Source organism: Pseudorca crassidens, chromosome 2 (assembly GCF_039906515.1).
Source record: "Pseudorca crassidens isolate mPseCra1 chromosome 2, mPseCra1.hap1, whole genome shotgun sequence".
Taxonomy (NCBI): domain Eukaryota; kingdom Metazoa; phylum Chordata; class Mammalia; order Artiodactyla; family Delphinidae; genus Pseudorca; species Pseudorca crassidens.
In genome coordinates this window covers 150366770-150650870 of record NC_090297.1, presented here as the reverse complement: position 1 = coordinate 150650870, position 284101 = coordinate 150366770, and the positions used below count along the sequence as shown (strand labels likewise).

Below are 284101 nucleotides of genomic sequence, written 5' to 3'. Positions count from 1 at the left end.
AACTTAGAATTCTCGTGCTCATTTTACAGGGGAGGAAACTGAGGTCCCAGGAAAGCCCTACGTGTCCACAGGTAGCTGGGGGCAGAGGTGGGATTGGAACTCGGATCCCCTGAGTTCCTGGTCAGTCACCTTCCCCTGTGCTGTCCTCCTTAGACTATGTTTCAACTCTCCAGCACCATCAGTTAGAAAGACGTGCTCTTCGTGGCAGCCGAGCCATCCTTACCTGGGCAGGTTGCAAACTTGCCCTTCTTTTTCGCTTGACATCAGTCTTATGAAAAGCAAAAGAGCTGCCCTCTAATCAGGACAGTAGTGGACATTAGTAACCCATTTTCCACAAGAGGCCAAAAAACCCTAGTCGAAACAACAAGAACCAAAAGGCAAACTCATCCTGTCCCCTCAACATATTTTTAGCTAATCCCTCAACTCCAAAGAGGATTTTAACAGTGGCTCTCTAGGAACTGGAGTCGTCACAGCATTCTCCCGTTGCCAGGAAATGAGGAGACGCGTCCTCACCCACATCGGCAGTATACCTAGAATAGCCCCCTTCTGGCTCTCCAGAGAGTGATTCATTAGGCAGGGTTGTGTTTAGGTTACACCCCCACACGAGAACATTCACGGAGTCATCATTCTTCAGTGAACATGGTCCTGTAACGCCGGAGGGCCCGTGAAAGCAATGCTGCTTGGTGCGTAGCTATAACACCTCTGCATGTTTTTTCCTGCTCTCCACTCACCTGCTTTGCCAGCAGGAAATGGACAGGAAGCTGTCTGTGTGCACCAGGCAGGAAGAAGCCTGGATGGCAGTTGTGCTTACTTTTGTGTACTTTCTTAATGGGTGCATTTCTTCTGGAGCGAAGCTAGTTCAAAGCTAGCATGGCTTCACACAAGCTAATTGGCTTCCCTTTCATTTTCTGCCATCCAAGTTTCTTGGGGGAATCTTCCTCAGAATCAAATGCTAAGTTGCTTTGCCACTTTCTTATTTTAGTCTTGAGATTATTTCTTGATTCGGGAAAGAGTAAAGTTTAATTTTACTTCAAAGATCAGCCTCTTCACTTTAATCAACAAGACTTTTCTTGGCTGGGGGGTACGGGTGGGGTTTGAGGACAGAAGGAAAAAAAAGCAAAAAAAGACAACCTCCCAAACATCAGTAATCCTTTTTCTTGCATGTAAGAATCATTATCAATATTCTAGATGTGAATAATGTGGTCTAGCACTTCTTTATTTATGACTGTGGCAATGAATATATCTTGGTGCTTAACCAATTATTTTTAAGAGGTGGTAGCACACTGTTTCTTTGAATGTTGAAAACCAGAAATAGAGACTTTAAGAATTTCTTCCATCTGCCAGCCTGAATTTTGGCTGGGTAGAGATTTCAACAGCACACGTGATAGAATAGGCCTCGTTGCCCCATATGCAGAACACATGCCCACAAAATCCAATGCCCCGCGGGACGTGCAATTAGCTGAATCCTGTTTCGCCAGCCAGCACTTCCCTTAACTGCTTGGCAATCAGAGGGAGAACATCCTCTCTGGGTGGCAGGTCTTAACCCGAGGTAAATAGTGACATTTACCCGCATGAACACTACCCATGCCCAGGAAGGACAGACTGTTAAGGGATAAACACGCATAATGAGGTTGACGGGGACGCCTTTCAGCAGCAGTTTGCTCATTTTAGGAACTTCTCCTCATAGGAATAAGTAGGAGGTGATATCTAGGTTATTGGTTTTGTGGTTTCAAATGTCTATTTGGGTTGGAAATGGCTTGAAAAGGAAGTGGGCTCATTCTGGATGGAGTTAAGACTTTGAGAAGAGATTCAGAGATGATTAAGATACAGTCCCCAACCCAAGGAGCTCCAGAATTTGTAGAGAAGGCAGACAAGTAGTTAGAACTGGAAAAATAAACACCCTGATGGCTGGGAGTTTGCCCTTGACGAGAGAATAAATCACTATACCAATTCCCTTCCTATTGCTGAGACTAGTGGGGGAGGGAGCCCTGCCTGGGAATTTGATTTGGCCCAAAGTCAAGAAAATCTCAGGGCTTCCCTGATGGCGCAGTGGTTAATAATCCACGTGCCAATGCAGGGCACACGGGTTTGAGCCCTAGTCCGGGAAGATCCCACATGCCGCGGAGCAACTAAGCCTGTGCGCCACAACTACTGAGCCTGCGCTCCAGAGCCTGTGCTCTAGAGCCTGTGAGCCACAACTACTGAGGCCCTCTGCCACAACTACTGAAGCCCGTGTGCCTAGAGTCCGTGCTCCACAACAAGAGAGGCCACTGCAATGAGAAGGCTGTGCACCGCAATGAAGACTAGCCCCCGCTCGCCACAACTAGAGAAAACCTGCCTGCAGCAATGAAGACCCAACGCAGCCAAAAATAAAATAACTTAATTAATTTTTTTTTAAAAAAGAAAATCTCAGTGTCATGGCTTCTGCTTCATCAGTGGGTAGCTGAAGGTGGAGTGGGGGTGGGTAGATGACTCTGTGTTGGGAAAGGCACCAAAGTAGGCCCAGTTCTTTCCTCCCCACATTTCAGTTTCCTCATTATGTCTAAAGTTTCAGAAAAGCCTGTTACACACCCAGCTTCCCTGCACCAACCCTCTGCTGAGGTCAGCTTGGTAGCAGCAGCTTCTGAGAGATGGAGGACAGTGGTCCTGGGAGGACAGTAGCCCCACTCCCCATACACACTTTCCCCAGATTACCAGGGAAAAGTGAGCCTGGAAGAAAGGGTCAAGAAATACTTGCGTCACATCATGAATATTCACAAGACATGGCAGTGCAGTTTTAGAGTTCTCTATGCAGAGGGGTTTCAACAGCTCGCCTTCACTCCCCCCCACAACCCTATTTGCACGGGGCAGTTGCAGCTACTCCTTCCTTCCCTCTCCGGGAGTCCCATAAATGTGCTTCACGTCTGCTCACCAACACCGGGGAGCATGTCCCGACTTCCCCTCTGCTGCCTTTGCTCCTGTAGCATTGCTACATTTGCTGCCCTTGTCAAGGGCACACATGTTGAAGAGCATGTCAGAGTGTGCTCCCTCCCTCCCACGGATGCTGAGCTACCCACTCCTGTTGCTGCCAGGGCCCAACACAGAGAACTGCCCTGCGCGCCCAAGGTCCCTCAGGGGGCTGGGCCACCAGCTCCTTAGGTTTGGTACCTCTTCAGAAGCCCTCTCTCCCCAGCTCTCGGGGGAAGCTGTGAAAACTGATGCAGAAGACAATCAGTGAGGCAGGGACGGTTAGTTCTTAGGAGAGTTCCTCTTCTGCATTAGCCTCGGAATTAAAGTTAGGACTCTTTAATATGGCCCCCAAGACCTGCCATGATTTGAACCCTGCCTTCATTTCCAGCCCTATCCCTCACCACCACCTTCATTTTCCCTAGTGGTTCCAAACTCGCCTGTTCTCTTTCACATACCAATCTCTGTAAACACTGTGCCCTTGGCCTGGAGACAGTCCCTTCACCTTTAGCCTCACCCACTTTCCTCCCCCTTCTGTTGACTGAATCCTACTCATTCTGCTGGATTCAGCTATGATACCACTTGCTCTAGGAAGCCACCCATGTCCACTCCCAACATCTGAGAAAGTTGCCCTCTTTTGCTCCCAGGGCCCCCTGTCCTACCATCAAGGAGATCACTTAACACTGCAATGTCTGTTGGCATCTCCATCTACCCTACCAGTTCTTTAAGAGCAGGGATTGTATCTTATATTGATTTTATTTGCCATTCTATTGAGGGTATACAGGAGACAAATTATTGGATGGATGAATAGTGAAACATTTACTGTTTACAAACAAACTTGTATGCCTGAGTGTCTTCCTTTAAGACACACTTTTCTCAAAGAGGGAAGCAGTCCCCAGTGTGCATAGACCCCTGATGGACCTACCCTACTGGTCCTCTGGCCTGACACTCCTAAGTGGACTCCAGGTCCTCAGGCTGGCTTAGGCTTGAGCTAGGATTCCTCCTACATAAGCATCTGATGGGCAGGGACCACAGCAGTGCTTCTCAAGCTTTTATACATATAGGGATCCTGGGATCCTGTTAAAATATAGACTCCAGCTTGGTAGGTTGGGGTAGGGCCCAAAATGCTAATACTACCGGTTGGGGGACCCACACATTGAGTGGTAAGGCACTAACTAGAAGTCTTGTGCAGTCTCTTTAAACTGATTCCAGGATTCTGATTTAAAAGAACTAATTGGCAAAAATTCAAAGTACTGAAGAACCCTGTCTAGGAGGTTTATTTATTTTTTATAATGCTTGATCTTATTAACAACTGAACATGTGGCTGTCACTCTAGGTTGCTTTCTCCTATTCTTATGCCCAGTCCTCCTCTCCCTTGTCTGAAATAGATGCTGCAAAAGCTCGAGTGCCCACTCTTCCAGCCTCTCTTACTGTTCTGGATGAAATACGTAACACAGAGCTGGTGATGGGATGCGGTGAGCCCTTAAGTTCTGCCTTAAATGCTAATGCAATGGCCTGAGTTGCAGAACTAATTTCAGGAGTTCACAGATAGCAGGCCAGGGAATTCCCTGGTGGCCCAGTGGTTGAGTTTCCGTGCTTTCATTGCCGAGGGCCTAGGTTCAATCCCTGGTCAGGGAACTAGGATCCCACAAGCCTCGCGGCATGGCCAAAAACAAAAAACAGAACAAAGATAGCAGGCCAATGTCTTTGTGATTCTCTTTGCCTTCCTCTTATGCTTTTTAACTCATGGTCGCAGAATAGCTGCTGATGCTCAATGAGATCCAGCATCTCTAAATATCACCAAATATCTAGTCAGTTTCAAATTTTCTTGAACATAATTTTTCTACAGTTCGTTTATTTGAATCAGGCTCATATTACATTTAGTTATTTTTAACAATATTATATGCTTAAACCTCAAATTTCTTTTTATGAGATAAAAATAAATCCCTGTCTGTTTAAGCCAGTTTTCCCTGCAGCCAAACTGTAATACGGTATACAATTTGTTAAAATTAAAATTTCCTCACATTAGCAAATTAACACACCCTGCTTATAGAAATCTTTAAAAACATGGAAACATAGAAATAAGGAAAAGAAAATCAGAGTCCCATCATTGAAGTATTGTTAACATCTTGACATATTTTCTTCCAGTGTTGTTTGTATAGTTGCGATAATACAGTAGTAACAAATTTCTGTCCTTTTTTGCTTACCATTAAAAAAAAGCGTTTTAGGTGTGATGAAAATATTCTAAAATTGATTGTGGTGGTGGTTGTACAACCCTACGAATATTCTAAAGATCATTGAATTGTACACTTTAGGTGAATTGTATGGCATGCAAATTACATCTCAATAAAGTTGCTATAAAATTTTTTATATAAGCATTTTCAGTCATGATAAACTAATATTTTTAATTCTTGCATCGTCATCTATCAAGAGGCTATACTTCAACTTATTAAAGCATTCCCCTATTGTTGGATATTTGGGTTGGTTCTACATTTTGGCTGCCATGAAAATTGCTACAGTCAACTTCCTGGTACCTAAGACTTCTCTGTATCTAGAATTAGCTCCTCCCAGAAGCCAAAATATTATGCCAAAGTGTAACATTGCTTAAGCATTTATTGAGCATTTATTGAGGGTTTACTACCAGTCAGGTGTGGACCAAACTAAGTACTTTATATGCATATCATTTCTTCAAATTCTTCATCACCCTAAGAGGTCTATTTTATCCCTATTTTCAGAAGTTGAACTGAAGCTCAGAGAAGAAACTAATTCACCCAAGGTCACAAAGCCAATAAACAGAGGAGCTCAGGTGCCTACTCAGCTCTACCTGCTCCCAGGGGCCATGATCATTACACTCCCTCACCAGGCCTCAATTTTTTCAAACCTTGCTGAGTTTCAACGGCAAATATTTGATCTGGTTCTAAGTGGTTTTCCTTTCATTACTGGTGATGTTGGCTAGTTCTTTGTGTTTGCCAAACCAGACAATTCCTTTTTTGTTAATTACCTGTTGTGGCCTTTCCCATAATTGACTATACAATTTGATGAGTGAATAAAATGTGATCCACGGCTTATTGCCGTGGTTAAAGAGAAAAACTCCAGGCACAGTGTCCTTTCTAGAGGTCTGCACAAACATGAAAGTACCTTTAATGGTAGCCAACCTGACTCGGGGAATTTCCTACTATCAAGCCCTTTGACACAAGTGCCTTGTTCTCTCCCTCATTGCTTCTACCTGTCTGAGCCTGGCTACAGATCCTTGAGAGCAACACAGTGCAAGGGAAGACTACCTGGCTATGGGGCTGGGCCCACCCCGTTAAGAGTAGCCTCTCTTCTTTCCTGAAGCAAGAGGGCTTGGAGCAGTTCTCAGGCACGCGCTCATCACTCTGCTTCTAAAGCACTTAACCAAAGAGTGGCTTCCCTTCCACAGTTATGTAGACAAATATCACAGTGATGAAGATGCCAAACACAGCAAGTTTCAAGCCTGCTGGAAACGTTTCTATGTTCCTGCTCCCAGCGCTCCTGTTCACTATGCAGCAGGCGTTCTCTCTGATGTTATTCTATGCTTTGAATCTGACGTTTGATGCTCTCGCAGCACACCTGTGAAAACAGTAGTGGCCCTTAGGATTGTGTACAACTGCTACTTGAGCACCCCTTAAAATCTGTGGGCCTTTGGGCCCAAGGGAGTAACCACAGTGGGGCTTTAGGGAAGAGTGCCACTCATTTAAAACCTGTGCTAATTTCAATGAGTAATGTTAACAGGGTATCACCAGGATGTGAGATCTCTAAAATCCCACAGAGCATTTATTTATCACCTACTGTGTAACGTCTTTCAATGCTGGTGCAAGGCCACCTTAGGGACTTACAGATCCCCTGGTCCCCAGTGGGGATGGGTACAAGCTGATGGGGGGCATCAGTTCACTGGCCCTCTTCCTTCTCTCTCCACAGGTATAAGCACTGCCTTTCAGGGTGGAGATGGGAACTTTTTTTTTTTTTAATTTTTTTAAATTTATTTATTTTTATTTTTGGCTGTGCTGGGTCTTCGTTTCTATGCGAGGGCTTTCTCTAGTTGCGGCGAGCGGGGGCCACTCTTCATCGCGGTGCGCGGGCCTTTCACTGTCGCGGTCTCTCTTGTTGCGGGGCACAGGCTCCAGACGTGCAGGCTCAGTAGTTGTGGCTCACGGGCCCAGTTGCTCTGCGACATGTGGGATCTTCCCAGACCAGGGCTCGAACCCGTGTCCCCTGCATTGGCAGGCAGATTCTCAACCACTGCGCCACCAGGGAAGCCCAGAACTATTTTTGAAATCTGTTTATTTTGCATTTAAAAGGGCAAGGGGGTACTTTCTGATCTGCTAGTCAAATCCTGGAAATCGGCCCAAGTTTATTCAGAAGTAAGGGAACTTTCTTTAGTTCCCTTTACTCTCTTTACTCTCTGACCCATAAAATGTCCTGTCTACTTGCTCTTTTGTTTTTTCTTCTCTTTTCCCTTTACCACAAATAGGAATAAATGTCTCTAAATGACTACAAATCAAGAAACTTGGGATGGTCTCAGCTCACCGTGATTTATGGCATCCCCCTCAGCCTCTCTGGCCTGTTTGCTTATCTCTAAACATGGGTGGTGAACTGGACAGTAAGTAAGGCCCCTTCGGCTTCGAAATTGTGAGACATCACCAATCTTTCTTCTTTCTCAACACGTTCTTTACAGACTCAAACCCTTCACAGAAATCTGAATAATGAATTTTGTTCCCGGAGTTACATAAGACAATAATATCTCCTCATATGTTAAGAAAAGCATTACCTTCTTCCCTCAGAATGCTTAGAATCCAGGCAGAAGCCTCCTAGGGATTTTGGTTTACTGGTGGGAGCCTTGGGTCTCTAATGAATCAAATATATATATATATATATTTATATATCAAGAAGAATTTATTGTTTCCAATGTCTTGTACAAAGAATCTTTTTTTTTCTAGAAAAAGTCATATACTCTGAGAACTGATAAGTTTTTGGTATATCAGGTTGTTTAGTACTTCATAGCACAGACTTTCACTTTGCCTTCTTTTATTCAGTAATTAGTAAAAACATCCAAGTTCCGCAGAGTAATATTTTACCTCAGTGATTCACACACAATAGACATGCCAGTGACGAAGGTCACATGATGCCAGCAGCATTCTGTTCTTAAATAACTCTTTCTTTTGCTCTCTTATTTGTACTTTTTTATTGCTTGGAACTTATTTTATGAGCCTGCACCATTCTTATATAAAGAATAAAGTTATTTTAAAAAACAAGTTGGCCAAAAAAAACAAAAAACAAGCTGGCGATGAACGAGGACTAGAAAATAATTTAGGAAAGTGAAAATGTTCTGTACAAGGGGTAGAAGGAGAGACAGTCGTGGCTTTTTTCTTTTTTCCTTTTCTCCCAAATTTCTTTCATGATGGTATTTTTTTCAGTAAAGTGAAAAGGTATAGCTCTTTAGGCCTTTGTTTCCTCCCTGTGAAATACAGTTGCAAAGATTAAATGATTTAATATATGCAAAGTGATGAAAACATCTCCTGGCACATAGTAAGCATTCAATAAACATTAGTCATAATGATTGTAATAGTGATAATTGTTATAAATTTCATGTTGCTGTTTCTCCTCATATGTCTGGTTTTCCTTGACAGTCCATTCATATTTAAGATTCAGACCTTATCATCCTCAAATGTCTGCAGTGTCCAGGGTGACCCCTAAGAATGTAAAGATGTGGTATCAGATGATGTTGCTGACCGCTGTTTATCAAGTTCCAGGTCCCATTTCCCATGAATTCACTGAGGTTCCTAGACCACCCTGCCCCCAACTGGTAGGCACTCTCATTGCTCCCTTTTGAAGATGATGTTTGAGGCACAGAAAGGTTAAGTAACTTGTCTAAGGTCATACAGTATTATCAATGGAACTCTACACTAGACTCCTCTCCACCCTTCAGTTTCTAAAAATAATTTCCCTCCTACAAGAAGTCTTCTTTATTACTCTATCCACTCAGATCACTCATCTGGTCTATATTTCTTTGGCACTCATATACATGTTCTGTACCTGACTTTATTGACCTGAAGTTTTATTTATTCATTCAACAAACATTTGTACCGTGCTGCTGAGTACCAGTCCCCACGCTGGCAGTGAGGATTTCTGAAGGGACCACCACACCATCCCTGTCCTAAACAGCTGACCATTGAGATTTTGTTAAGTATTCTGCACTGACTTCCTTCTCCCCAATCAGACCATCTGTTGGATCTCACAGAGCTGTTTTCTATTTCTCTTTTTCCCCCTGTTTGATTGAAGTAATTGACACACGTCACTGTATAAATTTAAAGTGTACAACATGATGGTTTGATTTTCCATTTCTCTTTAATCAACCCGTAATATCTACCACTGGGTGTAGATATTTGCCCCCCTCCCAGGGGCTCAGGACCCCTAAACACAACAGGAGCCTCTGACACCTGCCGTGCTGCCAGAGACCTCATGATACTTCCAGAGGCTGAGGGCAAAGGAGACAGCCACCAAGAACTCTCAGATATACAGGAGCAGGATGGGACTTGTCTCAGACAGGGAAAGGACTGACCGACACCAGCATAGAACAAGAACCAGAAGGAAAATCAAAAGGAGACATTCTTTTTTTTTTTAATGTAATTTAAAAATATATTTTTATTTATTTATTTTTGGCAGCATTGGGTCTTAGTTGCAGCACGTGGGATCTTTCGTTGCAGTGTGAGGGGTTCTCTCTAGTTATGGTGTGTGGGCTCCAGAGGGCCTGGGCTCAGTAGTTGCAGCACACGGGCTTAGTTGCCCATCAGCATGTGGGATCTTAGTTCCCTGACTAGGGATTGAACCCACATCCCCTGCGTTGTAAGGCAGATTCTTAACCACTGGACCACCAGGGAAGTCCCAAAAGGAGATGTTCTGACAGCAATATTGAGAAAGACTGACTAGGGTGTGATGGAGGGTAGGACAGGACAGGGGGCACCTGGGCATTCACGTGAGTCACAGAGTTACCAGGAGAAAGGAGAGCCCTGGTCTTAGCAAGTGTGTCGTCAGGACACCCCAAAAGAGCATGTAACTCTAATGAGTCTGGACAATCACCTCCAGGATGTGTTGTATCAGCAGGTGTGATGGTCTCAGCCCAAGGTGGGGTAGAGAGGGCATGGCCTGCTCTACAACCATTTACTACCGGTCACCCCTTCCCAGCCTAGGCCAGCAATGATGAGTCAGCTACTGCCTCCACCCCTTCCCCTCTACTCCCTGCCCCACCCTCTTAAAGATGTTCTCAACAGTGGTTTAGTGATACCTGGGCAGGGTCTCTGCAGATGGTGGGAGCTGTGCCAGGCACAAGAGTGCCACATCTGAGGGAGCACTGTTCCCAGCATGGACATCTCTGCACATACACTATATCAATTTCCCGGAAGAAGGAAGCAAAGACTCTTGAGGTAGGGAGACTTTGAAAATTCCCACGTGCGTGGGCTCTGGGGATCTGCTCACCAAGAGACACCTCAAATGATTTCCAAGGGTGTCGGAAAAATCCTTTATAAGCACATTCTTTTCTTTAAGCCTTGTTAATTACAGAAAGTGTCAAACATATACAAAAGTAGACAGTAGTAAAATGAACCTCCACGTACCTGTCACATGCAACTTCTTTTTAATTCTCTTAAATTTAAAAATAGATATGTTAAGTAAGGCATTAGGGTAGAAATCTGTTGCAAAATCAAATTATAGGATTTCACAGCTCTTAGGCAATCAGATACTCCCTCCCTCTCTTTCCTCTTGCCATAAGGAGGTATAGGTCTTTGATTTCCTCTTCTTCTATAATTTATTTGCCTTACTAACATTCCTAGAGCTCTCCTACAGTATGTAAAAGGTAGACATTTTGATTTTCAAAAAAAGAGTAATTATGGCCTATCAACGTGACTCTGCAGCCAATAATAATAATAATAATTATAAGGGCTTCCCTGGTGGCGCAGTGGTTAAGAATCCGCCTGCCAATGCAGGGGACACGGGTTCGAGCCCTGGTCTGGGAAGATCCCACATGCCGCGGAGCAAATAAGCCCGTGCGCCACAACTACTGAGCCTGGGCTCTAGAGCCCGCGAGCCACAACTACTGAAGCCCGTGTGCCACAACTACTGAAGCCCATGCGCCTAGAGCCTGTTCTCTGCAACAAGAGAAGCCACCACAATGAGAAGCCTGCGCCCCGCAACAAAGAGTAGCCCCTGCTCACTGCAACTAGAGAAAGCCCGCGTGCAGCAGCGAAGACCCAATGCAGCCAAAAATTAAATAAATGAATAAACAAATAAATTTATATAAAAAATAATTATTATAATGACTATTTAACAGGGAAAAGGTTATCGATTAATGTTAAACACAGTAAACAGTATAAAATTGTAGGTACACAGTGATGGCAACTGTGTAAATACATACTGCATATGCACATAAACAAAACCTAGAGAGAAAAAAATTAAATCAGAAAAAATTAAATCAGTTTTTGCGTCAGGTGGCGTATTTGTAGCTGACTTATTTTTCATCTTTAAACAATTCCTTTAATGTTGTTGTAATATGATTTTCACTATAAACACCATTTACAATGGCACTAAAAAATATTGGCGTTCATTAAAGCAGTGGCTTAGTGAGAGTAAATGGCACCCATGGGGAAATGGAATACTTCTGCTCCTTTCTCCCCATGCTCAGAGCTAGATTCTGCAAACATAGCTGTTTTTTTGTTTTTGTTTTTGTTTTTTTGCGGTACGCGGGCCTCTCACTGTTGTGGCCTCTCCCATTGCGGAGCACAGGCTCCGGACGCGCAGGCCCAGCGGCTATGGCTCATGGGCCCAACCGCTCCGCGGCACGTGGGATCCTCCCGGACCGGGGCACGAACCCGCGTCCCCTGCATCGGCAGGTGGACTCTCAACCACTGCGCCACCAGGGAAGCCCTCCAACCTGAATTTTTTATGGAACTTGATAAACATTCTAAAATTTATGTGGAAGAACAAAGGGACAAGTAAAATAAAGACACCATTTAAAAACAACGACAAGGTGGGGGAAGGGGTGCTATGGGAATTAAGACATTCTGCTCTCAGCACAGGCTAGATGAATTAATCAGAGACCCCATTGTATTAATCATAGTTTTTATTTTCTGTATTTTATGCTTTGACATCTTGGGGCCTTGCTAATCCTTGAGAGACTGCCTCTCAAAGGGCTAGCTAGGGCCTCCCTGGTGGCGCAGTGGTTGAGAGTCCGCCTGCCGATGCAGGGGACGTGGGTTCGTGCCCCGGTCCGGGAGGATCCCACGTGCCGCGGAGCGGTTGGGCCCATGAGCCATGACTGCTGAGCCTGCGCGTCCGGAGCCTGCGCATCCGGAGCCTGTGCTCCCCAACGGGAGAGGCCACAACAGTGAGAGGCCCGTGTACTGCAAAAAAAAAAAAAAAAAGGCTAGCTAATTCCTAGAGATAGTAAAGCAAGCCTTTCATATGCAAACCAAACAATCCAAAACGCATACCCCAAACACCTTCCTACCTAACTCTCACACACCAAGCCATTATTTCTCCTAGTTGGCCAGATATTGGACAACTAGGGACCACACTTATAGCCCAGAGCCCACTAAAATTATTCAAACTAGCTAATCCTAAAATGTTTGCCTTGCTTGACCCACTCCTTCCTGCAAACATCACACTAAAGGCGTGAGCCCATGCTTTCTTTCACTCCTACCTCCTGCCTGACCCTGATACTTCCCCATGTGGCCCTGCATGGCATGATGTGCGGGTTCCTCTTGGGAGCTGTAGGTAATAAACTCTTCTTTCAAAGGCAGTGGTCTCCATGTCTATCACCTTACCATACTTGATTTAAACAAATCCTAGGTACGTATTAAAACACCCATGTATGTATAGAAATTTGATACATGACAAGAGTTAACACTGCAGATAAGAAGAGAAAGGACAGACTGCTCAAAAATGGTTTTGGGAACAAGATGGCTTAGATGTGCTTCTCCCAGTTTCTTTTGCTAAGTACAGCCAAAAACCTGGATGTTATATACAAAGCAAACATAAAAAGACTCTGAAAGATGGAGAGAAGCAGATGGGCTAGGGACCTTGGGACCCGAGGGATGACATGTGGTGAGTGCTCTGAGCTTTCTTTTTACCTCACAAATCCTGGACTGGGTGCTGGAGAAGCCGTAACCTGGAAACATCAATGGGTTCAGACAAAAAAGCCCCCCAAAAAGCCAAAGGACAAAGAAAGGGAAAAGGAGCAGCCTAGCAAGACAGAAAACTTTTTGACAGTAACTGCTCTACTTCAGCCAAATGGCACACTCCACCCCCAACATAAAGGCACATGGGAAGCTTGGATTTCCACTTCCATGTGTCAGAAGCCCCCTCCCCAGCTGGGTGGTGTCAGTGGAGGCCACGTGGGAGCCCCTGCAGCAGCCCAGCAATGATAAGGCACACATACACACACCAGGGCATCAGTGGAGGCCCAGTGGGGGAACTGGACTTCTACCCCCACGTGAGAGCAAAGAGTTGGCACCCCTCTTCCCCACCAGTGTGGAGTATGAGGAGGTCAGCTAAAGCAAAAGATTTAAGTAAGATCTGGAGTCTCATAACTCAAGTGAGAAAAAACAATAACAGATGCCAACACCACGATGACAAAAATATTAAAATCATCTGACCAGGATTTTAGAGCAACCACCATAAAATGTTTCAAGGAACAATATGAGACATGTTTGAAACAAACGAAAAATATTAATTCTCTGCAGACAGTACAATATATACAGAAAAACCAAATGTAAATGTTAGAATTGAAAAAAATTCAACAACCAAAACAAAAAATTTATTTAGATGGGTTTGACAGTAGAATGTAGAAAACAGAGGAAAGAATCAATGTCCTTGGAGATAGACGTATATAAATCATCCAAACCAAACAAGAGAGAGAAAATAGACTAAAAACAAAACAAAAACAGAGTCTCAGAGTCTTAAGGGATTAGAAGATCTAATGTATGTAATCAGAGTTCCTAAAGCAGACGAAGATGGTCAGGCTGAAAAAGGTATTTGGAGGGCTTCCCTGGTGGCGCAGTGGTTGAGAGTCCGCCTGCCGATGCAGGGGACACGGGTTCGTGCCCTGGTCCGGGAAGATCCCACATGCCGCAGAGCGGCTGCGCCCGTGAGCCATGGCCGCTGAGCCTGCGTGTCCGGAGCCTGGGATCCGCAACGGGAGAGGCCACAACAGTGAGAGGCCCGTGTACCGCAAAAAAAAAACCCAAACAAACAACAACAACAAAAAAAGATATTTGGAGAAATAATGGCTGACAACGTTCCAAATTTGGCAAAAAGCAGTAATCTACAGATTCAAGAAGCTGAATGAATTCCAAACAGGATAAACCTAAAGAAATCTATGCCAAGACTTGTCATAGACAAACTTCTGAAAACTTTTGTGATCTCAAAGGACATCATCAAGAAAGGCAACATACAGAATGGGAAAAAAAATATTGCTAAATCATATAGCTGATAACAGTCTAGTATTCAGAATATATAAAGAACTCTTACAAGTCAACAACAAAAAGACAAGCTAACTGGTTAAAATATAGGCATATGGCTTGAATAAACGTTTCTGCAAAGAAGATACACAAAAGGGGAATAAGCACATGAAAAGATGTTCAATATCATTAATCATTAAGGAAATGCAAAGCAAAACCACAATGAGATACTACTTTACACCCACCAGGCTGACTTTTAAAAAAAGTTGGAGTGGAATAAGAAGTGTTGGCAAGGATATGAGAAATTAGAATCCTCATATATAGGTAGTAGGAATGTAAAATGCTGTAGCCACTGTGGAAAACAACTAGCCATTACTAAAAAAGTTAAACATAGAATTACCATAAGAGCTAGCAATTCCACTCCTAATTATATATCCAAAAGAACTGAAAACACGTACTCAAATATTTGTATGTGAATGTTCAAGGTAGCACTATTCCCAATATCCAAGAGGTGGAAAGAATCCACATGTCCATCAATGAATGAATGAATAGCAAATTGTGGTATATCCATACAATGAACTGTTAGTCATAAAAAGATACAGATACATGCTGCAACATGGATGAACCTTGAAAACCTTAAGCTAAGTGAAAGAAGTCAGTCATAAAACATCACATACTGAATGATTCCATTCAAATGAAAAATCCAAAAGTAAATTGACTGAAATAGAAAGTAGATTAATAGTTGCCAGAAGGGAATTGGGGAATAACTGCTTAATGGGTACTGAGTTTTATTTTGGGGTGATGAAAATGTTTTGAAACTAGATAGAGGTAGTAGTTTCACAGCATTATGAATGTCCTAAATGCCGCTAAAGTGTTCGTTTTAAAATAGTAAATTTTATGTTATGTGAATTTAATCTCAATTAAATTTTTTTCTGATTCCTGTCATTGTACTGTGAAGGTCCTTATGTCTTTAGTCTAAGGAAATACATAATAAAGTTTTGGGGAGGGAGTAAAAGGTCATGATGTCTACAATTTAGTTTGAGAAAAAAATAATAGATAAAATTACAAAAAAAATGTGGTAAAAAGTTAAGACTTGGTAAACCTAGGTTAAGGCCACACAGGAACATTTTGTTGGAATCTTTCTGTAAGTTTGAAATCATTTTTTAAAATTACATTAAAAAAAAAAGAAGACACCAAGGGGGAGTTCCCTGGTTGCCTAGTGGTTAGGATTCTGGGCTCTCAATGCAAAAAAAAAAAAAAAAAAAGTCACCAAGAAAAGAGTGAAAAGATAAGCCCACTGGTGAGGGTTGTTAGTAATGGGAGAGACTCTGCATGTGTGGGGGGCAGGGGTTATATGGGAAATCTCTGTACCTTCCTCTCCATTTTGCTATGAACCTAAGACTACTGCAAAAAAATCTTTTTCTCAAAAAAAAAAAAAAAAAATCCCAAGCTACTAGAAGATATGTTCTATACTTAATGACTAACAAAGAATTAGTATCCAAAATATATAGAGCTCTTATAAATTAACAAGAAAAGGGTAAACAATAGAAAAATGGGCAAGAGAAATGAACAGGCATTTCACAGATGAGAAAACACAAATGACCAACAAACATGTGAAAAGATGCTCAACTTATTAATAATAAGAAAAATACAAATTATAATCATAATGAACTACCATCCTCCAACCACTACATTGACAAAAATGAAATCTGGCAATACTAAATTTTGAAGAAGATTTAGAACAATGGAGCTCTTAATGTATTGCTGGTAGGAACATAAAATGCTGCAGCTTCTTTTCAGAGCAATTTAGCATGCTATGTTAAGTTGAAGAGAGATATATCCTTTGATTCTACTACTAGTGGAGCAGTTCCACTCCAAGATCATTCATTCAATCAGAAGAAGATTTCTTGTACATTTACACAATGGATCATTTGTCACAATGTTTGTAGCAGCATTGCTTGTATTAGAAAAACTTGGAAATGATCCAGATGTCCAATAAATAAAGAATGGATAGATATATTTTCATAATAAGTAGATAGCAATAAAAATGAATGAACTAGAGCTACAAATATGGGATGAAGCTCACAACATAATACTGAATGATAAAGGAAAGTTACAGAAGAATACTTACATTACATTATAATTTAAATAAAGTCCCAAATCATGAGAAACTAATGTCTGTGGATACTGTAAAGAAAAGGAAAAGAATGAAAACTAGAAAATTGAGATCAGTGGTTACCTTGGGGGAAAGGAAGGAAGGGAATATGATCAGGGAGGGATACATTGGAATCTTCAACTGAATTAGCAATGATTTTTTTTAAATCTCTGGAGTGGGACTCTACCCATTCTGTGATTCTTTATAAATTTTTGGATGCGTAAGATGTGTTATAATAAAATGTCAAAAAAAGTTTTTCAGGTTTGAGATTTTTTTTTGTCCACTTGGGAGAATTCCAGGTACCCATATGCATATGTGTCAGCCCATTTTAACTCTCATTATTTCTGTAGCATGGTTTAATGTGTGAATGGAAGAGTCACCAACGAGTGCCTCGCAAGGACTTTCTTTGCAAAGCAATCATCAGAAAGAAAGTCTTTGCTTCCATGGGTGAACAGATGCTCTGGAGTCCTTCTGCGATATAAAAAAAAGGGACACTGGGGGGAGCTGTTTCACTACTCAGGTGCCTGGTTGTTTTTCCGCCCCTCTGGCAGCTTGATATACTGGAAAGGGCAATAGAATGGAAACTGGGAGACTGGAATTCGATTCCAATTTTTCTTCTAACTCTCTGTGCTTTGGGCAAGTCATATGCCCTCTCTACTTGTTTCCTCATCTATAAGATGAACCATATAGCCTCCTCCAAGAAGGCTTTCAGATAGTAAATTCCATAATCAATAATTATCTATAGTAAATCATGCCTGGACCCATGAATTGCGACGAATAGTGCCTGGTGCTCACAAAGCCCTAACAAGTCCCAAGAGATTAAAATAACTCAGGGGTCCTCATGTGAGAGGTACAACAGGAAATTCCTCTCCCTAAAACGGATACATGTGTCTATACTCATAATGCAAATTATAAATTAGCTAAAGTCAGTAATGGTTATATTAGATGAAAGGGAAAGGAAAGCTGTGTTTCCTAAACAAATTAATATTTTTCCTACAGAAAAAGACCACCACTGCTCATAATTCAGTTTTATGAAAATAAATAAGTTTACCTTTATTATCATCTTAGAATCATTGTAATCAGAATTTGGTTTCACTATCTCTTCCTGCTGCTCTTGTATTTCAAAGCTGGGTTCCACTACACAGAAAGAATCAGCATGTAATCAACAAGATAAAGGTATATTGATCATTAGGCATATTTAAGCATATCTACCAGGAGGTCAGTATTTTTACAAGAAGAATGTTAAATTACATTCCTTGTAAGGATGGCATTTAGCTCCCATTAGCACATGTCATAGGTAAGAACAAAGGGCTTATTAAGTAGTTATAGAATATGTAATTTACTCTTCACTTTGATCCAGCTGTAATATATAACTACTGTTGGGAATAAAGATGCTTTTCAATTAATTAAGAAACTATTGTAGAGATGTTTAACCTGATCAGGTCTCCTAAAATCTTGACATGCAACTCAAACCACACATTTAATGGTAGTCTTAATGGTAGTATATTCCCTTGGTACATTGGGCCTTCTGATTGCAGCACTTGAGGTAGGCCCTGCACATGATAATTATAGGCCTACAAGGTATATTATCAGCAACAATAGCAACTGAGACACAGAGAGTAAAAATCCTATTAAAGTCCTGGCACAAAGACAATGAAACAGACCTCAGAACTGGAAACGAAAAAGAGACATGAAGCTTTCTTTCTCTTCCTTTTCCTTCCCTGGAATGTCAGTGTGTCCTGCACTGGAAGTGTGGCAGAGGGGACATGGACTCAGAGTGTCAGCATGCCTGCAGGACAATGAAATGGGGTAGGGAGCTATGGATATGGAGGGGACTTTGGGGCACCTGGTGGTTGAAGAACAAGAGCAGTAGGGGAGGGGACCGCATGGAGGCTTTAGTGTGCCCTTTGTCCAAGGAGGACAGTAAGGGGAGGGCCACATAGAGGTGCTGGCATGTCCAGGGGTCAAGGAAGTGATGATGGGGGCCATGCAGAGGAGAAGCAGGCTACTATGATTGTGAGATTGGTTACACTGAGAAAATTAGAAAATTGAGCAAAAATGTAAACATATTGAGGCTAATGGAAGGCAGGTTTCTCACTGTCAGAGAAGTGACTTACAAACACAGAAAGGAGAAAGGTTAGAAAGAACACTGCAACGCTGGATTGTAATTGGAGGTCAATATGGACTCATGGTTTAAAAATACATAGAGAGAGATATATAAAAACAGTGATAGATGCATATGTGTATGTGTACATATACACAAACATTTATTTTCTAGCTCTGTCCACTGAGAGGGCCTAGAAGCAACAACTCTCCAGCAACCAGGAGCTCACTGAAGGCCTAGATCTTGGTTTCTGAATTGATATCCTGCAGTAAAAGGAACCAGCGTTCCTGCGGCAGAAAAAGCCCAAGATGGGTCTGAAACATCTTGTTGGGCCAGAAATTAAGGAAATGCTCAAGGAATGATGAGGACACGTCAAAAGGACACAGTATCCATCTTTTTTTTTTTCTTTTTTTTGCCACATGGCATGTGGCATCTTAGTTCCCTGACCAGGGATTGAACCCACTCCCCCTTCAGTGGAAGCATGGAGTCTTCACCACTGGACTGCCAGGGCTCCCACTAGCCAAATCTGGGACAAATTGAGCATTAGGATAAATAATCATATCAACATATACAACCACTGAAATGAAGAGTCAATGAACTCATACTAGTATGAATGAATGAATGAATGAACAGACATATGAACAAACCAACCAACCAATCAACCAACAAATAAATAAATAAATGAGGGTGAAGGGAAAGTCTTCCTCACAATAGAATACCAACTAATAAACTGAGAAGAAATAATAGAAATAGAAACTTCCAATGGGCCATCATGATGATGGAAGTTGAATTAGGCAGTCACTTATGGGTACTGGGCTAATGGATAAGGTTTGATGAGGTGTCATTTCAGAATATCTCCCCACAAAATACTGTTCCGTTCCAAAGGGGAAAATGATGACTTTATGGAGGAATCTGAGAGACACCAACTTTTCCAGGTGATTAAGGCTGGCATTACCAGCAGTGAAACAGAATGAGAAGAGCACAGCATCATTTCTGAGGAATTCCTGCCTGGATGCATGGCCTCTATGAATAGTCAAAAGAAAAATCAGAAAAATCACCTGCAGAATGAAGGGCCTATGCTCTTTAAAACAGTCAAGGGCATTTGACAGGGAAAGACTGAGGCACTGTTGTTCCAGACTGAAGGAGGCTGAAAAGACCTGACAATTAAAGACAACACATGTTCCTGGATTGGCCTTGGACCAGAAAGCAAAAGATATTATTGGAACAGTTGATGAAATCTGAATGGGGTCTGAATATCGGATGTTAGCATTGAATCAATGTAAATTTCATTATTTGGAGTGTTATACGGTGGTTATGTGGGAAAGTATCCTTTGGGGGTAGCAGAATACATGCTGGAAGGCTGAGGGGCTTCATGTCTACAGTTTGCTCTCAGTGGTTCAGAAAGACATAATGGTAGGGTACCTGCATGCGTGCACACACACACAAACACACAAACACTAGGGACCTACTGTATAGCACAGGGAACTATACTCAATATTTTGTAATAACCTATAAGGGAAAAGAAGCTGAAAAAGAATATATATATATATATATATATATATATATATGTATAACTGAATCACTGTGCTGTACACCTGAAACTAACACAACATTGTGAATCAACTGTAGTCCAATAAAAAAAAAAGTGTGGTAAAAGGTAACAATTAGATTATCTGGGATATGGGAATTCTATGTACTATTCTGGCAACTTTCCCTAAGTTTGAACTTATCTCAAAATAAATTGTTCAAAAAAGTGTTTAAAGGGGCACAGGATGGATTTAAACCTAAGATTGAGAAGAAGGAATCCTATATACTGGGAGGGCACATATGACTTTTTTTAAATGCTTGGTCTGCCTCATTCAACACACGGCGCCCACAGAGAACAATCTTTAGTTACATCTGTATATTTAACTATATAAACATATTTGTAGGCACCTGTAAATCACATTCTATGGCACTTGGGAGTTCAGTACTAAAGATTCAGTTTCCATTATATTATTTTTCACTAATTATATTGCTTTGTATTGCAGATAATTAAAGATCATGCTTTTTATATAATAATAATATTAATGATAGAATAATACTTATTGCACTTATACAACTCTTATTATATGTCATCACTACTCTATTTTACATATTTCTACTGAATCCTCACAACACTCTATGCAGTTGAGACTATTATTATCCGTATTTATAGATGACGAAACTAAGACACAGAGAGGCCAAGTGTCTTGTCAAAGTTAGTGGCAGAACTGGGATTTGAACCCAGGCAGTCAGACTCTAGAGTCCATATTTTTGGTACACATATTCTTTGTTTCCAGAGCTCTATTTAAATTCCTTCAGGACAGAAACTACGGCCCCTTTTGCTCCTATTTTCTTCCTCAAGAAGGTCTAGCACAATGCCCTGTACACAATAAATAGTTGTTAACTCACAGGCTGAGATCCAGGAGTGGAAGCTCTGCTACAACCATTCCCTGGATGGTCATCAATTTGTGATGACCTAAGCATTGTCTCTCAAGAGAATACATCAAGGTATGTCCAGGAGATGCCACAGACTAGGAAGTCAGAAAGCGAGCTCTTCAACATCAGTGTAGGGTAAAGTTTCCTTTCAGTTTGGCCAACAGGGACTGAGTAACTCCCTCTCCCCCCATATGTTGAATTAAACATAGAGGATTCAGACATAGGTTTTTACCCTCAAAAGTTTACAGCCTAGAGCAGAAGCTCCTGGGCAGAGGGTGGAAGTAGGGGTTGATTGAAAAGGCAGACTCCTAGAACCAGACCCACAGAATCCATTTTGAGAAACTCCTAGTGGAATGTAGTATAGGACAGGTGGCAAGATGAGAAGAAGGCATTCCAGGATGGGAGAACAGAATGAACAGAGGTTCTGGCAGGAAACAGCATGCTCTGTCTGGGAGAGAATAAGGAAACACCCAGATGGGGCCAGGAGCACACACCTGCCCGGGTCAGCTGCCCTCTGGATATTGCCTGCATCAGTCCTCCGCAACCAGCATGCACGTCCAAACACTTCACCCTTTGGAACCACTCCCAAACCCGGGGTGACAATATGCCCCGTTTCGCCAGGACAGTGCTGCTTTACTTCTGTTATTCCAGAGTCCCTTCTGGTTAGTCTCCCCTTTCATTCTCAAAAGTATCCTGTTTGGGATGATAAATTATATGGTCCCTACTGCCCCCAAACCCTATTTTTTTTCCTCTTTAGGGGAAGGGGACTTAGAGCCTGAGTTATACACATTGGCTTAACTCCCTCCTCCATCAGTGGAAACATAAGCTGTGTTTAGAGTCTATCTGATGAAAAAAAAAAAACAATTAAAAAAAATAATGACCTGGCTTTCCGGTGGTCTTAATCACCAAATCAAATGGGCCATATATGTGATTTGATAAAGCACACAGACTATGAAAAAGTGTCCACAAATCGACATAATCCAAATCTCAAAGTGGTTTGTATTCCACTAGAAAGCTACTGAAATGAGAGGAAAATGTGTGTTCATTGGTGTTTCAAAGAAATGCAAATACTACCTTTGCAGGTACTTAGAGGACTGCTAGGTACAGACCACTGCTTTTAAGTAATTAAAGTCTATGGTGTTCGACAAGTGTCTCAATAAACACATGTTCTACCACCTTTTACATGGAAATTTAAGTGCTTATTTACATTTACTTTCAGATTTAAAGTTGAACAGATGTCTTGGGGCCCTTCTGAGAATCAAAATGGCTTATGTAAATCCTTCAGATCAAAACATTTTATGCCATCACAAACTTTCTATTAAATTCTATTGCCAATTCAAAATATTGATGTGGTTTTATTTCGGGTTTATGTAAAGCAAAGACTGAAGGGCACTGGTCCCACCTGATGCGTTTTTAAATACTCAGGCTGCTGTTTCTCCTGTAAATGTCTTTGCAGGAACTATACAAAAGGGGTTTCTGTGGAAACGAGGTTTAATGAATGGAAAGGATTCCTTTAATGAGCCATTTAGAAGATTTTTAAAAACCTTTTAGAAAATTTATAAGATATCTGAATTCCTTCATCTAATTTGAATTGTGTTTAAACGGGAAGTTAAAGCTAGAGCGTACTGCAGGAGTGTTTACTTGGGGGCTCCTTTTCATTTGGTATTTAAGCTCAGCAGGTAGTTTAAATACTAGATCACATTTGTAAACTTAACCTGTTTGTCACTAGAGTGTTTGATGAGGTGAGCTTTGGGATCCTACTATGTGCAAGAGCCCGTGACAGCCAATGAAGGGAATAAAGGCAACTGTAAAGGGATGCACAGGATTGGCCTTTGAGACGTTCCTTAAATGATCACAATATTTTAACAGGAAGAAAAATGGGGAGGGGGTGGGAAAATGAAAGGAATTCCAGGCATAAAGAACAGTTGAGGCAAAGGCACGTGGGAAGAAAGTGTGAGAGATGCAGAAACAAGTAATTATGGTTTGGATCCGACGATGAGGGAGATAAAGTTACAGGAGACATTGGTGTCTCCTCATGGTGCATAATAAGTTTGCCTCTTGTTGTAAAGTCTCCAGGCAAATTAATAATGTGATTCAATCTCTGCTGATAGATTTGGACCCGAACTGGGAAAAGTTGGAGGAAGAGAGGCCAGTTAGGAGGATTTTGCAATTGTTAAAAAAAAAAAATTGTTTTTAAGTAGCTGAATGCAAGCTAAGACAGCGGCAGTGGGAAGAGAAGGGGGGATAATTTTTTAAAAACTCGTAATTCTAATCCATGGGACTTGGCAATTGTTTATACCTAAGGAGCTGAGGGGAGGATTTGAGCCTGGACAGTGGGAAGGCAGTAAAGCCATCAGGATAAACAGAGGCCACAAATGCAGGTTGGGATGAGTGAAAATGAGCTTGATCCTGGATACCCTGAATGTGAGGTGCTGGAATGTAACCACAGGGGGAAGTATAAATACATATATACATATATCTAATCTTTGAAATGTTCATGATGACAAACATTTGTTGGGTGAATGCGGGAAGGAGGGAAAGCAGGAGGGGAAGAGGAGAAGGAAGGAGTTCTCCAGGACAGAAAGCAGCTGGATATGCAGGCCTAAGCCTAGGAGGGGTGTCCTGTGTGGAGGTTCTATGTGGAGTCACGACATAGAGGCGGGAAGTGAGGAGACAGCAAGGGAAACGATGCAGAGAGGAAGGGAAGAGGGCTGAAGACAGACCTCAGGCACAAGCTTCTTTAGGGGCCAAAAGACAAAGACTCAGCACAGCTGAGTAGAGGGTAGAACCAAGAACCAAGAGAGCACAGAGCTGCCCAAACCGAAGAAAGCAGGTGTCTCTAAATAAGGAGGGACAGTGGTCAGAAGACTGAGAAAGGCTCCCCAGAGTTGACGACCTGGAGTTCATTATGTGAGCTAATGATGTGCCAGGTCCAGGGCTAAGAGCGTTACTGGCCTTTCCCTTCCCAGCCACCCTGTAAGCGGACGCTGCTGTTAAGCGCTGCACTAGGGGAGGCTTAGATCTGTTAAGGTCGCACAACTAGCAAGTGGAAGGGCAGGGTCTCTAAGCCAGCTGGGCTTACTCAAACCTGTTACTCTCACACACCTGGTCTTGTGCTTCAATGACCGCAGTGTCCGGGAGAGAGAAAGAGAGAGAGAGAGAGAGAGAGACACGGGAACAGGAACTCACAGTTATTCCATGCTCACTGTGGGTCTATACGAGACCACGGGCGGCAAAAGGAGAGAGAGGGGACAACAGCTGGAGGGGAGAGAGGGTGGCTATCTCAGGGTGAGGAGATGGCGCAGGGGGACACTGTGACTCTGGGTCCTATGCTAGAACGTGGAAATAGTTTCAGAAAACAGAAACCTTCATTAAAATGAGCTGTTTTAAACCAGGATTTTACCATTGTAACAGAATGTAGTGACTCTCTATTTCCCTTCTTAATACACATGAAAAGTGCTATTTTCTATATTTAATATATGTGTAAAAGTATTCATGCATTAGAATTGTACATACTTTTTTGGGTCCCTTGTTTTTTTCTGATGAGAATATGATATTTCCTTTCGAAATGATAGTGGCATTAAGCTCTGGATCATGGGAAACAAAAGGAAAATAGGCCATGAGAACATATGAGCTAGCAAAGGGAATACACACCAATGGTAGGAGTGAATTCTCTCAACTGTAGGGCAAAGATTTTTGTGAGGGGAAGAAAATTCACTTTGCCTTTCTGAGGGAAAAGAACATTTCTGCAGTGGCCTTTGTGGAACACACAGGCCTTCCCCTGGGAGCACAGGGAGGGCTTCTACCAGGGAGGCTGTCACATTTGTACGCCTCTGCGAGAAATACATTGCAGAGCCTGAGCTGGCTGCTCATCTGGGCGCGTTTTTAGTCTAGTCATTGCCCCTTCAAAGCAGCTGTAAGCCTCATGCATCCCTGATTGTCAAGATAGGGAAGGAGGATTTCTTCTGTATCCCAAGAAGCATGCAGGGGAGGGCAGGCCAAACCTGTGCAAAAAGGCTTTAAAAGCAGGGGAACCGCCAGGAGCAGAAAAGGTTGTTGATCAACCCTCGGCTTAAGTCTGTGAAGAAGCATTTTGATAAACTTGGTGCAGTTGTGTGCTGTTGGACATTCAGCAGAGGTTTTAATGCAGGGGATTTTATTAATTTATTTATTTTTATTTTTTGCTGCATTGGGTCCTCTTTGCTGCGCACAGGCTTTCTCCAGTTGTGGTGAGCAGGGGCCACTGTTCCTTGCGGTGCACAGGCCTCTCATTGTGGTGGCTTCTCCTGAAGCATGGGCTTCAGTTATTGTGGTACGTGTGCTCAGTAATTGTGGCAGGTGGGCTCTGGAGCGCAGGCTCAGCAGTTGCGGCGCACGGGCCTAGCTGCTCCGCAGCATGTGGGATCCTCCCGGACCAGGGCTCGAACCCATGTCTCCTGCATTGGCAGGCGGATTCCCAACCACTGCGCCACCAGAGAAGCCCTAATGCAGGGGATTTTAAATGAGTTCTCCATGTCACAGATATTTGGGAAGTTTGAAAAGAGGTGAGATCATTAACGCTATGTCCACCTAGTGACAAAACAATGAGTGAAAATGAGAAAAATCGAATCCACCCATTGTTTGGATGACCTAATGCTCAGCCTCAGGCCTGGAACTGCCCTGCCCCTCCACCACAACCCCACCCCAGCCCAGGATGTCTCTGTGAAATGCCCAAGGCTGAATTCCACAAGATCCCATGAGTTCCATGACAACCCCTCCATTCTAATGGCACTAGGGTCTTATTGAGGGTCCTCAACGGGCAGATTCAAACATCCAATTCAGACCTGACCTTGAGAAGCAGGTTTTCTGTTTGTATTAACCACCGGCCATTGACATTGCAGAATAGCATTACAAGAGTAGGACTGAACCAGAGCTTCCCCCTCTGACCTGACTGCCCGCAGTTGGCTAGCATCAGGTAGACAGTCTAAAGCAAACCGAAGGACCAGCTTTCTCCTAGCCCTCGCATAAATGCACCTCTTCGGAGGGCTACATGCTGGGAACCGGGATGGCTTGAGACCACAACAGCTTGCTTGTGCAGGTCTGACCTGCAGTCCTGGGCAGTTGTGAGCAGTGAGTGTACAAGCCTTCCTCTCTGGAATCTTCTAGTCTGACACTGCTTTTCATCAGAGGGCTGGTCTAGTCCCCTCAGCTCGTATCTTTGGCAGGGAACAGAGGCAGCCCCAGGTCTGGGTCAAGACTTTGCAGGCATCTCACATCCAGAAAGGGTCTGGGGTCGTCACTTGCCTTGAGGTACCCCCATGCCAGCTGTTCTGCTCAGGGGCCAGTGGGGTCTGTCCCCAAACTTTGCTGCCATTTCCAAATGAGGCCATGCCAGACTCTCGGGGAAAGCTCCCAGTGTCTGCGCCACCACCAATACCAGGCGTTACAGGGGACTTTTCAGAGGGCCCCAGGCACTTACATTGTTTGTTGAGCTCTTAATTTGAACTATATGAAACTGCCATTTTTTGTCCAGACATGGACAAAAATGTCATCTGTTCATCCTCATAATAGAAATTGTGAGAAAAGTGTAGAGTATGTGGTTGAAAGAGCACAATTATGACAGCCAGACCCGGGTTCAAATCTCAGTTCTGTCACAGTATATTCAATATATGCGAATTCCTGCTGTGTGCCTAGTACTGTTCTAGGACCTGGACACGTGATGGTAATGAAGATAGACGGACCTCACTCTTCATGGCACATTCTAATGGAAGCTTATCTTTGGGGGCTACTTCCTAGCTATATGATGTTGGGCCAGTCACCTGGCCTGTCTGAACTTCACCTAAGTATTGTGAAGGTTAAATGAGATAATGCCTGTTAGGCCAGAAATGCACTGATGGCCTTCAATAAGTGATAGTTTCTGTTATTTTACTGCGGCTCACATAGGACTCCTAATAAATATTTATTGGATGAAAGAGCCTCGGAATGCATTGTGGGAATCTTCAAGCCCACCCCTAAGAGCCCAAACTGGACACCCCTGCAGGAGAACGGTGCACCTGGGGCAGGGGCCACTTAAAGGGAAACCCACGGATCCCAGAGTTCACCACTCCCGCCCTCCCTGGGACCTGGAAGAGACCAGCTGTGGTCAGCCCAGATTAAATCAGGAAGGCAGTAGGCACAGGAGGAGTTTGGGGAGGTGCAACCTAGTTCATATTTCATTTTTTTTTTAATTTTTAAAAAAATTTATTTATATTTTATTTTTGGCTGTGTTGGGTCTTTGTTGCTGTGTGCGAGCTTTCTCTAGTTGCGGCGAGCGGGGGCTGCTCTTCGTTGCGGTGCGCGGGCTACTCAGTGAGGTGGCTCCTCTTGTTGCGGAGCATGGGCTTTAGGCGCGCAGGCTTCAGTAGTTGTGGTACGTGGGCTCAGTAGTTGCGGCTCGCGGGCTCTAGAGCGCAGGCTCATTAGTTGTGGCGCACAGGCTTAGTTGCTCCGTGGCATGTGGGATCTTCCCGGACCAGGGCTCAAACCCGTGTCCCCTGCATTGGCAGGCGGATTCTTAACCACTGCGCCACCAGGGAAGTCCCTAGTTCATATTTCTTAATGGATGTGCAATCGTTTAATCTGAAGAAAATCATTGTCAAATTTATTGATTGAGGCAAAGCAGAGGTTGAGACCTCAAAAGAGGCCTGGAAATCACCTGTAGGAACTTCCGGTTTTAGAAATCAAACACAGAGTTGGCTCTGTTTAGTAAGAGAACGTGCAGAATGACCAGTCCTTCCCCTGACAGTCTACCCCACTGAGGCACTGGCATGAATGTAGACATGGAGTTAACAGATTCCTTTTGCAGCCCAAGGGCCTATTTTCCAGGCTCTGTGTGCAAAGAGCCCGTAGGGATATTTCACAGGTCACCCTGCCTACCATTTAAAGCTGCATAAATCATGCCGGACAAGGTATGAGTAAGCGCACAGCTGCTATCTACAGTACAGCTTCTGATGGTACCTTCACTGTCATCATAGTCCTGAGCCCTGTCCAGTTCTCTGGGTCCATTCATCTCGGGTGATGCACAGGGAGTTGAGACCAACAATTGCACTAACTTCTTTTCCTTCACTTTTCTGGTGGAAGCTGAGAAGGAACGTGGAGAGCAGTTAAGTTTCTCTGTTTGTGTATGTGATCTCACTGGATTCAAAATATTTCACAGTTCAGGTCCTTATTCTTGTATCTTACATTATTGGCTAATTATGGCTTTTACGATAAGGTAGACCCCACAACTACTCAACTCACTCCTTTCCTTCCACCATCACTTAAGGTGGGGCCTCTGTGGATTGGCCACGGAGTCCGGCATTGGGTACATTGGGGAACAAGACAGACGAAGTTGTACATCCTATGTGCGGGAAATATGGACAGTAAGTACATAAACAGTTAACACAGTGCACATACTAGAAATGCATAAAGAGCCCAGGGTGATATAATCAAGAGTAACTGGTGTTTCACTACTGTAAAAAAACAATCCTTCCTCTTTGGCACCAAATTTACTAATCTGTGAGTAAGAGCTGGGTTTTAAATTTTTTTCCTATTTCTATTTTAATGGTTTTTATTGCATAGGTTCCTTCCACTGTAAATAATTCTCGATCTTTGGAGGTAGCTTATAGGTAATCATTGAGTAGTCTCTAATACTTGCTGCATACATACATAGTATTGGGCCAGGTGAAAATCCAAACTTGTCAAGTTCGTTCTGTAATTCATCGTCACTCAGACACTTCACATCCACCATGGTGATAAAAGTTTGGTCTCTTTTCTGACAGTGGAATCCTTGAAATAGCAAAACATTAAGTTCCTTAAGACAGACTTACAAATGAGAACTAAAACTTGACCGGTCCACAGAAGTGTTTACGACCCCAGCTCCCCAATCTTGGAGGCACACAAGCAGTAAAGCAAAAATCACCATTTTCTGCCATTTTCTGTCATAAATCTCTTCTGGATTTAGTGGCCTCAATGAAAATCTCTGGATGGGTGTCACTTTCCCCAGCGTCTTTGGGGTTCAATTATTTCTAACTTTTCTACTCAACTAATGGAAGAAAAATCTTCTGCACAAAATGAACAAATATTTCCATTACTGCTTAGGAACTCTAAGTTAAGACCCAAGCTCTGGGAAGAAGTTAATTAAACATGAAAGAGCTGAGAGAGATTTTTCAGTGAGTTAAATAAAAGTTATTTATCCCTGCCCTCCTTTTGATGAGAGCACAGAGAGTACAGAGCATTCAGTTATTGCAAACAGTAGTCTTTTCACACTTGTAATTTAACTCTGAACATAATGAGATGGTAGTTTTTAATTAACCACCAGCAGACTTTGTAATTGCTGAATTGGCATTTGAAAAAAGTCAGCTCTTCATTCTCTGGCACACAAATTGATCTATATAGATTTAGGCAAGTCTTGATATGGCTTTCCAAATCTGCACAGCCTCAAGTTCAATCAGTTTTATTCCGTTGATCCCTTTATCCCCTAAAAGTGACCCCTCCACCTACTTAACAAGATCCTAAAAAGACAGACGCATTTGTCCAACCTTTTAACAAACCTTTTAATTCAGGAGTTTATTTATTGTACCTCGTTTCTATTACGTTTCCAGTCTTTTAATATTGCAGTGAAAATGACTGCAAGACAACTACTCAGCATAGGAGGATCTGGACCAATTTTAAGTGCTGACTTTGCCTTTATTGGTGGTCAGTCAATGTCTGATTAGGAAGAACATTGTATACAAGCTGGAAAAAGCTGCGAATTGTCGTGTGTAACAGGGTTGTTCAAGAACACCTAGCTTACCAGTTCTCCACCTTAAAGCTATACTTTGACCAGAGTCACATCCTGGCACACAGTAGGTTCTTAGTAAATGTAAGTTACCTTCTTTCCTAGGTGTTTGGGAAGCTGAACTGACACTTTCAGGCCACTAGTAAACAACCTAATGTTATGAAGGAAAGGACAATGCACCTCAGACTTTTTTTTAACTGGAAGCTAGCTTAGGCAGATCCTATGACACTTGTTCCCAAGAACAGCTGTCTGTTGTTTCACCACCTTCCCAAAAATAACCTCCAAAAGAGCCCTCATCAGTTTCAAGTGACACTAGACGATTGCTTAAAGGGAACACACATATGGAAGAAAAATATTCACATGGCATCCAACTGAATAATTAATGATTAATCCACTTACCCATGGTTGTTTAAAGTCTATGCAGTTGGGTTGGTTACTAAAACTGTGTGAGTTTCACCCAAGGGTTTCCACTAGCAACCAATCCCTTTTTGCCTGTTAGGTATTACGGTAATCATAATACTGACAGTGTGACATCAGAAGCCCCATGGCAACAGACTGATGTGAAAGTCAGATGATTCATTTAACCTGAGTTCAAACAGAAGGAGGCACTGGTCGACTTCACAGGCAGACTGCCATGGTAAAATGTCAAGAGACACAGAGAAGTTATCATTATGCACAGGGAGTAAGAAGGAGCTGCTACCAGACCAAATGGTGCCAAGAAACTGGGAAGATAAAGGAGAAATCAAACAGACTCAAGTGACTAGGCCATTATCAAAAGACTTACAGTAGTAGTTGGGTAATTTGGCCGTATTACTCTAGGGGACAAAAGAAAGTGGCAGAAACCCGTATTGACTTGTTAAGGAACTGCTCATGTAGGAATAAGAATCAGTATAGACTATAGATAAATAATAATATGTCACAGAATTTTGATGGCTTTGGTCTTTTCAAAGCACTCTCATATCTTCTCATTTCATCCTCTGCACACTCCTGTAAGACCTCCAGCACAGATATTATTGTCCATATTGCAGAGGCTAGTTTCTGTTATTGTTGCTTTATTTTGTTTAAGGAAAATCCCTCAGACAATTAGCTTGGGTATTTCAAAAAAGACTGCTAAGACTTTAAAAACAATTATGCAAGACAATATAACTTTGTGAAAACACAATGCTTTCATTAAATATCAGAGATAGGAGGAAATCACGGGAAGGGGTTAAGGGGACAGTGGAGCCAGCCTGGCTAGAGTCAAATCCCAGCTCTGTCTCTTACCGGCTGGGTGACATTGGGTGGGGTAAGTTACTAACCTCACTGTGTCTCCTTTACTTCGTCTGTAATGGGGATGAAAACTGTACCTATCTCGCAGGGCTGTTATGTGGATTCACTGAGTTATAGTACACATAAAGTGCTTGGCACATAGTAAGTACCATATAGATGTTTTCCGCTGTTCTAATTTTTCATGAGCCCTACCCTCAGAAAAATTCTACATCCAGTCTCTTTCTTAGGAGGCTCCATCCCATTTACACTTGCCCATGGGAGTCTATCATTTCAACACTTTCCAGATACTGGGAAAGGACGGACCATCTTTGCATGCATAGTCAGGGAGGCTCATTGGGTGATCCCAGGCTGTGGTTCCAAGGGCTATGGCTCTAGAGTTTCTGAATAGAGCATCAGTTTCCAAACAAACATGCAACTCGAACATTTGCCAACATCTGAACACTGGATTTACCAAACAAAGACTTTGAAAATTGACACATTTGTTTCAATCAAAGCAAACAAATGATAGGCTTGGGTTATTAGGATGCACAAGCGTTTTATCCACATTTCCCAGAACTGCTTTCAACAAAAAAGCAGCCAGCAGGTGGGACTGCTTCCATTTCAACAGACTATTGGGATTAAACTGGCCTTTCTAAAATATTTTCTTGGTCAGGCCTGTGGGGTTTAATACCAAGCTAGGTTGACAAAGGATTCAATCAGATGATCTGATTGGGTGGAGCCCCCTATTATTTGCAAACCATTCTATCTGAAGTTATTCTCTTGAGGATCCCACTGGCATATCCATGATTCTATTCTCAGTGTTATTCTGTTTAAGAATTCCTGTACTCTGCAGTACTCTGAAATACTTGGTTTTGATGTTTATAGCACCTGTTTCCCTTGGTTTTATCTGTGAAGTCCTGGTCATTAGCTTGTTTTTTGTTTTATCCTCTCCACTGCTGCAAAGATGTTTTATTCCATTTCTCCAGGGAAACAAGTTTTAATTGCCAATTGACTAGGTATTCAACATGATAAGGTATCTAAACCCTGAGAGCTTCCTTCTTTCATTAAAATGTAGATCCAATTTCTTTTCCCTTAATGCCACATGCTGTTATTAAACTGAAATAACGGAAATAGTAAAAGCCAGATGTCACTTCAGTCTCAGGTTTGACATGGGGCACAATTTCCTCTCCTCAAGTTTAATCTGCTGTTATTTACTAACCCCATCCTTTGGAAGAATGAACAATTTAAATGTAAATGCAATTTACATAGGGGAGCAGATAGTAGATTTGCAGTTTCAATTGCCAATAACCATTTGCAAAGGGGGAAATTAACTAAAGCAAAGACCAGCAGCTGTCAGGCTGAAGTCTGCATGGCTTGCAGAGTCTCCTGCAACTTTCCTCCCGAATCCACCGGGACCTCTGAACCTCAGCTGGGCAGGTACAAGGAAATGGAGAACTGAGGCATTTCCCCAGATATTTCAAGCTGGACTTACTATTGACTGGGGGAGAAAGAAGGAAGTTTGAGTTTCAGTGAGCTAATCCAGTTGGCATCATTGTTGAAACCATCAACTGACCAATTTATTTCAACAAATATTTATTGATCATCTCCTATGGGACAGACTTTATGCTTGGCCTAACTTAGGGGAGAAAGAAGAGAATACAAAGATACAAAAGCTACAGTCCTTCTTTTAAGGAGCGCATTTCCTTAAAGAGAAAAGAAAGCAAATAACTACAAGAAAATAAGCTGTAGTGCTCCAGGAACCCAGAATTGGAAGGTTCTAAGGGTTGAAAGTTTCATTTGGGCTTAGACTTCTAGAATGAACAGTAGTTTGCCCTGTAACAAGGGGGCTGGGGACAGTCATTCTAGGATGTGGTGAGCGAGAGGGAAATCAACCAGGTGGACAGGTCTGGCCACTTTATGAAGAGCTCTGTGGGCCAGGCTAAGGACTTAATCACCTCTAGGCACATTTGGACGTTTGTAAGTGGCACATGGCATGACCAAGTTTATGTTTGACACTAGGTAGAGGACGATGTGTTTATGCGTTTGATACAATTTCAGTTTGATTCTGAGTGGAGAATGAGTTGGTAGGGCAGAGTCTGGAGGCTACCTGGGGGAGTTATTGCAATAGTCCAGAAAAGAGTTGACTCCGACCTGGACCAGGCCAGTCTGTGGGAGGACAAGAGAGGAAGACACATGATTTGTGAATGATTTGGGAGCCGGAACAGTCCAGACAGGATGTCTGATTGGAGGTTTCCTCTTTGTCTCACTTGCACAGGTAGCACCTCCGTCTAAATCTTTTGTCTCAGCCATGAGCCCGCTTCAAGGAACTATCTGGAGTTTAGTCGACACAGCACTGACACTTAAAAAATTATTCTGTGCTCATTTAGTCAGCCCTTGATTCTCCACACTCCTTTAAGGCAGCGGCAATGCAGATAAGCTGTAGCTCTCTTCTCTTTGGCTTTGGAATTAATTACACTTTTAGGAGCAAATTTGCCTTCCTAATTAATCTTTCTTAGGCTAATATTAAAATTAACTAATATTCTCAGAGCCCGTGACAGTCGGGCAGGGGAAGAGGGGAGCAGGGGAGGGGAGGGGAGTGTGGCTCAGCTCAGTCTCAGGCTGAGCAGCAGGAGAAAGCTACGCCACACTAAGATCCCACGTGGACCTTCCACGGAGGCCACAAGCTGGGCCTGGCTCATTGAGAGGTGGCTGTGTAGCTAGAGAGTCAGATCCCTTGGGAGTTCAGTGACTGAGCACCTACTACACAGCCGGCACCCTGCTAAGACTGAAGATGAGCAGTTGGATAAAGCGGAGTGTCTGCTTTCAAGGAGCCGCCTGTTTAATGGGGACAACAGAGGAGTGAACGGATTGTTTAATCAAATGCAGTGAGGGCTCTGGCAGAAGCATCTTCTCAAGAGAATAAGGCATGAACAAGGTTAATGGAAAAAAAACAAAACCAAATTTGTGTGAAACAAAGAGAAGAAAGTCACTTAATTGCCATTTTATAAACACAACAGCAAATACGCTTTCAATAAGATTGAGTGCATACAGTTTCTTCTTTCAGCACCCAAATTAGTAAATGCTGCTTATGTGAAGTACAATAAGACATGATCTTCCCTAGTGGTTTTCAAGCTATGATACTCCAGCCCCAAGATTTCCTCTAACCTGCCATGGAGGGGTGGGGGGCACAGGACAGCCCCACTCCAGGGCAGCCAGAACTACTCCACCTGTGCCAGCTTTACATATTGGGCTCCTACGAGGATTGCCTTTAAAGGCAGAATTTCACTGCTACTCAAAGTTAGGAAGCTACCCATCTACCCTGTTCTCTGTGCTGCTTCTTAAAACCAAAATGGATCTATCTTCTAGTCCTGTTATGAAGACAAACCAGCCCTTAGATGCTGACAAATTATTATCTCGAGGGCTCCCTTTCTGGTATCCTATAGGTCCTGTACAGGGAGATTTGTTGTGCATAACCCAAGTGCGAGAAACTTTGGATAATCTGTGGACAATAGAAAGACATCTAAAATGTGGTTTTTGTTCTCAAAGAGATTACGTTCTAAGTGGAGAAACAAACAAAAAACACGTAAGATAAAAGGTAAGAAGTCAAAGTTCATAATCAGATACCAACACAGTACCCATAAACGCTGTAGAAGTTCAGAAGCAGAGAAAAAAAATCACCCCTGGTTAGGGGTGGGAGGTGTTCAGGGAGAGCTTCCTGGAGGAGGTGGAACTCGGAGTGGGACATACCGAACAAGTAAAGTCTGGATACGCAGAAGTAGGAGGATGGGCATTACAGGCAAGGACAGACACATCATGAACAAAGACCTGGAGTAGTGATGGGGATGAGAGCAGTCTAGCTTCAGCAAAGGATTCGCTTTACATAAGTGGATGGACACGCTTGGCCCAGATGAGGCCTAGGATTTCCTACGAGGGTGTAGGGCCTCAGGTCCCTTATGCCTCCAGGATCCTCCCATTCTGGGGCCCTCTGATGCCAATGATGGGTTGCCCCTAGAGGCCTCTGACAGGGTGCTCAGTGATGACAGCAGGGCCATCAGAAAGACTAATCTGACAGTGCAGGGCAAGGTGCACTGCAGGGGAAGAGAGGCCAGTAGGGAGCGAGACGCGGGGGTCCTTCACCCTAGTCTCCCCATGGAATGATAATAAGCAGTAGTAGAAGGAATTCAGGGAGGCTGTGGACTGCCAGAGTCTCAACGAGGAGCTCAGGACCCTCCAGAGGACCTCAGAGGCAAATGCAGAGTGGTTCAGTGCAGACTCTGGGGCCAGACTGCCTCTGTCCCTATCCTGGACCTGCCACTTACTATAAGCTCTGTTACCCTGGGCCTTGGCTTTCACATCTGTGAAATGGAAATATAATAATAGTGTACTCTTCATAGAATGACTGAGGACTGAGTTAATGCACCTCAAGTGCTTAATACACTATTTTCAGCAGTGCCCATAGTAAGGCCTCAAAAGTGCAGGCTGTGAGTAAAACCCCATTATTCTGCCGCGGCACCAGTGTCCTATCCCAGGGTTCTTGGTGGGGAGGGGACACAGGTGTGACAGGGCATCTCTCAACCTTATTTAGTATCATAGCCTACCTTTCCCTGTGAACTAGGGGAAGCTGAAAGTATATAGCTTGTCCTCCTATAAAGACCAGTCAGGGACCTGCTTTTCCTCTAAGGACATTTGAGAGAGAGAGAATGCACTGGAGGGAATGGGCTCACACCGCAGGAGGAGAACAACCCACAAAAGAACAGTCAAATTTAATAAAAGATGACAGGCCAAGATGGAGAGGGCATGGTGGGACATCCATTTCTGCCCTTAAAACCCAGGAGAAGTGAATTCCCACGGCTTAAAGGAGAGTCTGTACCAGCAAGGGTTTGAAGACAGGCACAGAAAGATCACCAAGGAGAAGCAGAAGAAGAAAGAACAAGCAGGAGCATAAAATGGAGCCAAGAACGAGGCTAAGAGAGACGGAGACGCCAATGGCCTAAATGTACATTTACTGTCCTTGCAGGAGGAGCTCCAAGCTGACCCAGCTTTCCAGCAGCCACATGCACACAAATCTACAATTCTATACTCATAAAATGAAAACAAAACTACTGTTCCGGAGAATTCTAACTGTTCCTGGTGCTAAGAAGTGTGGATGGGGACTTCCTTGGCGGTCCAGTGGTTAAGACTCCGCGCTTCCACTGCAGGGGGCGCGGGTTCGATCCCTGGTCGGGGAACAAGGATCCCACATGCCGTGGGGCATGGTCAAAAAAAAAAAAAGAAGTGTGGATGTTTCACGGGGATCCTCTCAGTGTGCAAAGCAATGGGGTGACCGGCAAAGGGTGAGGCTGGAAGACTCAGGGGCTGGTGAGTGAAGGGCACGAGAAGAAGGACCTCCAAGGCTTTACCCTGAGGACAGTGGAAGCCACTGAAGGTTTTATGATGTGTTTTTGCTTCCACAGTTTTCAAATTCAATTTATTTTAAACGGTTTCCAGCAGAAATAAATTACAAGCAAGTAGAGCGAAAGTATAATGAAATCCACACATACCCTTCACTCTGCTTCAACAGTTGCCAACATTTTGCCTGTCACCGAAGGGCTTTGAGCCGGGGAGTGGCATGAGGACATCTGTTTGAGGAAGATGCCTCTAGATGCGATGGAGAGAATGACAGGAGTGGCGCAGGGACAGGGTACCATTAGGTTGTGGCAACCCATTCATTCATTTACTCGTTAATTCCTTCAACGAATATTTCCTGAGTCCTACCACGTGCCTGGCACAGCTCTTGGTGCTGTGGATTTAAGGGTAAATAAAGCAGAAGGGGTTCCTGCCCTGCTAGAGCTTATGCCTCTTAAGGGGAAAGCACACAGACAAGCAAATGAAGTGAACAAGAGAATTTCAGAGTGTGATAATGAGACTGACATGGGACAGAGAAGGACTTGGGAGGGAGGGGTCTAATTTTTAGAATGGGTGGTCAGGGAGGGTCATCTGTACCTGGAACAGCAAGAAAGTCAGGGTGGCTCGAGCAGCATCAGTGAGAGGGTGGTAGAGATGAGACCGGAGGGCAAGGTGAGAAGGGATGACAGCTTGGACTAAGGTGGTAGCCGTGGAGATGGAAGCAAGTAGATTTGAAGGAGATTTAGGAGGGAGAGCCAACAGGATGTGGTGATGGATCGAATGGGGGTGGAGAGTGGGGGGGTGTCAAGATGACTCTCTGGCTTGAATTGAAGGATGATTTCTGGCTCGAATATCTAGGTGGTCAAGGGTGCTGTTCACTGAGTCAGGGAAGAGGAGTAATGGGAAGGGTCCAGACCCCCAGGTGGCCCCCTCACAGCCTTTCAAAATGAGGGCCTGGCAAAGTGAAGCCACTTCTACCACCAGCCCCAGTCAAGACACCAACTAGCTGTGTAACTTTTGGATGAGACAGTTCCTCGGGCAATTCTGAATGATCATCATCTCCACCCCTCACCCTCCAAAGCAGGACCAACCCACCTTCCCCTCCAACACACAGACAAGTACAGAAGGACGCTTGTGAGCCCAGCTTAACTTGCTTGGCCAGTAAAGGAGACGCCACAGCGATGATATAACACAGCCGCAGGGGAAGGGGGAGCACTGAGCCCACCCAGTGAAATACGGTACCCGTGGTGATGTTTCTACCACGAGAGCAGGGGTCCTCTGAAGCCATGTCAGTGTCTCATGCCATTCTGAGGCTTGGCTCATTTCAATGTCCCCTGTCTCAGGAGGATATTAGGGCTAAGGCTTAAAGGGAGCAGGATTTTGCTGGGAGGCAATATACAGGTCTGCCTAGAGGGAAGTCTGGAATTAGAACAGTGTTACACCCACACCCTGTGACTTTGCCTGGTGCATCGATTTACCAGGAGGGACATAAAAAGTGGCCTGTGAAGACAGCTGGGTGGGGGAGGGGAAGACCCTAAAGTGCAATCTGGACAGGAGACCACAGGGGCTAGGGCAGGTGTCTGTTTCTGGAAATGACTCCTCCACTCTCTTTTGCCTGCTTTTTAGCTATTATCTATCCTTGCCGCACCTTGCCCTAGAAGGGCATTTTTCCCAGCTGTCTCTTGGGGGAGGGGGCCCGGCAGGGACGGGCATTCGGGGTCATTGTCTGGGAACGAATCCTGGACAGCAGGAGGCCGCTGTTCTCACTCCTCATCCCGTCATCTGTCACCCAGCGAGGGCAGCCGGCCGCCAGGCTGCGGATTGCCTAATGAAGACAGAGAGGTGGCTCCGGCTGTGTGCAGGTGCCGCTTCCCCATTAACAGAGGTGACATTCCGAAACAGTACTCATTACAGAGCAGACATTGGACAGGGCTGGGACACATACTGATGGCAGCAGAGCCAGCCAGCGTCTGTCTCAAATCCCACTGCCCCTGAGAGAGCGAGCGAGAGCCAGAAAGAAGCGTCACAAGCGTCAAACCCACAGGCCCTTCACTTTGCAGAGAAAAATGAATTCTTGCCTTCCCTGACATTTAACGCTAAGTCATTCTCTCCACGGCTTGCAGACCCAGGGGGCCTTAGCTTCAGGCCCACCCAAACGTTGACCAGTCCTGATGAATGCCCCAGCCCCTTCCTTCCTGGGAAGGGCTCTGGTATGGATGGCTGTGTGTGGATGGGGGAACTGGTCCTCAAAATGATACCTAGATCCGGAGCCCGTGAGGTCTTGCTTTAGAGTTGGAATGGGCCCGAGGTGTAGCTAGGAGAGCTGATGGTAGGCTAGGGAGAAGAACTTCCAGGCTGAGGTTATCAGGGACTGGGGAGGGTGGACAAGCAAAGCCGTGGAATCTCCTTCCCACTGAACCGTAAGAACAGGACAGATCTCCATCCTGGCTACGATAGGTTGCGCGGTTTCCCTTGAGACTGGGGGAGCCTTCCCATCAGCTCCGGAGAGGCAGAAATGGCAGATTTGGGTTTGTGCGCCTACCAAAGCTCGGTGCAAAGTGGCGAAAGGAAGAGGCTGCACCCACGCACGCACCGCCTCATGTACAAGCATCGTCAGGGAGCCCCAGCACCCCGAGCCGCTCTGCGCGAGCGCACTAGGCCCGCCGCGCCCGCCGCCCCCGCTCCCCAGCAGGGCGCCCCCGCCCCCGCCCTGCTTGATTTTAAACCCGCAGCAGACGGAACTCGACTTAAAATAACTATTTTGACAGTTCAGATGTAAATATGTGAGCGATGCGTGGGGCTGTTTTTCCTTCACACTTCCCCTCACCCCTCGCTCCCTACGGCAGCCCCAACTCTGTTGAGGCGGAAATGATGGGAGAGCGCCGCCTGCAGGATGCTCCCCAAAACGTGGCCAGGGAAGTGACTCGTCCTAGACCGCTCAGCCCTGGGGGGACGGGGAGAATCAGAAGTTAGAGGAACACTTGCTGACTTTCACCACACCACACTACTGTGCTAGAGTCAGTACGATATGTGAGATATGCAAAATCCACTGCCACTTTTAATTCTTTCAACTAACCCCTTCACTTAACTCATTGAACTCCTGCTTTGTGCCAGGCACTAAGTAAGCATTTTAGCACATGCTGTCTTATTTGATCCTCAAAAAACATGCGGCGAGCATTATTATCTGTATTTTACATATGGAAAACAGAGGTTTGGGGAGATTGAGTTCTCTAGGCTGCCATAGCTAGCGAAGAGAATTGAGATCAGAACCCATGTCCTGTGCTCTTCCCCACCATAGCCAGTTGAGAGGAAGGAAGGTGGAGGCAGAGATCCACCCATTCTATAAGGAGGGAAACCAGAGTTTAGACAGACGAAGTCACACGTCTTTCTGGCCACTAACAAGCATCTTAGCTGGGGCAGATCCAGGACAGAAACACAGCATCTTTAGGACAGCCAGCCCATGCCTCTCTCCCCAGTCTGGACCCAGGCTGTGTGCTGGGACATGATGGGACATCCTTTGGAAAGAGGGTAGGAGAAAAGGTACTTGGAGAAAGAGAAGAGGAGGAAGGGAAAAGGAGGGAGGAGGTCTAGAGAGTGAAGGAGCTTAAGTAGGCATAGACTGCATAGCCTGGCCAGGCAGAGCTGTGACGTAGGGGAAGTTCATTGTCAGAGCTCCCAGCTACCCCTTTCTTTGCCCCCTTTTCCCCACCAGGTGCCCTCTCCCCCCACCAACCCATGCCGCCCTGGGGCCAGATGCCCACTGATACTCCCATGCTTTTCTCCCATCCTAATGAAACCTGCTCCGGGAGGGAATCCAATGTATTCTTTGATGCTGTGGGGCAAATGCCTGATAACTGCCCAGTGTTCACCATCCTCCTGGATGACAAGCCCCAGGGAATCAAATCCTGAAGTAAAAGAAAGGAAGCACTACTGAAATGTCAGACTCCTGGAGAGAAAAGGAATTTGGGAGCAATAGGGCCCACCTGTGACAGGAGAGGCTACGTATAGCACCTGTTTGCAAGGTGATTGCTGGCTTTGCATGTGCATACAGCTATGGGCAAATGTCGTAGAGCTTAGCAAAGTGGAGAGAGGGGTCCTGGGATCTGTGCTTTGAACATGCCTTCTGCTCCATCCTTCAAGTCTCAGCTCAAATTCCACCTCACTGCGAAACCTTCCCTGATCCCTCCCCACTCTCCAAACACTTTGCTTGTACTCTACATCTTGCATGTCACATCCTTCAAGCCTTTGCGTGTTGCTTTTTATTAAATCGTGAGTTCCTCAAGGGGCAGGAATGTCTGATTTCCCTGTGTTTCTCCTACAGCTCTTCCCAGAGGGCTTTGCACAGTCAGGACTCAATATTGATGGGACGGATTGAATTGACAGGCATGCACAGCACACATTTCCCCATACAAGGGGTAAGGACTGGGATACTGACAGCAGAAGGGCCAGGGGCAGGCACCCCAGCTGACTCCTGGAGACTGAAAGGTGTGGGGCACTTATTTGTCCCAGACCATCAGCGACCACTATTGAGTGCTTATGTACTAGCACTGTGGTGGCTGCTCCGGGAGAAGGGGCAGCCCCTCCAAGGAGCAGCCAATCCACCCTCTAAACTACGGAGCAGCATGTGACACTTCAGCCTCATCCTGCCCCGGCTACTCCATGCCTTACAGGATGCTGGCTCTGGGGTTAAACCTGATGGCTCTAGCTCTCTGGCCCCCTCAGAGCCTCTTGCTTCAGTGATAATTTGGATTTGCTGGCCCTCCAGTCAAAGTGGAGTTATGATATAATAATTCTTTTAAAAGATAGTTTTTAGGGGTAAGACAGGAATAAAGACACAGACCTACTGGAGAACGGACTTGAGGATATGGGGAGGGGGAAGGGAGAGCTGTGACAGGGCGAGAGAGAGTCATGGACATGTACACACTAACAAATGTAAGGTAGATAGCTAGTGGGAAGCAGCCGCGTGGCACAGGGATATCAGCCCGGTGCTTTGTGACCGCCTGGAGGGGTGGGATAGGGAGGGTGGGAGGGAGGGAGACGCAAGAGGGAAGAGATATGGGAACATATGTATATGTATAACTGATTCACTTTGTTATAAAGCAGAAACTAACACACCATTGTAAAGCAATTATACTCCAATAAAGATGTAAAAAAAAATTTAAAAAAGATAGTTTTATTGATATATAATTCACATACTGTATGATATAATCATTCTTGTTCCTAATATTATGCCGTCTTACAGCATCTGTCTCTCCTTTAAGTCTGAAATTTCTCATTTGTTACATCACTAGTCTTGAGAAGTACAACTAAAGGTCTTTATTCTCCTGTAAAAAATAAAAGCATCTTTATATCTGTGTGATCATATTGTAGTCCTAAACCACCTTCCCTGTTCTCCACCTCATCTCCTCCAGCCAGCTTTATCCCACTATTTCTCTGAGGTGCTAGGAGGCAGGAGGCCAGCCTTCCCCCAGTTTCTAGATAGCACAAGTGAGGCTCACAGCCCCAGGGCTCAGTGTATCTCCTGAAGCCACCTCCTAGGCCCCATCACCTCACTTTATGTTCACACTCTGCTTCCTCCCAGTCTCCCTTCTCCACAACAGAGTTGGTGGAAATAAATGTTTAGCTTCTGCTGCTGCCGTGTATCACAGTGCAAAATAAACACGAGGGTAGAGGCCCCATCTACTCTGACAACATAATTCATTTACTGCAGAGGGATATAATAAAGTCTTTATTACAGCAATTAACAGAGCAGCATTTGCCAGCATGCTTTTCAGAGGCAACCAGAAAAGCGCTTACTCCAGGTGCATAGATTTCGGAAACCATGCATCTTGGGCCAAAATGAAACCGGTTAGAGGCTTGGTGAATGGGTCCCAGCCTCCCTAGAAAAATTAGCCATCCAGGAGTCAGTTCACCTCAATGCAGGAGCCTGACACAATATGATTGTACTTTACTGGGTGAAGACCTGGACCTGTCTCTAGGTTCATAGTCTTAAGGACATGCATGAAATGCTCCCTCCGAACCCACCCACCCCAGCTGTTGGGCTCAAATCTCACTGACCATCAAAGCATATAGGTGGGGAAGGTTAGCACCATTGGCTCTCAGGGGTACCTTGCCACTGAGGTGGGTGGTGCATAGGGAGAGGACCAGAGGCTGGGCCAGGGAGGGAGGCTAAGAAATCCTTTCATTAAACCCTGCTTCAAGAGCATCATCAAAGTTTAAGACCTCAAGCCTCTGGAAAGAAACGGCTGTTGGGGGGTGGGGGGAGGGAAGGAGAGAAACTCATGAGTCTGCTCTCCGGCCTGGAGAATATATGCTAACTGGCTTTGGGCATAAAAACTGGACAAAGGCATGAAGGAAGCCCAGTTGCCCCAGTTCTTTGGTGGAGGGGCAAAGGAAAGGGAGGTACCGGTTTAGGTTCCTTAGTGATGTTAAGTACATCTGATTACTAATAAACCAAACTTAGCTCTCCAGCCCCCTTCAAGGGGCCAGGGGTTGGCTTGTACCAACAGGACATTCTTCCAGAATGTCCTGTTGGTACAAAACCAGAACCAGCTCTGGTTTTCCCAAGAAGGGCAGCAGCCCCAGTGTCATAGCTTTGTGGGAAAAACTCATTGCAAGCAGCAGCTCTTCCTTTTTTCTCTGGAGCAGACTATCAGGAAGACGATGGGGAGTTTTGATCTCCTTAAAAACATAAAACTGAGCACCTAAGCCACTAGAAAACCAAAGGCTCAAAAGTGCAGAGGCAAACCGCTGTCAGACAGTTCCCCTGGTTGAGGGGTGACCCAGTGGGTTCCTGTCTCCTCCGTTACTCTTTTCCCCTCTCAGGCCTCTGGGAGAAGGTACTGCATTGAAGGATGAGGGCAGAAGCCAGCCTGGCCTCTCTGGAACAGAGAAAGTCAGACCTTTGAGCAACATGAACAATGGGATAAAAATAGCAGTGTTGCCATGGCAACGAAGGCTGGGAGAGTCCTGAGGATCTCTGGGTCCTGCCATCTTCCCCTTCAGCCTTCCTCCCGCCTCTCGGATGGAACACAGGAATAAGCTGAGGGAGAAGGGAAGACTGCCCAAGGGGAAGGAGACAGACCAGTAACCCACTAGGAAACCCTTAAACTCCAAAGCCTGAGGCTTCTGCCAGAGCCTGGGCTCCCAAGTCTTGGGACTCCTGGGTTTTAGAATTTCTTCCTCAGTATAACAAGTTCATCCAGGGATGTCCAGGGTACCCCCCACACTTCACCCTCCTGGTGGATGGTCCTGACATCCTGGGCTCCCCTGTGAACAGCCAAGGTCACTGTTTAGTCTTCATGGTCTGTGGTTCTGATCCCAGATAGGACTGGCCACAACAGCCCAGCACAGGGCGCACTGACTTGGGAGTATGGCCTGAGGGATAGAGGATTAACTCCCATGTCCCTCCATTGCTCACAACTTGGCCTTAGGGAGCAGTTTGTATTGGGAACAGGGTTATGGCGGGGACAGCTATCTCTTGCTCTTGTTTTGTGTCCGGGGATGGAGCATTCACTCTTTGGGAACAGCTTCTGGTTCTTGGTTCTCGTGGTGTCAGCCCCATCACCAGCTGGACACAGCAGCCACCTTCAGGGTGAACACCATGCTTTCTGGGCCAGCGTGCAAGGAGCCCACCAAACACAGCAGCCCGAGATTTTCTTCTCTGGTGCAATCGCATCTTCATGGTTGTGGAAGACACTTGTGTCTGTCTCCAAAAGTTCAAGCCACACCTGGGCACATCTGATCCAATGTACCCTTGCAATGTATGCCTTCCTGTGAGGTAGGGAGGAAATGGGTCTTGTCGCCACCTTTTACAGGGGCTGGGAGAGAGGAAGCAAGTTGCCGAGGTCAGGAGTCAGCCATGGGGGAGCTCTGGGAGACTGGGGGCTGCAGCTCTCTATCCAAAGACGGTCATCAGCCCATCCCACCCCCGGCACATCCCAGACCACCGGGCAAAACGCACATTCAGTCTGTAGATAGCAGATTGCAGCCTGAGGCACTTCCCCTTGCAGAAGGCAAGGTAATAAGGTGGGGTGGGTCAGTCAGCTTGGAGATGGGCTCACCAGCAGCTGTGCAAAAGGGTTACATAAACTGGGGCAGGGAGCGGGTCCTTGAGTTCCATCTGCTAGGTGTGTGTGTATGTGTGTGTATAAGAGAGACCGTGCACAAAAGTGGCACTTGGCATGGCCCCAACAGGGCCTGGAATTGGAGTCCTGGCTACAAGAAGGAGAGACAGAACTTCAGGGCATCCTGGTTCCCTGAGCGGGGAGTGCTGGGTAGGATTCTAGCAGGAGAGGCTCTGGGTGCCTTGGCTTTCCTTCTCACTCCTCCCACCCTTTCCTGGATCTACCATATCACTCCCAACCACCCTCCCCGCACATTTGCTGCATGCACAAAGCACACCAGCTGGGGCACAGGAAACCTGCAACCCCTCTGGTTCCATAGCCTTGAGCCCCACTGAGGTTCAACTTTCCAGACCCACAGAGCCCTGGACTCTGGAGGGGACTTAGAGGACATTAGTGCAGTCCCTTCTTTATAGTTGAGGAAATTGAATCCCAGAAATAGGATATAATTAGCCTAAGGTTACGCCATCAGTGACGAAGCAGGGCTAGAACCCAGGAGAGCTGGTTCCCGGCTCAATGCTCTTTTCATCCCACTGTGCTACTTTGTGCATAGTTCGGTTAGTTAAATTATTGCTGTTGTTTTTTTTTTTTCCAAAAATAACAATCTTCCTATATATTCCCATTGACCCATATGCTACATGCAGAAAGCCCTTCTCTGGGAATGGAGAAGGAAATGACATTCTAATAAAAAAAGACCTGAGACAAGAAGTTCCTCGGGACCCCTCCGGCCAGGGTCCCAGACAACACTCAAGTCGTAAGAGCCTCAAGCACCCTTCACGTCTCTTTATCCCGCCACACAACAGCCCACATAACTAGAGAGGAAATGAGCCGGCAGCGTTCTCCCTTTTATAGATGGGAAAGCGAAGCCGTCTCACCTGTCTGCGAGGAGGACTCAGTGCCACGCAGCAAGACCGGGAGGCCCGACCCCTCCTCGGAATCGTCTACTCATGTTGCCACCTGCCTCACCCCTGGAGCTCTTCGTCCCCACCTCAAGGCAGGGTCTGGGAGAGAACATTGGAGTGGAGGAAATTAGAAACAGGGAGGACAAAACAGTGCAACCTGACCTCTGGGAAGGCGTGAGACTCAGGGCAGGAAACAAGGCAGCCAGACCCCACCCCCAGCCCCTAAAAGGAACGGGAGGAAGAAAAGCCTGGGCTACAAGTCAGGTGCTTGGGGCACGTGGTCTGTGGATGCGGGGGCTGCTTCTGCCTTTTTGGGTTAAACTTCTCTCCTGGGCTCCCCCTTCGAGATGCTGAGAGGGGCCAAGTCCCCATTTCCCTGAGAAGGAAACTGAGGGACGATAGATTGTAGGGTGAGTTGGCTAGAAGCTGCTGCCGCCTCCTACTCAGCTGCAGTGTTGGCCTCAACCTTCGCCCTGGATGAAAAAGGGGCCACAGCTTGGAGGCCAAGGGCAGCTGTCTGCAGATACAGCTGGGCCTTGACCTTGGGACCTCTCCATGTTCCCATAGCAGGGGCTCAAGATATCCAGTATCCCTCCGGAGCCAATGGAGTTCCCCTGGGGGAAGCAGCTCTCTGAGCTGGCTCACTGCCAAACCCCTGCAGCTGAAATGGCTGCCAAGCCTGAGAGCACAGGGGAAAGCTCTCGTTCGCCACCCCTCCCGCATATGTTTCCCACTCTCCTGACCTTTCCTCCAGGTGAGCCCATGTGGTCAGGACAGAACACCCAACACCTCTGTCTCCAGGGATACAATTTCATCCTCCACCACAGGAGTGACTTCGCTGGGGCTGCAGCCTCGCAGGCAACTGCTAGGGACGTACCTGGTCTCCAGGTGGGCTCTCCCGCCCATCAAGGAACCCTTGAAAGCATTTCTGCCCATCTCTTTGCCTCACCGAGGCCTCTGCTGTCCAAGAGGCTGAAGAACCAGGGGGTTTTTCTTCTGTCCCTTGTGACCCCACTGGCCTTTACTGCTCCTTCCTCGAGGGAAGGACTTCTGTTTATAATTCTTTGGATATAAAAGGAAATAACAGATTGCAGAAGGTTGGGGCTGGGCAGTAAGGGCAAAGGAGGGGGTTGGAGGATGGGAGGAGAGAAATCTTAAGCTGTGCTCTAGCTTTGCAAAGAGGACCTGGATACCACCAAATCCGCCAAAAGCCCAGGAAATGCCCCTGCGTGTGGGGCTTGAGGGAGACAGGCAAAGCCTGCCAGGATAGAATGTGCCCTTGCTTCTGCATGAAACAGTGGAGGAGGTGTCCTGTCCTCCCTAACTACCCAGAGAGGTCCACATTCCAAGGAGAGGGGTACACAGCCCCTCCTGTCCTGGGGCCCTGACCTCCTCTACCCAGGTCACTTGTTATGTTTCAGAAAGGTTATTCTGTCCCTGGATGCCAGAGGGGCTGTGACTTTGTTCCTGGGCTGAATTGTTCCTGTGATGAAGTAGAGGACAGACTTGCTAAAGCTGCAGAATCTGCCTAAAGTGTCTCTGCCACTGGCGTTGCTGCGTGACCCTCTAGCACCTGAGAGGTCCAGGCACAGTGACAGAGGCCGAGTTTCATCGAAATGGGAGGCAAGGAAGGAAGCGAAGGAAGGAGATGGTTTTTTGTTTGCTTCCTACCTCCTGGAAATAGGCTGGGAGTGGAGACAGATTCTGACCCTGAAGGTTGCTGGAGGTAAGGAGATTAGGGGACAAGTCCAGGAAGGTCTTAGAGGGCCCCCTCCTCCCAGAGTGTCCCCTAAAGGCACCACATGCCAGCATTTCCCCCTCTAGGGCTTCTGAGAAGAGAAGGAAGGGGCAGGTGAGTGAGGCAGGAGATGGGAGAACAAAGGGAGGGCTCAGTTTAGTCCAGGAAAGGGATCACCCGGTCTGGCCCCGGAAGGCAGTCCCTGAGGAGGGGAGTCAGGGCCTGGGAAGGAGGCCGCCCACATCTGAGCTGCTGCCGAGGAGACATAGTGGAGATGAGTGGGCAGAGAGGCCGGGCTGGAGGGAAGGCTGCTTTCTGGAGTGTGGGAGAGAGCAGTGCAGAGGGAGACACAGAGCCTGCTGCGAGCTGGGGCAAGGTGAGGACAGACGTCTGCCCGGCCTCTCGCTGGCCCTGCACAGCCACACTACTCACAGCCAGGTGGCCTCCCTCAGGCCTGGCCCAAAGGGACGCTGGGAGGGGACAGACGGTAAAGGACTCATCTCCTGGCCACATTCCTGTGGACTCGGCTCTGGGCTCTGGAGGCTCCCGCCTCAGGTCCTGGCATCCCAGGAGAGACTCCATCCTGGGCTTGGAGCAGGTCTGTCTCACACATCTACCTGCCTGAGGCCTCTCCCACGGTCAAGGCTGCTGGGAGTTTCTCTGGCAGAGCAGCCAGTTTCCCATTTAGCAACAGCTCCCCTGGCCCAAGGCAGCATGTCCCTCATGGGAGTGGTTACCCTGAGCAGAGTCCCAGAGCCCTCGGAACCTCAGGACAGAAAGAAGCTCCGTTCCTGGGGCCTCCCTGGGGCTTCTCAGTCTCTGGAAGGCACACGGCAGGTCCTGGGCTTCCCCTGGTGTGACTGGGGCCTCTCTTCAGGGAGGTCTCAGGATTGGAAACCCAGGGGCAGGAGGAGGCCAGGGCACACAGGAGGCTGATGCTCACAGGTTAGACGGGGTCAGGTGGTCGGGTCGCCTGAGAAGAGCCCTGGCCAGATGGAAACTTCCTGCTCCAAGCCTCAGACAGAAGCAGGCGCCTCAGGCCTAGGACCTGCTGGGGGCTGAAGAAGGGGCCCTGGCTCCGCTCACACCGCCGTTTCCCGCTCTCTGTGAACTTCCTCCTTCTTCCTCTTCATCTTGCAGAAACCGTGGAGGCCACAGAAGCAAGCGAAAGTGAACTGGGGCATGCCCTGGGCCAGGCTGGGGGCTGCTCACCAGAGAAGATCTGCAGGGAAAGGCAGAGGAGGAAGAGGGGGCAGGAGAAAGGCAGGAGAGAGAAGCAAGCTGGGGTTAACATCCTGGAGCCCTCCTGAGGCTGCCCAGGCCCCGCTAGACCTCTCACACCGCTGGCGGACGGGGCGCGCCACCAAACAAAGGCCTCTTTGAAACCTCAGTGTTTCCCGGTCGGTGGAGTTGATGTCATTCCTCAAATTGGAGCCTGGGTGAGTCCAGGGTAGAGAAGAGAAGGCCCCGGCTGCAGCTACCTTTGTCCCCCTCCCGCCCTCTGCCTCCCCTCGTCACCACACACCTATGCTTGGGAACAGGAATCAAGCCAGCTCAAAATAACTGTCTTGTGCCACCTTGCACAGGTTAGAGGTGGGGGGGGGGTTCCCACTGGATCCTTTAGATCACACAGTCCGATAATCCAAGTGTGGGACTTTGGGGACCTTGAAGGAAGTCCCTCATCCAGCACAGCCTCTACCCTGACACCTGGAACTGAGTCTCAGATTCCTCCCTTCCCTAACGGCCCCAATTTGTCTGAAACCCTTAGGGAAATCTATAGGGAACATAAGGCACTTGCTTTAACCACTCCGGGCAATACAAATCCCCATCCTCCTCAGTAGAGAACAGACAGCACAGAGTTCTTTTAGGCAACAGGCTATTTTATTGAGCACCTAGGCTGGGCAAAGGGCTTGGGAGGTAAGAATGTAAGGGTAAGGGTATGCTTTCTTCCCTGGCACAAAAGTCAGTCTGAGGTAGGGGCTGAGGCTGGATTTACCCCAGCTGGGCATGTTGTCCCCCACCTCTGGCTGACACGACCCTCATCACAGGCAGCAGGGGCCCCTCTGGTATCTGCGGCATGGGAGGGGGCTTCAGAAGACCAGCTCTCAATCTGTGAAAGTATCCCTTTCTCCAAACACTCACTGAGGTCTCCTTGGCCTCAGCCATCCGCAGATGCCTCCAGCTCACTTCTCTGCCCTTCCTCTGCCCCTGGGCCTGCCCTGGAGGGAGCAGAAATACATTCAAGTCAGCTCCAGCAGGGCAGCCGGGACAAAAGAAAGCACACTGCATTGAGGTCATGCCTGCACCCTGGGCCTGGTTTGATCACTTGTCTCTCTGGGAAGAACACCAGGGACAGCCCAGATGCTGAGAGGAAGGGGTTTGGAATAAGGAAGCATGAGCCGTATCCCGGGCCCAGCCCCTCCTACAATAGAGATTGCATAGAATGTCCAATGCCCCAGATGCTAGGCACACCTGCAAAGTGTTTCCATTGTCTTTGAGGAACTTGGCAGGGCCCGGCTGGTGGCTCTCTGAATAGTTCCACAGGCTTGGCCAACCTGGCTCCTTTGGACAAACTTCCTTCATGTTTCTCCAGGCAGAGCAGAGGGCCCAGCTGGTAGTCCCTCACCAAGCACAGTGCCCACAGTGGAGTGGGTCCTGTCAGGATTCTCCCCTCCCTCCCCCTCTCAGTGTCCTGGTAATCCAGCTAATGACTGTAATTAATAGGTGCAATGCATTTCCAATGGCCAGCTGGGTGGGCAGGAAGCCCAGCTTGAGTCAGCATGGGTAGGTAGACTGGTTATTTAAATACCCGCTTTCTAGCACCATCCACACACCCACTCTCCTGGAGTATATATAGAGAGCAGAGAGCAATCTCCGGGATATATATAGACAGAGCCAAGACACAACTACTATATTTCTAGATCTATCCACTGCAGCTGTCACTGGATCCCTCCCGTGACAAACCCAGAGCAAGACCGGGATCTTAATGGGGGATTAGGTGGCCTGGGTTCTATCCTTGGCTCTGACGCCGGCATGCTGTGTCACCCTAGGCAAGTGACTGTGCCTCTCTGGGCCTTCATTTCCTCATTTCAGTGTTCCAGGAGATTAATCAAGGTTTAACGCTTAGACCCCAAAGCTAAGGCGCTGAAAGGGCACTAGGAATCCTAGCCTGATTAGGAAGAAGGGAGGGAGGGCTGTGGGTTTCCTTGTGATCAGTAATTGTTAATGCATACACTTCCTTTGCTGCAGGAGGTGGGGTATATCAAGGGTACTATCGACAAAGCATTCCCACAAGTACAGGAAAAGTATTTGGGGAGGAATCAGTAGGCACAGCACGTTTGATCTGGGGAAGGAATTCACAACTAAAACAAGTCCAGCAGGTAGCTGTGACCATCAGGCCCCCATCACCACCCTCACAGTCTCTGGTCCCAGGGTTCAGAGATCGTCTTCCGTCCCCACCCTACTTCCCATCCAATGCCTGCTTTCTTAAAAACAGCAAAACGTACACAAAAACACCCCCTACATTCCCCTCCCCCTTGCCAGGCCAGTGACTGTGCCTCCCAGGGATCCTTCGGGAAAGATGAGAACGTGCCGAGTTTTCTGTTCACTGTGACGACAGTGGGGGCTGGGAGAAGGAACCAGGACCTATACATCAGAGGAAAGGAGGGTCAAGTGAAGCCGCTCAAAGCTGGGCTAGGGGCTGCAACCTGGCTCCCGAGGTGTACCTGAGAGGTGTGTCTGAAAGCTCACTGGCAGCGCTGGGTCCTTGTTTCTAAGGGCAGAGAGTATACCCAGGGGAGCTCAGGTCTTTGACCTGAAGTGCCTGGCTATCCTCCCACTCTCTACCAGGGAGTGACGGGAGTGACGGGGCCTTCACTGCAAGGTGCACGACTCCAAGCCCTGGTGGCGCGCGGGTCCCCGGGTCAGCCCCTGCACTGGACAGACCTGGGGCAGAGAGCCCCACCCCACTTTCAGGCCTGCTGTGAGCCCCCTTCCTTCTCCCTCAGAATCCCTCTGCCCTACCAGCAGGAACCTGGGGACCCCCTTTGCCTGGGCTGTGGTTTCTGCTCCTCTCTCTGCTCTGGGCCCCCTGCCTTATGCTCTTCACACTAGCTGGGGGGGCTCCCTGGAGAAGTCAGATCCTGAAGAAACTCCTCTAACTGTTTCTACTTGAGGGGAAAGGGGTCTGAATGTCTGAAATGAACAGTCTGGGAGTCTCAGTGAAGCCAGTGGACTGACTGGGGGCACTCCCCACTCGCCCCCCCGCCCCCCGCTCATCCGTGGTCCATGCTCGCTATGGAAACTTCCCCTCCCACTCTGCAGCTTTCTCCTTTAACCTTAATTTCCATGCCCAGGAGGGGCTAAGGATTTGAAAAACAGCCCCCCAAAACCCAGAATAGGAAGGAAAGGGAGGTGAACACTGAACAAACAGCTGCTGTCCCACGGTTGGTTGCATCTGACTGCAAGCTGTTGGCCCTGGTTTCTTTCACATCCTCCTCTCTGGCCTGGCCCCAGCTCAGGTCCAGATGAGATGGTGTGGGGTACGGGGTCATTAAATACCCTCTGCCGGTCAGCTTTGTAGAGGCCAAGCAGAAGCGCTGTCAAGCCACAGAGGATCATCCCCAGCCTCCCCGCTGCCCCCTCCCCAAGCCTCTCACCCCCACTTCTCCTCTCTTAGAGGACCCTGCAGACACCCTCCAGGGTCCTCCGATTCTAGCCCCTTCAGCAAAAATGGGGCAGTGGGTCAGAGACTGCTTGAATGGTGGAAGAACCAAGAGGAAGAAGGGAGTCAGGGCTGGCTAGAAACTAAGGTAAGGAAGAAGCTGGGGCTCCAGGCTTGCAGACCACAAACTCCTAGGTGTCTCAAATTTTGGCAACGTCCTTCATCAGAGTGGGCGGCAGTAGGGGTTGGAAGGCTAGGGAGATATTTACAAGTGTTGGGACAAGGCTGGGATTCTCTGACAGACAAAAAAGGGACATATTCCTTCCCCTGCCCCCCACCCCGATCCCCTCACCTGCCGAAGCAGAGTAGCTTCCAGCAAGGCCCTCCCATCTTCACTCTGCCCCACCGCCACCTCAGGTAAAGGGCAAAAGAGAAGTGACCTAGAGAGGAGGGGTGCCCTCAGCCTCTAGGACAATGCTGAGCCCCCGCCCCCTCCCCAGCTCCCCTTAGCACCGCGCCTCAGTAATTAAAATATGAATTCACCTTCCCTCCCCGAGCCATTCATCACTGCGAAGGGAAGCAGCTGCGGCTTAGGAGACCGGATTTGGGGGATTAGCTCCGGCGGTGGAGCAGACACACCAGGAGAAAGAATTAAAAAGGGAGTGAATTGGGTTTTCTCTCCCCACCTCCTCCCCTCTCCCTCTCCCTCGGGCCTCCTCGGAGCCTCACACCCCACCCCTTTTCCCCAAAGCCTGGCCTCCCTCGTTAGGTTTCTGGGAACTGTAGTCTCCAGCACTGTGTTGATAAACAGGCAGGCCAGGGGTGGGTGGTGGCACAAACTACAGATCCCAGGCCTTCTTCCCAGGGTTGGCAGCAGCAAAACTGGGCACAGGCTTCCAGTCTGGGAGAAGCCCAGTTCTCCTTGGAGATTAACTCCTTCTTGGCCTGCTTGAGACTGAGTTCCAGCCTCTGGCTTACTGAGTGCCTGGAATCTGGAGCCAAGGTCCCCTCTGCATCTGATGGCTTGCCTAAGCCAATCCTCCCCGCTTTTCTCGCTTGCCCACTTATGGAGAAAGAGGGAAACTGCCCCCACCTTTCAAAAGTACAAGGGCAGCCTCGCATTTACCAGTGGTTCTGGGGGACTTGGGGGCTTTGGGAGCTCAAGGGGTCAAAACACTAAAAGTCTTGAAATGTCTTTACCCTGGCTTCCAGGGTCTTCCAGGCCTGCTTGTCTGAGGCTGGCCCATCACAAGGGTCATCACAAGCATGACTGGGGTCATCAGCTTGACATGGTGACGTGGTGGTCCAGACCATCGGTGCTATAAGGGCCCCAGAAGTCAAACGTTAGTGCCGTGCCCTTCTAAAGATGGGACAGAGATTTTTTCAATAGTCTCTGCATTTAGAAAGCAGAGTGTTAGCAGTCCAACTCCATTTCCATGGGACGAATACAACCAGAGAGATTCACTCGAATCACAGCCGTGTTAAACACGGGTCCACTCTCCCAAGGCAGGCCTTATGCTGGGTATCTCTGAAGACTGTGAAAAAGACTTAGATGGCTCAGAATATTTTAGGTTTCAGCTGTCCGCAGGCAGGTGACAGGATATACACAGCCCTCTGATCTGTGAATCCTCCGGGAGGGGGCATGAGGACAGCTTGCCTATTCAATTCAGTTCAACAATTATGTGAAATATATAACTGCATATCTCCTCTAGGCCTGTCCCAGCAGCAGTGGCCAAGAGTCAAAGAAGAGAAAGGAGCTGCAACTTTTTAACCCCAGAAGCACCCCAGGCCCAGGCGCAGCAAGGTAGGACCGTCTCAGGTGAGTTGTGGGCTTGGTCTTGTGCCCCTGCTTGCGGCAGCTGACCGCTTTTACCCCACCCACCTGTTCTCCCAGTTCACAATTTATTCAACAAACGTTTACCCAGCAACCCCTACTGAGAGCCTTGCCTCGCTGGAGCCTCACAGGACCATAATAATCCTTGAAGGGGTCATCTGTCCCCTCTTTCCCAGGCCCAGCACAGTGCCGGGGCCTTCCTGGCAAACTGTGCAACAGGACTCCTGGGAGGGACTCAGCTGTAGGCAGGAAGGGGGCACTGCTTCAACCTGGCTTTTCAATTAGGACATGGGGAGCTAGGGGAGCAAATCAGGTGCCTGGGTGTCCTTGTAGGAATAGGATAGGCTCATTCTGAGCAGGGGTGGGCAGCGGGACAAGGAGGGAGGTGGGGGGAGGTACCAGCCACCTCTGATCTCTGGCCAAGAGAACCCAGAGGGAAAGTGGGAAACCCTGGCAAATTCTCATCCCTGTTCTTGTACCATCTAAGCTGGGGCAAGAGGGGAAATGGCTTGGATGAGCCCCAGCGAAAACCCAGCTGGCTCGGGCTCTTTGCTTCTCCTGTTGTTTTCATGTTCCCCCCTCTGCTCCTGCTGGAAAAGGAAAACCTGTGATGGACAAAGGGTGATTAGAGTTGGACCACAGAGCCATTTGTGGACATACATCAATAGAGACCTGGTGAGAAGAGGCCCTGGTGTGAGAACAGCACTTTCCCATGCATCTGCCTGTTGGCTCTCCCAACACCCAGCGTGATGTGGCAAGAGCAGGGATTCGAATTCCAGCCCTGCCTCTTTCTAACCCTGTGAACTTGGGCCAGTTTCTTAGCTCCCTTGTGCCTCAGATTTCCCATAAGTAAAATGGGATAATGATAGTATCCTTTTCATAGGGCTGTTTCCAGGATTAGATGAGTTAGTACAGGTGAGACAGATTGAATCATGCCTGGTAAATGTTGGCAGGGGAAATTAAGAGCTCTGAGACATTCTAAATCTGATTCTCAATACCAAATATAGTACCCTCTGATTCTTCAGTGGTCTTAGGCAGACCGGGGGCTGGAAGGAAAGGGGAGGCGAAGGTTGTTCCTCTGCTGCTCTAGCCAGACTGCCTTATTTGCATCTGCTAGGGTCTTCCAGGATGGCTGGGAAGGAGTTAGGCAGATTTAAACGTGAGAGCAGAAATAGGCATGGGGACCTCGGCCAGATGAGTGGCAGGCAGGCAGGAATAGGGAGAGCAGGTACCATTCACAGAGCCAGAAGGAGGGAGGCAAATGCCTGGACTGGGCAGCAGACCAGAGGCTGGGGACCCTGGGCTCCAACTTGCAGCCCATGGGGAGCAGCTGCCTTCCTAGTTTCACTCCGTTGCCTGAGCGCTTTTATTTCAGCCACTGAGAAGTCCCGAGGTCTCTCTCACACAGAAAAAGGTTGAGGATTCCGAGCTGACCACAGAGACGTGAGCAAGGCCGAGAAGCAGAGGCTGTCCGGGAGGCACCGAGCAAAGGCCTGAGTGCTGTGCTGTGTGGTCCAATGCCCCCGACTCCAGCCCCCAAAACTCTGATACAAGACACGCCTCAGTAACTTGGCAAGGGGAAAGGAACCAACTCAGAAATCCCAGCACCCCCTGAATGTTTCCCTCCATCCTAAGGGAATTTCCCTCTGGAATCACTCATCCAGCCTCTTCATCTCAGAGTGAGAAGCCAAGTCCAGAGAGGGGAAGTGACTTGGCCAAGGTCACACAGCTAAGCCTCGATCCCGGGTTACCAGATCCCCTGCATGCACAGCCCCCAAGCGGAGCCCCCTTTGGTGCCCCCCTTTGTGGCTGCTTCCTAGCCTGGTCCTGGGGGGAGATGTAGGTGCTGCAGGAGTAGGAGTGCGCCCCTCACTGTAGCCCATGGCTTTTAGCCCTACATGAGTTTGGAACAGTAATCACATAGGAATGAAAAGCCATAGGCCACAGCAGAGCTGAGGGGGTCCAGCGGCAGGAATCTCAAAAGGATGCAGGGAGCTGGGGGTACCTGGGGAGCCCTCACTCACCTTCCCACCAGCCCCACCCACACACCCACACTGCCTCCCAGGAAGTACCGGGCCCCCCAGGTCACATTCTCTTACCATCCCCCACCACCTGCCGGGGCCCCTGAAGCATTAAAGCCACCGCAGTAATGAGTTTCCAGTTCTTGCCCTACAAAAGCCCCACACAATGGGCCTCACTCCGGGGTATGAGGAGGGGTGGCTTCCTGGCCATAAAGGACCTCCTCAAATTTCCTTAATTAGCCTCCAGCCCCCCGCCCAGGGTCCTTAACTACCTCCTCCTCTAGAGAATAAGGCCGGATCTTTTCAAAGCTACTGCTGCCAGTGCCCAAGACCAGCCCCATATTAGGCTCTCTCCTTACAAAGCTTAACCCTTTCTAGTCCAGCCACAGGAAGCAAAGAGGGCCGAGGAAGGCCTGGGCCTAGAGGGGTGAACGAGTGTCCTGAGCACCCCCAAGGCTGGGGGCTGGCCTGCACTTCCTAGACTAGTCCAGGTGGCTACCAACTGCACCCATTCTTGCGTGACACAACAAGGGCGGGAGTGGTCGGAAGGATCTCTGTCTTCAGACCTAAGTAGAGGCAGGAAAAGGGCCTGACCTTGAAATCCCCACCAGCTGAGGGCAGCCAGCTTTGGAGCCATCCCTGGGCAATGCTGGGGGTGGGGGAGGGGGAGGGGTGGGGGAGGGGTGGGGGAGGGGGAGGGGGCCTCTTGGCGCTCCGCCTCCCTCATTGGCAGGATATGGTGGTTGGTACAGGCACCTCTAGGACTAGGGTGAAGAGCTGAGTCGAGGTGAACCAAGGTCTCAGGACCCTGGAAAAGATGTGCTCTAAGCACAAGTAGTCTCTTCACTCCCTCTCCTATGATGCGTCAGTTGTGGGCATGCATCAGCCTCAGAGAAAAGGAGTTCAGGGAAGCCCCAAGGGATTCAGATCCCTGCGCATGGCCTTGACCTCTCTCAGGGACCCCCAACAGAACGGTAAGAGGCCTTAGGACCAGATCAGGCCCCGGCTCTGCTAGGGAGCAGCAGCAGTCCCCACCTGAGCCCTCCCCCCACGGCTCAGAGACCCTGGATCTCTCCCCCCACGGCTCAGAGGCCCTGGATCTCTGCAGGACCCTGGCTGGAGCAACCTCCTTCAACTGGGCCATGCACACTCCCCAGCAACAGCACACCCCAGTCTTGCCCAAACTTAGGGCCAAACTTCCCACCTGAACTTTGGGTCATCGGCCCCCAACCCCAGAAGCCTTTAGTTTTCCTTCCCTTCCTCTCCCATGGGTCCCCAAATCCCAGACTCAGGACTTGTAAAAAACCGTGGGCTCCAAGCAGAATGACCACAGTCCCCTCCCAAGGGACACTGGGCTCTGGGCGGGGGTCCAAGGGCCTGCTCACCTGGTGGGCCCAGCGAGGGCCCCTCTCCCTCGCGGTCTCCCTCACATTCCCGCAGAGCCACTTCCTGACTTCCAGGCAGCCACTCACTCCTCCACTTACCCCCAGAAGCTCCAGGCCCAGCCCTGAGAGGGCAGGCCTCCTCCCTCTTCCCGCCCACCACTGGCCTGGTCTGAGCTGTGCCCGACTCAACTTGACTCACTAGTGAAGACCTGGCCGCCCCTCCCCCAGCCGGTAGCCGGTGGGTGAGGGCAGGCCGGGCAGGCAGGGGAGGTCAGGTATTCCTTCAACCCTGACTTGGGCCTGGGTAACAAAGGTCTCATTGAGCCTGTGGCTGTCTGGTTGGTGAAGCACAAACCTCTCGTATCTACTCGCTTTTGATCTCACTCCCTCTGAACCAGCCATGTATTACTCACGTCCCCCTGCTGGGCTATTGGTGTGGAGGGGCTGTTTTGTCTCCTCCCTCCCTCCCCATCTCTTTTCTCTCCTTCCTTCCCCTGCTGCTCCCCTCCAGCGTTTTTATGGTTTAATTTTTGGCAGGAGACCTGAGGCGGCTCCCTGGAGGCCCCCTCTTCTGCCTGACTGCCCCTCCCCATCTCTGCAGGCCTAGCTCCTCTCCACGCTCCCCCCGCCCCCCACTCTGTGTCCGTCCACATCCTCTGCTCCCGCACTCGGCCCCGCCTTCTATTTCGAAGATCCTCAGACCGGTCTGGTCCTTCCCTCGGATTCCTGGCCGCAGCTGGGATCCAATCCTGGCTTCCTGGCCCCGAGCACAGGAAAGGCTCAGCCTGCCTGCCGGCCCCAGCCCACCTGACAAGCCCAGGGAAGCTCCAGAGCGGGGCAGCCTCTCTCCACCATGTTCCTGGGGCCAGAAGGACCGGAGGGTGAGGGGTGAGAACAGCTCTCAAGTCTCAGGTATTAGCCTGTCCGAGACCTCCTTGGAATGTGGAGTAAGGGAGAGAGGTCACCAGGCCTCACCTCCTTTTCTGCTTCCTCCAGTCTCGAGAATCTGGTTTCTAGTGAAAGGCCACCACTTGGTGAGAGCCCCAAGGATTCACCCTCTCAAGCTAGGACCAGCCCCCACCCCCCACCCGCAATTCCTGTCTCCTCCGTGGCTGCCTCTGAGCCTTCCGCAGCTCTGCTGAGGGTGAGGACCGAGTGGGGCTCAGGCAGCTCAAGGAGCAGTGCCTATAGGCCACCCCACAGGGTCACTGGTATGACGTCTCTCTGGCTTCCCTGGTCCTGTTCCCCAGGAGAGGCCACTCCAGGGAAAGAGACAGTCACCTCTGAGGTCTGAGCTCTCCCTGGAAAAGCCAACAGATGCTAAGAATTCCCATGCTAGTGACCCCAGAGAGCCCTGCCAGGTCCCCCATGCCTACCAGCTGTGGCCACCCCTCCACCTCTGGGAGTTTCCACCCCTCCCTGGCCCCCAGGTACTCCCATTCAGCTGAGCTGAGGATTCGGGAAACTTCTCCTGCCCTGACAGAGGCCCCATTCTTCCTGCTGCTGGCTCCCATCGTCCCTCATGACTCCACACATTCTTGGGCCTCTAATGAGAAGCCGAGACAGCCCTTCCAGCCCTGCTGTTGCTGTCAGCACAGCCTGGGCCCGGCCACCAGCCTGTGGCAGGAATTGGGGGGTGGGGGTGGAAATAGGAGGGAGTAAATGGAGGCTGGAGACGGAACAGAGGAGGGGAGCAGACACGTGGGAGAGAGAGAACAGAGACGCTGAGAGAAATTATGAAAGAGGAAAGGAAGTGATATAGGAGAAAAAGGGAAAGGAACTAATATGTTATTGAGTGGAAACTATGTGTCATGCACGTGCTAGGCCCCTGTTATTTATAATCACTAGGTGAATGCAAACACGATCATTATTATTCCCATTTGGTAGATGAGAAAACTGAGGCTTGCAGAGGTTCGGTGGGCATTTTGCTCTTAGAGAAGAGGGCAGGAGAAGGCTGAGAGAGAGAAAGGAGAGAGCTGGCAAAGGAAGAATGCTGACCATGAGGAAAGTGGAGGATTGCAGTGGAAAACAGGCAGAACAGGAGGAAGCAGAGAGGGATGGGGGAGCCGGCTGATGGCTGATGGCTCGTGAAAGCAGACCTGAGGTATTCCTGACCTCCTGCCCTCCCCTCAGGGTTGTCTGCCTGACTGGAGAGCGGACATCCTGAGGCCCTGCAGGTGTGCTGTCCCCTCTCCACTAATAAGTTCCTTGATGCCCACATATGCCGGAGAACAGAAGTCCAGCCTGGAAACTGAAGCCTGTTTCACTGGGGAGTAGGCTGCAGCAGCTCCTGTTCTGGAAGCCCCCGGTCCCACCATTCCCTTTGAGGGCACACAGTCACCCTGGATCTCAGCCTACATCAGGGCACTGGGGCTGGAGATGGTTCCAAGCTGAAGGTAAGCCAGCTGGGGGACGCACTCTTTTGCAAGGAGAGGAGTGGGGACGGGGCTGGTGAGCCACTCACTCTCCAGAGAGAAAGCCACAGAGGAAGGGGCGAGCGGTGCAGACTGGGCTCAGCCTGAGAAAGGAATGGAAAACTAGAACTGCTCCAGTGCGGCCCAGTGTGCTCCCTGCCACAGAAGGATGTCAAACACAGGGTGTACAACCACTTCTCAGACCAAGGCCAGGCACACAGCAGGTGCTCAGAAATAGAACACTAGCGTGGAAGGGATTTTTGCACCTGGAAGTAAGTTAGAGCAAAACTTACGTCCCGTCAACTCCAAGACAATGAATCTACATTGGAGCTGACTTCACCTCTCAGAGCTTTTCATAGACTTCTGTACTTTTGGGGGGCAGCGTGGAGCCCAGCAGCCCTGCCTCTTTATCCATAGTGGCAACAAATCGGGATGTTAGGCAGGTACTGAAAAGGAGGCACTCACTCTCACCTGGAAGAGAGTAAACCGGAAGCATATCCACGATTATAAAGATGTTGGTTGAATGACATGGTTATGGATTTGTTGAATGAATGAATGATGAAGCTTGGAAACAAGGGCAAGAGATATCTAGGTTGCCCCATATTTCAGGCTTTGTGTGTGCCTGGAGTGCCCTCATGCCTGTACTCTCTGGGAGGAGGGTCCTTGTACCAGAGCAGGTTGTGGGTAGGAAACACACCCTGGCATCTGACTCTACCCACAGAGGATGGGGGGCGAAGTACTGTTGAAACTTCAGAGGAGCCTTAGGGGGTTTGATTCTGCTGCCTCTGTCCTAAATAGGCCTCCAGATTTGGAGTTGCGATTGGACTGTTGCAGTCCCTGGCGCAGAACTGACCCAGGAAAAGACTAGTTCCAGATGGACCTGGAAGTCTCCCATATATTGTCCTCCAGACCTGAGCCAGACGAGTGGTGTGATCGCCACCAAGAGCAGGATGACCATCCTATTTCTGGACCCTAGGTAGTAGCCTTCCCCATGGCTCAAATTTCCTGTTTCCCAGCTCCATCTCTACTTCAAAGTATGATCAGCTCAGGTTCCTGCTCAGTCACTGACTTAGGAGCCCTGGCCCCACTCCGGGAGGGGGGCGGGGCACAGGGGGTGCTGCTCTACTGAGCAAGAAAGCAGAGAGGTCAGGCAGGAATTCTCTTTTTCCCAAAGGCTTTTTCTAGTTGTCTCAGGAGCCTCAGTTCTGAGCCTTCTCAGGCAAACAGAGAGAGCTCCTTGCCTGGCGGCAGGGTCCCTGGGCTCTTAAGGAAGGAGAAGGGAGACCTGGTGATAGCCTCAGGCAATGAAGGCAGAGAGAGACTAGGGAAGGAGAGAGCCTGGGCAGAACCTGGGGGCAGGAGGTGGTCCCTACAGGCTTAACACCTCCAGCGCCTGCATCTGATCTCTACTAAGCTCCAGTGCTGGGCTGTGAGAGGGAGAACACAGGGAAGCGCTTGTGTCACCAGAATCTAGCCTCCCCAAGCACAGGACCCCCGCCACAGTTTTGCCTCTCAGAGCAGTCAAGCTGTTAAAGAAAAATACAATAACACGGGTCATTGGCAAACTCTCATTCATTTCAACCTGAGCCGTTTGTTAATGTCAAAAGGTTCCAGTGCCTTGCCCAGGCCCTATTCCTCCCTTGACCCCTTTTCTCCTATGCCCTCCTCAACTCACATAGGGCAACTGTGGTCCAGTCTAAAGAATTACACAGCTGGGCTTTTCCAAGCCCCAGTGGAGTACCTCTCAAAGGAGGAGGCAAGCAGAGATAAAGGGTGGGGAGAAGGTCTTTGGGCAGCCCCTCATTTAGCAAACATGCACTGAGCACATACAATGGGACAGGCACTGTGCTGGGCACTGGGAGACAGCACTCACTAAGGCACGGCCACCAAGCAGGCAGTCCTGTGGCAAGACAGGCCTAGATGTGGATGTACATGATTGCATTCAGAGCAGTCCTACCGCCCTGCCTCTGGTCTTCCCCACCAACCAGAACCTTCACAATGCCTTCTGGGGGTTAAACTGAACTTGACCCCCCCCCCCTATTTGATGGTCAGTCCTTCCTCTTCATGCCTTTAGGAGAGTGGCCTCAGCTGGGTATTCTGCGTGTGTGTGTGTGTGTGTGTGTGTGTGTGTGTGTGTGTGGTAGATCTTTTTCTTTCTCCTGACTGTATCAGGCCCCATGGGGCGATGGGGAGTTGGAACTGAGTGACAGAGACAGAAGCGGTTCCCAGCCCCAAGCCCCAGCTGTGTCCTCCTGGAGGATGTAAGCAGGGTTTGCAGGCCACCAAAACTGCTCCCCAAGGGGGCTTCTTAGAGGACAATCAATTCAGAGCTTTCTGATCCTGGGGCTCCCATCTCGGCCTCAGAACAGCCGAATTTCTCTCCGAAGTCAGCTTAAGGGTTACTTAAGTTGGGCTAGGTTGTTCCCTGGCAGATGAAGGTACATTGAAAAACCACCAGGAAAAAGTATATTCAAACCTGAAGAAGAATTTGTCAATGAGGGTTGAGAGGAGAAGAGCAGGATACTAGTGCTTCCAAAAGAAGGCTGTGGAATGTCGGTCAGGAAGGGAGGGCTCTCCCTCCAGCCCCCAGGCGCCCTCTCCTGACCAGTTTGGTAGAGGCAGGGGCTGGTGGCCAGCCAGGTTCCCTAGGGGCACCCTGTCACGGACCCTTTCTCAGGAAAGGGAGCAGCCATCCTCTCCATAGCTGCCTCCCCCACCCCCACCCAGGCCAGCATTCCTGCTCCCTGGCTCGCCTCCAGCTCCAGCCCCTCTAAGGATGCCAGGGCCCTAGGTTGAGGAAGGAGGTGGGAGAAGGACTTAGGGCTAAGAGTTGATGGTTTTGCCCAAGGAAATGGCTTCTCCAGCCTCCCAAGCTGGTTCCTGAGGACTTCTGCCCCAGGGGTACCGGACACCTCTGCTTTTCCCGTCTTAGTGCCAAACAAATGCACAGGTGTCACAAAGTCCTGATCCCCACCTCGTTTATAGCCCCTTCTCCGTCCCACCCCGTACCACGGGGTAAAGGAAAGCGGGGAGTCACCCAAAGCGGGTTTCTCCCAGCCGGGAGAGGGAGACTCGGCTCCCTCCTGAACCAGGGCTCTAGCTCCCTCTTACACTCCCCCCCTGAATCCCACCAGCAGCAAAAACCTTTAAAGCGAACAAAGACAATGGGGTAGGAGTGGGGGGCTTCCTTTCGGCGGACCTGGGGTGGCAGGTTGACGCAGGCTGAGGCTTGTCGGAGCTGGCTTTCAGGTGAGTGCCTGAACCCGCGTCCTGGGGTCCGCCCAAGGCTCAAGGACACCTCATCGCCCAGCCAAACCACCCCCGGCGAAAAGGAGGGTCCTCAGCCGCTCGGCCCTCAACCCGGCCCAGGGGTTTGCAGCACTCTCGGCCTATTTGTTTTCGCTCAGTACTCACAGTTCGGATGCTAAGCCGTCTCCTCTCTCGCACTCACTTCCTTTGTCTCTTTCTCTCTCTCTCTCTCCCTCTCCAATCTCTTTCTCTCTCTCTTCACTCCTTGTCTGATTCTCTGCTGTAGCTTCCAGTGGAGAAAAATAATTATTCTTCTCAATGGGTTCGCACGGGGCGCACGCACACACACGCGCGCGCGCACACACACACATACACACACCGCCGTGGTACCCAATCAATGCACAAATCTTCGGGGTCCCTTTAACCTCTGCGGATGCTCCGGGAGTTAATTATGAAGCCTGTTTCGGCGCAGCATAAATATGCATTAAGGTATGAAATGACAACCGATGCGCTGAACTTCAGGGAATTGGCATTTAGACAGACTTCGTCTCGCCGCCTCCCATTCCCTCCATAGCCCCACGAGCCACCTTCGCAGCCTCGCCCCTTCCCCGGGCTCGCAGTAGCCATCGCGAGCGCCCACCCCGGGGCCAGGGGGCAACGTAGCGGCGTCGGCGGCGCGCTCGGTGCCCGGAGACTCCCTGGTGCGCCCCCTGCGGTCGGGGCAGATCCTTTGCGGGAGGTTCCACTCCCCCAACATCCTCGGGCCCGGCCCAGGCCAGCGCCCCCCCCCCCCCCCCCCGCACAGTGCCTGTCTAACAACAAACTCCGAGCTCAGTCCTTTGAGAAGCTGGCGAGAGCGGGACGGCTACCTGCTAGCTCGCCCTAGTTCCGGGCAGAGCGAGAAAGACCCGGGACGCGATTCAACTCCCCTTCGGGCAAAGCAGCCTGGCGCCCTCGGGTCCCGCCACCCCCGGCCGGTCCCGACCCGCACACGCAGGCATGCATTTGCACACGCGCGCGCACACAGGCACGCACACACAGATGCACACACTCGCGCACAGACACTCCCGCGCGCGCTCACGCCCGCACACACTCAGGGTTATAACAAAGGAAGAGGGGCAGCGCTGCCTTACTTTTTTCTTTCTCTTCTCCTCTCTTTGGCAGCCCCCCAGCCCCGGGGTCGGCGTGCTCGACCCCCCCACACCCCGCCCTCCGCGCCCCCCGACGGCAGCAGGCGGCCGGCATTCCGGAGCAGCGCGTCCGCAACTTCGCGCCCAGGCGCCCGCGCCTCGCAGCCCGGCGGGCGGGAGACAAAAGCTGCGGCGCCGCCAGAGGCCGCGCGGCCAAGGTGTGCTCGCTAATTGTCAGGAAATGTGTGTGTGCGCGCAGGGAGCCGGCAGGGGCGGGGAGGGGGCGGCCGGCGGGAGGGGAAGAGAAGAAGAGGAGACTCCCCCGTCCCCAGCCCCCGCCACTCGCCAGCGCCCGGCACCCGAACCGGGATTAGAGAATAAATTATCTGCTCTCTTCTCATTGGGCTGTGGCTGAGGACGCCGTCGGCGGCGCGGGGCTGGGAGCTCGCCCGGCTCTTTGCATTCACCGCACAGCTCCGGCTCGCCTCGCTTCGCGGGCGCCGAGAGCCCCAGGCCTCGGCTCCAGACGCCAGAGGACACCAGCCGGCTGGCCGCGCCGCCCCTCCCCCGCCGCCCGGCTCGGCCCGACCCCTCTCTCATCCCAGTTCTGGCTGGTGTCTTGGGGACGGGGAGACTGGGGAAAAGAAGCCCAGAGGGTGGCGATCTCCGAGTACCCTACCCCTTCGCTCGTTTCATCTCCTCCCCAAGGAGAAAGGCGAGGGCAGCTGCCGTCAGTCACCTGAGCCAAGCCCACCTCAATGAGAGAGGACTTTGAGAGCCCTTGGAGAGGATCCCTTCGATGACTAAGTCCTCTCCCTTGGGGCCATCTCCTGCCCTCCACACGGCAACAATAACACGGAGGAGCTGGCATTCAGGCTGTTTGCTTTCTCCTCTCTCCAGCCCCATCAGCTCCTGCCTAATCCTGCTCCCCGTTTCCTGGACCTTCTGTTGGCCAACCTGGGAAGACAGCTCATTAACTGACTGCAAAGGAAATGCCCTCTGGTTCAAAGCAGCTCCCTGTCAAGAATTCGTTCATTCATTCCTTCAGCAAGCAAGCAATGTTCAGGACCACCCCTGTGCCACAATGTGGGCTAGGCACCAGGAATATAAAGGGAAAAGATTCAGATGAGACAGTCATGTAAAAAAAATAGAACCACAACTGTGTGAGAGGGGCTGTAACAAGACAGAGGCAAGTTTTGAACCCAAAGGTAGGAGTGACTGACTTCAGACATTTATTCAACCAATACTTTAGCATGTCGTAAGTGCTAGGCTCTGTGCTGGGCATTGGGGATACACAGGCGAACGGATGGGCTTGGTGCCCACTTCCCTGGAGCTGACAGGCTGGTGGACAGGATGGGTACTGACTGGTGTGATGTGAGTTAATCAGGAGACACTGGGGGTAGGCTGGGGATGGTGAATAGCAAGGGCTCTTAATCTACTCTGGGGAGTCCAGAAAGTCTTCTCTGAGGAAATGAGATCTACGTGGAGGTCTGAAGGATGAAAAAGAGGTTAAGATGTGCTGGGAGGGGCACCGGAAGAATTCTGGGCAGAAGGAACTTGTAGAAAAGCCCTTGATCTGCTGGTAAGAGGCCCTGTAGAAGGCAGGTAAACGTCCACCGTGCAGAGAGGGAGGTGGGTCTGAAGACTCAGCCCCTACAGGCTAATGTTCTGGAAAAGGCTCACTTGTGTGTTGTTTCTCATTCTAGGCCAACCCCACACCCTACCCCCATTTTACTTCCAGTCACTGTCTGCTGCAACTGGACTAACTCTATGCCTGCTAAAGACAACGCTGAAATAAAGGACATAGATGGTGATAACTCTGCTTCAGTCCATCACATCCCAGCCGCTTGTATCGGGTTGGCTAAAAAGTTCATTTGGCTTTTTCCGCACTATCTTATGGAAAACCCGAATGAACTGTTTGGTCAACCCAATTCCACACTGCCCATAGGAACCCCCTAAACTCCTTCCCGTATGCTGGGATTGTATGTTATGCTTTCTAAGAACTTCTGCATTTATTACCTCTAGATTCTCACAACAGCCCTTTGAGTTAAGTTTATTGGACGGTTAAGCTTATCCCCATCAGACAGATAGGGAAACTGAGAGTCAGAAAGGGAGAATGGCCTGCGTAAATGCCATATAGAAATTCCGTGGCCAAGCAGCATTTGTGAAATTTCCACCAGGCTTCAGGTAATTTGTCGGCCTCCTCAAGCTCCTCCGTGAGCCTGGTGAGGGGAGGGGCTAAAGTGATCCCCTGCCTCTACAAGAGCCTTCAGCACCTAGGACAGGGCCCTGCACACCCAGGCTCTCGAGCCAACCCTGCTGAGAGAATGGCTGTGGAAGGGAAGCGAAGGGAAGGGAAGGGTGAAACGGCAGACTGGGAACATGTTAGAACAGAAACCGTGTGGGCTTTGGACTCACACATACCTTGAGTGGAATTGCCACTGTTACTAACACACTCTGTGCACTTTACTTAGCCTTTCTGAGCCACAGTGCCCTCATCTTTCAAAGAGGATTCGCAGTACCCACCCGAGAAGGCTGTTGCGAAGATTAAGTGAAATTAGATATAGGTAGAATATCTATAGAAAAATACACAAGACATTGGTAACAGTAGTCACTTCTGGGAAGTGGATCTGCGTGGATGGGGCACAGGAATAAGTAGAGATACTCACATTTCATGGTTTACCCTCCAGTAGTTCTGATATCGCACCCTGTGTGTGTATTACCTGTCCAAAATGATTAATGAAATATCTTAATGAGATAATATGTGAAGCAACATAACAACAACAATCAAATAGGCACTCCGTACACATTTGTTGAACTGAATTGAGTTTTACAGTGTGAAACACCGGGATGTGTTATCAAGGAAAACCACAGAGTCACTTTCAAAAAGTGACTCTGGCCTGAAGGTTTGCACACTGTTCTGTCTACAGGCAAAGGCGAAGATGTCTAACTGGGTGAGATATTTTCCAGCCCAGAAATTCTGTAGTTCAAACTCTCAGTCACAGAGGGAAACAGCATCCCAGCAGGCTCATTGTTCTACTGGGAGACCAAATCCCTGCAAGAAACATGAGATGGATAGGGATGGAGCAGGGGTGATGAGGGGGAAAGGCCATGGAGTCTGAGCAGCCTCTCGGCAGGCCCCATTCCGTCCAGAGAGGACAGGGCAGGAAGGACTCCTGGACCTGCTTCCTAGCGTTGCTCATCTAAGGCTTAGCAAGCAAGCGAGCTACCTGCCCGGCCACCCTGTGGCCCCCGAGGAAAGCTGAGAGCAGCAGGTGCAGAGCCTAAGGAGGGGAGTGGGCTTTCTCCTGTTACCTTCCAGGTATTGAGGTCCCGGACAGGACAGGGCAGCCATTCATCAACCAACACAAAGAGACACTCTCTCAGCCACACAGAGACCAGGCCAGGTCACCTCAGACACTGGGGCATAACATCAGTGGGAACTGTAGAGGCCTCTTAGAAAAAGCTTTGGACTCATAGCTAGTGGTATTGGGGGAGGGGTTGGGACAGGAGGGAAGCATTCTGTGGGATATTCTGGGGAAGAAAAGACAGAGACAGTGGCCCCAGACTCAATGAAACAAAGAGGAGGCAAATGAGATCAGAGAGGCTAGAAAAATAGGAGTAAAAAAATAGAAATCATTTATTCTGGAGGAAAAGCACCTAGAGGGAGAAAGAAGGAATGCCAAAAGCCCAGGGCTGGAATGGCCATCTTCACTCTAACGGAAGGATGTGGCTACTCTTTCTTCTGCGCTGAGTTTCCAGAGAAGGACCTGCAGTGATGGTGCTGGGTTTTAGTCTGGGACAGGGGCTAGGGGACAGGGATGTCCTGAATCTCCAACTTGGAACAGGTCACCATCCTATCCGCACCTCTGCCTCCTGTCCACACCTTGCTAATTAAGGCAGAACGCAACTACACTCCAGCCCCTGGTCAGTCTAAATACAGGAATGACTTTCATCAGAAGGGACAAAGTGCAAACTATTTCCATATTAAGCAATCAAAGGTACTTAGAGATGAGCATCACCCACAGGATTCAGAGCACCTACTGTGTGCAGTGCTCTGGATTCTGACTTGCTCCTATTACAGTCACCAGAGCATCAAATATATGCAGTTTTAATCAATGAATATGCCATGTGCCTGGCACAGCACTGGCCATCTCAAGGATACAAGAGTTCATTTCATTCATCTTTTTCTTCTTATACTTGCCAGCTAAATACTCTGGACTGTATGTAGCTTTGACTGACCGCCCATATTTCCTCAATGACAATGTCAGAACATGCCCCATCACGCCTCATATCACAAGTCCTAGGTTCCCATATCATCCATAATCCCATAGACCAGAATCCCCAAACCACTCTGCATAGCTACTAATTTATTCCCGTCTCCCACCTCTCCCCACCCTCCTAAACCTTTCCCCTGTATCCTCTGGCACTCAGTCTGCCACCAGTCAATGCCCCCCTATCCTGAAGCCCTTGCCTGAGCATCCCTTCACTGTCTCACTCTACTGACATCTGGCTGTCCCCTGAAGATACTGCCTCCTCGACAGCCCTACCTACAGGCAAAGATGAAGGGAAAAGAAAACAGTGAAGGGTGTTTTTTTCTCTTGCACCCCACGTAACTCAGGGTCTATGGAGGTGCTTCCAAATTACTTCTTCCTCCTGCAAAAACTCCAGCATCTTTGATATGAAGGGGGTTAGGCCCCATCCCTTGCTACGTTTTCGCTGTCTTCTCCACTGACTTACATGATCATACCCTAAATGTTGCCCTCACCAATACCTGCACCTCCAATAATCTCATTTCAGGCATCTCAGTCACTGATGCCTCCTACCCTTCCAATTAACTTTCTGTGGGACCCTCCTTCCAAATATTCTTTGACCTCATAGGGACCTTATCCACCAAATAAGTTTTTATTGTATTCTATGCTCTACATGTGACCACTTCTTCCTTATCGAGCTTAATCTCCATGGTTCATTACTATGATCTGTCTCTCACAAACACCCTCATCTTCCTTGCCTCTCTCCATTTGGAAACTCCCTTGTACTTATCTGGTAAAACTCCAATCCTAGTTAAATCCTGCTAGCCACCTACCCTTCACCTGTACCTAAGCAATTGAACATTACTGAAGAAAATCGCACAACCATGCCTATTGACTGGTCTCACTCGAAACTTAGGACTTTAAATCTCAAAAAAGCACTCAACTCTACCCAGCAACCTTCTACATTTCCAAGGTGTGTTCATCTTCCCTTCCTCTCAAAGGACTGTTTCATACCTCCTCCTTCTCCTCTCTCTCTTCAAACCTCCAACACTATCCCTCCATATGACTCTGCCCCATGCTTCACTGATGTAATAAATACAAAGAAATGCAGACAAATGAGAAGTACTTCATCTTCCCACCACCAAATCTGCCAACCCACCCGCATGATCTCTACTCCTGTTCTCTGCCGTCCCTGCAGTTATAAGAGATGTAGAGGCTCTGTTCTTATCTAAGGCCAATTCCCCCATGATTGCACTGGACTCCATCCACTCTTGCCATGACTTTGCTCCTAGCAATTCTCCCGTCTCTATTCCAAACCATTTGTCTTCCCTTAGATCATACCCACCAACATAAAAATATGCCTTAACATTGCCTGCCTTAAAAAAAAAAAAAAACCTTCCCTTGACCCCTACACCTTTTTTCAAGTAAGGCCCCATTTCTTTGTTATTTCATAGCAAAATTCAAAACAGTTCTCTATAATTACTCTGGACTTCTTTACTTACATCCTCTCCTCAGGTCTTTCCAGCTTGGCTTTTGTTTCCACCACCTGCTGACATCTCTCTTGTCAAGGTCAGCAGTAGCCTCCCTCTTTTATTACTATTATTTTTTTTCAACTTCTCTCCTACCAGATCCAAAGGCCAAACAAAGCCAGTCGGACTTGACATATCATCAGTCTTTGACACAATTGACCACACTCTCCTCCTTGAAACACTCTCTTCCCTTGAAACACCTCCACACCCCTCCACCCCACTGGCCACTCCCTCACCTCTCCAAAGCTTCCCTTCTCTCAGCTCTCTCTAATTCACACTCAAGGACAACTCATCTAGTCCTATGGCTTTAAAACTGCTGAGCTCCAGGTCTGCATATCCAAATCCCCACTTGACCTTTCCACTTAGTTGCTGTATTAGTTTCCTAGGGCTGCTATAAGAAAGTACCACAAACTGGGTGGCTTAAAATGAGAGAGATTTATTTTCTCACTGTTCTGAAGTCTAGAAGTCCAAAATCAAGGTCCATGGGCCATGGACCATTCCAAGGTCCATGGGCCATGCTCCCTTGGCATCTTCTAGGGGAGGACCCTTCCTTGCCACTTCTGGTTTCTGGTAGCCCCAAATGTTCCTTGGCTTGTCACAGCTTCACTCCAAATCTCTGCTTCCGTCTTCACATGGCCATGTTCCCTCTGAATCTCTGTCTTCACGTGGTGTTTTCCTCTGAGCGTGTTTGTCCCCAAATTTTCTCTTCATATAACACTAGTTATATTGGAGTAGGGCCACCCTAATGACTTCATCTTAACTTATATCTGCAAAGACCCTATTTCCAAATAAGATCATGGGTATTGGGGATTAGGATTTCGATATATTTTGGGGGGGAAAACAAAAGTCAACCCATAACAGATATTTACCAGATATTTCAAACAGGTCCACAGTGGAATTCTTGATTTCTATACCTCTTGCTTCCAAACTGTTCCTCCTCCGTTTTTCCCATATCAGTTAACAGTGCCATAAGCTCTGTCCAAACACCTAAAGAACATCCTTGATTCCTCTCTTTTCCTCACACTGTATATCTAATCCATCAGCAAGACCCGTTGCCCAAACCCAACCCTCTCTCCCTGTCTCCCCCTCCTGCCTGCTTCCACTTCTCCTTCCCACCTTGGTCTACTTTCCATCTCAACACCAGAGTGATTATTTTAAAGCATAAATCAGATCACATCCCTCCCATTTCTTAAAACCTTCCAAAGACTTCTTACCGGAATTATAATAAAATCCAAGCTTCTTAACTTGGCTTACGAGGTTTTATATGATCTGACCCCTCTTCTCTCTTTCCTACAACTCTCTGCCACACTGCCTCCTCTCTACCGCACAAGCCTCCTTCTGCCTCCCTCAAACATTCTGAGCTTCGTCCTGCCTCAGGGCTTTGCACTTGCCGTTCCTTTTGCCTGGAACACCTTTCCCCCATCTTGGCATGAAGCGCTTTTTCTCTCATTCCAGTCACATCACAAATGTCACCTCCTGAGAAAAATCCCCACTGCAACAGACACTCTCTCTCCCTTTACTCTGCCTTTTTAAATTCAGAACTTTATTCCCATCTGAGATTATTTTATTTGCTGGTTTCTGTGTTTACTACCTGATTCTCCTGTTGGACTGCAAATGTCATAAGGGCAGGGGTCTAATCTGCCTTTGTCACTGCTGAATCCCCAGCACGTACAGCAGAGCCAGTGCAGAGTAGGTGCTCCGTATTTATTAAATAAATGAATGTACTACTGTATGCCAGGCACTGTACTAGGCTCTAGGTATACAGTGATGAATGAAAAACAAAATCTGTTCCTTTTCCATGTGTTGGACAGTGACCGTCCCTCCGAGAAGCATATCACAGAGACAACCAGTTCCTGACCAACCTCTTAGCAACACAAGCTATAAGGATGGGTATGCACCCTCTCTCCAGCTAAAGAAGCTTCTGCAAACCTACACCACTCCTGAGACTTCACTGCCTCCTCATTGCAGTGGCTGACTTTGTTTTCTATTTCACAGAGAAAATTGAGGCCTAGACCAGGAGCTCCTGCCTTTACCTTCCCTCTCCTGCCTACCCTTCTGGAAAGAGTGTGGCTTTGCATTTAGGCAGGACGTGGGTGCCAGCCCTGGGTCTGTGAGAACTGGGGACAGATCACGTAACCCACGAGTCTCAGTTTCCTCGTCTGTAAAATGGTCGTAATGACACCAGCCTCATTAGCTTATCCTGAGAACTAAAGGACATCCTATGTCACATGCCTGTCTATTCATAGATGCTCATTAAATGTTTCATTTCCTTCCCAGCCCCTCTCCCCGACACCCTATGAGGTAAGTGTTATCGTTCCTGTTTGACGGATGGAGAAACTGAAGGCAAGTCTACTGCTGTTCAAGCGTGCTGTTTAATCTACCCACAGTCACACCCTGCTAAGTGGCAGACCCCAAGTGAAATCCCAGATCTCCGAATCTGGGCCCAGGGCTTCTTGCTCTGCTGCAAGAAGCAAACATAAAGACAATCTTGTGACTTTTTAATAAAGCCAAATTAATTCAATCTAAAGGATTGTCCTTCAGTCTGACATTTTGTCCTCTCTCTTCTTCTCTCCTTTAGTGTTAGAATGTCCTGCATCTTAAGACATTATTGTTGTATTTTTTTTTCCTCACTTGAAAAGAAGCCAGCTACACACACTATTACAAAACTGCCTCAAATAGGCCACGCAGGCGGCCCCTCACTCCCCTCTGGCAGAGGCGTTCGATGGGGCTGAAGGGGATAGTTTGGTTGGAGGGAGGGGGTTTAGGAATTGAGTCGAAGCTCGTTGCTGTTAACTTTGGTTTGGAAAGATTAACGGAGATTTCAGGAAGTTAGAGTCCCACCCCAGCCACCCTCTGTGACTGCGGTGTCGTACTTACACAGGCACAGACCCTCTGAGAAGGAGAACCAAGCTGCTTGGAAGTGCTGCACCCTCCCTGTAGTCCTCCTTCCCTGGCTGGTCCTAGAATGGTGTCTTCCTTTTTCCTCTGAATGTTTTCCAGCCTGTCCCATGGGGAAGATTTTGGATTTCCATGAGCAGCATAAAAATGGAGTCAGCATATTGGCCCTGGTATTTTATTTTCTTTATTCCAAGCAACCGACCCCCGGAGGTGACTGACAAGTTGGGCAAAGTGCACGGAAAGCCCGGTCTCTGTGAGCCCATAACTCCTGAGCCGCACAGACCCCTGAGGACCCCACAAGGCGGCAGAGAGCCATAAATCCAGCAAGCTGGAGGATGGGAGCTCACTGATTGCACTGGGGAAAAAGCAGGCCTATCTGATTGCTACGTGAGCTGGAGAGAGAAAAGGTGGTAACTGGAGTGCTGGAAATACAACCCCTTTGGAACAAAATGAAGCAACAGAGGGATGGCAGGGGGGACTGTGGTTTTTTCATCTGCAAAACAAAGGGGCTGCATTAGACTGCATCTAAGGCACTTTCATCACGAAATTCTGGGTTCTACTTTGTGACCAAGGTCAAGTGTGATCAAGCAGATGTAGGAGAGGTCAGGGCAGGAAAGCAGAATTGGGGGACCCAGAGAGGACAGAAGGAGGCAAGGAGGAAGAGGAGACATTGTTAACGAATTACTATCACTTTTTTTTTTTTTTTTTTGCGGTACACGGGCCTCTCACTGTTGTGGCCTCTCCCGTTGCGGAGCACAGGCTCAGGACGCGCAGGCTCAGCGGCCATGGCTCACGGGCCCAGCCGCTCTGCGGCATGTGGGATCTTCCCGGACCGGGGCACGAACCCGTGTGCCCTGAATCGGCAGGCGGTCTCTCAACCACTGCGCCACCAGGGAAGCCCCTACTATCACTTTTAATCCCCCAGATAATAAGGAAGTTAGATACAGTTATCCCCACTTTACAGGGAAGAACCCTGAGGCACAGAGGCTAAATTAATTTTCCAGGGTCACATTGCCAAGTGCTCAGGCTGGGATTCTAGCCCAGCCAGTCTGACCCAGAGCATGGAGCTCTGGGCATGGAGCTGTCTTGCCCGAGTATGTGGTGTGACCAGGAGAACACTGGAAGAAGCGTGCTTCTCCACTCTGCAAAAGAGGAATGGAAAACAGACGGCCACCAAGGAGTGGACTGTCCAAAATGTGTGCTTGTCTTCTAGAGGACAGGAGTGTGAGCGTGTGTGTGTCTGTCGGTCTGTCTATGAGGGATATGGCAGATAGAACCACAAATGATACAGGTGAAAATATTCAATAGGGATGAATGTAAACTTCTGTCCCTGGGCACAGCAACCTTATTCTATAAGAATAGGATGGGGACGTTAGGACCAAAAAACATCAAGTTAGGGGTTTCACCTGGCAGGGATCTCAAAATGAGTCACCAGTGTGGTAATGCTTCCAGAAAAGCCCACCATAGGGCTGCATCAACAGAAGGCCAGTGTCTTGAACCAGAGAGGTGAGAGCCCCCGTGCTGGGTTGAGTCCCAGACCCCTTGCTGTAAGAAGGGCAGGGATGGGCTGTGGAGAATGCAGAAAAGAACAACTGGGACCAAGATGGATGCCTAAGGAAGTGGTAAAACACTCACCAGTTGAAAGAACTAAGTGACCTTGTGCAAGTTATGCAATATATAACAGTCCCAGCTTTCTTTTAATTTATTTATTTTATTTATATTTATTTTTGGCTGCGTTAGGTCTTCGTTGCTGCGTGTGGGCTTTCTCTAGTTGCGGTGAGTGGGGCCTACTCTTTGTTGCGGTGCGCGGGCTTCTCATTGCGGTGGCTTCTCTTGTCGTGGATCATGGGCTCTAGGTGCGCAGGCTTCAGTAGTTATGGCACATGGGCTTAGTTGCTCCGCAGCATGTGGGATCTTCCTGGACCAGGGCTTGAACTCGTGTCCCCTGCACTGGCAGGTGGATTCTTTTTTTTTTTTTTTTTTGTGGTACGCGGGCCTCTCACTGTTGTGGCCTCTCCCGTTGTGGAGCACAGGCTCCGGACGCGCAGGCTCAGCGGCCATGGCTCACGGGCCCAGCTGCTTCATGGCATGTGGGATCTTCCCGGACCAGGGCACGAACCCGTGTCCCCTGCATTGGCAGGCGGACTCTCAACCACTGCACCACCAGGGAAGCCCGCAAGTGGATTCTTAACCACTGCGCCACCAGGGAAGCCCAGTCCCAGTTTTCTTATCTGTAAAGGGGTTTAACAGTAGGAGTGGCATAAAGAATAAGTGAGGTAATACATGTAAAGTGCTTAGCTCAGGGCCTGACACAATAAATGTTAGCTGCAGGAGCTGTTATTAAACACTGGGCATGCTCATCTCAGACAAGGGGAACCATCAGAGACAGGCTGGAGGGTCAAGGACAGGGGTCTCCATGTCATCAGTGTGTTCAGAGACACTAGCTTTGTGGAGCAGATGAGGCTATCCAAAGGCCTGGGGTCTTGTTTCTCACGCTCTGACATTAGCCCTGTTAAATCTCAACAGCCCATCCTTCTTTGTGGCCTGGTGAGCCCTCGTGGTGATTAAAGCAGAGAGGTGTCTAGGTAGCAGTGTTCCCTGTTTCCAGGCAGGCTGTTTGGGTGGGCAGGGCAGTGGGAGGGCAGGGGACCAGCAGGCAGCCAGTTACTTCCAGGGTCTGAGTGCCCCTCCTGTTTGCCCACTCAGCCCTTCCCACCCTGGTCTCTCCCCAGCCCCAGCCCACTGCCCCATCTCACCCTCAACTCCGCCCTCTCCACCTTCTTGCTGGGAGCAAGGACAATGTTGCTAGTCTACTCTTTGGCTAGTCCCCTGAGCCCTGGTTGAGCTTCAAGTCTCCTACTTTGGCAAGAGCGAGGCACACAGTAGGCTCATAATGGCTAGGAAGATAGAGACTGAATGCTTACGAGATGGAGATGTATGTCACAGGCTGTCGCATTGGAAACACCTATGGGATCACCTAGTTTCCTCCTTAGTCTGGATGGTTTTCTAACTTTACAGAGTGTAGGATTATTGGAAAATATTGTTAAAATGCAGATGCATGGCCCCCACCTGCCTCTTCTATTGAAATACAATCTCTTGGGTGGCTACCTGGGAAGGTCATTTGTAACCAGCTCCAGCAGGAGGTAGTCCATGCAGGTGGTCTGGGTGGATACTTGGAGAATCACTGCTCTCATTCATGACTCCTCTCTGTATTTCTTCTACATACCTGGACCCATGGGGAAACCATAGCAGCTACAAAAGGCACCATCCCCAAATGGTTCACAGTCCAGTTGGATAAAGAAGACAGCCACAGGAGCAATCAGTGCTAAGGTCCTGACTGGTGGCAACTGCTGTGAGAGTTTAGAGGAGGCAAGGTTTGAGTGGGGCAAGGACAACCAGGTACAGTTTCCTTCCCCAAGCAGCTAAGATGTGTTCCACCGTGGAGGTGCTCAGCTAGCCACACTCATGAATTCCGTATATCTAGCCTGACTTCCATCGGCTGCCCCTCCTCCCTTCAGATGGGGCCCTCTGCTCCTTGGGACATAATTACAATATCCAGCCTGTTTTCTTCAGGTCTTTTGTTTGTTTTTAGGCCACACCTCGGGGCATGTGGGAACTTAGTTCCCCCTGACCAGGGATGGAACCCCCGCGCCCCCTGCCTTGGAAGCGCAGAGTCTTAACGACTGGACTGCCAGGGAATTCCCTATCTGGCCTGTTTTAATGAAAGCAAACATATTCAGTATCTGTATGTGGCTTCTCCTGTGTTGGAGAGGGTTGGAGGGGGCGGGGCAGGCAGTTCTTTGGGAGAACGAGAGACTGATGACCCCACCTGACACTTCCATCAAGCATCTCAGTTCACGAGCCCCATTCACATAGATCTTCTTTTTTTTTAACTTTTCATTCTGAAATAATCATGGATTACAGAAAAGTTGTAAAAATAGTACAGAGAGTTCCTGCATAATCTTCACTCAGCTTCCCCTACTGCTAACAAATTACATCACTACAGTATAATTATCAAAACCCAGAATTTAACATTGGTGCAATAACTAAAAAACTATAGACTTATGGAGAATTTTACTAGTTTTCCCACAAATGTCTTCCTGTCTTGGGATTCAATCTAGCATCCCACATTGCATTTAGTAACCATATCTCCTTAGTCTTCTCCATCTGTGACATTTCCTCAATCTTTTCTTGTTTTTCATGATCTTGATACTTTTGAAAAATAACAGCAAGTTATTTTGTGAAATGTCCCACTGTTTTCTTTTTTTTTTTTAACATCTTTTTTGGAGTATAATTGCTTTACAATGTTGTGTTAGTTTCTGCTGTATGACAAAGTGAATCAGTTATGGATATATGTGAATCAGCTATGTATACATACAGCTGATTCACATATATCTTCTCATCCACTCCCCCACCCTATCACTGTGGCCAAGCATTTCACAGCCATTTGTGCCAGCAACATGTGCCCACATGGTTTTTACAATGATGTCGAAGTTATGTCAGTTGAAGTAAATCAGTATTTCCATCTCAATTAACTTTTTTAGCTGGGAGTTCACATACCAGGACATGGGTTAACTCACATGACCCCACCATCAAAAATAGTCATTAAGGAGTCTGGTTTTTTTTTTTTAAATTAATTAATTTATTTTTGGCTGCGTTGGGTCTTTGTTGCTGCGCCCGGGCTTTTCTCTAGTTGCAGCGAGCGGGGGCTACTCTTGGCTGCGGTGTGCGGGCTTCTCATTGCGGTGGCTTCTTTTGTTGCAGAGCACGGGCTCTAGGCACCCGGGCTTCAGGAGTTGTGGCTCGCGGGCTCTAGAGTGCAGACTCAGTAGTTGTGGCGCACGGGCTTAGTTGTTCCGCGGCATGTGGGATCTTCCTGGACCAGGGCTCGAACCCGTGTCTTCTGCATTGGCAGGCAGATTCTTAACCACTGCACCACCAGGGAAGCCCAAGGAGTCTGTTTTTACTTCTATTATTGTTCATAGTGATATTCACCAACCTCTGCCTAGCATACTATGCAAACCTTGGACCACTGATTGTAATGAACACAATTATTTTACAAACCACGTAAGAAAATAAATAGCACTGCCAGGTACTACACAACTGGTGTGTGTTGATCTCAAAGATACCAAAATCTGAAAAATAATGCATGTTAAGACCAGTGAAATGGAATGAATGACAGAGAAAACAACAGTATACATCAGTCCATCCAGCCATGGCATATAGATTTTTTTATTGACCATGTCTCCCAAATTCAATAGCAAATGGGTAGTGGGTACAGGAAGAGAAAAATGAGAGGTGGTGCTCCCCTGGTGGCACAGTGGTTAACAATCTCCCTGCCAATGAAGGGGACATGGGTTCGAGCCCTGGCCCAGGAAGATCCCACATGCCGCGTGCTGTGCAACAAAAGAAGCCACAACAATGAGAAGCCCGCGCGCCGCAACGAAGACCCCACACAGTCAAAAATAAATAAATAAATTAATTAATTTAAAAAAAAAAGAAATGAGAGGCAGTTTCCAATTTTTCAAGCTAAAGGACCAGCTCATTTTTCTTATCCTCTGAAAGGGCATGAGAGATTTAAATATTTACAGTTCCATTTTACAGGTGAAATTGTCAAGGCTCAAAGACATTCCATGGCTTCTTAAGGCCACACAGGTAGGAGTGGTGTGGGACTCAGTGCAAGGGCTTCTGTTTCAAAATTCAGTGCCTAAACAACCCGTGTCCCTCAGCTGATAAACAAAATGTGGGATAACCATATGGTGGAATATTATTTAGCCAGAAAAAAGAATGCTGTACTGTTACATGCTCAACATGGATGAACCTTGAGAATATGCTAAGTGAAAGAAGTCAGATACAAAAAAGCACATATTGTATGATCTTATTCATATGAAATGTCCAGAATAGCAGATCTATGAACACAGAAAGCAGATTAATCGTTGCCAGGGGCTGGGGGGAGGGCAGAGAGACTGTTAATGAGTACGGGGGTTTCCTTCTGGGGTAATGAAATGTTCTGTAACTAGTGGTGCTGGTGCACAATCTTGTGAATGTACTAAAGGTCTCTAATGATAAATTTTTATCTTATGTGTATTTTACCACATTAAGAAAGAAATAGAGAGAGAGGGAGAGAGGGAGGGAGGAAGAGGTACAATTAGGCAAAAAATAAAAATCCGTTCCCTTTCTTCCCTGGAACTGCTGTAGCCACAGTCTATAGGCTGGCATGGCCAGTGCCTAGCACAGAGTGGGCACTCAGTAAACTGTGATAGAATGGGGAGAGGGGGTGGTTTCTATTTAGGGAGTTGCCAGGGGACAGGAAACCCCAGAGAGAGAACTGCACACTGTTCTGGAGGCCACAGTCAGAGAGGCTGGGGATGAAGGCGGCAAAGAAAGAGAGAAGGGAGAAGGGAAAGCTGCAGAAAGATGGGCAAAGGGAGAAAAGGGGAAGAGAGAGGAAGGAAAAGTGGAGAAAGGGGAAAGGGACTTGTCCCAAGAGTAAGGAGAGGAGGAGGGACTAAGGTGAGAGGAGGGCGGGGGCAGGGGGGTGGCAGAGAAGGAGAGAGGATGGGGTGCTACGGGCTAGCCACAGCGCCAGAGCAGAGGGCCTCCCCCGCTCTCCCCAGGGCACTCGGCAAGCCCTCCCACCCCCTTCCCCCCACCTGGTTGTAACTCTCCCTCCTCCAGCAGGAAGATGAGCTGAGCTGGCCTGGGATCATCTGTCTTCATTACACCATCCCCACCAGCTCCGTCACTTCTTGCCAGAAAGTTCATCAATATTCCCCTGTGGCTTGACAGACTCAGCCCCCTCCTCTCCTGCCCCGACTCTGGTTCCTCCTCCGCCTCCTAGGCTGTGTGTCTGGACCAGCTGAGGAGCACTCCCCCGTCTTCCACTCTGGGGTCCCGCTGCCTCCTCGGAGATCCAGCTGTGCCCTCCCTCCAGCTGCGAGGTCCCTGGGGACATTCTCTGAAGGCGGGGAGGGGGGTTCCAGGAGCCAGGCTGAGAGTGCTGTCACAGTGTCATCGGCCCCTTCAGAAGCCATACTGACCCTTCGACTTGAAATATCTAAGCCGCCCAGCACTCTGTATTCCTTGTGTCCACTTTTCCCTGTAGCCTAAAACCTTGATCATTTTCTAATGTTATATGTTTATAACTTATAGTACATATTCTTGTTGTTTATGTGTCTCCTCCTATTAGAATGTATGCTTCGTGAGGGCAGAGCTTAGGTCAGATGTTCACTGCTGCACACTCAGCGCCTAGACCAATGTCAGGAACTAATAAGTGAATGAATGAATGTTTGGGGCCTGGGTTTGGATGCCCAGCAGTAGGTGTCAGCACCTTTGGGAGCCTAACAGGCTCACTAAATGCTGGGTTACGCAGTTTCAACCCAATGGCTTTGATAGAAAGGAGCAAGTGTAAATTAGGTGAGAATTCTCCTGCTCTCACCCATTCAGTGGCCTCCGTCTACCCCTAGGACAAAATCCAAAATTCTTTCCCAGCTTGGCCCCCCAGCTGTATTTCTGTTTTTTCCTGCTGCTCTCTGTCTGCCTCGTTCACTCTGAATCTCTTGCTATTCCTCCAGCATGCCAAGGTGATTCCCCGCGCAGGGGCTGAGCACTTGCTGATCCCACAGTCCAGATTCCAATGCTCTTTCCATCAGACATTTAACTGGCCTCCAGATAGCCTGTCCCTCGCTTCATTCAGGTGTCAGCTGAAATCTCTTCTCCTCTGAGATGCCTGTCCTGACCACCTGAGCTGACACAGCTACCTTCATCCCCCTCCATCCCCTTACCCTGCTTTATTCCCCTTATGGTGCTACCTGTGTGCGACATATATTTGTCAATATCTCTCTCATTGAAGGGTAAGCTCCGTGAGGGCTGGAACTTTGGTTCACCCAAGGGAGCAGGTGCTGTCGATGCCCTTTCTTCCCTACCACAGTCATTGGCCAACAGGCTTGACTTCAGCTGCCAGCATCTGCATTTCTTTGCTTTCTCCTGCTGCAGTTCCTTTGCTTGCTTCTGCGTCAAGCAAAGGGGAATTGACAGGAAATTCACACACACACACACACACACACACACACGCACACACACACACACACACACACACACACACTCAACCAAGGCTGCTGGGAAGTGGTGTATACATACCCCTTCTCCCTTGCTCCTCAGGTGGGATGACTCTAAAGTGCTAGTTCTGTACTGACTCCCAGACTTACCTGAAGTGGCCTGAAGCTTCAATTACTCTCAGTGGTAATTTGCTTGATAATGATCCTTTATTGGCTGCCTTCCTTTCTTTTTTCTGCCTTCCCTTTTTTCCTACTGGTGTTTCCTGGGACCACTTTCCAATTAAAATCTTATCTCAGGTTGGAATGCTCATGCATTGATGTTGCGGATGTAAAACGGTACAGCTGCTTTAGAAAACAGTTTAGCAGTTTCTCAAAATGTTGAACGTGGAGTTACCATATGACCCAGGAATTCCACTGCCAGGTAGATACCTAAGAGAACTGAAAACATATGTCCGCACAAAAACTTGGACACAAATGTGCATAGCAGCATAATATGTAATAGCCAAAGAGTGGAAACAACTTAAATGACCATCAACTGACGAATGGACAAGGAAAATGTGGTCTATCCGTACAAAAGAATGGTATTCAGCCACAAAAAGGAATGAAATGCTGACATATGCTACAACATGGGTGAACCTTGAAAACATTATGCTAAGTGAAAGAAGCCAGTCTCGGGACTTCCCTGGTGGTTCAGAGGTAAAAAAAAATCCACCTTCCAATGCAGGGGACGCGGGTTCGATCCCTGGTCGGGGAACTATGATCCCACATGCCACGGGATAAATAAGCCCATGGACCATAACTAGAGAGAGAGAAAACCTGCACGCCACAACTAGAGAGAAGCCCGAGTGGACCACGCGCTGTAATGAAAAGATCCCGCCTGCCTCAACAAAGGTCCCGTGTGCTTCAGCTAAGACAAAACGCAGCCAAAAAAAAAAAAAGGGAAAATAAATAAATATATTTTTTAAAAAGCCAGGCGCAAAAGACCACATACTGTATGACTCCATTTATATGAAATATCCAGAAGAGGTAAATCTATAGACGAAACGTAGATTCATGGCTGTCATGGAGCAAAGAGGAAAACGGGGAATGATCGCTGATGGCTACAGGGTTTCTTTATGGGCTGATGAAAATGTTCAAAAATTGATTGTGGTGATAGTTGCACAACTCTGTGAACACACTAAAAATCACCAAATTATTCCCTTTAAATGGATGAATTGTATGGTATGTTAATGATATCTCAATAAAGCATTTTTATTTTTTAAAGCCCTTGTCTCCATATCTACCTCTTGGGAAAACCAGCTGAGATCCCCAGAACCTAGAATTGTGCCTAGTACATAGGACGCATTCAGTCAATACGGAAATACACAGTGAATGATTAAATGAATGGAAAACAATTGCAAACACCGGCTGGTTGACAATCACACAAACAACTTCAAACAGAACTACAGCCAACCATTCCCTCAAGCTTGTCCTCGGCTATCACTTCATTCCCCACTGGAAACAAGCTCAAATCTCAAAGGCATGTCTGAAATTGTCTCAGCACGTGAAAGGGGCAGAGTGGTGTGTGTATGTGGTCAATGGGACAGTGAGGGTGGGAAAGGGTTGTGTGTGCATGCGTTTGTGTATGTGAGTGGAGGTGTGCGCATGTATGTGCATATGTGACTGTGTAAGTGTGTGTGTGAGAGTGTGTGTGCTTGCATTACAGTGTGTGGGGTGTTTATGTGTGCATCTGTGTGTACGCGCATGTGTGTGGTGATGCAGGAGTCGTCATCGTAGTGTAGGAGCTGCCAACAGAACCATGGATGGTGGTGAAGGAAATCTCTGAGCGGCAGGAGAGCACTTCCTGATAACTTAAAGTCAACCAGTGCCCTCCAAGCCCACTTCTTGTCTCCCTCTGACCCATGAATTGCCTCCTATTGGAGTCCCTGCCCACTGGGGTGTTTGCAGCAGGTCACTGTCACTACTGCAGGATGTTCCCAGCCAAACAGGGCTTGGCCAATATTCCCAGCTGGTCATTTCTTGGCTGGTCCCATCTGTAGGGGTCAAGGACTAAGACGAGAAAAAGGAGCCCAACCCTGAGCAGGTTTAGAGAGCAGAGGGACACGCCCTTCCACCCAGAAGCCAACACTTCAGGCCTTTTCTTCTCCACTAGCAGTAAAGCTAGTTCTTAATCGATTAAGAACATAATCTCCATTAGGATGTGCTTCCGATCATCTGTGACTCATCATCCCACTCAGCTGAGTGAGGCTGTCAGGGTCCCCTGCTCCACCTGTCCAGGACTCTGCTGAGCTTCAAGGGCTGAGGTCCAAGAGGCCCGTGAGCGTTCTGCAAGGCCACGTCAGTGAGCAGAGTGTGAGCCCTGGCCCTGCACTGAGCCCTGGGCGGCACGGAGCAGGCCCCAGTTTCCCTACAGCGTGGTCAGGGCATGGGGCTGGGCATCTGCTGACCATCCTGTCTGACACGGGACGGCTCTCCCTTCCATCTTGGTGGCAGACAAGTAGCACACGTCATGGTAAAAGCAAAGATAACGCTCATAAAACGCGGAAAGCTTATCCGGTGCAATCACTGTTTGTTTTTCTGTGATTACAGTTTTAAGCCTTTACATGGCGGTGGTCTTTCCTCACACCCTTGGCCACTTCAGGGGTGCCCCATCTGTTCTGCAGGGCCACGTGGACTCCCTCTAACCATCCTTGGTCCAGGAGCTCAGTGGCAGGAGCGTAAATCCTCTAGGCTAGCTCCAGACTCTACCTCCCTGGGCACCTGCCCTTCCTGCCCCCAGCAGATGGTCACAGCACCCCTGGGAGCTGCGAGCAGGAAAAGAAGAAGCATAGCACCCGGACCAGGCGTCCCCTGACGTTGCCTCCTGTGACTCCGGCAACTTCCCTCAGGTCCCTCCCCAGACAGAGAGCCCCGCCCCTTCCTGGAAGCTTAGTCTCTCTCCCCAGCCCGTCCCAGCACTCCTACTGACCTTTTAGTCAGTCGTCACTCTACAAATATTTTTGGCCTGTCTGCTCTGAGCCAGGCGCTGTGCCAGGTCCTGGGGATACCAGGATAAATGAGGAAGTCAGAGGCTCCCTGGCCTCAAAGGCTTCGGGAGAGGCAGACAAGTAGCACACGTCATGGTAAAAGCAAAGATAACGCTCATAAAACAGGAGAGCTTATCAGGTGTAAACACTGTTTGTTTGTTTTTCTGTGAGTACAGTTTTAAGCACTTTACATATATTGTCATGTAATCTTACATGTGTGGATATTACAAATACAAAAGTTGAGGCTCAGAGAGGTTAGGTAACTTATCCAAGGTCACCCAGCTAGTAGTAAAGTGGGTGAGGAGGGATTCAGACCCAGGCAATCCAGCTCCAGAGTGGAGCTTGTGAACAATGCTAGATTGCTTCTGGATGAGTCCAGAGGGAGAAGCACGGGGCCCGGGGTGTCCCAGCTGCCCAGAGGGGTCATGAAGGATTATGGGTGGTCTACCTTCTCTTCCAGCCATCCTGAACTACCTTAAACTTGGGTCTAAACACAAGGGACTGGAAGGAGACTTCGAGCTTCACGATATTAAGTCCTAAAAGGTCAAAGCTCTTTCATGCACTGAAGGGCAGCAATGGCAGTCCTTGGCATGGGAGGGCAGGGAGGCAGTAGGGTCATCGTGCCAGAAGTCTGTGACCATAAGAGACCACAAGACCCCACGTCTCTGGCACCGGTAACCACCACGTGAGCAGAGCAGTCCGGGGGGCCCTAATGAGGCCTGCCCCCATTTATTTCATTCCTTCCTGTTATACTCTATTTCTCAGTCATAACTCGCCGCACTTCAACTTCGTGGTTTCATTGTCTGTTTCATAACTCTCCAAGTTCCCCGGGAGCAGGAACTGCGCATGTCTTAAGCAATGTTGTGTCCCCCACAACCAGTGCCATGCCTGGCATGGAAAATATTTATTAAAGTTATTGAATGGCTGGCTGGCTGAATAATAGGTGAGTGGATGAATCTGAGCCATTCGATAGGGGGAAGGTGGAGTAGGTATTATTATCCCCATTTTATGGGGTTCAGGGCAGTGGCATGGCAGAGCTATGGGACCATCTCCTTGATCTGACTCCAGGAAAGGGAACTTTGTTGGGTCACACTAGGGGCAGGTCCCCAGGGTCACAAGAATCCCTGATGACCCAAGGAAAGTTGGGGGACAGCAGACTTCTCGCCACCTCATGTCCTGTTATCCTTTTTCTTTGCCTCTTCCCTCTGCTGGTCCCCTCCAGCAGCACATCTGTAGACCCCAGAAGGTTCCAGGCCCTTCCCCGGGCTTGGACCATCGTTGTGTTTTTAATGCCCATTACCGTGTAATAGACGTGCCTGGGGGAGGGACACAGATATTGAGGTGTATCTCTGGGACCATGGTGACGTCGCAATATCCCCCTACCTGAGCACCCCTCACTGCGATGAATACCCAAACCCAGCACTCTAGGGGCGAATGTTTCCTTCATTCAGTCAGTCAGCACACATTCCTTGGGGGCATGCTGGGTGCCATGCAGAGTTCTAGGCACCAGGGACCCAGGCCTGCCCTCAAGGGGCTCAGTGCAGCTGGGGAGACAGACAGGATATCAGGCAAACAAGCCAGCGAGACAAGCAACAAGCACGGTGGGCGCACGAGGTGGGGAAGAGGAAGTTACCTGTTTGAAGTGCCCAGACGCTGAGACGAGAAATAGCAGGATTTGCCGGCGGAATTCTTGTAACTAATTCTACAAGAGCCCAGCTGCCGAAGCGAATGTGTGAGGCAGGGAAGGGCAGAGAGGAAGGCGGAGGAGGAGGTGGGAACAATCCCAGCTCTAACTGCTTTGCACAGAGAAGCTCACTTCATCCTCACAAGTCTATGAGGCGGGTACTCTTCACATTCTGATTTCATAGGTAAGGAAATGGTGGCACAGAGAAGTTTAGTAACTTGCCCTTGGTCACACAGCTAGAAAGTAGCAGGCAGGATTTGAACCCAGGAAGTCAGACTCTAGCAGCTGTGTTTCTGCACTGCTTTGGCAAGATGGAGTCAAACCACCTCCGTCCTTTTAGTCATGCTGAAGAGCCCAAGATGATCCCTCAGGGGATGGGGAGACCCTGGAGACTTAAATGGAAAAACTGCTCAGCCTGGCCCTTTAGGGGGACGGGCATGGAGGCCACATGGAGGACGGATTTTAGGGACAAGGCAGAGAGAGCTGTTAGGAGATTGTTACTTTGATCAGGTGAGAAGAGAGCAGAGGGGGCTGGTTGGAGAGCAGGGGGTGCTTCTGAGAAAAACTGAGAAGGTAAACTTGGCAAAAACGTGGTGACTGGCAGGAAGTGAAGAATTGGGAAGAGGGAGGCGTGAAGGCGGACCTCCTGATTTCTGGCTAGATGCCTGGGGTGGTGCTTCACTGGCCAGGATACAGAGCCCCGGAGGAAGGCTGTCAGGGTGATGAGTGGGCTGGGACAAGTTACCTTTGAGGTGACTGTGGGACACCCAGGTGGAGATGCACAGCAATTACGTAGGCGCCCCACAGCCCTCTGCCTGCCTCTCAGGGGCCACTTCTCCCATCCACCCTGCCCTCTCCCCCTGCCGCCCACCGCCCAGCGCTGTGTTCCTCAACCACCTAGAGCCGCCGGCTTGCTGGAAAGCCCCAGTGCTTACTCTGGGTTCCCAGGGCCCCCTCCCTGCGGCACAGACACTCCCCCATTTCCGGGGGCCCTCAGAGACTGGGATGGGACTTTTCCACTCTGGTTTCCCCTGGCAGCTGCGAACGTTACCTGCCTCCATGTGACATGACCATGGCCTGTGACTCCACCCCTATAAGTGAACCAGCGCCAAATTGAGAAAGACCCTGTGCCGGTCTACACCTGGGAGCTGCCAGTCACCCATCAGGGCTCCCAGAGAGCAGCCCCTAGGTCTGCGGTGGGAGATGGAGGAGAACTGAGTGTGAGGGGCAATGCTTGGGGGTGGAAGGACCCCAAGGTGCACAGGAGTGAGCCCTCACTGGGGACCAGGAGACCTAGTGCTAATCCTGACCCTGCTGCAGACCTGCCGTGAGACCTTGGGCCACCGACTCACTTGCATGGGCTCCACCATACTATTTAGGCTGAAGGACAAAAGCTTTCAGCTGTGCCCTTCGGCTCTCACCCTCCTGAAGGGCCGCCTCTCCCACCTTTAGGAGGAGAAAGCCCTCTGGCCCCAGAGTGAGGTTCTGGAGGGGAAGGGGCACGGGCAGAAAACTCTGCAAGGTGTTTTAGCAACAGGCAGGACAGTGGAGCAGCTTAGCGCTGGGAGCTTACTCTGCTCATTTTCCTGTCTGTGTGTCAGGACACGCCGGGGCTGGGTGTCTGCATTTCGGTAAAAGCCCTCGTTACAGTAGCATTCTCGGCAGCTTCGCCCACTTAGACCGCAGCGGTAATCCGCTCAGGAAGAGCCTGGCCCCGCCACAGGGGCCCCGTGGGTGTTTGGGGCAGGGTGCCCTCCTTCCCCTGCAGCCACTCCTGCCTGCCTGCCTCCTCTCTCCCCAAGCCCTGTGTGTCACCTTCAGATGCCCTACAGATCCACCAACAAGCCCTGGTCGGTGGGAGGGCTGACGGGTCCTTCTCAACGGAAAGGAATTGACTCAGACACTAGGAAGAACTGTCCCAGTGTTGGCGTGGTTGAGTTAGGAGCCATGTGGTCTTTCTTTGTCTAAAGAGAGTTTAAAAAATATGAGATATTTTCTTGTCTGAGGTCAACGTTAGATGAGTAGAGGTTTGGCATGAGGGCAGGGAAATGGCCATTAAATCTCCAGAACTTTCTGGAAAGGAGTGGGAGCTGGGCGACTACACCAAAGCCATGGGTGGGGAAGACCCCCTGGAATAGCTCTCCAAGACATAGCTCCCCTTTCCCTCTTGAGGTAATGAATTGTGAAACCTGAGTCCTGGGTGTGGGTCTGACTACAGGAACCTCTGTGACCCACTGTTTCCTCTTCCGTCACACAGTTTTGGGTCAGTAAGACATCTCTGACCTGACACGCTCAGCATGTGATACTATTCACTTCTCCATCCAGTTTGAAATCTTCTCCTCCCTCAATTACCAAGAAGTGACTTTCTTCAGGTTTTCCTTCTTCCTTGGTATGAGTTAGGAATATTCCATTTGCAGGAAACAGAAAACCCTACCTCACAGAACAAAGTGCACTTATTTGTTCACCGATGGTTCAGGCGAGGACTGATGGAGCAACTCACGGGTGTCACCCAGGGCTAAGTGTGTTTCCATCCCTGGCTCTGTCTCCCTCAGCCTAAGGCTGGCTCCTCTTGGGGACACAGAAACTGCTTCCTTGTTCAATTACTGATGGAAAGAGCTTTTTTGTCCATCACGTCCATCAAAAGTGCTGTAATTCTCTGACTGGCCTGAATTTAGGATAAATGTCCCCCCTCCACCACCCAATCATGGTTGCTAGAGGGGTGCCACGTGCTCCACTCGAGAGCCTCTGGGATGGGATAGGGGGTGCCCCAACATACACTCTTCCCCTGGGCCACCTCTTCTAGTTCCTCTCCCTCCCCGGCTGCCTCAGCCTCTCTTCAGCTGCTCACCTGGCACCCAGACTCCCTCTCACGGCTTCAGAGATCATGTCCCTGTGACTGATTCCCTCCTTTGCTGCGTCTTGAGCTCTGACTCTCTTCTAATATCTCATGCTGTATCCTGATGCATTCACAGAGCATTTCTACTTGATGTCCTCAAATTCATCCTCATAGAAAAAGAATTAGCCATGTTTCCCTACCGTCACCCACTCTCACACATACACACCCTAACTCTCCAGTTACTGCCATCTTGGGCTAGTCCGTCTCCTTCAGCCTCCCACATTACATCAAGCTCGACACGCTGGAACCCATGCCCTCTCCACTGTGTCTACAGTCACCTCGAGCCTGGACCACAGAAACATCCTCTTCTGCTTCCTTCCCAAGGCGCCCAGTCTTCTTAACACTTTCATATCAGCCTTCCTAAGACACCATTGGGAATTCCCTGGCGATCCAGTGGTTAGGACTCTGTGCCTCCACTGCAGGACTGCAGGGGGCACGGGGTTGGATCCCTGGTCGGGGAACTAAGATCCCGCATGTTGCGGTACGGCCAAAAAAAAAAAAAAGGAACCCTAAGACACCCTCCCTCAAAAGCCTTCTATGTCTCCCCATTGCCCACATGACCAAATCCACTTCCCTGAGCCTGGCATTCAAGGCTCTTTGTGAAGCAGCCTCCTCTCACTTTTGGGCTCACACTTTGCCCTCTACTCTGCCTGTACTTTGCCCTGTACTCGGTCTGGTACACACCTCTGTCTGGTTCACTGCTTACCCTGAAAGACCGTGAGCATTCCTGCCTCTTCACTCGCCTTCCTGCAGCTTCCCAAAGGCCATCCTCCCAGCAGTGTCCCCTGACTACTTCCGCCCAGCAACCTCTCTGTCACTGTCCCCTGCCAGCACACATCTGGGTGTGTATGTGCCCATCTGCCCTTGTGTGCCTAAATGCATCAAATCCCCCAGACAGAACAGTTGCTGCTGCCCTCGCATCCCCTGGGAGAGCCTGTTCTCAACAGAAATGAGCTCACGTGTGCGGAAGCACTTGGAACATTCTGAGTTCTGTTGGGTAGAGGTGTGCTTTGGTGTTTCACCAGCCTGGAGGGCAGCGGCAGCGACGCTGGAAGAAGCTGCAGAAGGTGGAGCTCAGGGAGAGTGTGGCCGTTAAGGACAGCCTGCCAGTCCGGCGAGAGCCACACCCGGCACCGGAACATATGACATGAGCAACGATCCCAGCTGGCCTGCTAACTAGCTGTGGGATTTTGGGCAACCCACTTAACCTCTCTGAGCTTCAGTTCCCTCACCAGAATGAGGGGCATTATTCCACAGCTCTGCCTGCATCCAGGGTCGTCGGAGGATGATGTGAGGTGATGTGCGATAGACTGGAGAAGGAGTGTTTAGCCAGTGAGTGACCTGGCCTCAGCCTGGCCTGCCTCTGAGGGACAAAGAAAGGGCCAGAGGGAAGCCGGGCCCCACCTCCCCCAGCGGGAAGCTCTGCCACAGTCTGGCCCTCAGCAGGCTGTGGGGAGAACAGGAGCAGATCAAAGGCCAGGGTTGTAAACAGCAGGGCAGGCACCTCTCCCCAGGCCGGAAACCTGCGGACCAACTCCATCTGACACCTTCCTGGCCGCCAGGAGGGCCTTCCTGCCCTCTAGTGGACACAGTTAGGAGGTGCACGCACTTATGAAGCCGAGAGCAGCAAGGTCTTCAGAAAGCCACTGTGCGCTGAGCTCTAAACTTTGTCATCTTATAGAAGAATTCTCAACAGTCCTTCAAGGTCTGCCTTATCATCCCCATCTTACAGACAGAGATCCTAAGGCGTAGAGGTTATGGAATTGCACAAGTCCACACAGTTCATAACGGTGGAGCAGGGATTCCCAGGCCAGAAGGTATGTGGAGGGGTCTGGGACCCTCTAAGACCCACCCTGGGGAGAGCTGGCTAGCGGCTGGAGATGCAGGTTTATTGCCGAGGAGTTTTGTCATGGGAAAATCGGGGCAGCTGCCTCTGCAGAGGCCTGAGATGTCCCTCCGCTCCTTCGGCTCCTTGGTTGTCCCTCTGTCTGCAGCCTCAACTTCCCCCAGGCAGCTTCCCCTCCAATAGGGGGTCAAATCCTGTGACCCAGGGCCCTTTTTCTCTAAGGTAGCGGTCCACAAACTTTCTGTTAAGGACCAAAGAGTAAATATTTTAACCTTTGTGGGCCGCATGGTCTCTGTCATGACCCATTCTGCTGCTGCAGCAGGAAGCAGTCATAGACGATACATAGTGAATGAGAGCGCGGCTGTGTCCTAATAAAACTTTATCTGTAGGCACCGAGGTTTGAATTTCATGCAATTTTCAGGTTTCATGAAATATTATTCTTCTTTTGAAGTTTTTCAACTATTTGAAAATGTAAAAAAACATTCTTAGCTTGCAGGCAGCGCAAAAACAGGCAGCAGGGCCTTAACGACCCTGCCCCTGCTCTAAGATGAAAGTCTGTCTCTAAAGCATGCGGGCTTCAGCTCTTCCATCTGATTCCTCCTTCATTGTCCATTGTTCCATTTCTTCTTCTGATCCCTCAGTCAGGGCCAGAGCCCAGGAGTCCATCCCTCCTCCTGTTCTCTCTCTGTTCTCCTCTCCCACTCCTCCCCATGGACCCTCATTCTTGCTCCTTGTGTCTCCATCTCCCGAGTGCGGGGCACGGAGTCCCAGCATCCACCCCCTTCCCCCCTCTCCTCAGCCACAAAGCCTTTGTCTAGCTGCCCTGGATTGCTCAACCGCCTTCAGCTTCACACTTCCTTACCTGTATGTTTTAGAAGGCTTATCCCTTCTCCAAACCCCCATCAGTGACATGGAATGCTCCAGAAAGCCCCCCCCGCCCCCCTGGGTATTGCTGCCGCCCTGATGTGGGTCTAAATCCTGAGTCTGGCACCAGCCAGCACGCGATCTTTGTCTTGTCCTTCTCCAGGCCCTCATTTTGTCGGTGTTTTCTGCTGCCTTGTTGAAGAAACAGTGTGGTGCTGTGATGTGAGAACTGAGTCAGGAGCCAGGAGCCCTGGGTTCTAGTGCCAGCTCTGAAGTTAGGGGAGTTACAGGGTGTTGGGGTACGAAAGCCATACACATCAGAACACACAGACCTGGGTCTCAAAAGATAAAGATTTGGGCAGAGAGTTCTCACCACCAAGAAAAAGTTAACTATGGGAAGTGTCAACTAAAGGTACTGTGGTAACCATTTCACAATATGTATATGTATCAAATCATCACCCGTGTATGCCTTAAACTTACACAATAGTGATATATATATATATATATATCTGAATCACTTTTCTGTACGCCTGAAACATTATAAATCAACTATACTTCAGTTAAAAATGGGGGAAAAAAGCTGGTGTTGACAAGGGTCTCTAGATTGTGTTTCAAGCTACGTTATGAGTCAGTAAAAATAATCCAATCTTAAAAAAAAACTTACACAATGTTATATGTCAGTTACATCTCAATAAAGCTGGAAAAAATCTGGAATAACAAAAAATATATATATTTGGGAATCAACAACTGAAAAACACCCACAGGGACTGTCTTAACACTCTGTGGCCAGAAGGTGGCAGCATAGGCCACTAAGGGGTGTTCTCATGGGGCAGGAAAGAGGGGCTTGAAGAGAGAAATAGCTCCCCCAACTGTAGATTTACCTCCTGGTTGGACAACAGTGCCTGGCACCCAGGTGTGGGAGGAAAGGGGAGCTGAATCAGAGGGTAAATGTATATGTAAATAGAAATATACATAGCTTTTTCTAACTAAAACCTTACTGGATGGGGTTCAAGCAGGTGTTACACTGCCAAGAGCACTGAACTAGGAGCCCAAAGGTAGCACTCATTTGGGGAGTGATGGAGGAGCACAGGCTACCCACTCCCAGGCTGCCTAGGTTCAAATCCCAGCTTTACTGTTTACTAGCTTTATGACCTTGGGCAAGTTACTTAATCTCTCTGTGTTTCAGTTTCTTCAACTTTAAAATAGGGACAATGTGACTTCCCTGGTGGCACAGTGGTTGAGAATCCACCTGCCAATGCAGGGGACACGGGTTCGAGCCCTGGTCTGGGAAGATCCCACATGCCGTGGAGCAACTAAGCCCGTGAGCCACAACTACTGAGCCCACATGCCTAGAGCCCACGCTCCGCAACAAGAGAAGCCACTGCAATGAGAAGCCTGCGCACCACAACGAAGAGTAGGCCCCCCTCGCCGCAACTAGAGAAAGCCCGCGTGCAGCAATGAAGACCCAGCGCAGCCAAAAGTTAATAAATAAAATAAATAAATTTAAAAAATAAAAAGGGACAGTGAGAGTATCTATCTCCATAGGGTTGTGTAAGTATTAGATGAATTGATACATGAAAATCTCTTAGAATGGTGCCGGCATATATAAAGTGCTTAATATATATTAGCAATTAATGTTATTATGTTTAAAACCCACCCTAAATGGGAAACTCCTGGTCCTTCCTTCCCATGAAGAGGTCCCAAGATCTCAGCCTGGGGACTCAGAAAGGTAGCAGCCTTGTCAGATCAGCCACTGGGAGAAGGGTCCTGGCAGAAGCATAGCACATCATGCCACCCCAAAGCCTCAGATTCAAGAGGCCATGCCAATGTATGGTCAGAGGGCACGTACCTCCCTACACTGATGCCCTTTTTACCTGACCAGGGTCTAACACCTCCCTTCACCAGTCTTCAGGAGGAATTAGTGTTTGTTTGTGAATATATGTGTGTGTGTACAGAAGATGAGGGGAGTTGTCTATTTTTTTCTCTCACTACCCCAATTTGTTTCTGAATCTGAAGACAAATGATGTGATGGAAAGATCCCGGGCTGGGCATTAGGAGACCCAGGTTCCAGTCCTCACTGTGTGACTTTGGGTAACTTACTTTCCCTCTCTGAACTCAGTTTCTCAAAGGTCCCTTCTGACTCTGATATTTCATGGTCTTTGGGTGGGCTTATGATTCCTCTCCCTGGTTGTGCAGCTGCACCCCAGACTCCTCTTCCACTATCTTCTCTCTCATCTTCCCTCACCCTGCTCCAGTGTTCTTGTAAAAGGCTCCTAGACCTAGAAATGGGGTAAGTCTTTTGAGAGCGAATGAGAGATGACAGACAGCCTCACAGCCGATCAGTTTCTACTTCCCCTGCAGGATGCTTCTCAGAGTTCAGAGGTGGGCCCAGGCTGCCAATTTAGCAAACGGTTAGGCCACTGGGAACTGGAGTCTAAAAACAGCTAAGGGGTAGAGCCTTGGAGGTCAGAAGCCTCGGAGCAGTCTGCACCGAGGGAGAGTGGCCTCTGGCTCCACCTCGGGTTCCAGTCCTGGGAACTGCTGTGTCTGGAGGTCTGCCCTGCCCATCATTTCCTGACATTGCTCAGAGCTCTGCTTCTGCCCGGACCAGCGGCCCTCGCCCCAGGAGTTGGGTAGGGGATTAAAGCTCCCAACCTTACGGAGCTTTAATCCTAACAGGGCTGCTGGCATCAGGGAGACGATGCTGATTCCCAGGAGCCCAGGCTCACGGTCCTCCTCAGAACGAGGAGGGGGTGACCTTCTCCCACCACCCTAATGGTGCTGGAAACCAAAGTGAGACACGGTTCTGTCTGCTCTCTCTGAATTTCTTGTAAGCAACAGCACGGGCAGAAAGGGTAGGCAGAGAAATACTTCCCGGGGCCTAGAAAACCATGAAATGATGAAACGGAATCTTTTTCCAGAGCATGGGATCCAGGAAACTGAACCCAGACCAATAAGCAGGATTGGGGGACCCAATAAAACATGAAAATGCTGGGCCCCTTATTCAAAAAGTATTAAAAATTTCAAGAAGGCAACAATGAAGCATTAAACCAAGCCTCCTAAGCGCGGGGCCATTCTGAGCACGGGGCCCCGGGTGATGCATGATTACATGCCCGAGAAGTCAGCCCTGCCAGAAACTCTACCATTTATTAAGCACCTACTATGTGCTAGACTCCTTATAGCCAGTATCTCATTTAAATCTCAAATAGCCCTATGAGGTAGCCATGATTAGGTCCTCTTCATGGATGAGAAAATCTAGGCTCGGAGAAGTTAAACCACTTGCCCAAGGGCACAGAGGCTAATGAGTGGTATCTGAATCAAGATTTTTCTGAGCTGAGGCCGGAACCTGTGTTCTTCTCCTGAGTGGTGCTGCCTCTGACGCACAGTCTCTGGGGGCTGCTGGGGTCACGACCTCTGCGTGTGGGCACTCTGAGGTGTGGCAGAGGCTCCCTCCCCTGGTTTGACCTGCCCTGTCCTGGGCTGTGTTATCTGGAGGGGGCCTGGAGCCTGGCTTGAGCATCAGGGCATTGTAGAAAGCACACATGCTCTGGACTCAGTCAGACCTGGATTTGTATTCAGCTATGCCTCTCACTAGGTAACTAGGAAAGTCACTCGAACTCTCGTAAGCTTCAGTTTCCTCACCTGTAAAACGGGATAACAATATCGACTTAATGTTATCATGACGATTAACTATGATCTACATGAAGTGCCTGACACACAACAGGCACCCAGTAAAGTCAGCTCCCGTCAGGAAAACACACCGGCTGCCACCCCTACCCCACCTTTTCTTCCTTCAGCAAGCCCCCCCCCACCTCGCCCTCCTCCTTGCCCTCTTTTTTTTTTTTCCTTTGAATCATCTTCAGTTTCCTTTATTAGTGTTTTTTTTTTAACATCTTTATTGGGGTATAATAGCTTTACAATGGTGTGTTAGTTTCTGCTTTATAACAAAGTGAATCAGCTATACATAAACATATGTTCCCTCCTTGCCCTCTTTGAAGCAGCCTAAATTCACTCTTATCTCTAGGGCTTCTCCTCCAGGCCTGGCCAGTGAGGGAGATCTCTGGCTCCTCTTCCTTAAAGAACGTGGAGTTTCGAGGTTTCTTGCTAATCATGCCAGGGAGAATTACAATGCCTAATGTGGGGAAATTACCAAGTTTCTGGATGCTTACAGAGTCTCGGTGGGGCTGACTCCTTTCTGGGGCGGCCCAGCCCTGTTGCTCAGGCACCACCTACTTTCATTCTTCAGAGGGGCCTCACCCCAGTTCCCCGCTTTCCTCTTCCCCGCCTCCTTTCAGGGAAAAGCAGGACCTTTCCTCCTTCCATGGAAGCCTCCCACTGGGTCCTGGGCAGGACCTGGGGGCTTTCTTATCTCAAGGGAGAGGTTTGGGTTTCTGACAGCTCCTGGCTGAGGTCCCTCATCTACTCGACTTTCACCCTCTTAGGGACAATTCCCTGGGGACAAAGTCCCCTTCCAGTCCTTCCCAGCCCATGCCAGGAAGAGGAAGGAGATGGTTGCCTGGGGGCACACCTGAGGTCTGAGAAGCCCTCTGGTACCCAAGAAAAGAGAGCACATCCTCCCTTCCCCTCCCCTTCCCTCCCCCAGAACCCAGCCAACTGCAGCTTCAGCTGCCTAGGGTGACGCCTGCCCTTTTGCCCTCTCTCCAGGAATAAATATTGAATCAGGTTCAGTCATCAGCGGTTTAAGAGCGCAGCCGTGGGTTCATAAATGGCTGGGATCCTGAGGAAGAAATGCTGAGTGCTATTAACGTCTCAGAGGGACCAGGGGCAAGCTCACTGGGGCAAACTGTAGGCCTGGGGGTCCAGACTGTTCCCAATCCCTTCCTTCCCCTGGCTGCACCAGACACTGCCAGGTACCAACCTATGAGTCTAGGCTGTCACCTGGAGTAGCCGGTTCCCTGGAATAGGTCTTTCTTGCCCGGCCATTTGGCACTCAGGTCTGATTTGGGGCAGCCTGGTATATTCAGGTATTGTACCCAGTCACACCTGTTCACAAGGAGACACTTACCACCACTGCCTGGCCACTCAGGTGCATTTTCACCTGGTAGTACCTGGCACAGTCAGGTGTATTTTGATCAGACATTCCCATTCATTCAGTTGTAGGGGCCCTGGACCTAGCTGATCATTCAGGTATACCTGAGCTGAGCAGGCCTAGTACCTGCTCCATCACTCAGACAGGGAGTGTTCCTGGGAGGCCCTGCTAATCCATACCATTCTGGTCATGGGCTCACCCCAGAGAAAAAGGGATTGTGGGTATAACTCCCTACTTCTTCCTCACTCCTCTAGGTGTGCCCCCAACCCGGGGCCTGTCCAGATTGCTTCTGGTTCCTGACCCATGGTGACCCTTCCTCTCTGCCTGGCTCCCCTCCCACCCCTCAGGCCACACCTGGCTTCTCTGGAGCCCCAGCCCCTCCCAGGCTGCAAGAAAAGGGGAAGCTGGCCTGGGAGGAGCCCCCAGGAAAATGAGCTGTGGCTCCAGGGAACAATGGTCACCGGGCTGGGTTCACAAGGTGTGGTGGCAAAGGGCTCCCAGCTGGTCCCGGCAGCATAGGCTGGGTTGGGAAACGCGGTTCCTCCAGGCTGAGGTGGGAATGGGGCAGCTGCTTTCCCTCTGCCCTGGGCACCTGCCCCAAGCCTGACCCAGGGCTGCTGATGTGCTGGGATTCTGAGAGGGGGTGAGAGGAGCACGGCCTGCCTTGGCATTTCTCTGGGCTGTGCCAGCCTCAGAGGCCAGCACTGTGCGTCACCACTGCAAGGCTGTCCTCACCCTCCTGCCGTCCCCAGACTGGGGAGGGCTGGAGGGGCAGCAGCCTTGGTCTGGGGCCAGTCAGCGCCAGGAGGACCACCACGGGGGAGGGGCTGGCCCGGGGTTTCTGTGCACTCTTCTGACTCTCAGCAGAGTTAGCTCCCTGGGCTCTAGCTGGGCACTGGCCACCAATCCAGCTGCCCAGTTTAACATGAAATGCCTTGCAGATGTATGCCAAGCGGCATCTACCTCTATTCGTGCCCCAGTTTCAGCAGCTCTGGCCTCTGGGTCTCCCTGTCTCTGGCCCCAGTGAGCTGGCCATCTTGCCCGTGCTGAATGTTTTCTCCATGGCGCTGTCCTTCTCCATCAGGATCCAGCTGCCAGAGCTGGAGCTTGGAACGTCACACCATCCAGGCCCAAGCCGCTCAGGCAGGGGGAGAGGCGAGAGGACTCTGGGGGGCGTGGTGCCTCCTCTCCAGTCTCCTCTCTCCGGCCCCATCCTCACTCCGGGCCCTGCGCGGCAGCGCGGGAAGAAGGGCTACAGGAGCCTTGCAGCGTCTTCTCCGTCCTTCGGCTGGTGGCCGTGGTTGGCTGGAGATGTGTGGGCGTCCAGGGCAGGCCGGTGACCTGGCACCCCTTCATGAGGATATCTCTTCACTTGTTCAAAGTGGATTTAGAAGAGAAGCCAGGGGCTCCGTGGGGGTGGGAAGAGAAGAACTGCTGGGACCACCCTTGGCCCCTCTTGCCTTCCCAGTTGGCCTGTGCTCCCCACTCAGCATAGCAAAAGCTCTGCTGTTTAGCCCACCCCACTCTCTTGTCACTAGAGCCTTCCTGACGGTGAAGGGTGCTCACCTGTGCCCTAAGTGGCTTGTCAAATGATTTCTCCTACACATATCTTGTTATATTTCCATCTTGTGCACCTGTCTGCTGGCCCAGCCCTTACTCCAGTTCTGGCTACAAGGGCCTCTGGGGGCTGTATTGTCCCACCCCCTGAGTCCTCCCCTGCCCAGCTACCATCCCCATCAGTCCCTGGATGACTGAGAGCCAATGGTGTGTGTGTGTGTGTGTGTGTGTGTGTGTGTGTGTGTGTGGTGTGTGTGTGGGTGGTGTGTGTGGGTGGTGTGTGTGTGGTGCGTGTGTGTGGTGCGTGTGTGGTGTGTGTGTGTGGTGCGTGTGTGTGGTGCGTGTGTGGTGCGTGTGTGTGGTGCGTGTGTGTGTGGTGTGTGTGTGTGTGGTGCGTGTGTGGTGCGTGTGTGGTGTGTGTGTGGTGCGTGTGTGAGTGGTGCGTGTGTGTGTGGTGCGTGTGTGGTGCGTGTGTGTGTGTGGTGTGTGTGTGGTGTGTGTGTGTTGGGTGGTGGGGTGCTTAGATGTTTTCAGACACCTGGAGCAAAGACCTCACGGCCACCCCCCACTCCCCACCTTTCCCAGACTTCCTTTCCAGAAGTCCAACTCAGAATCTCCTGGGAAGCCAGTTTGGCCCATTTGCTCTTGGTCCTGGGTGTCCAGGTAGAAGGTGGGGTCCCTTCCCTTGTTCCATGCCCTTTCACTTCCTTTCCCTGAGGACTTCCCAGATCTCCTCCCAAGGCCATGGGAGTGACTGGGACTCCCCACTCACAACTCACGCCCCTCTAGTTTCCCTTCCCCTGAGCAGGGCCTATAGCCAAGCCTTGCCCTGCCCTGTCCACTGCCTCCCTGTCCCCCAGAAGGGGCGGGCGGGTGCCTTGAAGAAACTGGGATTTTGTGTTTAATTATGGAGCAGGCACTTGGCAATGAGTCGGCTCCCGGCAGGGCGTGCAGCGTCTCTGGCACCCTGGCCAATGACATAGTGCCGAGCCAGCTGACAGAGGAACCCCTGTAATTTACGGGGCCCTAATTGCCGTGGAGGTATTGCTTTTTAATGTGATCGGGAGCAAAGGCCTTCTTTTTTTTTCCCCCTTTAATCCGTCCAACTGGGAGAAAGGAGTTCTGGTCTCTCCTCACATGTTGTTCCCACCTGAACATGCTACTCAACGGCCACAAGAGGGTCCATTCAAAGTCTTTACTCCTGAGCCGTTGTTTAGAGCAGGGTCCTGAGCCGCTTGGTGCTCCGGAGATTCAGAGAGGAAGTTCAAGGTGCCATGACTGCCCTTCAGACTAATGCCCCTTTAGCACCCGTTACAGCATGCCCCACACAGGTCAGCACACAGGTCAGCCTCACCCACTGGACCACTCGCTCTTGGTCTTTTCTGGATCATAGAACCCTTTGAGAGTCTCACAAATGCTTCTCTTGCTCTCTTTCAAAAAGAATAATAGCTAACACTAATTGTCCTCTTATTTTGTGCTAAGTTATTTACACACATTTCCCATTAAACCCTTAGTATGACCCTATGAGAAAGGTACTCTCTGATCACCACCTCACAGATTAGGGAATTGAGGCACAGAGTGGAGAATAATTTGCCATATCCCACAGTTAAGACTTGAATCCAGCAGATTGACTCCACTTGAATACGTTTGTTTGTAGAGTCTCTCTCATTAAAACCGTGCAGTCTTTGTCTCTGACACACACACACACACACACACACACACAGAGTCAGTATCAGCCTATAACAGTATGGATTTTCAGATTCTCTGAAGCTCTCCTCTGCTCCAGGGTATAAAATTCCCCACATTCAGGAGCCCCGAACCCAGACTGTGAGACACCTGAGAGCAGGAACTGTACCCATCGTCACGACTGCTGGATAGGCAGCACTTAATTAGCGTTTACTGAAGGAAGGAAAGGGGGAGGCAAGGGAGGCAGGGAGGGAGGACGTGATCCCTGCCTCCGAGAAGTTCAGGATCTAGTTAGTTGGACAAGATACCCAAGCTCAAAGAAGACTTTTAAATAACAACTCAGAAGAAGAGAGGAGCCCCGACCCATCTGTGCAGGACCCATTGTGCTCACTGGACAAAATACACAGACACAGAGAATGGAAAGCTGCTGGTGCTGCGCGGATCTCAGGGTGGTGGGAGGAACAGCTGGGTGACAGAGGTGGCAGGCTCGGAGCCGCTCAGGAAGAAGTCACCCAGATGCCCACAGTGCTCCTGACACCAGCTCTGTTTGCTTTCTCTCCAGAGTGGCGGCACCAGGAGAGCCCCCCAGGCTTCTCCTGCTCCCCACTCCTGCACAGCCTAACAGCCCAGCAGTCGCCAGTACCCCCAATCTCCCTTCCCTACCTTCCAGTCACCCCTCGGCCCTCCACATAAGGCTTCTGCCCACCCCACCCTCCAGAACTGCCCTCGTCAAGGTCACCAATGTTGGGTGACCAACCACCTCCATTTGCCCAGGACTTTTCATCCTAGAACTAGACGAGTCCCAGGAAAACTGGGACTGTTCACTTCCTAGTTGCCAAATTCAATGATGCCTTTCAGTCCTTAACTACCTTGACCTCCAGGCTCCTCCTGATGCCTCTTTCCTTCTCGACACCCTCTCTGCTCCTGACTCCTGGCTCGTTCTCCACCTCCTTTGTCAGCTCTGTTTCCTCTGCCAATTCGGTCCCACCGTTTTGGTTCTCCAGGCTTATTATACACTAGGTACTGGGAATACAAAGGCTAAAGATGTGATCCTTGGCCTCAGGAAGCTCATACCCCAGTAAAGAAGACAGACAGAGTCCCCATGTATTGGGGGACACTAAACGAGAGAAGTGTGTAGAGAGAACAGAAGCGCTTCACACTGCTGAGTGATTAAGGCTGTCTGGACAGCATCGAGGACCCTGTCAAGGAGGTGGTGACTCCTGAGCTGGGCTTTGAAGAATGAATAGGAGTTAACTAGATAGCAGGAGGAAGCCCCTGTAGTTGGTGAGAACAACATATGAAAGTCATGAAGCAGTGAAACACAGTAGGTGTGCAAGGGAAGCACATGCAGTTTGATGTGACCGAAATCAGTGGGGGAGGTCGAGATGAGCTGACGAGGCAGGCAGAGGCCAGGTCACAGGGGCCTCATAGCCCATGCCTCCACAAGCAACTCCATGAATGAGACTGAAGAGGCCCAGAGCTCCCAAAAATGAATGAAAAATAGTGTGCATGTGTGTTTTTGATTCTAGGAAGGAAGTTCTTCGGCGTTCGTCAGATTTCGAAGGAGGTCTTAGGGGCCCAAAGGCCCACTGTTGGGGCGCTATCAGATGCAGCTGGGCAGAGGAGCCCATTGTCAGCTTTACCTTTTTAACTAAGATAAACGCTCTGGTAGCTGAAAGGAGGATTCTGGGGTATGGAAGCGAGAAGCCAGTTTAGCAGTGGGGCACACAGTGTTCAAGCCTCAGCTTTCTCGTTGGCCCTGAGCAGAGTCTCCCGAAGGCGGTCTGCCATCCCTACCAGCACCTGCCTCCAGGTCCACCCAACGGGTCTCCTGGACTTCCAGACTTCTCCACCAACACGTTCTGCAGGCCTCTCAAAGTCCACCTGGCCATAGCCAAAGTCAGCATCTGTGCCTGGCAAACGGTAGATACCAAGTAAGGTTTTCAAGTTGAACTGAGTTCCAACTCTATAATCTACTCATGAGCTGAATTTTAGTGTTTGATTTTAGATCTTTCTGGGGACCAATCAACTTTCTTTTTCTCAGAAGATTCAAAATTCTTCAGGTTTTCTGAAAAGAAAATCTAATGTTCCCATCCTTATTTATTAGTTGAAAAGTAATTACATGCTCTGAGCACATACTATAATACAAGCAGGAGCCTCTGACCCCATCTATAGATGAGCAAACTGAGGCCCATGTCTAAAAAAAAGCTATTTAGAAAGCCTAGGTGGACCAGCTGCCTCTCTTCTCCCTCATCCTGCATGGGGACCCTATTCAATGACCTAACCCCAGCCAGGGTTGCCTGCATTCTCACCCCAGTGACTGTCAGTCTCGTTGCTGAGGGCCACTTTCCCATTTTCTCAGCTCTGTGTGGTGGTTTCGTTGTTGTGGTAATGCAGCGACCTGAAGGCTCTGTGTGTGTGTGTGTGTGTGTGTGTGTGTGTGTGTGTGTGTGTGTGTGTGTGTGGTCTGTTTGGGAGGCACTGCTGGATACAGGGGTGGGGTTCTAATTGGTTTGATGGTTGCTAGGGTCAACAGGGCTGTGATTGGCTGACTCTGTTTGTGTGTCCGCCCTGTCCTAGAACCCTCTAGGGATGCAGCTGTTGCCCGATCTGAGGTCTGGAGTGGTCGTGCATGGGGGGCGCTGTGTGTGTGTACATGTGTACACACATGCACAAGTACACATGTGCCTGTACACTTGGCACAAACAGTGAGGAGAGGATGCTTGGTGCAGTGATAAAGTGCAAACTTCCAGGCTCTCTACCGGAATTACAATGGAATCAGGTAAATGATATTTTCCCCCACTCTCCACATATCATTGGAAAACAATGGCCTGGGTTTCTTCAGTGGAGGAGTAAGAACTGGCTGAGTCCAGCCACATCCTGCTTTTCCAACTGACTAGTACAGCCTAAGGAGCTAGGCCATAGGGGATTGGTACATGGGCTCAGGTCTCTGCTGCCACTTTCCCCCCTCCCTGTCAAGGACATACATGCCCTTGGGGAGAATTTCTCTCTGTTTTTACTTAGTTTCTCATTTCTCTTGTCTTCCCTTGTCTCCTAGAACCCTAAGAAGGGCTCTTTGGTCAAACACTAATGATCTCACCCACATGCAGATCTTTTTATAGTTTACAAAGCACTTTGACATTCACACTCTCATTGAATCCTCCTGAGAGGCAGGCATTCACGTTATTCCCATTTTGCAGAGGAGTAAAACTGAGGCCCAGATAAAGAAATGACTCTTGCACCTTAGGGGCAGAGTCAGGTCTCTGGATCTTCCAAGGGTTCCTGCAGTGCTTCTGGAGACCATGCCTGCCTGGGTGAGGGAGGGACCAGAAAGGAGGAGAGACTGCAGCAGTGTCGCAGGAAGGAGATTCTCTGTTGGCTGAACTCTCCGTCTGGATGCTGCGCCTCCCAGGAGAAAGTGGGGCGGGCTTGAACTTTGGTTTTTCAGAAGCTATTCAAATGCGCTGCCCACACAGTCTGTGAGGGAGAGCTGTTTCCAGCTTCCCCACTCAGCCCTCAGGCACCCAGGGATGCCTGTCCTAACTGCAGAGCAGCAGCGTGTCACTGGCAGTGGGGAGGAGGGACAGGATCAGAAGGAAGAGTGGGTTGGGCTGCCCCTGGGGCCCCCATGGTCATGCTGCTCAGGCCTGCCAGCCTGTTGTGCTAGGGCCACCAGAGCCTCCCAGGAATGCAGCAGACCCTTTAGGCTAGCAGAGGGGAGGGGCCTGCAGGGGAGAGGCCCCAGGAGCTGGAGCACCAGGGGAAACCCCCAGCTGAGAGAGTCTCGTCTGACCCTCTGCAAGGAGCCAGTTATTGGGCTGCAGAGAAGGGAAACAAGCATTGATAGGCGCTAGATTTACATCTCATGAAAACCTCACAACAGCCCCGAGAGAGAGACTATTACCATCTCCATGTTACAGACGGGCAAACCAGAGATGTTAGTAACTGCCCAAGGTTATACCGTCTATGTGACTTTAGAGCCTGAGGTTTTGGTTCGTGGGGCAGCAGCGTGGGAGTCCCTCCTTAGTGAAGGACACAGGTAGCGCTGCTTCTACTAAGCTGGGCTTATTGAGAGACGTATGGAAAGAAAATTGGCCTGGGAGAAGGGGGGGGTCACCAGAGGATTTGGAGGTAATTTTCCGAAGGGCAGAGAAAGGGAGCCGAAAAATTAGGCTGAGCCAAACACACACACACACACACACACACACACACACACACACACACACACACAGGCTCTTTATCCTGCTAGCAAGCTCCACCCACATGCCTATGGTCACTCTTACCTGGCTCCCCCTTCTACCTGTGCATTTGCTCATGCCCTTCCCTGGGGTTGCCAAGGCTCCATTTGCCATACAGACTGCATATAGACACCCATCTGCAGCCCCTCCCCCTCCCCCAACCCCAAGGAGCAAGGCGTTGCCTTCAAAACTGAAGATTTCAAAGATTCTGAAATGCAATCCCATGTCAGGGGGTGGGGGGGCTGATGTGATAGTCTCTGAGCAGGTAGCTGACCCTACATCATTTAAGGTGTCACCTCTCCTCTGTGAAGCTGTCCCTGATTCTCCTGGGCACAGTTAAGGGATTCCTCCTGGAAGTTACCTTTGCCTTGCTAAGGACCTCTTCCTCTGCACATCTCTCTCCCTGGGATGCTGACCTGCATAAGAATGGGGACTGAGATTTAAATCCCAAGGATCCATCCGGTACAGACCCTGGCATGTAGCAGGTGCTCAGTAAATGTTTGTTGAATAGATAAACAACAGTAATTACATCTCCTATTTATTGAGTTCCTGTTACGAGCCAAGCCCTGTGCCTTGGCATACATTATCTTTAACATGCACAACAAGCACACACATCGATTTTAGCATCTTTGATTACAGATTGCAAAACTTGGCTCAGAAAGTTTAAGTCACTTACCCAAGGGCACACAGCCAATACAAGGAAGTTCTGGGAATTGAGGCATCCCTAAGGAGCTCCCAGCTTAGCCTATCACACCAGTGGTTCCAACCTTGACACTCTCCACTCCCTTAACTTCTAGGTGCGAAGTTCCATGACCCTGTCTCCTAACTATCTCCCCTCCTCTCCTCCCTGCTGCACTGCACTAGTCTAAGCTTGCATGATGTTTCACCAGATTCAGCCTTGAAATTGGGGTCCGCATGTTCAGATCTGACCCCACCATCAATCCTCCACTTGACTGCCAGAAGGATCGTCCTAAATCACAGACCTGGTGATACCTCTTTCCTCTGAAATGCTCCAGGTCGCCTTGTATTGTCAGGGGAGGGTCCTGGCTCGTTAGCCATGGTGTACGTAGAAGGGTCTTCAGAATCCAGCACCTGCCTCCCTTTACGAAGTCACCTCCAGCCCTACCAACTCTAAGCTCTGGCCTCACAGAGCTGTGTAGCTGTATTTTCTCACCCCTGCACTGTGTACATCTTATCCCTGCTGGAAAAACAGAAAAGCCCTTCCTCCCCTCCATTGTCCCCTCATCCTGTAACCCTCAGTTCAAGCAGCAGAACCACCCCTCCAGGCAGCCACAGCTCTAACCTTGCCCCTCCACCCCAGAATTGGTCACTTACTGCCCCATGAGACGGTGAGCTTTCTGAGGGGGAGGGCTGCATTTCATTCTTCTTTCGTGCCCAGTAAATTGGCCGTTACTTGGCATATAAGAGATGTTCAGAAAACTTTGTTGAAACCTCTTGACCTCATCCATGCCCCTGGTTCCTTTGGCTTCATTCTCTCTAATCCTCTAAAATACAGTTGCTTAGCATAGCTCCTTCCCTGCCTCTGCATGGACTCCTCCCTGCAACCCTAGTATTCTTATCACACACGTGGATTACGGAGCCAAGAAGGTTGCTTCCTTTCCTGAAAGCCTGGAGACTCTGGATCCATCCGCTCTTTGCAACCCTTCAACACTCGGCAGTTTTATTCTTAGAGTGCATGTGCCCGGGAAATCTGCATGCCCCGGCAGGGAAAACATTAGGTAGCAAAGAGTTGGGAGGCCCTTTGCCAGGTGGCCCTGCAGACTCCCCACTAGTCACTCTCCTGATGGGCCCAGTGTCTTCTTCTCCCTCCTGAGTCCAAGCCCTGTGGAGTTGCGAGAGATCTTGTGCTACAGGTTGGATGCAGGTTGACGTTGGAGGGCAAAACTCAGGCCCATGTCTTCCAGAAAGAAAATTTTCCTATCCTCAACAACTCATTCTCTCTAGGGAAAGGGCCCCAGGCTCAAAGCCTAGGACTTAAGTGGCATTCACTTTTGATCAATCGTCAGAAAGTGTTCAACAGAAACACATCCCCACTGCAGACTTCCTTCCTCAAGAGACCCCTGACAGGGCCCCCAGACTGCGGAGGCCATGTCCACCAGCAGGACAGAGGACACAGACCTCCCTGATGTGGTGCCCATCTCTTCTTCAGGAGGAAGCAGGGCTGGGAGGGGCCCAGATGGGGCCGCTTCATTCCATCCCAGTTTCCTTCGATCCCTGAAGTCTGATGGTGGAGGGAGAGGAGGAGAGGCCACTGGCCTGGATCCTAATCATGGCTTGCCACTAACCTTGTGGGACTTTGGGCCAATCCAATATCCTTTCTGGGTCTCAGTTTCTCCTTCTCTAAAATGAAAGCTGGACTAGAACTAGCTATTCTGTAAGGCTTCTTAGATGATTCTCAGTTGGCCTGCGGGGTTTAATTCCAAAAGGACAAACTGCATTCCTCATCAGGGGAGGAAGTGGGAGCGATGATTACCTTTACTTACCTAAAGGTAAGTGACAAGTTCCACTGGACAGGACAGAGGGACAGCCCTGCCAGGAATACTGTTGTCAAGAACTCTAAGGGCGAAAATGACCAACAGGACCTGGCCATGCACATTGGCTCCTGCGGTGCCAGGTGCTGGGATCCAGGTTCAGACTCAGAAGGTTGGAAGGGCTACACCTAGGGGTGGACACTCAGCAAATCACCCCGTGCCCTGGCCCCAGTCCTGGGTGAGTCCGGAGGGCCTCATCCCCTAGTGTAGGCTCTCAGGGCCAGTCCCACAGGGCTGGTAGAAGCCAGGCCTAGGAACGAAACCGGAAGAGGCACTTGGACCCTGGTTCCCAGAGTGGGAGAAAGGGGTGGGCACCCGGGCAGAGGGAGCCCTGGGGATTGGCAGCGGCAGTGGGCAGGGCGGGAGGGACGGGGGAGGAGTCAACTTGTACGTGTGAAAAACTCTGGCGGGGGCCGGGCTCTTCCCTTCCTCTTCCTCCTCCCCCTCCCTCCTCTTCCCCACCTTCCTCCACCCCTTCCCTTCCCCTCCCCTTCTCCCTCCTCCTCCTCCTCTTCTAGCTCAGGTTGCAGCTTCTCTGGGGAGCCGCTCACCTTTCCGGAGCTGGGGAAGCCGCCCCGAGCCCGGGCAGGGACCCCAGCAGGGCGCAGGGCACGACGCCCAGACCCGCCGCACCCCGGCCGTCGCGGGCTGGAGCTGGCGCGCCGCGGACCCCAGGACACGCGCGGTGAGTCCCGCGGGCGGCGCGCTGTGTCCGGCCGGTTGGGCGGGCGGCGTGCCGGGGGAGGAAGGGGAGGTCGGAGGAGGGGGCACCGCGGCGCCGGGTGAACGAAGCAAAGGTAAGCGGAGCGGCTCTTAAAGGCGCCGTTCTGCTTTTGCCCTGGGGAGAGAGGTTGGAGGGAAATACCGGAGCGACATGGAGAGGTCCGAGATCACGAGGCGAGTGGACAAGAGTGTTGGGGGGTGGGCGATGCCCTGCAAAGGCCAGTCCCAGGTTCCAGGTGCTTAGGAGGGAGGACTGTTTTGCCTTCTCAGATCCTCCGCCCACCCCACCCCCACCCCCCCACTCCCGGGAGTCTCCGCCGGTACTCACTTTGGCCCCCGGGCTCCTAGGAAGCAAAGTTTTCCACCCCATCGGGAACCAGGCGCTTTCTCAGTTCCCTTCCTTGTGGGAAGGGCAAGCGTCAGGAGTCTCCGGTAACGGGAGAATCCGCCAGTGTGGGACCACATCCCGCCTTGAAGGCCTTTCTGGGCTCCGGTGAACTTTCCAGAGGCAGGCTGTGGCTGGGTGGGAGGCCAGGGCCCTGGGGTGAAGGTGGAAGGACAGGACACGTGAAGCCCTGCAGGTTCCAGCGCTGAGGGGTGTGTGGGGGGCTGAGTGGGGGCCTCTGGGGTTTACTGTGCCTCTTCTCTCCCTGCCCACCCGGGAGCCCAAAGGGGCAGTACCACCTCCCCACCCAGCAGCAGCGGGCAAAGGGTTAACGCAGCGGTGGGAAAGGGTGGGTGGCCTGTTGGGAGATGTGGCTTGAGGATTCTTCTGTCTCAGGGGAGATGATCAGGAATCAGAAATCTGAGGTCCGCCTTGCTGGAGGCCTCTGTTCTCTCCCTGTTAGGGGCAGGGGGTTTCTGGAGCTGTCTGCAGGCCTTGTGGTGGGAGTCCGGTTGTTGAGACAGTAACTGATCTTCTGTGCTTGGGGTGAACACCCTGCTAGGCACCAGTGACCTCTTTCTCATTCTCTCTGAGCCCCTTCCCGACAGCAAGGGTGGGAGAGTTGGGGCTGTGAGGAGTGGGGGTCAGCTTCCCAGAACCTCAGCCCCACCCCCAGCCCAGCCCTCAGCAGTTCCCCAACTGTGTCCTGGGCCCTGTGACTCACTGACACCACCAGCCTGCCCCTCCTGTGTCAGCGCCCGCTGAGATTCGGCATGTTCGTGTGATGTTTTCCGCTGGGCATGGGCACACAGCACATTCCCGGACACTGGACTGAGGGAGTAGAATCCTCGAGGACGAGGATGCCTGGAATGTCTGGCTGACAGAAATGTCCTCAGAGATCCCCTACCTTTCCTCTGCCTTGGCCAGGGCGCTGGGACCACCTTGCTTAGGGTTGGGGGAAGGCGAAGATGGTCCCAGGCAACACTGGCTCCTGGGTTTGGGTCTGCATCTTGAACGTGTTCTGGAGAGAGGGTCACCTTGCTACAGCAGAGCTACTGTCTCGGGTTACCCTGCCCCAGTCAACCTCCTGTGCAGCTGATGAGCCTGTGAGGCTGACCTCCCCCCAGCCCTGCAACCCCATTGCCCACTGGGACTCTCCCCGCTGGCTGCCCACGCCCCACCAGGAGCCTTCATTCTTCCCAAACTTACTGGGGTTTCCAGAGCCAGAGTAGACTTCAGTAAGTTGCATCCGATTTCTGAATGCCTCAGTGGCTACCATTTTTTGATTTTAGTTTTGACTGGGCATTTATTATTGATTGGGTGCCAAGTAGTGTGCCACACAGCTTTATGAAGTAGGTATTATTATCTTCATTTTATGGTGAGGAAACAAAGACTCTGAGATACCAACCTTCCCGAAATCCACAAAGGTGGGATCCAGCCCACTTCATCTGACCTCAAGCCCCCTGGCTCTTAGTTCCTGCCCCATCAGGGGAGATGCCAGCCTACTCTGGAGTTGTCTGATTCTATAGCAGTCCTTGGAGAAGCAAGGATGGGGCTGGCGCTGTGAGTAAGGAGGCTCCCCCTTATCCTGTGCCAAGCAGAACCCAGCTTCTCCATGGATCGCAGGAGAGAGGGTACCTGGTCTGAGGAACAAGTGGGTTTTTGGTCTAAGATCTCATGGGACTGATGGAGCTGCCTGCCTTGGAAGCCTTCCCATCGGGCCTTGAGGAGATGAAGCTGCCTTTATGGCTGCATTTGTTTTCTCGACAGACCCAGACTGTCCTCTGCCAAGCTGGCCTTCCTGTGCCCACGCAGACAAGCCCCACACTGTAGGGCAGAGCCTCGCCTGCCTTCTCCCAGCTCCTACTCCAGCTGTGCCTCTACTTTCTGGGCTCACCCTGTTCTGGACTTTTGTCCAGCATCTCCATCCATCCCCCCGTGGATTTCTTCTTTCCTTCCCTGAGTTTGAGGCCTGAAGGAGAGGGCCAGCCCGGCTCCTGCAAGTATCAATACCAGCTGTGTGACTTCTCTCTCCCCAGCAAACTCTTGAGCTTCTCCCAGCCTCAGTTTCCTCATCTGTGAAATGGGGATCATAATAAGGAGATGTGTTGCATGAATTAAATGAAGTAATGCATTGGCACACGGCAAATGCTAAATAACCGGTCGCTGTATTTGTTACTTGGAAGGGAATTCCTAGTTATCACACTGTGCCTGGCTTTCAGGAGAGACGGAGGCAGGCTTTCTTAATCCCATCAGGCCGGGCCCTTAGAGAGTATCTTTCCTGTTCCTCCAGGTTGGGGAGGAGGGCTCTGTGTAAGAGAATGGCGGGTGGGGTGGGATACCAATTGGATGAGAACCTGCCAGGAGAGGACCAGGAGTCTGTGCTATGGGACTGTACCTTACCCTCTATCCCAGTTTCTAGGATGAGTGAGGTAGGCACTGGGACCTGGAAACCCAACAGCTCCCTTCTCTGAGGGCCTCTGGCAGGGCCTCCTTTCCCTGGGGTAAGAAGACCCTCCCCCAGTACTTAATTAATTGCAGTCCCTGTTCTGCTCTGTTGTCCAGAAGGGAGTGGCTGGCCTGGATCCAGACTCACCTGATTAGCTTCACCCTGTTGGGTGTGAGTCACATTTCTCTTCCCCCGTCCACCCTGGACCCTTCGCCCTCCTGGCATTAGCTGTTGAGTAGGCATTTTCCCATCTCCAGGGGGTGGGAGCAAACCGAGGTCTTGTCCTGGTCCCCACAGCGCATTTGTGTGCACACACGGAACCCAGCTCTGAGGCTGGACTCCTGGCAGCTCAGGCAGAGGGTCTGGGACCCAGGATCATGACAGAGCCAGTGGCTGGGCCTGGCAGGAGCTGGCCAGTGGCGCAGCAGCAGATCAGGAAGAGGGAAAGCTGTAGGCGCATCTCAGCCAGACCTCCTGTCTGAAGGAGAGCGCATCTGTTCCTGAAATCTCCACGGTTCTGTCTGCAGAGGAGGAGCAATGAGGAGGCGGGTGTGAGAATTGCCTTTGAACTGAAAAGGGTCTTGAGGCTTCCTGACAGCATGAATTACCCTGGTGAGACAGGACACCCTGGTCTTGGAGACATTGGCCCAAACTTTTGAAGGGACAGTGGTGAGACCCTCTTTCTTGGAACTCTGGATAATGGTTTTACCCTGTGCTCCCACCCCACCCTTCAAACATTAAATAAAGTCTTCCCTGGAAATAGAGGGGTCAGTATAGACAGCATGACCCGACAATGGCCAGCTGGTGCGTTCATCAAGGGTTTTTTTTTTTTTTTTTTTTTTGCGGTACGCAGGCCTCTCACCGCTGTGGCCTCTCCCATTGCGGAGCACAGGCTCCGGACGCGCAGGCTCAGCGGCCATGGCTCACGGGCCCAGCCGCTCCGCGGCATGTGGGATCTTCCCGGACTGGGGCACGAAACCGTGTCCCCTGCATCGGCAGGCGGACTCTCAACCACTGCGCCACCAGGGAAGCCCCTCATTCATCATTTTTGTGTGTGAAGTGTGTGTCTCCTGCTCACCGTGGGTGGGGGCAGTGTATGGACTCCAGGGTCAGTGCAGATCCTGCCGCTGTCGCTCAGTAAGTGGTTGCCTTAGGTGGAGGAACTTGCTCACCCAAGTTTCAGTTTCCTCATTTAGAAAATGGAGAGAGTAATAGTATTACCTCATATGGTTGTGAGATTCCAATGAGATAATGTCCACAATATTCCTTGAATTTTGCCCTGCCTGGTGTCATTATCCAGGGTGGTGGCAGATGGATTTAGTGGCCACATTTGGCAGTTCTCAGGACCCTGGCCTCTCCTTGATCCCTGTAGAAACCAGGGCTCAGGCCCTCAGTTGGGCAGGAAACTCTGTTCTTAAAGCATTTCTACCCTCCCTTACCCTGAGCGCCCTCTCCATTTTATCATTATTGTGGGAAACTCTGGCAAAGTTCCAGAATGATTTTTGTCCTCACACCTTGCTCCCCTAAAGGAGCCTCCCCTTTCCTGCCTTTGGGGATCCCCTCAGGAACTGGGACTCCTTCTCTCCTCTGGCCCTAGCCACCCAGCAAAGGAGATTCTTGCTGGGTGACCAGGCCCAGGAGGGGACGTGGCTGTCCTTCCCCACATCCTGGCAGGATCCAGTGCCTGGAAGCAGGTAGGTGGTAGGTCCTGCACTGGAGGGCATCACACTCATGACATCAGCAGTGCTGGGTCTCTAGACCCCCTCTGCTAGCAGGGCATAGGCTGAGGCCAGGAAAGGGGGCCCTGAGCCCCTCCCTGTTCGTGGCACGGAGCCCAGCTGGCAGCACCCCTTGCCACGGCTGGGCTGGGTGCCACATTCTGGGCTGACGCCAGACCTGCCTGGCTCCTTCCCTGTGCAAGGCAGCCCTCCAGTGGGCTGCTGATTTCCCTGATAATGGTGCCCGGTGCGGAGAATGCCGTCTCCGGCCAGGTCCTTGCCATCCTTTCCAACCCTGGGGGAGCAGAAAAGGCATGGAACTCAAAGTCACGAGCCCTCAGTTCTAGTCTCGGCTCTGCCCCATCAACCCAGTGGCCTTGGGCAGCTCGCTCCCCTTTCTGAGTCTTCCGTTCTTCACCCGAAAAACAAGGACACAGACTAGGGCATTTCTAGAGCTCCATCCAGGATGGCTGGTTTGTGGTTCCAGCTTTTGCCAATCCTGCTGGCAAGGTGAGCTGTGCTCGGAGACCCCAGGAGGGACTCTGCCTCTGATCCCCCAAACTCTGCAGCACAGGGCCTTCCCCCAGCTGAGGCCAGGGCAGCTGGTCCTTGCCACAGCTTCAGTGGATGAGAAAGGCCTGGAAGACCTCCTCCTTGTCAGATAAGAGGAAAATAAGTACTTCCCAAAGGAGTGGGCGCCGGATTCAAACGCCATCCAGGCACTGATGCCCAAGGGCAAGGCTTGGCGAACCATGGCTCTTGGCCAAATCCAGCCTATATTACTCGACCCGTGAGCTAAGAATGATTTTTATAGTTTTAAGTAGTGGGGAAAAATTCAAAAGTTGAAAGTAATATTTTGTGACACTTGAAAATTACATAAAATGTGAAGTTTCGTGTCCACAGTGAAGGTTTACTGGAACACAGCCACACATTCATGTACATCTTGTCTGTGGGTCCCTTATGGGGATAGAGCTGTGTAATGGCAGAGACCATATGGCCACAAAGCCTAAAATACTGACAGTCTGGCCTTTTACAGAAAAGTTTGCCGACCCTGCTCAAGAAAACCATAGTTCTCCCAAGGTTTGCACTAAATAGTTCTGGAATCTACCTAAAAATACTTTTTTTCATTTAAAAAGAAGCGTTACTTCTTTTTTTTTTTTTTTTTTGTGGTATGCGGGCCTCTCACTGCTGTGGCCTCTCCCATTGTGGAGCACAGGCTCCAGACGTGCAGGCTCAGCGGCCATGGCTCACGGGCCCAGCCGTTCCGTGGCATGTGGGATCTTCCCGGACCGGGGCACAAACCCATGTCCCCTGCATCAGCAGGCGGACTCCCAACCACTGCGCCACCAGGGAAGCCCCGTTACTTCTTCTTTTAACATTAGCAGTGAATGTTCATTATGGAAATATTAGAAGATGCAAATAAGCGAAAAGAAGGTATTAAAATCACCCATAATTCTGCACCCTATTACATAACCACTGTTAGCATTTAACTTAGATCCTTCTGGAATATATATATGTGTGTGGGGGGGGGTATATATACACACACACACATATTTATATCCTTCTGGATTATATACAGTGTATTTACATATATTTATATAGTGCACATGTATGACACATGTATATCTAGCACACATACAGCTTTTACAAGTTGTACACAAATGCCCTTTTCATTTAAATACACATCTCAGGGCTTCCCTGGTGGCGCAGTGGTTGAGAGTCCACCTGCCGATGCAGGGGACACGGGTTCGTGCCCCGGTCCGGGAAGATCCCACATGCCGCGGAGCGGCTGGGCCCGTGAGCCATGGCTGCTGAGCCTGCGCGTCCGGCGCCTGTGCTCCGCAACGGGAGAGGCCACAACAGTGAGAGGCCCGCGTACCACACACACACACAAAAAAAACAATAAATACACATCTCAAACTATTTGCTGTCTTGGGGACTGTCCTAGGCCCAGTGGGGTAATTCTAGGATCTCAGACCCTAGGGGAAGATCTAGACCGAAATGCCCAGCAGGCAGTTGGGCCTGTGTGTGTGAGGCTCAGGGGCTTGGTGGGGCCAGAGCTGTGGATCTGGGAGTCATCAGCACATGGGTGGTGGTTTCCACCGCAGGAGAGCATGAGGTCACCAGGATGAGTGTAGATGGGGAGAAACAAAGGGCCAAAGAGGGAACTCTCAGGAACACTGACATTCAGGGACAGGTAGAGGAAGTAAGTCCACCAGACAAGGGAGGGAGAAAGAAGCAGGAGAACCAGAAGGCTGGGGGAGGGGAAGACAAGCCAAGAGCCTGGGACAGTGCCTGGTTGAGTGGATACTTGTGAAGTGAGAGAGGGTCTAGGAGAAACCAGGGCCACCCCCGAGCTCTGGGCGGTGGGTGCCGCTGATGGGACGTTTAAAGAACAGGTGAGCAACTGCAGGATGTTCAGAGGCATCCCAGAGGGGGCCTTGGAGACAGAGAGGAGCAGGGAGGTGGTCCAGGCCGAGGTGGCCGCCTGGGCCCAGCCTGGTGAGAGGGCGGCCATGCTGAGTGTGAGGAAGCCCGCTTGCCCTAAAGGATGGAGAATGTTGGCCAGGGTCCTCCAGAATGTGGGCCTGGCGTTGTTGGGCCAAACTGGTGGCGGTGGAGGCCTGGGAGTGCAGTATAAATAGAAATGTGGTCTGGAGGTGCTGGGAAACCCTTCCCTCCTGCCCTCCCTGTCATGTGACTGAGCAGTCCCCCGGGATGCCAGAGCTTGAAGGCCCCTGCTGTTCTGTTGCTAAAGTTGGGCATGGCGAGAAAACCAAGAGATGTTAACAAAGATCCCATGACAGGTTCTTCAGTCTGGACAAGGGAAGGCTGAAGGAGAGGTGACCTGAACGCTCTTTACTTCTCCCCCTACTGATTGTATAGAGGATGGCGGGCATCAGCATCTGTCCTTAAGCAAACAGAGAGGAAACGGTTGTGAGCTGCTTCCATTGGGATTTAGGAAGAAAGACCTAAGAAGAAGTTCCAGACTCTGGAATTTTAAAAACACTGGGTAGTAGGTGAGGGACCTTCCTTGAGGGTCTTTCATGGATGCTGCTAAGAGGAGTGGAAAAGGGTCTTCTCTGTCTGGGAGGTGAGGCAGGCCTGGTCTGGAAGCAGACATGGGAGACAGAGATCTTGCCTGCGCTGGCTCCTTGCTCCAGCCTCTGGTCTGGGATGTCATGCACGGCCAGGACCAGAGCTGACAGAAGGGCACCTTGTCCCGTCATATCACTTAGAAATCCAGAGCCTCCACAAAGATTACAGGCCAGCCTTAGCTGGGTCTCCAGAAAAGGCTAAAAAGAAAATACCAGAAGATGATATATGTGGCTTCATTCCTTGAGCCTCAGGAAGCCAAAAAGAACAGAGTATCAGCAGGGCTGATGTGGGGCCCACACCAATGGGGCAGGGGGGTCAGGAGGGGTCATCTATAGGGGTCGAGGCCAAGGTCTGAGCCTGGGTAGTGCACCTGACCTGTGAGGCCCTGGAAATCTGCCCCTAGGGGATGGGAGCCCATGAGGAGGGCCCCAAGGTCTGCCAAGCCCCTCTCCACAAGCCCTGGAGGCCCCAGCCCGGTGCGTGTTCAGTTGGTACCTCTCTTTAGGATCGTTTCCATCCCCTGTCCATCCCTCACTGTGCTGTGGCACCTGCCAACCCTGAGGCCTCCACAGACCTCACTGGGGGAGTTGCTGCTGGCCAGGAAGCTGCCCCCTCTGCCCCAGCCCACGCTCCCCCCACTACCATGGGGAAGAGTTGGCTGGAGAAGGAGGGCTAGGCTACAGATGAGGCTTGGAGTCCCGTGGGCAACTGACAGTCTCCTGGCAGCCCTCTTACCTCCAAACAGCTCCCAGAGCCAGGAATTTTCAGCTTTTATAGATTTGCTCACTGATCATTTGAGGGTTTGCTTGGTGCCAGGCCCCATGTCAGGCACATGGGAGTGTAATGATGAGTCAGACCCAATTTTTGCCCTTAACAAGCCCGCAGGCAAACTAGGGAAACAGACAAGCAAGCATTTACAGTACAGGGAGCCAAGGGTGCTACTTGGGGACGTCCAGAATGCCGTGGGAGCACAGATGAGGGGCCCCCACCTGGCTGGGCCAGCAGGGTTTCAGGCTAGAGAGGACATGAGGGGCATCGTAGAAGGCGTCCAGGAAGAGGTCATGCCTGACTGGAGCCTTGAAGATGGGAACACTTTGCTGGCTTTCCCCTTGTCCCTGGCCCACAGGTCCCTGGGTTCCAGTTCCCACTGAGAGCCAGGAGAACCGAGGAGGAAAGATGTCCCAGAGAGTCCAGGGCTGGTTGGCGGACCCCCGGGCTTGCTCTAGTGTGCCCAGAAAGAGGGCAGGACCAGGCCATCCCGGTGGGCTCAAGTCCCACCTGCTGAGAGTGGGGCTGGCCTGACAAGGAGAAGATAAACATAGAAACAGGTCCCTGGCCTGCCTGAGAGTGGAAGGGTCTGCAGACAGACAGACAGAGTGTTCTGGAGGTTCAAGGTGCCAGAAGGTCTTTGTCTTCAATGGCCCTAATGTTTAAATGTGTATAGAGGAAAGAGGCTTGAACGAGTCATTATGGTGCACTGGCTGCGGTCTAATTCAGCCATGTGTTCATTCATTCCACAAACACTGGCTGAGCACCTGGTAGGTTCCTTCCACCGTGAGGCGCTGGGGAAGCAGAGCTGCCTGAGACCATGCTCTTGCCATGAAGACATCACCATCTAGTTACGAATGTGCACAGGCCGCTCTGGAAGCATCTCATCTTACCTCGAGGGAGGAGGGGTGGCCGCGTGCGGCTTCCCAGGGGAAGCAACACTTGAGTTGCGCTTGGCAGTGGTTTTTACCTAGGGAAAAACGAGGAAGGGCATCCCAGGCCGAGTGAAGTTTCATGTGGGCCGTGAGTGTGGTTTACCCTGAGAACGCCAAGTACATTTCATAAAGCTGGACCCCCCAGGGAGGGGTGAGAGCTGAGACAAGGAGGAGACAGGGGTCAAAACACAGGAGGCCTAGTCTTCTGGCCACTGGAGTTTGGACTTTTTCCTGAGGGTGGTGTTAATATTGAAGGATTTAAAATAGGGAAGTGACATCATCAGAAAGCAACTGAGAAAGTTAGGTCTCGCAGCCAGTGGCAATTGGATAGGAGGTTAGGCATTATCCCCATTTAGCAGAAAAGGAAACTGAGGCATGGGTGTCTTCCCAGGTCATAGTGCTAGTAGGTGGGAGAGCTGGGACTTCTGCCAGGACTCCACACTGCAGAGGATTTTGGAGAGCAGGGCTGGGCAGCACGTGGCCCTCACTGCGGGACTTTTGCATCAGGTAGGACGCCGTGGAGGCTAGTAGTGCATTTGTCCAGGGCAGGGGCCACCCTGAGCCCCAGACGCTTCGCCTCCTGACCGGCTTCTCGCAGGTTAGTCCTGCCTGCTCCTGGAAGGCCTTCCCCGCCTGCTTCCTGCATTCCAACAGGGGCTGTGAGAATCTTCTCTGAGCTCTGTCCCTGTGTCCAGAGCATCTGTTCGCTGGCAGAGTGACCACAGGCCTGTCTGTCCCCTTGATTCTGACCACTCAGAAGGCCCCAGGCTGACAGCCTCTCTCATCCAGGCAAGAGCTCGCGGAATGAGGTGAGTGATGAGGGCTCCAGGGCTTCTGCTTCTGCTTCTGCCACTGCCTCTCAGCTCCAGCCAGTCATGTGGTGACTGGCTTCTCCTGAGGTTTGTCGCAAACTAGGGAAACTAAAGCCTCAAGCTGTGCAAAGCAGGGTCAGCTAGAAGATGAAGGAAGAGATGGTATCTGCCGGCTCCCTGCAGGCACACTTCTCCTGCAAGGAGGGAGTGGCTCTGAAGTCTCAGCTCATGACGTCTGCAGACTTGGTCAGCCGTGGCCTCTAGTTGTTTTGAAACCTGCCCAAAGGCCCAGAGTGGCTGAGTGGCTGAGGTGGGGGCAGGAAATGGGCAGCAGAGAATGTCATAAGGATCCTAGCTGGTGGTCAGCCTTTGGGACCAAGGGTCAGACCCTCTGGGCTTCAGAAAGTGGGCAGTTGGAAGTTACATCCTTCCTCCCCTGTCCCTGAACTCACAGAGACTGAGCGCTAAAAGAAAAGAAAACACAGCCAAAAGAGGGACTTGGAAAAGTATCTGACATGTGCCTGGAATGCAGTAGGTGCTCTATGCGCTGGTGACACAGCCAGCCAGGCCTGCTGTGTGTGGCCAGCATTAGGCACTGGAATCAAAGCGCCCCCGGTGAGGGAGGCCCATCAGATGGGCTCCCTGCGGTCCTAGGGGCTCTGGGAAGCTTCTGAAGACCCAGGACCTGAACTGCATGCTGTGCTGGGGAGTGGGGAGAGCAGAGCCCGAGAGGAACGGGGGGGCAGGTCTTGAAGGACCTTGGGTTGCAGGCTTGTGAATGGGACTTTATTTAGGAGGAAGGCAAAGGGGCTTCTCATAAGGGTTCCCTGAGGAATCTCAGAGCCTGGCTCCCTGGAGGTTAGGAAGTGAAGCTGCCCTCCTCCCTCTGCACCAGTCTGCAGCCAAACTTCTGTGAGAGGGAGGCTGTGACCCAGCTTCCCTGGATGCTCTGTCAATCTCCTTTTCTGCCTCCGTGGTCTCCCGGTCTGGGTCGCCCAGGTGTCCCAGCCTAGAGGCAGGTGTCAGTTCTGGGGCCTGGCAGAGGTCGTCCAGGGGGTGGAGAGCGGCAGGCCACCTCTGCACTACCTGGATGATGGGCCCGTGGGCCGGCCTGGCCTGCCCCGTGGATAAGAGCAGTCAGCTAGGAGGCCCAGGTCCCCTGCCCGGCGTGGCCTTGCCGAGTTGCGTCAATAATTGGGGGGACCCCTCCTACCTGGCCTTTCCGTCTCCATCTGGTGGCTCAGGCCTGCTGATTGCCAACCATGTTCCCTGTTCCCTGGTCCTCTTGCATCCCAAGGCTTCAAAGTGCCTTATGGGCTCTAAGAACGTCTGTGAGGGATGTGTTTGGTGAGCTTTATATGGGCCTCTTTTCTGGTACATTTTTACATCTGTGCAGGAAGTCGAGAGAAAAAGAAAAGGAGAAAAGAGAGCTAACATTTTCTGGGTGTCTTCCTTGTGTCAGCTCGCTCAGCATCCCCACTCAGACATCCACTGGACATGAAACACATGCCTAAAACCCAGACCTCCAGTCCTAGCATCCCTCATCCCCACTATGGCCACCCATCCTTCCAGTTGCTCAGGCCAAACCCTTCAGAGTCCTGCTTGACTCCTTTCTCACACACCATATACAATCTGTCCGCAAATCCCTCTGGCTCCACTTTCAAAATATACCCAGAATCCAGCCACTTCTCCCCACCTCCACTGCTCTACGCTTCCCCCAGCCATCACCTCCTGACCGAGCTCCCTGCTGCAGCCAGAGGGAGCCAATTAAAACCTAAATGGGATCAAATCACTCATCCCCGCAAACCCTCCCAAATCCCGAGGGACCCCAACATGATCAGCTCTCTTCTCCAGCCACACTGCTGTTCCCAGACCGTACCAAACTCACTTCTGCCTCAGGACGTTTGCACCTACCGTTCCCTTGCTGACATGCTTCCCCCAGATTCTGTATGACTAGCTCCCTCCCCGGTGCCTACTCAGAATTTTTCCCAGAAGATGTCACCTTCTCAGGGAAGACTTCCTGAACACCCTATTTAAAACTGCAACATCCCACCTGTCACACCCCATCCCTCTTTCCTGTTTTATTTTTCTCTGTTGCGCTTGTCACCATCTAACATACCATATATTTTATTTACTTATTTTCTTTGTTGCCTCTCCCCACCCCTTTTAGAGTGTCAGGATTAATGAGGGCAGGATTAATGTCTGTTTTGTTCACAAGTGGATTCTCAGGGTCAACAACAGTGCCTGACACATAGTAGATGTTCAATAAATAATTGTTGAATGAAAAGCTACGAGCGATGGTGTCACTGAATCGCTGTCATCCGCCTGCTAGTGGTGGCACGGGATTGGAAGCTGGGGTTGTCTGACTTTAATTCAGGGTGGCGGTGGAGGAGACCTGGAAGGTAGAAAACCGCGCTTACAGCCTAGGCCGCAGGGAGGGGCAGGGTGGGAGAGTTCCAGTTAGGAGAAGAAAGGAGCAATGTGGTCACTTGAGTCTGTGTACTTGGCGACAGTCAGGAAATTGCTGCATGATTTTGAGCAAGTCAGTTCCCCTCTGGGAGCCGCGTTGTCCTCCACAGGCGAGCCAGGGAGGATTAGAATGGTGGCTCTGTGAGTGCCCGTTCCTGCTAACACTCCAGGAGTCCAGCCCTTTCTTGCGGGGCGCACGGTGGCCTCGGGGCAAGTGTCAGTTTCCTCTCGGTCTGGCTCCTCCTTCCTCCTGAGCTACCTGCTTCTCTGGCACCAGCAGGAATTGCTGGGCTGGCTGGTGTGTGCCCAGGAGGAGGTGATGGGAGGTAGGCCGAGAACTCTATGGACTCACCTGGGCAGGAGGGAAGGCCTGGTTGGGGGTCTGCCTGCCCACCCCTGCAGCTCCTGAGGGGGACTTCTCCTTCAGCATCCCCCCATCCCACCCGGCCAGGCCAGCGTCCTTGGGCGCCCGTCTCCCTCTTCCCCTGGCACCAGTTGCACGGGGACAGCCCCAGATGGCTCCCTGGCCCTGGGGACAAAGGCCACACTGTGCCCAGCCCTGGGCTGGCTTCAGGCCGGGTCACACTGAGCCCTTCTGTCCCCAGATGGGGGTGAGGGGCAGACGGCACGAAGGTAACAGGCCTTTTTCCTGTCGCCCTTCCCCCCTGACCCTCAAATCTGAGGAACTGACTCTCCCAAGAAAGAAGTCACAGAGGCATCTTGTGTCCTGAGGTGGGGAACAACAGACCATTCACTGCCCAGCCTGCCCTGTCACACCCGGACCCTGCCGGGTTCAAGGCCCCGATTGTCCCCGTCCGAGAGCAGCGTCCACTCTCTGCGTGGTCACCACCCTTGCCGCCTGCTCCCCTGCCACCATCAGAAAGCCCATCCCTACATCTGACCGCCATCGCTCCTGCTACAGTGACAGCCACTTCCTCTCGGTCTCTTCTCAGGCCGGGTGCAGAGCAGCTGGTTCCCATCGTCCGCGTTGCTTGGTCCCCCATTCCCGCTCAAGTGAGCCGTCCCCAGTTTCACCGTCCACATGCTTGCTGGTCCCACTGGTGTCTCCTTGCTGCTAACAAGGAGGGCAGGTGCAGTTCAGGCTGCTTCTCCTTTGTCTTGTAGAGATTGGGGGCCTCCCTCCCAGAAGGCTTTTGATGAGCTCCCCTCTCCCTCCCCTACAGGCAAATGCAAGGGCATGAGATATATGGCCGCTACTGGTGGATTCCTGAGCCGCAAACCCTATGTGCCATCCCATAAATCCCAGATGGCTTTGTGGGGAGGCCTGTGTTTAGAAGAGGGCGTGACTGGCCCCTCTTGGCAGAGCCCAGACCTCAGGGAGCCAAGTGCCCAGTCGCCCCGCCCCCTAGAATGAGCATGACTGAGCTTGGGGCATCGGTTTGTGCAGGGCAGACATTGTCTGCCCTTCTGGTGGGTCTTCTGCTCCACTCAGCATTCCTCCACCTTCCTGTGCCTCCGCAGCTTCGAGGATTCCTCATCTCAGCACACGAGTGCAATCTGGAAACCTGGGCAGACCTAGACCTCAGATGCTTCCCAACCGTGGCTCTAGTGTTCAGATCATTGGGCGTGGGTTTTTTTTTTTCATTTGTGTGTTTGGTTTTGGCCACCCCATGCAACTTGTGGGATGGGGGATGATTTTTAAAAGTGCATTTTCCCAGGCACCGTTCTCAGAGCCTCAGTTCCGGAATCTGAGGGCGAAGCCCAGGAATCTGAATGTTTCCCAGTACTCCCTGCTGATGCTCGTGTTCAGCCAACTTGTAAACAGTTCATCTGTACAATGGGGACATCTCCACTCTCCTGTCGTGTGGGAAATATGAGTCAGGCAGGGCGTGTCGAGGTCCTCCTGTCACTGGAGCCTACACGCTGCCACCGTCATGAAGCCCCCCTTATGCCCCCCCCATCCCCGGCTGGCTGCACACAAGAGTGAGGTGGGTGGCAGCCTCTGGGAGCTTCCTGTCCATGAGAATCCTGCAGACGACAGGCCCGGACATCACACAGAGCCAGGAGGAGTGGCTGAGGTTGGCTGGCAGGAATGAGCTTGGAGATGGAGAAGTAAGAAAGTTCCAGGCTGGTGGGCTTTGCAAGGAAGCTGGAAGAAGAAGACCTTTCAGCTACCTTCTCATCAAAGGAGGCCTCACAGCCCCCAGGTTCCTTGAGAAGAGGGACCAGGCTTGACTCACCACTAACCCCAGTGCCTAGTGTAATGCTTGGTACTTCATTTGTTGAGCCGGACGGAGGGAGACTTCACGGCCCACTGACAGAGACAGGCTCGGCTGGCAGTGCAGACCCAACGCCGGTACTCTGAGGGGTGCCGGCCTGAGGAAGGAGTGCCTGGCCATTCCCAGTCTCTGGGCTCAGAGGAGCTGGAGGGCCACAACTTAGCTGCATTTGGGGGTAGCCAGGGAAAGGACCCTTTCCAGGCTGGCTGAGTACAGAAGGATGTGATCCTTAAGCAAAGTAAACATGCTACTGACCCATAATCCCTTAAACCAGGATTCAGGAGGGGCCTGGTCGCCTTGGCAACTGGTTACTGGCCGGTGACAGTGCTGAGAGCATCCTCTGGAAATGGGCTATGCTTGGTGCAGGCTGGCCCCCTCCCATCACAGGGCTAGCCCTGATGGCTTCACGGCAGGCGTGGGTGGGGGCCCTTGTGAGGCCTCTTGATCCCAGCCCCACTGTAGCTGAGGGAGAAGGAGGCAGAGTAGAAATGAGGGGGTGGCCACACTGGAAGCTTATGAAACCATGGAGGGGAGGGGAGGGGAAGGGGGGAAAGGGAAGGGAAAGCGTGACAGCCCCACTCTGAGTTTTCAGGGCAGAACAGAGAAGGGAGGGTCTATGGGAAGAAGCAGTTGCACAAGTCTCATTGGGAGGCCAGTGGGTGTCCCCTCACTCGGGGCAAGAGGAGCCGCAGGGAGGGAACCTCTTCTCGCTGGGGAGGGGGCCCTGGAGTGAGCAGAGCAACCCACCCCTCTCCTGCATCATGTTCTCTGCAGTAGGCACCCTGCCTGCTGGGGTTCTGGCATGGGAGGGGCCAGCAGTGCTCAGCCTCTCCTCCCTGGGGGCCCTGTCTGTTTCCGGTAAATTTCTGTCTTTCCCTTGAGACATACAACGGCTCCTGACCTCCCGTATTTTCAGCAGGAGGGAATGGGGCTGGGCCAGCTCATTTCTACTCTGCCTCCTTCTCCCTCAGCTACAGTGGGGCTGGGATCAAGAGGCCTCAGCTTGTCCCTTTCCTCTCTTTTCCTGTCTCCTGGGGACCCAGGACAAGCCAGAGAGGGACTCCCAGGTGTCAATATTAGGATGAAATGGGGTTGGGACCAGACTGCGTTACAAGGGTGTAGGCTAAGCTATGTTCAGCTTATGGGCATCAGTCAGTAAGGCTTACTGGCTGTTGACATTCAGCCTCTTCCGTGCAAGTTGGTAAAGAGCTGCTGGCCCTAGGGCCACCCGGTTCTGGTGTCTTCCCTGCCACCCCTGGCCTCCTTCCAGAACTCTCTAGACCTCCAGCAGCTGAAAGGTTACCATCTGGCCCTGGGGAGGCCTTCAGGATCCTATTGGCACATCCAGCTGCTGTTATGAGCAGTACTTTGCTGTGCTTCTTAATATTCCCTGTGAATATCTCCCCAGGGACAGGGAATCCTGGGGGGATGAGATTCCCAGGGAGGAAGAGGGTTAGGAAGCTGCGACCCTGGCCCCTGAGTGCGGGGTGACAGAGCTTGATGGGAAGCTGGTGTCGACCGGACCCATTGCCGTGTTCTCACCTGCTCTTCTCACTTCTGTCCTAGGACCCTGCGGCCTGCTGCCTGCTGATCATGAACAAAATGAAGAACTTTAAGCGCCGCTTCTCCCTGTCAGTGCCCCGCACCGAGACCATCGAGGAGTCCTTGGTCGAGTTCACAGAGCAGTTCAACCAGCTCCACAGCCGGCACAATGAGGGTGAGGGGTCTGGGGCCCTTCCCCCACCCCTCCCCACCCGGCATCCCCCCTGCCCCTCCCCACCCTCCCTGACACACCGTGACACACAGCACGGCTGGCCTTGCTCGGGGAAGGGCAGAGTGAAGTCTCCTCCCCACCCCCATGCCGGGGCAGAGGCAGGGAGGGTGGCTGATGTCTCTCCCTCTCAGGCCTGCAGCTCCATCCTCTGGGCAGAGACCCCCAGCCAGAGTCCAGCACCTTCTCCCCCGCAGACAGAGGGGAGGACCCCGGGCAGCTGTCCCCTGGCATGCAGTACCGGCGGCAGAACCAGCGCCGCTTCTCCATGGAGGTGAGGGGCTCCAGGCTCTACGACACATCCACAGATGTATGCCCGGGAAGGTGGTTGCCTTGGAGCCAGACTTCATGGGTTCAAATCCCGACTCTGCCATTGATTAGCTCTGTGACCTTGAGCAGGCTACGCAACCTCTGTGTACCACAGTCTCCTTGTGTTAAAATGGTCATCGAGAAGATTAAATGAGAATATATGCCACGTGCTCTGAACATTCCTGGTACATAGCAAGGGCGAGACAATTTGACTGTTGGTCTTATGACCCACATACATGTGCCCAAGTGTATGAAAAATGTGCTTACAGAATCGCAGTGTCTGCAGGAATCTCATTCTACAGATGGTGACTCTGGTCCAGAGAGGGGACGCCACCTCCTAAGGTCACACAGCAACCCCTGGATGTTCATATATGTCTCAGCACATCTTTGAAGCCTCACAGCCCATGGTTCAGTCCTGCTGGGGTTGTTCACAGGGAAAGCCAGGCCCAGGGCCAGAGGCGAGGGTCCCACAGCCCTGGCTACCCTGGAGCAAACACTGGCGCCCCTGTCTCATCCTGGCCACTGCAGGACATCAGTAAGAGGCTCTCTCTGCCCATGGACATACGACTGCCCCAGGAATTCCTCCAGAAGCTGCAGCTGGAGAGCCCAGACCTGCCCAAACCGCTCACCCGAATGTCCCGCCGTGCCTCCCTGGTGAGTCCCAAGAGGGTCAGAGGTCGCCTGGGTGGAACACCCTCTCCCCTGCAAGACATCAGTCCTGGTTTTGCCTGTCCCGGCTGAGGCCTGCAGCAGTTTCCGGGGAGGTTTCTGGGCCTCTGGCGCCACCTTCTGGCCGAGAGGATTCCCACAGCTGGTCCTCTTGGTCAACCTCCATTCCCTAGTTGAGTCCCACCCGTGCTGGAGCTGAGCTCCAAGCCCCCTCTGGGTTCCAGAGTCTTCACTGGCGTGAGGTCAATAAACCAGCTGGCCCGTGTTTCCAAGTCTTGGCTGCCTATCAGATTTCCCTGGGAGTATCCTACAAAACACAGATTCTGGTCCCCAGTCCAGATACCTACAGAATCAAACTCTGGGTGGTGAGGCCCAGGAGTCCGTATTGTTAAGGGTTGGGTACTACTGAGCTGGAGCAAGTGTGCTGACGAGAGAGGCTGTAGCGAGGTGGGTTCTGAACTGGACCCCCAAGGTACAGTGGAGAAAAAGGCACAGTTCCTGCCCTTGAGGGGCTTCTGAGCAGGATGGAGACAGACAGGTGATAAAGGCTTGTGGCAATCCCAGGACTACAACCCTGGGCTCTGCACCCACCACTGCCACGGGAGAAAGAAACTCACACTTCCAAGGCCTCCCTCCTTTATCACAGGGACAGAGAGAAGTGGAGAGGGAGGATTTGGGGCTGCCCTCACCCTGCTAGCCTCAGACCCCCTGGGGGTCTCATTCCCTTTCCACCTGGAGGCTGGGGGTGAGGAGGTGTACTCTATGTGGGACTGCTGGGACCTTCAAGCTCACAGGACCCTATGTCTCTCCCTCGCAGTCAGATATCGGCTTTGGGAAACTGGAAACATACGTGAAACTGGACAAACTGGGGGAGGTAAGAGGCTGGGTTGGATTTTCTCCAGGCCGCCGGGCGGGATGGCTAGGAGGAGGAACAGGGTCTTCCCCAGCCTTCCCCAGTCTGCGGTCCCACTACCCCTGTCCCACAGATCTTGCCATGCAGTCTGGCCCAGCCTTTGGCAGGTGTTAAGGTGGGCCCAGGTCCTGGAGGAGGGCATGAGGATGGGGTGGCTGATGGGCTCTGGGGCAGAATCCAGTCTTTTTTTTCCTGCTAATATTTCTTGTCTGGGATCAAATCCCAACTCCTCCATTTACCAGCTCTGTGGCCTGGTGTGAGCTATATGACCTCCCTCTGTGCTCTTGGTTTCTTCCTCTGTCAGATGGAGATCCTAATTGTTCTACCTCGTAGGGTGTTGTGAGGCCCGAGTAGGTCACTGTAAGCTTTTGCGCCGTGTAATTATTAGCTATTTCCGTAAACACTGTGCTGGGCTTTGTGTTCCAGGCGGGGGGGTGGGCCGTGGTTTACAGAGAGGAGGAGGATGTGGCCGTTTCCTTCCAGGAACCCAGAGGAGACCTACACGTAAACATCAACAGAACATAAGGAAGAACAAAACTGGTGTTATAATAGAGGGACACCTTGCCTGCTGGGGGCTTATAGGAAAGACAGTTCCTTCTGAGCAGGAAGGAGTTAGGGACAGCTTCACAGAGAAGTGGGCTTTGGAAGAAACAGAATTTCAGTGAAGGGGTCGGGGGGGGTAGGGAAGGGCAGTCCTGCCAAAGTCACGGCCCAAGCAGAGGCACAAAGAGGAGGACGTTGGACAGAGGAGAGCGGGGCCTGAATGTGGCTGGGCTGCTGGGGTTCTTGTTCCCAGGGAACCTATGCCACGGTCTTCAAAGGGCGCAGCAAACTGACAGAGAACCTCGTGGCCCTGAAGGAGATCCGGCTGGAACATGAAGAAGGCGCGCCCTGCACTGCCATCCGAGAGGGTACAGCATCCTAGGGCCCTGTAGTCTTGGGGCTCCTGGGAGGAGGGGTTCCTGGCCTGAGCCCTGGTGGCAGCCTGGGGGCCAAGAGCCATTGCTGGAATGGGGACTCCTGAGGCTGGTCCCAGGAGGAGAGGGTATGAGGGGCATAGAGGGGCATGTGGGGCCTAAGGGACACAGGCAGGCCTGTCTCCCCATAGTGTCTTTACTGAGGAACCTGAAACATGCCAATATTGTGACCCTGCATGACCTCATCCACACGGAGCGCTCCCTCACTCTGGTGTTTGAGTACCTGGTGAGTTGGGGTAGGGGTGTGGGGGGGAGAGGGTGGGGGTGGCCCAGGCCTTGTTCTGGAATCAGGTTCTCAGATGCTCCCATTCAGGAATGGCCCAAGGGCCCAGGCTTAGGGGCAGCTCGGAGCCAGGGACCTGTCCCACTCCTCGGCTTGGGCCCTGCCCAGGGAAGGGCGCCTGGCCAGGCGTCAGGTCAGGGCGAGGGCTGAGCCAGGCCTGTGTTCCAGGACAGTGACCTGAAGCAGTATCTGGACCACTGTGGAAACCTCATGAGCATGCACAACGTCAAGGTGAGAGCCTCCGTGGCATGGACCTCCCCGCTCTCACGCTGAGCGTCAGGTTCCCTCTCTGTCAGACGGGAGCGTGAGTTACCTGCCAGGATGAAGAGAGGCTTCGGGGAAATTCAGAGGGATGAATGAGCTCTTCTGTGTGCGTAGGACCCCACACAGGCAGGCTTCCTGGCCCAGTGTGGCGTCTCTCAGCTCCCCGGCTGGGGTACTCTCTCCTCCCCCACCCTCCTGCCTCCTCTGTACACCTGGTGCCCTGCCCTCTGGATGGCATTCCCTGGGGTGGTTGGGGCCCAGGATGTGGCTTCCACGCGGGCAGGAGAACCAGGTAGCTCTCCAAGTACCTCACCTCCACCCAGTCTTGTCCCCATCCCCGTCCCAGCCACGGGGAAGAGGCGCAGGGTTCCTCCCTTCCCCCCTCCCCTCCATGGGACATGCTCCCACCTTGCACTGCTTCCTTGCTTTTCCCTCCCCCAGATTTTCATGTTCCAGCTGCTCCGGGGCCTTGCCTACTGCCACCGACGCAAGATCCTGCACCGGGACCTGAAACCCCAGAACCTGCTCATCAACGAGAGAGGGGAGCTGAAGCTGGCCGACTTCGGTGAGGGCCAGAGCCCACAGGGCTGGGGCGGGGTAGTGGAGGAATCGGACACAGTCTCCTCAGGATGTGGGCACTGTCGGGGGGGGGGGGGGGGCGCGGTTCAGTGACGGGTCTGTCCCTAGGACTGGCCCGGGCCAAGTCAGTGCCCACGAAGACCTACTCCAATGAGGTGGTGACCCTGTGGTACAGGCCCCCCGACGTGCTGCTGGGGTCCACGGAGTACTCCACCCCCATCGATATGTGGTAAGCAAGCGCTGTGGGACTGGGCGTGGGGTTGAGGGCGTGGGGCAGGGGCTTCCGCACCTGCGACTCGCTTTTGCTGCCCCAAAGGCCTCTGTGAAGGACTGTCTAATCTCTTTTGAATAAAAGCCATGTGGCATCCTGCTGAACTGGATGTTAAAGAATTGAGGGCTTCCCTGGTGGTCCAGTGGTTAAGACTCTGTGCTTCCAATGCAGGGGATGCGGGTTTGATCCCTGGTGGGCAGACTAAGACCCCACATGCTACATTGTGTGGCCAAAAAATAAAGAGAAGCAAGTTTAGGGGGAAAATAAATAAAAGATGCATTTAAACAAAAAATAAAGTTAAGTCAGAGCTACACTGGGGTTTCCCTGGCTCTAAATAGACTCTCCTAGGCTGTGCTTCTGAAATATTCGCCCAGGGGTACATAGGGGGTTACCAGAGGGCACAGGAGGGCGCCCACAGTAAATATGATGAATCTTACCCAAGCATCAGTTCTACTGAAAAATTTAGAAGGGATACTTTTTTCCTTAAAATTAACACACATATGATTCAGTGTAGAAGAAAAAGATTGCCGAACTTTAAAGGTAAAACACAGTTTTCTGATGCATGGCTGCTGTGCCCTACACCAGGGGTTTCCTTGGAGAGTGGATTTGTGGACTTCTCTCTTCCAGAGGGGCACATGATGGGAAGTTGGAGACAACACTGCTTGAAGAGCTGCCTCATGGGTGCTGGCTATGCAGACCCAAATCCTACAGAGTGAAAGGGGAGAGATCAAAGCGTCCTAGAGCCCTGAGAAGCCCCCAGAGGGAGGCTGTAGTGGGTGGCTGTGCTGTGCTAGGAGCCTCTGCAGCTCTGGGCCACCCACCCCGGTGCCATGACCCATTTGAGTCACCGTGGCAGGGCATCGCGGTGGAGCAGCGCTAGGAAGCGGGGGTGCAAGGAGGTCCAGCCTAACGCCGCCCCTGCCCATTGCTCCCTGCAGGGGCGTGGGCTGCATCCATTACGAGATGGCCACAGGGAGGCCCCTCTTCCCCGGCTCCACGGTTAAGGAGGAGCTGCACCTCATCTTCCGACTCCTCGGTCAGTGTCCTGCCGCTCCTCCCTCTCACCACTAGGCGGCGCCGGAACTCTGTCCAGCCCGGGCGCATATCCGGACTGGGAAGAGCAGCTCCCACCGGATCTCTACAGGGCGGCGGGGGGGGGGGGGGGGGGGTGGACTCAGTCATTCTATGACCCCACCTCCTACCTTGCACCCCTCCAAGTCGCCCTCGGTCCTGGCCTCTCACCCCTCGCCACCCCTTCTCATCTCCCCAGGGACCCCCACGGAAGAGACGTGGCCTGGTGTGATGGCCCTGTCCGAGTTCCGAGCGTACAACTTCCCCCAGTACCTGCCCCAGCCGCTCATCAGTCATGCTCCCAGGTAGCCCTTCCTCCCCACTCCTCCTCTCTGCCTGTGGGCCTGGCTGTCCCTCCCGGAGGTGGCTGTGAGCCCCACCCGTCCCACCCCGCCCCCATAGACCAGACTTGTGCCAGCTCCTTCCTCCCGCAGGTTGGACACTGATGGCATCAACCTCCTGACCGGCCTCCTCCTGGTGAGTGCTCCCACGCCGACCAGGGCCAGGCAGTCAGAGAGCTGAAGCCCCAAGATCCCTGCCCAGCCCTCCGTCCCACCTGCGTGCTGGCGTTCCCCACGTACCCTCCACCCACTGGGCCCGAGGGGAGTGCTGGCTTCCACAGACTTAAGAGTGGGTGCACTCCCGACTCAAACCCCAATTCAGACCCTAGCTGTGTAGCTGTGGGCAAGTTACAGAGCTTTTCTGTGCCTCAGTTTCCTCAACTGCAAAGTAGAATGAGTCATTCCCATTTTGTAAGATGGTCTTGAGGATAAATTGAGGTTGTGGAATACACTTAGAAGGGTGCCTGTCTTGAATAAGCACACGATAAAGGGTAGTTGTTAATGTTACTATTAAAGTTGTGATCTTAGATGCTTCAGCATCTGTATTTCCATCCCAAGAGGAGATCATTCTCTGAAAGCCCCCCTTCTGGTTTTCTCCTGGTGGCTGGAGATCTGAGACCCTGAGTTCTGAGACTGCCTTGGCTTGAGTGGGCAGCTGACCCCAGGGGCTTCTCAGGTTAGACTCTGGCCCTTCCCTTCCTCGTCATATAACTTAGCATGGGAATAGCATTGCCCAGAGGGGTCCCTGCAGTCCCCCACCCTCTGCTTTTCAGTACGAATCCAAGAGTCGCGTGTCAGCAGAGGCGGCCCTGAGGCACCCCTACTTCCGGTCTCTGGGGGAGCGTGTGCACCAGCTCGAAGACAGTGAGTGTGTAGGGGAGGTTGGGGGAAGGGGGCAGGGCCACCCCAGAACAAGAGAAAGGGAGCAGCTGGTGTGAGTGGAGGAGCCGGAACGAAGAGGCCAGAGGCCCTGGGTCTAGCTGAGCAGCCTGGCTGCCCCTCCTTGGGTTTTCGTTTGCAACGAGGGGAGGAAACTCTGTGGATCCAAGGTGCTGCCCGAAAGGCCCAGTTAGGTGCTCCTGGGCCAGTCCTAACTAAGGGGGTGCTCGATGGGTGTGGGGGCCTTAGGCTGCAGGAGCAGGGCCAGCTCCACTCAGCTCTCTCCTGGCCTTTTCTCTCTCTCACCCCAGCTGCTTCCATCTTCTCCCTGAAGGAGATCCAGCTCCAGAAGGACCCAGGCTACCGGGGCCTGGCCTTTCAGCAGCCAGGTAGGGGCTCATGCCTCCCCCACCTCCTCCTCTTATTAGAGGAGGCCAGGACAGGCGGCTCCACCCTCTTGAGGAACAGAGATAGGGCCCAGCAGCCCCTCCTGCCGTGGGAATCAGCGTGGCCTCCCTGACATTGGCCTGTCTTCCGGGGGCCCGTGGGGAGCAGGGAAGGGACTGGTTTCCCTATCTCCTTGCCAGGCTTCCTCCTCCTGCGTTTCCCTCCTCAACCCCCACCCTAGACAGAACGCTGTCTCTGACAGTAGCCCTGAGGAAGGTGCACGTTTTTCCTGGTTCATTCTCTCTGCAAATTCTGAGCTCTCTGGCCTCCATCCTGGGAGAACTATACTTCGTTTCTAGACTAGCTGATGGCCTCAGACATGATAAGTGCTTTCTATGCAGTATCTCATTTAATCCTAAAATACCCCTTGAAATTGGTACTATTAGTTAATGCTCCCCATTTCACAGGCAGTGAGACTGAGGCTTTGGGAGGCTAAGGTGCAATTTCACATAGCTAGTAAGTAGCAGGGATGGGATTTTAACCCAGGGCTGACCAGCTCCCAAGCACGTGCTCTTGATGGTTCTATCAGAGTAGCTCTGGAGGACGCCCGTCCCTCCTGATCTCAGGTGGCCTTCGGCCCAGACTTCTCCCTGCAGTCCACATCTTTCCTTCCATTCTCCAGGGCGAGGGAAGAGCCGGCGGCAGAGCATCTTCTGAGCTATGCCCACCCTGCTGTGGCCCAAGGGACGAGAGGTCACACTGAGCACAATTGCGGCAGGATGGGGCCCGTGTGGCCTCGGAGGACTGAGGAGTGAGGGCTAACGGCCGGTCCAGAAGACCTCTCGGCAGCCCTGCTGGCCACGGCTGTTTCCTCTCCCTTCTTCCCACATGCCTCCCCAGTGGCCTTGGCCTGGACACCAACCCCTCCATCACCTTCCCTGGGGCTGGGCATGAGCTGCTTCCCTGGGAGGAGGTGAGGGGACAGGGAGCGATCTCAGACACTTTCCCACCCTAAAGTGCTCAGACACCAGCATGGAACCCACATGGACAGAAGAATCTAGAGGCCGGGCAGAGCGCTATGCCTTGAACATGGGCACCACCATGCCTCCCCACCCGGGGTACCTGCCTGCCTCACCAGTTTGGTTGAGTCCCTTTCAGGCCCCTTGGAGCCCACACGTCTTTCCCCTTTTTCCCCCCCTGAGAGCAGGAAGCAACATGGCACCTTGTCTGGGACTCTGGAATCCTGGGTGCCAACATGTGTGCCAAAGCCCACCCCCACCTGAGGGGCGGGTGTCCCCAGAGCAACAGAGGGAGTTGTAGCCCCACCCCCTCTTCTCATCATACCCCACTTGTTCCCATTCCCCACTCCTCGCCAGAGGCCCCGTATGCTGCTGGACGCCCAGTTGAGTCCAGTGGTGGCCTGGTCCTGCCAGCTGCACTCCTGCCAGCTTAGCCGGGCCTGCCCGCCTCCCCAGTCCGAATGGGATTGCCTTAAATTGGCAGGTGGTAGAGCACGCACTGCCCTTGGAGCTCTGACCCAAGCTGCTACCTCCCCGCCCTTTCCCGAGAGTGGTTCCCGCTTATCATTCCTGAGCGCTGGTAAGCCAGCCCCGGTCCAGGGTCCCGAGGACGGTCCCCAGATATGCAGGGTCACCCTGACGCTGCCGCCAGCTCCCTGGGGCTGGCACAGCCTCCCTCGTCCCCTCCTTCCCGGCCCCCGTGGCTCTGTCCTTGCTCCACCCTATCTGGGCACCAGCCTCCCCATGCCCCTGGCCTCCCCAGAGGGCGGTCACCAGAGAAAGGATCAGCACCGCAGCCTGAGGTACAGGAAGGTGGGACAGGACGGGATAGACTTTGATCCCGAGCCCTGAGCCCCAGGCCCCAAGGGACTGGGAGTGTTAGGGCCGTGGCCCCGCGAGAAGGCCCCGCCCCCACCCCTGTGGAGCACACCTGTCCTATTCCCAAAGTCTCCTCAGCACTTGGCTGAATCTCGGATGGCGAGGCCAAGGGGAGGCCAGGTCCCCTGCGCACCCCCCTCAGCCTGAGGAGCAGCCCTGGAGGGTCTTGGCTTCCCCACAAGTCCCTCCCCTCCTCCCCCACTGTACTGTGAATGTCCTGTGACTCAGCGCAAAGACAGATAATATATTTAATTCATGTTGTACAGAAAGGAGTGAGCAGTCTCATGCTGAAAAGCTGGTTTTGACAGATTGATGCCGAAGATGGAGGACAGAAGGCCCCCTCCGGGCCTCTGAGTGCAAGTGGGGCTTGCTTGTATGTGTACGTGAAGTGGAGAGAGAGTTCGGTTTGTGTGTGTCCCTGAACCCACCCTGGGCTACGGGCATGGTGCCCTGCACCCTCCCTGCTGTATTCCGGATACTGCTGCATTCACAGCTGGATGTCAGCTCTGGGTGACCTGGGGTGGGAGCAGAAGAGGCCTGGGACTCTGCTTGGGGTCCCAGCCGTGGCCCAAGCTGGTGCCTGAGGGGTGGGGCCAGCCAGGAGTCCTGGGGAAGGGTCTGGGGTTCTGGCTACTGTCGCTGACCCTGTGCTCCCCCAACCAAGTGGCTCTCTGACTTAGGGGGGCAAGGAGCAAAGTTCAAGAGAGGGTTGACATGGGGGATGGTCAAGGCCAGGGCAGCAGAACTAGGATACAAACCTCCCTATAACTCTGGCCCAGCAGTAACTGCACAGACCTGACTCCCCTTCCCGCTGCCCAGATGGCCTCTTACCTTGGGTCTGACCATACCTCCTTTCACACACATCTCCCAGAGTTCTCAGCATCCTGCTGCATTTTCCATTTCAGTGTCCAGGTTTGTTCTCCCCAAGACCACCCTGAGAACGTCAGGCCCCAAACCTCCTGGCCTTACCTGACCAGTGGCCTTATGTCTGGCCGTAAGAACCTTCCAGTTTGCCGGCACAATTGAGGAGGCTCATGCTGAGAGGTTGGGTGATGTCCCCCAAGATCATGGAAGTAAAGAGTGATTCTCAGCATGGATTCTGCCAGCCTAGACCTCCTCACCTCTTAAAGGCAGCCAGTCGCTAAACTGGAGGACAGTAAGGGCAGGGGCCAGGAGACACATTGGTGGGCCTCTGAGTCCGGCCTTTTAGTTGAATGTGGGAGGAGGCTAGCCAAGACCTAAGGTTTGCTAAGCTCCCTACTGTGTGCCAGGCACTATGCCTCTCATTGAATCCTCACAACAAGCCCCTTTCTCCCCACTTTGCAGTTGAGGACAGTAAGATTCTCAGGGGTTAGAGGACTTGCCTGGGGTCGTGTAGCAAATTAGAATCCCAGGTCTGTCTGCCACTCCAGCCCGTGGTCTTCAAAGAGGAGAAGGAGTGAGGAGGGGAGGTGCAGACCAGGCAGAGCCCCAGGAGCCAGAGAAACACACAGCAGGGAAGGCCCCAGAGCAGACGCTGCTTTGCTGGAGTGCCTCTTGACACCAGAGACCACCGTTGTATCATAGCAGCGCCCACCAGTTTACAGAGGCTTCTGCCCCTTTAAGAGCCCACTCCCCAGGGAGGCTCACCTGGGTGGGGGGACTTTGGAGGTCTCTGTGGAGACATTAAGGCACTCTGAGCTTCTGCCCTAGAAAGCTTGGGGGTGTTCAGCTGGTCAGGCTTCTACCAGCCCTTGTATGTAGTTAGTGCTCAAGGAAAAATGATGTTTCTGGAGAAGGAAGCTGGAGGGGCGGAGTAACTAGTTATGAGCTGCTGGGGCAGAAGGGCTTCGAGGGTTGCCGTCGGGCTCTCCGGTGGCCAGACTGCCGCCACACAGGGCACGTGTACTGGAGCCCTCTGTTTCCTGGGCACCCCCAGCTTCCTTATGGCTGGCTCTCACAGACAGCAGCCTGCCCCCTGTGCTGGAGTCCCTGGGCAAACCCCCCAGCCAGTCATCTCCCCCTCTGGCCTCACTTTTGCCATGGGCTCCTGGGATGGGTCAGGAGTGCCTGGGGCCCCCGACTGGGCCCACTCGGCGGGGTCGTTTATGCTTTGCAGCAGCCCTGCAGCTACCGGACAAAAGGTCCTATTTGAGGGCGACAGCAGCTCTCATGCTGGGCTCTGCCCCAGTCCTCTCCCGCCCTGGTGGGACCTGGGGCTGGCTCTCCCCTGCCCCACCCTTCCTGTGGGCTCTCAGTCACCCTGTCCCTCTGGTCTGGGCCCAGTGGTCAGGGCTGATGCCCCACAGGCCACCGCTCTCTTTGCCCTGCTAGGCTACATGGGCCAGCCCGGTGTGGGACACTTGCCAGACCACCTTTCCTTCCTCCTCGAAGCAGCTCAGCTCCTTTTGGGCCACCTTTCCACCTTCGTCTTTGCTTAGACCCCTGCTTCCAGTCTTGACTCTCCACAGCACCCCTTGAGCCCCTGTCTCCAGAGCAAATCATCAGCCCCGTGAACTGGTCCCAGCCTGGCCCTGTGCTGGGTGCCAGGACGCCGAGGTGCAAGACTCCCCACCCTTGCTCTCCGGCAGTGGGAGCTCAGACCTCCTGGCGTTGACGGCCTTCCTCTCAGCAGATTTTTATCAAGCACCCACTGTGTGCCAGGCACTGTGCTGGGCAGTGAGGATGAGGTAAGATCGCCACGTCCCTGCTCTCACAGAGCTTGCATTCTAGTGAAGGAGGAAGCACAACGCACATAAATGTGACACGTCAGGGGTCAAATGTGATGACACAGAAGCAAGCAGAGTCAGGGGAGATGTGAGGGCAGAGGGTGGGGGCCTGTCACACGGTATGGTCAGGGGCCTCACTGATAAGATTGGGGAGCAGTGACTTGTAAGGGGGGAGCCATGTGGACCCCCAAGGACAGAGTATTCCAGCAGAGGTCCTGAAAGGAGGGTGTTTGAGGATGAACAAGGAGGCAGCCAGGTTGGAGCACAGCACCTGGGCGGGGTGACAGGAAGGCTGGCTCACGTGGAGTGGAGCAGTGGTCCTGCGCGTTAGATCCGCCAGGGAGCGTTTAAGAAGTACGGACGCCCAGCTCCAGCTCCAGTGATTCACACGGATTTTCCAGCGGTGAGGCTAGGCATCAGTAGTTTCTTAAAAGCTCTGCAGGTGACCCCAACCGCATAGCCAGGGTTGAGAAGCACTCACGTGAGGTGCTGTGGGGCATGGAAGGGACTCTGGATCTCGTTCTGAATGGCGAAGCCACTGACCTCTGTTTTTAAAGGCTCAGAGAGACGAATAGGAGAAGGCAGCCCCCGAGAGGAGGGTGCTATGGGCGGAGGAGGGAAGGACCCGCCCCGCACACACACACACATACAGGCAGTAGGACGAGGCTGCAGCTGAGGGGCGCAGGAGGGGAGGAGGAGCCTCTTCTCGGGGGCGGTGCCCTGAGGTGGGGGCTGTCCCCGCACTCACCGTGAGGCACCTGAAACTCTGGGCAAGGTAGCTTGCTGGGCCACACAGAGCAAGGGAGAGTGTCAGAGTTCAAACCCAAGTCTGCCTACCTGAGCAGTGCAGTGCTTGCACGATACCGTCTGCCTCCCAGGTGGCTGTGGGCGGGCACAGGAGTCTCCACCTTACTGTCTGCTGGGTTCCCGGGAACTGGGAACAGCAGCCTCCGCTCACCTACAGGCATGGCTGAGAGGTGACCAGTAGGTCCCAGTGAGTTAGCTGAAAGTCACTGTGCCCACCCCACCACATGTGCCCTGCCATCACCCAGCCCCTCCTCGGGACCCTCCGAACCTCCCCACCGCTTCAAAAGGCAGTGTTGACCACCAGGGGCCCCAGTTCCTGTGCCAGAGCTGTGACCGGCGTCCTTTCTGATGGTCGGTGCCCAGCTCCGGAGAGCCAGCGCCAGCTCTCCTCAACGGGATGGACAGGGTGGGTGGGCGGCTCCAGAGGGACCGCAGATGCCACTTAGCCACTTCCTTCTCTCTCCTGTCCCCACTTTCCCTCTGCTACCCCCTCTTTCTGCCCCTCACCTGTCCCTTTCTCTTGCTGGGGTTGCCCTGAGTAACACAAATGCAGAGATCGATCATCTGGCCGGGCCTCTTCCCGAGGGAAGCCTCTCCTAGCTGTCCACCCCAGCCCCAAATCCCTGAGAAGCTCTCTCGATGCCAGGCGGCATCTCTGTCCTCCTGCACGCTTGTCCGTCTCATCCTGGTGATGTCAACACGAGGCATGGCGGTGCTCTGGCCGCAGCTGTGTGAGCAAGCAGATCCAGCCAGAGCGGCGGATACAGGGCTCGGTCCTCTGGGATGCAGTCAGCGCTCCTCCGTGCTCAAAGCTTCTAGCCCAGCCCCTCATCTTCCTGTCTCCTTCTGAGTTCCTCCCTCCCACATTCACTCATTATTCACCTGAGACTTCCTGACTACATGCCAGGCTCTGTTTCCAGTATCTGGGATACAAACTTGACCCTTAGACCCCACTTGCAGGAGCTCAGAGCCTCAACGTCGGATAGGATGCGATCTTTGCTTCCCTCTCATGAGGTCTCAGTTTCTTGGGGGAAGGGGAGTTGTCCATTAGTCATTTTTTTCAAATTTACCAAGGATTTTTGTCTTTTACTTTTTTTTTTTTTTTAAACACAACAAAGACTTTTTATACCATCCATGTTTTCCCTGGAGGAGAGATCAGCTGGGTCCCGGGTCCCTGGGGAGGCATCTTGCACATCCAAGCCTCCAAAATCCATGAATCTGGATTCAAATCCTAGCTCTGCTGTTTGCAAGCTGTGTCACCTTGGGCATGTTTCTTAACCTCTCTGTGCCTCAGTTTCCTTCTCTGTAAAATGGAGTTGGTGACAACACCTTTTCCATGGGATTGTAAGGATTCATGAGAGAATTCCCGTGAGGGGCCTGACACGAGTGCTCAGTGAGCGGTAGCATGAATATCACTCTGCACATGCCCAGTCCCTTCTCCACCAGCAGAAATTCCATCGCCCGCCTTCCCCCAGGGATCCTAGTCCTGGCATTTAAATTAGATCATATTTTTTCTTGTCTTGTATTCTTCACCCTTGATAAGATCTCAATTAGCAAGAATGTATTAAGCATATTCTACCTAAAAGATTTTGCAAGACTTTAAGATTACCTCATCCCAGAGCTTTGTTTCCACAGAGTTTAAAATGTAGCTGGGGAAGTAAACATGGAAAGAGAGTTTAGGATAAAAGGCACTGGGTCACAGGTATCACTCAGTGGATCAGCTGCCTTCTGAAGCAGTGAGCTCTCTGTCCCTAGAAGCATCCAAGCAGAGGCTGGGAGACCACTTGTTGGGAATTCCAGGGGCATGCACTGTTTCTGGTAAGTCCTACCAGGTTGCAGAGGAAGGAGCCGTCTTGGGATAGGCCAGATCTGCCCCTGGTCTGACCATGTTCCTTGGGTCTCTACTTTGCCAAGCAGGGCGGCAAGATACAGCCCACAGGTAAGAAGCATTCCTCAGAGATGCCGAGAGGACTGTGGCCAACAGTGGTTGCAGGCTTGCAAACACCCTTCCACCTGGGTTGCAGGATGCCTGGAGCATCCGACTGGGCCATTTGCTTTGAGGCCAGACTGCCTTGGCCTTTCAAGACCTGGGGCTGACTCTCGGGTGTGGGAATTCCTAAAGCTGGAGCTGATGAGGACAGGAGGGAGGGCTGCCTTGGAGCAGGGGGATGGGCCCAGTACCGTTTCATGACTTGAGGTGATGACTTGAAGTTTACCCTCCACCACCTGTGACTCTACACCTCTGGCTGTAATGGAATTGACTGCCCAGCTTTAGGGTACCAGAGGAGGGGGAAAGGTTGGAATTTCCAAGCAATAGAGGCAGTGCCGTGTGGAGGTCAAGAGCAGAGCTCTAGTGCCTTGGCTCGAATCCTGGCTCCGTCACTTCCTAATTGTGGGATCACATAAAATGGCTTCTCCGTGCCTCAGTTTCCGCATAGGTAGAATGGGGTGATCATAGGATTAGTGTGAAGATTAGATGAGTTAATACATGGAAAGCGCTCAGAATTTATTGGCCACGTAGAAAAGCACCGCCTGAGTGTTGGCTGTTGTTTTGTTGCCTGTCCTCTAGGGTGGAAGCAGGCATCACTCTCTCAACGGGGGAAGGGTTGTAGGGGACACAACAGTGAATAAAACCCCTCTGTCCAGGGGAACCCACCCATCCTGCCAAACTGTCACCAGAGTTTCAGAATTCTGATGTCCCTTATCCTAACAGATGTATGTTAGGCAAGGTACTGTGAACTTAACAAACATTATTTAAATTAAAACAATTTTTTTTTAATTTAACAGACATTTTTGTTTTAATGAACACACCATTTTACTCCAAATTACTTAAGAAATAGTAAGAGGTTTACAACAGTTGGGGACAGAGATTGTCACAGTGGCACTGTTATACACAGTAAAAAGATGGAAGCAACATAAATATCTCACAAGAGAAGTATAAATACATGTTTTTCCACCCATTACATAGCTAGTATGGAAAATTTGTATCTCACTTTCTTCTCAAAGCCTATTTCAACTCATGGGAAACTGCTTATGACATTCTTATGAAAATTATTTACAACATAATTATGTTATGACATAGGTGAAATACACTGGCTGTAAAAATACACAGTATGTAAAATATATAGTCCTAATTTTGTATTTATACAAGTATTCATGACAAAACAACTAGAAGTGTGTATACAGATGAGTGAATATCACTTTCTCCATCATGAATTTCTCCATTATCTCAATTTTTCACAATGAACATGGGTTATCTTTATGGTCAATGAAAAGGACAACAAAAGCCATTATTATGATTATATTGTCTCTATCAGTTGGGTTTCCATGGCTCTAGAGTTTTTACTCCCATTTCCCCTGATGTACATGTCTGGAGAGATGCTCACAGAGAGGATGGCTCTGTGTTCCCATGACCAGGGCTGGCCCCTCCTGGTCACTGCCCACTGCGAGGAGGATCCATGGGGACCACATTGGCTCTGGGCTTGGAGGGGCCCCTAACAGACGTTTATTAAAAATCTCCTTGGTCCAAATCACTCTGTGAAGCACTAAAGATTCAGAATTAAGTAAACAGTTCTCTTTCCTCAAGGAACTCACTGGCTGGTCTGGGAGAGAGAAGCCGATTGCAGAAATGTTGACAGTAATGGGCTGTTATCTGCACCTGCGAGATGCAACTAATCCCAGAGGGTGTGAGCGGCCTGCCCAGGGGGCTTGTCACTTGCCTGCCTCCCTGCCCCTTCCTCAACCTCTGCCTACCTATCAGTCTTGCAAGCCTCAGAAAGTGAGTTGGACCTCTAGGCTTCATAGTTCATATTAGTGAATGAAAATGAATTAACATAGAAATGAAACCTCTGATACGTTAGGAACCTGCTGGAACCCACCTCTGCAAGTCCTTCCCTTCCTTGCCTGCATCAGTGAGCACCCCCAGGTGACGCTCTACTTTGAGCTTAGACCTCTCTAGACACAGTGCCATTTAGTCACGTGGTAAAGCCGGTCTTGTTTCTAGGTGTTTCCATACTCCTCCAACCCCCATTCCGACCCCCCAAATATTCAAAACAATGTGGCCCTGGGCTGCAGAGGAGCTCCTAGAGGACTCAAGACACGCTGTTGACTGTCCCACTGTCATCTCTCAGGGGCTGTGCCCATCCCCAGCAAGTGCCCCAGCCCTCTGTGTCCCAGCCCTGACCCTCCTCTCTCTCTGGTCCCGTACCTGATCACCCACTGCACACTCCTCGCTCCTGCTAGCAGACCCAGGACCACCTTTCCCCGAAGGTGCCTCTTCCTTCAAGCCTTCGTACCTCTGCCCGGACATCCCCTCCCACCTCCTGCAGCAGCTCAGTCAGACTCTGGGCCTCGGGCAGGTGGTGGGACTCAGTGCTCCTGTCCCTACAGTGATGGGGTTGGGGGGTGCAGATGCCCTCAGAGTGTCCTCCCTGCTCCTGATTTTACATCAACCTGTCTGTTCTCACTTTAGGGTTTTGTGGGAGCCATTTTCCTCTCTCCTCCTTTTAAGCATGCCTCAAACCCTCCTCCAGGAAGCCTTCCCTGATCAACTCCTTGAGTACTATGTGCTCAGTTCTGCTGGCACCAAATAGGCTGACGCAAGGCTTCATGGGGCCTTAGCCCCTCATAACCTCCATTTCCCAAGAGGCTACCCAAATATACACAACCTAAGGAAAAACAGAGAGCCTAGTATGGAAGTGTGACCTCCAGGTAAGTTTTCCAATAACCGCCCCCCCACCGGCCGCACTTCACCCCATCCTAGCCACCACCACCACCCCCAGCCCGACTGCCTAGAAATTCTCACAGCCTGTGGTCTGCGCTCATGTATCCAGGTTTCCAACGTGTTAGGTCTCTTCTCTGGGTTCAGGTTGCAAGCTGCCTGGGTTGAAGAGGGCAGTGTCCTCTTGAGTGTGCCTCCCCCAGGCATGCCATCCCACTCCCCAATTGCTTTGTTAGGATAATGACACCAGTTGGTGACCAAGTAATGTATTTATAGTTATTGAGGTGCTTTCATGCATGGTAGCCCATTTTGCTCTGAAAACACCCTGTGTGGTAGACAGGGCATGTGGGATGACCCCATTCAACGGATGTGGAAACTGAGGCCCTGGGAGGTTTAACACCTTGCACATAGTTAATTAAGTGACAAAGCAAGGCCTCCCACCAGGTATGCCTGCCTGCCTCACTGCCCTGTGAACTGCTTTGCTTGCCAGCTCAGGTTTTAATCCGTTCCAGTGTCAGGGCTGTTGAGCAGGGACCCCCAGGGCTGACGGCGGAGCCAGAAGAAGCAGATTTGACTTCTAATCTGACTCACCCAGCTGGTTCAGAATGCAGCCAAAATGGGGGCATTTGCTCCTGCTTCCACTCCCCTTCCCCTCTTCCACAGCTGCTTTGGCATCCTCTTGCCGCCCTCTGCACCCCTCCCTCCCCACCCCCAACTTTGGGAGCCGTGGGGTGGGGTCCCAGGAGGATGTGAGCCTATGGACAGGCGGGATGTTTTTCCTACTCTGTATTGTTCTGCCCATGCCCATTGTGTGGGCTGAGAGCAGGACGTCACCAAGTCGCCTGGCAAACTTTCAGCAGAGCTGGGGAACATTTCCGGAGGGAACTGACCCATTATGAATGGCTGAAGCTTTTTACAAGCTTTGGTATTTCTTTGGATCGGCCGGACTGGGGGAGCCAGGGAAAGGAAAGACTTGAAGACTTCCGGTTCCTGGCAGCCAACGGCAAGGCTGAAGGTCCCAGGGACCTTGGCAGACCTGAGGTTTGCCAACACCTAACCCCAACTTGGGATGGCTCACACCTGAGGGTAGGAATGGACCCAGTCACCTTGAAAAGCTTCCCTGTGCTCACCCAAGGGGAAATGCAAGGTCAGAATTGTTTTAAAGCTGTCCCGTGTTTGCTGTGGGGTGAGTAATGCTCAGTGTTTTCAACTCACAGCTCTTCCTTCCCAGGGGAGGCATTTATTTATGCATCTCTCTTTACCACTAGACTGGCTGTGCCTTCAGAGCGGTTCCTGGATGCCAGGTGCTTTGCATCAGTTTTCTCATGGTTTGATTGAATCCTGGCAGCAAGAGGATTATAGGCAGGTATAGTACGCCGTTTCTTATAGATGCGGAAACTGAGTCTCACAAAGGTTAGGAATTAGTTCCAGCCCACACAGTTACTTCATGGCAGAGCTGGGATTTGAACTCAGGTCTGTGACAGTCCACGATCTGCAGCAGGATTTCTCAAACATTCACTTGCATAAGAGTTGACTGGAGTGCTAGCTAAGAATGCAGATTTTGGGGCCCTGCATTCTCCCCAATTCTAATTCAATAAATCAGGGTGGGGCAGGAAATCTGCATTTTTGCCAAATAACAGGGGATTCTGAAGCACTTGAGCCACAGGTCGAGAAACACTGCCTTGGGGGTTGGTCTCCGTTGTATGATTTTAGCCAAGAGAGCAGCATCCTGGACTAAAAACAGAGGCGCAGCCCCAGGCCCCTGCTGAGACCTCAGGAGGTGGCCCTGTCCCCTCATTTGTCCCTGCCTATGTGTGAAACCCAGGAGAAGCAGCCTGGAGCCTCAGAAGACAAAGGGAACCCGTCTGCAGCATAGAAAATTCTCCCATCACCCTTTATAATATTTGAAACACACAAGATAGGAAACTGAGCAACAAAGTCAGAATAAAGGGGCCCTCGTTCACCCCTCAGACTTTTATGGACCCCTGCTATGGGAAAGGGCTTGGGACAGACTCCTCTGAAGTTCTGAGGTGGCAAGTACAGCTGGATACATCAGGAACCTCCTGCTTCAGAGTTACCTGGGGGTTTGCTAAGATGCAGAGTCCTGGGGCCCATCCCAGACTTCCATAGCCAGAATCCCTGGGGGGTAAACTCTAGGTGAACTCATTTTGCTTTAAATGTGTTTCCCAGACAATTCTGAAGCAAATAGAGGTTTGAGAACTGGTGGCCAGAGGGCCTGGGAAGGAAAGGAATTCCCGAAGCTGAGGACCCCAGGAGGGCCCCAAAGCTACAGCCTGGGTGGGAATCCCTGGGGTGCAGCTGCGGACTAGTGAAAGAGGCGCCACACTTAGTGTGTGGAATTCTGGGTTTGAACGCTGGCTTGGCCACTCTGCACTCCTGGGCAAGTGACAACCTCCCTGAGCTCAACTCCTCACAGGTCAAATGAGGATAATCCGTCCACCTCTGCGCCTGGCTATGAAGACCCAGTGAGCACACAGTGGGCGCTGAACGGACAGCAGCAGGTGAGCGGTGGAAGAAGCCGATTCTAAGTTTTCAGGCAATGCTGTCAGGGCTCCCAACAGCATCCAGCTGCCACAGACCCACTTCACTCTGTTGGAGAACCAAGGGCTGGGTTGGGCGATGGGGGTTAGAATTCAGAATCATGACTTGTGGACTCTGATGGAGTGGCCTGGGACACCCTCAGAGGGTCAGAAGCCCTGAAGCCCTGAAGCCCTGTGGTCTGAAGGACCCTGAAGCCCAGGTCGTGTCTGGAGGGCTGTTTCCACCACTCCACTCCCCTGTCCATCCACTTCCCAAACCCTCAACTTCACACCAAGAATCACACCATAAGCATGGGCTCCGAGAGGTCAGCCCAGGGGCCCTTCCCCGTATGGCCCTCACTGCTACTCAGTCTTGTTTCCCTGGAGTTGTCTCTGTTGAGCTGGGGGAACTAACTGTTCCTCTCCTCCTTCCCATCACCCTTGGGTGCCTCGAAGGACCCCTATCCCCTCTTCCTTGACCATTATGCCCTCTTTAGAGGCTCCTTTTCCCCCTTTCCCTCTCAGGAAGCCCAGGGGTCATCCTCAGGCCAACTGCTAACTTCCTCCGGGGAAAAGATCTGAGAAACCAGTTCATACCCCGTGGGTACACTAAGCAGGCCAGAGGCCCTCCCCTGGAATAGGTGCACTTTACAAGCAGCTGTAAGAAAGCAGTCCAGGGGGACCTGAAGAGGGCCTCTCCCCTGGCAGTACCGCCTTGAGGTTAAGAGTACAAGCTCCGGAGGCAGAGGGTTCATCCTGGCTAGACCATGCATTAGCTGAGTGACCTTGTGCCACCTGCTTCAGTTTCCTTATGTATCAAACAGAGAAATAGCAAACGTATCCACTTCTTTAATGCAGGCACATATTAAGTCTCAACATGTCTGGCACATATTAAGTACTCAATAAATGTTAGTCATTATTGCTCATTAGTGGAAGGATTTGGGACATTTACTAGTCTGGATTTCATAGGTAAATGCCTGTGTCCATCCAGGGCTGTGTGCCCACCAAGCCCAAGCTTAGCCCTAGCTGTCATCTAAAGGGAATGCTGCACATGGGGCCAAGTGTCTGAGTTCTTGAGCTGGGATTCATCCTCTTGGTAAATCTCCTTGGGAATAAGGATAAGGATGAGGGCAACAGCGGCCTGATTAGGGGAGAGTCTCTATTAGTATCTCTTAAGCCAGGGCTTAAGGGAAAGCATAGGTGGATATGAAGGGAATTTGACATCTGCTTCTCTCTTAAGGTTCAGTTGCCTGTGAACTGGGGGTAGGGCTTGGTAAATCACTGGGTTTCTGCACTCTGAGATCCTGGGACGGAGTGGGATTCTCTGACAGCTTTGTGCTTCTGTAACAGTCTGTGAGTCTGCGAAAAGGCAAGTAACAGGCTCAAATCCTCCAAGAAAGGGGATGGAGGGTGGGGCCTGTTCTTCCTGCTCCTATCATCTCCTTCCCTTCTGCCTAATTTCCCTCTCGATAGGAGCAGGCAAGAAGACTCAGAAGGCTTCTAGAAGAGATTGGAAGTCTTCAGGGCAAATGTCACCTCATCTCCCAGCCCCACTTTTTCCAACAGACATGAGAAAATACCTCCTCTCCCTTGGGCAGACCAGCCACCCTGGGGAGAGCCCTTTCTCCTCAAACTGGAACACTGGGGACTGATCCTTGCCCACCATTGGTTTGGAAGATGCAGTTCTCTGTGAAGAATGCCGCTAGGTAGAGGGCCCCACCAGGATGGGAGCAAAGACTGCGGCCAGGTCAGGCAGGACAGCAAGATCACGCCCCAGAAACCCACGAACAGAAAGGAGACACCAAAGCGAAGTGAGCACTGCAGCCAACAGTAACTCTCTTAGCACCTCCATCTCACAGAAGGTGGAGGAAACCACAAGAGAGCCGTTGGGCCCACACTCTCCCTACGTTCATCCTGAGTCAGCACCTGGGCTGCTCCCGGAGGCTCAGTGACTCATAAGACAAGGGCCACAAGCATGAGGAATCCAGTCCAGAGGGAGACAGCGTGTCACCTGGGCATAGAGGAGGGCGCCACTGATTCTCTCTAGGCGGGAGAACATTGAAGCTGGACGCTGAAGGCTAGGTTGCATTTCTACAGGACAGTGGGGAACAGCAAAGGGGACTTGTTCAGGGGTCACAAAGCCTCCTGTGGGGGGCAGGGGGAGGGGTGATAGGAGAGGACGGAAATGTAGGCAGGGCCTCGAAAGACATATTGAAGACACTGACCTTTACCCTGTGGACTGAGGGGAGTGGAAACACACATAATTTTTTCCCTGATTATTAGGAGCAATATACCTTTGGCATAAAAACCAGAGAAACAGGGCTTCCCTGGTGGCGCAGTGGTTGAGAGTCCGCCTGCCGATGCAGGGGACATGGGTTTGTGCCCCGGTTTGGGAAGATCCCACATGCCGCGGAGCAGCTGGGCCCGTGAGCCATGGCCGCTGAGCCTGCGCGTCCGGAGCCTGTGCTCCACAACGGGAGAGGCCACAACAGTGAGAGGCCCGCGTACCGCAAAAAAAAAAAAAAAAGAAAAAAACACAAAACACAAAAAACCAGAGAAACAGAAAAAGTATAAAGAATAAAATTAAAATCACTCATATGTCAACTACCCAGAAATAACCACTGAGGTTTTCCTTTCAGACTCTTTCTTATAAATAAGAGACCTTTAAAAAGGGCATATGTAGGATAGATACAACATGTAATATATAGTCATATTAATATAGCAAAATGCATATTTCATATTAAAAGATTATGTTATGTTAGAACATAATCTGAATTCAGAGAATATATCAATTAACATACAAGTTATTATATAATAACTTAGTATAATATAGTTCATTTTAAAGAAAACTAAATTGAGATGTTATAAAGAGGGAGTTTTCATTTTTATTTGTTTATTCTTAATAGACAACACATTCGTGTGCTCCATAATTCAGAAGGCACAAGAGGTTATATAGTGAAAATGTCCCTATTGCTCCATCCCCTACCATCTAGCTCTCCTCCTTGGACTCAATAAATGTTGTTGTAACCTTCCAGGGGTTTTATGCATAGACAAGAAGATAAACATATTATTTTCTCCCCCTTTACACAAATGTTACACAATTGTTAGCCACTTATTCTGCATCCTTCAGTTTTTACTTAGTATATCTTGGATACCATTTCCTATGAATGTATAAAAACTCCTCTCATTTTTTATGGCTACATACTTTTCCATCATACGAATGTATTCTAATTTATTCAGCAAGTCTCTACTAATAGTCATTTGGGTTTTCTCTAATCTTTTGCATTTATAAACAGTGCTGCCATAAATAACTCTACATATGTCGTCTTGCACAAGTAAAACTCCATATGCAGCATAGCTTCCTAGAAGTGCAGTTACAGGTCAAGGGTCAGGTGCAGTTATAATTTTGATGCATATTTCTTAACAGCCCTCTGTAGAGGTGATACTAATTGCTTTAAAATGTCCCTCTTTTGGTGTAAATGAGGGATAAAATCAGGTCTGAACTTAGAGTATAAGGAGGCTGGATTAGAAGTGGGCAGGCAGGAACCAGTTTGGAGGCCACTGCAATAGTGCAGGAGAAACCTGCCTAGAACTGAACTATGGGTCAGGACCATTGGACAGAGGAGCCGGAGCCCTGAATTCAAGAAACATTCTGGACTTAGAACTGATAGGATAGAGACACAAACTGGCATTTGGATGTGAGGGTGCAAAGGTCTCTAACAGAGTGACTGGGTGGGTCTGGAAATAGCATCTGAAGTAAAAAGGTGAAACAAAAGCTGCAAACAGAGAAGGAAGGAGCCCCCTGGAGCCTCGTTTCTCGAAGTGTAGAGACATTTATTATAATGATAATGCTCTTACTTTGTTTCTCCTACATCAAGGAAAATGACCTTCACTCTGGAAAAGGTAAAACAGACACATTAAGAGGGAACTGAAGATTCCCCTTTAAAAAGACATTATTGGTCACATGTGTTCGACACTTCTCTTTCCTGACCCCACGAAAATGATTATAAAGCAATGAGCAAATGTTACCCTCCCAGTGATGAAGAGAACAGGAGGGAGGCCACTGCGGATAAACGTTCTCAGCAAATATATAGGAGCTGAGAAATGGAGAAGAGAGTGGTCATTGATGAAGTGGGTGGAGGACAGTGAACCCAGAGGAGCAGGCAGCGAGAGAGAGAGACGGCTGCACGTTACCGCAGCAGAACCACAGTGGAGCTCAGGCCTCTGAGATGCTATGAGGGTGGACGGTGTAGAGGAAGCAGGAGACATAGCCACCACTGAAGTGAGGAGGACTGGCCAACGGTACATGGAACAGTCAATTCCCAAGCAACACACAGGGCAGCCAGGGATCCATCTCCAGTCGGAGGCTTCAGTTCAATGGTCCCAAAGCAGGGGCTTCCACCTCTAATACTGGAGTCCTCGTGTGATGCAGGCTCACTGCCGAAATGAAATGAAATCTGCCACCTGACCAGCCCAGCCTCACTCTTAAATATGAAAAGACAAAGATCATCAGACATTTGAAAAAAAGCCTCTGGCATGAAAAAAAATAAAGATAAATGGTGTGGGGGGGGTAACATAATGTCCATAATGGACATATTCCATTATTTCTCTTTAGAGAAATAATTTAGGAAACAGAAGACTAAAGAAATTTTCAGTAACTAATAGGTAATCAGGGCGATTTGAGGAGGTGTTGCATCCCTAAACAAGTATAGGATGCTATGAAAGGAAGACCAGAAAATAAATGTGAGCTCCTGGAAATAAAAGATAGGATTATGGAAATTGAAATTTCAATAGAAAGTATTGGGATGTAAGAGAATTAGAGAAGTAGTTTCATGTCTGGATAAGAGAAACATCCAGAAAAAAAGTAAAGAGAAAAGCAGAAGAGAAGAAATTCTCAGATAAGAAAATAAAATAATTCCCCAAAGCTGAAGGACAACTTGTAAAGGGGACACCAAGAATACAGCGCAATGAGTGAATAAGGGACCCACATATGAGCACCGTCATGGTGAAATTTTAGAATAACGGTGATAAAGACAGGATCCTAAAATTTCCCTAGAGGAGAAGAAAATTTACCTCTAAAAGTATAAGAATCAGACTGGTCTCAGGGCTCTCATTAGCAAAGGCTACACTGATGCCTTCAACATTCTGTGAAAAAAGCCATTTTCAACAAAGAAGTCTATATCCATCCAAATTATCATTCAAGTGTGAGGGTGGAGCTGTAACACTTTGAGAAGCTAGGGACTCAGAAAATCTATGACATACCGCCCACTCCTTTTTTTCTTTCTTTCTATTTTAATAACAATTTTTTAAATTGAAGTATAGTAAATTTACAATGTTGTGTTAGCTTCAGGTGTACTGCAAATTGATTCAGTTACATATATATATATATATATATATATATATATATATATTCTTTTTCAAATTCTTTTCCATTATAGGTTATTACAAGACACTGAGTATAGTTCCCTGTGCTATATGATAGGTCTTTGTTGTTTATTTTATACATAGTAGTATATATACATTAATTCCAAACTCCTAATTTATCTCTCCCCACACACATACACTCCTTTTTAAGAAATTACCTGAGATGTGGTGCAGCAAAATGATAGCCTAAACAAAAACAAAAACCAAGGGAGGGAGGGAGGAAGAGAAGAAGGAAGGAAGGAAGGAAGGAAGGAAGGAGGGAAGGAAGGGAGGGAGGGAGGGAGGGAGGGGAGAGAAAACAGTGGGACCCGTCAAGGGCATCAGTGAAAAGAAGTCCCCGACCAACAGCTATGTAAGAGAAAAGCAACACGCCCAAATTAGAGCATATAATGGAGAGGGCCCCGTGTGAGGTCCCTGGGAAAAAGAGGAACCTCAGAAATAGAATACTCGATAAGCTGAAAAGTAGGAAACAAACATGAAGAAATAATCATGGCAAGTAAAGAGAAGAAGAGGAGGGGTAAGGGGAAGGAGAAGAAAGGCAATCTGAAACTATGAAATACTAAAACAAATAAAAGAAAGAAACATAATTATAGGACATTGCTGGCTCTGCAATAAACAACATTTACATTGTTACAAATGTAAACATTATTTATTGGTTTTAAACTTTTAGAACCAACTAATAGGCAAAGCACAGAAGACTTAATTATGGTTAGAAAATTATATATACAGGTAATCAACTTTGAGCATTTAAAGTAAATGTTCAGAAGACAGAAGCTGGGAAGGGGAGCTAAAAGGGAAAGGTAGGAGTGATATCCTTATCCTTCAAAATAGTGAGTCAAAACTACTATCCATAGCTGATGGTATGAGAAATAAAGATATAAATATGTTACTTAAAGCAACATACGTAATCAACAGATTTATTTTTATTTTATTTAGAGGAATTAAATAAAAACAGTTATACAACCATGTTGTGAGTAGGGTGGGGGAGAGTTATTTGGATGATATATATATGAACTAAATCCTTATTTTTCATAGTTATAAATAAAGAAAGGATGTTTTAAACTGAGAAATCCAGAAACGGCCACATAAGCGCATTATTTAGAGATATAGAAGTCATTCCCAGAATAAAGAGCTAAAAGATTTAGAAGCAGTTGCCTCTGGGAGCAGGACTAGAGGGGGAAGGAATGAGGTGGGACTGTTCCTTGCAGGCTCTTCTGTTCTACTTTATTTTTAACCATGTACATGAATTACTTGGATATAAAAATTTAAGTACATCACAAGATAGATGAGAGCTTATGTGGCTGCAGATGAATTCTGGGGGCCAGATTCAGATGAATTAGACACAGGGCCATGAAATACCTTGCAGGTAGGACTGAAAAACAACCTGGGTAAATGATGAGGACATTGGAGATAAGAAAATGTTCATTTTCACAAAGAGACAGAAGGTATTTCTGGAAACTATATACCAAATGGCTCAATATAGAATCCTGGCAAAATTCTAGCACAGATTATTAAACAGATGGCTTGGGAGTGCTTTGTGATTTATTTATTTATTTATTTATTTATACTCTGCCTCCTTCCAAAAAGAAGGATTTGTAGTGGCTTATAGAGAGACGTACAATACAATAAGATTAAAAAAAAATTTTAATGAGAAAAGAGTCTCAAAAAGTTAAACTTAAAAGTACTATATGATCCAACAAACCCACCTGTAGGTATATACCCAAAAGAACTGAAACATGTTCACATAAGAACTTGTAAATGAACGTTTGTAGCAACATTATTCATGATAGCCAAAAAGTGGAAACCCAAATGTCCATGGAAAAACAAAATGTGGTACATCTATTTTGAACAATGGAATATTATTAGGCTATGAAAAGGAATAAAGTATTGATACATGCTACCATGTGAGTGAACCTTGAAAACATTATGCTAAATTAATGAAGCCAGACATAAAGGGCCACATAATTATATGACTCCGTTTATACAAAATGTCCAGAATACACAAATCCATAGACAGAAAGTAGATCATTGATTGCCAGGTTGAGGGGAAGAGGGATTGAGCATGGGTAATGGGGTGATGAAAAGGTTTTGGAATTAGGTAGTGGTGATGTGAATATACTAAAATCCACGAACTGTACACTTTAAAAGAGTGGATTTTATAGTATGTGAATTATATCTCAGTTAAAAAGCATTATTATGGGGAAGATTGAGGAAAGGAGGATGAAGAGAAAAGGACAGAAAATAAAGAGGAATCAAGTCAGTATACAACACATATACCGTAAAATTCCATATAGGTGATAAAGGTGGATCATGACTTTGACCGTGAGCTTCCCAGCAGCTACTACAAGCTTGGAAAGTAGTGATAATTAAATGATTCCCAGCATCATCTTATAAACATGAAATGGTTGCTCAGGAGAATCACAGCTTTTCCTGGTGCAGATGCCCAATAGGAATTTCTGTGCGTCTTTGTATAATGGTCCATTGGCAACAACATCCCTACCATAACTCCAGTCACATATCTTCAAGTTGCTCAAACTAGGCATAAAGTCCAAGGATAATTCAGTAAAGGCACTTTAATGAGGGGCCTAAATGGTGCAGGATATGCGAGCGGCTCCTGTTGATAAAATGTGGATCCTCTGGAGCAGTGGTTTCCAACCTTGGCTGTGCGTTAGAAAGCCCTGGGGAGCTTTTGCAAACTACCAACCCACGACTCCATCAACCAGAAAGTCTGACTTTTCTGAGATTCCAACATACATACTGTCCCCAACTTACGATGGTTCGACTCCTGATATTTTGACTTTACAATGATGTGAAAGTGATAGGCACTCAGTAGGAGCCATACCTGGAGTTTCGAATTTTGATTTCTGGGCTGTCGATCTGCAGTACAATATTCTCTCATGATCCTGGGCAGTGGCAGTGAGCCAGAGCTCCCAGTCAGCCAGGGGCCATAGAAGTAAACAACCAATACAGTTACAACCATGCCTTACCTGTAAGACCTTTTTGTTTTTCACTTTCAGTACAACTTTCGATCAATTACATGAGATATTCAACACTTAATTATCAAATAGGCTTTCTGTTAGATGATTTTGCCTAATGGCTAATGTAAGTGTTCTGAACACGTTTATGGTAGGCTAACCTAAGCTATGATGTTTGGTAAGTTAAGTGTATTAAATATGTTATTGGGGGGGGGCGGGGGGGCTTGCAGGATATCAGTTCCCCGACCAGGGATTGAACCTGGGCCATGGCAGTGAAAACCCGGAATCCTAACCGCTAGGCCTCCAGGGATCTCCCTATTAAATGCATTTTTGACTTAATGATATTTTCAACTTACAATGGGCTTATGGGGACGTAACTCCATGGTAAGACAAGAAGCCAAGTCTGAGAACTACCGACTAAATACAATAGATGAGTTGTACATCCCTCATGGAATCCTCTATGAATATTATTTCTTCCTCAGTTTTTCATAAGTTCAAGGTTATGACAGTTAAACATATATTCGCATGGCTAATATTTTCTGAATGCCTGCTAAGTGCCAGGAAGGTGCTGTATAGTGCCCCTGAGCATTAACGTGTGACTCAACTTCCGTCCTCGAGGAGCTGACGTTTGATCCACACTATGAACACCCCAGCTGGTGACCACAAGAAAGGGAGGTAAGTGAGGAGACAGGGGGAACACAAGGCAGGCAAAACAGGCAGCCCTGAGTTGGTGGGGAGCTCCCGGTAGAACGTATAGCTCATCTGAGCCCTGAGGAAAGGTTCATCAGGAAAGAGGAGGGTGGAGAATGGTGCAGTGCGTTCAATACTTTTCTCAGTGATTTGGGTGAGTACAGTCATCCCGTGGTATCGCAGAGGACTGGTTCCAGTACCCACCATGGATACCCAAATCTGTGGATGCGCAAGTCCCATAGTCAGCCCTCCATATCCCAGGTTCTGCACCTGAGGATTCAACCAACCTCAATACTGTATTTACTGAAAAAAAGCTGCCTATAAGTGTACCCGCGCAATTCAAACCCATGTTGCTCAAGGGTCAATTGTATTAGTAAATATACATTATGCATGTGAGGTATCATCCTCCTCTGGAACAGCTGGAGGGGTAGCCCTTCTGCTGCATGGCTGAATTGGAACCCGAAGCATGCTGGCAGGGAAGGGGAACCCAAAGCAAAACTAAATGAGACACGGGAGCAGGGGAAGGCAATGGAGAAGTGTGAACAGCACCGAAGAGTGTCTACCAGCGGCTTTGCATATGCTCTAATTTCATCCCACCATAACACTGTAAGAATTTGACATTTTACAATTGAAGAAAATTAGGTTTATCATGTCAAGCCCTGAGTTGTCATGGCCAAGTGTGGGCCCAGAACATAGTCCAGGCCTGACCCACTCCCAGGTCCAGATTCTTTCCATTATTCAACGTACACCAAGGCTTATACTTGGATTCAATACATCGACTGCTCATAAATGAGATGGGAAGACTTGGTTCAACAGCAGCTCTTGTGGGGGAAAATGTTAATAGCTATAAGCTCAAGCACAAGTCTTAGGTGTGTAAGTAGGAGTGTGAGAGGCAGATGGTGTCGTGGGAAGGATCCAGTGTTTGGAATCGGGATACCTGGGCTCAAAATTCAGCTTCAATACTTACTAGGTGTGAGATTTTGGGCAAGATACTGTGCATTCCTGAGTCCGTTTCCTAATCTATAAAAAGGGGATAATAAGGCCTATATCACAGGATCATTGTGAAGATTACAGATAATGTAGGTACAGACAAGAAGCAGATATTTACATTACTCAGTTATTACACATAACTGAGACAAGACATATCCGGAATATATCAAAAACTCCTAAATAAGTTTTTAAAAGACAGACAATCCAATTTTTAAAGTAGTCAGAAGACTTGAAGGGGCATTTCACAAAAGATGATAGGCAAGTGGCCAATAAGCACACGATAAGATACTGAGCAGTATTTCTTGTGAGGGAAATGCAAATTAAAACCACTGAGATAGCTTCTTTTCGGCTGGAACCACCATCTTCCAGTAATTCGCCAAAATGACCAACACAAAGACAAAGAGGAGGGGCACCTGCTACATGTTCTCTAGGCCTTTTAGGAAACACAGAGTTGTTCTTTTGGCCACATACATGCGAATCTACAAGAAAGGTGATATTGTAGATATCAAGGGAACGGGCACTGTTCATAAAGGAATGCCCCACAAATGTTACCATGGCAAAACTGGGAGTGTCTACAATGTTACCCAGCATGCTGTTGGCATCCTTGTAAACAAACAAGTTAAGGGCAAGATTCTTGCCAAGAGAATTAATGTGCATATCAAGCATATTAAGCACTCTGAGAGTCGAGATAGCTTCCTGAAACAGGTGAAGGAAAATGATCAGAAAAAGAAGGAAGCCAAAGAGAAAGGTACTTGGGTTCAACTGAAGCTCCAGCCTGCTCCACCCAAAGAAGCACACTTCATGAGAACCAATGGAAAAGAGCCTAAACTGTTGGAGCCCATTCCCTATGAATTCATGGCATGATGGGTGTAAAGAAAATAAAAGACCTGGACTGTAAAAACAAACAAACAAACAAACAAAAAACCACTGAGATACTGGTATACTACCAACACAATGATTAAATGAACATGGCTGCCAATGCCAAGTGTTGGCAAGGAAGTGGAGCAACTGGAACTCTAGTAAGTTTGTACTCTGATACAATCACTTTGGGTAACTGGTAGCATCTACTAAAGTTAAACCAACCCCACAACCTAGCAATTTCACTTCTGGGCACTATCTCAATAGTACATGAATGTCCACAGCAGCTTTATTTATAATAGCTCCAAACTGGACACAACCTGAATGTCCATCGATAGTAGACAGGATAAATAAATTGTGGTGTATGCATATAATGTTCTCCTATATAGCAATGAAAAATAATGAACTACTACTCTCATAGACATAACATTGAGCAAGTACGGTACTCTTTCTGGGGTGGGTGCTGGAAGTGCTCTATATTTTGATCTGGGTGGGAGTCACCTGGCTATGTAAATACATATGTAAAAATTCAGCGTGTTCACTTAAGGCTCATGCACGTTAATGTATGTAAGTTTAACCTCGATTAAAAAAAGTAAACAAAAAGTTATTGTATGTCATGTGCTTGGCACACAGTGGGCACTCAATAAATAGCTGTCAAAACTCTCCTTTTCTAGAGAAGAGGAGGCAGCAAACTCATTGCACTGTGTGCCGATTAGGCCACTTGGGAGCCCTCGGTGTGGTGCTGGGAGCCTCCCTTTTTAAGAGGGTCACTGACAATCAGAGCATGATATGATGGGGAGATAAGGATGGCAAGGGGTCTGGAACACATAGTAAATGAGGAATGGCTGAAGGAAGTGGAGAGAATGTTGGGGACAATAAAACTTAGGAAGAACATGAAGAATGTCTTCAAGTAGTCAATGGCACTCTGTAGAATGGGATTTAGACATTTCCTTTGTGGTTCTAGGGCAGTGATTCTCAAACTGAAGCTGCCACTGAATCCCCTGGAGGACTTATTAAAACAAATTACTGAGCTGCATCCCCAGAATTTCTGATTCAGCAGGACCAAGAATCTGCTTTTCTAGCAAGTTCCCAGGCCAAGCTGCTGCTGGTCCAGGGACACACTTTGCTAGTGTAACTGAGCAGGGCAGAACTCTCACAGCAAGTGTTTGCAGCAAAGTAAGGGTTCATTGCAGGGCACCAAGCAAGGAAGTGGAAGACAAGCCTAAGATCCACTCCCACTTAGTCCTTGAGTTAGGGGTTTTTAAAAGGGAAAGACAAAGAAGCTGGGGTTAATCACCATCTTGTGACAGTTCTTACTCATAGTTCTGGGAGTCAGGATGCCTAAGGCTTATGAATCTCTTGTCCGGTGGTCCATGACCCAGGGGCCTTTTAGCTCATCTTGCCCAGGAGAAACAATCTGAGTCTGTACATTAATGATGTTATAGACAACAGCAATTTTAGTCATCTGACTCTGGGTGATAAGTGTTTAGTTTGCACAGGATAGAGGCCAGAGGGGATAAGATGGGGAATAAAGTTTTGGATAGAGAGGTTAATCATAAACTCAGCAGGGGAACTTGGTTTGAGGGGACTCAGTTTCAATCCCTACTCCTGTTTTGACTTTCTCCAAATCTTTGAGGGAATGGGGCAATGACTGCTCTGGCTACTTTCTGCTGAAAAGAGGCATAGTCCTGCCTCAGTTTGGGGAATGGAAATATTGTACACCGAGTTGGAAATATTCCCACATTCCAGGTTTTGGATCTAAATCTTGCATAATTAAATTCTTAGTGCCTTGGTCTACCCATTTTGGTGCAATAGTTTATAGCACATTTTATGCTCAGGTACCCAATTAGGAGTAGGAGGAAGAGTGACAACCTGAACTTTTTTTCCTTTTTTGTAACTTGAACTTTAAGAAATCTTGGAAAATAGATCTCCTTCCCTGAGAAATTCAAGAAAATAAGCCTGAAAACCAGTCTGAACCTGGCACTTCTGGAGAGACTTATAGTAAAGAGTTGCCTAATTTTATCTAAGTAGGTTTTAACTTCAGTTGTAGTATTAATATACAAATAACAGGAGCTATTGGCCACTACACATATGACTCCCTTTTCTACTAAAATCTAATCTAAAGCAATTTTATTGTCTAGTACTATTCTGGCTAAAGAATCTAGTGCCTTCTGCTGGGAGGCTATGACTTGAGCTGTTTCATTTGTTACTATTCTCAAAGATATAAGAGGAGATTTTGAGACCATAAGATTGCAGTTGCAGTTGCTAGAAGATATTGTTTTTGAGAATAGCTGATGATGTCCTTGAGTCTGATACAGTTCAGAAAATTCAAGTTTCAATAATACAGGAAAGTGTCTAAAACCATATCCACAATGGCCATCCAGCTCTACTTTGGATGCCTGAACCAATGTTAGTCTATTTTTTTTTTTTTTTTGCAGTACACGGGCCTCTCACTGTTGTGGCCTCTCCCATTGTGGAGCACAGGCTCCGGACGCGCAGGCTCAGCGGCCACGGCTCACGGGCCCAGCCACTCCGCGGCATGTGGGATCTTCCCGGACCGGGTCACGAACCCGTGTCCCCTGCATCGGCAGGCGGACTCTCAATCACTGCGCCACCAGGGAAGCCCTGTTAGTCTATTTTTTATTTCAAAATGCATTCTTTTCCTTAATGGTTAAAGCAGATGTACAATGCATGTTTGATAGGCCACAACACAGGTGGTTCTAATTAGCATAAAGTTTAAGTTAAATCATGTATAAGCCAGAATGACTTCCCAATTCTTCAATATGTGAAAATTTCTTCTATCATTTCCCCTGTGTTTGCAAATCTTTCAATAGAAAGCATTGATGATCAAAAATACTTGTCCCCCAATGCCAGGGTGGTTGTTGCCTGCCCTAGGTTCACCATGTCCCTTGGTGCCTCCTTTTGTTTGTATATATTTGCCTAGTTATCACGTTGAGAGAAAACTAATCAGACACAGTGAACAAGCTCAGAGGTATGCTAGTGGGGAAACATTTTATAGACTATACATTTTTACCAATTATACCAAATTGTCGCACAAATATCGTACATGTGCTTCTAGCAGTAGACTTAAAGCAAGCAGTGATATATGTCATGGGTAGTTATACTCTGTGACAACTTCACTAGAGAATTTTCTTTCTATTCTGAACAGGGGTCTCCAAACCACAGGCCGTGGACTGGTACCGGTCGGTGGCCTGTTAGAGACTGGGCCACACAGCAGGAGGTGAGCAGTGGGCGAGCGAGCGAGCAAAGCTTCATCTGCCACGCCCCATCTTTCCCCATCATTCACATTACTGCCTGAACCATCCCCCACCCATCCATGGAAAAATTGTCTTCCACGAAACTGGTCCCTGGTGCCAAAATGTTTGGGGACCACTGATCCTGAACATTGGAGGCAATACTATGGTTCCAAGTAAAATAATAGCTTCCACTTTTGATAAGGAGACATACCTTTGGTAAAAAGTTCAACTGAACTAGTAGGATGCGTCTTACAGGTCTGGTCTGGATTCTTGGGTCAGCTGTCTACTACTGCTGTCATCATCATTTTTTTTTTTTAAGATGTTGGGGGTAGGAGTTTATTAATTAATTTATTTATTTTTGCTGTGTTGGGTCTTCGTTTTTGTGCGAGGGCTTTCTCTAGTTGTGGCAAGCTGGGGCCACTCTTCATCGCGGTGCGCGGGCCTCTCACTATCGCGGCCTCTCTTGTTGCAGAGCACACGCTCCAGACGCGCAGGCTCAGTAGTTGTGGCTCACGGGCCTAGTTGCTCCGCGGCATGTGGGATCCTCCCAGACCAGGGCTCGAACCCGTGTCCCCTGCATTAGCAGGCAGATTCTCAACCACTGCGCCATCAGGGAAGCCCTGTCAGCATCATTTTATGCTGATGTCACTTGGGGTTATCAGCCCTTTCTATAGACCTGATCAGGGCAGAGGCCCTTCTCAAAGGAAATATGAAGTCAAAAGTCAATTCCCTTCAGTTTTACTGAGATTGAGCTCCTTAGGACGACCTATTACAGGGCCTTTCTTCTAAGCTGGAGCAGTCCTTTCCCATATGCATAATCTCTTGGTTGCAAGTTCTGGGGTATCTGATCTTCATCCAAAGATAGATTGCTGTGATAAGCTTCAGAAACAAACAGAGTATCCTTTTAATAATTCAATTAAACTTTACAATAATGTAACATACCAAGAAGGAGCTGTCTGGGAAGTGAGTCTTAAGCAGTAAACACAGACCTCAATGAACAAAACTAGAATTTAATATCCACTGAAACATAATCTTTTTTTCTAAAATTACCCTAATTTCTACCAAATACAGCCAAATTAAGACCAATTTTTTTTGCAACATAAGTCTGGTTTCAAGCTTGGCCTGATTATTTACATACATGTAATTGATCACAAAGGCTATTTTATTTTATTTTATTTTTTTGGTCACACCACACAGCTTGCGGGATCTTAGTTCCCCGACCAGGGATCGAACCCGGGTCCCTGCAGTGAAAGCACCGAGTTCTTACCACTGGACTGCCAGGGAATTCACAAAGGCTATTTTAAATTAGCTGTGTTGGAATTTTTCATAAGATACCTCAGATTGAACTTTTAAGAAGCCTCTCAAGACTGGGAAAGCTATGCCAAGGACTTGCTGTCAGATTCTGCCTGTGATATCTACAGATTTGGGTGAATTCCTCTCTTCTCAGTTTCCCTAACATATCTTGAGATTCCTGTACCAGTAAGGAGGTGGCCTTTCTTGTTCAACTGTTAAGGCTATTGGGAACTTAAGAGTGTCCAATTTCTAGAGGGATCAGGTAGAGAGAAAAGGTAAATGTTCCGATTCTGCTTACAAATGTATAATTTACCAAATTGCTGTTAAGTCATGATTAGCTTAAGGGGAATGTTTTCCTTACATTTGGAAAACATAGATTAAAAGCCAGCAGTATTTCAGACCAACAAAACATTAAAAATTATAACCATATTAATCAGATCACTCAGTCCTATGTAACTAATCCTTTTTGTTAACAGTTTTATGAAGCCATCGGGTTTTCCATTAGAATTCTTTAATTTCTTACTCAGTTCAGCAGTATGATCTGAAAGTTATCAGAAATCTGGACTTGTCAGAAAGTCCTTTCTATGAATCTTCTTGAAGATGAAGCATTTTTGCAAAAGCACTAGTGTAAAACAATAACTGTCCATAAATGACAAAAGACTTAAAAAGGCACAAAGATCTGATTACATTGCAATGACAAAGAAATCTGATTATTTTTGTGACATACAATATTAAAGGAATATAACATTATATCAGGACATATTTAAACCTTAGAAATTTCATATAATTTCTAGAAAATTTATATTAATGCCATTTTACCTATGAAATATAACCTAAGGATGATTATTACCACTCATTTGACAATGTTTCTCATGTAATTTAACATTCCAAGTAATCCTAAATTAGTTTAATATCTCTCTCTCAGATGCCTCAGAGGTCCTTGGAAACATCCCAAAGTTAGCTGGAGGTCAAAGGAACTTCAATTAGAATTTGATATTTGGGAAGTTTGTCAAAAATATTTTTTAAAAAATTTAAAACACTGGGTGAAATAGAATCATGGGTCACTGTGAAACAACACTTATTCACTTAACCAAAGTGATAGTAAATGATTTCAAAGGCAAATACAGAAAGTTACAACGGGTCACTTAAAAGGTGAAGAAACTTACAGTCTGTTATCAAAAGCAGCTCAATATTCCAAGAAAACTTTGTACTCTTAACACAGGGGAAACAAATTCTAGTTGTGCGCCATTTTATCTTTAATATTAAAATTTACTTAATCAATTAAATGTACTCTAATTTTAGTCAGTCCTGACCACACATGGAATTCCCTTCTAAAGACTCTTTTTTTCTTATAAACCTTGTACACTTCCTATATTCATATTAATTTGTCCCTTATTTTCTTTCCCATTTAGAAATAATGAGGGACTTCCCTGGTAGCCCAGTGGTTAAGACTCCATGCTTCCACCACAGGGGGCACAGTTTTGATCCCTGGTCAGGGAACTAAGATCCCACATGCTGCATGACGTGGCCAAAAAAAACAAAGTAAAATAAATATTAAAAATTAAAGAAAAAAGAAATAATCACCTTTAGGACAAAATTATTCTCTTTTCCCTTAATAAAATGCATTTCCATTCCTAATACCTTCTTTTCCCTCACATACAAAGATGTTTTCCTTATTAATTTTTAGTAGTTTTAATTACATATATTAATTAGAATTCTTAACCTTTAAAAACCTTAGTTTCTAGTGAAAACTTAAAAGGAAACAGTTATGAACTGTCTTTTACATTAGCATTCTATCCATACTCATGTTTCTCTTCAGGTCATATAAATCTTTTGCCTTTTACATTAGCATTCTGTAGACTGGCAAACATAAATAGTACTTATTGTTTCAAAAAACACATGCTTTCTGATAGAAAATATCTTGGTGTGGCACCAAAAATATTTATTAATAATCCTAAATATCTTTAGCTTTCTGTAAAAAGAAGCCTACATTCAGTAATTAATGTTCCAGTATCTTATTTTATTTGGAAGTGACCTAGATATTTAATAAACTTCCATCATTTAACTTAATTTAGCAAAACTCTAAAGCTTCAAGCTACCAAAAATCTGGAGAGACTTTTCTTTTTTTTTTTTAACAAACACTGGTGAAGAAGGATAATATGTCAAGTCAGAAATATTTTCTCAATGACATTTTATATAGAGATTTTTTTTCCTCTTAAGTTTTTATTTTCTCTTAGATAATTCTATCATTTCAAGACTTACCACTTATTCTTTTTTTTAAATTTAATTTAATTTATTTTTTCTACAGCAGGTTATTAGTTATCTATTTTGGAGAAATTATTTTTAAGTAGACATTCCTAAAACATAATTATTCCTAAAGAGTTTACCTAAAAACTCTCATTTCATTTACATTTAATTTACTTATAAAAATTTCATTATATCAAGTTATTTTTCTTGATGAGAAATTTTTGTAACAGAAATAATAAGATCCCTCACAGATACAGAGAACAAACTAGTGGTTACCAACGGAGAGGGGGAAGGGGGAGGGGCAAGATAGGGGTAGAGGGTTAAGAAGTAAAAACTACTATGTACAAAATAAATAAGCTACAAGGATATATTGCACAGCACAGGGAATATAGTAAATATTTTATAATAACTATAAATGGAGTATATCCTTTAAAACTTGTGATTCACTATATTGCACACCTGAAATTTACATTATATGATAAATCAACAATACCTCAATAAAAAAAGAAAAAACAGAAAGGAAGAAATAAGATCTTTTTTGACTTTCAGTAAACCTAGGTATAATAAAAGTATTAATGTTGATGCCTCTAAAGACATGTCTATGTTAATTAAACCAACAAGCTTAAACTAACTTTTTAAATTTTTTTAAATATAAATTTATTTATTTATTTTTGGCTGCGTTGGGTCTTCGTTGCTACGCGCGGGCTTTCTCTAGTTGCAGTGAGCAGGGGTTACTCTTCATTGCGGTGCGCGGGCTTCTCATTGCGGTAGCTTCTCTTGTTGCCGGGTGCGGGCCCTAGGTGCGCAGACTTCAGTAGTTGTGGCACGTGGGCTCAGTAGCTGTGGCTCACGGGCTCTAGAGCGCAGGCTCAGTAGTTGTGGTGCATGGGCTTAGTTGCTCCTTGGCATGTGGGATCTTCCTGGACCAGGGATCAAACTCGTGTACCCTGCGTTGGCAGGCAGATTCTTAACTACTGCACCACCAGGGAAGTTCCTTAAACTAAATTTAATACCAGATAATAATTTAATACTGAATATTTTGCAGATCACATGAACCTGAAATTAATTTGGGTTAGTTTCTTTTCTATTTCTTTCTTTTTTTTTTGGATTTTTTTCACATTAGTTTTTAATTGAATCATATTAATGACAAAATAAATATGTGCTTGTTTTTTTATTAGTTTATTTTACATCTTTTCTATTTCTGAGAATTTAAATAAGTGCTTAATTTCCTTTCAGCCAATTAAACAGAGTTCCCTTACAAATTAATTTTGATAATACCATCCAAAGGAAAAGACATATATTTGTAATGCACACATAGACATATAGACAGACACAATCTCATAGCTTCATTTTAAAGCTTAGTCATGAATCAGGTCTTATAATATAAAACTCACTAGTTTATAAATAACAGTTGGAATAAGTTAAGTTTAAAACGGTCTCTTTTCTCTTTTTTTCCCCTCAGTCTGAGGAATTGGAAATGGTGTAAATAAGAGGAAGATAAAATTTCCTGAGAGCCGTGGTAGAATATTTACATCTCAAAGGCACAGGTAGAGAAAAGCAAGTTTTTTCTAGACGCACGTGTTCCCTTAGGGTCAGAATTCTGAAAAGATGTTTTATCAAGTCAGCAACCCAGTTTTGGGGAACTATAACTAAAGGTGGTCTAAATTTGTAGTATCCTACAAGGCTATTTTTAGGAACTGAACTTTTGTTTGTCATGTCGGCCAATTAAAATACTGCATCTTCTTTGACAGAAATATACACTCTCTCTCTCTCTCTCTCTCTCTCTCTCTCACACACACACACACACACACACACACACACACACACACACACACACACACACACACGACAGATGTCAAACCGATTCCAAAAGGTTTAAAGCCAAACCAATTCCAAAAGCAACCTTAGGCTCATACTTTTATCAAACCCAATCCCTCCCCCAATACCCAGCAATGGGCCTAGGAGGGCATCAATATACAAACCTAAAAGTTTTTGGCCTACACCATTGTGCTGGTTGTTTACCGGTAGATGTCTTCTAATCCAAAAACCATTCCTTCACCGCAAGCCTGGAATATTGCCTACGCTGATGCTTGGTCAAAAAAGGAATTCCCCAGTTGGATCTCCTGGCCAAAACAGCCTCAGCTGCCGGATCTGCTAAGGGAAGACTGCACTGGCAGAGGGCCACAGACCACAGGCACTAACTTCAGAGGAACCTGAGAGGTCCCTTCATGGTCGCCAAATGATAACCTAGCAAAAGGGCTCATGAGCCCACCATGTAGAAAGCCAAACTCTGAAAGCAGGTGTTGCAGCAAAATAAGAGTTTATTGCAGGGCACCAAGCAAGGGAGTGGGAGACAAACCTCAGATCCACTCCCACTTGGTCTTTGAGTTAGGGGTTATTAAAGGGGAAGGAAAAGAAGCTGGGATTAGTCATTTTATGATATTTCTTAATCATAATTTTGGGAGTCAGGATGCCAAAGGTTTATGTGTCTCTGGTCTGGTGGTCCATGACCCAGGGGTCTGTTAGCTCATCTTGCCTTGAAGAAACAACCTGAGTCTGTACATTAATGATATTATCGACAACAGCAATTTTAGTCATCTGACTCTGGGTGATAAGTGTTTAGTTTGCACAGGATAGAGGCCAGAGGGGATAAGATGGGGAATAGTTTTGGACAGAGAGGTTAATCATAAACTCAGAAGGGGGACTCAGTTTTAGGGGGATTCAGTTTCATTAGCCACTGTTCTAGCGTACAAGACCAGGAGATCATTTTGAGTTGTTGTTGATGATAATAAATATAATAGTAATAATATTAACAATAATCTATTGAGAACCTAGGGTACTAGCTCCTGTGTTATACACTCTGTCTACATTTTCTCTCAGTAAGGGAGGAATTATTCTCCCCATTTTAGAGAGGAGAAAACTGAGGCTCAGTTTTTCACAGGTCTTATAGATTCTTCTTACTAGATTCTTCTGACTTCAAGCCTGAGCGTGCTGAAGCTGTGGCTACCTGCAGGGATGCTATAAATGGAATTCCGTTTCTGAGTGGGAGGTTGCACTAGATAATTTCAGAGAGTCCTTCCAACTCTCAAATTTAGACTAGCTTCAACTAGCACTTTTAAGCACCAACTAAATGCCAGGTGCTATGAAACATTCTCTCCAGGATGCGTGTGGTCACTGGTCTAACTCTTAAGGTGCTTCTGGGCCATTTCACCTGCTCCTAATCCCCCTTGGCATCTGCAGCGACCACCCCACTCACCCTCCATGCAGATAAGAACTCAGTTCACCTGGATATTTGTACACACACCCATCTCTGCTGTTTGAGTTCATGTGTGGTAGGGTGGCTGGGTCATCTGGGTGCAGTCCTTGGCACCAAGCTGTCTGCAACCTACCCCATGCCACCCCCAGACAGAGCCTGCCAATTCACTCTCCAAGCCTGGCCAGCCAGGCAATGATGTGGAGAACACAAAATCCGGAAGTAGGGGAGGGGCAGCCTCATGCCCTAGAGAGGCCAGAGGAACTGCAGGATATGCTTAATGATCTTGAACTGCAGACTTCACTCTACTGCTCCTGCCTGGCCTCCTGAGAGTCTGGGAAGCAGAAATCAGAGGGCCCTGGGGACGAGGGCAGGTCCATGGTCACTTAGAGGATCCTGCCAAGCATGAAATCAGGCCCAAGTCCAAGTGACTCCCCTCTAGGCTCCTATAATCAGACCTTTTCTTTTTGTACATTTTCCTAACATTTAAGGTTTTCAATCCTAACAGAAACAGTAACAAAAACAAAATGCACAGCATGTGCATTTCTACACTCAGGAATCCGGGCAGCCGTGTTGCATGTAGAAGAATCACGGTGAGGGTACCTGGTTCTTATTTCACTTTGTGTTACATTATCTTGTTTGCTTTCTCCTTGAGTATTTCCAGGATGTCGATCACCTATCCATAGTCCAAGACATGCAGTTGATTTATTGCTTGTAAACGTCCAGGTGTTAGCAGGAGTCAGTGTAGTGCAAACATCTCTCACCAAGGAGTCAATCCCCACACCCAGTGAAGAACAAACGCCATGGCCCCTGCCTTGAAAAAGCAGCAGTAAACAGGTAATTAGCAATGATTTACGTTGGGAGCCCCAAGGAGGGACTCTAGGAAGGTCAGGGAAAGCTTCCTGGAGGAGATGATGCTTGAAGCAAAAGAACAGATTTCAGGAAAGAGCTTGAGAACACTTCACTCCTTCAGATTCTTTCTGCCAGTCTATTCAGTCTTCCATATTTTGGGGTCTCAAACTGCTTTCCAGAGCTTGTGAGAGGGAAGGGTAATTTCCTTCCAATTTAGAAGGAGGTAAATCAGAGAATGGCTAAGGGACTACCCAATTTCTTTCAAATTTAAGAATGACCAAAGGGTGCCCAGCTAGGGCTAGACGTTTGAATACACAGCACAAAGGCAATATAGGATAGACCCTGCCCTTGGGAACTTGTTATTACTGGGAGATATGGTATGTAAATGAAAATCAAAAATAATTGCAAAGGTGTTATATAAATAATTCAGTTCCCAGCTACTTATCCAGGACTTGCTATCTGCAAGGTGTTCTGTGAGGCACAGGGTAAAGGAAGGGAGTTAGAAATATAGGTAAATATAGTCCCAGCCCTTTCTTAAGGAAGAACCCACAGTTTAACTGGCTGCAGGAGAGGCAGGGTGGCAGGAACAGGAAGCTAACACTTGGTTAAATGTAATAGCTGACACTATGAAGACTGGAGGGTGAAAGGAGTGGAGGGGGCTTGCTGGAATTTGGGGGCTGGATAGAATTTTGCTGAGAAAGCTTCCTGGAGGAGGTGGACAATGTGATTCTGGAAAACAGAGGAGATAGAGAAAGAGAAGAAAGAGCACATAAGCAAAACCTTTTCACATACTTGCCTTTCCTGATTCAGTAATCACCTCTTCCATGAAGCCTTCCCAGGCATAATTAGACACTGCCCACCCCCGCTCCAGGCTCTCAAAGCATGCCTATTACAAAATGTACCTTACTGCTTGTTTCCTTATCTGTTTTTCTCCGATCAAGGGCCCCACACCACCAAAGGAAGGAAGGAAGGAAGGAAGGGAGGGAGGGAGGGAGGAAGGGAGAGAGGAAGGAAGGGAGGGAGGAAGGAAGGAAGGGAGGGAGGGAGGGAGGGAGGGAGGGAGGGAAGAAGGGAAGGCCTTTCACTATAAGGTGACTGGGTGCTGCATTCACAGGGGGGTGTCTCACTTTGTTTTTGTTTACTTATTTTTACTTTTTACTATTTTATTGAAGTATAACTCACATACAGTGAAAGGCACAAATCATAAGCATACAGCCCAATGAATATTTACATGTTTACAGCTGTGTAACCACCACCCAGATCAAGTTATAGAATGCTTTTAGCATTCCAGACATGGTAGGCTTCCTCACTGACCTGAGTCACTGCCACTGGGGCCCGAGGATCTGAACCAGTAGGGTGATGTAACTGGGAAGCACCATCCAAGAAAATTATGAAAGGATTTCAGGAATTTGGGCTGGAAAAGCCAAGTGTGGCAGGGGTGGAGTGGTGGTGGGTGAGATCACTATGTGTGTGAAGGGCTAACGCGCACAAAGCAATAGTCTTGTCCTGTGGGTGGCAGTGGGGAGCCACAGGGAGAAGCATTTCAGTTCCACATGAAACCTTTCCTACAACCAGAGCTGAACCACATTGGAGGCAGCCCCCCAGGAAATGATAAGTAAGGTCTGCATCAGTAAGAGGCGTCAGTCAAGAACAATACTGACAAGCATTTATCAGCAATGATGGGGCGGGGATACGGGACTGAACTGGAGACGGCTCCTTCCAGCTCTGAAGCTTCTATGGTTCTGGAATTCTTGGAGTGGCAGAGAGGACTCAAACATTTGCAGTTATTACTTAGTTTTGCTTTTTCCCCCCAGAGGATAACTTTTTACTTAATTGCAAGTACTGTGCAGGCCCATCATTATCACCACTGAATAAGTAACTGTTGTCACCTATAGACCAACTGAGCCAGAGGGACACTGGGGCTCTCCTCCCTGGTGTTCACAACCTAGGGGAACGGAGCAGATGCTAGGGTGCCACTGTGAGGGGGGAGGGTACCTGCAAGAGAAGCTGGTTGCCCCACCACATGCCAAGCTGTCATGGGGACACCCACCTACCTATCTCCTCAGCCCTTTCAGCCCTGGTCCCCTTGGTGGGCAAGTGGTCATGATGTCATGGCTCCTGCTACTACTAGGACACTTGGGCAGAGTGACCCTGAAGGACCTTTCTGCTCTGCTTCCAGGTGTCAGCACGGGAAAGGTGTCTGGCAGCCTCATGAGCAGGACTACACGGGACCCAACAGCCCCGTGGCCATTTGGGGGGAGTAACAGCCTGTGTCAGCTGCAGGATCCTGGAAGGACTCCCAGTCTGGAATATAACACCCTCCCACTCCACCCTCCATCCAGCTTTTTCCAGCAACAAAAAAACAAACAAACAAAAAAAAGCAATTTTCTTCAGAACTCTTTTTTTTTTTCTTTTCCTAGAGGGTTATTTCAGAATTCCTTCAAGTCACTGCCCTGCTCTTCCCGCCCTCTCCTCACCCCTCCCCCAACTAGGAAGAAGGGAGAGAGATGGAGTCTGGAAGAACGTCTACATCTTCCTCCATCCCGCACCTGTACGGGGCGCCAATGTGATGCGGCAGGTGAAGACCGGCTCTCAGGCCCTTCTGTGGAGCTGAGAGTGATTACCTTTCTGGTGAAAGCCATGAATACTCTACCAAGAAAAAAACGTATGTATGAAATTTTGCCTTCTATTCCAGGGTAAGATGGGATGCTGTCAGACCTAAAGTCCATCAGTGAAGCCCCTAGGTTTAAGGGGGGAGGGCTCGGTGTTTCCTTTACCGCCAAACCACAGGCCAGATCGGTGTCTGGGGAGGGTTTGCAGCTGCCCCGAAGGAGAAGCACTGGAAGATCCTGCTCCCAAGCCTCTCGGTGTACTTACAGGACGTCTCAGGCTCTCAGTTTGCCCAGCTCTAAAATGGGCGTCCAGGCCCTCCAACCCTGGGGGGCTGGATAAAAAGGCTGGAGAGACGCGGAGCTGGGTGGGAGCGGGGGTGGCGGTGAAGAGCGGCTCCCGGTTGGTCTCCCGAGGCCGGGGGAGGGTGGAAACGTGAGTTCAGGAAGGAGGGGAGGCCGGCGCCTGGCACCGCACGAGGAAGGCGCTGGCCCGGACGCGGTGCCCACGAGCGGCCCAGGCGCCCCCGGTGCTCCCTGGGCCCGAGGGCGGGGCCCCTCGCCGGGCGGCCCCTCCCCGCCCCTCCCGCCCCTCCCCCGGCCCTGGCCTCCCCAGCCCTGCTGGCTCTCCCGCGGGCGAAGCGGCACTCGGCACCGCGCGCGCCCTGACCGGCAGCCGCCAGCCGGGACCATGGGCTGCGACGTCCGCGTGTCAGGGCTGCTCCGCCGCAACCTGCAGCCCACGCTCACCTACTGGAGCGTCTTCTTCAGCTTCGGCCTGTGCATCGCCTTCCTGGGGCCCACGCTGCTGGACCTGCGCTGCCAGACGCACAGCTCGCTGCCCCAGATCTCCTGGGTCTTCTTCTCGCAGCAGCTCTGCCTCCTGCTGGGCAGCGCCCTCGGGGGCGTCTTCAAGAGGACGTGAGTGCCCGGTCCGCGCGCCCGAGGGCCGCAGCCCCCCGACCCTTCCGACCCTTCCCACCACGCTCGTCTCTGCCCCCGCGGGGCTCGGGCCGCCGGTTGTCCCTGCCTTCTGGAAGGCAGCGACCACCCCTCCCCGCTACGCTAGCCATGCGCAGCCTTAGCTGGAGGGCTGCCTCCCTCCCCCACCCCAGCTCTCCCCGCAAAACTCTCTCTGGAGACTGAAGGTGACTTCTGGATTGTTTATTCGCCTTTGCTCGCCCCTGTGAGGGCATAGACAGCTCTCACCCCTCTTCTCCCGCCCACACCCCGAGGGAGAGGGGTGAGGCAGCTTGCAGAGGTGGGAGGGTCGCCCTCTTGCACGGCAGACCTGAGGTTTGTCTGCAGCCCCTGCTGCCGGGGGTGGGCGACAGAACTGGAAGTGAGGTGGCAGGAGAGGGAGTGTCACCTCAGGGGCCGTGCCCAGTGCCAGAGCTGGCTGCGGCTGGACAGAGTGCCCTGGGGTGTGCTCCACTCAGATCCTCAGCTCCAAATCAGCTGACACAGGGGGTCCCTTCCCCTGGGCGGCCACGGGGCAGGTGGGTCCTGTGTAGTCCTGCTCCTGAGGGAGCCAGGGTTCCTGCATGGGCCCCTGGAGGTGGCCCCCTTCTGCCTCTGAGACAAACAGGACCTTAGCACTTGGGTTCACGTAGGGGAGGCACAGGGTGACTCACCCATAGCTTAGTGAGGTGACACTCCAGCTCTGGTGCCAGGATCCCCCTCCGCTTTCCCCCACCCCATGTTACTCCTCCCTGGCCTCTGCCTGGCATGGCCCCCAGAGATGCCCCTTTGGATACCGTTGCAGAGCCTCAGTCTCCCGGCTCAAATTCGACAGGGCCACCTCCACAGAGCCCTTTGGAAAGGCAGTAGGATTCACTCTCCTAGTGCAACTGGGAGAGCAGACCCAAAGCAGGGGCTAGATGACTTGCAAGTCAGAGGCTGCTGGAGGTTTCCCTAGTCCTGGCTTCTGGCTGGGTGGTTTCCTGGACTGCATGGACTCAAGCGAGCAGACGCCTAGGAACAAAACCACAGTTGAAGCCTCTAGGGAGCCATTCTGCACCAAGGGCTCTGCCCTTTGGCTCACTGCTAGAGGTATCTGTGAGGTGGGTTTCCCCCTCCACCTCACTTCTGGAGCTGATGGAGAGGAGCATAGGTGTCTATGCATATAGACCCCACATTAAGCCACCCAACTGACAAAGCATCAGTTAGGGAGTGATTATCCCCACTACCAAAATCCTCGTGGAAACCCAAGTGTCCTCTTGAGAAGCAAGTCTCCTTGTGTACGATAGTGTTTCTGTGGGTTTTGTACAGGATTGCATGCATAGGGGACTCCGAAAATCTTAAGAAAAAGCTCCAGATCCTTTCTAATTCTGCCTAGAGGTTTAATTAGAAATCAGTCAGGGTATTTTTCTGGTTTTGTTTTCAAGTATTTTGACTTACAAAAGCTCCCTTACCTGGAACTTTTTAGGAGCCTGTGTAGTGCAAAGAACAGGAAAGGGAATGAGGATCATTCTAAATGGCAGGTTGGCACGTCAGGCTTTGTGAAAACAGCAGAGATACACAACAAGCTGGACCAGCTCTTCCTTACTTGCTTTGTGCCTCCCTCAGGGCTCCTTACTCAACGAGGGGCTCTGAACAGGCAGTGGAAAGGGTCTTGCCTCAGGAAACTGGCTCACAGAAAAGAATGATCACGGTAGCAATAATAACTAGCTTTATTGAGTGTTTAGGCGATGCCAGGCACTGCTCTTACTTAGTACCTCACTTGTATCAATTCATTTAACCTTCACAGCAACCCTGCAGAGTAGTGCTATTGTCTCCATTTTGTGCAGAGGGAAGCTGAAGCACAAGGAGGTTGAGAAACTTGCCCCAGGTCACACAGCTATTAAGCTAGTGAGGATATGAACCCGCACATTTGTGTCTAGAACAAGATACTTTGGAAATCCCTCTTGCTTTTTCATAGTAGTCAGCTTCAGCTCTGAAGTGTACAAGTTATAACCCATACTCACCAGGCAAAGGCATGGCACGAGTATCCCTGTGTGTACTCATGGGCTGAGTATTCCTGAGCTGACACTCCTGGGAAGGAAACTATGGGCCTCTGGGGCTTCCGGCTGGGATCTGAGGGGTGGGAGTAGGGGGAGTAGTCCCATCAGTGGTTCAGGTTTCAATTCTGAACCTCAGTCCTCCCACCGAAAGACAAAATGTCTTAAAGAACCTCTTCCCTTGGTTAAGAGCAAAGTAGCCTTCAGTGGAAATAGAGGGACATCACGGGGGTGGCCTGTGTGTGGACAGGAGTCGTCACCAGCTAGGGCTGGACAGCTTATCGCAATCCTCCATCCCCCAAAGCAAACAGAACCTCCACCAGCCCTGAAACCAGCCTCTAAAGCTTGATTCCTCGGGGCTTCACAAGTTAAAATGCTAATACCACTGCTAGTGCTTTCAGCTTCCGTGATTACTGCTGGTGCAGCTAGTCTGGTACTGCGGGAGGAGGGTTGGTTTAACAAATAGGGACGGGAGGGCCAGCTGTTGCGCGGGAGTGGGGAGAATTGCAGGATGACACACACCAGGCAGAGGAGAGTCAGGGGAGCACTCTTTCTCTAGGGTTCCTGCTCAAGTCCTGCCTACTCCTTGGCCCAGACTGAGTTCCAGGGCTGAGCAGAGTTTCTGGATGCCTCCAAAGGGACACGCTTTAGAGGGACTGGGTGTAGAGAGCCTTGATGTTAGAGTGGGTGCAGAGGAGGGCAGGAGCCCTCCACTCAGGATGGGACCAGCTCTCTCTCTCTCTTCTGACATTGACAGAGATCTTGAAGGAGGCCACCACATGCAGGCCAAGAGGGAGCAGGGTGCAATTAGGGCCAGAAAAACGTGGACTAGACCTTCCTTAGAAAAACCTTGCTTATCGAGAGCAGGAAGCCTTTCAGAGAAGAGACAAACCCAAAGCCACCTGGTTGGCAGGGTGTATAGATATGTGCTTTGTCAGATAGGAAAGAGGAGGGGTATTTAGACAAAAGGTTAGGGTTTTGTTCCTGGTTTCATGGGGACCTGTTTAACCACCCTGGGCAGGTTGGGAGACCCCTTTATCTCAAAGGCATCAGGGCAGATAAATGGCTTTCAGAGTTTCCCCAGCCTTTTCCCAGCCTCACCTGGGCCTCTCCTCTGCACACATGCTCTTAAAGGAAGGCTTGAGTTATTCTCTTTGCTATATTAACTGTGTCTTTCTCTACCTTTCTTTTTTTCTCAATTTCCTGCAGCCCTGCCTTCCCAATGCCCACCTCTGACTCTCTCCTGCCCACTGCATGAAACCCAATCTCCATGCAGTGTTCCCCAGGCCACTATCTGACCTACTTCCCCAGGATGCTGGCCCCCTGTGGTTCTGGGATCACAATACAAAAGCCAGTTCCCTTCTCTGAGCCAGACCCGGGTTAGTCTCCCATCTAGAAAGCGTCTGCCTCTCCCTCCAGCAGCTTGTCCACCTTTCAGCATGTAGCAAACGTGGGCTGAAGGTCTCCTAGGGGTCTAACACCAGACATGGTTCTTGCTTAAAAATCCATCTCTTCATGGGAGGTAGCATCTGACCCAGCAATTTCACTCCTAGGTATATTCCTCAAAGAACCGAAAACATGTCCACACAAAAACTTATACAGGGGCTTCCCTGGTGGCGCAGTGGTTGAGAGTCCGCCTGCTGATGCAGGGGACACGGGATCGTGCCCCGGTCCGGGAAGATCCCACATGCCGCGGAGCGGCTGGACCCGTGAGCCATGGCCGCTGAGCCTGCGCGTCCGGAGCCTGTGCTCCACGACGGGAGAGGCCCGCGTACCACAAAAACAAACAAAAAAACCTTATACATAAATGTTCATAGCAGCATTATTCATAATAGCCAAAAAGTGGAAACAAACCAAATGTTCATCAACGGATGGATGGACAAACAAAATGTGGTCTCTCCACACAATGGAATATTATTCAGCCATAAAAACGAATGAAGTACTGACTCATGCTATAACATGGGTAAACCTTGACAATGTTATGCTAAGTGAAAGAAGCCATTCACAAAAGACCACATACTGTTATGGTGTCATTTATGTGAAAGGTCAGAGTAGGAAAATCTATAGAGGTAGAAAGTAGATGAGTAGTTTCCTAGGGCTGAGGGTGGGGTGCAGAGAGGAATGGGGAGTGACTGCTAATGGGGAAGGGATTTCTTTTGGGGGTGATGTAAATGCTCTAAATTTAGATTGTGGTGATGAGTTCATAACTCTGAATATACTAAAAAAAAACCCATTGAGTTGTACACTTTGAATAGATTAATTTTATGGTATATAAATTCTATTTCATTTTTTTTAATTAAAAAAATCTCAAAACTCATCCCACCCTTTAATTCACTCATTTAACAATCATCTCTTGAGCCAGACCCTGTTTTGGGGGTGAATATGACACAGGTCCCTACTCTAATGGAGCCTACATTCTGAAGGATCATTTTAGTGAAATGAAGGAAATAAGGCGGGGTAAGGATAGAGAGTTACAGAGTTGGGGGTTACTTTAGCTCAGTGGTCAGGGAAGGCCTCTCTGAGCTGACACCTGAATGACAGGAGAGAGCCATGCAAGCAAAGAACGTGGGGAGAGGTGTTCCAGGCAGACACTGGAACTGCAAGTTTAACCAGTGTGTAAGGAGCACTCCCTGTGGCTCCAGCACCCATTGAGCCAGGGAACGTCGTCATGCAAGGGTGCTCCCCTGATCTGAGTCTAACAGGGATCCCCCCAAAGACAGGCTTCCTTGCTCCTCCTTCTGGGTCCCCCCAGCCTTAACAAAGGGTGTCAAACAAGCTGGGGTGTCAGTGTGGGGGGACCCAGTTAGAGGGGGACCTTTCCGCCTGCCCCTCCCTCAGTCTGTCACCCCTTCCCTCTCGCCCTGGCTTGCACTGCAGTCTCCAGCCTGCCCTCACTCCCAGGGGGTGTCCTGTCCCCTGGTTCCTGTCCCGGGCCCCGCTCCTCTCTTGGGAGACTGCCGGACCCTTTTGGGGTGGAGGGGAGCTGGGGATGCCTCTGACCCCTCCTGGTTCTGCATTCTGCCCCTTTCCCTGGTCCTTCAGGGAAGGAGATTATCCAGGGTGGACAGGGGGAATCCCTTGTGGTAAAAATGTGAGGAGCATGTGAGTGCCGCCCTGGGGTCGCTCACCCCGGTGGCATGGGGCTGGCCCTCAGCAGCATTATTCCCCACCCCTGGGCAGCAGAGGGCTGGACAGCTGGCTGACATCTTACTGTTTTGCTCAAGCCCTTCCCCTGCTTTGGAGCCTAGCAGCCCCTCCTATTATCACAGAACCAGGAAGGCCAGAGCAGGCACCCATGGCAGGACAAGGTGATCACGTGTGCCCTCTGGGTAAGGCAGAGCACCGGGGCTGACAGGTCCGCAGTGTGCTCAAGGTCACACAGCCTGCTGGTGGGGCAGGCACCTGGCTCCCTGCTCTCCCTTGCCCGTTTGCACCTTCCGTGTGGAGCCGTTAATAATAACTAACACACCATTGTAAAGCAATTATACTCCAGTAAAGATGAAAAAAAAAAAAGTAACCTGGACGTTTCTCAGGCTTCCTGAGGAAGGGTTCCCTAGACTGTCTTGGGGGAGTGGGGCCCTTCCTCTCATTGGCCTGAATTAACGTCAGAACCCAGGGCCAGGGGAGGGACGTTCCACGACACCGCGCTGGCCTTTTCCTGGATTGGGAGTCAGAAACTGGGTCCCCACTCAGCATTACTCGCTCTCTTCCCTGTCTGGGCCGGCTTCCTGATCTCTTCCTGATCCACTGGGGGGGCTCATGTTCTAGTGGCTACAGCTGTTTGCCATTGCTTCCTAAGACCAAGGCTCTGAAGAATCTGGCCTCGTGCTCCCTGGCTGCTCCCCTATCCAGCTTGGCTGGGTCCGTGGCCCAGCATCAGCCTTTTTACACACACACGCACGTGCACACTCCTCCATGGGAAAGCAGCATGGCATAGGGAACAGCAAGTCAGAAGCCCTGGGTTTGGGTCAAGGATCTGTCTGCTACTTTCTTAGCCCTTCACAGACTCAGTTTACTCGTGGGTCACACGAGGCACAATTGCAAGGTCTACCTCACAGCGTTGTCACGTACACCAAATGTCTTGGACCCTGTAAACAAGTGTTCGTTGTTTTCGTGTACCCTGTAATGTTAGTTCTCCTTTCTTTTCCCACACCTTCCCACAGCTCTTGCCTATCTCAGTTCACTGACCCCAGGTCCCGTGCCCTCAGGACTGTGCTACAGGACTGGTGAACCACTGTCATCCAGGTTTTTCAGGGCAATAATGATAATGTATTAATTCTTCAAGAGAGCATTTTTGTACCTGGGGTGTCGGTGCTTTACCGCCAAGTGGTGAGTGAGGTTGTGGCAGTGTCAGGCCCATGTAGCAGCTCAGTGGGGGGAACACTTGAGGGAGATGGGGACCCTCTTGCTATCCCTGAAGTCAGGCCACCCAGGAGGCTGCCTAGTCGATCTTGTGCAGGGAAAGGAAGGGGAAAGAGAGAGCTATTCTGAGAGGTCTGTCGATTGTATCAGCCTGCAGAGGTGTGGGCATCACCTCTGTGCCAGCACCAATGAGACAGGCCACCAGGTAGCAGGAAGCAGAAGCGCCATGAAGCTTGGTGAGCAGTCCAGGTTGTCGGTGCTGGAGGCCGGCAGAGCAGGGACGCTTGGGGAGCGGGAAGGGGGTGCTGGGAGGGACCTGAACAGCCCTCTCCACAACACGAGCCTCTTGTTCTCCTTCCAGTGGCCGGGGTGAAGTGAGTCTCCCCTGCCCCCTCACACACAGCTCTGAGCTGGGAACAGACAGGGGTCATGATTGGTAATCTCCAATCAGCAGATCAGCCTGGAAACAAGAAAATGAGAAAATAAAGAACTGCTGCTACCAGCAGAGCCCTTCTCATAAAGGATTTCATCAAAGATGGGGCGAGATGAAAAGCTGAGAGCCAACAGGGTCAGAGGCAAGAACCTCTGGGAAAAGACAGACTGGGGGGTCTCTTGGGGCCTCTCCCTTTTCCTCGGTGAGCTGGAAACTCAGGTCTTCTTGTCACAGAAATACCAACACTCCCACCTCCACAGCTCCAGGTCCGGCAGCCAGACGGAGGCACCTGGGGCTGTCTACCTTCTCATAATCTGAGACACTTTCCTCTACAACCTCTCCCTTCCAGAAGCTGCCTGCTGCCCACTCTCCTTCCCCCCACGTTAGCCTTTCAGACTGGCCCCGGAAAATACGAGGCTTCCTTCCTTTCTCCGAGAGTCTGCTTACTGGGCGGAGTGGACCCGAGAGACCGGACAGAGCCTTAGGCCTCCACCCATGTGTTCACTCATCCATTCACTCCCTCAGCCTGCTGCTGTGGGCTCCTCTGGGGAAGGTCACCACTCAGACACCTCTCAGTGGGGCCTCCCTTCTGGACACTTGCCAGGCACAGAGTCCAACAGCTCTGCCCATAGAGGGGTCACCAGTTTCCCCAAATACCTCGGCTGTGGGCTTCGGTTCGGGCAGCTCAGGCCTGGTGCCTGCAGAGGGCCTTGGCGTGTTCCGTTCCTGTGTGGGGAGGGCAGTGCAGCCCGGCTCAGCAGCTCTCCCCGGCCCCCCTCCAGGCTCACGCATGTGGCACGGCTCCCTGGAGGCGCTCAAAGCCATTCCCCTCACACCTTCCGTGAGAGAGATGGATATAGCTTTGCATATAATTGTTTATAAGCAAACAATCTAAAGTTTAAGTAAATGATACAAATTCACTTCTGAGTCCAAAATTAGCAGTTACGCTTTGTGAAGTGTCCATTAACACAGTTCTCACAGGCACCCCGTGTGGTAGGGATTGTTATCTGGGCAGACTCAAGACATCTTGCCCACGACCCGACCCGTAGCTAACAAGTGACAGAGCTTCTGCCACAGCTCCCTTTGCCCTTGGACCAGAGGCGGGGGGAAGCGTCTCGGCTTCCCCGGGGGCCACCCAGTGAGTGGAGGATGGGGTGGGGGGGTCTTCCTTCGAAGGGCTCCGGCCCCCCTCCACTGACCACACCCTCCGCTACTGCAGCCTGGCCCAGTCGTTATGGGCCCTCTTCACCTCTTCTCTGGCCATCTCCCTGGTGTTCGCCGCCATCCCCTTCTGCCGAGACGTGAAGGTGCTGGCCTCAGTCATGGCGCTGGCGGGCCTGGCCATGGGCTGCATCGACACCGTGGCCAACATGCAGCTGGTGAGGATCTACCAGAAGGACTCGGCGGTCTTCCTCCAGGTGAGCCCCCAGCAGGCGTGGGGCTGGGGGCGGGCAGGGCACAGGGGAGCTCCCTCAGCCCTCTCCCTCGGGCCAGGCATCTCCTCCCCGAGACCAGGACGGTGACCCAGAGAGAGTAGCAGGGTTGAGTTCAGTGTGACCGCTTCCAGCTGGACCATACTGGGCCGTTATCTCTGGACTGAGGTCTCTTCATCTCTAAAATGGAGTGATGATCCTGGCCTGCAGGTGGTCAGAGGAATCTAAGTGCTAATGAGAAAAGGTTCTTTGTAAGTTGGAAAGGGCGTGATGGAAGGACTTGGTGTTTTCTCTCATCTCCTCCTCTCCCTGTGTTTCTTCTTCCTTCCTTCTCCCAGTTACCCAGGATTCCAGTCCAGCCCTTCCCTTTATTAAGCCCCCTTCCCTTTGGGGTGTTAACTGGTGGATGCTAACTTGGGAACAGCCCCCAGCTGGTGGTTAAGCTTTGGGAAAGAAGAGAGAGGGAGGGCTTGGCCACTGTCACCAAGTTATCCCAGGCAGGAAGGTGGTGACAGGAGCTTCACTCCTCACCTCTCTTGCCTCCCACCCTACTGCTCCCAGACAGGGGCTCCCCAGATGGGACACAAGGTGGGGGGCAGGCAAAGCCTGAGCCATGCCTCCACCCACCCCGATTCTCTTCCCTTCCCAGGTTCTCCATTTCTTTGTGGGCTTTGGTGCACTGCTGAGCCCCCTTATCGCTGACCCCTTTCTGTCTGAGGCCAACTGCTTGCCTACCAATAGAACAGCCAACGCCACCTCCGGCAGCCACCTGCTCCATGCCTCCAGGGTCCTGGCCCACCACCATACTGGGGCCCAGCCTTGGTCCAACCAGACGCTGACCCCACAGGACGGGGCAGGGGCCCGCGTGTCCTACGCCTTCTGGATCATGGCCCTGATCAATGTGAGTGCCACTGGGGCAGGGCTGGGTGGGGACTAGTGGACAGTCACCCATACCAGTCCATACCAGCTCCCAGTACAGATTCTTCTGTTTCTGAGAAACGTACTAGGGCTGAGATATGCCTTCAGGAAGGCAAGAAGAGGGGAGGACTGACCCCCGGGGATTCATCTGAACACAGGGGGTTGCAGGAGATCACCTCTAAGGTCCTTCAGTTGTGACATCCTGGGATTGCGATTCTCAAGGGAGATGAAACAGTGAGCAGGTTTAGTGCAGTGAGACCAGGGTCAACTTCCAAGTCATCAGAGGTTCCCTGGGGAACCAGCTCTTTTCCTCCAAGGCCAGATGATGTAGACCCTGGGACAGAGCACTGCCGGACATACCAGGCTCTTCTCCAGGGTCCTCAGTCACTGGTGGGATTCTCCTGTGCCTGCTGTGAGGTGGGCCCCCGTGGAGGCTGGAGGATAGACAAGATGACCTCCAAGGGACCCTGCCTGCCAAGGCTGCCCTGGTGGGAGCAGAACAGGGAGACCACGTCACTGTGTCTGGGTCAGATACCAAGGCCCTCTGCACCCCAGCTCTCATCCTCCCCTGCTAAGTCAGGACTGACTCTGGTCTCTGGCTGGAAACCTCCTCTGGTGCCCTGCGGCCCAAGTTAGCCCAGGCTGGGGCCAGAGGGAGAGGTGGGACACGCTGCCCGCCAGCTCCTCCCCGCTTGGGAAGAATGGTCGTGAACACCAGGGGTGCGCACTGGGGTGAGGCGTATTGCAGGTGGCCATCCACCTGGCTACGGGATGGAGGTGTCACATGGCTTGTCACCCCAACTTGGAGTCTGTCTTTGCTCTAGGCAGACTTGTTACCTAGCCCTCCTGAGGCAGGAAGGCTGGGCCTCAGGGTGATGCTCTACACGTAGCATCGAAAGAGGCCGTTGAGGGCACCCAGTCCCACTTCAACAGCAGGGCAGGGGTGTCACACCATCACTGGCTCGAGGGCCTGATGAGGGGCTAGTAAGAGGCTTGGCCAGGCTGGAACCCTGACCCCCAGCACAAGCCCCGAACAGCTGCCCTATAGTCACTGCTCATTTTCCCTTCTCTTTTGTAACTTTCCCTGTACGAGATTCTTCACTGGGGGCTCTGAAAGACATACCCCTCTCCCTCTGCTCCTTTTCCTTTCTGCCCATGCCCATCATTGTTTTGGAAACAATGCGGCTTTGGGCCTGTGCCCTCCACAGGGGACCTACGAAGGCAAAGAGCACTGTCCGTACAATGTCAAGGCTGAGACTCTGGGACCAGGAAGCCGGAAGGTCCAGGCAGCTTAAGCGTGAGGTCTGCCTTCTCTTGCCCCATGGGGTGCAGAGTGGAGGCACTTTGTTTGCTGCAGGATTTCCGGACTTTTTCCATTGGTTTGTGTCTGAAGATAAACAGCCCACCCCAGAAGAGAATGGGCTGTGCATGCACGTGGGCAAACACATTCACACAGGCCAGCCCACCTGGCATTCTCTGACTTTTAAGGTAGAGCCCACCTTCCCCGAATGGGCTTCTTATAAAGATCCGGTGTGTTCCTGCCAGCAACGTCAGCCCATCCTCTGTGAAGTCCTTCCTGCCACCCACCTCCCTGGAGAGCCCAACCTGCGTGAGCACACCTCTTTTACAGCTGTTTCCCCTTGGCCTTCCCCCAGGCATTCTGCTACCACAGGCCTCTTCGTGTGGGTTTCCTGTTTCTCCCATCAGACTGGAGGGAGGGCTTCACCTCCCTCATCAGACCCAGGACTCCTGAGGGCAGGGGTTGTCCTGTCCATTCAGACCAGATTTATGGCTCTAATGCTGCTGGGGTGTGTCTGACTTATTTATAAGTGGAGGGAGGCTCCCAAGGTGCCCACAGGGAGGTGTCAGCACAGGGGTGGCATTCAGGTGACTTGGGAAAATGTCTATGCGAGCCAGCCTTCCTCCGGGCGATGGGGAGGCTTCCCCAGGGCAGCACTAGGCAGGGGCTGGCAGCCCCCTGATGTCCGTCTACCAGGCCAGCTTCGCCTGCGAGCCCAGAGGAGCCCATTAGCCCCTGGGACACTTCCGCAGTTCCCTGGGCTTCCTCTCTTTCTGAAGCAAAAGGAGCTGGGATGAAGTTGCAGCAGGAAGGGCAGAGGTTAGACTTGATGAAGAGCTCCCTGGCAGCGAGGTGGTTAGACACAGGCAAGGCACCTGAGGGAGGTGGTGAAGGCTTCTCCGGGCAACCTCAGGAACAGGAGACATTTCCCATTACTCTGGGGAGTTCATAAAACTGAAGCGGCTTAACATAAATATCAGTGAACATGACACTGGGCTCTGCACGTGTGTTGCTCACAGCATGCATTTTTCAATCCAAGGAGTCCCTGTCTCTGTTTTCCCTGAGGAGAGCCTCTGTACCTTCCTAAGGTATAACATCACCCAGAACAGCCCCTGACATGGAGATGGCACTGGTCAGAATCAGGTTGCCCGGGCGCCAGTCTAGCGCTGCCTCAAGTCAGCTGTGTGACCGTCTCTTCCAGTTGTAACAGTTTTGACTAAGTAATAACTTTAAGCCTCAGTTGCCCCACCTGGAAAATGGGGTTAATGATTTTCCCCCAGCACGTTTTACAGAACTGTGATGAACAAAAGCCAAACTTCTTTGTAAAGCATCACACGCTCTACCAGCATGAATGAGTGTGAGGGGCCCTGCTCCAGCCCTGCTCAGGACAAGGGTGTTAGAAAGGAGTTTAGCACCTCCTGTGCCAGCAGAGGCCCGGTGTGAGTCCAAGCTTTGCATGTGACAAGTACCTGTCTTTTCAGGGAAATGACTGTGGTTAAAGTCGGGCAGCAATTACACCAAGCCTGCCCAGGTGTAACTGCACCTGGCTGCATTTCCCAGGTGGGCACCCTGGGAAAAGAGCTGTCTTCTCCCAGGACTGTGCAGACATTCGCCACACAGCCACGTGGAGGTGTATGCAGCAGGCCAGGCACGGGAAATGGGGACCCTCACGGGAACAGGGCTCTCCTGACCCTCTGCCCACCCCCAGCTCCCGGTGCCCATGGCTGTGCTGTATCTGCTGTCCAAAGAGCGGCTGCTGACCTGCTGCCCTCAGAGGAGGCCCCTACTCCTGTCTGCAGATGAGCTCACCCTGGAGACGCAGCCTCCTGAGAAGGAAGACACTTCCTCGCTGCCCCCTAAGTTTCACCCAGGTGGGGGCTCTAATGAACTCTCAGGCTCATGGCCCCATACCGAGGCTTCCCTGGTAAGCCCTCCCACCCAGAGGGAGAATATAGATCAAGGTGAGAATGGTTGGGGAAGAACCCTTGGCACTGCTGGTCTCGGGAGGCAGGAGATGGAACAAACTGGCCAAGAGGATGAGGAAGGCAGACTTCCGGCTCCAGCCTGCATTCTACCTAACCCCTCCTGTGTGACCCTGGGCGAGTTACCTGACCTCTCTGAGCCTTGCTTCCAACAGCACTGTGAGATGGACAGGGGCTGTTCCTAATAGACAGTTGGAAGCTGGAGAAGGTGGGAGGCAGTAAGTGGTCTCCCCTCTGCCAGGGCTCTCCTGACCGCCGGCCACCGTCTCTGGGTGCACAGAGGAAGGGAGCAGGAGCTGAGACCTGTCCCTGCTCTTCTCGTATGTCATCCAGGGCACGAGGACCTGTTCCGCTGCTGCCAGAGGAAGAACTTCAAAGGAGTCCCTTCTTCTTTCTTCGCCATCCACATCACAGCCGCCCTGGTCCTGTTCATGACCGACGGCTTGACGGTGAGCCTGCCCTCAGACGGTGTCCCTTATTGGGCACCCCCTTGCGCCCCCTGAGCCTCAAGTCTGGGGATGGTAAGAGAAAGGAGGAACGTCAGGGTTTCCTAGAGACCTCACCTGTACTACAGTGGGCCCCAAAATTTAAACCAAGCACAAGTCCCAGGGGAGAGTCTCTCCAGAATTGAATACAGCCCCTTGGAACTGTGGTCTCCTGTCTCATTCAGTTGTTTTTATTTTCATGAACTCTGTGGATAGGGGCCTCTGGTTTGTTACTGAGTGTAGGCTCCCCACATTTTTTAAAGGGGCAGTGCCCTCTTCCCCCAGGTAGAGGTCATGCCATATAAACTCTAGGGCACTCTGCTTCCTGGAATACATTCGAAGCCTGGGCTTCTCAAGCCATGTGGTAAACAAACTACAGGTGGGATCTGGGCCCAGCTATTCGGTCCACTCGTGACCTCTGTTACTCTGTTCAGTGCCTTTCTCCAGGAATCTCTAAGGATTAGGACAGGTTTGAATGGCTGATTGATTAACTGGTTGCCATATGAGGGACTCTCCAAAGAAAAGGCCCTAAAAACCTAGATGACCTGGTGGAAAGTACTCGTGACGGTACTGGTTGACTTCCAACTCTCAGTGTGACCTTGGGCAATTCACTTCCCTCTGCCCTCTCATCTGTAAAATGAGATGCCTAGACACACCTTTTTTTCAGCTGTAGCACCCTTCCTTCAACAAAAAACCTTCTGTGGAATCCTCATAAATAAGGCATGTAGTGGAACTCTGCTCTGGTTGAAGGGGGAGCAGAGCCTGCATGACCAGACCCTTCGGGACTCCCGTGGGGACCCAGAGACACCTTCCTGGATCCCCTAGCTCCTGCAGGCACCGTCCGTAAGCTGTGGTGCCCAGGTTCCACTCTCAGCTCAGACCTGTGTGTGCCGCGTGGTCTCGGCTCCAAGCCCACCCCTAAGCCTCTGGCAGCAGGACCAGTCCCTGCCGGCCCACACCACACCTGCCCCAGCTAGGCCTCCTCTGCGGGGGTATGCTGCAGGTGTGCTCAGCAGGACCTGTCTCCCCACAGGGGGCATACTCCGCCTTTGTGTACAGCTATGCAGTAGAGAAACCGCTGTCTGTGGGACACAAGGTGGCCGGTTACCTCCCCAGCCTCTTCTGGGGCTTCATCACTCTGGGTCGGCTCATCTCCATTCCCATCTCCTCAAGAGTGAAGCCAGCTACCATGGTTTTCGTCAATGTGGTAAGTGGCCTCCTTTCACTTTTTGGAGACCCAGAAGAACCATTCACTCCTGGCCCTAGCACTGCCCCAGGACATTTGTTCGGAACTGGACTCTGACAGCAGGGGAGAAATGTAGAAGTAGAGGGAGGAGAGGAGAGGAGAGAGATGCTGGTGGGGAAGGGATGGAAATCGAAGGGGTGGAGCCTATTCGTGCGATCTTGGAAAAGTCCTTTGCTCGCTGTGGGCCTCTGATTTTGCACCCATGGAAGAAAGGGGCTGTAGGAGACGATCAGTGCTGTGTCTGGAGCAGATCCCAGCTGACAGCCTGCAAGGAGTAGAGAGAAGCAGGTGCCGGCCTTGATCCTCCCTTGTTCACCTTGGTGCCCAGCTGGTCAGAGCCCTATGGCCAGTGGAGGGCAGGGATCCCTTGGCCTTCAGAATCACCATCTCTGGGCTGGGGCCTGGGAATTTACATCTTGCAGCTCTCCCAGATGATTCTTTTTTTTTTTTTTTTTTTTTTTGGTGGTACGTGGGCCTCTCACTGCTGTGGCCTCTCCCGTTGCGGAGCACAGGCTCCGGACGTGCAGGCTCAGCGGCCATGGCTCACGGGCCCAGCCGCTCCGCGGCATGTGGGATCTTCCCGGATCGGGTCACGAACCCGTGTCCCCTGCATCGGCAGGCAGACTCTCAACCACTGCGCCACCAGGGAAGCCCTCCCAGATGATTCTTAAGTAGCCAGACTGGCATATAGGATGGCCTTCAAGGAACTGGTCTTCTCCGGAGGCAGGAGGTCTGGGCCTGAGAAGTGGGTTAAGACTTTTACCCTCATGTGTGTCCATGCCACCATCTATGACAAAGAGGTCCAGATCACAGATTCCTGTAAGCTTGCCTAGCCCAACCTCCGACCAGGGATTGAATCACCTCTGTAATATCCCTTCCAAAGGGTCCACAGTCTGTCTAAACACCCCCGAGTGACTGGAAACTCGCCACCTTTCCAGGAAGTCCAATCCACTGTCGGAAAGTACTTCCTTGAATTGAGTTTCTAGTGGAGAGAAGGTTGGGAACTATGTAGAGGCCACAGAGGTCAAAGATCATGAGCCCCAAGAAAGGCCCTTGGATTTGGCCTTGTGCTCGTTGATGACTTTCAAGAAAGAAATTTCTGTTCAGTGTAGATGGGAGGTGGGGGGAGGGGGTAGAAGCCAAACTCAGGAGGTTGAGGGTGGGAATCCCCTGGCAGTGCAGTGGTTCTACTGCAGGGGGCACGGGTTTGATCCCTGGTGGGTTCGATCCCTGGTGGCCTGGGAACTAGGATCCCGCAAGCCGCACAGGGGAAGCCAAAAAAAAAAAAAAAAAGAGGTTGAGGGTAAGAAGGAAGTGGAGGTGTGAGAATTGCAAATACGTCTGTGAAGGGAGTCTTGCTTGACAGGAGTCAGGTGGTATGAGCGTGTTTGTAGGCAGAGGAGAAAGGCAGGAAGCCTGTAAGGCGGAGGCCTGTGAGGTTAGCACGTCAGAGAGTAAGTGAATGAAGAAGGCCAGGGGAGAGGGGACGGGGTCGAAGGACAGAGGCGAAGGAAGGGCTAAGCTTAGTAAGAAGAGGGCCCCTGTTCTGTGGAGCTGGGGTGATGGTGACGTGATGCGGGCAGAAAGACTCCTGAGGTCCGTGAGGTGGAGAAGAGTGAGGGTACAGGGGCTGCTGGTGGCCAGACTCTCTAGCACACGAGGCCAGCTGCTTAGAGAGAAGACAGTGGGCATGACTCTGGGTTGGTGAGAAAAGGAAGTCTGAAGCCTCCACATGAGTTAGGCACTGATGATAAACTCACCCGGGGTGCTGGTTTCTAAAAAGGAAAATCAGATTTCTGGGTCCAGCTCAGACTTGGTGAATCAGAATGTCCAGGGGAGGGGGCTAGCAATCTCTATATTCAACAAACACTCTAGGGGGTTCGTGTCATCAAGCAAGTTTGGGAAAACATTATCCTAGAGCAAGTGATTCCCACATACATGAGACCCACTGGAGGTGCTTTTGGAATATACAGATTCCTGGGCCCCTACCCCAGAGATTCTGATTCGGGGAGCAGGGGGAAGTGTGGAGGGGAACCTGGGTGCCTGAATTGTTTTAAAGCTTTTCAGGTACTTTTCGTGGGCAGCCTGTTGGGACCACAGCTGAACAGCCCTGAGCAACCTCCCAGATGCTGCAGCTGCCATGTCTCGAATTCACTGCAACTTCTTCCCAGATTCCGCTCATTTTAAAATTAAGGGTCACTCTGCTCTTGATGTTCTCCTGGATCTCAACAACCACTTACTGGTTAATGAGTACACACGTGGGTGGGGGGGCCCTGCGGGGAACGGCTGGGGTGCTGAGTTCTATAGGATGAGGTCTCTGCCTTTAAGGAGCTTACAGTTGGCTAGGGAAGAAGATGGGCAGGGGAGAGGGAACGTGTGTGTCCCGGTGCAGAGGTGAGGATGAGGGTCTGGTAGGGAGGTGAGAAGCAGGCTGACAGCCAGTCTGCGCCACCGACTGAGGAGGGGGCCACGCCGAGTGGGAGCAGAGTTGGTTGGCAGAGTTGCTAATTCGCCCTTGGCATCCTCAGTCTTCTGTCATGCAGGCTAACATAAAAGAGTTAGGTGTTTTTAAAACTTCCCAAGTCTAGAGATTTTCCGGGCGACGCTTCAAACCTTTGTTTGTAAGGTCGGAGCGGAGTAGGAGCTAAGCGTTTCTAAGGCATGCGCGGTACGCTGTTTGCGAGATGTCTGGCTGGGCTCCCCTCCCCCCTTTCTCCTATTCTCAGGGTTTCCTTGGCCGACACCAACTGGGGAAGGTGCAGTTCCCACATATTCCACAGGGGAGCGCACGGGTCACACAGCGCTGCCCCTGCGGCTGGAGAGGAACTTTTCAAGTCTGCAGACGGACTGCTGGTTTTCCTTTCTCCATGACCAGCCAGCTTTTCCCTAATTTCTCATCGCCTTCGTCTCCGCCATGACAGGTCGGCGTGGTGGTGACGTTCCTGGTGCTTCTTGTTTTCTCCTACAATGTCGTCTTCCTGTTCGTGGGAACAGCCAGTCTGGGCCTGTTCCTCAGCAGCACCTTTCCCAGCATGCTGGCCTACACTGAGGACATCCTGCAGTACAAAGGTGAGCCGGCGCGCCCAAGAGCGAAGAGGCACTCCCTCGGGCCGGGCGCTGCTTCCTCCCCGCAAGCCCCTCTTCCTGGGGTCTTCCAGCTACAAGGTCCCTGCCCCACCTCCTCACAGAAGTGAAGGCTCCCCTCCTGACTCTGGGGGCAACAGGCTTGTTCTGGCCCACGTGCCCCCCCCCCCCATTCAACGTTATACCGGATCATGTGATTTCAGACCACAGAGAAACAGTAAGCATCTCTTTCCCATTTTCTTTTTCCCGGTAGCGGTGTCTACAGACCCACAGCTGGCATCTTGTGTAACACCCATGTGCTGGAAATAACAAGTTCAAAGAAAAGCAGAGTTGCACAGGAAAAATTATAGCATAGGAAAGGGGTTTTATAACTTAGCAGTAAAGGACCTCTGTGTTTTGTTGTTGTTGTGGGTTTTGTTCGAAACAGAGGAGTAGAACAATGACTCCACACCTGATTGAGGGTTGTGCCTGATGTCGGAAACCTCTGATTCCCTCAACTAGTCTCCTTCCCTTTCCGTAGCCTCCCAAGGGCGTATAGCAAAGATCTTTTTTTAAAATAAGTTAATTAAAAATAATTGTTTTGAACATTTAACGTTACCCTCAGAAGTAATCAGAGGTGCCCTAGAGTGTTGGAAAACCAGCACTAAAGATGAGTGATTTCTCTAGAGCAGAAGTGGGGGCCGTTGGTGTAGGGGGTTGCGGGGGGCACCAGGCAGGGTCAGAGCAATGAGAGCTACATCCCGCTCATCTGCTGAGTTGATCCTGAGACCTGGGTCCTTGAAATCAAAGGATAATCCCCAAACTTCAAACGAGTAAAGGAAGTAATGAAGTAATGTTGGTATCACCTGTCACATAGTATATCCCACAGAGGTTGAAGTGATTCACAAATGTTAGAGTTTAATAAGAAGAAGAATGTTATGTTGGTTGGTTCTGCTGCAAATGATCACTCAAATCCGTCCTCTTCTTTTCTCACCATCCCGGCCTTAGTTCAACCACTTAACCTGTTTGGATTAGTTAAGGGTGCCCAGCTTTTCGTAATTTCTAATCACTCCCATCCCTGCCTTGGCAGGTCTTGGCTTGTCTCCTGGCCTTCAGATTTGCCTCCATCAGTGGTTCTCACTGCTGGTTCCACATTAAAATCACCTGGAGGCTTTGTAACAAAGCCCAGTGCCTGGGCTTCATCTCCACGAAGTCTGATGTAACTGGTCCAGAGCTGCTGAGTGATGGTAACGTGTAGCCAGGGTGAGGAACACTTACTGGGCCGTCCTCTACACGGCTCCAGAGGGATTGCTTGGAAACACAGAGCTGCTCACAGCCTTCACATCTTCTGTGGAGCGCTTTTCCTTTCTCCAGCCTTCTCCCTCCCTGCTTCCCCTGAGAGCCCGCATTCTAGCCATGTTGAATTACTTGCTATTCCCTGATAGCACAAAACCCATTCTGTATCTCCACACTTTGGCACAAAGCGAACCCTCTGCCTGGAATGCCCTCTCTCTTCTGTCCCACCTTCTCATCTGCCTGTTCAAGTCCCTCCCCTTTCACCCCCTCTGGGAAGCTTCTCTGACCCCACTGGGAAGGTGTGCCCCGCTCCTTTGTACCTGCCTCTCCTGTTTGTCCCACCTCAAGGCTTTTCTACCTATGTTATCTGCGTCCTCTCCTTGACAACACGCTCCCTGAATGCACCAGCAAGGGACAAGGGCAAGAGCATGGGCTTTGAGGTCATCAGCAGATCTGAAGGTCAGTCCTGTCTCCACACCTTCTGGCTTTGTGACCTTGTGCAGGTCAATTTCCTTCCCCTTTCTGAGCCTCAGTTTTCTTATGTGCAAAATTGGGATGCAAACACCTTCCTGTGAGGATGGTTTTGTGCACTAGAGCAAATGTAAAGCTCTTGACTTAGCAGCGTAACTGGCTCACAGGTGCTCAGTATATACGTTAACTCTTATTATTCATCTGAGTACCCTCAGTGTTTAGCACAGTACCTGATGCACAGCAGGTACTGAAAGGTTTTTGAACGTATGAGTGGAATAGACAGTGGGTACTGCTGACCAGTGTTGAATCTAGAGATAGCTTCATGGAGGGGAGGGAACATGAACTGCCCCAGGGTTTGGAAAGTCAGAGGAAAAAGGAAAGGCATTCTGGGGAAGGATGGGGTGGGGGGCAGTGAACAGGGTGAGAGCAAAGGCACAGACAGGTATAAATGTAAGTGAGGAACTTGAAGGACAGAGGAGACAATGGCGATCTCTGATTCAAACAACACTAAATGTCTACCGTACGTTGGCCACTGTGCTAATATTAAGCAGTGGTATATGCCACTGAACTAAAATTCAAGGCACATCCTCTCTCATGGGCTTCCAGCCTGTAGAGGGAGGCTGCCTGGTAAACAGGTGGGAGGTGGGTGAGGCACGTGAGAGTAGAGTGCAGGGGGCTGAGGGAGCACAGAGGAGGAGCTAATCCAGGTTCAAGGATGGGGGCTGGGGGGAGAAGATTATGATGGAAAGCTCAACTTAAAAGATGAACAGGAGTTTTCCAGACAGAGGAAGAGGAGGAATGTTCAGGAGGGGGTGAAGGCATGTATGAGAAGCTGGCGGTGAGAGTGTGTGCAGGGTCGGGAAACGGAAGAGAGTTTCTCCTGACTGGAGGGTAGATTGTGAGCAGATACTGTGACAGTCTGAGCTCTCAATGGGGGCAGATTATAGAGGGCCCTGCAAACCACATTAAAGCATTTGGACCTGATCCTGATGGCAGCGCTGAAGGGTTTAAGCGGAGAACTGGCCAGCGCTCTGCTGAGCGCTCACGTGTGTCTTGCGTCAGAGTTATCCACACAGCAACCCTGCGAAAGAGGTGTTGTCATGCCCATTTTACCGAAGGAAACCAGGGCCTAGAGAATGGGAAGGACTTGCCTAAGGTCCCATGCTAGTAGGTGATGTAGCGGGCTTGGAACCCAAGTCTGACTCTGAAGCTCGGGCTCCGAAGGTCTGTGCCATGTTGCCGGATTGACCAGAGGTGTGGCTGGTCAGCACGATGCCAGGGCAGTGAGGACACTAGCCTGCCTGGCAGAGGAGGTCAGGAAATCTTTCTGGAAAGGTAATTGGCATTCCGATTGGGAAGGGCCCTGAATGCCAGGCTAAGCAACTTGGAGTTTACGCTGGAGACAATCGTGAGCAATTGAAGGTTTCAGAACAAGGAAGGGATATAATGACAAGCGGGACCTAAGCAAAGTTCAGAGCTAAAGTCTGAGAGATCTCAGGGATCCAAAGTAGTCCTCTTAGGCAGCTGTACCGCTTTCCAGAGGCTTCCCAGAAACAACCTGGATTATGCCAGCTGACTTCTGTCTCCTTAACTTGCTGTTACTAAGCCAGATCCTTCTCTTTTGGTTAGGCTGTGCGACCACAGTGCTGGTAACAGGGGCAGGCGTTGGTGAGATGGCCCTCCAGATGCTGGTTGGCTCGGTATGTGGGGAAACTCGGGGTGGGGGGAGTAATCAGGGAGCGCCCCTCCAGGCAGGTGAGAAGATGTGGCCAGCCCCCGTCTGAACCTAGGCTGTCCCTTCCCTGAGCCTCCCACACAGCAAGCGGGAGCCCCACTCTGTCTCTGTCACCTGTTTCCGTTTCCGAGCCACCCTTGGAAGCTGAGCCTCCAAATGTGGGACCTGGAGATGTAAAGGGATGCTAGGGATTGTCCAAAGCAAACACAGGCCACGTCTGGGAGCAGGGCCAGAGGGCCCCGTGGGAATGTTTAGCTCTCAGAGCCTGGGATGGGTTTGGGCTGCAGGCAGAGTTCCTTTCCATCCCTCTCAATCCACCACTCCCTGCCCCACCTCTCCTCGCCTCTGGCCACCCTACAAAGGGCCCAGCTTTCCTGCCTGACTCCTGCCCTGATCAAGGGCCCAACTCACCCAGTTCTCTTCAAACATACCCACGTTTCATTTGTTCATCAGGAAAAAAAAAATCCACCTACTTTTTATGGAAGACAGTAATGAAGATATTGTTATGCTTCCTTTTACAAAGGAGGATACTGAAACTCAGAGAGATTAAGCAACTTGCCTTCAGTCACACCTGTAATAACCAACAGAGATGACGTCCATACTTATGTCTTTCAGTCTCCAAAATCCCTCTAATCACTACTCAATTCTCCTTCCCTTTTGTCCTGCTGGACAGGAGGAAGAGCTACATCTTACACTACCCTCTGCATTGAAATGACGTGATGTCATTTGCTTCAGTGTAATCTAGTGCAGGGAAGAAGAGGTACAGAGGGGTACAGAGGAAACATACTAATTACTAAAGTTGGTGATGGGTCCATGGGAATTCCATATGCCACTTGAGTATATGTTTTAAATTTTCATAATAAAAGGATGTATATACACACACACACACACACATGTATCATAATAAAAGGATATGTAGATATATCTCTCTCCTCTGCAGAGTTCTGATCAGGGCTTGGGGGTATAGAAACAGCTAATATGATTGGAGTTTTAAGGAAGATACAGAGATTTTCAAAGGTTCCAGGACACAGAGCTGAAAGGGACTGCAGGGGTCACTGGGTCCAACCTCTGCCATACAGCAGGATTTCTGCCACCTCCAGAAACATAACCTTGAAACAAGGCCAAGATGTCCCTCCTACCAGTGTTTCTGTCTGTTAGCATGCTGGGCCAGAACTTGACTGAAAAACCTGCTGAGGCCCGAGAAGGCTGCTTCCTCCAATACATCTTTCTGTGAGGTTTTGATGGCCTGTTTCTCTGTGTTTTCCCCTTTGGCAGGTATTCCAGGCTCGGGGCAGCTATAGTTTCCTGGTCTGTGGCGTGATCTTTGGTGGCTTGGCTTTTACCTTCTATATCTTGCTCCTGTTTTTCCACAGGATGCACCCTGGACTCTCATCAGGTAAGGAAAGAATCTGTTTCTACACAAGAGGAGGAAAACAGAGCAGGGGGGCACGTGAGAGACGCTGTGGATCTTAGCACGCCACAAATGCTGTTCTGTTCCAAGTAAAATGCAAGGAAATGTTTATTTTTCTACAGCTTCCTTTTCCCCTCTTCCTGCTTTGCCCTGCGATTGTCTGTGCTGGGCTCTCAGGGCAAGAGGGAACGGGATAGGCTGACTCATGGCTTCTCCATCAGGAGAGGGGCATGGTCTGTGAACTGGCTTCCTGCATCCCACCAGACCAGGGGACCATGGGCCAAGAATCGCATTCCAGCCTGTGCTGAGCACGGAGAGGCAGAGCCTGCCTCCTTGGCTGGAACTCGGCCCAGCAGCCTAATTGGCCATTTCTTTGCAGTTTGGGACTTGACTCGAGTCCAAATCTCTTTTTTCAAAAAGAAGTCCTTCAGGCCAAGTGGCAAAGAAAAGCTCCTTCAGGGCAGAGACACCTCCTAAGAATAGTCTCGCTCCTGGAGACCCCAGGCAGGGGGAGTCCCAAAGCTGTTTTCATAACCCTGAGCCCTCACCTGCCTTTCCGCCCAGAGCTCTCAAAGTCCCAGCAACTGAACCAGCTGTCCACACAGCCAGTTCTTAAGGCAGAAACCTTCTCCTCTTCATAGAAAGTAAAATACCAATCACAAAAAGACTGCAGGGTCAGGCATCCATGGTCCTGTCTCGCAGTAGGTGATCATACACTCCCTTTAAACATCAGCGTGGGCCCCCCAGTCAGCACACACTACATCCTTGTGCCTGAGGTGGCAGGTACCAGAGTTGTTCAGTCCAGCACTCGGCACAGGGCCTTCAGTTAGGCCACCGTTCAAGAAAGCTCTGATGAATATCCAATGAGTAACACTTCATGAGTTCCCTGTTCACGGGAGACAAAAAAAACCCCACCATATTCCCCAAGCCCTAGACACTAGTCTCAGCAAACTGTCTCCACCGACTAGTCTGCCAGAACTAGTAGGTCTGACTTTCCACTCGGCCTCCTAATGTGAACCGTTGAATGGCAGAGAAACAAAGAGTAAGCTGTTGGGATGAATAAGGGCTAGTTAATCAGAACTGCTCAAACATGCTACCTGTTTTTTCTCTTGTAGTTCCTACCCAGGACAAAGCACTTGGAATGGAAAGCCTGGAGTGCTACCAGAGGTAAAACTGAGATGAAGGAGGCTGGCGAAGACTTCCGGCCTCTTGCGCACCAGCTCAGGTCAAAGGGCTGAAGAAAGCTGGGGTGGCAGCGGAGGCAACCTCTCGACGCCTTGGTTCCGATCTTCTCTAATACTCGGTTGGGTAGAAGAAATTAAATTGAGTTCTGGTACCTGGGTCCTCCCTGGGCAAATCATTAGATGTTTACCTGGCTATTCAAGTTACTCTCCTCTTCCCTGGCTCAGACTTTTGGTAAGAGCGGGCTAGGATACCCAGCTGGGAAGGAAGAAGACAGCTAGATGCTTCACTCCACTGGCCGCCTCCTTCATGGACCACACCCTGGGTTTGAAGATGACTCTTGGTTGAAGTTTGAAAAAATAAGTTGAAATTATAAAGAGCGATGATCATTGCTATATGTAGACAGACTTTAAATTAATCAAAACAAATCCCAAGTTATTCCCTGGCATGCTCAAAGGATTTATGTGCTTTTCCTTATTATAGTCCGAAGGCCCTCCAACTCCTGCTGCTGCTGTCAGTAGTTTGTCTGTCATCTAAAACATCGAAAGGAAAAGTTGAATCTTGCTACCTTTGGGGCACTTCAGTGGTATGCTGGGCTAGCTCATACCAGCTTATAAAAGCCAATTGTTAAGTATTCATTTTGAGAGCTGGTTGTTAAACCCAGCCATTATTTAAAATTAAATTAGAGAAACTTATTACCTTCGTTTTTAATGTAATTTAACTATACTCAAAACTCATCACTTCCTAACTTTTTTATACCTATGCTCTTGAAGTTATTTATTGTGCCTGCAGGGTAGAAATATTATATAAAGGTATGCTTCCGTGTATGTCTTTCCAACTCCACTTTCAGTGATAATATGTTAGCGGCTTGAGATCAGCCATGGTGGGAGTATTTACACCACAGAAATTGGCAAAAGCTAGAAATCATGGCTTTATTGTCCCCTTGGAGAGCCATCTGATAAACATTTACCAGCATACCACTGCTAATCATCAATGCTAATTGGTCCAGAAGTTGTCTGGGAGAATGGGATAGAGTTTCTGCTTTTACTGACATTGAATGGCTTATAAAAGGTATAGAAACAGCGTGAAGAATTTCTCAAAAATAGCTAATTTAAACTTTACGTCTTCTATAGGGAAAAAAACTCTTTATATCACGTCAGAATTTTCTTTAACATAAAGCTGGACGACTGACCAATTCGAGCTGTGCAGTATACTGAAAGCAGTGTCTGTCAGGGAGTATCAGCTCCTGTCCAGATCAAATCCTGTAGTAATACAGAGACAGGATGCAAACTCAGCCAACTTGGAGCAGTTAAGAGTGCTGAGACTTCTGTAAGTAGTGAAATGGCTGTTACAGTGGCTGTTTGTGTGTTAGTTTACCAGCACTTTCTCTGTGTAAATACAAATGTACATGTATAAATATAAAATAAGTGGATCGTGGTTCTCAATAACCTGTCCAAGTGGAGCAGTTCACATGCCCCACACCAAAGGCTTATCCTGGAACCATCGGCATTGTCATGTTAGCCAGCTCCATCTGCCATCAACATGGTGTCACAGTGAGAATCTGGCTATAGAGAGAGACCTGGTTCAAGCCCTGGCCTCACCTTGTAGCTATGTGGCCCTGGGCAGATCACTGAGACTCTTCCAGCCTTGCTTTTTTTTGTATCTTTAAAGTGATATTTCTAAAAGAACCTTAACCCTACCTCAAAGGAATTCTGAAAGAATTAAGTGCATTTGTGTAAAGCAATTATCATATGCCTGACATAGAAATTTGCTTAATAACTGTTAGCAATTTTTATCTTTAAAACCTCCTCGTTAGCAGCTTAGAAACTGTTCATATGTTTGGTACATATTTATTGTAAATCAAACAGATCCAAATTCTTTTGAAAGCTGGTGGTCTAGGGGTATAGTTTTAACTATGCCTGTAAATACTTAAAAGTATTAGACGGCAGCCAGAGTTACTTGTGCAATCTAACCAGAGTGAGTGACTGACCCGGGGAAAAAGAAAGCAGCTATATTTTTCTTGTGGTTTTTTCAAGAAAACGTCCTTTTTATACAGATTTAGAAAGAAGAATCAATAGCTGTATCTAAGGTGATCATGATTAATCTGTGAATATAGAAAACAAGATTGAAACAAATCTAAGAGTACCTTTCCTAAAATAAAATATTTTAAATTTAATAAGCATGTTGTCCATTATGAAGGACAGTCGATCCTTTTATAAAAGCTCAGAAACAAATGACCAAATGTTCCCCCAAGACAGGTCTCTCTCATACTGTAGGTTCCCATGGCTGATACTGTAGAAGAAACAAGACTCTGAGGGAGGACTGAGAACCACTGTTCCCTCTTACATATGATCAGAATAAGGGGAAGCAGGTAGGTTTTATACCACACTTCAATATCAGTTACAGAGAAAGTAGGCTTTTTTCCTGATCTTCTTTGAAGGGTGTTGACATCTCAGAGTGCTGTGGAATCACCCTGTTCCCAGATTTCCTTCTGCCACTTGGATGTGGGAATCTAACCCATCAGTATACCAGAATCTGGAAGTATACCAGATTCACAGTGACATAAAAAGTCTTTTAGAGAATTCATGTATTCATTTAAAAAAGATTTATTGATCACCTGCTAGGTTTAAAGCACTGATCCAGGTGCAGATACAGCAGACAATGGGACAGAAGTCCCTGCCTCACAAAGACAGTAAACAAGTAACATGCCACAGGGTGAGTGATAATTGAGTGCATAAAGAAAGATAAAGCAGGGAAGGTGGATGGGAAGAGGGAATGTCAAGAGATGCTCCGATGGCCTTTCTAAAGAGGTGTCATTTATGCAGAAACCGAAATGAGAGGCAGGAGCAGCCATCCAAAGACCTGAGGTATTTCCTGTCAGGCTGGGGACACAGCAAGTGCAAGGGCCTTAGACGGAATATGCTTATAGTGTCTGAGGAACAGCAAGCAGGCCAGTGTGGCTGAGTGCGGTGAGGAAGCGGGAAGAGTAGCAAATAAGTTGGGGTGGTAGCTGGGGGCTCAGATCATATAAGCCATGGTAGGAATGTAGTTTTTTGTTTTTTTGTTTTTTTTTTTTAGTTAGGTGAGGTTATTGGGAGAGTTGTGGGCAGCAAGGGACATGATCTGATTTACATGTTTACAAGTAATACTCTGGTTGTCGTGTGAAGAAGAGAGAGGCTGTGGAACAAGGATGAAACTGGGGACACCAGAAAGGGTATAATTGCAGTAAACTATGTAAGAGATGGTGGTAGCTTGGACAATGTTGGTAGCATCAGTAGTCAGAGTGATTGGGTTAAAGTATATTTTGAAAGTCAAACTGACAATTTGCTGATAAATCAGGTGTGGGGCATGAGAGAAAGATGGGAATCAAGGATAACCCCAAAGGCGTTTGACTTGTGTTATGGGCATGTGATAAGGCCATTTAAGGAAGACCTTAAATGGTCTTCCTTAAGGAAGACAACGGGAGCGCTCAAGAGTTGTTTCAGGACATGTTCATTTTATGATGCTATCTTGGATGTCAAGAAGGCTGATAGATATAAAATCTAGAGGTTAAAAGAAAAGTCAAGCCTGAAGATACAAACTTCGTGGTCACCTACATATAAAGAATGTTTAAAGCCACGGGACTGAATGAGGTCATCTAGGGAGTAAATGTAGAGAGAGATCGAAGATTGAGCCTTGGGATTCTGCAACACCGAGAGGTTTGAAAAAAAGAACAGGATCCAGCAGAGTAAATGAGAGAAGCAACCAGAGAAGCAGGAGGAAGTTCAGGAGAGAATGTGGTTTCCTGGAAGGCATGCGAAGAATATCTTAAGAAGGAGGAAGTAATCAGTGCTGCTATAAGGTCCCATGTGGACTGAACATCGGCCACTGGATTTGGCAATACGGAAGGCGACCTTGACTAGAGAGGGGTTTCTATCAAATGATGTGTATTCAAAACATACGAGAATCATAAAATCAACTCTGTTCCAGCAACCTCCTTGCCACCAATGCTTGCCACCTAACTTGCACAGCTATTAGAAATTATTGTCCCTGTTTCATTTTTCATTATATAATGCCCTCTTATTGGAAAATTATTCCAAATGAAGTCAACTTCATGGACTCCCTTCAGTTACAGGGTGTATTCCAGTAAGTGCAGTGCTTTGTAGTGACAATCAATGTGAAATCTTACAACTGTTAATGATTATCTCCTACCTAATAATGCCAGTTACCCAATATTAGGATATTCGTTTTATCATTAGATGCATCTGTGAAACACAAAGTATTGATAATTGCAAAATAGACATTATGCCTCTCAAAAGAGGACGTGTCACCAGTCAGAAAGGTTAGAAAATGGTGGATTAAACAGGTTGGTTTTTCTTTTTTGCGGTACGCGGGCCTCTCACTGTTGTGGCCTCTCCCGTTGCGGAGCACAGGCTCCGGACGCGCAGGCTCAGCGGCCATGGCTCACGGGCCCAGCCGCTCCGCGGCATGTGGGATCTTCCCGGACCGGGGCACAAACCCATCGACAGGCGGACTCTCAACCACTGCGCCACCAGGGAAGCCCTAAACAGGTTTTTTTTTACTAAAAGATTTCTTAGAGCTTTTAATATTCTGATACGCACTTCAACTCTCCAAGCGGTGAAGACCCCATTTCCCAAACTTATTCGCCCTCGTGGGACTACCGTTCTAGGCAATGCATTTTGGGAACATTGGTTTAGGGGAATCCAGCAGTCCTCACAAGTGGTTACCACCCACTGTGCTGAGCGAACACTGCCCCATCATCTGAAGGGACATCTCACCAGGGCTAGTGAACTGTCGTCCCCTGCGGAACCGCTTGTTCCTCTTATTTTCATCTAGAGATATGAAACAGAGCTCTGATGTGATTCTGCCACCTATTAACCCCACTTTCCCCCATGTATATTTTATCAGACCAGTTCTAAAAAGGCCTAACTTCATTTGCTGAACAAACTGAAGTCTCTAGTTTCTAATCTCAAAAACTACGTGAAGAAACAGTGCCTAGAGCGGAAATAAGCAAGAGCTGCTTCTTACAAAGGACTGAAACAAAAGAACCTGATTAAAATTTAAATACTTTTAAAAAATGTAAATAAATTTTAAAAGTAAAATAAAAAGATTTCACAAGGAAAGGAATCTTTCTAGCCAGTCAGTACTCTTTTAATTCCTTTTTGTATCAACAGTCATTTTACAGTTTCCCCTTTTCACTACCTATCTCAACACAGGCTTTAAATATTTTAATGTAGATACACATCAAATAGTTGAAGGCCAGGTTTTAATGATAACCTTTGGAACTTTCCTTACCCACATTTAGCACAGACGGGAATATAATACACAAAGACTACCTCAATAGATGTGAGAGGAGGGAAATAATTCAGAAAGTCATTTTGTTAAAAATATTTATTTAAAAAAATACAATTGTCCATATCAAGTTGCACATACATCTATTAACATATCTATATAATTTTGGACTTTAGTAAATTTGATACAGTGCTTTCTTAAAGCCAGCTTGCCATTATACAAAGCAGATTCCTCTGACAATTCTTATATAAAATAGTTTTTAAAAATGTATCATCTTTCTAAAAAGATGCATATCATCATTACAGAATTTAACAATATTTTTGCATAAAACTTGAAGCCGTAGAAAAAAAAGATCACCTGATTGGTTATTCAGAGCAACCCCTTACTATGTCTGGAGGTGCACTGAGTATCAACTACACTTTTCCCTCCTAAAAGCAGCATATTATAAAGCCCTCAAAGTGCCAGCGCATATTCTTCCTCGCCAACCTAAACTCTGTAAAGTTTTTCTGCCACACGCATGTAGAGCTGAAGGCTCCAGCTACAGCCATACTAATTACCCTAAAACAACATCCCTTAGTTTCCCAACACGTTAAGTCAGACTGCTTAGCTAGAAGATGTGGCAGTTTCTCTCCAGCTGCATCAGCAATTAATGTGATTTTAATAAATGCTAGCAGTTACCATCATTTGAATTGCTTTTTTAGGAAAAAGAAAAGAAAGTGATTTTAATACTTCAAAGGTCTCCCTCATGTAAATTAAACAGATTAATCAAGACAAGTTGTTAATGACACTTTAACAATAATGCAGTCTTTTGGGTAGGTGTGCACTGGCATTATATGTAAGTATTCTGTTTATACAAAAGTAGTGGATACTAGATATTATGAGAGATAGATTTCAATAAAATAAACAAGGGGAAAAATAAACAATGAAGTAACTGTCTTCTCAGCTGAATGAATCGGAGTTTAAGAAAAGCACCCTGACAAGTTCTTATTACAGAGGCCAAACTAAGACGCTGAGGTAAAAGAATACATCTCTCTGTGTTAACACCACAGCAGACATATGCTCTCTTTCTGACTTACACATTGGGTGGGCGAAAATCAAAAGTTTAACGGTATTTAATTTTCAAGTGTTATCCGTACTTGAAGATCCAATAGGGCTCACAGAAAATTATTAGTTTGTTCTTCAAAGGACAAAATTGTACACTTTTTTAAAGCCAACTTGATTATCTAGTGTAAAGGGCAGAATTCTAAAAAACTAAGTCAAAACTTTTATTTGCCTCAAACCAAAGCCAGCCAGTAGCAAAATGACTGGACTGAGTTTCATATTTAATCTTCCCTACCCACAAAGATAAATGAAACTGCTAGAAGGTAAAAGTGAAGAAATACATATGATTGTGACTAGAAAAGGTCGAATGGCCAAACCAAATAAACAGGCCTCAAGTAATCAAAAATTAATTGCATTCATTTCTATCTTTACATATATGCATCTCAGTTCACTTCACTAATACTGAACAGGGAAGTTCATACAATATGCTACTTTATCACATAAGCAATGAATGTAATGTACACTTAAAGGCCCTTGGTAATACTGCCATCAAAAACAAAAAGCATGAAATGTCTTAGAAAGGACTGTGTCCCCTACCTGACAGACAATAAGCAACAATGATTAAACAGAAAAGAAACTTACATTTGGCGAATTCACAAAGTTGAGTATAATCCACCAACTGCAAACCATTAAAAGTCATACATTTCTACAAAGCAGAATATTAAAAGCTTGTAAATTATTTTAAAGCATCCTAGCCAAAACAGCATACCTTACAGAGCCTAGAATGGCTCATTGGGTAATCCACTTATCCCTTCTCCAAACAGTCAAGTTCCAGAAAACATAAGCAAGCAATAAACCTTAACTTCCCTGACCCTCAATATCCTCAAGGTGAAATTAAACAAAATAATCATTAAGTGCTTCCAGTTATTAAAAACAGAACAGTGCTAATAATGGTGTCCCAAAAAGTGCCAAGTGATTTCATACCAGTATATGGCATTCCCACCCCTGAACTCTAGGCAAGCTTGAATGATGGACTGGCTAGAACTCAGGCCCAGCCACAGGGCACCTCCCCACCCCCAACCCGTCCAGAAGATCCCAGGCCTGTCCTCGCAGGGCTCATAATCCTTGGAGGGGACAAGAACAAGAACGGGCCCTTATGAGATGGGAAACAAGGCAAAGTTGAGAAGACCATTCAGCCCAAGATACTCTTGAGTTTTCTGCTAATGCTTTCTATGTACAGTTCAAAAGGATGAATAAGCTACAATGCCAGAATTCCTCCACCACTATTTCAATCATGGTTAAATCTGTATTTTAGAAATACTACGTCTAGTATAAACCTCCTCTCTGAGAAACGTAGAACCCAACGTAACAAGGATTTTACACAAAAATGTAGAAGTTTTTAGAAAGAACATTCTTATTTGCTCAATAATACATGAATACAAGAAAACAGTTTAAGATGACTTTGCTTAGAGTATGTCACATGTGGCACTGTACAGTATTTCTAAAGAGTAGACAAGCAATTAGTCTTTAAGGCCTATGATTCTATGCATTTAAAAAAACAAATGTGCAAGGCATTGATTTTTAAAAAGTGACAACTGCAAAGTGCAGCCAATTTTTGTTTTTAAGTTTTAGTATAAAATAGCCTAGGAACCATCCTAGACTAGGATGACCATATGTTCCCTCTGAAAAATAGATTTATTTATACACGTACACACAAACATATACTCAGTCAATACATCAGTATATATACACACACATGTATGCACTCAGCCAATCAGAATGACTTGGAAAGAAATGCTCTAGTTTCCCAAAATATTTTAAAATAAAAACTTAAGCCTCATAAAACTTCTTGATCTATATTATACTCAAAAGATTAGAGTTCAAGAGACTATGTTTGATTGTATCCCTCATAAATTTTCTTGTTAAAGGTTTCATTTAAAACGTTAACAGCCTGAATTTCCTGGTTTCTATAGAAAGCTTAGAGCCAACCTTTCCCCTCTCACGCAAACCACTCTGATTTCCATCTTCACAACAACTAAGTGTGGATGGCAGCACCCTAGAAATTGCTATTTCTGGCAGGCTGTCAATCTACCACCATTTTTTTTTCAGAAAAGTAGCTTGAAGAAACTGGCAGCTTCAAATGGAACATTTATACTACATCAATAACTCACCTCTTCAGTTCTGCTCTGTTTACAGGTAAAAACATGACTTTCATCCTAACAGGTTCCACCAAGTACGAGAAATGAAATCAAACCGCCTTCTTTTCTTGCTTAACACACCACCACCCACAAGAATTCTAGATTCTAAGATTAAAACTTCAACTTCAGTAAGCAGAATTCTGATGACACAGAGAAATAACAGGGCACCTTGTTTCAGGCAACACCAGCAGCATTAAAAACAGTAACAACTGTTTATTTAATTGTTTATTAATTGTTGACCCCAAACCAAGAAGATAATTAACCAAACACTTTCCATCGAACTAATTCTCTGGTCAGAGTACCTGCTCAAGATAATTATGGCTGGCCTCCACTTCACTATTATGAATTGAACAATTAACTTCTCAATTCCATCCTGTCACACCCTCAGATCACAGACTACGTACTTCATGAAGAGTCTAGTTTTCCTGTTGCTGTGATCCTTCACTCAGAGCTCCAGGCTTCTGCACAGAGACCTGCACTTGTCGCCATACTTGTTTACACACCTAAGAACGGCACCTCAGTACAATTCTAGATTTCTGGCATGGGTAAATAAAATACATACAATAAATGAAGTGATAGATAGAACAGACCCATCAAGAAAATATTTATTTGTTCAGATGCCAAAATGTTACCAAAAAAAAATAATAATAATAATAATAAACTTACCAATGCAGCAAGAAACTGGAGGTTGTTATGTATTTTAACATAAAGCAACTTGAAATAATTCTGAAATTGTTGGTAAAATATAACATTAATAAGGCCAAAAGAAGTTTGAGAGCAGCTAGTAAAATAAAAGTAAATTATAAAGTCACACCTAATATGAAAAGGAAAGAGACAACAGGCTGTCAAAAATAATAAGCATGAAGCTCTGGGAAACATTTGGTAATGGGCTATTTGGCAATGTATGAAAAAGAAATTTCTCATGAAAAAGAAATAGGAAATTTCAGAAAGTTGATGACAAGCTCTGCTGAAAAATTCCTAATCTCTACTGGAGATTTTACATGAAAATCAAATCAAATATGTAAAGGATTTCCCCATATATCACAACCAAAGCTTCCACATTGTATTTTTCAAGATTAGACTGACAAACAAACCCTGAGTCAGGGGGCTTTAAAGTAGAGTACATGCCTCCAGGGGAGTGCACAAGACAATCTACTGGATGCAGGAAAAAAATATTAGAATTTCTACTCAAGATTTATTTTTATGCCATCCTTAATTTCTGTTTTGTGTTATGTCTTATAGTGTATATAGGACTCTAGTAATAGCAGTATATAACTTAACATATATACATATAAATCTGCAATAGGGTATTTGTGTTCAAAACCTTTTATTGATCAAGGTGTGTGTTCAAAAAGGTTGGAGACTGCTTTTCTGAAATGCCAGTGAATGGCTCTAATGTACATAAATTCACTAGAAACATACAAAACTGCCTTTGAGAACTTTAGAATCATAACACAAGTTCTGAGATCAGGATGAAACGATGTCATTAGACTAGACATCACACAATGCCAAGTGTGAATGGCACTGAAGTGATAATATCAACAGCCTGCAGTTACAGTTCCAGAATTCCAAGCCTCTGATTTACTGTCTCCTCCAAGCCTAAGTGACACACAGTATGGAGAAAACTAAAAATGTGCCATGTAAATAGATTCAACAGTCAGTGCTGCCTTCTTTGATCTCTACTATAGTATGTAAATCTTCAAGGAATTGTAAAAAAAATCCAGTGTAAAAAAAAAATCTAGTACCCTTTTACTATAGGCTCATGGGCTTATTTTCCCCATCAAAATCTAAAGAAAAAAATTACTGTTACCTGTATTTTAACCACCAAGATGTAGAAAAATTAAACCTATATTTTAACTCAAAGAAGCATAAGGCTGACCTTTTGAGGGTTTCTGGATTCTTCCATCATGTATAAATTTTAAAAAAATCAATGGAAGTTTCCACCTTTGAACACATAAAATATGCCATGAGGAATATTATATCACAAAAGCACTGTGACAAGCCAAAAAGAAAAAAATTATTTTAGAAATTATGTGAAAATCCACCCTAGGGTGAAATAAATGCAGTGGTTCACTGGCTGAGTGTGTGGCTCTGAGCCAACTGTGTGCCCCCCTTCTCAACTCCAAGGTGGGGGCTTAAAATCAACCACAGAGGGAGTAACTTACATGATGGGAATCAGCAAATGCTACAATTTAAGGGCCTTTTTTTTCCCTTCAGAGAGCCTGGTGGTTAAACATCTCACAGCATACAACTGACTAGATATCGGCCAGAGCAAATGAAAAGTTAAGCTAATCACAGCAGAAGTCGCAAAAACTCACTAAACCTGCTCCCCTATCTTAACTTGGGCTCCTTTGGCCAACCAGCATTCATCCTGGCAAAGTGACTAGTGATGGATACCAGCTACTGCTACCAAATATAAGTCTCTCCAGTGAATACTGATCTTAAGTGGTATGTCACCTTTTGATGCTAAGAAGAACTCTGTGGATGTTCAAAAAAATAACAAAACAGAGACTTTTCCAGGAAGGAGGTAGTTTACAAATAGAACGATCTGCCTCATACACACTTGCACTATAGTTGCAGTTTCATTTCACTTAAAAAAGTGAACACATACATACACACAAACACACATACCAACTTCCCCAAAACAGTTGATCTCAAAGAGAAAGCAGATCATCATCAACCTCCTAAGGCCCACACCTCTCAGAGACTTCTGGGAGAGGTTTATAGGCAGAGGACTCACTAAAACTGGTTCCTAGGAAGTTGCTTTGACCGAGTTTTCATGGTGCCCTTGGTTCCAGGCACCCCTGTGCTGAGACGGTTAATTATCAAAGATACTATCTATGAAAACAAACCAATGGCTTTTCTCCTTTGACTCAAAATAAGATACTTTTGTGCTTTCAAAATTTTAAATATCTAGTTAAATCAAGCCATCAATATTTACTTATCTAATGTACAAAATGTGAATTAACCTAATAAAAACTAGTGCAAAGTGCTGCTGAGCAGTCTAATTTCAAAGAGGCATGCAAACGAAATGATTCAACGTGGGAAGAAAATCCAGTATGTCTGTTCCCCATCACTACTGAACACTGCCTTTCAACACTGCTATTGCACATCTCAGGAACAGAACTTTTCAGCTGATAACCACAAATGAACCAGTAACAGTCTCCAACACTACAAATATAAAGGCAGCTCCCTGAATACTGTCCCTCTGCTACTAATGAACTAGCATAGACATCTTATGCTAGAGTTTCTCCATACTGTATAAAACAAAGTGAACTTTATGTATCTGGAAGATGCTGGTTTATAGCAGTGTCACTTTGAGCCCTCAAGTCCTTACTACTCCCTTATTCCATTTACTTCAGGTGGTTAATTATAGGAACTATTTCGAGGGTTAAAAGACTAGTTTAATGGGCAGGGTGGTGGTGGTGGTAGCAGCATATCATCTGATCCTGGACTTTAAAGCCAAGTTTTTCAAAAGACTCAACTGTGACGTTGGTATCAAATCAGTTTAGGGGATCAACAAATCTGTCTGCACCTGGCACTGATTACTATATGGTAATATTTTATAAATTTGGTAGAGATGAAGGCCTCAGTTTTTCACTACTAATATGAATAATCCAATCCCTATGTATGAGCATTGCCAAATGAACTCTGCTCCTTTCTTATTAAAAAAAAAAAAACTCAAAGAAATAAGCATATCTTTACTTCACTACAGATTTGGAGGCTTCACTTTGCTTTTCATGTTCCTAATTACATTGTTAAAACTATCACAACCTCTAACAACCTTAAATTTAAAAGACAAATATACGGTAGAAAATGGGATAAAATGAACAGAGAAAAGGGTCCTTCGTGCCGGTACCTTCCAACTGAGAAAAGCCCTACATGTTGTTTCAAGTTATTCAATTGAATCTTCGACTCAGAGATGCCTCAACATTTCAAACCCCAGGTTCATCTCCCTAAAAGCCATCATTTACCATACTGTATTCCGTGGGTGTGTAATCATACCACCTAGAGAGCAGATGACATTTCTGTGCCAGATATGGGGTCCCATGTTCTCACTGGTTGTTCCAAATACTGTTTTAAGTCCCCGGTTTAAAAATCTCCCTAAGTGGGAATAAACTAGCTCCATGCTCTGTTGACAGGTTCAGACAAGATCACACATATGGCTAAGAGATCCACCCTGAATAAATGTAAATAAGATGCCTTTTTGTGGAGTTGCTTACATATGTTATAGTTCATAGCAAAACAGAATCTACCCAATAGTCCTGCTCCAATCTTACTTGGTGTGAATAGGAATGATTCTTTTTCCTCTACTGCTTATGCACAACTCAGTATTCAACAGAGCACATTAAAGTCCTAAAGATATGGCCAATTTCATTTAACTAATATTTCTTTATATAACATGCTCAAAGCATAATTTTTTTCCTGGCCAAAGGGTCCCAGTAAGGCAGGAGGAGTAACTTTGTTCTTAATTCTCTTGCAAAGCATAGCTAGCTGCTAAACCCCACCAAAAATTTCTTTAACACAAAGTTCAAAATATTTTTTAAAAAGAAAGAAAAAGAGGGAGGTGGAGTCTGGACTCCAATTAAGGCATTTTTATACACAGTCTAACTTGAGTCCTATTCAAAGGGAATCCTAAAAAAGCATTTTTAATGGAGAATGGCAGAAATCACAATAGTCTATTATCAGCATTGTGATGTATCAATTGCTCACTTTAAATGTAATCATGTTGGGTGTCTCTTGGGTGTTATTCCTTGGTTCTCTCATCCCACAAGTGCATAGGTTATGTTTTCTGTAGATCTGGGGAAAATGGGCCAGGGGTGGAAGGTCCATCCAGGCCAGACAGAGTGAACGGCCCATGACTGTTCAGCACAGAAGGAAACTGAGAAAGAAAATAAAACACATTATCATCCTATTATGCAACCCTAAATTTCACTTTCTGTCCCTATTATATTCCCTGAGGCAGAACATGACATCCACCTGCAGTGGCTCACAGGACAAAGGCAGTAATTGTTTATCATGGAAGAATATGATGTCACAGAAACTTTTAAAAAATTGTTTGTCTTATATGTTAAATATTAACACCCTCCAGCGTACCTTGATGGAATGGAAAGAACAAACCTATACTTTCCCTCAGATGCTAAGGTACACAGGTTCACACTTGACTTCAAATGAAGGTTTTAGAAAGCTCAGTAAATGACAGTATGCACTACAGAGTATAATTCAATTGTATAGCAAATCACAGACTATCAAAAAGAGGTCCAGAGGAGATGCCCATCTCTTAACTGCTGCAAATAGTTGTAGGGTGCTCATCCTACAAAAGGGCTCCCCATCATGTGTTCTGAGACCAAATGTATATGGAGATTCCAGGCTGGAGCTACATGAGCACTATGACTTTCTCTCTATAATTCAATTATCTGTTTGTGAGAGGCAAAGAAAAATGTAAAATGAAATATGGAAAATTCTCAACACTCTATTCAATAATTTATAAGTTTTTGCAAAAAACAAATTGCAGAAGTAGTAAGATTTTTAATTTTCTTTCTTTTTTTCCCCCTCACCATTCCATTTCCAAAAGAACAAATGAAAATTTAAATTACAAAATCTAAGAAAATCTCCCAGGGAGTCACCCTTGAATAAGTGAATGAATCAACTACAAGAAAGCCTACAAGTTATAAAGTCTAGATGTTCTGGGCAAAAAAATGGTTTAAAGCTGTGAGACCGGGACTTCCCTGGTGGTCCAGTGGTTAAAAATCCACCTTCCAGTGCAGGGCACGAGGGTTCGATCCCTGGTCGGGGAAACTAAGATCCCACATTCTGCGGAGTAACTAAGCCCGTGCGCCACAACTAGAGAGCCCAACTCGAGAGAAGCCCATGCGCTGCAACTACTGAGCCCGTGCGCTCTAGAGACCACGCGCCACAACCAGAGAAGCCCGCACGCCACAACAAAGAGCCCACGTACTGTAACGAAGACCCAGCGCAGACAAAATTAAATAAAAATAAATAAATAAATACCTTAAAAAAAAAAGATTAATAATACCTGCCTTGCAGGGTTTTAATAAATAAAGCAAGCTGTGAGACCTTTCCTAAGATCTTGGTTAAGAGGTAATACAATATTCATTTTTTAAAATATATATATTTAAAATGCTGATGAATATCAGTTCTGAATGAGGGGGGAAATGGGAGTATTTGATACACTATTCTCAAGAGTTTTCTCTATTTTTTTAAAGTCCTCAGTTAAAAGGGGAAACCCCTCTAAAAAGAAATATGTATATATATATATATATATATATATATATATATACATTTTCTTTTTTTAGAAAAGAGGATTTCTAGTATTTAAAATGACCAAAAAAAAAATTGGATAGGCTCAAAATCTACTACAGTTTTAAACAATTCTTGATCTAATTCAAATGTATGGGATAGTAAACAATGAAAAGGAAACTCTGCCGTGAATATTTATCTGAGTTGTCTGCTGGCCAGAAAATTAACACTTAGAAATTCAAAAATAAATCTAAGGAATACTTATTAAGTAGAAGTTTTACAATGATTAACTGAAGAGTGGATACTGCCTTTTTGCCTCTTTCTTCATTTACCACACCCCAATTACAGAAGACAAGCTTTTATGTAATTTACCTGGAAAAGTGTGTTAGCACCTTGTAGCCTGGCTGGACTTAGGGGAGCAACAGGGCTGAGAGTACTCCAAAAGTGGATACTGGAGAGCAAGGGGCTCGGAGTCAGTAAGATGGGTGTCTGCAATACACAAACCAAAAATATAACTAAATGGCTTATCAGGATTATGTTTACCCTTGTAATACACAAATAGCTCTGAATCCAAATACTGTCCTATTCTCCACTCCAAGTATCTCCAAGTCGGAAATCTTACCATGAAGAAAAACTCAGAAATTACTTTTACAACCCAAGTAAGATAAAGGTCAAAATATTTTCTAACCCGTTTTTGGTAGAATCTTTTTCAAATAGAAAAACAAAACCAATCTGAATTTTGGTATGGAGAAATTATGGGTAACTGAGTCACAAACATATTTTCCCCTTAATAATGTGTAGGTCTAGGAGTAATCTAACTATTTAAATGTTATATGAGATGAGCAAGTTAAGAAATAGCTAATGAAAATAACTGCACAAACTTGTAAGGACCTCAGGATCTGTTGTCTTCTAACTTGAGATTATCACTGTTGTTTTATATGACCCCCCCACCCCCCCAAAAAAAGAGCGAGAGAGAGAATATACTTATTTTCTTTAGGAGAAAGTGGAAACACCAAATACTTATTTACTTGTAGAACAATGAATTTTTTAACACAATACTCCAAACCTTTTATTTTGACAATTCTAATTGAGGTGAGGAATTGGGTTACTTTCACAGGGTCATATAACCTTCTGTAAGGCAAGCCTATGTGGCCAAATGAGAACTTGAGGTTATAAATTCTGGATTTGTTTTAAAAGGTGAGTAAAAACAAACAAAACAAAAAAAATGCAGCACTAATAAGAAAGAAAGTGTTACCTGCGAAAAAAGTGCTGGAGTAAGAGAAGCTGTAGGGAGAGATGGGCTTAATATTCCCAGTGGGCTTGGATCACTGCCCGTGATCACCAGGGTTGGTGCCAGCTCTAACCCCTTGGGTTTCTTGGACCTTGATGAATTATTTGTTTTGTCCTTTTCTGGCAAAGCCAAATCCTGGTCTTTAGGCTCCAGGGACAAGTCCTCCGGAAGTTCCATTGGCTGAGAAGCCACTGATTCCATGTCTGTGTCCATGTCTGGGTTGGAACTCAGTGGTGGTGAAGGTGTTCTAGAAGGCTCCTGCAGAGGGGACACAGATGAAATAGGTGGTGTGGTGGTAAAAGCGGCAGTTACACTAGATGCAGAAGTTGGTGCTTCCAGAGAAGGCAGTCTGGGGGAAGCCAAATTCTCCAACGCTTGCATAGTTTCTTCTGAAGATGGAGAAATACTTGGGCCAGTAGAAATGGCAGCAGCAAGAGGTTCAACTGGTGGCTTTTTGGCAGGTGTGGTTACAAATTTGATAACAGATGGTGTTGGCTCCTGAGGAGATTTTTTCTCTGCCAATTTCTCAGCTGGATTCTCAACCTTTATAGATTTGAAAAGCTTCCTGTTGGAGGAGTTCAAAGAGTTGAGAGTAAATGAAGAATATAAGCCAGAGTGTATGTAGTCATTGCGGCTAGAGGTCTTGGCACCAGGCTGTGCTGGCTTCTCTTTCCCGCCATTCTCCACATCTTTGGAACTGTTGCTGCTGAGTTCACTGACGCTTAAAGCTTCGCAGTCTCCCTCAACCCTGCCCACTGTCATCGGATCCATGTTCAAAATCTCTGGGTACGAGACAAACTTGTACACAAACTTCTGACCATTCACTTTTTTAATGATATTCTGTAGATAAATAAAATAAACACTCTTAGACTTTCTTAAACTTTTCTTAAGCATTTCTTAAACTTTAGCCACCCCCCATGAAAAAGCTGACCTAATGGGGTTCTCTATTTGACAGGTAGTTTACTTGAAAGCTTCAAAATCATCTAAATTTATCTAGCCATACCAAACACAGTTCCTACTATTATGGAGTACAAGTTAAAAACATTTAAATGTCTTATTAACAACTGAACTAATATGTTACATCAAAGCTGAAAGATTTTAATTGCTTAACACTGTCAGCTAAGTATCTGTATGAGGTCAAAAATTTCTGAACTGCAATCTCAAATAACTCCAAAGGTACAAGCCATTCACATGCTGAGGAAGCAAAAAGGAATTCAGAATATTACTTCTGCTAAGGTTCCTACTTCCTTCAGAAACTCCAGCTGCTTCTTACCTCATCTCTCCATACAGGAAAGCTGATAACATCAACCACTCAAAGGTGAAAGAAATTAAGATCCCAGCTTCTCACTTTAATTCTACCCATTTGAGCCATTTATTTCACTTCAGTACCCAAGAATGTATTCAAAATAATAAGAAATTAAACAAAAAAGTTTTAACTAAGAAATCACATCGAGGTATTAACAGCTATTCTTTAAGGTATTAATTTGTGTTCCAGGTTAAACTAAAAAGTAAAAATTAAGTAGAGCTAAAAAAATGAGTAAATATGAGACAATTTTTAAAGTAAATTATGATATAAACAAGAGTATTTATTTATCCTCAAGAATCTCAAAGTTCCTTTTCCTTATTCCAACTCTATAATCATGTTTTCTTTAAAGACAACTGTAATGAGGAATAATATATGAGCAATGGGAGCTGGGTACTGAATAAGAATTTGCAGAAATACACCTGGAACATTTACATCTTTCATCCTAATTCCAAACTGCTGAAGCTGTAAAATAAATTGAATTAAACCAGAACAGTGATCATTTCACAATGTATACAAATATCGCATCATTATGTTGTACACCCAAAACCAATATAACTTTATGTCAATTATACCTCAATTTAAAAAAATTTCTTTTAATAAATAAATAAACCAGGACATTAGTACCTCTAACCTCACCAGAAGAGAAGGATCAATTCTTGTTTTGAGGTGGATGTGTATTACCTTCACATAATAGTATCTGAGGGCTCGGCTGAGTTTGTCATAATTCATATTAGGCTTGTTCTTTCGAATCCCCCAGAGACGAGCCACCTCTTCGGCCTGCAAAAGCTTGAACTCCCCATTATTAGAGGTCCAGCAGATCATGTGATCGTTCTGAGGCTCCTTTAGGAGCTGAAGGAGGAACTGCCACAGGGTGATAGCACTGTCCATAGCAATGAGCTGAAAGAGGCATCGGGTAAGATACACAATTAACAGCCAACCGTATATGTCAGACACTGTTTTAAGTACTCTAACTGTATTAGACTAATTACTCATTTTATCCCCACAGCAATCCTATAAGACAGATACTACTGCAGCCTCATTTTACATGTGAAAAAACTGATTCATTAAAGAGTTAAGTAACTTGTCTAAGGTCACACACGTAAATGGTGGAGCTGAGATTTAAACGCAGGCAATCTGGATCCAGAGTCCAAACTCTTAAGCATGCCACGCTGCTTAAGAAAAGTCTTGCTGTGAGATAAAGCTAGTTTCATAAATTGCAGGAGCAGACTGACGAATGCCAACCAGTAGAGTATCACTGTTATTAAATTTTATCTTAAAAACTCATTGTCATATTCTCTGAGGAGACCACCATTTCAGCATCTATCTAAATTAGCCCAGCTGGTTTATTTGCCAGGATATGTTGTGTGTCTCAGGGCGGCCCAGAGGTATAGGGAATAATCTACTTTTGTTCCACTGGTATTTCTCCTCCAAATAGTTTCCATTATCATAAATGTAATTTACACACATTGGCAGCACTGAAAATTCAGCAAAATGTTCCCTAAGTTACACGTCCTGTCACCATTCTGTCCACAGGGATTCCACCTGCATAGATCCTCCTTTTATTTGATTAGCAACCTTTATTTGATTACCAAGACTGGAACTGAAATATCTTTCAGTATCTCAAGTTTTAGGATCTTCCTATTTAGGCCAGAGTTTCCTAAATTCAGCACTATTGATATTTGGGGCCAGATTATTTTTTTGTTCCAGGACGCTGTCCTGTGCATTGTAGTTTAACAACATCCCTGGCCTCTACCCACTAGATGCCAGTAGCACCTCCTGCCCAATTTGGCAATCAAAATGTCTGCAGACATTGCCAAATGTTCTCCTGGGGGGACCATATCATCTCAGTTAACAACCATTGGTTTAGGCAATGGAGCAGCAAGGAAATGTTCTCACAAAGTTATTTTCCTCACAAAAACTTCCAAACACCTTGTTTATAAGGAAGAATTTTTTAAAATATTTTTTAAACATCTTTATTGGAGTATAATTGCTTTTCAATGGTGTGTTAGTTTCTGCTTTATAACAAAGTGAATCAAGCTATACATATACATATATCCCCATATCTCCTCCCTCTTGCATCTCCCTCCCACCCTCCCAGGAAGAATTCTTTAGGGCAGAAACTCTGGCCATATATAAGCACATTCTAAAAAGTCTATAATTGAACTTGACACACACACACAAAACAAAAAACCTTCCTTTTTAAATCTATGAATTAGATCTCACTGGATCAGAACAGGACTTAAATGAAATCAATTCTGTTAAAATACTGTAAAAACAGGTAAACTGACTACATCAAAATTTAAAACTTTTGTGCTGCAAACAATACCATCAAGTGAGGAGACAATCCTTGGAATGGGTGAAAGTATTTTCAAATAATAAGGGACTTTCATCAAAAAGTATAAAGAATCCTTACAATTAAAAAACAAACTGAAAATAGGCCAAGGATTTGAAAAGACATTTCTCCAAAAAGTAATACCAATGCCCAACAAGCACATGAAAAGATGCTCACTGTCATTAGTTACTAGGGAAATTAAAATCAAAACCACACAAGATACCACTTCACACCTACTAGGATGGCTACAATCAAAAAGACAGATGGGGCTTCCCTGGTGGCGCAGTGGTTGAGAGTCCACCTGCCGATGCAGGGGACATGGGTTCGTGCCCTGGTCCAGGAAGATCCCACATGCCGCAGAGCGGCTAGGCCCATAAGCCATGGCCGCTGAGCCAGCATGTCCGGAGCCTGTGCTCCGCAACGAGAGAGGCCACGACAGTGAGAGGCCCACATAACGCAAAAAAAAAAAAAAAAAAGACAGATGATTTAAGTGTTGACTAGAATGTGGAAAAAAGTGAAATCCTCATACATTGCTGATGGGAATGTAAAATGGTGCAGCCACTTTGGAAAACAGTTTGGCATTTCCTCAAAATACTAAACACAGAGTTAACATATGACCCAGTAATTCCACTCGTAGGTATATGCCCAAGAGAAATGAAAATATATGTCCACACAGACACTTACACAGGAATGTTCACGGTGGTATTCATAATACCCAAAAAAGTAGAAACCACCCAAATGTCCAACAACTGATGAGTGGACAAGCAAAATGTAGTATAACCACAGAGTGGAATATTAGCCAGAAAAAGGAATGAAATACTGATATGGGCTACTTCAGTGGATGAACCTTGAAAACATTACCCTAAGTGAAAGAAGCCAGCCATTTATATGAAACGTCCAGAATAGGCAGAAAGTTGATCAGTGGTTGCTTAGGGCTGGGAATGGGGAATGGGTGGGGAGAAGAAAAGGGGAGTGACTGTTAATGGGGTGATGAAAATATTCTGAAGTTAGATCGTGGTGGTGGTTATACAACTCTGTGAATATACGAAAACCACTGAACTGTACTAAGTAGGTGAATTTTATGGTATGTGAATTATATCTCAATAAAGATGTTAAAAACAAACACTACAAACAATACAAAAGTTAGGCCTGAGAAACCTAACTCTAACTATGTACAACTCACAAAGGGTCAACAATGTCTGCTTCCAAAAAGGGCAAAGATGAGGAACTATACTAGAAAATATCTGAGTTTCTGTAACTTCTGAGACATTCAAAAAGTCCTCCAATTATCCTCTTATCACTTCGAAGCTGGTTATACAGAGATATTGTCATCCAAAAGTAGAGTTGGGAAAATGATAAAGAATAGAATAGGGGAGATGCCTCCCACATTTATAGAGTTAATGGAGAAACAGGCCATGAATCTAAGTCTCTTTCATCACAGTCATAATATTCTGTTCATTAGGGAAACCACTTCCCTAGATGGATAAAAGCATTCACATCACCAGTGGGTTGTAAAGAAGTATTACATTATTAGATACTAAGTGATAATAATGTACAAATATGAAATGCTACTTTAATGCTTTTATGCTCACTAGAAATCATAGTTTCCCATAGCCTCACTTAAGCTGGGTTAAAATAGAGGTTTTATATTATATCCATCAAGTATTGGGCGGGGAGGTGGGGGGGATGGTCCCTGCCATTTCTCTGACTTTACTGCAGAGGCTTTTCTTCTGATAATGCCTGTTCATGGCAAGTTACTTTTTAACTACATATGTTTCTCATTTAAACAATTATTTGTTAGTCTAAATCTGTTACAACTACTTCCCAGTAAATTTCAGCTTAACCAGAGAACTCAGTCTCCACATTTCCAAACATCATCTTCATTATCAACAATGCTTACAGCAGTGTGTGAATATGTGTGAGAGAATGGTAATGGTGATGATGTTGAAGCTAGAAAGGAGGGGAAGAGGAGAGAGGAGGAAAGAAGAAAGTGAACACGGCAGAGAACCGGAATCTCAAGACTATTACAGATTTGGTGCCTGTAATTCCATTTATTTTTGGAAAAATTCCCCAAACCAAATCCTAGAGTCTTAATGCCTATCATGCAGACAGTGCTTGAACCCTTCAGGTTTATAATGGCTAAGCAATACACGCAAAAAAAAGGAAATAACCATCAACATCTCCACAGTGAGTACACAAGTGCCATCCTGAGCAAATGGGAGGTGTTCCCAAGGTGGTGTCGGTTTACCTTCCACCTCTCCCTTTGGTTATTAGGAGAGAGTGTGTACTGAGCCAAACGCTGGTGGGGCTGTTGCATACTGCAGGGCAGAACCCAACTGTGTGCAAAACGCTGCAGCTTCTCTAGTGTACTTCACAGTGCATCGGGGATGGGAAATGGCTGTGAAAGAAAATGGGCACTGTGGTTTTGGACTTACATACCGGAAAAAAAAATTTCTTTTGCGAAAAACTAACAAAGACATAAAATGGACATCCTCAGTGGGTACTTTAAAGGAATATTTTACTCATTCAATTTTGATAACAGTTTATTCTTTGGCTGAAAAGGTGGTGAACCACTGGGCGTATAGTTAAGCTGAACCTCTTCATTTTAGTTCCTAAAAGTGTGCTATTAATATGAAATTCAACAATTTCTTCAGCCATAAAAGAGAATTAAAGGAAAAAAAGTTACAGAAGACAGTTATGTAAAATTACAAAGAGTGAAATAAAGTCAAAAATATTAAATACTTTTATTCTCAGTCAAAAAACCCCCAAACCCTTTATTTTTCTTCTCACGAAAATCTCAATGTTTCTACAATTACAGTTTTTTCCAGAAGTTACAGTTTTAAAAGAGATTTTTAGTAGAAGTATGATGAGGGAGGGAAATACTTAACTGATCCAAATGAAGGAATCTGATTTTTGAGGGATTAAATGTGGAAAACATAACTGATTCTAACTTAACACTTCAAAGACAGTAGATTAGTTCCTGTGCTAAAATGAAAGGAGCATGTTGAAGTAACTCTTTAGGGAAAGGAAGCCTCTATTAAGTGAAAACTTTCCCACCCTAAACATGTTTATAATACATAGTCCAGTTGCTGTGGTGACCCATGGCCCAACTATTTTTCAGAAACAGTAGCTAAGACCCCAAAAATAAATGTCTCCAAATTCAGAGTGCTGCTTAAGTAAAACAAAAGCAAATTATGAAATGTATCAAGCCTAGTTTTGACTTAAAATCATCGTAGTTGTCAAAAAGTAATCTGATGTATCTAACTGTACAGTATCCTATACTAACAGAATATTAAAAGTGTACTGTTACATTACCATAAAACTTAAAAACAACATTTCCCTAAATGGATTCCACTTAACGCAGTTTTAACATTTAAACAAAATTAAAGAGGGGAGGGTTCCTGAGGGGGAAAACTGAATCACAATACATTTTAATGAAAACACCACTGACAGTCTTAAATATTGAAGCATCAAGTTTTCCACGCAGTGGGGCGGTGAGTGGGAGACGGCAAAGAGGGAGGGAGGCTCTGATCCACCAACCAAAGAGATGGGTGAACCGTTCTGATGAGGAATAAAATTCCAGAGTCTTTCTTTAAATGCCCTAAACTTCAAATAGCAATAGCTTGGGAAAAAGCCAATTGTGTATCGTTTGACTACTTCAGCCAACAATGCCCTTTATTTCCTGCCAAAGCCAGTTAATATTTAGCCCCCAAAAGATGTTTCCAATTGATCTTCTTAGGCATGAAGAAGCCACCAGCCTCGCGGCAGCTGTACATTAAGCGGAAAGTAAAGAGGGGAGGGGGTTTGCGGGAGAGAAATAGAAAAAGAAATGAAACTTGACACCGGATGAATAGCGAGCTTGGGGACAGGAAGAGACACGGATGACCGTGTGCCCCCGAGGAGATCAAAGTCCAGGGGAAGAGCCGCAACCTCACCGGGCCTGGGTAAGCACTGAATTACTGTACTTTCACTTTCCAACTTCCTGTCACTACAGAAAGTCAGAATTGCTCCCCTCTTGCCCCCACCCCCCAAAAAAAACATCACTGCGACCTTTTGCCCCAGGGACCTCGCGGTACCAAATAAGGGGCGAAGAGAGCGGAGCGGGTCGCGCCGCATCTACCTGCGCGCCTCGGGGCTAGGGCCGCCTGAGCGGGCGGGGCGGGGCAGGGGCGGATCCCTAGGGGAGCGCGCGCCGCAGCCCCCGCGCCCGCCCCCACGCGCTCGTTTCCTGTTGTGCAGCGAGCCCCTCGCCCCCGCCCGCGTTCCCCGCTGTTGGGGGGGCCTCAAGACCCCGACGGGGTGCGGGGTGGACGGGGCGTGCGGGGCTGGCCGCTCACCGAGGCCGCGCGCGGGGCTCCCTCTGGGTCTCCGCCTCGAACACGATGCTCCTCTCCGCCCGCCGCCTTCTCAAGCTGGGAGCTCGAGGATGGCGCGGCAGCCGCTGCGACCCCCGCGGCGGAGCCGGAGAAGGCACCGGCGGCCGAGCCAAGCCCGCCGGGTGCCCGCAGCCGCCCGCATCTCCCGCCGCCGCCGCACCAGCCGCGGCTCCTCGCGCCCCGCCCTCCCCGCCCCCACACGCGGCGGCGGCGGCGGCGGCGGCGGCGCGGGTCGTCGGGGCCGCTTCCCGCCGGGCGCGCGCTCGGGGCGTTCTTCGCCGCGGCCGAGCCTGCCAATCGCTCCGCGGCCGCCGCCACTCTCAAACCCCCCGGCTGCGTTGGGGCCCCTCCCTGACGCCGGAGCTGACGCGCGTCACTTCCGGGGGCGGGAAGGGAGGGGCCAATAGCACAGGGGCTCTGCCAGCCGCCGCCGTAGCAGTTTCCGCCGCCATCCCCATCCCCGTCCCGGTTTTGGGGGGCCAGGGGTGCGGGCGCGGCGAGGGTGCTGTTTGGGTTTCTCCGCTTTGCACTCTCCGCTGGATTACTAGCCAGTTGCTGTTTACTGAGGCCCACGACCCGAAACCGCACTCCGAAGCTGCCACATGGGGCCCCTCCGTGTCTCCCCCGCCCGAGGGAAGAGGTGGCGCTCGCCAAGCAGCCTCCAGGGGACCACTTCTGTTGTTGCGAAACTTAAATGTGAGGGCTTCTCCCTCCAGGCCTCCCGTCCTGCCTTCCTGGCTGGGTGTACAGAGAGGTCGGTATTGCCACAACTTTCTCATCGAAGTGCCAGATCCCAGGGCACTATGAACACTTGACAAACATTAAATCAGCACTGTGGTTCTCTAGTGCCGGAACTGACAAATGGAAACACTGGTGTCCTGGGGAAAGCTCGTTCTGGCGTTGGAGTCGGAGACCTGGAATCCATCCGTGGCTCTGCCTCTCACTAACTCGTCAGTCTTAAGCAACTTTCTTTACCTCCCAAAACAGTTTCAATATACGTAAAATGGAGAGAACCCAATCTCTTAGAACTGTAATGATTAAAGGAGATAAGGTGCATAATCACTTCGCGGAGTGTCTAGCCCATAGGTTCTCATTAAATAACAATTTTTAAGGAACCAGGTCACACTTGGTACAAGAAACTGCTTGAACAATTTAGCAGCAGAAGGTATAACCTTATGCTGAACAAAACCTCCAAGAAATATACTGTGTATCCCATTTAACAGGAAACCAAGGACAGGCCAGTGTCTTACTAGCTGTGTGTCCTGCAATGAGTTGCTTCACCACTCTGAACCTAAGTCCCCTCATGTAAAATGAAGATAATAATGTGCAGCATTGCTGGGAAGATAAAATGTGATAAAGTCTGTAATGTGCTTAGTGCATTACCTGGCACATAGTAGACACCCAGTAAGTGGTGATGTCATTTATTTTTGCCTCCTCCTCGTCCCCACAGTTGAATTCATGGTTTAAAAAAAAAATTTTTTTTTTTTTTGGCCGCTGTAAGTAGCTTTCAGGATCTTAGTTCCCCGACCAGGGATTGAACACTGGCCACAGCAGTGAAAGAGCGAGTCCTAACCACTGGACCCCCAGGGAGTTCCCCATGGCAAAATTAATTGAACTCACTGAGTGAAATGGGATCATCTCAGGGAGCTCTAGTCAATACTCTGTAATGACCTATATGGGAAAAGAATAAAAAAGAGTGGATAGGGCTTCCCTGGTGGCTCAGTGGTTGAGAGTCCGCCTGCTGATACAGAGGACACGGGTTCGTGTCCTGGTCCGGGAAAATCCCACATGCCGCGGAGCGGCTGAGCCCGTGAGCCATGGCCACTGAGCCTGCGCGTCCGGAGCCTGTGCTCCGCAACGGGAGAGGCCACAACAGTGAGAGGCCCGCGTACCGGAAAAAAAAAAAAAAAAAAGAGTGGATATATGTATATGTATAACTGATTCACTTTGCTGTACAGCAGAAACTAACACAATATTTAAATCAACTATACTCCAATAAAAATTAATTTTAAAATATAACCGATATCATAAATGAAAAAGGAGACATCACCATCCATCCTATAGATATTTAAACATGATAACAAAATACTATGAATAATTTTATGAAGATACATATGAAAACTTAGTTGAAGGGAAAATTCCTAGAAAAATAATTTAATAAAATGGACAAAAAAGAAATGTGATCCTATCATCCCTTTGAAGGCTTTGGGAAGAGAATCATCACTTTAATTTCCAACCTCCTCCATCATAATACAGAGTAATTATAACACATAGAGGTATTCGTGGAAAAGCAATGCCAGCTAAAGATGTTAGCTTTTCGAAAATAATTTTATGACATATTTTCATTAAGAAATATGTGTTTTATGAGACTGACATGCTGCCTACTGCGCTAAGGAGGCAACTAAGAAATAGGTGTTTTAAAAGGAACGTGCAACATCTGAAAAGCAATAGTGCTCTTGGCCCCCACTACAAGTTTTTTCCTTGAAAAACTTCCATCTTAGAAACCAAGAGGGGGACTTCCCTGGTGGCGCAGTGGTTAAGAATCCGCCTGCAAGGGACACGAGTTCGAGCCCTGGTCCGGGAAGATCTCACATGCCGCAGAGCAACTAAGCCCGTGCGCCACGACTACTGAGCCCGCGTGCCTAGAGCCCGTGAGCCACAACTACTGAGCCCGCGTGCCTAGAGCCCGTGCTCCGCAACAAAGAGAAGCCACCGCAATGAGAAGCCTGCACACCACAACAAAGAGTAGCCCTCGCTCGCTGCAACTAGAGAAAGCCCGCACACAGCAACGAAGACCTAACACAGCCAAAAAATTAATTAATTTAAAAAAAAAAGAAATCAAGAGGAAAAAATAAGAATTATTAAGGTAGGCTGCTTAAGGTACTCGCATTGGAAACATTTGTTTATGGGAAGATTTCATTTTAAAGCCCCATACCAGGAACAGTTAAGGGTTGTAGAGTTCCTCTGCAAACTACCCTGCTGTGCCCAAACTAGCAGTAAACATCTGATTCAGCCTCAGGGTCTATAGTTGTATCATAACCCCGAAGACTGAGCTGCCAGTATTGTCAATTGCTATGTATTTTTGGAAAAGAGCCTACTTTGGGAGTTCTTAAATTAGTCATAGCAAGTCTGTCTGCTTTTAAATTGACTGGGTTTTTGTTTGTTTGTTTGTTTGTTTTTAAACACGGTATATGTTGACAGCAGAGAAACCAGAAGAAAAGTGGATTTCAGATTAGTGAATTGAAAAAAAAAGTTTATTAATGTGCCTGTTTTTCCCACTCGGGATTCTATAAATACAGAATCTCTCTCCATGGGTCCTTACACAACAGATGGTTCTGTTTTTGCAAACTCCATGGTGGTTATATTGGTCAACCAAAAAGATTATGCTTTTTTGTTATCTTGTTTGTCATTTTCCCATCAGATAGATGGATTCTCATGCTTAGCCTTAGCTACTCAGGGCTATCTCACATATAATTTGCAGATTTTTTGAGTGTTTAAACACATGTCTCCTGCCAGATCTGCCCTAGATTGTATGTTTTAATCTTTACAGTTATCCCAGCCCTGCCACCCCAGTTCCCCCAATTTAATTACATTTCTAAGAAACAATAACAATAAGTTATGATCATTTCTTCTTAAGGCAACTTCCCCTTCCCTCTCTTCTATTTCACTGCCTCATCATTACACCAAGTTAGCACAGTCAGTCCTCTGTATCCAGGGGTTCCACATTCACGGATTCAACTAGCCTGCTGAAAAAAAATTCCAGAAGGTTCCAGAAAGCAAAACTTGAATTTGCTGCATGCCAACTATTTACATAGAGTTTACATTGCATTAGTATTACAAGTAATCTAGAGATGATTTAAAGTATATGGGAGGATGTGCTTTATATTCAAATACTGCTCCACTTTATATATGGGACTTGAGCATCCTCAGCTTTTGGTATCCTTGGGGGTCCTGGAACCAGCCCTCCACAGATACTGAGGGATGACTGTATCCCTTTTTCCTAAAGAAATATTTCATGCGCTCTGACTCATTGAGCAAGCATGGAGCCATCCAGTTGCCTGGTGTGTCTTTCAGGCATGTCTCGCAGCACACGAAATAAAGAAGAGATAACCTTTAAGTCAAAAGGAGCACCAACAACCCCTAGGGATAGATGTGAGACAAAATTCACCATGTCTGAGATGAAAGAAGAAAAATCAGGGATCTCTGGGTTCTAGCCTTTCAGTCTCCCAAAGCTTGATCCTCCTGAGGAAATCCTCTTGAGGAAATCCTAAGGAAATAATATCCTTATCTTTCCTGGGCCTCACTTTCAACATTTTTGAAGATAAAAGAAAGTCATACCTTTCGCTTCTAGTCTGTGGTGCATAGAGTAAAAGAAAAAGATGGTTGATCAGACTATGCCTGGACTCTTATTAAATGATCCTATAGTTACTGTATTTGTGAGAATTGAGATCTTGATAGAGGAAAAGCTATTTGAAAATAAAATACATGTTAGTTGTCTATAGAATTTGCCAGCATTTGCTAAGCCGCACTACCTGTCAAGGGCCTAAACTTCACCAAAGACAAACAGTGAAATGATGGTTAGAAATGTCTTTTCACCAAGACTGTTATTCTGGGCAAATACGTTTCATCCCCAATAATCAGAGAGTATTCAAGGTCCAGAGAAAAATCCCTGAAAATGTCCTTGAACGAGGTACTCGTGGCCTCTAGACTATGAGGAAAGCTCATGGCAACATCTTTCAGCCCCAGCTGTAATCTTCACACAACACATTGTTTTCCCAGAGAGGGAAACATGACGAGACATGAGTTATTGCAGTTACGTGCCTGGGGCATAGCAACTATCTAATACATTTAATGACCTGTCACAAACACACCTTCATATAATTTTCATCTTTAGAGCCTATACCCGGGCTACTTCTTTCCTCCTCCACTAATATTTTCAACCTAAAATAATTTTATTGGTTTTGGGGGACTTCCCTGGTGGTCCAGTGGTTAAGAATCTGCCTTCCAATACAGGGGATGCGGGTTCAATCCCTGGTCAGGGAACTAAGATCCCACATGCCGTGGGGCAACTAAGCCCGTGTCGCACGCCACAACTAGAGAGCCCGCATGCGGCAACTACTGAGCCTGTGCACTCTGGAGCCCTCATGCCACAAAAAGAGAGAAGACTGTGCCCCGCAACGAAGAGCCCGCACACCACAACAAAAGATCCCATGTGCCGCAACTAAGACCCAACACAGCCAAATAAATAAATAATAATAAATAAAATGTAAAAATAATAATTTTATTGGTCTTTGATAAATGTGCTTTTCTCTAGGCTCATGAAAATTGATATGGAGTATGTTCTAGAGAAAGAGGAGGGAACTTTATTCCTAATTGCCCTTTAGAAAAGATATAACTTAATTGACAAAAGCTCATGAAATCCACCTTGTGTGTAACTGTATGATTCTAGGTGGCTTATCCAACTCCTTGTAGGATACATATTGCTCTGAATTTTAAATTAGAAGTTTTGTTTCCTCTCGTATATATTGTGATAACTGGCTGGAAATTTTTTTTTCAATTACAGTTAATTCAGGAACCACAATACTATTATTCAGCATAATACTAAGCTGTTTACTGTAGAGGAAACTCAAAGAGGCTTTGTTCTTTTTCCTAGGAACTTTCAGTCTTGGACCAGTGACACTGACACCCTCAGAGACCATCGTTACTATCTACGACTTCCATTGTTTTTAGAGTTCTTTCACATTATCTATGTTGATCCTATTGACATAGACAAAGAATTCAGCAAAGGATCCAGAGATGATGGGAAAAGCAAAGTCAGGCCGACAAATGAAGGGGTAAGTGCATCTCTAAACAGGGTTTCTTGGGGTGAGGAGGCATTGGGAGAGGGAGTGAAATTACCACCTCCCATTGCATTAAGGAACATTTCCTGAAAGAGGTGGAGTTCGAAAGACATGGTGCCAATTCAAAAATCTGTAATGCCAGCTTTTTTCTTCCTTACTTTTTCCAGCTGCAAAACAAAATAAGTTTTGCTGTGCTACAGAACTTAGCTAGTGAGTTGTGTACCCAATTTAGAAGTGTGACACAGCCCCCAGCTTCCCTCTCTCAAGGGAAGGAAATTTGAATTCTGTCTTGGCTTACCCTGTGAAGTGGGAAAATTGTTGGGTCTGGAGGGCTTTTTTTCCTCCCTTCTTTCTCTCAGCTTCTCCCCATTCCTGAGAAAATGCAGCTGTGTTGCATATAACTGATCAAATATGTCTAGAAGTCAGATTCCAGTGGGAGAACCCTAAAGTAGAGGGAGAATAGGGGGTTCTGCCTGTGACAGAAAAGAATCCAAAGGCAAGGTTCCGTGGAGCAGAGAGTTCTGGTTAGATTTTGTTTGGAATTGTATCCCTCGCCACCCTATGTACACTTGATCTTCGTTTCTTTGCTTTCTCCCCACCTCCCACCCCAGCCGTCTCTCTCAGCCTTATTCTTCTTCCTATGTCTACTTTTCCTTTCCCTTTATACCTCTATTTGTTAACCTTGCCAGGGGCCCCTTGAAAATGTATTAGCCACGATAGTGGTCCTTGGGCTTGAGAAGATTTCATGTAAAATTTTTTTTAAGCATTAGCCATGTGCTGAACACTGCACTAGATGCTTCAGGAGACACACAGACGAGGGGGTAAAAACCACTATGACACAGGAAAGCATGTTAAATAGGGGTAAAAACAGCAGGAGGCTCCTCGGGCATCCAGGGTGTCTAGGATTTACAGAAAATTGGGGACAGGATTTGCAGGAAAAACATTCTGCTTGGAATGCCTTTTCCCCTGCCCTGCCCTGCCCTGCCCCACCTGGCTATCTTCTACTTTAGGTCTCAGCTCAGATGTCACCTGCTCCAGGGAGCCCTCCCAAACCCCAGGCTGGGTTTGTGACCTCCAGTGTCTCCCATCGTGTCCCATACTGACCCTGTCTGTGGCACTCACCACACCGACCTGAAATTTCTTATTTGTCTCTTTAACCCTTTGGACTGGGTCCTTGAGAGGTCTTGTTCCTCATTGCAGCCCAGCACCCAACACAGTCCCTACCCTGAGAGCTGCTCAATATACTCACGGAATGACTAGATCATCTGGGCAAAGGGCATGAACATACCTGACGCAGAGAAGTGCACTGGGGTTCAAGCCACCCATCCTAAGGGAACTTCCCCCTTCAACTCTCAGCCTATTTTTTCCTCTCTTTCCTTCCCTTTAGTATCAAGCTTCAAAAAATAATGGTTTATATTTGCCACCTATGGTTTCTCACCTTGCACTCACTCTTCAATCCACTGAATATGTCTATTGGCCCCACCATTGACTCTTCCCTAGTGGAGGCTACAGGCATCCTAATTGCCAGATCTGACCTCCCCTTTCCAGGCATCATCCTGTTCTCCATCTTTAAGACTAATTCAGACATCACCTCCTTAGGTAAACATCCCCTGACTTCCAAAGCAGGCTTAGATGTCTCTTCCTGGCACCTTCCCTGAAACACAGTTCTCTCTTGGCTTCCATGATTCTCCTTCTATCTCTCTGGCCAGTTTTTGTCTCTTTGGGGGCTTCTGTTCCACCAGCTCTGGAGAATGGGCTGTATCCTTGCCTTAGAGTTCTGTCTTTGGGCTGTTGTGCCTCAAGACACTCCCCACAAGGGACCTCATTCTCTCCAACACTTTGTTCACTACCCAAAGGCTAATGACCCCTAAACTTTATCTCTGACCCTTACTTCTGCCCTGAACTCTGAATCCATGTTTCCTATTTCCTACAGGATTTTTTCACCTGATGTCCTCATGACCTGCCCTCCATCTCAGAATATACAACTTGAATTCATTACCAGCACCTGCCACACCTCCCCAAATCCTCCTTGCCAATTTCAGTTGAAAGCATTACCCAGACATTTCAGTCATCTCTAATGATTCCTTCTTCCTCACCCTCCACAACTGGTCACCGTGGTCTGTTGTATCTAATCTTTGGAATATCTCACATCTGTCCCCTCCTCATGCCTGTCCCAAAGGCTCTAACCATCTCTTGCTAGGACTATTGCAGTAGCCTTCTAACTTCTCTCCTAGTATCCAGGCATTCCAACCCATCCTCCACATTACCACAAGGAAATTTACTGAAACCCACATTCAATTATGTCACTCATCCATTTTAGAATGTCCAGTGATTGATTTCTCTGCTGCTTCCAGAATAAAGTCCTAACTCTGGCCTGACAGGCCTGTGAAGAGCAAGGTTGAAAGGCCACATCATCCTTCAATGTTTCCTATTTCGATTAGTGACCCTTTACAGTCTAGCCCTTTTTCAGCCTAATCTCCAGCCTCACACACTAAAGCCCCTCAAACACATCAGGCACTTCCAGGACTTTGTGTATGTAGCTCCTTCAGCCTGGAATGTCTCCTCCATCGCATGGAATTCCTTTAAAGCAAGTACTGTGTCAATCATCTCTATATACCCAGTGTCTCCTAACCTAGTGCCTGGTACATAATAGGGGCTTTAGTAAGTATTGAATGAGGAACTCGCACTTCAAGGAAGGCCCAGCTCTCAAATGTTACTTCTCTATTTCTCCTGACCACTGCCCACTTCCACCCCAATTAGATGTGATTGTTCCCTCCAGCCTTCATCACTTAACAAAAATTTCATGAATTCCTGCGAAGTACCAGGCCCTGAGCTAAGAGAGAGAGCCATAAGGAACCTCAGTCTAGGTAACAGATGGACCAGCAAATGATTAGAACACTGAGATAAGTGCTGCGATGGGGTCCTTCTGTCATACACCTTTCCTGTAGAGAAATTAACATGAAAAGCCAAATCATGACCATCATGCTAACTGGTGAGCATGGTGTCTGGGCAGAGGAGTGGGCTAAATGAGTCAAATGTTCCACGATGTCTTAGTCCGTTCAGGCTGCTATAACAAAATACCACAGACCGCGTGGCTTATAAACAACAGAAATTTATTTCTCATAGTTCTGAAGGCTGGGAAGCCCAAGATCAAGGCACCAGCATGGTTGCATTCTGGTGAGAGCCTGCTTCCTGGGTCAGAACCAACACCTCTCTGTGTCCTCACAAGGTGGAAGGGGCGAGGGAGCTCTGTGAACTTTCTTTTGTAAGAGCACTAATCCCACTCACAAAGGCCCCACCCTCATGACTTCAGCACATCCCAAAGCCCCCACCTCCTAATACCACCATCTTTGGGGATTAGGATTCTAATATACAAATTTTGAGAGGACACCAACATTCAGACCATAGCACATGGTAACTAGATATGCCCGCTGCACAACAGGGTACTGGCAAGGGAGCCCCTTCTGAACAGCATGGGACCGATCACCCCCAACACCTTCCTCATCCGGTCCCCCCTTCAGCCTCCACGTGGCCATCTCTCTTCTGCTGACACGTTCTCCTTAGCCATCTTAAAACAATCTCCTAGGTGCTAGCCTAACTCTGCCTGCTCATCCAGATTCAGATATCTAATAGAAGAGAAAGGGAAGTGTGTACCTCTTTACGGCCTATACAACATTCCACTTTGTCTTACAGCCATTTGTGCCCTTGGGACGGGGACTTTAGTTTCTCATGCTGAATAGAGTGCTTCATACACAACAGACCAATATGTTTGGTTGGATGAATGCTCATAACAAACTTCCTCAGACTCCTCTATCCGTTACAACTGACCATCATCCATAGCTTCATATCAGAATCTCAGGGTTAGAAAGTGCTTAAAGATAATGTAGACCAACCAACCCTTAATGCTTACCCTGCACCAAGCACTCATCCAGCCCATGCTCCAGTGCCTCCAGTGCAGGGAGCTCCCTACCTCCTGAAGCAGCCCGTTTACTCTTGACTGTCAAAATCTGTATTCCTGTAACCTTCCTCCAGCCCCCTGGCCTCAGAAGAACACAGAACAACTCCATTCCTTCCTCCACAGAACAGCTCTTTAAATAGCTGAAGACTGCTCTCAAGTCCCCTGAGGAGTCTCTTCCCCAAACTAAACACATCCCCATTTCCTTCACCTTCATTGTGTAATGGGATTTCAAGTATCCTCACCATCTTGCCTGCTGCCCTTGCTCTAAACAGGAAGGACAATTATGATACTGGCCAGATTGGCATAACACAGCTTTCTTTTTCAAGCTGTTGACCCAAAGAGAAAACTCAATCAGAAGCTTTATACAAGCAAAAAGCAGAGAAGTTACACATAAGGTTTGAAAATAGGCTTCTGGTCACCTCATGACTCCAAACAGCTTCTGCCCACTCTACCCACAACACATCCTAATGTAGCCAGGAAGGCAGACGCATGCACACAAAATGTTATTTTTTTTTAATTTATTTATTTAATTAATTTATTTTTGGCTGTGTTGGGTCTTCGCTGCTGCGCGGGCTTTCTCTAACTGCAGCGAGTTGGGGCCACTCCTCACCGTGGCGCATGGGCCTCCCACCGTGGTGGCCTCTCCTGTTGCGGAGCACGGGCTCAAGGTGCATGGGCTTCAGCATTTGTGGCGCATGGGCTCAGTAGTTGTGGCTTCAAGGCTCAGTAGTTGTGGCATGCGGACTCAGTAGTTGTGGCTCATGGGCTCTAGAATGCAAGCTCAGTAGTTGTGGCACACAGGCTTAGTTGCTCCGCGGCATGCAGGATCTTCCCGGACCAGGGCTTGAACCCGTGTCCCCTGCACTGGCAGGCAGACTCCCAACCACTGCGCCACTAGGGAAGCCCCAAAATGTTATTTTTTTTAAAAGGCAAGCATTACTGCTAGAAGTCTGTATTTCCAGAAATTTCTTGTGAGCTCACTGAAATTAAGGATTGGGCCAGCTCCAGCCACTCATGCCCTCAGAAGTGTGAAGTCTCAGCTTCCCAGCACAACATAGACGACAGTGGTCTGGACCAGCTCTCAAGGTCATAAGGAGGTAAAGTCTGTGGGCCTGCCCTGCCCTTCCTGGACCCCACCTCCCACTGTCCCAAATGCCTCCTCCTTTCACTTTTATTTATTTATTATTATTATTATTATTTTTGTGGTACGCGGGCCTCTCACTGTTGTGGCCTCTCCCATTGCAGAGCACAGGCTCCGGACGCGCAGGCCCAGCGGCCATGGCTCACGGTCCTAGCCACTCCACGGCATGTGGGATCTTCCCGGACCGGGGCATGAACCCGTGTCCCCTGCATCGGCAGGCAGACTCTCAACCACTGCGCCACCAGGGAAGCCCCTCCTTTCACTTTTAAAAACCAAACTATGCCCATCGTGCATGGCTTGCTTCTGTCCATCTCTGAAACTCTCATTCATCAAGGACCCCCTTTCTAAGAGGGTTGGAACTATGTCTATCTTTTCACCTTGTACTCTTGCCTTCCCCCACCAAAAATTGCTCTTCAGAAAACATTTCATCAAGTCACTTATATTCTCTTATGAATTCATATCAGTATATTATTCTCCCAGAGATATTTGCATTTTAAGTATTCTTTGTAAATATGGTTTCCAGTTAAGGAGACTCCAAGCATCAGCTAAGTAGTGAACATGGTAGGTGGAGTATATGCCACAGGAAGACGCTTCCTTCTTGGGCTGCAGTTTCATCATCCATAAACTGAGGGAGGTGTTTGATGCCCAGCTCTGGCGTCTGTGAGTTGATGATTTACCTGGTGTTAGTAAGACCTCATTCTGTTAGTCACAGTTCTCCAGAGAAACAGAACCAGTAGGATTTATATACAGAGAAAGATTCATTATAAAAAATTGGCTCACACAATTATGGAGACTGACAAGTCCTAAGATCTGCAGGGTTAGTTGGCAAGCTGGAGACCCAGGAGAGCCAGTGGTGCAGTTCCAGTCCAAGTCTGAAGGCCTGAGAACCAGGAGAACGGTGGTGTAGCTCCAATCTGAAGGCCAGCAGGCTCAAGTCCCAGGAAGAGCTGATGTTTCCATTTGAGTCCAAAGGCAGGAAAAAAAGTTGATGTCCCAATTTGAGGGAAGTCAGGAAGAAGGAACTCCGTTTAACTCAGAGGAAGGTCAGCCTTTTTGTTCTATGCAGGCCTTCTGCTGATTGGACAAGGCCCACCCACGTTTGCTTTACTCCACCTACCAATTTGTGTTAATCTCATCCCCAGACACCTTCACAAATACACCCATAATAATGTTTGACCAAATATCTGGGCACCCTGTGGCCAGCAAGTTGACACATAAAATTAACCATCACACTCGTAGAAGTAGAGTATGGTCACTCAAAAGGCCTGGCCCTGGTTGTGAACAAGAGAGAGATCGGATGGGAAATGGCTTTGAAATCCCGGACATAAAGGCAAGGTCATCCTTGGTATTTAACTCCACCCCTTCCCCCTACCACCTGCCCACTACCCCTACAATTTCCTTCCACTCCCACTTCACAACTTTAATTTTTCTTTTTCTATGTTAAGAAAATTTTACAAGCATTTTAAGAAAAATATTATCCATAAAATTTACAGACATTGATAAATTAAATTAACGACTTCCTTCTATAGCATACTGAAACAAAAGTCACAAACTCTCTCCAAAAAAATGTGAAACCACTCACACAGTATTACTAAACTGAATCTAAAGGTCAAAAAAATGCAAAGGCAAAACACAGCCTTCATCTTCAGACGAACCACCTGATATTTGAAGCAGGGGTGTTAAACTGAGGTTTTCCACTTGCTTAAAAGTAAGATGGCTTTCATTTGCCCATCGATTTTGTTTGCTTAACAATTCATTGAATCAAGTGAGCAAATTTACTGAGGACCCATTGACTACTATGTGTAGCTACAGACCTAGATATGGGGCAACACAACAATGAATAAGATGCAGCTTTAGCCCTGGAAAAACTTGCTGGGGGAACAGATTGCAATTGCCTGCTTGGGCCCATCTCATTTACCATTGCTTCTCCTGGGAAGCCCTCTCTGACCTGCTACCACCAAGCCTTATCCCAGACCGGGCAAGGGCCCCTCTATGCACTGCCCTAGCCCTGTGCCCCTTGTCATAGCATTGTCACACATTCTGTAATTGCTTCTGTGTATCTCCAAACTCCTCACTGGTTGGGGACCTCCAAGAGGGCAGGGATTGTTCCTATCTTTTCACCCTGCCACAACTCTGGCACATGGTAGCTACTTAAAAATTGTTTGTGAAACGAATTTTTAGATGAATAAGCCAAGTTTCTTTTTTTAATTTTTATTGGAATATAGTTGATTTACAGTGTTGTGTTAGTTTCTGCTGTACAGCAAAGTGAATCAGTTATACATATACATATATCCACCCTTTTTTAGATTCTTTTCCCACATAGGTCATTACAGAGTATTGAGTAGAGTACCTACCCTGTGCTATACAGTAGTCCTTATTAGTTATCTATTTTATATATAGTAGTGTGTATATGTCAATCCCAATCTCCCAATTTATCCCTTCCCCCTTTCCGCCCCCGCCGGTAACCATAAGATTGTTTTCTACATCTGTGACTCTATTTCTGTTTTGTAAATAGGTTTATTTGTACTATTTTTTAAGATCCCACATATAAGTGATATCATACAATATTTGTCCTTCTCTCTCTGACTTACTTCACTCAATATGACGATCTCTAGGTCCAACCATGTTGCTGCAAATGGAATTATTTCGTTCTTTTTTATGGCTGAGTAATTTTCCATTGTATATATGTACCACATCTTCTTTATCCATTCCTCTGTCAATGGACATTTAGGTTGCTTCCATGTCCTGGTTATTGTAAAGAATGCTGCATTGAACATTGGGGTGCATGAATCTTTTCAAATTATGGTTTTCTCCAGGTGTACATGCCCAGGAGTGGGATTGCTAGATCATATGATAGCTCTATTTTTAGCTTTTTTAAGGAACCTCCATACTATTCTCCATGGTGGCTGTACCAATTTACATTCCCAGCAACAGTGCAGAAGCGTTCCCTTTTCTCCACACCCTCTCCAGCATTTATTATTTGTGGATTTTTTGATGATGGCCATTCTGACTGGTGTGAGGTGATACCTCATTATAGTTTTGATTTGCATTTTTCTAATAATTAGTGATGTTGAGCATCTTTCATGTGCTTTTCGGCCTTCTTTGGAGGTCAATGTATATCTTCTTTGGAGGAATGTCTACTAAGATCTTCCAGTCTTTTTTTTTTTTTTTTTGATTTTATTTTATTTATTTTTTTATACAGCAGGTTCTTATTAGTCATCAATTTTATACACATCGGTGTATACATGTCAATCCCAATCGCCCAATTCAGCACACCACCCCCACCCCCACCCCACCGTGGCTTTCCCCCCTTGGTGTCCATACGTTTGTTCCCTACATCTGTGTCTCAATTTCTGCCCTGCAAACCGGTTCACCTGTACCATTTTTCTAGGTTCCACATATATGCGTTAATATACGATATTTGTTTTTCTCTTTCTGACTTACTTCACTCTGTATGACAGTCTCTAGATTCATCCACGTCTCTACAAATGACCCAATTTCATTCCATTTTATGGCTGAGTAACATTCCATTGTATATACGTACCACATCTTCTTTATCCATTCAACTGTCGATGGGCATTTAGGTTGCTTCCATGACCTGGCTATTGTAAATAGTGCAGCAATGAACATTGAGGTGCATGTGTCTTTTTGAATTATGGTTTTCGCTGGGTATTATGTCCAGATTGCTGGGTCATATGGTAATTCAATTTTTAGTTTTTTAAGGAACCTCCATACTGTTCCCCATAGTGGCTGTATCAATTTACATTCCCACCAACAGTGCAAGAGGGTTCCCTTTTCTCCACACCCTCTCCGGCATTTGTTGTTTGTAGATTTTCTGATGATGCCCATTCTAACTGGTGTGAAGTGATACCTCATTGCAGTTTTGATTTGCATTCCTCTAATAATTAGTGATGTTGAGCAGGTTTTCACGTGCTTCTTGGCCATCTGTATGTCTTCTTTGGAGAAATGTCTAGTTAGGTCTTCTGCCCATTTTTGGATTGGGTTGTTTATTTTTTTAACATTGAGCTGCATGAGCTGTTTATATATTTTGGTGATTAATCCTCTGTCTGTTGATTTGTTTGCAAATATTTTCCCCCATTCTGAGGGTTGTCTTTTTGTCTTGTTTGTAGTTTCCTTTGCTTTGCAAAAGCTTTTAAATTTCATTAAACAATTTCATTGTTTATTTTTAATTCCATTACTCTAGGAGGTGGATCAAAAAAGATTTTGCTGTGATTTATGTCAAAGAGTGTTCTTCCTATGTTTTCCTTTAAGAGTTTTATAGTGTCTGGTCTTACATTAGGGTCTCGAATCCATTTTGAGTTTATTTTTTTAATTATTATTTTTTTTTGTGGTACACGGGCCTCTCACTGTTGTGGCCTCTCCCGTTGCGGAGCACAGGCTCCGGACGCGCAGGCTCAGCAGCCATGGCTCACGGGCCCAGCCGCTCTGCGGCATGTGGGATCTTCCCGGACCGGGGCACGAACCCCTGTCCCCTGCATCAGCAGGCAGACTCTCAACCACTGCGCCACCAGGGAAGCCCTGAGTTTATTTTTGTGTATGGTGTTAGGGAGTGTTGTAATTTCATTCTTTTACATGTAGCTGTTCAGTTTTCCCAGCACCACTTATTGAAGAGACTGTCTTTTCTCCATTGTATATCCTTGCCTCCTTTGTCGTAGATTAGTTGACCATAGGTGCGTGGGTTTATCTCTGGGCTTTCTATCCTGTTCCATTGATCTATATTTCTGTTTTTGTGCCAGTACCATATTGTCTTGATTGCTGTAGCTTTGTAGTATAGTCTGAAGTCAGGGAGTCTGATTCCTCCAGCTCCATTTTTTTCCCTCAAGACTGCTTTGGCTATTCGGGGTCTTTTGTGTCTCCATACAAATTTTAAGATTTTTTGTTCTAGTTCCATAAAAAATGCCATTGGTAATTTGATAGGGATTGCATTGAATCTGTAGATTGCTTTGGGTAGTATAGTCATTTTCACAATATTGATTTTTCCAATCCAAGAACATGGTATACCTCTCCATCTGTTGGTATCATCTTTACTTTCTTTCATCAGTATCTTGTAGTTTTCTGCATACAGGTCTTTTGTCTCCCTAGATAGGCTTATTCCTAGGTATTTTATTCTTTTTGTTTTGGTGGTAAGTGGGAGTGTTTCCTTAATTTCTCTTTCAGATTTTTCATCATTAGTGTAGAGGAATGCAGGAGATTTCTGTGCATTAATTTTGTATCCTGCAACTTTACCAAATTCATTGATTAGCTCTAGTAGTTTTCTGGTGGCATCTTTAGGATTCTTTACGTATAGTATCATGTCATCTGCAAACAGTGACAGTTTTACTTCTTTTCCAATTTGTATTCCTTTTGTTTCTTTTTCTTCTCTGATTGCCTTGGCTAGGACTTCCAAAACTATGTTGAATAATAGTGGTGAGAGTGGACATCCTTGTCTTGTTCCTGATCCTAGAGGAAATGCTTTAAGTTTTTCACCATTGAGAATGATGTTTGCTGTGGGTTTGTCATATATGGCCTTTATTATGTTGAGGTAGCTTCCCTCTATGCCCACTTTCTGGAGAGTTTTTATCATAAATGGGTGTTGAATTTTGTCAAAAGCTTTTTCTGCATCTATTGAGATGATCATATGGTTTTTCTTCTTCAATTTGTTAATATGGTCTATCACATTGATTGATTTGCGTATATTGAAGAATCCTTGCATCCCTGGGATAAATCCCACTTAATCATAGTGTATGATCCTTTTAATGTGTTGTTGGATTCTGTTTGCTAGTATTTTGTTGAGGATTTTTGCGTCTATATTCATCAGTGATATTGGTCTATAATTTTCTTTTTTTGTACTATCTTTGTCTGGTTTTGGTGTCAGCGTGATGGTGGCCTCATAGAATGAGTTTGGGAGTATTCCTTCCTCTGCAATTTTTGGGAAGAGTTTGAGAAGGATGGGTGTTAGCTCTTCTCTAAATGTTAGATAGAATTCACCTGTGAAGCCATCCGGTCCTGGACTTTTGTTTGTTGGAAAATTTTTAATCACAGTTTCAATTTCATTACTTGTGATTGGTCTGTTCATATTTTCTATTTCTTCCTGGTTCAGTCTTGGAAGCTTATACCTTTCTAAGAATTTGTCCATTTCTTCCAGGTTGTCCATTTTATTGGCATAGAGGTGCTTGTAGTAGTCTCTTAGGATGCTTTGTATTTCTGCGGTGACTGTTGTAACTTCTCCTTTTTCATTTCTAATTTTATCGATTTGAATCCTCTCCCTCTTTTTCTTGATGAGTCTGGCTAATGGTTTATCAATTTTGTTTATCTTCTCAAAGAACCAGCTTTTAGTTTTATTGATCTTTGCTATTGTTTTCTTTGTTTCTATTTCAATTATTTCTGCTCTGATCTTTATGATTTCTTTCCTTCTGCTTACTTTGGGTTTTGTTTGTTCTTCTTTCTCTAGTTCCTTTAGGTGTAAGGTTAGATTGTTTATTTGAGATGTTTCTTGTTTCTTGAGGTAGGCTTGTATTGCTACAAACTTCCCTCTTAGAACTGCTTTTGCTGCATCTCATAGGTTTTGGATCGTCGTGTTTTCATTGTCATTTGTCTCTAGGTATTTTTTGATTTCCTCTTTGATTTCTTCAGTGATCTCTTGGTTATTTAGTAACGTATTGTGTAGCCTCCATGTGTTTGTGTTTTTTACGATTTTTTCCCTGTAATTGATTTCTAGTCTCATAGCTTTGTGGTCAGAAAAGATGCTTGATATGATTTCAATTTTCTTAAATTTACTGAGGCTTGATTTGTGACCCAAGATGTGATCTATCCTGGGGAATGTTCCGTGTGCGCTTGAGAAGAAAGTGTAATCTGCTGTTTTTGGATGGAATGTCCTATAAATACCAATTAAGTCTATCTGGTCTGGTCTATTGTGTCATTTAAGGCTTGTGTTTCCTTATTAATTTTCTGTTTGGATGATCTGTCCATTGGTGTAAATGAGGTGTTAAAGTCCCCCACTATTATTGTGTTACTGTTGATTTCCTCTTTCAGAGCTGTTAGCAGTTGCCTTATGTATTGAGGTGCTCCTATGTTGGGTGCATATATATTTATAATTGTCATATCTTCTTCTTGGATTGATCCCTTGATCATTATGTAGTGTCCTTCCTTGTCTCTTGTAACATTCTTTATTTTAAAGTCTATTTTATCTAATGTATTGCTACTCCAGCTTTCTTTTTATTTTCATTTGCATGGAATATCTTTTTCCATCCCCTCACTTTCAGTCTGTATGTGTCCCTAGGTCTGAAGTGGGTCTCTTGTGGACAGCATATATATGGGTCTTGTTTTTGTATCCATTCAGCAAGCCTGTGTCTTTTGGTTGGAGCATTTAATCCATTCACGTTTAAGGTAATTATCAATATGTATGTTCCTATTACCATTTTCTTAATTTTGGGGGGTTTGTTTTTGTAGGTCCTTTTCTTCTCTTGTGTTTCCCACTTAGAGAAGTTCCTTTAGCATTTGTTGTAGAGTGGGTTTGGTGGTGCTGAATTCTCTTAGTTTTGCTTTTCTGTAAAGCTTTTGATTTCTCCATCAAATCTGAATGAGATCTTTGCCGGGTAGAGTAATCTTGGTTGTAGTTTCTTCCCTTTCATCACTTTAAGTATATCATGCCACTCCCTTCTGGTTTGTAGAGTTTCTGCTGAGAAATCAGCTGTTAACCTTATGGGAGTTCCCTTGTATGTTATTTTTCGTTTCTCCTTGCTGCTTTCAATAATTTTTCTTTGTCTTTAATTTTTGCCAGTTTGATTACTATGTGTCTTGGCATGTTTCTCCTTGGGTTTATCCTGTATGGGACTCACTGTGCTTCCTGGACTTGGGTGGCTATTTCCTTTCGCATGTTAGGGAATTTTTCAACTATAATGTCTTCAAATATTTTCTCGGGTCCTTTCTCTCTCTCTTCTCCTTCTGGGACCCCTATAATGCGAATGTTGTTGCGTTTAATGTTGTCCCAGAGGTCTCTTAGGCTGTCTTCATTTCTTTTCATTCTTTTTTCTTTATTCTGTTCCACAGCAGTGAAGTCCACCATTCTGTCTTCCAGGTCACTTATCCATTCTTCTGCCTCAGTTATTCTGCTATTGATTCCTTCTAGTGTAGTTTTCATTTCAGTTATTGTATTGTTCATCTCTGTTTGTTCTTTAATTCTTCTAGGTCTTTGTTAAACATTTCTTGCATCTTCTCGATCTTTGCCTCCATTCTTTTTCCGAGGTCCTGGATCATCTTCACTATCATTATTCTAAATTCTTTTTCTGGAAGGTTGCCTATCTCCACTTCACTTAGTTGTTTTTCTGGGGTTTTATCTTGTTCCTTCATCTGGTACCTAGCCCTCTGCCTTTTCATCTTGTCTATCTTTCTGTGAATGTGGGTTTTGTTCCACAGGCTGCAGGATTGTAGTTCTTCTTACTTCTGCTGTCTGTCCTCTGGTCCCAGTCATTTTTTGATTAGGTTGTTTTTCAGTTACTGAGCTGTTTGTATATTTTGGAGATTAATCCCTTGCCAGTTGCTTCGTTTGCAAATATTTTCCCCCATCCTGTGGATAAGCCAAGTTTTTGTCCAACATACATGAGTTGCACAGTAGCAGTATGTTATGGGAAGACAGAGAAGGAAGTGATTAACTTCAGGGAACAAGAGAAGGGAATTTTTAAGCTGAGGGTTGGAGAATAACCACGATTCCCATAGGCACAGAAGAGGCAGAGGGCTTTCCACAAAGAGGGTGCAGCAATGGCAAAGGCACTGAGGCTCATAAGAGCAAAGTTTGGTTGAGCAGTGGGAAGAAACTCACTATGGCTGAAGCAGGGTTTGGGGGAACCCCAGCACGGGCTGGGGGAATGGGGAGGTGGCAATGAAGGGGATAAAGAGGTGGACGGAGCCACATGTGAAGGAGTCATGTTCAGGTGAGTCTCCTGAGGTTCCCCTGCCACCCAAGCATGGGGCTGTCAGCTCAGTGCATGGGAAACTAACTCAGGCTGCAGTACAAGCATGGACCTAATGGCGGCGGGAGTCAGGGTGAGTGGAGATTAGACCAGATAAAGGGAGATGGCTATGGTTAATGAATTGGTCCAGGAGAGGGACAACATGACAGTGGCAGTGAGGTTAGCAGTGAGGCAATCAGTGTGAGGGATATTTAGGATGTAGAATCAATATGACTTGGTGGTTTTCTTTATAACTAATGCAGGAAACCTGAGAAAATGTATGTACTATCGATTGAAGTGCTCATGTATTTCAAAAGTGTTCATTAAGTCAAAAACACTGAACTTGGGGCTTCCCTGGTGGCGCAGTGCTTAAGAATCCACCTGCCAATGCAGGGGACATGGGTTCGAGCCCTGGTCTGGAAGATCCCCCATGCCGTGGAGCAACTAAGCCCATGTGCCACAACTCCTGAGCCCATGTGCCTAGAGCCCGTGGTCCACGACAAGAGAAGCCACTGCAATGAGAAGCCCACGCACCGCAACAAAGAGTAGCCCCCGCTTGCTGCAACTAGAGAAAGCCAGTGCACAGCAACGAAGACCCAACGCAATGAGAAATAAAAAAAAAAAAAATTAAAAAAAAAAATAACACTGAACTTGTTTTGTAGAAGGAAATAATCTTTCTCCCTATTAAAAAAAACATCCTCCTAGCAGTGGTTTCTCTCCCCATCTCCCTTGTACTCCTATGTATTGTTGGCACTTATCAAACTGCCTTGTACCATTAGAAATAACTTCATTTGAACATGTCTTATTTTTCTATGGGGAAACCTGAGAACTCACAGAGAGCAAGGACCACGTTTGATACATATTCATTACCCCCTTGGTTATATGTACCATGGAGCCTTATACCTATCCGGTGTTCAGTGAACAGTAATGGTTGACTAACTGATTTTGTTGGTATATTTCAGAAGGTGGTGAGATGGGTCAAAAGACGAAAGAACCCTTTTATTTTGGAATAATATTAGATTTACAGAAGAGCTGCAAAGATAACACAGAGGCTTCCTACATACCCCTCACCTCCACCATTTAAAATTGGTGACGGTAGAACAAAAACAGCCCTGAGTCAGTGTGCCCTTGGACAAGTCACATCATCTTAGCAAGCCTCAGTTTTGTCACTGGTGAAAGAAGGATAACAGGGTCCCCTGCCTACCTGCTCTCTCCACGTCACTGGGAGAAATCGTGCCAGACGGTGAGGTGGTCTCAGGGTGCGGGTGGCTGCTCACTGGCGGACCCACATCTTGCTTCCCTGGAGCCCGCTTCCTCTCCAGGATGGAGGCCCCTCAGCGGGCAGGAGGCTGCTCCCAGTCTGCTTCCTCACAGCCCCATCTGAGCTGCCAGTGATCGAGTCTTCAGTGCCACAGCCCCAGGGCACACTAGAGTCCAGCATATAGGAAGATAGACAAATATTATTTGATGGAAGGAGGGAAGGGGAGAGCATTAACTGGGGACTATAAAGTGCTAAACAGTGTCCTGGGGAGGGGAACACAGGGCAGGGAACTGTGGAGCATGGAAGTCTAGAGCTGTGTCTGTAGAGATGGTCCATTAACCCCCTCATTGTACACATAGTAGAATGACTTGTTTTTTTGTTTGTTTGTTTGTTTGTTTTAATTAATTTATTTATTTTTGGCTGCGTTGGGTCTTCCTTGCTGCGTGCGGGCTTTCTCTAGTTGCGGTGAGCAGGGGCTACTCTTCGTTGCGGTGCGTGGGCTTCTCATTGCGGTGGCTTCTCTTGTTGCGGAGCACGGGCTCTAGGCACGCGGGCTTCAGTAGTTGTGGCTCACACGCTCTAGAGCGCAGGCTCAGTAGTTGTGGCACACGGACTTCGTTGCTCCGCGGCATGTGGGATCTTCCCGGACCAGGGCTTGAACCCATGTCTCCTGCATTGGCAGGCGGATTCTTAACCACTGAGCCACCAGGGAAGCCCTAAAATGACTTGTTGAAGGTCAAGTGCTAGGAAGGGGCAGACTGAGGTCAAGTGACCTGGTCGCCAGGGCACACCAAGCAACCTCCTAACGTGTGTGGAGATCTAGTGACAGTGTTGGATGTCAGAAAGTTCCTACTCTGAACAGCCCTCCAGCCAACAGTGACAAAACTGCCAGGCTGCTGTAATCAAATCTGATTCTGGAAACCAAGGGCTTTTTCCGCAGTTGCACAAGAAGTAACCCGAGATCCAAGCTGCCCGCCATGGGATGTTTCCACCCCTACTCTTCCTGCTCTCCTTTCTCACTGTAACCGGCTCTGCAGGGAGAGGCCCCCGGGCCAGAAAGGAAGACCCATGAATGTACAAAGATGGAGCACTGCCCATCTAACCCCACTCCAACCCCTCTTTCTCCAATTCCTGGCCTCAGACCACAAGCCAGGACCCAGGGCTCCATCCCCCTCTGGGAGATGGGCAGGATCCAGCATGATGAGGCCAGAGAGCCTTCCTCTCTCCACCACAAAAAAATCATTTTACCTTCTCTAAACTCTGTTAGTATCTTTGGTTCATGTTCTGAATTTTCCACGTACATCCCACCTGGTACATCTATGAACACTTGATTCATCCATGCTTATTCCTTTCCACCTAAATTAAATTTTCCTTAAGGGCACTGGCCAGGTTGCACTCGTCTGAGACCCCACATGAAAAGGACTCTGTAAATGTTATTTGTGACGTCTTTGAGCTTACTTGCAGTTTCCTCCTCCTTTCCAGAGTCCCCTTTCTTCCTGCTTCTTTCCTCCCCTTCTGTACTTCTTAGCAAGTTGGTGTTTCTGTGAAGAATGTAGTTTAAAACTGAGGAACTACCATTGTAAATCAACTATACTCCAATATTAAAAAAAACAAAACTGAGGTGCTACCAACACAAGGCCTCACAGCCTGTGAGCTGGCTTAGCTGGTCCCCAATATTGAAAACTTGTGCTAGAAAAGGCCCTCTGAAGTTAACTGCATCAAAGAGAGTGAAATACTTAGGAACAAACCTAACCACAGAGGTAAACGACTTGTACTTGGAAAACTATGACGAAAGAAACTGAAGACAACAAACAGATGAAAAGATATACTGTGATCAGGATTGGAAGAATTAACATTGTTAAAATTACCATACTGGGGCTTCCCTGGTGGCGCAGTGGTTGAGAGTCCGCCTGCCGATGCAGGGGACGCGGGTTCGTGCCCCGGTCCAGGAAGATCCCACATGCCACGGAGCAACTAAGCCTGTGCGCCACAACTACTGAGCCTGCGCTCTAGAGCCCCTCCTCCACAACAAGAGAAGCCACTGCGACGAGATGCCCGTGTACCACAACAAAGAGTAGCCCCCGCTCGCCGCAACTAGAGAAAGACCACGTGCAGCAACGAAGACCCAATGCAGCCAAAAATTTTTTAAAGTATTTAATTAAAAAAAAAAAAACACACAGTGAGATATCACCTCACACCAGTCAGAATGGCTATTATTAAAAAGACAACAAACAACAAGTATTGGTAAGGATGTGGAGAAAAGGGAATCCTAGTATATTGTTGGGGATGTAAATTGGTGCACCCACTATGGAAAACAGTATGGAGGTTCCTCAAAAAATTAAAAATAGAACTGTCATATGATCCAGCAATTTCACTTCTTGGTATTTACCTGAAGATGACAAAAACACTTGAATTACTGATTTTGAATTAAAAGATATATGCACTCCAAGGTGCATTGCAGCATTATTTATAGTAGCCAAGATATGGAAGCAACCTAAGTGTCCATCAATAGAGGAATGGATAAAGAAGATGTGGTGGGAATTCCCTGGCAGTCCAGTGGTTAGGACTCCACGCTTTCACTGCCAAGGGCCCGGGTTTGATCCCTGTTCAGGGAACTAAAATCCTACAAGCCATGCAGTACAGGTCCACACACACACACAAAAAGAAGATATGGTATACATGTACATATGTGCATGCACTCACACACACGCATGCACACACACACACACCCCACTGGAGTGTTACTCAGCCATAAAATAAAAAAGAAATCTTGCCATTTGTGACAACATGGATGGCTCTAGAGGGTATTATGCTAAGTGAAATATCAGACAGGGAAAGACAAACACTGCATGATCTCACTTATACGTGGAATCTAAAAAACAAAACAAAACAAAACCAGACTCACAGACACAGAGAACGATGGATGGTTACAAGAAGGGAAAGGGGGCCAGGGGACAGCCGAAACAGATGAAGGGGATTAAGAGGTACAAATCTCCAGTTATATAATAAATAAGTCATGAGTATGTAATATACAGCATAAGGAATATGGTCAATAATACTGTAATAGGGCTTCCCTGGTGGCGCAGTGTTGAGAGTCCGCCTGCCAGTGCAGGGGACACGGGCTCGAGCCCTGGTTTGGGAAGATCCCACATGCCGTGGAGCAACTGGGCCCGTGAGCCACAATTACTGAGCCTGCGCGTCTGGAGCCTGTGCTCCGCAACAACAGAGGCCGCGACAGTGAGAGGCCCGCGCACCACGATGAAGAGTGGCCCCCGCTTGCCGCAACTAGAGAAAGCCCTCGCGCAGAAACGAAGACCCAACACAGCCATAAATAAATAAAAATAAATAAATATTAAAAAAATAATAATAATACTGTAATAGCTTTGTATGGGGACAGATGGTCACTAGACTTATTGGGGTGATCACTGCATAATGTATGCAAATATCAAAGCATTATGTAGTACACTGAAACTAACATAATATTGTATGTCAACTATGTTTCAATTTTAAAAAAAGAAAGAAAAGAAAAGCCTCTCTGAGCCCAAGTTTCCTGTTCCCTAATGATTCCCAGTCTCCTTTTGTGTATTCTGAAACAGTTTGCCCAAGTGTTCATTCTCTCTCCCTTGGATCAGGAGAAAGAATGAACATGGCTTCTGGGCCAGGTTCTACGTTCTGGTGGCACAGACAGGCTGACATTAATTACTGACTGGTGGTTCTTTTTGCTTCTTCTCACACATACACACATACATGCTGAAAGCCTTGGGCCAGGCCTTCAGCTCTGTTTCAGTGTGGTAGAAATTAGATACAGAAGTAAAATACATATGTATGTAGATATATAAACATATATAATCTATAATCCTGAACTTGAATTGGAAATATCAGCCGAAACTCACCATGTATTTACATTAAAAGATTTTTTTCCTAGCTTTGTCCACTGAAAAGACCTACAACCAATGATCAACCTAGTAACAAGTACTCCCAATGCCGATATTATGGTCTCCATGGGAAAAAACCTTTTTCCATAAAAAGCAATCAGAGACCCTTAGAGAAAATAGCTCATTCCAGGTCTATGGCAAGAAATATACAAGATGAGCCAGGGCATCTAGTCATGCCAGAAAGCAAAGCAGCGTTCAAAGACCACTTAGAAGTTTGTCAAAAGGACTCAAAGAAATCAACTTGAAGAGGCTCCCACTGGCCAAAGATGGGAAAAATTTGAACGTGAATAGCAAATGCAAAGGATTGAAACATATCACATATGTTTAAACACATGAATACATAATGACATTAAGGGGAAAAACCTCTGTCATCACTAGGAGTTAACCAATTCATTATTTTGAAAACTGGTAAATATAAGGAAAGAGTCCAGCATTTGTTTAGGAAATAAAAGAATATCATAATTTTCCAATGCCTATGAAAAAAATGGATCTAAGATATCAATGTTACTAACATCAAAAAAGGAAGACAAGCAGACAATACATATTCCCTTCTATGGAGGTACACAAACCTATTAAGTATTCTTGCAAAAACAAAAAAAACAAATCTGAATAGGTCTCTGACTATAATTACCAAAATAGAAGAGCAATTACAGAAAATAGAAGGGCAATAAAAACATGTGAAATATCACTACAGGGATGCAATCAGCAAAATCCAGATGATCTATAGGACAAACAATCTAGTTCCCTTAACAAATGAATTGCAAAGAAAAAGATTAAAATTGAGGAGGTACCTGTGGATTACAAGAGATTTAAGAGACACATCAACCAACTGCAACATAAGGAACTTATTTCAGTTTGAACAAAAACTATACAAAAAAATTTATGAGACAGGGAAATGTGAACACTGGATATTTGATTATACTAAGGAATTTTTTTTTTTTGGTCTGATAATAGCAAAGTGACTATGTGTGTTTTTTTTTAAATAAGTGCTTATATTTTTGAAATACATCCTGAAATATTTAGGGATGGAATATGATACCTGAAATTTCTTCAAAATTATGTAGGAGTGTACAGAGGTATTCAGTTAAACATTTAAAGGCCTGTGTCCCTCTGATGGGACAATCAAGTCTGAATCTAACCAAGCCTCTAGATCTTATTACCAGATTATGGGGGGAAAGGGGGGAAGAAGGAACATTTTAAATAACACTGAGGATACAGTCAGCCAAACATAGAATGTAGACAATTTTGTAGGAAAAATGGCTGTTTCTTCACCAATGAATGGCATTTAAAAAAAAAAGAGGGAAACTGTTAGAGATTAAGAGAAACCTAAGAAGCATAACCACTAAATGCAAATTAATAGTTGTTTTTCTTCGATCTTGATTTGAACAAACCAGCTGTAAAAAGACATTTTCAAGGCAATTGGGGGAAAATGTACATGGGCTGGGTAATTGATGATAAGGAATTACTGTTTGTTGAATATATTCATGGTATTGTGATCAAGTTGTTTAAAAGTCCTATTTCTTAAAGATACATTCTGAAGTATTTTCAGGTGAAGTGAAATTGTATCTGCCATATGCTTTAAAAATAGCCCCCGGGGGAGGGGGTGGGTAAGGGTGGGGGAGGGAAAATAGAGGAAATAAAAATGGCAGAATGTTAATAAATGTTGAAGTTGGGTTCATTATCACCAGGCTCATTTCTTGTGTATGTTTGAAAACTAATAGAAAGTTAAACAAAACAGAACGTTTTAAAAATAAAGCTAGTCCTTGCCTAGGGTGTTAACTATACTGACCACTTGAATTTAAGGGACAGGAAGGCCGGTGAAGTTTGGAGGGATGAGGAAATGGCAAGGCTGAGAAGACTGAACTTGACCTGAGCCTGGCAGGAAGGGTGAAGGAGGTGGGAAAGGGTGGGAACCGAGGCACAGTGGTGTCGAATCCTCACCCATACATGCCAGGGGCTTCCTATTGCTGTGGTTGATAATGGGTGCTTGCTCCATCTCCTTGGCCACACCGCGAGCCATTTGAGAAGGAAAATGCCCCCACTCTCTATACTTCTTACTCTCCCGCCCTCTCCCTCACCCTCAAAGGGACTCCCCAATTCTGGGGAAGCACAGCCACACCCAATCGCCAAAGGACAAAAGAGTGTTGGTCTATGGCTCCACCTGCTGGTGGTGCTGGGAACTGAAGCTGCCAAAAAACGGTCCTGATGAGAAGGAAGCTGAGGATAATTTGAGAGAGATTTGGTCTTTTCTGCTCAGAAAAGACACAAAGACCAATTAAACATATAAGAAGGCTTTAATTTCATCACCATAAACATTATACTCTGATTGCTCACATACAGTATAAAATATTTACTCCACTAAATAAATAAGACATAACATTATTGCAAACGGCACTTAAAGCCCCCGGAGATAAGACCTCCTTAGCCCAGGCAGGGGGTGCTCCTGAGTTTCTGTGCTAGATTCCCCAAGCACAGATATGCCCTGGGGGCTGAGACGGATAAAGGCTCAAGGAGCCACACTCTGTGCTTCTGGTCCCAAAACAGCCCCAAGGAGAGGGCTGTGGAGCCAGTGGGGAAAGGTGGGGTTGGGCAGCTCCTTCATCAGCCCAGTCCTAGAGGGAGCAGAGGGGAGCTGGGGGGGACGGCAGGGCCAAGAGGGGAGGTGAGGCTACGGAGGCTGCTGAGACCTGAAGCCCCACCCTTCACATTTCCCCAGCCCTCCCCGCCTTGGGTAACAGGATTTGGGATATCAGTTGGGGTAAGCAGAGCTTCCAGGCTCAGGGTTAGGCAGTTCTGGGGCCAGACCAATCACTCCAGGAGAAGGAGATTCTAACAATTCTCAGCCCAATAACCAATCGTCTCAGGGGACCTAGTCATTAGGGATCTCATCCTACCCAACCCCTAAACACCTTGATTCCCCTTCTACTTAAATAAATAAGTTAATTATTTAAAAACCTGTGTCCCTGTGATGGCAACACAGGGGCCAACAAGCCAAGTCCTAATAAAATGCAGGGGAGGGGGAACAGGAGAGAGGTGGCGCTGTGGGGCTAGGCAGCTTCCCTTCTCCCCTCGGGACCGCGTCCCCCAATAACTTTCATACTTTCAAATCCTGTAGAGGAGCCGTTTCACATCACAAACTCCCATGCAACAGCGACACTGGGAGAACCTATGGGATAAGAGGCCTTGGTTGTAGGAGACGAGGTGGCTGAGTTTACTCAGCTCCCCAAATCCCTTCTCTGGGTATTTCTCAACCAGGACACTAGCTGTTAACCCTGAGCCTGGGTGATCCCCCGGCAGAGTCCTGCATTCCAGTGCACAGAGTTAATTAAATGCCCTGCCCTTCTTTCCTTGTGGAAGTCCAGACTGAAGCCTGCTGGAGAGCTTCCAGTCAGCCAGCCCTAAAGACTGAGGAGAGGTGGGAGGGAAGAAGCCCCAGTCCCCTACTTGTGCAGCTATACACCTCACTGCCACAGGGCGGCAGCAGAGAGCCACACCACTTTGGCAGCAATAGAAACTGGAAGGCCAGCCCACAGCCCTACCGGGCCAACAGGGGACTGGAATAGGGAGAGCTGGGACCCAGTGAGGCAGGTCCTCCCTCAGTGGGTTGGAAGTACTCTACACAGAGTATTTGGCCAAGTCGCTCTTGTCAAATACCACCTGTGTGACAAAGTAAATGGCAACCAGACCCAGACCTGCAGCCGACACCATATAGGCAGTGACAGACTGGCTGAGCTGAACAATGGAGCCCATAAACAGAGACGGGGCCACCTGGGACAGCAGGAAGGCACTGTCCAGGACGGCAAGGTCCAGGCAGATGCCCCGGCCCGGAACAACCCTGGCCTCCGGTGGCTCGCCCACCACTGCACGCATGGAGACATCGCAGGCAGAGGCCCCGCAGAGTGCAGGTGGAGGAGGGAGCAGGCCGCTGCCTCCAGCACCCGCGTGTCCATTGGGGAAGGGAGATCCGGCCTTAGGGCCCGGCGAGAAGCTGGTCATCAGGCTGTCCTCACTGGTACCACCTCCATCATCTCCGCGGTATTTGGGCAGGAAAACCTGGGGGGAGGGGAACACACAAGGACAGGTATGTACCCAAGCATGGGATCCCCCAACTAGGAGAACAGGCCCTGGCCTTTATCCCAGGGGCTAGAAGAAACCAGGCACGAGGCCTTAATGAAAATCGGGCAGCAGTTCAGAAAACTGAGCAGACCTTGCTTGGTCCGGGTCTAGTGAGGATTCTCCTCAGAAGGCGGGCAGGGGCCAGGAGGGGACATCTGAAACCAGAAGTCTAGGTCTCCTCTAGCCTCTCCTAGAATCAGTAAGTGACAGACAAACTCAGTACTGCAGGTTAGGAAGAGAACAGAACCCCAAGGAAAAGGAAAGACACAGAAGAATGAAGACAGGTGGGCAGAGAGACATGTCAGAGCAGAGGAACAAAGTCCAAAGGTGGGGCCCCAAAGGCCCCAAAGCCCCACACAGATGCTCCTAACCCTCCTCCTTCTGCTCCTACCACCTCACTACTGGGACACCCTTGTCAACCTCCAGAGAGACCAGAGAGAGACGCTCCCTTCCCACTGTGGGTCCCAGGCCCAGGCTATAGTTGCTGCCCTACTGTGAGGTCTGCGGCCCCAGCCTGGGGCAGGGAGGGTCCTCAGACTCAGCCTAGAGGAAGCGAGGAACAGAAAGAGTCGCCCTCTTCCCGACTCCCATGGTCCAGCTGTGCTGAGGCCGAAGCCTTCTTGTTCCTTCTCACTGTCTGCCTTGGATCAGTGTGACCTGCCCCTGCCCTGCCCGCCATGTCCCAGAGCCTCCCTCCTATCTAATGACGAGGCCAGAACTCATCTGACCGCTTTTCCAAGGCCCACTAGTGCCTAACACAGAGCTCTCAGGGTCAGCTGCATGAGCGCTGGGAGCCACAGCAGAGCTCAAGCCTGACACCAGGGAATCCCAAGGCTCGTGGTGCAGCCAGAAGTGGACAAAGCAGACGTAGATGGGGTGCGGGGCCAACCATGCCTGGAACCTCACCTCCTGCTGCCACCCCACAAAAGATCAGTGTGGCTGAAGCTTGGAGAGGCCCCTGGGGACAGACGTGTTCTCAGCCTGAAGGGAAGACCACCAGCTCGGCACGTTCCCTGGCACATGCCCAAGCCTGGCTTCTGGACACCAGCCCAACCAGGGCGGGAGAGCGTGGAGGATGATGAAGGTTCTCAATGCACTGACAGGGGACTCGGGGACCAGCTTCCCCCAAACCAAAGCCCCACCTCCACCCCCAACCCAAAGCCCCACCTCCACCCCCACCCCTGCAGCTACCTATTCGCTTAACCAGCCTCGCAGTTACCCCACCCATGTCCTACAAGGGGCAGACTATGTCTTTCCTACAGTCTAGAAGCCAGGCTGCATCTCTTTTTCCTTGGGACGCCCCAACTTCTTGCCCTCTGGGCAGAGCTCTGCACCCAGGGCTGTAGCTCAGTGAGGCCAATGGAGACAACAAAGGTGACCACACAGCCTGGTCAGGAGGCTTCCCAGAGAAGGGGGCCCCTGGAGGGGCTGGTTAGTGTGGGGCTGAGCAGGAAGGAGGCCCCCCAACTTACACAGTGCCCAGGCGAGCGGTGTCAGGCGCATCAGGCTCAGAGATCCGCCATGGGGGCGGGGGGAGGGGACGAGGCAAAGGAGTGAGGCAGGAAAAGAAAAGAGAGAATTAAACAGAAAAGGAAGACAAACCAAAAGAGGGGAAGGGGCGGTAGGGAGCTTTCCCCATCTCCGAGACCAAAGCAAGGTTTGGGTCACTCACAAGGTCCCCCCCTGAATAAGGGAAGGCGTGGCCCACACCAGACCTTTCCCACTCACTGGCTGCTGAAGCCGGGTGCCCCAGAGGTCATCTGATCCAGCCCCCTGCCTCTGCACAGAACAACTCAGCCCTGACTGAGGCCTTCTGCTAGCCTGATTCTTCAGGATTTCCAGAGAAGGATTTCACATTTCCTGCAATCATCCACTTTAAGTGCTTTATAGTCCTGACACCAGGAAGTCATTCCCAGAATCTAATCTACACCCTCCTTCCGCAGCCCAAGTCTCTGGCCCTGGGGCTACAACAGGCTTCCTCTCTGATCAAAGAATTCCTTCTCCAGCTTCTCTTGCCAGACACCGGTCCTGGGCTGGTCAGCTGCCCCTCCACCCCACTCCACTCAGTGGCCAGGGCGAGTACCTGCTTCTCCCGGTGGTAGAGGGACGCTAGCGTGTACGGCAGGATCTGCAGGGCAGAGAAGGTGAACCCAGTGAGGGCAGCTGAAGCGGTCACCACCACCACGCTGCGGGACAGGCACGTGGCGCCGGCAGCCACGGGGAAAGCCACAACGCTGGCCAGATAGACTGCCCGGGTGCCGAATCGCTGCACCAGCCGGTCCATGACCAGAGAGAAGAGCAGGGAGATAGCACACTGCAGGAACAGCCCCAGGCTGCCCATCCGGACCCCTGGAGTGGGGAGGGGGAAGAGGCCATCAGACAGGGGGTAGGGAAAAAGGACCCAATACCATGAGGGGGGAGGGGTGCTCAGAATCAGGAGCCACAGGCACCTGCTGCCCAAGACCTGCTATTTTCCGGAACTGCTCCCCAGCATCCCCCGCCCTGCCCATAGCAAGGGGGGTGTAAGTTCTTCCACTTATTTTCCGGAACTGCTCCCCAGCATCCCCTGCCCTGCCCATAGCAACGGGGGTGTAAGTTCTTCCACTACCTCAGGGAATGTGGCCAAAGCCACGGGCTAAGGGCAGAGGAAGATGTTCTAAGGGCTGGCTGTGCTCAGCCTATCAGGAGAGGTAGAGGGAACACAAAGACATTTCTGCTCCAAGATAGAATTCCAGACGCCTGAGCTGGAAGGGGCTGGCAAGGCGATTTGGAAAGTCAGTAGGGGAGCAAAGGGCACACTGAAGTTCGGGCCAGGCGAACCCAAGGCCCAGCTTCTGGACCTTAAACAAGCCCAGCCTCGTCCTCCATCAAGTTGGGGCAATGCCTGATCAAACTCCCCGATCAGCCCAAGGCCCCGCTGCGACTGCAGCAAAGCCACTCGCTCCTTGAGCAGCTGCACACGCAGGCTGCACACGGGGCCATCGTCCTGATGGGGAAATCGGGGCCCAAGGCACAGCTTCCAGCCCAGGCACAGGCTGTGGGCATCTCCCTGCACCCGAACATCCACGGGAGGGCAGCTCCCACAACAGGGCCCCGGGCTGCCAAAGCCTTACCTTCATCATAGTGTCTCCGGGCCTCGGTGCCTGGCTCAGCCCTGGGCACACCCTGGTATAGCCCCTCGCCCACAAAGTCTGTGTAAAACAGTGTGAAGGTCATGAATGCCATCCAACTGCACAGCTCGGCCACGAAGAGTCGGCGTAGGGTGCGAGGCATGCGGCAACAGAGCTGGTGCAGCCGGGGAAAGAGGGCGCGCAGGTTCCAGAAAGCCAGGCGGGCGTGGCACGGGCAGCAGTGGGGTGGGACAGACGGGACCGACAGCCCTTCCACGGGCTCGGCTGGGCCCAGCGCTGCCTCCTCAGCCACAAACAGTGTGGCTGCCACGCACGTGAGGAAGATGAGGGCGAGCAGGCCGAAGAGGCACTCTTCCTGGGTGCCCAGGTAGGGGGCCAGGGCACTGGCATCCCAGTCGATGGCAGGCAGAAGGTAGCCCAGGCAGCCCCCCAGGCTGATCATGAAGGCGTAGACGGAGAACGCCTGGCGACAGTGGTCTGGGTCCCGGAAGAGGTCAGAGAGGAGGGCCTCCAGCGGCGTGAAGCACACCTGGCCACAGAAGTCCAGCAGCCCCACGCCCAGGATCAGCAGCGCCAGCTCCAGGGGCCTGGTGTCCGGGCACAGCAGCCCCGCCAGCCGGCCGGCCCTCGGGATGAGGAGGAGGCTCAGCAGGACGCCCAGGGACAGGGCCCAGATGAAGGGCCTCCGGCGACCATAGCGCCCACGCCAGTGGTCGCTGGCCGAGCCTAGGAGCGGGACCGAGACCAGACCCAGCACCGGACCGATGCCTGCAAGGAGGGCAAGTAGTATGAGCTGGAGGCTGGGGCCCAGAAGGGGCAGGGGGAAGGGTACCAACTGCCTCGAGAAGGGTGGAAATGATGATGATATCCCATGGAGGGCCCACTGTGTACGGGGGCTGTGCTGAGTACTTCACAGGACCCCAATTTACTGCTCACAACTAGGATCACTGGTGCCCCAACTGACCGGTGATCGCCGTGCACAGGCACGGTTTCAACGGGCAGTCGGACCCCAGAGCCTGTCATCCTGACAGAGCCCCCTCTTCCTGGGAGTCACATGATGGTGACATTTGCCCTCCGTGGCTTTTACAGAATTCGTCCGCAGTTAGGAGCCCAGCCCCTGCCCTAGCGGCAAGAAAGAGCCCTGGCGGTGGGGGCCGAGGGTGGTCCCGACCCTCCTAATCAGCAGCTAAGCTACCGTCCAGCGGCCTAAGTCACCTGACGGCTTATTAGCTTCCATCATCCTCTCTGTGAAATGGGTAACCTCAAAGCGTTGCTGCAGGAATTAAATGAGACCACAGATAGGAATTACAAAGGGCAGTTTCTCCAGTGTCTCCTGTGGGCCATGCATGGCGTAGGGACCAGAGATACAGAGGTCACCAGGGAACGTCCCTGTACCCTTTTGTTTCTCTCAGACCCCCTCAGCCCAGGGTCACCCCCTCCCCAGCCAGGCTGACCCACCAGGCTCAGGGACAGCAGGCAGCCACCTCTGCCTCCAAGCAGCTCTTTGGGCAGAGGCCCTGTCGCCCTACTTCCCCAGGGGACACATATCTGGAGCAGGAGGGAAGGAGGATGTAGGGACTCACCCAGCACCATGGTCATGAACTTCTCCTCTACCCCCACTTCCAACAGCAGGGGTGGCACGTAGGTGATACCCGCAGCCAGGCACACCTCCAGGCCGAAGGTCAGCAGGTTGACCAGCAGGAGCTGGGCTTTCCGATGCCGCAGCAGGCGGCTCACCCCCAGCCTCTGGACCATGATGCGCCAGGCGGGTAGGGCTCCGGCCTGTTCACACACTCCAGGACTGCTCCATCTCAGCCTTGCTCCAGATGCCCAGGCCTCTCCTCCTTGCTGCCACCGACCGCATAGGACTCAGCCAGAAACCCATTTCTGCAGGCCCTCCGTGCAGGTCTAGCTTCTCAGCCATGCTAACCGCCTGTCTGTCGTCATGGGGTGCCTCGGTGGGGACATAACTCAACACTCAGATCCTAAAAGAGCTGGGACAATCACACACACAGAGATTCCCGTGAATCTGATCTGCAGGATTTGCTCTGAATTCTGAATCTTGTTCACTCCCGGGCTGATGGTGTGGCCCTGCCACCCAGGTGTCACTCCCTACTGGCCAATCAGGAAGTGCATGTTAATACTAGCCTAAGGTTGACATATTCATAAGGTAAATATGATTTTTAAACCTCAGTACACTCCAGAGCCAACTAGATGTCAGTAATTCTCTGTTTTGGAATATCTTTGCAATTGCCCTTGTTTCCTAGTATTGAAGGAAAAAAAAAAAATCAAACCAACTGAATTCCCAGTTCCCGAGGCACTGTTTACCAAGGTGCCCCCTGGAAACCCTCTGCCAGGCCTGGTTTGTTCGCTTTTCTCTCTCTACTTCCCAAAGCTGGGCTGTTCAATTCCCCTTCGTTAAGAGTCACACTTCCTCTTCCATACTACCTGGCCACAAGCCATGCTGCACCATAACTCCACCCCAAGGACGAGGGCAAAGAGGAAGACCAGAGAGGCTGTGGTTCGTCGGGTTGGGTTTTAACCTCTCACTGAAACCACTTAAAAAGCGCTCCCCAGGCTTCCCTGGTGGCGCAGTGGTTGAGAGTCCGCCTGCCGATGCAGGGGACACGGGTTCGTGCCCTGGTCTGGGAAGATCCCACATGCCGCGGAGCGGCTGGGCCTGTGAGCCATGGCCACAGAGCCTGCGCGTCTGGAGCCTGTGCTGCGCAACGGGAGAGGCCACAACAGTGAGAGGCCCACGTACCGCAAAAAAAAAAAAAAAAAAAAGCGCTCCCCGGGAAGAACCTAGGCCTGAAAACCTCTACCTTGAGTTTCTCTCCATGCTCAACGTCCATGGGGAGGACATATTCCCACACGCGCTGCTCAACTGTCAGGGGACAGTGGGACCGGTCCCAGGTTCCAGCCTCACAGGGGCATGAAACCGCACCACCTGGTGGCCACTGCGATGATGTCAGTGACCCCGGGGCAGACTTCCTCTCTCCCCACCTGGCTCCACTCTCAGCAGACGTCCCCACAGCCCTTCCTGCTAGGCCTCCTGTGCAGACACATCCCACCAGGGGAGTACCCACCCTGGGTCCTCCACCCACAGGCAGTGGGCCTCCAGGTCTTGCTTCCTGACTGTGGCACCCACTGCAGTCCGCTGTTTACAAGTGACCACAAAAGAGGGGAAATCAAGTCAGCTATGCAGAGAAGGTATAGAGGGTGGGGCCTAGTCCCCCAACCTGTCATCCATCCCATGGCGGCGTAGACGGGTGGACAGAGCTTCACGCCACTTATGGCTGGAGTCTGGAGTGCCCTCCCCGGCCTCACCGACTCAACCCCATTGACACTGTTGAAGAGCACTGCTCCTGTGCAAGGTTTACTGCCAAGGGCCTGGGCCCACCCGAGAGCCTTCCTGGAGCACCCTCGGCCCTCACTCATGCCCTCTTCCAGTCTCAGAGCTCATGACTTGGTGCTTCAACTTCTTTTATCGTTTCAAATATCACTAAGCCCCGCAGGGACTTTTGTGTTACGAAGCATGTTGTAGGTTGCTCTCTGAGCTGTGCCACAAAGGAAACAGACGGCCATCAATCCTGGGTAAGATGTGTCCGTTCCGTAACTGCCTTCCAGGGCTTTGCAGCCTATAGACCAAGGAAGGGACTTCAGACAAGGCTAGGCAGCCGCCTCCCCCAAGTTCCACCAAGTCTGGGAGGGCCTTGGAGACTCACCTGCCCTGGGTTTTAAAGGGACCAGGTCCTCCCTGAGTAAACAGACTTTATCAGACGCAGCCTCTCCCACAACATGCACCCAAGCCCTGGTTGCTCCCTGTGGTTTAAATAAATTGCAGCTCTCCAGCAAACGTTAATCACCCCACCTGACTTACTCCCTCCTTTAATCCAGCTCCCCACTCCCAGCACCAAGCAGGACCTCCACAGCCCACGAGGGAGAAAGGCAAAATCCTCCTACAGCCCAGCGCCTCCCCCGCCCAGCTGCTTCCCCCTCCCAGCCCCTCTCTCCACCCCCAGAGGTGCTTTACCCAGTGACCAGGGGCTGGGCCAGGTAAGGAATTCCTTGAAAGGAGTTGGGTAGAAAGTGGGCGGGCTCCAGCCCTGCTCTGCACCCCTCTCCTCTTAGGTTGCTGAGCCCGTCCTCCCTCTTTTGGGCACTCTTGCCACCACAGACTTGACTCTTCCCAGCCCAGAAGTGCCCGAGAAAAGTCCAAGCCCATAAGAATACTCTCCCTTCCAAAGTCCCCCCTTTCTCCTCCTTACAGCTTCCCCAGTGCCCCAGCCTCTCCCACTGCATCCCCTCACGTGGAAGAAACTACAGAGGACACCCACAGCACAAGCTCAAGTCACCAGCGGCCCCTCCAGGGCCTTCTTCCCAAGGACACAAACAGAAAAGCCCAGGCCCCAGGTTCCCAGGTTCAGAGGGGAGCAGGAAGCAGTTTGTCACACCCACTGCAATCCACAGCCCCAGGGCACACTTCTTCCCAAAGCTTGAAAGTGACAGATCCCCATTGGGTCCCTCTGTTTCAGGGGCTCCCCCGCCTCCTCAGGAATACAGACGGGGAAACAGGATCCAACCCTCCCCTCCAGCCTCAGAGATGCTTCTGACTCAGATCCTCCTGCCCCACTGCTCCTGGAGCGCCCGGTCCGGCAAACAGAAGCTCAACCAGAAGAGCCAGCCCCTGAGTGCTCACCTGGTGGGGAGGGGGCGGGAAGAGGAGGGAAGTGGAGGTACCTGAAAGGGGGAGTCTGGCCTAACCTTGTGAAAGCAGCCTTCTAAGGAGGACAAGTCCCTCTCAAGGTCCAAATATCTCCCCCCTTTCCTGGGCCCCCTGATAACGGGACAGCAAGAAAGCTGGAGGAAACCCGAGACTTCTGGGAACCTTTAGGGAGCTCTGCTCCAGGCCATCTTCCCTGACCCTTGGGGGAGCAGAGCTCCAGCCCTGGAGACTGAGAGCCGTGGGCACGTTCGGGGAACCTGCATTTTACCTACCCAGCTCCAGACACCGGGAGACTTCGAGTGCACCCCCAGAGCAGGCTGTAGGCTCCACTGCAACTCTCCAGCACCCACCCTAGCATGAGAAGGGGCCTGGGAAATGCTTACCTACAGGATAGATGGCTGAAAGCAGCCTGGAGTGGGAGGCGGAAGAGACAGGAAAGACCTAAGCGCCTGCCCCCATCCCCCCACGCACCAAGGAAATTCCAGCCCGACCCCCAGAGGGGGCAGCTCTCCTAAGGGTTCAAAGGTGGTGAGTGGATGGGACAGAGCCTCCCAGGCTGGAATGCCCCATCCCTGCCCACCCCGCTACCTCAGCAGGGAGCACAGGGAAATGAAACTGAGCAACAGGAACAAACTTGGCCTGAACTTTCTCCAGAATTCAAGAGTGGAGGAGGCAGGAGGAAAGGCACCTCCTGGTAGCTCCTCTGGGAAGGGAGTGTCAGAGGGATATATAAAGAGGCCTTTGAGGGCTTTCAAAGGGGCTCCTGCCACCCCTCGCGGCTGAGGTGGAGCTGGGGGAGCAGATTCCCTCCGCTGAAGGACAGAGGTCAGAGGGAGCCGGGCTGGGGGCAGCCCTGCAGTGGGCCAGTGTCAGGCAGCAATTCTATGGCCTCTTTATGCGGGCCAGCGTCCCCACAGCCGGCCAGGCACATCAAACGGCCGCACCCTGACCCCGCGAGCCGACGACCCTGCGTCCTCCCTCCACGCTCACAAAGACTGTGCTCTTTCTCACGCGGCCACTGGGAAGCCCCTCCCTGCAGAGAGGGAAACTGGGGATGGGGTAGGCCAGCCACGAGGAATAATGACTCAGCTGCAGAAAGGGGTGGGGTCACTCCAGGCCAATCTCCCTAACGCACACCCCAGCCCGGGCCATCTGGCCCAGGCCAGGACTGCAGGTGGGGAGAAGCCCACAGGTAGAGGACGTGAGACTGCACGGGAAGGGGGACCCCTGTTCCTCCACAGCGGGCTGGACCCCAGAATCTCATTCCAAGTTGTGCTCTCCCAGATCCTCTAGGTTGGGGGCACAGAAGAAGTCCTAGGGGACCAGTGCCCTTGGTCTTACCTCGTAAAACCCAGCATATGGCACTCCCAAAATGAGCTCTGCCCTCACGGCAGGTCCACAGGAGTCTTGGGACAGCCCAGAAAGAGCCTGCGCTGGCCAGACAGCAGACTGGAGATGAACATCCTTGTGAGGCAATGAGCTCTCCACCGTGACAGACCCCCTCGTCAGGGATGCTGAGCTGTGGGAATTTCTGCCTGGGCAGCTAGGGAGAGGGGGACACAGGACTAGTCTAAGCACGGCTTCCATGCCTTCCAACACATACTTAGTCTTTGTTTCTCTGAGCTCAAACGCGTACTTCCAAAGAAGCAAGGGTCTGCTCCCCCCAAGCCTACCCTACCGAAGGCAACAGTGATTTGCACGAGGAGCGAAGACCCACAACCTCCCAGTGCTCCCACAGACACCTGAGAACCCCACTCAGAGTGCAACCTCTCCACCCCGACATCAGCGGAGAGGAGGCCCCACCCCCATCCAGACTTGCTCCCTAGCTCCTGCCTCCCCAGGGCCCAGAGGCCAGGGATTTAGAGTCCGCCCTGCGGCGCTGCCTTTTCTTCCCTCGGACTGGAAGGCTTCTGCTTAGCAGCTTGTCAGAGAGAGTGAGGGGCCGGCAGGCCGGGACACAAAGGGGGATTAGGGAGAAACCTCTCGGCCTGCAGAGTAATCCATCAAACTCCCTCCCGGCTGCCAGCACCGGCCCCTTCCCGCTCGATTCCCCTTCCAGCTGCTGCGGGCCCCCACCCCCTCCAGCCCCGCCACACTGGGCAGCAAAGAGAATCCCAGTCCCTGGGGGTGCAGAGGGGGCACCCTGCAGACGCTGGGAAAAGGGCAACGGCTCCCTCCCCCCGCTCACCCCCAATGTATGAAAACCCAACAGGTGGCAGTGGCTTGGAGGGAAGTTGCTTTTGTTGCCCCGTCTGAGAGCCCCAGCACAGCTTCTGAAAGGAAACACATGCCAGAGGAGGTTGGGGGAAGGGGAGGGGAAAGGACAGCGGGCAGTCCCTGGAGCCTGCTCTGATCTCCCCTCCCCTCTCCAGTCCAGCGACAGGAATTCTGGGGCTGGCCTGACCCTCACCTTGGCTGGTCTAGGCGAAGCACCCCTCCCAGAATCACGTGGCCACCCCCTGCGGGTGGTCAAAACAGACACACATCTGACTCCAGGCAACTGTGTCTCCCAATCAGACTTCCTTTCCGCAAACAGCTACGACCCAAGGTCACTCGGGGTCACCTTGACCAAGTGCCCTCCAAACCAAGACAATCCGTATTCTTCAACCTGGAGCTCTCTCCCACCCCCGGTGTCACAGGCCTCTGAGCCCAGACATTCCCGAACCCAGTGCATTCTATAGGGTGACCGAGGCCTGGCATGGGTTCGCGTGCCATCTCCATATGTCACTGTAGCTATGTGACCTTGTTAACTGACCTCCCTAAACCTCAGTTTCCTCATCTGCACTTACTAACAGCAGCTAACACTGAGGTTTACTGCATGCTAGGCCCTCTTCCAAGCGTTTTAATCTTCCAACCGCCTGACGAGGCGGGTACGATGAGTATACCCATTTGACAGGCGAGGCAACTTAGCTTAATACCACCAACTTCCCAGTCGTGTAGTGTGTTTGGAGGAAGTATGTGGAAGTTTCTGGCAACCACTTCTTCAGTTGTCTGGGCTTCCTCAGCCGAGAAACTTGGGAGGGGGTTTCTCATTCCCAACAGGAGCAGCAGAGGTCGGAGGGGGACCAACACTGATCCTCTTCTCAGCTTCCATCCCCCTCACCCACGTGCCTCCCACCTGGGCACCAGTGCCTCTTTCAGCCCCCAAAGGCAAGAGGAATGCCAGGAATGTAAATGCGTCCCCAGGTGCTGGCCCGGCAGGTGAGCAGAGGTCGCTCAGCAGACCTGCCTGGTGCTGGAGGCTGCAAAGGGAAAGGAAAGGTGGGATAAACAACCCCAGTGAGGAGACAGGGTGGTTCCCAGCCACAGGGAAAATAGTCACGGCGGCTGACACCCGCTAACCGTCCAGGAGGCGTCTGCATGTACCTGCCAAACCTTCTCTAATTCATACCATTTGTACAATCCTACAAATTATTGAATATTCCTATTTCACAAGGATGAAAATGGAGTCTCAGAAATTCATTAACACACCCAACGTTGCACAGGTAAAAAGGGCTGAATGGAAAATTCAAACCATTCGAAAATTCTAGAAAGTGCACTGAAGTAGGAGCCTGGACAGTGTAGTCCAGTTTCAGCAACTCTTATAACTGTGTAGCCTAGAATAAGCCACTCTACCTCTCTGGGACTCAGCTCCTGCACCTGTAAAATGAGAGCTAGTCTAGATGCTGTCAGGTTCTTTACAACCGTGCAGCTTTGTGACCTCACACCCACGCCCCCAGCCCCAGGCAGGGCGCTCACCAGGGACAGGTGCCCACTGAGTGCTCACTGACAAGGCCACATGGCACTGGTGGGGAGGGGGCGCGGTTATAGCCTTCCACCAATGAGAGCCAAGGAGAACCAGGTAGAGAAGGGCTCCCCAGCTGCACTTACCCCATCCTTTACCTGCCTACACATTGCTCCAGTACAACAGAGTGCCAAGGGTCAGCGGTCACCTGAAACTGATCCGAGTAACCAAGACATCTGGGGGCAGAATTGCCCTCTTCCCTACTCCTTCCCAGAGCTGGACTCTGTTCCTGGCAGAAATCAGTAACTAAATTCTTTCTCTACTTGGGCCACAATAAACACTCTCCTACAAGGTGGGGGTATGGTACCAAGAAATCCCTTGGCCCAGGGTGGGGGCAGAGGAACGCAGGAGAAGAATGGGGAGCTTGGCACGTTCAGGCCACTGGGAAGTTCCCCCCGCCCCTTGCTCCCTATAGCTCCTGCAAAGTGAAACCTGAACAGCCTCCCTCCTAGTGAACTTGAACTTTGCCAGTCAGCGAGACCAGGCAGCTCTCCCCAGCCATGCACATCCTTGTCCCCTCCCTGCTGCCTGGCCTCCCTTAGAAGGTGACGGATACAGGAAGGAGGCCAGGCTCTCTCAGCGCTGCTATCCTAAGGTTTGTGACCAGCCCCATTTATCATCAGAGGGCTCTGGGCCGGACTCAGTCCTAGGGATGTGTTCTCCAAAACAGTCCACTCAGTGGTGAGCAGGGCATGAGGGGCCTCCAAAAAAGATGTGGTTTTTTGTCGTTGTTAAAGAGCCCTACTTTGCCCACCCTTGAAGAGAGTGTACCTCAGTGCATTACAATCTCACCTTCCCCAGAGAATTGTCAAAGAGACTAAAGCCTACCAACCCACCGCTACTGAGCTCCGGGCGTGTGCAAGCCCGCTGTGAAGGGGCTGGGGATTCAGAAACAACAGACTTCAGCGCCTTCAGAAGAAGGGCCGAGGTGCAGCCAGAGCACCATGAGGTGGCGCAGGGGCTGAGACCCAAGTCCTTACAGTGGGACATCTTCAGTGCCTCCAGAGCTTCCTAGAGGAGGCTGAGCCGTGAGAGACCAGTAGGTAGGAACTATGCAAAGGGTAGATGTCTGCAAAACACAGCTGCTGGAGCCTGGGATTTCTATATGCACCCACCTCTCCTTTTAGCCCCTCCCCAGTCAGGGGTGGTGCAAGGAATACCAGACCCCAAATCATGAGACATGGGCCCAAGACGGGGCTATTCATCAGCACTGGGCCTATTTTTGCTTTCAAAGTACTCATCAGTTCCAGTGACCTCCCCTGGACCTCCTCTCCCTTTCACCTGAACCCTGTCCAGCTCAAGTCCTCCACCTCCTCCAGGGCTGCCTGGACCTCGAGCTGTCAAGGAGTCCTTTCTCCCAAACCTTGACTAGTCTTCAACCTCCTTCTTGCTGGCTCATCCCAGCTTCCCAGAGACAGTGATCTCCAGAATTAACAATGAAGGGGAAAGGAACAAACTTGTACTGAGCACCTGGTCTATGCAGGCTCCTTGCTAAATATGGCGATCTCATTTAATCCTCACCATGACTTTGCAAGGTGAATATTATCATCTACATTTTACAGACACAGAAACCAAGGCCAACAGGTGAGGTATAGGCCTGTCTCCAACATCGGACACAAGAAGCCCCACAAGTCGTTCAGGGTCAGTGACAAAACTGTGGACTTCTTCCCATGGAGGAGGAAACACAGACCACGTAGCAGAAAAAGGGATTAAACAGGAAGTTCTGGCCAGACATCAGGACCATCCCGTGATGGCTCTGTCACCAGCCCCTGCCCCCAAGCAGGGACACTTAATACACTGGACAAAGCTCCACACTCCAGCTCTATTTGCTAGGAGTCAAGTGGCATCAGCGTTCAAGACACTGGGCCTGGTACCAACTGGTCCAGCCTCCACCCTTGCTATCCAACAAACAGGGCCACTGACTGTTCACAGAAAGCCAGGCTGGGTTTTTCTTCTTGACACCAGAAAGCAGTGTCAAGATACTGTATCCCAAGCGTTGTGGGGGGGTGGGGAGGACAGAGCAGAACACTCCCTCCCTCTCATACAACTTCTCCAAAAATCAGAACAAATAACCTTTTCTGCATAGAAGGCACTCAGCCTTGCAGGATATATATTCACCTCCATCACTTCACGGCACTTTCTTCCGTCTTGAGGGAACAGGCAGGGCAGGGCTTTCTGGACTGATTAAAAAACAAACCACACACAGTATTGACAGGGGAGAGACCAGGACATCAAGTCCTGGTGTGTTCTTTGCACCAGACCACAAGTTCAACTGCAAATGTGTCATTCACAGTTTATGTACAGTTGTATATGGTATCATTCCCTTGCTAAGAAACTTTGGTTCCTGAGTGTAAGCCACAATGATTGCCTCCATTGTTACCGAATGACAGCAGCTGACATTTATCAAGCTCTTTTTACTTGCAGCTGCTGGGCTCAGAGCTTTAATCAGCTCGTTGAAGCCTCACAATACTGCCAGGCAGGTACTGTTATCCTCATTTTACAGAGGAGGAAGTTGAAGCACAGAGAGGTGAAGTAACTTGTGCAAGAGGAAATGGGATTCAGACCCAGGCATCTGAGTGCTAGAGGCCAGTCTCAATGAGTCATACCTACTCCCCGAAGTCCAGGAGGCCTTGGTCCCAAAGAAACAAAGGTCTACAGGAGAACCCAAGAACAGATGCCCAGGCTGTGCTGCTGTCCACTGGGTCACAGGTGTAGATATAGTAGATATAGTTAATACCAGCTAATATTTACTGAGCGCTTGTTACCTATCAGGCACACAGTCAAGTGCTCTATATGTACGGTTTAATAAAGCTATAGTGTTTCTTTTACGTTTTAGATTATATAGAATTATATATTTACATATACATTTGTTCTATTTATTATTTAATAAGTAACAAAGCTACAGAGTAGATATTATCATTATTACTATCAACCCCATTTTGCAGCCAGGGATACTGAGACTTAAGAGAGGTTAAGTAACGTGCCCTTTGTCCCACAGCCAGTTTGGAGCAGCCAGGATACAAACACCTGACAGTCTGGGTTGTTATCCATAATGCTGTGTTATCAGGCTCCAATGGTCCAGATGATAGAGCTTAATTTCACTTTTGGAGTCCTGAGACGATCCCTGCCTCTCTGACTCCAGAGCCCTACCCAGGCTGAGAGAGGGGAATCCATGCCATCCTCCCACCACCCAGTGGCCTGGAGGTACCTCACTGGGCCACCAAGGATCACTGTCCAGCTCCTCCTTCGGGACACCTCAGAGCCAGGAGGAACAGGCGAGTTCACTATACACCCCGTGAGTACGAAGGAAAACTCCCCCCACCCCGCCCCAGTCACATCTCCACTAAGGTGGGGCCTGAATGTCCACAGCTGTACGTTCACCCACAACTGTATCTGTACCTTCAGATTCATCCTGCTGACTCGAGCTCCATTTTTCTGAGCACTTTTAGAACAACAGAGTCCCAGCTCCAGACAAGCTTGTGGGGAGGAGATAAGGGAGGAATGAGAGGATGAGACCCATCCAACAAAAAGGACTGTGACCTCAAATAACTTTGTATTCACACCCTAGAAGTTGCTCTGTAGGGAAGCCTGAGGAAATCGTCAGCCTACGCTTCCTGGCCCTGCCCTCCCCACCCCCATATGCCAGCCTGTTCCCCAGGCCTTGGGCAGGTGAGTCCAACACCAAGGCTGTCCTGCTCTGAAGTGCTACGTGCATCATGAAAGGCAGCCAGAAGCCCCCAGGGCCTCACCCCAACCCCTGAGCAACGCCTTCAGGAGCCCAGCAAGGGTCACTCTAGGCCCCGGTCCACTGGCTGTGCCCGGCTGCAGACTCCAGGGCAGCAAGACAGCAGCTGGGCTATTCTTAGTCCCTGCTCCACTGGGATCGGGTCCGTGTAACAGCTGAAGGGCAAGTCCTCAGCAGGTACCCACCATGCCAAACCCCTCCCTACCCTCCACTCTGGCCCCTTGGGAAAAAAGAAAGGGGAAGGTGTGGCCCTGGGGAGCGGGGGAAAGCTGAGCAGGTCAAGGGTGTCTGTCAGGAAGAGGAAACTGATTCAGAGGTCAAGGGCAAGATCAACTGACAGGGCTGCAGCGCCTGGGGAGAACAGGAGACTACAGGAAGGACTGACCCTCACTCAGGAGCAACCCTGTGGGTCCCTGGGGCCCTCTCCAGCAGGCCTGCCATGCGTAAGCCCAGAGCCCTGAGAAGCTGTAGTGGGTGCCCAGATATCACCTCATCACACCTGTCTGCTGATCTCAGGATTCTCACCATCCCTACCTGAGCCCGGGAGGCAAGGATAAAGACACCCTCTCTTTTTCCTCCTCCCATGAGGAATAACCGAGGCGCAGGACGGGGCACACACTCCAGCCCAACTCTCTGCCCAGAGCCAAGCCCCAAGACTAACGTCCGAAAGGGCTCAGCCACCTTTCCCTCCTTAATAACCCCTCACTCCTCCCCAAGCAAGTTGGCCCGCGCCCGAGCACCCCGCGTCGTCCCGACCGCCGACCCCTTTCCCGGCTCCCAGGTCCCGGACTGTGCGCGCCACGGTGACTCATCCTGCCCCTTTCCGGTGAAGCCGAGACAAGGGAAGAAAATAAATGCAACTTTCCAAAGAAAACTCTGACGCGGGAGGCGGCAACAGGAGCGAGCGGCCGCTGTGCCCGCCGTGTGCCCGGCCCGGGGCTCCGGGGAGGCGCCTCTCCCCGCCCACCCCGCTGCCCGGCCCGGGACGCGGAGGACCCGGCGCCTCCAGCCCGGCCCGCCTCCGCGGAGACCCGAGCACCCCGCAGCCGGCCCGGTGCAGGAAGAGGGGGCGCGCCTGGGCGCCCGCAGCCGCGTCAGCTCCCCTGGGACTCACGGGGCTGGACGCGCGGGTCCGGGACAGCCACGGCGCGGCCCCCTCCCGCGGGGCGCAAAACACGCGACACCACGGAGCTCGGCCGCGCAGCGCCCCTCCCCTTCCCGCGCCGGGACCCCCTCCCCGCGGAGAAGGGCGGGCGCGCCCCTACCTGGCCGAGGCGCGCGGCTGTCACCCGGGGCCCGCGCGTGCGAGCTCGTCCCCCCCCGCCTCCCCCCACGCGCGCCAGCGGGCGGCTTTTAACTCTCCAGGTTACTCCGCGGGGGGAGAGAGCATGCGCGCTGGGGCGGCCAGGAGGGGGCGGGGCGAGGCGGGACGGAGGTGGGGGTGCTGGGAGGGGGTATGGAGGGGTGGGGCTGGTACCCAAGGGAAGAAAGCGGGAGGTCTCCAAGCTGTCTTTGTAGCTGCGACCGCGACGGGCAGCCTCCGCGTGGCTCCCAGACTGCCCTATCATTACCTAGGGCAGTGCGCCGCCCCCTCGCCACCAAAACATTTAGGTGAAAGCTGCCCGGCTCCGCGGGGCGCCTCTCCTCCCCTGAGCCAGTCTGCGACCATTACCCCCACGCGCTATTCCGGCCATCCCCCTGTCCCCGGTCCGAGCAGCACCCCACCCATCCAGGACCAGCCTTGAAAGGAGATGTCACATTCTCCCGGAGTTACCCTTCCTACTGTTTGCTGTTCTCTGAGGCATAAAGAGCTTCCTGATAGCTAACTCAGCCCTTCTTCCTGAAGTTAAAAGCCAAATTTCAATTTTTTTTTCCTTAAGGGTGTGTATGGGGAAAGGAGGTGATACACTGACAGTAAAATGTTCCCTTTGTCAGCTGTTGAGCAAGGTCCCAAAAGATACCTGTTTCCAGAATGCCTTGACAAGAGTGAACAATGCAAGTGGGAGATCACTGGGGGCCCAGGCTGGCCTTGGGGTGGGAGGCCCAGCTGTGTCTTTCTTCCTCCGTGGAGTTTTATTAGCGTGGAGAGAACTCCAATTTTTGTGCATCGTTGACTTGAATGCTACAAAAATCGGAGGAAGATGGCTTTGAAGGGGAGGACCTCGTTGACTGGAGCCATGGACTGCGCACTGGGGCACTGAGCTCCAGTGCTGGCCCTGCCACCAACCGGCTGTGATGTTGGGCAAGTCCCTCCCATATTCTGAACCTTGGTAAGAAGGACTTGGCCAGAGGGTCTCTAAGGGCACCTCCAACTGGAGGCAGAGAAGAATGGGAAATCTACAAAGGAGGGGGGAATAGTGGAGCCCTGGTGGCCGTGGGGAAGAGAGAGTGGGTGCAGGAGAGAGCAGAGGGAGAAAAACCAAGAATCTACCTTCTGGGTCACTGAATAAGTTTAACTTGAGAACGGTCTCAGCATTGCGTCTTTGGGCACACTCGCCCCCCCCACCTGCCAGCAGGTGACCCTCCAGTGCCCCAGTGGCTTTCCAAAGCCTTTGGCACACCCATTTGTGGACAGCAGAGAGACTTGGGTGGAGTCCTGGGTCCCTGAGCTGGTGTCTCCTTTGCCCCAGGAAAGGGGGCAGGAGTCAGAGGGAATTCCAGGTCAGCTGGAAAATTACTGAGCCAGGAGAGAGTGGATGGTGGTATTTTCCAGGCTTGGGGAAGGAGCACTGGGGGAGCAGGCGGGAGTTGTCCCACCTCAGAGGAATAGGAACCCTCCCTCCCACACGAGGAAAGGGGAGCAGGGCTTGGGAGAGTGAGCACACAGCCTACTGTGAGATACTGGACTCCACCCAGCGGGTCTGGCCACCTGAATAAGAAGTGCCAGGGCTCAGCCACCTTTCCCTCCTTAATAACTCCTCACTCCTCCCCAAGAAAGTTGGCCTGCGCCCGAGAACCCCGCGTCGTCCTGGCCGGCCACCGACCCCTTTCCTGGCTCACCCCTCCCTAATGCAGGTGACCCTTCTTTACCAAGCCAGTTGGATGTAGTCTCCAGGCCCCACCCAGCACAGGGTGCTGTAGGGGCTTCTGCTGGGAAGATGCTCCCTCCCCTTTTTCTGCTGGTGTAGCCTCATGTAATAATAGTTAACTTTTACTGATTGTGCCAGGCACTGTTCTAAATGCATCTCATGTATTAACTCATTCAATCCTTGTGACAACTCAAGAGATGGGTACCATTTTCAGATAAAGAAACTGAAGCAATCCCTCAGTCCAGTTACTACGACTACCACCACTACTGCTACTACTAATACAGACACACACACACTCACACACACAGAGTCTCTGGGCCCCAGAAACAAGGCAGAGGCAGCAATCCCTCATCTATCCTGACCAGTGACTTCCAAGCCTTAATGAGAGTCCTAACACCCAAACTACTCCCCACAATGCTGGGTCGTTCTGGATTAGTAACAGCTTCTCTGGGTTTCAGTTCCCCACTAAGTCAGCTGTAGGAAAACCACCACGTCCCTTTCCCTTCATCCCCGCTCCCTCCCCCCACCACACAACGCACACCCTACTCCCTAGCCACTTCCCATTTATAGGAAATGGGGGATGACGTGAGGAGCAAGGGCATCCTTGGGGAACTGCTAATAGTCTGGCTGGATATTGGAGAAACCAAAGATGCCGGCAAAAATGCATTAGCAGCTTCTGCTCCAACCCCCACCCATAGCCCCTTCCCATTATCCTTGGGCTCAGAGCGAGCATCGTCCTCTTTCTACCGAGATAAGATACCCATCTGGGGCTGGGTAGCCTGGAAAAAGCCTGAGAAGCCATGAAGAACCTGGAGTTCCCTTGATGTTTCCTCCTCCTCTTGCTATCTCTACCACCCAAAGGTGGTGGTCCCCTTTGAGAGGGTTCTTTGCTTCTTCCCCTGCCTGTCTCAGGATGAGGGGTCAACAGTCTCTTTAGGCATAAAGGCCATCAACAGGCCCAAATCCTCACCGTGGACTTAGAAGGGGGGAGGATCGGTCCCCTGGACACAGGAATTCCATTTCTGGGATTTCTCTTATGGCAAAATAACCAGAGATACGTATATCAGAAGTATGTACAAGATGTTCATCTCATCATTCTTTTTTTTTTAAATAAAATTTATTTATTTATTTTTGGCTGCACTGGGTCTTCGTTGCTGCATGCGGGCTTTCTCTAGTTGCGGCAAGTGGGGGCCACCCCTCCATTGTGGTGTGCGGGCTTCTCATTGCGGTGGCTTCTCTTGTTGCAGAGCACAGGCTCTAGGTGTGCAGGCTTCAGTAGTTGTGGCACATGGTCTCAGTAGTTGTGACTTGCAGGCTCTAGAGCGCAGGCTCAGTAGTTGTGGTGCATGGGCCTAGTTGCTCTGCGGCATGGGGGATCTTCCCGGACCAGGGCTCGAACCCATGTCCCCTGCATTGGCAGGCGGATTCTTAACCACTGCACCACCAGGGAATCTCTCATCATTCTTTATAAGAGTGAAAAATTAGAAACAATTTAAATGTGGAATAATAAGCCATTGGCTAAGCAAATTACGGCAAATCCATGTAATGGAATATTATGCTGCCATTAAAAATGGTAATGACTGTAGAGAATGGACTTGAGGACACGGGGAGGGGGAAGGGTAAGCTGGGATGAAGTGAGAGAGTGGCATGGACTTATATATACTACCAAATGTAAAATAGATAGCTAGTGGGAAGCAGCAGCATAGCACAGGGAGATCTGCTCGGTGCTTGGTGACCACCTAGAGAGTTGGGATAGGGAGGATGTGAGGGAGATGCAAGAGGGAGGAGATATGGGGACATACGTATATGTATAGCTGATTCACTTTGTTATAAAGCAGAAACTAACACACCATTGTAGAGCAATTATACTCCAATAAGTATGTTTTAAAAAAATGGTAATGACATAGAAGAATTTTAACTGAATGGGGAAATGCTTATGGTATATTACCAACAAAAATAGCTGGGTACAAAATAGTGCACATAGTGGGATACACATTTTAAAAATTAGTTATAGGGCTTCCCTGGTGGCGCAGTGGTTGAGAGTCCGCCTGCCGATGCAGGGGACACGGGTTCATGCCCCGGTCCGGGAAGATCCCACGTGCCGCGGAGCGGCTGGACCCGTGAGCCATGGCCGCTGAGCCTGCGCGTCCGGAGCCTGTGCTCCGCAACGGGAGAGGCCACAACAGTGAGAGGCCCGCGTACCGCAAAAAAAAAAAAAAAAAAAAAAAATTAGTTTTATACTAATGCAATGTGATATTCTGGATTGGATCTTGGGACAGAAAAGGGACATAAGTGGAAAAACTGGTGGAATCCGAATAAAATCTGCAGTTTAGTGAATGGTACTCCACCAGTATTAATTCTCAGTTTCGATTATTGTACTATGATGTTAACATCAGGGAAAACTTGTTGAAGGGTATATGGGAACTCTATTGTCTTTGCAACTTTTCTGTAAATCTAAAATTATTACAAACTAAAGAGTTTTAAAATTAGGTGTATATCTATAGAAAAGAAATGATTTTAAAAAGACACATAACCAAAAGCTGAATACTGGTTTTCAATGAACAGAACGGATGATTTTGAGGGGAGGAGGCACTAGGGAAATTTTTCTGTATCTCCAAATCTATGTGGATCATAAATTGCTTTCGTAAACAGAAAAAAAAGAATCAATAAATATTAGTTTTTAAAGGAAAAAATAAAACGAAGGAGGAAGAAAGAGGAATGAGAAATCACCCCTGGGCTGCTCCCCAGTGTGGACTCTTGCACCTCATTTCTGTTCAGAGGGTTAGGGGTTGGGGAGATCAGGGACCAGAGAAGGAAAACCACCCCCAGGGCCTCCTTAACTGAGACGTTTAGAACGGATTGGGTGAAGAAATAAGATGAAGCAGCTTGAGAAGGGTGGAGGGGGTCTACCCTCGTACTTGGACGGTATTTCCACCATCACCAGCACTCCGTGGGCACAGTGAGGAGGATATTGAAACCACTGAAAGAACTGGACAGCTGCATCTTCCCTCTCAAACCTCAAGCTTGGGAATGACCATGGCCTCTAGGTCCTGAGGTCCTCCGTACTCCCCCCTGACTATCACTGCTACAAGGCAGAGCCTTAAAATTGCTGGCGAATGAGGTCCCCCACCTCGCAGCTGGGGACAGTCCAATCTGAGTGGTACCCCACGCAGGGAAGTTTTTAAAACAACAACAAACACCTTCAAGGGTACTTTCTTCAGGAAACTTCCTTCTGACCGTGAAAAAACAGAAATTCTTTTACGAAGAGAACTTTCCTCTGGATTTAAACCTCCTTCTGAGTCCTCCCCGTGCCCCACCCAGGTCCATGGGGAACTGGGGGAGAGACCAAAATTACCTCCAAAGCAGAGAAATCCAGCTGAGTGGGGAGCAGAGGGAGGGAAATGCTGAGCCTGTTCTTCCATGGAAAGGTGTTGGCTTTTCCAGGCAACAGCAAAGTCACTGTCAAAAGGGAACGGCTTCAGGGCTTCCCTGGTGGCGCAGTGGTTGAGAGTCCGCCTGCCGATGCAGGGGACACGGGTTCGTGCCCCGGTCCGGGAAGATCCCTCGTGCCGCGGAGCGGCTGGGCCCATGAGCCATGGCCGCTGAGCCTGCCCGTCCGGAGCCTGTGCTCCGCAACGCGAGAGAGACCCGCGTACTGCAAAAAAAAAAAAAAAGGGAATGGCTTCAGAGGGCCAGCCAGCCTAGACCAGCGGAGAGAGTCACGGGGAGTCAGATCATAGGTGAGTTCACAAAGGGGCAGGACCCAAGCCGCTTTCAACAGATTAAGCGTGGCGGGGACATTTGCAGGGCTCTCAGGCACCAGGTAAGGCGTGAGCCTGGATGAACACAATAGCCCTTTCCAGCTCTAAGAACCAATGAAACCCGTCCCACTTTCCTCTCAACTGAGTCCTTTAGCCTCTTAGATTTTCCTGGGGCATCAGCAGAAAGCTCCCAGTCAAGGAGCAGAGAACTGGAGCCGCGACGGCTTAGTTTTAGAAACCTAAGTAACAGGAAGGATTGGAACTGGGGGTGGAACGCTTCACGGGACTTGCTCAGGGCAGTGAGGCAGAGGCAAAAAGGTGATGCTGTCTCCTTCCCCTTAAGTGTTCAGGAGTGAAGCAGACGACTCCCCTATAAGTCTTTAGCGGGAGAGACAATTAGTTAACTGGGCTGTGTTCTAAAATGCCTGGAGCAAGGAGGTGATTATGTCACTGTGAATACCCAGGATTCTACTCTGGAGCTCAGACTGCCTGAGGGGCTACTGGGCTGGGTTTGGTTGGAGAATGGGGAGGGACAGCCAGATGTGACAGAGCTCTGCCAGCTCCACGCCCCCACGGAGATCTTGCACCAGCTAGCCCCTGAGAAGCTCTACGCTCCAGTGGAAAAAATGTGGGCTCTGGAATCAGACAGATCCAGTGCTATTTACTACGCATCCAGGCATTCATTTCTCATTCAACAAACATTTGTTAAATAACAATTACGAATCAGGCTCAGTGCTAAGGTATAGTAACTTTATGCCTGTGAGCAAGTCATTTAATCTCAGAGTCTTAATTCTTATGCAGGAAGCTTGTTGGGAAGAATGCAAGGCTACTGCATAAATAATGTATTTAGAGGAGAATCTCAACCCATGTTTGTACATGCTGTCTTTTATTTTTCTTTTTAAATTATTTTATTTAATTATTTATTTGGTTGCACAGGGTCTTTGTTGAGGTAGTCAGGCTCCTTAGTTGCAACATGCGAACTCTTAGTTGTGGCATGCGAACTCTTAGTTGTGGCAGGCATGTGGGATCTAGTTCCCTGACCAGGGATTGAACCCAGGCCCCTGGCATTGGGAGCACGAAATCTTATCCATTGTGCCACCAGGGAAGTCCCGTACATGCTGTCTTATGTACAGAATCCTAAATGCGATTTAGGAGATGGGAAGGACATATGAGGTACCTCATGGAGGTTAGTCTTCTCTGGGAACTAGAAAGTGGTGGGACACATCAGCAAGTGCAAAAATGTCAAGGCCATAAACGAGTTCCAGAGGTCAAACATGATCGGAGTTCATTTATCCCATGTATCCCTGGGATAAATCCAGGGAAGCAGGGAAGTTCCAAGCTGGGCTTTTAAGGCCAGCAGGCTGGTGAAGGTGAGGGATAATTACTTGCTTCTGTGCTACACTTAAGGATTTACAAACACTTTCACTGACATCAGTAGGTTTGATTCTTACAAGTACCTCTAAGGTAGGCAGGTGCCACCTCCTTTTATGGATGGGGAAACTGAGGTCAAGTCACTTGCCCAAGGTGGCAGAGCTGAAGCAAGGGAGGGCCCGAGGCCCCTCATCTGGGTGAATCCAAGTCCTGGTTGCCTGCCCAGCAGCAGAGGGCAGAGCTCAGCGCTTACTCACTCAGCTGTGTTCCAGCAGCAGCAGGTGGACAAAGTCCAGATCAGGAGGCCGAGGAGCTCAAAGGGGATTTAGTTGCCAGCTGTGACTCCACAGTCTCCAGAGTGGGGAAGATAGAGGGGTCATGTGAGGGGCAGGAGGGCACAAGGGAAAAGGCCTCAAGGTCTTGTTCCCATTCTCCCTGTAGGGCTGACTTTTCCACTGCAAGGCAGGAATAAAAGGAGGAGACTGCTATCCCCACTGGTAGGTGCTCTCACAGTCTTTACTCAACCAGAGACAAGGAGGGCCAAACAAGAGGGAAAAACACTAGAACTGCAGCAAGAGGGATGGGAGTCAGACTGGAGGAGGGACTTCCCCGGGCATCCGAGATAAGGTGTGAAATCTCTAACCTCCTTTCCTTAAGTGACCCCCCGCCAAGCTCTCCAAGTCCAGGGCAGTGCACAGCCCTCGCGTCAGGGTGAGGTGACCTGCAGCTGGCCCCATCTCCGGGGGCTGCCCTTGGGGATCCTGCTGGCTAGGCAGCGTTTCCCATTCTGGCAGGGATGGCCTGAATGTGCCAGGAGCTGTGGGCAATAGGCTGAGGCTGGAGTGACTTTTGGCAGGATTTACTGCTGTACCCGGACCTGTGTGTGTGTCTGGGGGGATAGGGAAGCTGATACTAATGTAAGTGTCTATAAAGCCATTCTCACGGTCCTGATGCAATGCTCAAGATACTAAGCCAGTGCGTAATTAATAACTAGATTGTGAACTAACCTCTTGCCTTAGGTTATGGTGCCAGTTTTGCACAATCTATCCCCAGGCCTGTGGGGAAGAGAGGCACAGGCCTGGTTCAGGTGTCTGGGCAGGGCTACCAGCCCCCAGACTCTGGAGCTCCAGAGGAAAGAAGGAATTGGTGGGAGGGGCCCATCTGCTGGGCTCCCAGGCCAGGAAATGGAGGGGTAACAAGCCACAAAATCTATATCCTGGATTTTGTTTGGTTTTTCTTTTCTTTAATTAATTTCAAAGTCCCTCCCAGGGCTACAAGGTGCAGTTGTATAGATACACGCTATTCACTTCACAAGCACAGCTAGCCAAGGCTCATGGCTGCATCTACCTTTCCCTAATTTGCATGAAAGCACTTTAGGGGCTGGCAGTAGCCCTGGCACCTATGATGGACCAGGACCAGGTACTTGGTGGGGTACACAGATCATGGACTCTGGAGTTAGGCTTGGGCTTGCTGGCCTCACTAGGGGTAAACTTGGGGCAAATGACTTTGCTGAGCCTAGGTCACCCCCTGTAAATGGGGATGTTGGTACCCATCCCACAGAGTTGTGTGAGAATCAGAGTGCTGAGTTTCATGCTTGTCACAGAGCAGTAAATAATCACTACCCTGGTCCATCCTCCCACCAGTGTCCCTTGCCTCCAACCCCAGGCTCAGGGCCATGGCCTGTCCCCAACGCCCTGCCAGTCTTCCCTATCTTCCCCATCCCTCATTCCATGACAATAGGAGTCCTGTTTTCAAAGCACCTGCACAGACACCTTCCATGTGCTCCTCACCACTCTGAGCAGCAGACAGGAAGGCGTCAATTCTGCACTTTATAGGACGAGGACACAGCCCTGGAGAGGGTGTGTCCTTACCAAGGGTGATGTGGCTACAGGGTGGCAGAACCGGACTAGAACCCAAGGCCCACACCCTTGGTGCTGAGCTCCCCAGTAGTCACACAGGGTAGCGGGTGAGGGCTCTAGAATTTTACCAACACCTTCCCAGAATAAAGGAGGGGAAGGCGGGTGTCTCATGAAATCCACACACCAACAACCTGTTCTCCACCCTCCCAGCCCTGAGCAGATGAGCAGCAGAGAGCGAAGGACCGGGAGAAGCCATTGCACCAGCCTTGGCAGGAAGCAGACCGCCATCTCTGCCTAACTGCTGCGGCTGCCCCAGGAAGGCTGGGCCCAACCAGAGAGATACTGAGATCAGACCACGGGCAGGGGCCTGACTGTCATGTGAGGCTGTGATAGCATCTTCAGGGCCTCCCAGCTCTGGGACAGGCCCTCCTCCCTCACTAATCAAGGCCACCAGCCCCCCTAACTCTGCTCAGGGCATGTTATGTTTAGGTTATTTCCAAGTCACTCAGCCACTTGGGCCCTGTCTCACTGTTAGTGTAACGGTAGGATCGCCCTATCTGTTGGGTGGTGTGGGCACAAAGACCACAGTTTGTTCCCCTGAACATTCCTTCCTGGGCTTCATGGTTTTCAAAGTGGTTTCATGTGCAGCGTGTCATTTGGTTCTCACGATGACCTTGGGAGACAGGTAAAGGACTGAAACGTAAACTTGGAGAAATAGAAAGTGACTTGCTAGGGCCACACAGCCATATGAGCTGGAGCCTGGCCTGACCCCTGGCCCTCTGGCCATGACTGCTTCTAAGGAAGGTGAGTCACAGGCGCACAGGCTGCTGGGTGCTGGGACCGGAGCGCAGGGAGACAGACACGCTCTGTCTCTGCTCCCCGAGAAGTCTTTGGTAAAATGGACCTTTTCTTCCTTGGAAGGAGCAGAGCAGTGGGGGGTCTGGCCCCGCCCTCCCGACCCCCCAGAGATGGTGGAGGAAGGACCAGGAGAGAGACGGGGTGTCACCCTCTGCACGGAGCCCCCGCCTTGACCTTAGGACGGCGGCCCAACCCCTTCTGCTCTTGGCTTCCTGTTCACCACAGCACCCCAGCTTTTTCGAGGCCTGAGCCTTTGCATTTGCATTTTGACTCGTCACTTCCCTCCACAGCCCGCCCCCAAGGCCACACAGCAGCCTCCTTGATCTTGAGGCCCCATCAACCCTGAGTCTCTGCCAGGAAGGGGGAGCCTCCCAAGGTGATTATAAGCTCCCTGGAGAGAGAGGCCTGTCATTAAGAGCAGACTTTCCACATCCTCGAAGCAGCTAGCTCTCCTGTTTTTTTCTAAGAAGAATCTATCAGAGCTCTTGCAGGCTGCTCTACGGGGACCGGGAGTGCGGACGTGGAACAGCTTCTGGGAGGAAAGAGGGTGCCTAGGGGTCCTCCCTTGGATAGATTACCTTTGTCTTTGAGAGCTGATGTCCCAGAAGTTAAGCCACTTAACCTCCACCCCGCCAGATTCTAGAAGTAAAGCAAAGGGAGGTCCGAGGAGCTGCAGCCGGGCAAGGGGCTCCGTGGGGCACCCCCGTGGGGGGCCTTCTTCAGAGGCTTGCAGATGCACGGCTGCCCCCAGTGCCTCTCTGGACTCGGGGAAGTTGGTGCTGCCTCCATGACCAGGGCTGAGACAGGGCTTTCCACAGCGAGCAACAGAGAGCCCTGAAAGAGGAGCGGTCCCCAGGGGCCATGCTGTCCCTCTCCTTGTCTCCAGGCAGCCTCTCAGACCTGCCCTTTCACTTTTTAAAATCAGCTAGGGGTCCTCATACATTTTCTTTAAAGGGTCAAATAGTAAATATTTTAGGGACCATCAGGTGGCCTCTGTCACAGCTCCACTCCGCCCTCGTAGCACAAAAACAACCACAGACAACACATAAACGAGTGGGCATGGCTGTGTTCTGATAAGCTTTATTTATGGACCCTGAAATTTGAATCTTTCATACAATTTTCATGTGTCAGGAAATAGTCTTCTTTTGATTTTTTTTTAACCACTTAAGAATGCAAAAACCGTTCATCATTCATGGGCCGTGCAAAAACTGGCAGTGCCCTGGACTCGGCCTGCGGGTGGTAGTTTTCTGTTTAGCCTCCCATTAGAGTTGTCCTGTGTGCCAGCCTCCTTGAATAAAAATGATCAAGCTGATTAAAGAAGTGAAGAGGTTCGTGTGAAAGAGTACCTAGGCTCTATTCTACTCTCTTTGGATAACCATGTAGATTTATTTTTATTTTTTTAGATTTATTTTTAAACCAGGACTTATTCCATATCTATTTTGTGCTTTCACATAATTCTCTCATCCTCACCACAATCTCATGAAGCCAAGTGGTAGCATTTCTATTTTACAGATGAGGAAAATTAAATGCAAAGAGGTAAAGCAACGTGTCTGGGGCCGCACAGGTAATACATGGCAAAGCTGAGCTGCAAACTTATACTTGGTTTTCTAGTCTCTGCAGCCAGCATTCTGCCCACACTATGGGCCTCTCTCAGCCCAGCTACAACCTCAGAGGATCCATCTGTCATCCAACAAAATATTGGCTAAGCCCCTTCTAGATGCTGGGGACACACTATAGGTCCTTACATCGTGCAGTATACATTCCAGAGGGAAACCACACAGACTCGTAGCTAAATAACTTCAGATGGCTATGAAGGAAGTAAAACAAGATGATGAGTTAGAGGGCCTGTGGGGAGGAGATGGGGAGGGAGGTCAAGGAAGAGAGGACCCTCTGGAGGTGACATATGAGCTAGATCTGGAAAATTAAGGTGGAGCCCACCCCAGGAAGATCTGAGAGGAAAGGACTAGGAAAATGGAAGAGCAAATGCAAAGGCCCTGAGGCAGGACCAGCCTATGAGGCAGATGAGTGCAGGAATGGAGAGAGAGCCAGGGGAAGAGAAGGAGGCAGAGATGGGGTTGGGTAAGTGAGCAGAAACCAGACCGTGTGGATTTCATTCTTGGGCAACAGGAGGACTCTAGAAGGAGCCAGGCAGAGGAGTGAGGTGATCTCATTTATGTTTTTAAAGGACACTTTGGGAGGTCTGAGTTTGGCAGGGAGAAGTATCAATAACTCCAGTGAAAACAGTAATGATGGTGCGAAGACGTTTGGAACAGGACCGGACTTTTGCTGTGACCACGGGAGTGGCCTGGAGGGCCCTGAACGGGGTGGGAAGGGCTCCTTGGGACCGGCCACACCCAAGGGGAGCTCTGCCTCCATCTCCCCTCTCCTGTCTCCGCCACCACCCCCACATTTGAGGAGACCCAAAGGGTCAGGGGAGAGAGAAGTGGCAGAGTGAGAAGACCAAGGCAATTGGAAGGGCCATGGTCTGTTACCCCCTGCCCCCCAACTACCGGTTTCAAAGGCCGGGGGCTCTTCCCGGCACACCTCTGGACCCAGCCTGGTCCTGGGCGGCGCCAGAGGCAGGATGGGAACAGGGAACGGGGTGTCAAGAGCCTGTAATCTCCTTCTCTTCCTTGTTCAAAAGAAACAAGAGTAGGAACAAGGAAAGGACGGTTCTCTTTCTCCCTTTCTGGTGGCCTAGGCCTGGGGAAAGTCCCATGATGGGATCAAAAGGTTAAGCATCTTTGTCAGATCAAAGGCCGGACTGGGAGGAGGGCTGTGCAGGGGCCAGGCAGTTTCTGGAAGGCGTTGGAGGCACCAAGGACTTTGGCTGCTTGGGGTTTGGAATTTGAAGGGAGGGGTAGGTTAGTGGACAGTTTGCAAGGGTTTGGCAGGGAAGTCATTCTATCCAGTAGCCGTTCCAAAGAGGGATGCCCACTGTTCATCTCAGGCCTTTAATAAAGCAAGGATAAGCTCACCTTGAAAGTGGAAACAACCAGCATGCTGTATCCAGCCAAGTGGTAGTGAAACTGGCGATCCCTTGGGCCAAGTACCATTTGCCGGGTCCTGTTCTACTTGGAGTCAACGCTGATGCTGAAGAGAGGTGCCTCATCTAACCCAGTCCACTCCTGGGTCCAACGTCCCTACCTTTGCTCAGATCCTCCCTGTTACTCTTATGCCCCCCAACAGGCTTCCCTTAAGCCAGACTCCTGAGGTCTCTCCGATTAACCCCGCTCCAATATCTATTTCCCCTTACCTCTCTTTAGGGAGTGGAGGGAGGAAGGAAATGAACATTTATTCAGGGGCTGCTGTGAGTCAAGAACTTTATATACCCTGTTTTTCTTTACTCCTATTATTCTTTTTTTTTTTTTTTTGGCGGTACGCGGGCCTCTCACTGTGGTGGCCTCTCCGGTTGTGGAGCACAGGCTCCGGACGCGCAGGCTCAGCGGCCATGGCTCATGGGCCCAGCCGCTCGGTGGCATGTGGGATCTTCCCGGACCGGGGCACGAACCCGCGTCCCCTGCATTGGCAGGAGGGCTCTCAACCACTGCGCCACCAGGAAAGCCCTACTCCTATTACTCTTATGAGAAGGATATTTATCTTCATTTTACTGATTGGGAAGTGGAGTCTCAGAGACATTTAAGTACCTTGCCCAGAACACCACAGCTAAAAAATGGTGATGGCAGGATATGAATCAGGTCTGCTTCCCAAGCCCCTCTTCTCTTCACTCTTAGAGCTGCCTCAGCATCCCCATGACTTCCTTGTGTATCGTTTCACACTGTCATAGGCTGCTTGTCAATTGTTCTCATCCTCACCACAGTCTTATGAAGCCTTTTGTTTCTATATAGAATCTTGCCCTCCTTGTCCCAACTGCTTAATGCCAATGATGACCATGTGTCTTTTGGTCAATTCTTTCTTCAAGGGGTGCCTTGATTTTTGGTTCGTTGTTGAGGGTAACTCCTCGCATGCACCATAATCCTCCCGTCCTCCCTCACTCTCTCCTGGACGAAGTGCTATCGCAGAATGTCCTCAGTCTCCAAGGAGCATCGACTGAGGATCCACTGTGTGCCCACTCGATGCTGTCACTGGATAGAAAAACCACGTGATGTTCACATAAAACCTGGTCACAAAAGTCCATAGCAGCCTCATTTGTAATAGCCCCAAACTGGAAACAACCCAAGTGTCCTTCCAGAGGTGAATGGTTAAATAAACTCTAGTAACAACATACCATGGATTACTACTCACCAATAAAAAGGATAAAAAGGGATGAATTATTGATGCACACGACAACTTGGATGGATCTTCAGGGAATTATGCTGAGAGAAAAGCAAATACCAAAAAGACACATGCTATGTGATTCCTTTTATATAACATTTTTTGAAATAAAACTTTAGAAATGGAGCACAGAATAGTGGCTGCCAGGAATGGGGGGGAAGGAGGGTTATAAAAGGGGGACACAAAGGATCCTTGTTCCCTGTCATGTTGTCACTTCAGAATCTGGATTGTGACTCAACATACACAGGCGATAAGATTGTATAAAACTAAACACACACACACACACATGCAAGCACAGGCACAAGTAACATGGAAAATCTAGATAAGTTTGGTGGATTGTATCAGGGTCAATATCCTGGTTGTGATATTACACTATAGGTTTGCAAAATGTTACCTTTGGGGAAAACTGGGCAAAGTGTACAAGGAATCTTATTGTTGTAACTGCATGTGAATTTGCAATGATCTCAATAAAAATTTCAAATATGGGAGAGAGAGAGAGATCTCCTGCCTTCAAGGGGCTTACAGTCTCTACCGTGTCCTCTGTGTCTTTTCTCTGCCTCTTTATCGCACTCTGCGTTGAATGTAGTTGAGGCATAATAAATGAGTGGGCTGATCTTCTTCACGGAGGAGATTGCTGAATGGTCTTTGAAAGGCCACAAATTCAGGTTAACCTTCACTCCTCTTCCTGATTTCCCCATTCCCGATTTCCTCACACAACATCGCCGACCAGGAATCGAACCCGTGGCCCCTGCAATGGAAGTGTGGAGTCTTAACCACTGGACCACCAGGGAACTCCAACTTTGACATTTTTTAAAAGGAGAATTGGGACTTCCCTGGTGGCGGAGTGGTTAAGAATCTGCCTGCCAAGGCAGGGGACACGGGTTCGAGCCCTGGTCCGGGAAGATCCTGCAGAGCAACTAAGCTCGTGCTACTGAGCCTGCGCTCTAGAGCCCGTGAGCCACAACTACTGAGCCCGTGACCACAACTACTGAAGCCCACGTGCCTAGAGCCCGTGCTCTGCAACAAGAGAAGCCACTGCAATGAGAAGCCCGTGTACCACAATGAAGACCCAATGCAGCCAAAAATAAATAAATGAAACAATAAAATAATAAAAATAAAAGGAGAATTGGAGGGAGAGGCTCTTGGAACCTTGGGGGTAGCCCTGAGATTAAACGGTCAGAGAAAGGCGACAGAGAAGAGGTGGAGAGATGGTCTCTCCTGAGGCTCGGTACGGCCCGGCTCTCTCCCAGCTGAGCAGCTTCCTCCATCTCACTGCAGGTCTTGCAGAGACTGTGGCTCTCGGGATCTTTCCTCTCTGTGTCTCTCTGCGCCCATCCGTCTGTCTTTCTGTCTCTTCAGTGGTGGAAAGAGGAAAGGTGCCCGTAACCCTCACATCCTGGAATCTGCCTCATGAGTAACCTTTGCAGGGAAGCAGCAGCCCAGCTGTTTCCTGCTCCCATAACTGCGCCTCTGCATCCCTCTCACAGAGAGTCCCACCAGGGGCTATTTTCTAAAACCACCTCCCAGGGACTGTGCTGACAGGAGGGCCTGGGGGAGAGGAAGATCTTGCAGCCCTGTCCTGGGACCTCAGCCAACCTCCCCCGCCCCCACACTGGGTTGTCCTCCCTCCCCACCCTCCCCCGCACCCCCTCCCCCAGCCAAGCTTGAAGCAGCCTCCCCAGCAGCTGTACACAGCCGGGGTGGGGACAGCCACACTCCCTCTCACTCCCAGGCAGCAGCTGAGGGGCTGTGAATAAACAACTCAACTTCCTTAGGGTCCTTTCTACATACAGCCTGTATCCACCACCTAATCACATCCTTTGCTTGGATTTCCTCAAAGCATCCATGTCACATCACAGCCAGGCCCAGTGGCAGTTGCAGGAGCTTCTGCGGGGAGGAGATAGTCCGTGTCTCCGGGCTGGGCTGGGCGCTCCTGGAGAGGCCAGGGAAGGCAGGGAAGACTGCAAGCAGCTGCTTCCTTTCTTGTCCTTCCCATGATACCCATGAAGAGGGGGCACCAGAGACCTGGGTTTCCCAGCTCAGTGGAGAAACTATTTCCTTTCATAAAGAGGCATGTAATTAGCCCGGGGAAATGGGAGGACCCCGCAGTCAACGGGTCCTTTGGCTACATTGACAAGAGAGGAGGGGCTCCAGAGGGATGAGAAGCCCCCGCCTTCCAGCCTCCCAGCCTCCAGAACACACAAACACTTGAGGCTCTGCCTGTTTCTCTCTTATACATACACACACTCAGAAAAAGAAATACTAGGTGTCCTAGAATATATGGAATACCTTTGAAATCTAGTTGAATTAGGAGCACGCCATGATGGATTCAGGAGGCAGGCAGACGCAGGGCCTGCCAGCCATAAACAACTTCCTAGAGGATGCTGCTACCTTGGGGTCTTTACCTCCCCACTTCCTGTTTCGTGTCGCTTTCCACTCACCACCAGCGCTTCCCCCAAGACTGAGACCCCACAGGCCTGCGCTAGGCTGGCAGTTGTAGCCTGTCCACCGAGGTATGGCTGAAACTCCAGGCCTCCCCACCCCAGCCCTCCTCCTCTATAGGAGCTGCAGCATCGGAGGGGGAGGGCTGAGTGGGAACTCACACCCCTCCCAACCATCCCCCCTCCTCTCCAGCCCACACTGTTATTGTCCTCTTTCCTAGTCAGAGCAGGGATATTAGATGTTCCTCTATGTTTCCACCATGCACCACCCCCACTGCCTAACCAAGGAGATCTGACCAGCCGAGAGAATGTTGTTCTGAGGCAGGCCTGGCCTGTGTCCTTCCTGGATGTTAGGGCATTTCCAGCAGAGACCCCTGTCTGGCTCCATCCACAAGTACCAAAATGTACATAAGAAGCCTGTTGTTTGCCAGCTATCTCACAAGACGAGTATAAATAAACAGACAGTGCCTGAAGCAAGGCACTTGGGAGGCACAGAGGACAGGCAGCCAGGAGCCTTGAGACCAGCTGGCTGGGTGGTTCCCAGCCCTTCCTCCCATCCCCTCATTCACCTGGACTGCACCATCATCCCACCTGCAAGAGAAAACACAGAGAAATGTAGCGCCCCTCTGCAGCACGCATGAAGGGCTCTCCCGTTCTCAGCAGCTGAGGCTGCTTCTTGTTCGTGCTAGTGAAGCATTACTGGCTTCTCATCCCACACCCCTCCACAGCCCTGCCCCCCTGGGGGGAAACACCACCATGAGGCCTCTTGCTGGGCAGTTTCACTTATGGTCCCCATAACAACCCTGAGAAGTAGATGTTACTGACATAGTTAACAGTCTGAGAAAACTGGGACTCTGGGAAAGTAAGTATCTGGTTGGTGGAGAACGAGAACTCAAACCCGGATCCCTGACTTTCTGTCTAAAGTTGTTATTTTTCTTCATGATATCACTCTTGTTCATCTATTTTTGGTCATTTCACTGCTCCCTGATATTTGGGCTACAGGCTGGGTATTCTGGGGAATAGCCTAATGCAATTGATCAACGTTGGCCTTAGTCAATAAAAAAGTAGCAGAAAAATAAAAGTAGCAGAATGTTGTGTTTGTCAGGAGATGTGATCTGGAGCACATTGTTTAACCATCTCTAGACCTCAGTTTCTTCCTCTGTAAATTGGGGATAGTGATACTACCTGGACCTCATGGGACTGTTGTGAGGATTCAATGATAGAAGGGATGATAAACACTCAAGAGGATTCTTTACACATAAGCACTTAAAAACAAGAGGGGTCACTCTTCGTGGCAGTGCGCGGCCTTCTCATTGCGGTGGCTTCTCTTGTTGCAGAGCACAAGCTCTAAGCGCGCGGGCTTCAGTAGTGGAACGTGGGCTCAGTAGTTGTGGCTTGTGGGCTCTAGAGCTCAGGCTCAAACGCGGCACGTGGGATCTTCCCGGACCAGGGCTCGAACCCGTGTCCCCTGCATTGGCAGGCAGATTCTTAACCGCTGCACCACCAGGGAAGTCCTAGTTACTAGTCATTTAACTCTATTACACTGATAAGAAAATGAATATGTGTATTCTCAATTAAGAATTTCATATGGAAAACAGGAAAAGAAACAAACATCCCATAACAAATAATCTCTTTTGAAAGTCTGATTGACACACGCAAGAACTGACTTGGTCTGTCAAGTGATTAGAGAAATGGGGCTCAAGAAGGCGGGCTCCTTATTCTTCATGCTGGCGCTTCACCACTGGATGCTTTCCTATTGAGAAACTGCCTTGTTTGTCTGTCTGCCCCCAGCCCGCATTCTGACTCTACAAGAATGTTGTGAAAGCTAAGCCTGGTGCATATGTGTGTGTGTGTGTGTGTGTGTGTGTGTGTGTGTGTGTGTGTGTGTGTGTGTGTGTGAGAGAGAGAGAGAGGGAGAGAGAGAGAGAGCTATCCCAGTGTACAACTAAGTTTTCTTAATACCAAACTCTTAAGAGGGAACAAAATTCCAGTTCTCATGACCTTAAATGCTGACACTTATCCAAAACGCCTAATGAGGAGGAAGCATGTGTCATGCACATTAACAGAGCTCAGAGATGCTAACTGGGTTGAGAAAAGTGAAAATTTTACTAAAGCCCCGATAACCAGTTTTATCTCCTTAGGCAAGATAGCATGACAAGGGGGACTTTCAACTTCTGGGAGTTATCTTATCTACACAAGAAGCACAAATGGTGTTCTTAAAAATCTGATGGAAGAGAGTATTACAGGATAACAGGCTGACCAGAATTTCAGTATTTGTACAGTCCAACTGTTACTCAACTTATACAAATTGAACTTTTTAAAAAAGGTCTCTGGACTTCCCTGGTGGCGCAGTGGTTAAGAATCCCCCTGCCAATGCAGGAGACATGGGTTCGATCCCTGGTCCGGGAAGACCCACATGCCGCGGCGCAACTAAGCCCGTGCACCACAACTACTGAGCCTGCATTCTAGAGCCCTCGAGCCACAACTACTGAGCCCACATGCAACAACTATTGAAGTCCTCGCACCTAGAGCCCGCGCACTGCCACGAAGAGTAGCCCCTGGCTCACCTCAACTAGAGAAAGCCCACGCACAGCAACAAAGACCCAATGCAGCCAAATAAATAAATAAATACATTAAAACAAATAAAATATAAAAATAAAGGCCTCTTCCCTATCTGTTGAAATTGGGTCTTTTTCCCCCACAGACTGAAGAGAATTTGTGGGGGAAGAGGGAGGCATCCATCTTGCAGCTCATCCCTGGGGTTTGGTTGCAAGATGCTCTTCATCTGTAAAGATGAAACAGAAAAAGAAACAAACATCAGGGTCTCCTGATCCCGGCCCTCCACAGAAAGCGTCCTAGTGAGCCTCCAGGATCATGAGAACATCAGTTTTCCAGTGAAAACGAGTGTTCCCTCATTTGAAATGTATGTCCCATAACTAGGAATATAGTTTGTAACCACTGGGTGGAATTTTTTTTCCTATGAGAAGCTGAAGAAACACTTGAACGCCAATCAGTTCTGTGTACCTCCACTATTAAAAAACCCTTTCACTAGAGTAGGTGACTTGGGAATTACTGTCACTCTTCCTTCCCCTCTAAAGCCACCCTACATTATGGACTGGTTAAAGTTTACCCTTTTGCAAGAGTGTTCTCACTAATAAATAACTCATTTGTACTTCAAAGACAAAGCTAAAGGGATTTCAGTTCTGCAGGAATAAGGGTTTCACCGGCCCTGTACCTTGCCTAGAGGTACTTTGCTGCTTTTGATGCCGGTTAGTCTACAAAGCCAGCAGCAACTTAGGTTCCAGGTGTTACGTGCACACAGCCTCATTCATGCTCACAGCGTCCCTTTGAAGAAGAGGAAAGTCAGTCTCTTATTATCCCCATTTTATAAAAAGGAGAAACAGGCATGGGGTGTGGAGACATGGGGGGCTGGGTGGGTAAGTGACTAGCCCAAGATCACTCTCTAAACAGATCTGCTTCATCCACAACCAGCCACAAAGCTTCTCTTAAAGCAGGTCTCAAGATGAGGAAAGGCGATGGGGGGCTTCAGTAAAACAAACTCATGCTTTAGTAGGTGTTACGTGCTATTCTCAACTCTGCTGTTAACACCTGTTACACTTTTTTTTTTTTTTTTTTTTGGCGGTACGCGGGCCTCTCACTGTCGTGGCCTCTCCTGTTGCGGAGCACAGGCTCCGGACGCGCAGTCTCAGCGGCCATGGCTCACGGGCCCAGCCGCTCCGCAGCATGTGGGATCTTCCCGGACCGGGGCACGGACCCGCGTCCCCTGCATCGTCAGACGGACTCTCAACCACTGCGCCACCAGGGAAGCCCTGTTACACTTTTTATACAGGTCACATGCATTTCCTGGAGTAATCCCATTTTAAATATTTCACGCTTTAGTTCCTTAAACTATAAAAATATCACAGAAATGCTAATACTCTGAGATCCAGACTGTATCTTAGACTTTTTTCCTAATGAGGAGTAGGACAAAACTCTCCATCATACCACAGGTCCCAATTCTGGGTTCGGAATATAGTCACCATAATTTTCATTATTGAAAATGGCTGGCTAATTCAGAGGTGAACTCTAGAAGCAACAGATGTAGTAGGAACTCCCTTTTCTACTGTCTGGCATTAGGAGTGTGTCCGCGCTCGGACTTGGATCTCCCAGAGCAGGGCATCTGCTTCTCAGCGACTGCTCAGTGCTGTTGACTTTGGAGTGAGTGGCCCGTGAGCCAAATATTAGGTCTTATTACTTCACTTGAGGGCATGAGAAGAGAATGAGGGAAAGCAAGATGAGGAAAGGAGTGACCTGCTTTGTGATAACCCAAGAGTGGCCCATTGTGCAAGGTCTAGGGCAGCAAGCACTCTCTTTGACTAGGCACCGTGTATATCCTGCATACCTGAGGTCACAGCAGCAGCGCCCTACAGTGGAGCTTTGGAGTCTAAGTTCTGCATTGGTCCAGGTTTAACAGGAAGTGCTATTTATCTTGTACTTGGGCCAACTGTGTGACTCTCTACAGGACAGCTGGTTCCCCAACCACTTCTAGGGCTATCTGGTTCATGTATAAACAATATATTTACCTCAGAAACACTAACGCCATAGAAACTGTTCATTCACAAAAATAAAAAAAAGGAAAAGAGAGATAGTGGTGTATTAGGTCAGAGGCAGGAGGAAAAGACCAAACAGGAGGAGCTTGGAGTTTGTAACTGAGATGTGGCATGCATTAGATATGAAGTTAGGTTACTGAAGCCCCAGATTATGTTCCAAGATCTAAACAGAATGTTAGCTGAGTCCTCTATGACTCCTAAAGACATTTAGTGTCTTTGAAAAGAGCTTTGCTATTTCATTCTTAACTACTTTAGATGTAAAACCATATTTTTTAAATGATCAGTACCTTATTCCATTAAGTCGTATTAGAGAACCAATTTATAGTCACAAAGTGAGGACCCAGTGTATGTGACTGTCTCTATACACTTTTTGGGTAAAGACAACTGTTTTACGATCTACTTTTTATTAATTATATCACTATACACATTGAGTTCATTGATGAGAATCAATTTTTTTTTTTTTTGCTGTACGCGGGCCTCTCACTCTTGTGGCTTCGCCCGCTGCGGAGCACAGGCTCCGGACGCGCAGGCTCAGCGGCCATGGCTCACGGGCCCAGCCGCTCCGCGGCACGTGGGATCTTCCCGGACCGGGGCACGAACCCGCGCCCCCTGCCTCAGCAGGCGGACTCTCAACCACTGCGCCACCAGGGAAGCCCGAGAATCAATTTTTATCACATAACCAATCATCTAGAGTTACCAAATTGTTATTTCCCCCAAATTTTAGGCCATCCATCGTTTTTCTTGTTCCAGTGACTTTCTACCTCCTTCAGAGCCTTACCTAACTCATCCGCCCTAATCTCATGTAGTCAGGAGAGCCTTATGTATTCTTGTTCCTAGTCAAGGTGGAAAAAGTATCATCCATTAGACACATTACATTCCACATTGGCCAAGGAAGTGGTCTCACACATTCTATTAAAAGGGTTTTTGTGTGTGTGTATGCCTATCTCTCTATATATATGTATTCAACTTAATAGCTAAAACATTACCAATAATAATAATATATATGTGATCTTCCTTGATCTACTACTTATTCCTTAAAGATAGATTTTAAATTTTATTTTTAAATTAATTAGCTTATTTATTTTTGGCTGTGTTGGGTCTTCATTGCTGCACGCGGGCTTTCTCTAGTTGAGGCGAGCGGGGGCTACTCTGTTGTAGTGCGCGGGCTTCTCACTGCGGTGGCTTCTCTTGCTGCGGAGCACGGGCTCTAGGCACGCAGGCTTCAGTAGTTGTGGCACGCAGGCTCAGTAGTTGTGTCTCGATGGCTCTCGAGCGCAGGCTCAGTAGTTGTTGCGCACGGGCTTAGTTGCTCCAAGGCATGTG

General features: G+C 49.0%; 7 protein-coding genes and 2 long non-coding RNA genes across 27 annotated transcripts; 4 read left to right on the top strand and 5 right to left on the bottom strand.

Moving 5' to 3' along the window:
- Nucleotides 1-27384: 27384 nt before the first annotated feature.
- On the bottom strand, nt 27385-28916 carry LEMD1 (LEM domain containing 1). The gene is made up of 2 exons (XM_067714945.1): nt 28802-28916; nt 27385-28234 (listed from the first exon to the last, which is right to left on the bottom strand). The coding sequence occupies exons 1-2, from the start codon at nt 28881-28883 to the stop codon at nt 28011-28013; spliced, it is 306 nt and encodes a 101-aa protein (XP_067571046.1). The 5' UTR covers nt 28884-28916; the 3' UTR covers nt 27385-28010.
- A 16309-nt stretch (nt 28917-45225) lies between these two features.
- On the bottom strand, nt 45226-64864 carry BLACAT1 (BLACAT1 overlapping LEMD1 locus). 9 transcript variants are annotated; one of them, XR_010941319.1, is made up of 3 exons: nt 64684-64864; nt 63040-63160; nt 49167-49527 (listed from the first exon to the last, which is right to left on the bottom strand). XR_010941319.1 is itself a non-coding variant. In XM_067729244.1 (2 exons), exon 2 carries the CDS (start codon nt 48490-48492, stop codon nt 48391-48393), a length of 102 nt encoding a protein of 33 aa, XP_067585345.1. In that variant the 5' UTR covers nt 48493-48530; nt 63040-63497; the 3' UTR covers nt 45226-48390. The 9 variants fall into 9 exon arrangements, 2 of the variants coding, with proteins under 2 accessions (XP_067585345.1, XP_067585344.1); XR_010941318.1 differs by lacking the exon at nt 64684-64864 and adding an exon at nt 64008-64136; XR_010941320.1 differs by lacking the exon at nt 64684-64864 and adding an exon at nt 59919-60096 and having other exon boundaries at nt 63040-63501.
- LOC137219931 (uncharacterized) lies at nt 64042-65821 on the top strand. Its single transcript, XR_010941323.1, has 2 exons — nt 64042-64222; nt 64905-65821. It is a non-coding gene; the product is annotated as an uncharacterized lncRNA (long non-coding RNA).
- Nucleotides 65822-106546: 40725 nt separating this feature from the next.
- On the top strand, nt 106547-132418 carry CDK18 (cyclin dependent kinase 18). 5 transcript variants are annotated; one of them, XM_067729242.1, is made up of 16 exons: nt 106547-106825; nt 123305-123455; nt 123644-123783; nt 124347-124472; nt 125305-125361; nt 126197-126311; nt 126509-126603; nt 126829-126891; nt 127366-127489; nt 127612-127732; nt 128713-128810; nt 129045-129150; nt 129280-129322; nt 129960-130050; nt 130377-130454; nt 131135-132418. In XM_067729242.1, the coding sequence occupies exons 2-16, from the start codon at nt 123332-123334 to the stop codon at nt 131167-131169; spliced, it is 1416 nt and encodes a 471-aa protein (XP_067585343.1). In that variant the 5' UTR covers nt 106547-106825; nt 123305-123331; the 3' UTR covers nt 131170-132418. The 5 variants fall into 5 exon arrangements, 4 of the variants coding, with proteins under 4 accessions (XP_067585343.1, XP_067585340.1, XP_067585341.1 ...); XM_067729239.1 differs by having other exon boundaries at nt 106691-106825; nt 130400-130454; XM_067729240.1 differs by lacking the exon at nt 106547-106825 and adding an exon at nt 116851-117026 and having other exon boundaries at nt 130400-130454.
- Nucleotides 132419-153562: 21144 nt separating this feature from the next.
- Nucleotides 153563-154106, top strand: LOC137212043 (large ribosomal subunit protein eL21-like). The gene has a single exon (XM_067714934.1). The coding sequence runs from the start codon at nt 153586-153588 to the stop codon at nt 154066-154068; it is 483 nt and encodes a 160-aa protein (XP_067571035.1). The 5' UTR covers nt 153563-153585; the 3' UTR covers nt 154069-154106.
- Nucleotides 154107-160728: 6622 nt separating this feature from the next.
- Nucleotides 160729-168454, bottom strand: LOC137219927 (uncharacterized). The gene is made up of 2 exons (XR_010941314.1): nt 168324-168454; nt 160729-164926 (listed from the first exon to the last, which is right to left on the bottom strand). It is a non-coding gene; the product is annotated as an uncharacterized lncRNA (long non-coding RNA).
- MFSD4A (major facilitator superfamily domain containing 4A) lies at nt 168182-197012 on the top strand. Of its 3 annotated transcripts, XM_067729234.1 has the most exons (10): nt 168189-168494; nt 176587-176785; nt 177450-177701; nt 180727-180889; nt 181334-181449; nt 182519-182692; nt 185653-185800; nt 189191-189261; nt 190572-190692; nt 191823-197012. In XM_067729234.1, the coding sequence occupies exons 1-10, from the start codon at nt 168265-168267 to the stop codon at nt 191876-191878; spliced, it is 1530 nt and encodes a 509-aa protein (XP_067585335.1). In that variant the 5' UTR covers nt 168189-168264; the 3' UTR covers nt 191879-197012. The 3 variants fall into 3 exon arrangements, 2 of the variants coding, with proteins under 2 accessions (XP_067585336.1, XP_067585335.1); XR_010941313.1 differs by lacking the exon at nt 189191-189261 and having other exon boundaries at nt 168183-168494; XM_067729235.1 differs by lacking the exons at nt 189191-189261; nt 190572-190692 and having other exon boundaries at nt 168182-168494.
- A 253-nt stretch (nt 197013-197265) lies between these two features.
- On the bottom strand, nt 197266-216180 carry ELK4 (ETS transcription factor ELK4). 2 transcript variants are annotated; one of them, XM_067729236.1, is made up of 5 exons: nt 215948-216180; nt 209903-210175; nt 207937-208812; nt 207054-207170; nt 197266-205302 (listed from the first exon to the last, which is right to left on the bottom strand). In XM_067729236.1, exons 2-5 carry the CDS (start codon nt 210164-210166, stop codon nt 205204-205206), a joined length of 1356 nt encoding a protein of 451 aa, XP_067585337.1. In that variant the 5' UTR covers nt 210167-210175; nt 215948-216180; the 3' UTR covers nt 197266-205203. The 2 variants fall into 2 exon arrangements, with proteins under 2 accessions (XP_067585337.1, XP_067585338.1); XM_067729237.1 differs by having other exon boundaries at nt 209960-210175.
- A 27164-nt stretch (nt 216181-243344) lies between these two features.
- Nucleotides 243345-261948, bottom strand: SLC45A3 (solute carrier family 45 member 3). 4 transcript variants are annotated; one of them, XM_067729231.1, is made up of 5 exons: nt 261840-261948; nt 249900-250310; nt 248299-249084; nt 247269-247534; nt 243345-245122 (listed from the first exon to the last, which is right to left on the bottom strand). In XM_067729231.1, the coding sequence occupies exons 2-5, from the start codon at nt 250069-250071 to the stop codon at nt 244685-244687; spliced, it is 1662 nt and encodes a 553-aa protein (XP_067585332.1). In that variant the 5' UTR covers nt 250072-250310; nt 261840-261948; the 3' UTR covers nt 243345-244684. The 4 variants fall into 4 exon arrangements, 3 of the variants coding, with proteins under 3 accessions (XP_067585332.1, XP_067585334.1, XP_067585333.1); XM_067729233.1 differs by lacking the exon at nt 261840-261948 and adding an exon at nt 254387-260427; XM_067729232.1 differs by lacking the exon at nt 261840-261948 and adding an exon at nt 251406-254362.
- Nucleotides 261949-284101: the final 22153 nt, after the last annotated feature.

Bases quoted from the DNA above. Each gene is read 5' to 3' on its own strand.
- MFSD4A (XM_067729234.1), top strand. From the start codon at position 168,265: ATGGGCTGCGACGTCCGCGTGTCAGGGCTGCTCCGCCGCAACCTGCAG. The intron at 168,495-176,586 runs GTGAGTGCCCGG...CCGCTACTGCAG, and splicing joins GGGGGCGTCTTCAAGAGGAC to CCTGGCCCAGTCGTTATGGG. The intron at 176,786-177,449 runs GTGAGCCCCCAG...TTCCCTTCCCAG, and splicing joins ACTCGGCGGTCTTCCTCCAG to GTTCTCCATTTCTTTGTGGG.
- LEMD1 (XM_067714945.1), bottom strand. From the start codon at position 28,883: ATGGTGGATGTGAAGTGTCTGAGTGACGATGAATTACAGAACGAACTT. The intron at 28,235-28,801 runs GTATGTATGCAG...GTTCCTTCTCAG, and splicing joins TTCACCTGGCCCAATACTAT to CTTCCACCAGAAAAGTGAAG.
- ELK4 (XM_067729236.1), bottom strand. From the start codon at position 210,166: ATGGACAGTGCTATCACCCTGTGGCAGTTCCTCCTTCAGCTCCTAAAG. The intron at 207,171-207,936 runs GTAACACTTTCT...TGTGTATTGCAG, and splicing joins CTCCAGCACTTTTTTCGCAG to ACACCCATCTTACTGACTCC. The intron at 205,303-207,053 runs GTAAATTACATA...TTTCTTTCTCAG, and splicing joins GTGCTAACACACTTTTCCAG to TTTCCTTCTGTGCTGAACAG.
- LOC137212043 (XM_067714934.1), top strand. From the start codon at position 153,586: ATGACCAACACAAAGACAAAGAGGAGGGGCACCTGCTACATGTTCTCT.
- SLC45A3 (XM_067729231.1), bottom strand. From the start codon at position 250,071: ATGGTCCAGAGGCTGGGGGTGAGCCGCCTGCTGCGGCATCGGAAAGCC. The intron at 247,535-248,298 runs GTAAGGCTTTGG...TCCCCACTCCAG, and splicing joins CCGGAGACACTATGATGAAG to GGGTCCGGATGGGCAGCCTG. The intron at 245,123-247,268 runs GTACTCGCCCTG...CCCTCCCCCCAG, and splicing joins TCTACCACCGGGAGAAGCAG to GTTTTCCTGCCCAAATACCG.
- BLACAT1 (XM_067729244.1), bottom strand. From the start codon at position 48,492: ATGCCCCAGTTCACTTTCGCTTGCTTCTGTGGCCTCCACGGTTTCTGC.
- CDK18 (XM_067729239.1), top strand. From the start codon at position 123,332: ATGAACAAAATGAAGAACTTTAAGCGCCGCTTCTCCCTGTCAGTGCCC. The intron at 128,811-129,044 runs GTCAGTGTCCTG...TCATCTCCCCAG, and splicing joins CCTCATCTTCCGACTCCTCG to GGACCCCCACGGAAGAGACG. The intron at 129,323-129,959 runs GTGAGTGCTCCC...TCTGCTTTTCAG, and splicing joins TCCTGACCGGCCTCCTCCTG to TACGAATCCAAGAGTCGCGT.